The 249,520-nt window shown below is 38.3% G+C and overlaps 4 protein-coding genes across 15 annotated transcripts; 1 reads left to right on the forward strand and 3 right to left on the reverse strand.

Moving 5' to 3' along the window:
* The first annotated feature begins 3,026 nt into the window (after positions 1-3,026).
* On the forward strand, positions 3,027-6,259 carry FBXL22 (F-box and leucine rich repeat protein 22). The gene is made up of 2 exons (XM_010207214.2): positions 3,027-3,361; positions 5,900-6,259. The coding sequence occupies exons 1-2, from the start codon at positions 3,027-3,029 to the stop codon at positions 6,243-6,245; spliced, it is 681 nt and encodes a 226-aa protein (XP_010205516.2). The 3' UTR covers positions 6,246-6,259.
* A 7,451-nt stretch (positions 6,260-13,710) lies between these two features.
* On the reverse strand, positions 13,711-116,820 carry HERC1 (HECT and RLD domain containing E3 ubiquitin protein ligase family member 1). 10 transcript variants are annotated; one of them, XM_061999389.1, is made up of 78 exons: positions 116,679-116,818; positions 97,581-98,536; positions 96,319-96,414; positions 95,816-96,010; positions 93,881-94,192; positions 93,137-93,233; positions 91,401-91,544; positions 89,974-90,101; positions 88,985-89,129; positions 88,719-88,890; positions 87,480-87,614; positions 85,638-85,803; positions 84,944-85,069; positions 83,582-83,803; positions 82,257-82,409; positions 81,954-82,086; positions 81,285-81,476; positions 79,982-80,203; positions 79,509-79,682; positions 77,868-77,982; positions 77,652-77,772; positions 75,419-75,590; positions 72,358-72,640; positions 70,933-71,056; positions 70,630-70,681; positions 63,685-63,956; positions 63,158-63,373; positions 62,952-63,072; positions 61,791-62,028; positions 60,698-60,888; positions 59,002-59,157; positions 58,650-58,756; positions 58,305-58,415; positions 58,047-58,223; positions 56,906-57,145; positions 56,632-56,715; positions 55,024-55,544; positions 52,189-52,964; positions 49,304-49,502; positions 48,172-48,332; positions 46,659-46,775; positions 46,188-46,419; positions 43,944-44,068; positions 43,464-43,684; positions 42,002-42,270; positions 41,471-41,523; positions 40,251-40,451; positions 39,440-39,614; positions 38,437-38,707; positions 37,365-37,578; positions 36,364-36,620; positions 35,729-35,856; positions 34,805-34,932; positions 32,762-32,962; positions 31,785-31,915; positions 30,310-30,509; positions 29,747-29,861; positions 29,241-29,387; positions 28,586-28,687; positions 27,410-27,583; positions 26,798-27,091; positions 25,990-26,055; positions 25,750-25,875; positions 25,279-25,417; positions 24,638-24,819; positions 23,783-23,938; positions 23,160-23,282; positions 22,481-22,583; positions 21,706-21,875; positions 20,215-20,353; positions 19,808-19,977; positions 19,272-19,441; positions 18,936-19,101; positions 17,645-17,721; positions 16,986-17,238; positions 16,545-16,697; positions 15,295-15,600; positions 13,711-14,374 (listed from the first exon to the last, which is right to left on the reverse strand). In XM_061999389.1, the coding sequence occupies exons 2-78, from the start codon at positions 98,508-98,510 to the stop codon at positions 14,189-14,191; spliced, it is 14,619 nt and encodes a 4,872-aa protein (XP_061855373.1). In that variant the 5' UTR covers positions 98,511-98,536; positions 116,679-116,818; the 3' UTR covers positions 13,711-14,188. The 10 variants fall into 10 exon arrangements, with proteins under 10 accessions (XP_061855373.1, XP_061855375.1, XP_061855369.1 ...); XM_061999391.1 differs by having other exon boundaries at positions 36,364-36,569; positions 70,933-71,053; positions 72,358-72,664; XM_061999385.1 differs by having other exon boundaries at positions 70,933-71,053; positions 72,358-72,664.
* Positions 116,821-138,630: 21,810 nt separating this feature from the next.
* Positions 138,631-192,913, reverse strand: DAPK2 (death associated protein kinase 2). 3 transcript variants are annotated; one of them, XM_061999656.1, is made up of 13 exons: positions 192,829-192,913; positions 187,032-187,148; positions 185,550-185,647; positions 167,651-167,872; positions 159,698-159,836; positions 156,650-156,779; positions 155,457-155,505; positions 154,756-154,782; positions 150,886-151,038; positions 149,387-149,432; positions 143,217-143,306; positions 142,960-143,040; positions 138,631-142,423 (listed from the first exon to the last, which is right to left on the reverse strand). In XM_061999656.1, exons 3-13 carry the CDS (start codon positions 185,624-185,626, stop codon positions 142,352-142,354), a joined length of 1,086 nt encoding a protein of 361 aa, XP_061855640.1. In that variant the 5' UTR covers positions 185,627-185,647; positions 187,032-187,148; positions 192,829-192,913; the 3' UTR covers positions 138,631-142,351. The 3 variants fall into 3 exon arrangements, with proteins under 3 accessions (XP_061855640.1, XP_061855641.1, XP_061855639.1); XM_061999657.1 differs by lacking the exon at positions 138,631-142,423 and adding an exon at positions 148,372-148,468; XM_061999655.1 differs by lacking the exons at positions 138,631-142,423; positions 142,960-143,040; positions 143,217-143,306 and adding an exon at positions 146,285-148,468.
* Positions 192,914-197,018: 4,105 nt separating this feature from the next.
* On the reverse strand, positions 197,019-231,412 carry TBC1D2B (TBC1 domain family member 2B). The gene is made up of 13 exons (XM_061999351.1): positions 231,068-231,412; positions 224,654-224,807; positions 219,585-219,750; positions 214,629-214,786; positions 213,399-213,625; positions 210,454-210,846; positions 209,041-209,151; positions 207,725-207,918; positions 206,774-207,268; positions 205,117-205,234; positions 204,260-204,445; positions 203,612-203,733; positions 197,019-200,972 (listed from the first exon to the last, which is right to left on the reverse strand). Exons 1-13 carry the CDS (start codon positions 231,410-231,412, stop codon positions 200,777-200,779), a joined length of 2,865 nt encoding a protein of 954 aa, XP_061855335.1. The 3' UTR covers positions 197,019-200,776.
* Positions 231,413-249,520: the final 18,108 nt, after the last annotated feature.

Consider the following 249,520-nt stretch of genomic DNA (forward strand, 5'->3'; position numbering starts at 1 on the left):
AATCACGGCAGGCTTGTCCTTGCAGCAGGTGCTGATTGATAAGGACTCAGCCGGATGCTTTGCTGGAACACGTACATTGTAAATCCTTTCCTAATTTAACTTTCTCCCACTGCAAACCCAGATGGACAGTATGAACAGTTTGTTGTGGCAACACAAGTATTTCTCTTCCTGGTGGAGAACTTTGCTTATCCACTGTATTCTATTCAGTGTGGTGTCAAAAGAAAAACGAAAAAAGAGTATGTGAGCACTGAACCAGTAACATATACTGCACCTGGCCTAGTATTGCATTTTTAACCTTACTTGTATATCCTATATTTATCTACTAGTGGGGTGGGGGTGGGGTGGGATGTATCTCATTTCATTTAAGCCAAATGTTTCTTTTCTACTTACTGCTGATCATAGAACACACTAACTGGCAAGAACCTTTTTCTTGCTTGTGACTGCTCTGCAAGTGACAACTGCTCGTGACAGTTGAGAGACTTGCGTATTTTTCACCAAAATTTGTCTGATCAAAGGTTGTCCTTTTGTTAGTAATTGTTTAGTCACGTATACCACTGGAGACAACATTCATGTAAACCAATACTGCAAAAGGTCCAGCTCTCAGAATCCTTCTGCTTCAGTGTGATGTACCGTGGGCTGGTGAGTGCAGCGTTGTGTGAACTCTGGGGCACTTCCAAACAGAGCTCCTTCTCTTTGTGTGGTCAGGAGGTGCTTTCCAGGTGCTAAGGGATGTCAGTCTGAGAGGAGAGTGGACTTGTATCAAAAGCAGGAGGCCATTTTTAAGGATTTTACTAAAGGAGTGGAAAGCGTGACGTGGTGGTCAGAAGTTTCTCCAACAATGTTTCATTACTGATGGTGTCTTTGTCTTACTGATGAGGTAATCAGCACCTTGAAATTGGATTCCAGCGTGCTTTAGGATATCCTCAAGTACTGTAGTGCCATAGTTGTAATTGTTTACCATTAAAATCTATGTATACTTTTCAGTGAGGATTACTGACTGTGCTCATCTTGTGTGTTTCTGGAGCATTTCCACGTTGAATGTGAATTATATCTCATTCACACGGTGTGTTTATGAAAAATGTGCCATTAAAGTGTCTCCTTTCCTTAGAAAATGAAACTCTTCTTGTCCTTGTGCAGGCTTGTGGAATGTGTAAGTCCTCTGAACACAGATGGCTGTTTTACCCTATTCTGGGAAAACAAAAATAAACCAAATTGCAGTGCTACCACTGTTTAACACCTCTACCAAAGCTTAGTGGGTACACCCAAAGAGGACTTGTCCTTCAATGTTAAAGGGCCTTGTCACCCAACGGCTGTGAATTGTTATGTCAGGTTGTGGTGTGTGGCCCTGCTATGGTATGAGTCCATCCTCACCAGGGCAACCTTGTCAGTCAAGTCTGTTGGAGTGTTTTGGTAAATCATATTCCTGAGTCTATTAACAACTCTGAGAACGTCTCAGCTATTTAAACCTGCTTAAAAATGAAGGTAAGTTCTGAAAAGGACAAAGAGAGTGAGAGTTTGAAACTGCAAGTCCAAGAAGGAGGAGCGGCAGCTGCTGGCACACCACCTTGAAGTTTCTGTTTTCCAGGGAGTGGCTTACCTGATGTGAAATCATCTACTCTTCTTCTCCTTGCTGTGGCTTCAGAAAGTCCTTATACCACTGGCTGTAGGCTGTTTCTGAGTGTGGGTAGGAAGCAGAATCTCCTCCTCATTTCAAGGAAAATACCAAGTGACAAAAGACATGAAACCCAAAAGACTGGCAATTTGTAAGCACAGCTTACCATATATAGTAGAAAATTACTAACTCTGAGGAACAGCTCCACTATTGCCATTTTTTTGAGGCCTTGTGTGTAGGCATACACATCACTCAACCACAGAGAAGCTAAAATAATTGTTGCAGCTGCACATGGAATGTCAGATCTTGTTTTTCAGAGTGAGTGGAGTTGCATATCAAACTGTATTCTTAGGGTAAGAAGGAAAAGATGATCTTTGGTACCACTCAATCCTGTCATAGATTGAAACAAACCCCATTAAAGCGCACAGGCACATCTCCCAGCTCCGACAAATGTGCAAGTCACTTGAAAAATTCCTCAGTGCTGTTGTGCTGTTAGTATCTTGTGATTAGCTGAATGCACTTTGCCGGACAGAGGACAGGCATAAGCTCACTACCTTAATCTCAAGCACTTTTATTTCACAAAGATACTTCTAGGACATTAAATTTTAACCTGCCCTTTGCTGTAGCTTCATTTGTTTTGTAGGAGAGTTTTTTCTGCTACAGTTTCTCATGACTGGAGAACAATCACTTTTACTCCTCAAACCAATGCTCTCTATTCTTTTCCCACCAAAACTTCCAAATCTACAGTAACGGAACCAAACCTGTGCAACCTGAAACACCACACGAAAACTGGCAGAGATGGAGTAAAGCACATGCCTGCCCATGAGTTTGAGGCTTGCAGACTGTCATTTAAAGCACACAGGGAATTTTTCAAATCACTTTGCAGGCTCTTAATGAAAGTTCTTTACCCAGTATTACAGTCCTTGGACATGAAGCAAAAGTGCAACCTTAGAAAAAAACAGCTAATAAATAAAGGCTAAAATTGTTGTACACCGCAGAACAAACTTCCCTTCAGAAAGTTAAATCCTCCAAGCCTGAGCTACCCCTTGCAGCTGTAGCTACGCCACTTCCCCAGCTCCCAGTTCAGTAACTCGACACATGAACTTCGCTAAACTTAGGAGTACCTACAAGGGAAAAACCCCCACCTTTTAAGGAAGCATTTCGTGCAAGTCAAGTGCTGCTGTTCTACATGCCCATTCCATTCCTGCGTAGAAACAGAACAAGAGTTCTGTGCACGCATGTTTCTTTTCGCTTTCCCTGTGTGTAGCTCCTGTACCAGCTGTTTGCCAAAAATAAACTTCATTCCACAACCATATATGTGCAACAGCCTTCTGGTGATTGTGAGCCCCCTCCTGCACTGCTGTTACTCCACAAAGCCAGGAGGCTGTCTTCTCTCTACCAGCTCTGACAGGCTATGCATATCACCCAGCTGAATCGGGAATGCCTTCTACATCTATTTTCTTTTCTGGACAAAAACAGTAGGAAAAGTTTAGCAAAAACATGTCACAAGTTGCTAGAAGTGTTTCAGGATCCTTTACTGTGGTCTTTGTTGAACTTTCATTCTCCAGTGGAACTAAAGAAGGATAATTTTCTCCTGGGACCTGCTTTAAAATACTTATCCATCTGCTGGTATTCGGAGAGAGTCAAGGTCTGTAACATTGAGGACTGGATGAAAAACAATTTCCAGAAAGACCTCTGTAACAGGCATGAAAACACTGTCAATGATTTTTTACTAGAAGTTTGCAACAGGTACGTTCTTTGAGTGTGTAACTCTGCCTCTACTATAAAGGTTAACTGCCTTGAATGAGAGAATCTGGAGCTCTCTCTACTCCATACCTCCTACCTGAAATGGAGCATTGAGTACGTGAGTGCTTAGTCTTTGTGGTTTTAATATAGTGTTAAGTTGGTTTTACGGTGATATGGTGTATGTAATTCATATGGACTTTCCTAAGCCAATTTTTTCCTTTTCTTTATTTTTTTTAAAGTAATTGCTATCTGCAGGTGCAGCAGTGCCTGCCAAATTGCTGCTGAACTGAAACCTACCATGCAGGCAGTACCAAGCACTGGCCTGGGGGAGGGTGGGCCTAGAGTAAAGTCACGATTTCAGGTAGTGAATACACCTCCTCACATACCCAAGTTCCTTAAACAACATTGCTAAGCACCAAATTGGTTTCAGTCAGAGAAATTATTGCTTTTTAACAGATGTTTAGCTTTTCTTCTACTGTAGCTTACACAAAGCTAAGCAGTGCCACTATGGAGAAGCAGCTCTGGGTGTACACCATTTTTTTTAACTGCTTTACTGCTCCAAAGCAGCTCGAAAACAGGGTAGAGCCAGTCCTCCTGCTTCAGTAACACCAGGGCTGGCTCTGGTTCTAGGTGAGAGCTGCAAGGAGCACCCCAGTGTCTGTGCTGAAGTGCTCACCTCTGTGCCACAGCCAGCCCTTGGCTCGGTGTCACCACACTGAGGGCAAAAGGTCCGTTTCACTGAATCGTTGTTGGGAAGTAACAAAAAACTCACTGAATTCCAGAGTACTGTCAGGACACAGCCTCATGGTGAGAACCGGCAACAGGGCAATCTCAAACAAGGGCTGAAGTGTAGGTTCAAAACAGAATGTGAAGCTGCAGGCACAAAATTTCAGACTTAACTGTTCTAGAACTGACAGAAATTTTGGATTAATTAGCAAAGTATCAATAGGAAGCACATCTGTGGCCTCCAAAGGCATGTGTAGAAGGAAGTATTCTCTCTTTGGCACAGGAACATCTACGACAAGGCCACACTTAACTGTTTCCTTTACTTGCCATCACAAATTAGGATTCAGAAAGAGGACAGAAGCCCACAGCTCTGCAGAAACCGTAAATATTTAAGGGCCTTTCTCCTCTGCAGAATCCATAACCCCAAAGTGGCTGCTGGTCAAAATTCAAAGCAAAGCCTTCCCAAGACAAGTTCCTGTCTTTTTTTGTAGCAACCCATTGACAGCATTTCCATCCAAACACAATTCCTAGCATTCTGTGCAAAGAAATATGCAAATTAAACAAATATCCATCTTTTGTCCCTGAGCTTGGGAGTACTTTTATTCTGTTGATGAAGCTACAAGAGATGGGAGGCTAGAGCCTTTTTTGACCTTGCCTGCTTTAAAACACTATTTTTTCTAACTGCTCATAAGTGTGAAGGAAAGGAGATTAAAAAAAACAAAACAACACAACCCATGCAGCTGCAATGGTCTCTCTTACTTCTGCTCAATAGGTGATGTTAAGCAATAACGGGACAAAAGAACATGCTGCAGTGCTGGTGCCGTCTTTGCCCCTGCTGCTGTTAGACTCCTAAAACCCTGATACATACTAAGCACAAATCCTCATCTGGACATCTCACAGTTCAGGGTGGGGGTGCTAATAGTTCTGTCCAAAGGTGTCACAGGATCAACACTGGCATTGCTGTAATAATTTTTCACTGCAACCACAGAGCCAACAGTCCTGTGCCTAGAAACATGGCTAAATCAGTGGCTAGGCTGAACTGCTCCCTGGAGAGGTGTAAGCCAGAAACCACGCACTGTAGTACAAAAGGCCGGGCAGGCTGGCACTTGAGGGACCTTGACAATGTGCGTGGTCAGCACAACAGCTACTACTAACTGCCCTGCTCCAGTTTTCTGTACAAGGGCAGTTAGTGTAAGTCATCAACACTCTGCCTCAGAACAGGCCTTTTCTGTACTTGTCCAGGTCAAGTCAAGCAACAAAAAGCTTTTTAAATTTGCTGCATGGTTTAACAGTGGAGTTCTTACCAGTTGCAGTGACTTTGAGAGTTGTGTGGGGATCAAACATCAACACAGCTAGGAACCGAAAACACACCTATTAATCCCGGTAAAACCCAAAAGTGGGAGTGTCTTACTTGCCCGTGCTCAGCATACCTGTACAGTTGTATCCTCACTCAATTATCATCAAATTCATTCTGACTTAAATCTCATCTCTACCGGGTCTTCAGCACCATACACCTCCCTAAGAAAAAACAATGCAGCTGCCCCTTAAATAGGCACCCACGTCGCCTCTGCACTCTGCCCACTGAGCTAGAGATGTTGCCACCCACAGAAAAAGCAAGCGAGGTAAGTTCTGTGATTAGTAAAGCTGAGCATTAATATCTACATCTGCCCCCACCTACTCCTGCATTCCTGCCCCTCCTGACGGAAGAGGAGGTATTTTTCTAACTTTCACATTTGTTCTTGACCACACTGTAGCTTCTCCAAGCTCTGTCATTTCTTTTTCCGCTCATCTCACCTGTAACAATCATGTTTGCAGATGTCCAAACCTGCTCTCTCTGACCCTCTCTGGATGTGGCCACGTTACAGACGATTGTATCTCACTGCTTCTCAAGAACTGCCCAAATCTCAAGACACTCAAACTGGAAAACTGTGTGCGGATCACAGACCAGACCCTGGAAGCAGTGACCCTCTATGGGGGATCACTGCAGACGCTCCACGTGGATTTCTGCCGCAATATAACACAAACCGGGCTACAGAGAGTCAGGGAAAAGCGTCCTTCAGTAATGCTGAGAGCAGAGAGAAGTGCTAACATGATTCCAGACCACAAGCCAGCAAAAAAGTTGATGCTTGAAAAAGCAGCAAGCAAATTGGTTCAGCTTTAAGAGAAACAAACTGTGTAATGTGTGTGATCAGTGTGGGTATTTTACTTCCACACTCCTCTGCGGTAGCATTGCTTTAATGAACTGTGGCTTCTGGTTTAAGTCCAAACAAATGGTTGCTAGGTTTTGTAAAGGCTGCCCTGGGAAAAAAAAATGCCACTAAGGCAGCCTGCAGGAAAAAACCTGTCTGCTTTCTGTGTTCCTTGAAACTGGAGAACCCTGCGTTGCTGTCATCAAATGCTAAACCTGATTAAGGCTGAGAAGTGCAATTTTGATACCCTTTTGTCACAAGTGAGTGGAATGCACCTCAGAAGAGAGAAGCAGCAGTATGTTTTATTTAGGTAAAATAATAATTCCAGTCAATTTGATGGAATTTAACAAAGTTAAACAGTGGTTTGTCAAGGTTCAGCAGTTTGATGGCCAGGGTTACCTTATTAATGGCTCCACAGAAGATACAAAGCCATACTGAGCTAGAATCAACTTAAAATGATTCACATAGACCAGAGGAAGGAAGACCCTCCTGTTGAGTCATGAGGTTCAGAGTGACATCCCCCCCCTTTACTTTCTAAACTCCTTATGGAGCCTAGGGGCAGATGGGCCCAATCTTAGTCTCAGACTTGGTCAATGGTTTACATCTAATGGAAACAATAGAGCAAGGAGGGACCCTCCCATTGAGTCAGAGGTTGAGAGCAAATCCCCCTTCCTTTCTAAACTCCTTATGCAATGGGAAAGGGCATAAGCTGCAGCAGCCAGAGCTTCAGTAGTCTTATGATTTACACAAATTTCAGGGAAAGAGTGATTAACAACTTGCAAGGAAAGGATACATCCAGAGGGTTGTGTAAGATCTTCCTAGTAAAGAGCAGGATACCTGACAACTGTCACTTCCTCAGTGATTAACACTTGTATCTGACTTGTCAGGCTTATCAAACGAGGGATGCACAGCCATGCACACAAAACATAGTTTGTCCCTTTGCAGAATGTACTTTGACAAGATACACCAAGTTATTTTTTAAAGCTGGCATTAAGGGAAGCACAAAATAAAGAAATGGTAGTTAGTTTATGGAACTAACCCACAGGAAAAGACAGTGACTTACAATCTGTGGCTCAAAATGCTAACTTGGGAACACACTACAGAACAGATCTATATAAACACCTGTTTCTCACTGCAAGGTACAAAACAAACTGCCATTTTCATCCCAGACCAAACAGCTGTCAACTTGTCTGCATGCTCCTCTGCTACATGGAACCAAAACTTTTTTAAAGTAAGGGCTGCTCTGGTGAAGTCTACAAAATTTGACACTGAAGGATGGCACAATTTTCTTTTGTTGCATAAAATTTACCTTGATACAATACACTGGGATTTGGTTGTGGTACTGAGTAGTTGGGACTGGTAACACCACATTCCAGGACGCTTTACACACTTAGGGATTTTTACCCAAGGAAATGCCATCCTTAAAGTGTCAGCTGTACTGCAAATACCTGTCTAAAGTTTAACTTTGGAGTCCATCTCAGTATAACAATATAGAAAAATCAGTGTGATCATCCAGTTTGAATTATTCAGGTTTTGGGGTTTTTTTAAAAAGCACCCAGTTTGAAGCCTCGTGCTCTACTCTGTGGCAGCATGTCCTCAAATTCTGCTTCCCCTTATTTTGTTTTGTTCAGCAATTCTGACATGATTTCAGAATTCTGACCCCTAGAGAGCACATCATAACCCTGCCCATTCTTGACTCTGCAGCTGAACTGATCTCTACTTTAATACAACCCCCTGGAGATCTCTATGCCGATGAAGAATGACAGATGGTTACATCTGGTTATTGATAAGTGACTAGAGAACCAGCTGTCAGTTCACCTTGGACATCCAACAGAAGGCTGCATACAGACCAGTTTGACAAACTGGATCCTGGGTAGTTCCACCTTGAACCACAATGAAGTCTAATGCAGTTAATAACTCATTTGAAACAAAAACCTTACACAGAGTAGGAATACTTGAGTTGTGCTTCAAATTAAAGCAAATTTAGAAATACTATCTTTTAGAAAGGCTGTCATGTCCCATAAAGTCACTATTTCGGTTCCATTATGTAACAATTAGTCAAGAATCTGTCACTACAGCAATCTCTGTGCATACTCCAATGCAAAGCTGCTCCTCATTTACGTGAGGGGCTCTGCAGCAGTTAAGAATTCCTCTCGCCGTGCTTGCTCATTTCAGAACAGCGATGACATCTGCTAGCTAAAAACTGGAACATGTATTGCTGGAATTGAAGTATCTGTAACTGGAAGACTACAAAAGGTAGCTTTTCCTCCAAGGAACAGAATTGGTGACTTCTTAGACTGCTATTTAACAAAATGTTAAACTAATTAAATTAATTATTACTGTCACAAACTTCTAACGTGATACATCATGAAAAACTATGACTGAAGTAAAGCAGACCTTTTCCCACCTCTCATGGCTTCTGAACTATAGAGACAAGTTCTGAAGTTAGGCCTCAGTTACTTAGGAATAACTAGTTTGATTTTCCAATTTCTTGCAGTATTTTTGTAATGCTATTGCTCCTTTTATTAAAGCTATGTGAAGAATATGCCTGGGGTGTCATAATGGAGAACTTGGCTCTGATGCCTCGGGTAGTCTTGAAAGAAAGACTTATTTCAACATATATTTTGTCTTTCACTCATGCTTGAACAGAAAGGAAAGAAACATGCTATCGAAATCCCACTCAAAGCCATTCTGACTGCAAGAGCAGTACTGCAGAATTTTATTTCCCGTCAGTTTCTCTTGGACAATCTCAGCAGAAATGTTTTAATGGATTATCTTCCTAGCGCTTATTCTTTCCTCTGCAGGAACTGATGAGCCAGCTATGAACTCCTGAAAACATTCTTGATGTGGTGCATCAAAAACGGCAAGAGGACATTACAGCTTTCAACATAAGCGAATACACTTATTCCTCCTTTCCATCCTGACTAATTGATACCCTTGGTGCTCTCTAATTTGGCTGCAAAACGGATCACCACAGCATTACAGAAACTCAGGTCCAATAGAGTTGAAATTCTAGAGAAATACTTCACCCAGAAGACAGTGTCACCATTGCATCTTCACAACTTAATGAAACAGCAGAATATTAGTGTCATGTCATTAACTGTTTCTAACTCCTATAATTTCAGCAGGACCTTTATGCATTGCAAAGTGTGGAACAAAACCGGAAGCACAGACAGGGTGGACTAACAGCATTCCTAAAACAGCATTTACAACTCAGAAAGGAGATTGCTGCATTGAACAAATGTACTGTGATGTGGAAACTGGGACGTTCACACAATTCTTACCTTGGGTAAACAACTGGTGAAAAACCCTCCAGTTTCCCATACTGCTGACAAGCCAAAACAAGGCTTCCATGCAGTCACCTTAGTAAGCTAAGGCCTCTCACCGCCAGCTCCCCAAGCACTCTGCCTGGGAAGATTTCTTTGTAAATGTAACACCTGAAGGATTTTCAAGTAGCTACAAGACGTGAAGGCAGTTTGCATCTGTCTACATGTTATTTATGCCTTTTTGCCAGCTTTCTATCAGGACTATTTCAGGGGAATCAAGTGCAAGTGGCAGTAGTGTGGGGTTTGGGTTTTTTTTTACTACACAGAGTTAAAAAGGGCCTTGGAACACTCTCATGCTTGGCTTCTCTGCCTATTTTTGTATAAATTTGAACACAGCTGTGTTGATACGTTTTTTCAGCATCAGTAATACATTTTCTTCCTTGGCAATCCAATTTGAAAACTTGAGCATGCAATGATTCCATTTTGCTTTGGGTATTATGTAAAGATGGAAGCATGTTAACAGCTTGCTTCAGTTCCAAGCCTTTGCGATCCACCAGAATTCTCCTGACATTCCTGAAACATTTTTGACTTGTCACAGAGTCTGTCTGTAACTCACTAAATATGGAGCAAGGAAGGCTTGTTATCCACCAATCATTTATGAAAGTACTAAAAAAAAAGGCGACATGAACATCTTTCATACGAGGAAAGGCTGCGGGAACTGGGGCTGTTTAGTCTAGAAAAGAGGAGACTGAGAGGGATCTTATTTACAAATATCTAAATGGTGGGTGTCAGGAGGTTGGGGCATCACGTTTTTTTGATGGTATCTAATGACAGGACAAGGGGTAATGGGATGACATGTTCCTGTGTGACCTGATGTAGGTTGACCTGCTTCTGCAGAGGGGTTGGACTAGATGATCTCTCAAGGTCCCTTCCAACCCTGCCATTCTATGATTCTATGAGCCAAGATGCCTGCTTGGAAGATGCATCAGGTTATCAGATGCAAGTGGCAAACAAGACTTTATTATTAGAAGTTTGTACTTTTTCCTGTACAACAGAGGAAAAGCAACATCCAGAAGACCCTTCAGATTTTTACTATGATAACATTGCTCAGCTTGGCAACAAGGTAAAAGGAAATTAAATAAAGGCCTTATTACAGTGGTATTTTTTTTGCTGTTAAACTTCATTGCCCAGTCAAAAGGCCCAGTCAAAAGGGCTAAATGACAGACCTAAACCTAACTTCCAGACCTGACCTGATCACTTGTTCACCTCTTCTGCTCAGGATCGCATTCTACTCTAAGCATGACAGGCACATTCCACCTACTGCTACATTCCAGCTCTATGAGATGAACCAACACTCCTACCACTAGCTCCAGAAAGAGTGAGGCTTCGCTCAGTTGAAGTCACTTGCCTACCTTTAGTCTGAGGGACTGGCTGTTCATCTCTCTGTTGTAGTATGCCTACCTGTTCCAAAAGGCTATCCAGCTGTCTGATAGTCTAAAAGGCTGGGCATGTATTTCCAAGATGGGAAAGAAAAAAGGTAGGAAAAAGTGATTGGAAGTAGCAGAGGTGGTAGAGATGAAATTATCTAATCCCAGGGTTTTTACAGGATAAGAAACAGAAACTGTGCACTTCAAAAAGAAACAGCCCTGTAAACCAGAGCAAGTTAGTGCTTCCTGAGAGTTCCTGGAGGTGTAAGGTTAAAGTCAGGCACTACTTACGTACAGTCAAAAATAGGCAGCAGCAAATAGAAGTCATGTTCATCAAGAGACATGGGCTCTTGGCATCTGAGCACTTTCCTACCTTATACCTACCCAGCACATTATTTCAGTGGCCAAAGCTTTTCAAGCTGCTCTTCTCTAGGTATGTTCAGAATTTATCACTTTGAAGCTTACTGTGCCTCCACATCTTATATGACTGCAATGAGCCTGATGAGACCCTGTGACAGTCCCGCTGCTGCCTCTGCCCTGCGCTGGGTGCCACCGGTGTCGCCGCTGCCATCACAGCCACGACCCCCCAGCGTCAAGCGGCCAGCAGCAAACAAGTTCCAGAGCTAGAAATGCCTCTGGCCACCCTCCTGCAGTCAACAGCCTGCTGCCCCACACCAAGCAGGGGCAGAGGTCTTCTCTTTAGATAATGCAAATAGGACCTACTTATACTACAAAAGGCAGACATACACTGGTAATACCTGTTCCTCTTTCTATATAGGAGAGGCTGGCACACATAAAACACCCTTACACTAACATCAAGACAGAGCTTTCTAAGCTGGTCTCCAACAGCAAGACATAATTGGTGCTGTACAGTCTTTACCCTTGCATGCAATTATGTATAAGAAGCATTATGCAAGAAACTTGATTCCACTCTCCCTCAGATGCCCTTGCATCAGAAAAATGTCAATCAGCAAGTTAAAAGGAATACATGCACAGTATAATTATGGTGAAAACAAATGGTAGGATAAAATAAAAATAAGTACTTGATAGTTGTAATGTTGCCATGACAGATTACTCAAAGGACAAGCACAGTCAATAAAAGTCTCAGTTAAAGCAGTCAAGCACAATCCTTTAATTAACATCACTATTTACCAAAAGCAACGTCCTCTTTCACTTTGCTGTAACTTGCCTTCAAAAATACCCTCATTATCCAAGAAGCCAACTGCATAGTCCCATACAAAATCGATTTTTAGGCACAGTTTTATTATTTTCTGTGCTTGATGGAAGCAGACAGTCTGCTTCACACACACAAATGAAGTCTAGCAGGCAACAATACAGGACTTTACATAGCAGTTTCCTCTTTTCCTTGTAACCGTATGTTTTTTATGTATTCCACCTATAAAACTGGTGAAGTTGTGAATAGTATATTCAAGATGTGAATATACTCCCTCACAACATCGTAGTGAGACACCAAAATCTCAATCCAATTTGGAACCATAATACAGAAGGAGGGAGGAAACTAAGTGTAAATGGTTTCAAAGCCTTCAGTCCCTCCTCTTCCCAAAACTGCTGAAAGCCCTCCTCTAGATGTTTCATGTGGCAGTCTGGTTCTTGATCATCACTCAAGAACCTTTTGCCTTTTTCACAACCTAACAACTAGTCCTAACCGAAAAGAACTTCACTAGATAAAACCCAGATCTGCACATTTTTGTGGTTTATCAAGTGAGCTCTTTGACCACAATGATCTGGCAGCACTCCACTGGTTCAGTCTGGGACAATCAATCCCTGCTAATGTACAACAACGACATGAGGAAGAACAATGGGACTCTCTCCCCTCTTCTCCAGACTCTGATGGAGCAATCTTGTCTCACGTGAGATGAAGTTAAAAACTGCTTTCACCAGCCCTCGGACCTCACAGCATCCTTACCAAGGGGCTGAGAGAGAATGAGGGGGACAAAAACCAGGGCAGAGCAGCAGCAACTCACCTGGAAAGAGACTCTACCCTTTTCCTCAGCCCTGGTAAATACTGCTCCTGAACACCAAGCAGCATCTGTAGCTTGATAAAAATCACGTTTTCCACAGAGACATTGGGGAATTATCTATTCTTCATCCTTTCCCTAAGACATGGAACAAAAATGTCTTTGTACAGTACGCGACTGCTTCACCAAATACAGCGTCAGCCACACTCTGCTGATCGCAGCACAGTTACAGCTGCAACGAAATGAGACCAGACACATGAAATTCTCTAACACCAAAGGCACAAAGTAAGAATGTAGGTGCAATCCACAGCCTCCAAAACTACCCTGGCACTTCCATTTTAAGTTTTTGGTACTCTGATCAGGAAGCAACTACATCAATCTGTATATTAAAAAGATGTGGATTTTCCTTTTTTACAAACAATGTGAAGGTTTCTGAGTCAAGGCAGCAGTATGTTATTACTGTCAACAACTACTGCTCTGGAGAAGAAAAATGTCTGAATGAAAATCAAGAACCAAGTTCAACATGAACTTGTACTGAAGTACAAGGAATAAATAGCAGTACACCCAAAAAAGCCAGTACCTCAAAGACATGAAGAATGCAGAGCACTGCACTACACATCAGATCTGTTGAAGACAAATGTTTTAAGATGCTTCCAGTGTCACATCCTCTATAAACAGTGTAATACTGTAATTTCCTGAGACAAAAGTAGAAAAGTATGAAGGCTGAGTAACCCAATCACAGTTCACAAATGCATACAAGCAACCGATTCTTGAATTTGCTTTATTTTTCTCTGCGTAAGGAACCCTGCACAGGCAATTCAAATTAAGACAAAATAAATATGTGAATATTCATGTAAAACTGTCCTTGCTAATGAACAATTATACACAATGTACAACTCTTCATGTTCACTGAGAGGGCTTACAAATGTACTATTCCCAACAAAAATGCACCAAAATGTCTCCATGCAAACTTATCAAAAGTGACCAAAAAAGGAGAGTAAAACGTACTGATCATACTTTTTTTGTTTTCATTTTCCTTTTTTTCCTTTTTTTTTACAATCACAAAAAAATAAAAACATCTAATTTTTTGTTACATTTAGAGTAACTAAAATGTGGCCACTGTCTATTAACATCTGTTTTTATGCTCCTAAAACATCTATGGTTACTGTCAAATTATGTCAACAATGAACTGGACTTAGGGCACTATTTGTAGTAAAAGGAAGATGACTTTGTTCACAGAGTGTTAATAATCTGTGTCTGAGCCCTCTGCATTGTCCACATTCCGTGAGAGCATGTAATTGTCCATGTCTATAGACCTGCAATTATTGATTGCATAGCGCAAACGCTCTGCCATGATTAGTTGACTGGAGTAAGGTGGGAGTCTCAGTTGAAAGAAACAAGTCTGTGAGGTAGGCAAGCTGTCGTAAGGCTGTGAAATGGACAAAAGGTGGGACACTGTTAAGTTGTGAATGAAGCAAAGCCCGCAACATATCCATATTTCATTGCTCCCTCCCTTCCTTGTCTCTATCATTCAGCATTTTCGCATTCCCTCTCAAAACTCCTTTTAAGAAGCAGACTAGTTTCCCTTGTTCACATCAATTGTTTCAACCTTAAGCACGTGCCAAATCACTGCTCTATCACCTGCTCTGTAAATAATTCAACACACTAGTTATGGCAACCATTCGAAAAGTTTTGGGTAAGGCACTACTGCTTAGCAGCCCACTGGAAAACACCAAGCGACATTCAAATTACATACTACAGTGTGCCTCAACATGAGGCAATTTGAGAGACACCTAGCCAAACGTGACTGTCAAAGCACTGTTATATTACATTTTGCCAAGTGTTTGATTCATGTAGTTCACAGAGAATGTGCTTTCACTGCACAAAACCCAAAAATAATGCCAAATGAATGCATCCTGTGTGTAAAGTAATATACTGTAAACTCCTTCCAGTGGCTTTAAGATGTTAAGACTTCATTAGTGGTCCTACATTGCCACATAGAGAGATGTAATTTTTTTAAAAAAATAATTAAAATTATCAAATGAAAAAAGGAACTGTAACAGGAAATGACTGTAGACAAGTTATAACAAGGTTTGCTTCTTGTGCAAGAACTTGTCTTGATCTCTGATCATGTAACTGCAGTAAATTCACCAAACGAATTAAGATGGAATTCACTCAGTGAACATCCTTCTACACATTCAAATGTTTGGTTTTAGTAGCTCAGAGCATATCCCATCCCCTACTTTCTGTGTAAATCTACAGTTATAGAAATCTGTCTCCTGTTGACAAAGGACAGATTATACTAGACAGGAATAATAAAAACAACCACAAACAAAACCAGGATCTTACCCTATCAACCTTCATTATTTGGAATCGCTGAGAAATATCAGCTGTGTTGGCAGGCAATCGAGATCTTCCTGACACAAATCTCATGAAAAGGACTCTCTCCTCATTTGAAAATTCTTCAAGGGTATGCCAGAACCACTGTACCAGCTGATGCTGCTCATCAACTTCTCTGTATCGCACAACTTTCTTCAGCACTTCAACTGATATTTCTGGCATTCCACAGACCATTTGCTCCAACTGCTTAGCAGTCAGAAGAGATAACAAAGGAACTGGAACAATCCAAGACATTCCTTCTCTTACAGCAGCCACCTGTTACCCAAAAAAGAAGAGACACTTGAAGTGCAATTGTCCTACTTGCTGCACCACCCAGAAGCAAAAGTAGCACATCAGCTGAGAACTGGGATAGACAGAACCATAGAACGTCATCCACATGCATCCCCCTAAGGGTTGGATCCTCTCGCAAAATCCTGGAGAGTACTACAGGTATTTTTAAATGTAACTGCATGTTACATTAAAACAAAGTTTTGATACAAGTTAGTACAAGTGATGACAGTTAAGCTAAAGAAACATGTAAATCCCATACATTTGAGCTGGAACAAAGCAGTATTTGTAAGAGTCCCACACTTGTTCCAGAAGACTTAGGATTTGATACCTCCAGCAAGAAAGTCACTTTGCTAAGGCAGATAATATCATGCATGCATCTGTATCTTGAGATACAGAATTTCCCTAGCATGTAAGTAGTATACTGCTTCCACAAGCTTCACTATACAAATGACCAAATACACAAACATAAGCAAACAGGTAAATAACACTTCTCAAGACACATTGTGAAATATTTGTAGTTTCTGTGCTAAAGCAGAAGAGAAATAGTTTTAAACTAAGTAAATGCTTGTCACTAACATTTCCTTTAGCTAGTCTGTGTTGCTACAATGTCCAGTTACAGTGCACAGTATGCACAACTGCAGGTTATTTTCTTAAGTGGGGCTGACAGTTGAAGTTGGGGCTGCTCTAACAAAAGACAAGTTCTGACTTCTAAGGTTCTCTTGTCAACCGAGCAATTACTAAGAAAAATGAGACTAATTTAAAACAAAATCTCAGAACGGTTTGTGAGGTAAAAGAAAGCCCCAGGGACCGAGGTGAGATGCAAAAAGCCAAGCTTTCCTTATTCCCTAATAAACTGTAATGGAAACTTGCACCAACCTAAAACACTCCTTGTATTAACAACGGTGACAGGGTCCCAACGAGATTCTTACCTGCCGGTCCATTTCATGGAGCCTGTACTCAATTGCCCTCTCCACGTATTCTTTCCTGTTTGAAAAGGTAAGTGGGATACTGTTCCCTCCAGGTATTATGGGAACCATTTTACCATCAGCACTTTGGCCAACAAAAGAATCTAAAGGAATCATCTGTAATGCAGAAAAGGAAAAGCTTGTTCAGTGTGAGTCACTAGTGACAGTTGTACTTTTAATATTTTAATATTAAATTAATATTAAATTTAATAATTCAAGGTTTAACATTTTACTGTCATTCCCACAGAACTGTAAGAAGATCCCAAACTATTCCAAATGCACATGGAGTCCTTGTTATCGCAGTAACAGACACACTGAATTACAGAAGTACTGATGTTAAGGTCCATTTGCTGAAAGTAACCTCTTATAGAATAAACCTAAAAAGCTCCAACTTTCATATCCTACCTCATGGAAATTTTCTTCTGTAATCCCACTGTCTTCAATGTGAAGAATGCTGTTGAGGGTCTGCACATAGAGCAGATCTACCTCCTCCAAATCCTCCAAGATGAGTGGGATACAACAAAGTTGCTTCCATACCATTGGAGCCAAATGAAGATCTAATGGCTTTTTTGTACGAATAGCTACACCCATGAGAATGCCCAGGAACTTAAACTGCATCAGATGTTCATCTAAACATGCTGAAGGGTTAAAGAGGAACCTGAAAGAACAAAGTTGCAGTGAAAATACGCTACTACTATCATTCCTATGCGACTTCATCAAAGGACAAAACAGTTCTAAGCACAACACAGTTAACTGTCAACACAACTATCAGCAAGGGGTGTCCAAACAGGAAGATTGTTGTTATCTTTAGCTGTTAAAATAATGGAGGCCAAGATAGGCAAACCTAATCCTGACCACGAAGGCTGGCATTCTCTGAATTCTGCCATCAGCAACAGGGCAAGTTCATGTTAAAACCATGCCCTCTCCTCCACAATAACAACCGTAATCAGAAGGAAAAAATATACTAATCATGAAGTCACTTAATTTGGTATAAAGCAGTCAATAGAAGATTTTAAATTTCACCTACTAACATCTATAATAAAAGCAACTCCTGGAAAACTTACCTATCCCTATTGTAGCCTACTTCAGCTGTAGCATTTGGGGAAGGAATAAGCAGGTCTACTATTCCAGTTTCCAGTTCCTTAAAAATCAACAACAAAAAAGCCACCTTAGTCACAGGGAAGAATAAACCTATCACAGAAATACTACAACATTGTAGCATTACAAGACAGAATATTCCACTACAGTGATGATACTCCTTACAAATTAATGTTAAACCTTAAAGAGAAAGTATACATGGTAGAGATGTTTAGCCAAGCTATACACTACTGGTGTACCTTTTTCAAGAACTGAAAATGAAGAAAATCTTTCAATGAGTTATGTTCTGAACCTTCATCATCCCTCACATTTAATGTAAACTGTCCAGGAAAGAATCCTCAAATTATGCCTTGAGCCATTACCCAAATCAGCCCTTCTCTATTCTCACAGGTTTCAGAAATTCTATCAATGAACAGAGTTCTTCAGTTTCTGCCGTCCTGTATCCTAACTAACTCTAGCCCTACCCTAGCTTTTGGCCTGTCCCAGACTAAGCAGATGCACTAACTGTCCTCACTAATTCTCATTCTTTGGGTTTTGAGATTCCCAGAAAACTAAGGAACAACCAATCTTCTCCAGCCAGCACTGTCTTGAATGCTTCTCCTGCCTACAATCATAGTCATGTCACAGGGCTGAGACACACCTTTAAAACTATAAGCAGTACACGTTAACAGTGACCAGCTCTATCTTAGCCCTGCTAGTCCAAAGCCTTCAGTGTCCTGGTGAATCAGAAGAGACAGCTATGCTGAGAACAGCAATAGAAAATAAATAATAATGAATAAATAATAATAACAAACAAGGCAAAAACATGCTTTCTGCAACTGGTCTCCTTTCCAGCACTGATCCTGAGAGGCTACACATATGAGAAACATCTGCCTGAGGTGTTTCGGTATTGTATGCATGGAATGCACTGTCATCACAGAACATGCACAACTTCTCTTACAGATGGAATCTACAGGACAGAACAGGGGGCTGGCTGTAAACTGCTCCCATAACACAGAGGCGCCATCTCAGAGTTCCAAGATTATTCTAACTGCTCTAATACTACTTCTAGTGGGGCCTTATGGCATCACCTTACCACAGTCTAGGAGGTCTTCTTTATCCTCTGAAACATGCCAAAGTAGGCAGATCTAGTACTGTGGCTCAGGACTGAAAAACAAGTATTGCTAAGCTACCAAAAGGAAAGTTGAAAAATACTAAAAGACGCCAGAGAGAACAACAACTCTACTCAGGCATTTTGAACCAACAGACTTTCCATACCTGACACATTTCTGTAATAGTGTCATCAAACACTCCACCTGCGTCATCAGCTCCTTCTCCAACCAGCTTCACTTTCCAGGCACGGGAAGGTAGGCGAAGGTCTGACGCATTCAGCTTTACCACTTGTCTTGCTATCTGTACAAAAATGGGCTTGCATTTCCGACCTCTGTCGAGAAAAAAAACAAAGTACAGAGACACAATGTGAGTCAAACATACAAAGGCTGCCCAAGTCATTTGATTAACAAAGGTGTACAGAGTATGCTGAAGTTACAGAAGATGTATGCATATGAGGATTTATTTGAGGTCTAGGATAATGTCTGTAAAAACAACACTGACCTGGTTGATATCCTTTTCACAGTAATCTGTGGCCCATAGTTTTTCCCCTGAACCATTGTTTTTCCTATAGAGCGTACCATGGGGAGTGTGTATACTCGTGGTGCCAGCAAAGGCCTTAGCTGTCCTTGAACTATTCCCCATGTTCCAGCATTGTAATGAGATGTACTGTTCTGCAATAAAGCAGTATGAGTATTAATAAAAAGATATTAATTCAATTCTTTACAGAATATAACCCTTCAGTAATAATCACTAGCAGGATAATGTTTCAGGAAACCGACAGGTTAGCCCTTTCTGGTTTTAGCTTTGAAGCTAGTGTAAGCTTTTGGAAACTGAAACACCGGCATGTCAATGCAGATGTTAGGAAAACTGTGTAACAAAGTTTGGTGTGATCTGGATTTAGATCTTCTTTTATTTATTAAAAAAAATATGGAACCCATTATATAGATCCATTTTGATCTGGTCAGAAACTCTCTAGCAATATGGCGTAACACAACACAGCTAACTTGTTCTGGGTTTTTCTTCAACCTGAATTTTACCTGGTTATTGGGACTGAGGTTAAGTAATCTCCATGAAGAGTACATGAGGTCAGAAAAATGGTACAGCAGTCGGAGTCTTGCTCTTACTGTATGAATGCTCACTTCTTTTAGTGCTCCGTACTGTGGCGGAATGGCATCAGGTAAACCAAGCTGTAAAGGCACTGAAACACCTACCACGGAAAAGGAGACAAAACATTGTTTCATAAAAGGTAGCTGTCCTGCTTTGGCTGGGATGGGAGTTATTGGAATTAAACCATGACTATAGAAAAATTAAGACACTAAGATAACTTGAAACCCATTATGGATATAAAAAAAACCCCACAAATTTTCTCCCCAAAGTTCCTGTGGCACTCATCCCCCCAGAAACAGTAAATCAAATGACTTAGCAAATAATCTCAGTTCTTTACCTGGAGCTCTTGGTGGAACAAGTGGAGCCGTCCAGGCAGCACTGTGGCAACGTCCTGCTGAAATCTGCCGAACGTTCTTTCCTTGCAGGACTGTTATTAGGGTTGGTTCTCTGACATGGTTTGTATGGCCCAGTCCAAGCTGGTAATATATAATAGATGTAAAGTGGACAAAGCAGAATCACCAACTGATGACATTTCTGAAAATCTCTACAAAGTCAGTGCAAATGGTAAAACTTGCATTCATTCACAGCATATACTGGGATAACAAAATATTTACTGCATTTCTCTTGTTATGCTAGCATTTACCTTTTATTTTCAATAGAATATTGTATCCATGCTCAATGGGAGCAGCAGATCTAGCTGTCAGAGACCTTAAAACAGCTAGAGATTTTTTGCAAGCTCTTTTTCAAACTGAGGAGCTAATCTGTGCTGCTAAGTCATCTGTGTTGCAGTCTCTCATGCTTAGTCAACACAGCTCTTACATCTCTTCTGTGCCACTTAAATACCATTTTTGTTCTAGCAAATAAATTCCTGCAGCGGTTTATGAAAACATGGTTTGCGTAAAAAGGAACTTTAGTGAAGCTGTTCTGTCTTTTTACTGATAGTTTCATACTATATTCTGATTTCATATTCTAAAAGTGAAAAGCTCATAAGGATTTTTTTTACCACCTCATATAAAAGTTTTTGCACTGCACTGCAAATCATACAAAACAGGCTGTCAGAATGAAATTTCCCCAAATTTTTTACTGCAGCATTTTTTTCTTGTTTCAGAAACACAAAGTAAGCAGACTATTAAAAAACTCAAAAAACCAAAGAGGTGCTTCTCAGAAGTTATTCTGAACAACTTGCTCAACAGTCCGTCTCAAAAATAAAATCTATCCTGAAATACCAGAGGACAAATTTTGCCCAGATCTCCTGCAACATCAACAACCAACATATGAAGAGGCTCACTCTCATACTTGTAGCATGCAAAACTCAAAAAAGCTGAAGCCCTTTCAAAAATTCGACTTACACACAGGGTGAAGGAGGAAGATGGGCTCATGGGAAGGATAAAAGTAGGCTCCCAAAGGAAAAGAAAGATTTACTATTTACTGATTTTTTTCCCCCCGACTTTAAAAAATTACTCTAAAGAAAGTTCATTTATGTTTTCTTCATAAAATGCATCTAAAGAGTTCACAAACTGAACTGACAACAACCACAACTGTTATGATGTGGTTGATGTGATGAAAAAATTGGTGACAGCTCCAAAATGTGGTAAAAATTTGTCTTTTTTTAAAAAAAGCCTTTCATTAGAATAATTTGGGTAGAACATTTTCAGTGCTTTCCCAAACTATGACCATGTAAGAGCATGGCAAATAAAAACAATGGAAACGCCCAAAATGTTATTACGCTGGGAGGGAGCAGGAGAACAAAAATGACCACATCTGTAAAGTAGAATTATAGCCTTGTAAAGGTTAGAAATAAACAGGGAACAGTGAGAACAGTGCATACCTGCCCTTCAGAGTTGCTCCCCCAAGCATATACATCCCCTGTAGATGACAAGGCTAGCGTGTGCTCAGCTCCTACTGCTATGTCTTCAATGAAGACTCCTGACAGTAGTGGAACTTGTTGGGGTCTGTTGTGATTTCGAGCACGACCTTCTGGCAAACCTATCAGGCGATCTAAAATTGCAAGCACATATCTACGTATGTAAAGAACATTAAAAAGTTAATTTTACTTGCAGGCAAAAGTTAGAGAAGGACAAAAAGTAATTCTACATTCTCTTGGAACTGGGACACAAGTGCAAATGGTTAGGAAGAAATCCACTGTCTGCTAAAACAAAGCTCCTAGATCTAAACGTATGGTTTTGTATAATCTATTAATTAACCGATTTGAGGAGTTTAAACATGTCTAATTCAGTACACTTGGAAATTCTCCTGTCCAGACTTTTGAACAACTTGTGTAGGCATATGTTTTACTAGACAAAGTAACCTTTTAAGAATCTCAGTGGTTTTGGACGTGATTTCAGTGAAGTTTTAGGAAAACAGTCTTCAAAAAGTAAATAGTAAATTGAAAGGTTATTTTGAGAACAAACCAGATAGAACTACAAATCTGGATTTTAGGTCTATGTTGAAATGGCATTGTTGAAGTTCTGAAACTCAAATTAGGTCAGCACAAATCTAAAAAGTAGATTAGGTCCATTTTATAAATATATCTTAATACTCTGTTTTTCCTTGCAATACACACAGACCTATAGATAAAAGGTCCAAATATCAGATTGTCCTACCTTGTCCAAAAGTATATACATGACCATCTTTTGTCAGTGCAACAGAGAATTGAGTTCCACAGGCGACTTTTTTAATTCCAATTCCACAAAGAATATCTACTTTCTAAGGGACAAATGAAAGGAAAAAGAGCTATGGTATTATGAACATATAAACAGAAAGCAAACATGAATTTAGTCTATAACTTCTGGTTCCAAAAATAAACTTTATAATTCCCACTGTGCAATGCATGCATTGTAAATTAATTAATGTCTGTAAATAAGACAGTAAACCAAGACACAGTTTTCTCATTTTCTTCAATGAAACGAACACTTTATTCTATGTACAATGATTCAAAATCCCTTTTATTTACTAAGAATGAGAGAGGAGTGGCATGAGAGGATGTAGATGAGTGTGTAAACAACCTTCCTCACAAATTGCGAAGTAAGAAAGCTCTGTTCTTTAAGAAATAGTAAGATTTTCTCTTTTTGTGTTTCCACTGAAATAATGTCACTATTATTTCTGTGAAATCCCTTAAAGTATCAAGCTCAGCATAACATATCAGCAGATTTATTTATGCTAGATTGTATCAGAACAGCACAAGTAGATAGAATGAATAACTTCTGAAAATTACGCTCTGAATATTGCGTAACATGGAACAAAACTGAAAATGTATGTAAAGAATAATTTATGAATTCTGACCTGTGGTGAGGATTTTGCAGTGGAATTTCCCAAACCAAGTTTACCATAATCTCCATCTCCAAAAGCCCAAACCATTGAGCCATCAGTTGACACAGCTACAGTGTGATTGAGTCCACAAGCCACCTGGTTGAATAAGTAATAAGTTGCTAAAAACTGTGGTAATAACATTTCTTTCAAACATCCCAACTACTTTTAAGAGAAGAAAAATATGTTTTAAAAAATAAAGATCCTTTTAAAATCATGATGACCTCTGTTGCTTATGACAGAGTTTTAAATATATTTCAAACCACAGTAGTATTTTTTAGGTATTTGCTTCCCCTCAGCATCTAGAGGCAAAGGATAGTATGCTACACACGCTCATAGTTTAAGAATATAAAATAGCTCATGAATTCATGCTTTTAAAAACATCTAAATGTTGAAATGTTAAAAAAACATGAGTGGTTTTGAAGAAAGAGAATCAAGAGTCAGAAAAGTAATTATTTAAAAAATCATGCATAGTCAAATTCTGTCATCATAATAAAAATAACAGCCAAGGTTAAAAACGAACAAACCAAGAATATTTAAATATGCTGGAAACATCAGCTTTAAACAAAGATACATTGGTAGTTTTAGAGAAACCATGCCTGTCCAATCTGGTAACCCTCCAACGCTGTCACTCTTTCTGGAAGTTTCTTATTGGAAGTATTTCCAAGTCCTAATCGACCGTAATCACCATTTCCAAATGTAAAAAGCTTGCCATCTGCTGTCACCACAGCCGAGTGTTTGAAGCCACATGACATCTAGAAACAAAACAAACACGTTTTACACACATTTTAAATGTAGGGTGACTATTACATGTGAATATGTAACACCTTTTTCTCTCCCAAACCATAACACTTTTATAAAGAGTTACAATACAGCTATTTTGGTATTAATGATTTCTCCAACAATCCATCTGTTATTCTTATCAACGTAACGTTGAAGATGAAGAAAGGCAGCCATTTTGCATGAAGAAAGGCTTTCAAGTGAGTTTTGGGTTTTTTAACCAACTACTTTCTGCAAGCAGCTTGCTTTTGTTGTACAAATATCTTATATTTTTATAAAGAAACCTCCAGTCAAAGCCAAATATTTATTTCTGCACTATTATAATGCACACTTAATACTTATGAGTAGGTCTCTGTGACTAGTTCTGTAGGTCAAAGTCACCTGACAAAGATGAAGGGAAACTTCAAGATCATGGCTGTATTTTGATCCCTCTCTTCCACTCTCTTTCTAATTTTTAGTCTTCACCACTAACAACTGTCTATTAACAACAAACATCAACAATGAGCTCTGTGATATTAATATCCTTGGTTTGTAATACTCAGAGAAGTCAAAAGTTGCCCGTTTTCATTCAGTATTTGAATCCAAACTGTCAAAGACTAACAATGGTTCTGGAACATTCTTAGCACTAGGTTCCCATGCCTACAGTTCATAGGAAACAAAACATATTTTGAAACCTGCACCACTTCTTCTCCTTGTAGAGCCTCTATTTGCCTAGGCCTGCGCTGTCTGTCGCTGTTCCCATGTCCCAGTTTGCCATAATCTCCATCTCCCCAGCTAAAGACTTCTCCGCTTTCTGTTAAAGCCATGGAATGCCCATCGGATCCACATGAGGTCACCAGCTGTGTGACAACAAAGCCTGTTAAACAGAAAGGAGAAAATCAAGTTCATCATAAATCATAACAAACTCTTATCATACATTTACCCAAGTGTCCCTCGTGGTAGCCAATTAAGTCTGGGAAAAGTAATAAATCAAAATAACAGTTTTCTTGTTATAGCAATGTATTTATATTTGAACAAAACATTTTCTCATGTGCAACCTATGCTCCTGGTAAGCCATTAGTTTTGATGTGAAATGTTCCTATCTCGAGCCAATGCTTTTCCCTGAAATCTTTCTGAAAATTAAGAAACTATAGCACACTACTATTTAAATTGTAAGGAAAAATGAACATACAGTTTATTTGTTCATTTTCTTAAAGACGACAATATTTTAATGTGTAAATCTGTAACAACAGCATCAGTAAAAATATTTGTTAACTACCAAAATGCTTATTTGTGCTCTGCCCAATATCACTCACTTCAGACCCAACAGTTTTACCTTGCAGTGCTGAAATCACTGTTAGCACATGAAGATCATCAGAATTTCCTTGTCCCAGTCGCCCGTAGCTCCCTTCTCCACAAGCCAGAACTGTGCCATTAGCTTGAATGACAAAAGTACAATTCTGACCACAAACAACCTGTTTCAGAGGGACAAAAAAAAAGTTTTAATGATTGTGGTGTTAGATGCATCAATATTTAACCTCAATGTTACCTCAAAAAACAAAATTGGCCCATGCATTATGTTAAATCTGGTTTTCACATATCTAATACTGTGTGTTGTCAGATTTCAGTGGCTTCTTGGTTTGAATTTGTCTAATCAAGGCTACTTCTTCAGTGAAAACACATGATCTGGGGATACTTATAGTACATTCCAACAACAAATTGAAAAGACATTTAGAGGGAAACGTTGACCAACAGTATGAACAATACATGGCAAATCATTAAATGACGACTAGTTTTAATTGATCACCTGCTGAGCTTGAGAGAATGAAGGTGCTGCTACCGGTATCATGACATTTCTACCAGCTTCTGCTAACTGTCCATGTCTTCCTGCTCCCCACAGATACACGTCACATTTGCCTCCCAAATGCCAGTCCTGTGGAATGGCATGAAAGATTGTTTTAGAACAAGAGTACTTTCAATAGCTTACAATGTTTAAAAAGATATGAAAAAAAAAACCAAAAACCCTAAATCCATCAATTTTACTAACCTCTGGCCTTGACGTTGCCCAAGACATTATCTGTTCATCCATATCATTGATCCATTTACTGTTATCCTACACAATAAAAGCCACAGTTACCATGTTCAGTTCAAGAGATGCATGTGATTTTTCTGTCTTGTAATATATATTTTCCTTTCTAACTAAGAACAACACCGACATTCAAAGAACCTTAAACAGTATAGTAATAAGAATGAATGCATGCTGTCTCAAATACTTTATCTGTCCAGAGGCCAAGTATATTTCCTTACTACACTTATCTAGCAAAGATACTGTTCTCCATGACTTGTAATCCAAATGAAAAAAAGAAAAAACGAGTAAAATTCATGATGAAGTAATCTTTTCCCATTTATTGATACTTAGGGCTTCTTTAAGTTTTAATTGCAAACTCTGGCTTAAAATATTCTTATCAAAAATTTCAATTTTGGTTTACGTGTCATAATAACTCATAAAGACAAGCGACACTAGCAAAATAATTTGGTGTAGAAATGTGCTGAAATATGTCAAGAAGTTCCTCTAAAACCAGCACTCTAAAGTGCCACACATCTTGCTTCTATCAGGCATGACAATTACTGGCACAGTTTTGGGTTGTTTTGGTTTTAAACATGTGACTGACTTGCACTCATGTCATGACACAGAGTAATTTTTACAGTTATTAAAAAAACAAAACCCTTACTACTTAATTGCTGGTGCTTCTGTTAATGAATAGAAATCTTTACAGTTCAGAGACGTTAACTGCATCATGCCATATTCTCTGTAACAACACACTTCAATGTTCAGCCAAGACAGCACACTTTACCATGAGGAGAGTAAGCTCGTCCTCTGGAACAGGCTCCAGGTCTGGAACAGTAAAAGATTCTGGGAACTGTGCTCCCTTGGCCAGGGCTTCAGCAGCTTTTATGGTAGTAGAGAAACACTCTAGCCAGGCCCATTCGGTGGGATTCCAGGCTGAAGGATCAGGGAGGCAGTTCTGGTGATGAGGTGGTACTGGGGGATTGCACAAGAGCTGATCTAGGTGAAGGCCCACAGCGAGTGATGCCAAGCACTGCATGTAGGGACTATGAACAAGCTGGTCTCCACAAACAACGTGGGGCTAAAAGAGAGGGGAATGGGAGAGATACATTTAAGATGTAAAGCTAGAAGTAAGTATTAATCAATTCAGAAATAGAAGTCCTTCACAGCTAGCTCTGTAGAATAATACTTTCCTCCATGCTTAAACAACGTTTATCTAATATTTTACATATTCTGAAATTAAGAGACTGCTAGTTTTGAGAATACTGAAAGACATTTGCAAATAGGATGTAGGAAAGTCTTCTGGGTTCTCTATGGTAAAAGAATGAAAACAGTTGAGATTCTAACGATAGCTTCATGCAAGACATGAAGTTTAACCACTTGTATCAGCTCTTCTTACCTTTTCGTAGGCATACTGTTCCTGAAGCATTATCGGCAAACGTTCCAAGAAAGCCCGCATGCAAGGAGCCATATTCAATCCTAGAACTCCTTGCTGCTTCAGTGCAGTCCTACATGTTGCAAGGACGTGGTTGGAAGATATCCATTCTGATGTACAGTTCACTACCAACACATCCTGTTTAACAGCAGTCACAAGACACATTAGAAATTAAAAATTCATAAAGCAGGACTTCTCAGCTCCATTGATTTATCACCAATTATCTTAATTCCCATAGGGACCAGAACACACAAACTTTTCTGTCTTTGCTGGTGAATAATCTGCTGACAAATGCTATGGAGTAGCCACCTCCATCTGCCACTTCCTCACACTCTCATGGTAAAATTATGATTATCACTCCACGGAAGAATGCAAATATAGGAATAAGCAGAGTTCACTTCAGTGAATGCTGGAACCTTCATTTAAGATTCAGTTTAGGTGTAACCTTAGTTTATGATTTGCCTTGTAATATGACCTTCAATATTTGGTCTGAAGTGAGAAATGACTTGCAAAGAATCTCAAGAAACCACTTAGAACCACATGAAATATGACTCTACCAACGGAAATCATAATGTGCCATACTTCATCTTCACAAAAAAGTACTATCTTTTGGAATATAGTTATTTCAACTGTTATGAAACTTCTGTTCAGCAGTTCCTGACACAGTAAATCCTACTGGCATTTCTGAAGTAAATTCTACTGCTCCTTAAACATTTCTGAGGTTGAGGCTGATATAAATTAAGTTAGATCACCTAAGAATCTTATCAGCTGTGGGAAATTAAAGATTTCTGCATACAGGAAAGAAAAAAAAAAAAGTCATCTATCTTCTGCCTGTTTACTTTGTCCATTTAGAGCTTCTGCCATTAAATTGAGAAGCTGATATAAGCTGTGTACAGTGTTCTTTATAACCACCTTCTCAGAAGGATTCCACCCTGCCCCCCACAATTAAATATGCAACACTATTAAAAAAAAATCCAGACTTTTTAGGGTCCTAGCTTGAAAACGTAACAGAGTTAGTTAGGTATTTCTATCTGCATGTTTCCATAAAAGAAAAGGGAAAAAAAAGGAAAGAGAGAGAGATAAGTGGCATTTCTTTTAGTAAAAAATCTGAAAGAACATTACTCCAATGCATAGTGTCACCTTTGATCTGTTTGAGCAAGCAGCTACTCCAACTTCAGGTATCCATACTGCAGTCTGAATAGCTCCAGAACCTATCACAACACTCTGTAACACTGAGCCATCCTAAGAAAATGAGGATTGTGGTCAGTATGTATACACAGCTACTTTTCTGTTTAAATGCATACAATCACATTCCTAAAGGATGACATTTACCCAAGCTTGTCTACAACTAGTTAAAATCTGAAATGTTTATACCATAAGCAAAAAAAAAATCCTAACATTTTTACCATATTAAGGAGATAACCTAACTAAGGATTTATAAGTATTTAGTAATCCACATTATCTGACTTGGAAAAGTTCTCAAAAGTAAGACAATATTGTTTCCAATCAACCAGAGAGTGGTTGGTTCTGAAAAGCCTGACTAACATGACCAAGCCTACGGAGTGAATCAAGAGTGGAACCATAAAACATAAAATACTTGAAGTGTTAAGTACAATTTGAATTTATATTTTATTATTTCTAATTTTATACCATCATTCTATACCATACTGTCTCTACTGTTTCTAACCTACTGGGCAGGGTGGGGGGGAGAAGGAGAGCTAATTGGATGCCTTGACCATTTTTTAGATACTTATACTGAAAAATGAAACACACCACACCAAAAAAATGACCTTACCTGTAAAGACCAAATATTCATGAGACCACCAAGTCCACCAGACACTAATGCCAGCCCATCAGGACTGAACGCAACAGTCCGAACAGGAGTAATATGTCCTCTCAGTTGAAATACACACTTGACTTCTACAGCTTTTCTGTATCCATCCTGCAAATTATTTCACAGTTATGGAACAATGAACTGGTTACAGAAAACCAAATAATGCAAAAGCTTCTGAATTCTGCAATAAGTACTTATCACCCATAGAGATGAAGGAATTTCCATGGGATAATTAAAAAAGACCAGTACTATAAATTTTTATAAATCTTTGTTACATTACCATATTTTCTCCCTTTACAAAATGTTATCAACATTAAAGACTGTATAAAAATTTACATTGGTGAAATGAATCTTGACTTAGTATTATCTAGAAAAAAAATTAAACTCTTCTTAAATCTTAGTATAAATTTATCATCATTTTAAAAAATGAAAACAGAGAAACTTTTAAATGAGTTTACTTCTTTCACCTTGGCACTTGTTTCTTGGTCCCACCATCCTTCTGAGCAAGTTGACCTGGACTGCAATGTGATTACTATGTCCTGGGGAACAGTCCAGACACACACCAAACCATTGTGGCATCCTCTAAAGTCAGGATATATCAGAAAAACAGAGTAAAGATATTAACTTAAAATACCAGTAGTCTTTACCACCTTCCTATAAAACTATATTGTCTCAATTAACCTGGAAAGGCATGTTCCCAATGGATAAATTCCTTTTTCCTATTCTTCCCCTCTGTAGCTCTTCAATATTTACTAACAACATATTCTTAACAAAAATATTTGGGTGAAGCAAAAAAAATTTCCTGCAAGACGAACATACACAGGTCTCATGGCACGGAGAAAACAGTTGGTTACATGATCAGAGCCACTCTTTCCATTTAAATTATAAAGCCTCATGGATCTAATGGCAACTGGCTTACAGAATGAACAATATTTTAAAAATAGATAGAATTTTATTTGCTCTAGACTCTAAAGACTTACAGAAAAGACCAACTAAAGAGATATAGAAATAATTAAAAAGAACTACATACGTAGCTAGCAAAAGCTGCAATTTGGGTCCTTTCCCTGGAACAGAACACCAGGCAATGGCATTCACAAGAGCCGGATGGGAGAGTGAATGCAGCTGTCTCCAGCATCCTCCCATATATCCCCAGAGTCTGACTGTTTCTTCTTTGGCACATGTCAGGAGAATCTTACCAGTTGGATCCCACTTCATACTAACAATCATATCCTATCAGATTTAAAAAAAATAAAAGTCAGTATGAAGTAACACAGTGAGAATAGAGAAAATCTAACTCTTGGGGCTAATGTAACATTGAATTATTAATAACAACATTTGATTCTCAAACAAATCATTACTAAGAGAGCAAGTTGCAATTATGAAAGCATAGGGATAGTTTTCAGAACTGACAAATGAAAAGAAAATCCTAGGTTCCTGAGAGAAACTGAAGTGAAAAGCATCGGGGCTACAAAAAGGGGATCTCTTTTCAACTGTACACCTTTCTTTTATATTTTTCCAAGGAAGCTGACAGTTTTTCCTTCTTTTTTTGTATCATGAAATTGCAGTATGAATTATCTGATTGGTGCCTGGTTTGTTAACTCTATTTGGCAATGGGCCAGAGGTTTAACTGAGGTAGGAATGGAAAACAGCCCACCGTGAAAAAGGCGTGACTACCATGCTTCAAATACCAAGCTCATGGAAACACTCAAGATGCTTTTACTACACTTACACTTGACAAACTCTCCTCTTAGCCTAACACTTACACTAACACTATTAGTGTAGTGTAATTATTAGTGTAACAGCCTAACACTTACAGACTGTTAATGATTTATTATCACTTACTAGCAAAGTGAAGGTTCTAAATCTTTGCAGGTGCACATTTAGAAAAAAATAATAATCTTTTGCTTTGCATAGGAACTTTACAAAAACGTGTGACATATTATAATTTATTATGAGCACTTCTACAAACTAAAAGAACTATAGTATTTTAAATGCAGATATGCATAGCTATGTCCTGAAGTCACTGCTGTGACTGCATGTACATACACTTCACAATCTCTTAACAGCAAAAGCAGCTATAAAATCTATTTTCCTTTTTTTAAAAATTTAGTTCCTTTAAAATATATTGTGTTTAGTATTTGTATCAGAAATAGGCATGCATTCTTAGCATAAGCTGGAACACAACAAGTTGCACCCAAACACAAGAAAAAACTTCTTTCCTGTTCAGGCGAGGGAGCCCTGGCACAGGCTCCCCAGGGAGGGTGTGGAGTCTCTTTCTCTGGAGGTTTCCAAACCCACCTGGACACATTCCTATGTGACCTGATTGAGGTGAACCTGCTTTAGCAGGGAGGTTGGATTGGATGATCTCTAGAAGACCCTTCTAACCCCTGCCGTTCTGTGAATCTTGACTTTACAAACAGCTTTCAAACACAGAAAATGGCTTTAACAGATATTTACCAACACAAACTACACATTATTTAAAAAAAACACAACACCTAACTCTACCTTATGTGCATCAATCAGAACAATTCCTCCTTTTTCCAGTGGTTCCTTTGATCCTATTAGCAATTTTCCATCTGAATAGCCAACTGCAAATGGTCTGTCTTCACTGAACCAGGCAAGGCATGTGACAGACACTATGTAAACAGAAAACACAAAAATTAAATTTAATTGAATTTTACTCCTGCCAAAGAATTTTTTGCAGTGCCATTGTCTAAAATATCCTGTACCAACACAAATACTTAACCTGCTACTTTTGTCTGAAACATTTCTGGAATTTGTATGGTAAAGATAAAGCTAAGTGCCACCATAATGACAGCTTTTGAGATATTCTGTAATACTTTTTTCATTCTGCTTCTTTTTATTGAAACAATTTAATCTCTGTTCCTGATGTGGAAAAAAGGACTATACTAGGAAAAAAAAAGAAAGTAGTCTGAGTCCTATACGTTTATCTGAAATAGGGATGCTTCTAAGAAAAGCACTGACAACAGCTTGAGTCTTTCTTAGCACAAAGATAATGCTTTACTTCTGACCACAAAAAATCTGCAAATGTCCTGAAGAACCAATATGCAAAACCATGCAACGCTGCCAAAGACATGCTACTTGATGTCCCCTGGACTGGAACTATAAAGAAAAAATAGCAGTGACTGAAATAACACTGACTCCATGCTATCTGTAGACAGAGCAGAGACTACAGAGAATCTATATTGATTTTGTACAATGGTAAGGGATGTCAGGATTTGACTAGGTTGCTGCAAACTGTTTGCCTCTGCTGTAGGGAAATCAGGGTGCAGATAAGAGATCTCACAGACTATTCTCCCATGAAGGCAAGCGAATGAAGCTTGCAGGTAAGGTACCAGAAGTCATATTCCATGAACAATAATACAAAACTTAGACTATATACTTGGTTAATAAAATAAAAAAGAGCGTGGGTGTGGACTAACAATTTTAATTTCTACATAAATACTGATACAGTTACTTACCATCCTTTCTGTAGCAGTGCTCCAGTTCTAGCCGGTGCATGGTTGAAATATCTACAACTTCGATAAGACCAAGAGATCCATCCATACGACCAATTAATAATAATTCTGGTACATCTCCTGTCCATGCTGCAGCTGGCCCTTCTTCTGGCCAAGCTAGAGCAGATACCCAGTGGGGCTGAAGATCTAATAATCCTTTTCCTCCTAGGAGCCCAAAAAGACTTTTAAAACTACTTCATCTTCATAAAGAAAAGAAAACATCAAAAATACTTTTCATGGGAAAATATCAAGAGATCTTACTTAAAGCTAGGACATACTACAAATTCATGTAAATTACAAGACTACAAAGCAATGGTCCACTAATCTACTCAAAATCTAGCTAACAAGCTTCAATTACCAGTCAGGTTACATAGCTTTGTTACAGAAGGAAGCTAAATTCTTCAGTACTCATTAAATTTGTGGACTGGCTATTAACAATGGGCCGTGTAACTGGTAAACTTAAAAAGTGCAAAAAAACAGAAAGGAGTTTTAGAGATTACAATGATCAAGTGATTAACAGCCTTTCTCTCAATGGAGTTCTAGAGGTACTATGCCAGATCAGTCAACTGGAGCACAAATGACAATAAAATGTAAGAGAATCCAATGAAAGATGCCTGCAAATTGAACCATGCAGTGGGACAGGGCCTTTCCTGGGTGTCCTGGTTTCAGCTGAGACAGAGTTAATTTTCTTCCTAGCAGCTGCTACAGGGCTGTGCTTTTGGTTTGTGTTGAAAAAAATGTTGTATCTGAGAATTACTATCCAAGTAATTGATAGTTATTGCTGAGCAGTGCTTGCACAGTGTGAAGGCCTTTTCCACTTCTCAACCTGCCCTGCCAGCGAGTTGGCTGGAGTGTGCAAGAAGCTGTGATGGAGTATGGCCAGGAGAGCTGACTCCAACTAGACAAAGGGTTATTCCATACCACAGAACATCTACACCCAGTATATAGACTGGAAGCAGTTGGTGAGGAGGGGCAGATCATTGCTTGGGTACTGGTCAGCAGGTGGTGAGCAACTGCATTGGGCATCACTTGGGTTTGGGTTGTTTCCTCCCCTTGGGTTTTATTTATCTTTCTCTCTCTGTTACATTTCATTTTATTACTTATATTATTATCAATATATAATTGTTATTATATTTTATTCCATTTTAGTTATTAAACTTTCCTTATCTCAATCCACGAGTTGTACTTTTTTTCTCCCCGGTTCTCCTCCCCATCTCACTGGGAGAGGGGAGAGTGAACAAATGGCTCTGCAGTGTCCAGTGGCTTGCTGAGGTTAACCCACAGCACTCCATCAGATTTAGTCCCTCTCATCACAGTGCAATCTCATACATTTATCTAATTAATGTTATAGTATTTCCTCCTCAGTTGCCATTTCTCCTTACAAGCCATGAGATCACAATCTTTTGATCATTAGAAACTTTCATGAAATTAGTCATGGGCAATTTATCTACATTTCTTCTTGTGCAAGCACCATCCATTTGCTTACAAAGCTGCTTTTTCTCTCTGAGCTTCTCCTAGAGTTTCCAAGGTATTTATTTCTAAGTTTCTTCCTCCAAGACTCTTGTTCAAATAAATAAAACAAGCTCACTCATTCTACTCTCACTAGAAGACATTCCATCTAGATGACCACTCTATAAATCCTTCCCTCCATTTGTTTCAGTCAAATTTTGCATTCTCCTTGTTGCATGTAGAAAGCTAATTATTGCAGATTATAGGAAGATTTTGTCTGCATTTACAGAGTGATCAAGCCTCACACCTAAACACTTCTGATTCAACAAGGACTTATATGCTGCTCAGTTTTCTACTGAACTAGCTAAATAACACAGCCATTTGTGGTTAGTGCTTTTCTCTAATTAAATAAGTTTCCAAGACCTGATGGAAGATGCAAGGCATTTAAACACAAGAGTACACAGAGTTAAATATGGGGGTAAACAGATATTCACTAACTTAGCAGCTTGCCTCGAAATACATTGTATATCAAGTGTTCACAGCTAGTTAAGACCATACCATTGACTTGCCATATGTTCACCATCTTTTCGGTAGCTCCAGCCAGATATTTGCCACTGATGCTCCAACACACTAGAGACAAACTGAGATCACTGGGTGACCCCAGACTTTCTTCAGAATCACCTTCTCTATAACAGGATAAAATAATACAATTAGAAATGGGAATTTCCTTCAAGCAGACAGGAAAACAGAATTCACCAAATACCTGAGTTACAATCCTGCCATCACTGCAGATTCACATTACACTTTTTTCTCATAGTTCTATATTCTATTTAAAACTACTTCAAATTACAGAATGAGATACTAATTACTTCCACAGTAAGAAATTTAAAGTTAGGTTTCAATCAGAAAAAGATATTTAATTATCTTTAATGTTACCTAGTTGTATCTGAAATTTAACATATTTGGTGAGGTCAAAACTTTCTGGGAAGTCATGATATGAAACCGAGTATCTTGGACAAAAGAAATCAAAAAAGCACATCTTGCTCTCAATTCCAGTTTCAGTTCCTGAATCCCAGAAGTCACAAATTCTTTTCTCACATTTAACTCAAATGACTCCACTCATAATTACCATATTTTATTTTGGAACTGTACATTGGAATCCCCTGTAGGAATATTTGCATGTTTTATGACAATCTCTTATAGTTTTTATTTTACCTATTTTTCACTATATGAATGAATGAAGAGTATTTTTAAACAGCATTAACATGATTTCTTAATACTGATACTTATCAGCTTGATATTGAAGTTCTGTTTTCAGTTTTAAGCCGTATCATTTACTTTGCATGCCATAAACACAGAAACAGTCCCAGAATAAGATGAGAGAATGTCAGTGAAGGACATGTTGCAGGGTTGGCTCTTTTCATTATCTTGAACAATTACAGCTTAAGTTAAATATCTGACTGTTATAAAGAATCAACTTACAGCTTGTTGAGCACACAAGTTTGTTGCAATGAATACTGCTTCTTTGTAACATTCCACACTCTTATGGTGCCATCATTTCCACTAGTCGCCAAAAGTCCCTTTTTATTGCACCAAACACACATCATGACCTACAAATACCAAAACTGGCATTTCAATCTAAAGCTTAGGCATGTTTGTTCACTAATATTAAGCAAACACTAACCAACAGGACACAGCATTAGCTACGTTACTGAAATACACTGCAGCAATCATCCTTTTCTACAGCATTGTGTACTATTACAAGGATGCTAAACTGCATTCAGATCCATGCTTCACAGGCATTGCATAGAATACTGAACAAAAACATTAACTATTATGACAGAAAAATTAAGGCAAACTAAGATCTAGTCTAAGAAAAGATTTAGTGATCCTGCCGCCTTCATGTACTGTAAGAGCACTTTTATATCTCCTTTAATAGAAGGTTCAAATAAGCTTTTTTTTAAAAATCAGAAAATAACTTTACTACCACAAAATTACTTCTTGTAATTTTTTTAACTGCCTGAAATCATTTCAGTCAGCATACTCGTAAAATAACAGTATTTTACTCTGCAAAAGAGTATTAGAATTCATGCAATTTTGGGAGAAATCACACTCACCCTGTTCTGATGAGCCTCTAATTTTATGAAGGAACATTTTCGCAAGTCTCCCCCCATATCAGCCAGGGTCTGAGGAATAGTTTGATTATCTCGGTCATGCGCTGCAAGGGTTCGCACCAGCTGCTGAGCAGCCCACTGTCTATGTTGTGAAGACAACCTTGAAGAGAGGCAGCAAGCTGCTAGTGCATTAGCCAGCTCCAGAGGGCCTACAGCAGAAGGATCATAGGAAGGATGGGCATACAAATGGGCAATTAAACCTGCTTAAACAAAACAGTGAGATGATGCCTAGATGAGTACCAAACAGAATCACACAAATGAGCACAGCATTAGCCATAATTTCCACAAAAAGAAAGATATTAACAAACATTACAACATTGCAATCATGTTAATTGTTAGAAAAAACACTCTTCTGATACTAAGAGGAATAAAAACACACCCTCAAAATTTCACCAAAAATTCCTTAAGAACAGAATTATCAACAGCCTTATTACCACCATATGGAAAATGGATGTTCAAAGAACAAGTGCTTTCTGAACAGGAAAATGGCTCTTTTGACAGAGATAAGTTGCTGTCATGGCTGTGTCCTTCCCTCCCTTTAACACAGCAATGGCCTACTGTCTGACAGTTGTTTTTTGGCTTTCTCATATCTTACAGCAGAGGCAACACAACTTCATGCAGCAGAGGTTGAACAGCACTCTGGTGGCAGTAATCAACTGTTATTCCCCTTAATTCCGTAAGGTGGCACAAGCAAAGCTGAATGCTTTTAGCCATACATGGCTTTGAATACACACATGCCAGATTTTATTTTAATGTGGCAATTATGTAATAACATCATATTTCTTGGTAAAATTTGTGTACTAGATCATATAAGATCATATATATTAAAACAGGTTTCGTACATTTTTTTGAAGACATTTATCCATTATTCTAGCAAGTCTCACCTTAAACATGAGGAACTGAAGATTTAATTATTAACATTTAAAATCAAAGCTATATCATACCTTTCTTTTCAATTTCTGCTTTATCATAGTTTGGCCTCAGTTTGGCCCCTTTGTCTGCCAACAACGCTACAAGTGCTTGAGTGACCACAAAATTGGGAGACGTGACAAGTTTGTTTTCTTCTGCAATTCCTCTTAAAAAACTTGGCAAAAATTTTCGTTGAATTGGATCATCAACTGTTGTCAAGTTTACACCAGTTGCTGCAGAAATCAAATTCTAAAAATAAAGACAGACAATAAATAACCAGAACAAACACAAAAATTAATTTTGGAAAACTTTTCTAGTTGAACAACTCATGCAGAGTTTTAAAGATTTTCAGGGGTTTTTTTCTCCCCAGAAATTTTCAACTTCTCAGAAATTCTCACTTTTATTTTAGCAGGCAAAGATCATGTACAATGGGGAATTTAGGTCTCCTGCCCTGGGGAATATCTAGTCTTAATGAAACCAACTTATTCAGATCCAGGGATTTTAAAAAAAGGGAAAAAAAGTATCAAGTAACCAAGAATACCAACAAGAACCAAGAAGCTTATAAAAGAACTTTATAAAGACATGCATCTGGTGATAGGATAAAAAAAGTAGTAACACATAATAAAATCCATTATCCCATCCAACACTCATATTTCTCTACAATTACATTTCAAACTGAGAAGAACAGAACTTTTAACTACTCTGTTTAGAAGTTTCCTGACACATATGAAATCCTGTTGTATGTTCACAGCTGCAGATTGGGTCTTTCTAAATATAAACAATCTGAGCTCCATGTAGAGTTGACTCAGTTCCAAACCCCAAAACTTTAAACTGAAAAACTCTATCAATACAAGAACAGTCATTTTTGTCCCCTTGAGAAGAGTACTCAGAAAAAAAAAAAATACAGTTACTTGATTTTTACCAACAATAAAACATACTTTTATGCAAAGCCATAAACATGAACTCTAAGGAGATGCTCAAACTAGGGGCAATCTTGTCACAGTTGAGAACATAAAAGCACAAATTATCAATATGTACAAAATGGATTGCCACATCTCATGCATAAATAGTTTAATATAAATATTTACATTGAAATAGGAGTCCTACCTGTGTACATAACTGTACCAGCAGTTTTGCAGCACTAGGAGTGTTGGATGCCAAACAGCCTACTGCTGTACTCAGATAAGCAAGACAAGATATAGGCTTGCTTGTTTTGCTGTGTATTCCTCTAGATCGCTCTGCTGAACTTGACACAGTGGATGGACTTGTGGAGAGGCCTGCTCTCCCTGCTGCTGCGAGGCACATCAAACGAACCAAAGTTCTGATATCTGTTAATCCCAAGGATTCCAGACCAGCTGCCAGGCTACAACTGGAACCACTGTCAAAAAATGAACATAAATAAATACTCTAGGGCTTCTTAGTACATTTTAAAGGAAAGTAATGTTTGGATAAAACTATTCTCAAACCCTTAGAGAGTGCTGCCTGTCTGATTAGTTGGACATTGTTAACATGCAGGGAAGAGTGGAAGAAAGAGAAATTAATCTGCAGCCTCTCCACTCCTTTTCTTTTAAGTTGAAGACAAAAACATGTTATATAGACTTGGTCTAGCATAAATACATGATTTTACTCATAAACAAATTTATGAAGATAATTCATGTTTTGAGTTATGCTATGACAATAGGTACATATCCGTATCAGATCTCTCTGATGTTTTCACAGTTGCACAGGTACCACATACAAAGTCAATTTCTAAATCCTCACAGCCCATCCACTCCTGCATTTCATCTTCCTTCTGCTGTTTATCTCTAAATTCTAAAACTTGCTTTAAAAAAAACTTACTGACAAACACGGCATTTTTATGTTCTGAATGGCTGACATTACTGGAGGCTGCTTTCCATGTAAGATGTAGAAGTCCCTTTCAAATAGTTTGAAGATAGGATTCAGAAGAAAAAAAAATAAAATCAACAGAACTCTGTCACTTAATAGTATGATGTAAGCAGAAAAAATAAGAATCGTTATCCCAAATAAATAACACTGCATCCCTATTAAACACAACTTGATAACTGGTTACAAATGGAAAGGCGGAAGTGTTGCCAAGGTTGCCACCAACCTGACAGACAAAAGTGAGAGTGCTCTCATAACCATAGTTCTTGCAAGGAGGACTTGGGCAGCAGCTGTCACTCTTCTTAGGGCCATAACACGGTCATGTGGATTTACTAGGGCAGCCGCTTGCTCTCCTAAGGTTATCCTGCCAGAAGAGCTTTTTTCTATAGAGCCATGACAGCCTTGGAAATAATGATGATTTGTGTTAGTGTTCAAAGAAAAACAAAACATTATCATATAGCAACAAGCATATAAGCAAATTTGGCCTAAATTTGCAAAATTAGTCATTAATTTTTCAACATTACATATAGACAGAACTACAGTGATGAGCGAGAGGAAAGGAAAACTCCTGAAACACAATCTACATTCTATTTATTTATTTATGATTTTCAAAGATAGATGAGGACAACCTGACGATACTCAAGTTAATGTTAATTCTTCTGTTTCACTTTTCCATTAGAAGAGCCTACAAACTCAAATACTGATCCTGCTATTGACTGCTGACCAATACGCTGTTCAACAAGTCCCAGCTTAAATCCATGAATCCAGCTTTCAGTTCTGCAAAACATGCTACTTGCATCCGTTGTAAGACTGTGGTCATGGTTTTATTAGTAAATCAAAGCCCCAAGCCTTCAGTCAGTATGAATGTTTCCCACTCCTCTCTCAAACATCTCTATAATACAGGGACAATTTAGAACTTGTCTTCAAGTTCCTCATGGCAGGAGGCAGGAAACACTGTCCAAATATTTCTGTATTGCCCTTACAGAAATTACACCAAAAGAGACTTGTTTCCTGAATGAAATTAATTTCAAATTTACCTATTTGCATCAATGTTTCTTCCATACTGTTGGTGGCTGTCACCATTGCAACTGAAGCACCCAGAGGGTCACTGTCAGGGAACTGGACAGGTTCAGGTACAATACGTCGATCATTTAACCCCAGAGGTCCAGCCAGTAATTCAAACTCCTCTTCTCCTGTCAGCTTTTCATCTTCATCTACATCTAACATATCCCAGTCTTCTAGAATTGGAGAAGTATAATTAAACTTGGTTACAAAAGTTAAACTAGCAAATAATTTAAATTAATTAAAAAACTAATACAGGGTGTAAAATGTATACAGTAATCTGCAACACAGCTCATCTTCTGATGTTGACATAGACACAACATAGTAAATCAGAAAACAAAAGTCCTGTTCTTGCAGTGGAAGGCACAGACATACAATTGTGCTTTAAATCACAGTAACACGTACATGTTCCAAAGGACTGAATAGCAAAGATGAATAATAGAAATGTCTTGTCTTCATATTTATCCAAAAAGTTTGCAAGGATTCTTAGGTGACAACTGTACACCCAGTACATAGATACAGCATTTATAAACAAAATATAAATGCAATTCTGTTATGCATTCCATTCACTTCCCAATCCTTTCACAAAGAACTCAACTTATATTTACTCATCCCTCATGCTCTATCTCACTTCCCACACAGTAGAACCTGAACACTTTTTATCTGCTGGAAGATGGAGTTCTGGAACCTTCATTTAGTCTTAGGAAAAGGGACAGAATCAAAAAATCATCTGAGAAAGGTTTTCTACATTCACTAAAAATAATCTGTTTCAAGCAGAAGCCATCCTCAGGGTGCTCTCAACTCATACAAAGATAAAATAAGTGAGAATAAGCCTGACAACGGACTTCTGAGACTCAAACTCAGGTTAATTAACTTCTCCTACAAAGTTCAAGAAATATATCTGAACATAAGGCTTTGTTTGTGCAGTCCCAGCCATAACATCTACCCACAATATATAATCACCAAAACCTAGAAGTATTTGCCATTTCAGCTACTTAGATGAAAGACACAGGGAAAACAAGTCACTGATTTTCTTTTCCCCATTTGAACTGAAAAAAATATTCAAATAGTCATCTAGTCTGAAAAACATTTTAAAGTAAACCATCGTGTACAGTTTCCCAACAGGTTTATTTGCATAAAAACACCACTGTGTAAGTGCAAAGTACGTGGTGTCTTCAGCAACTTAAATACATACCTTCATAGACACTGTCTTGTTTTCCTATTAAATCAGGAGCCTGGCCTTTGTACCTGTACCAAAAAAACATTAAGAAAATAATGGAATAGTGCTAAGAGTTTACATATATGCATAATACCTTAAAACTTGGTTTACTATTAAGTTACTTTACTGTCAATACAAATACCATTTCTGCAAATGGCTAGTAACAAACAAATAAATAAAAGGGCTTCTAAAAGGCTCACTAAAAATACTGGAATTGTCCGAATCGAAAAACAAAGTTTTCAAAAGTCAACATGAGTAGGCAACATACGAAGAAATAGTTGCCTGGTTTTTGTTTTTAAAATATAAATATCAAGACTTTTCTTTTTTTTTCTAAATATGCATTTGTTGAAAACTGAGGCTTAAAATAATTTTCTGTAAAGATAAAGACAAATTCTGCAAGGGATTTTCATTTCTTTAATCAAATTCTTAACATGTTGATGCAGGTAAACTCTTTTAAGTTGCTTCCTTTCTTTACACAGAGTACTCCTCTACCTTTTATTTCTGTACCTTTCAGAAGTTGATGTTTTAGATTTACTCTTCAGGGCTAAGTACTTCTCTCTGCAGATGCCACACAGTAAATAGTATGGATTTCCACTTCCACATTCCCCGCCAAACCATCCATCCACATAAGAACCATTGCTGCGATAGCCCTGGCGATTTGCACTGCGACCACAGCCTGGGTGGTTTCTCTTCATGTGTTGATTGAAGCTGACAACACTGGATTCACACAGTTCACAAACCACCACTTCTTCTCTGTCTTCAGATTCACAAACATGCTACACAGTAAGATTTTCACGTTACTTGTACAGAATAAAAATCTTCACATTAGGTATAAAATATGCATCTAACGTGGATGTTCTTGCCCATTTCTGTTATATACATACTGACACATTTATATGGTTAACTTGAACAAAAGAAAAGTAGAAGTAGACAATGTATGCCATAATGAAGAGTAGACCATTTCAGAACAGAAAAAAGAAAGCAAGTAAAGCTTCAGAGGATGAGATTTTCCTACTTGATTTCAGATTTGACTCAAAACTCTTGGCAGAGTAACTTTTCACATATAACTCTGCTAATTCGCCTTCAATGCTGTCCTTAAGCTACTGTGGTTCTCCTCAGAAGTGGAATGACAATATATCCAACAAAGAAAAAAGAACTATTTTTTCTGACAATCGGACTTTTCGTTTACTGAGCAACAAGAATTATCATTTGTGTCACTAAAGTCCAAGGTTTTGTCTGAATATAAAGTTCATTTTTCTGAAATTCCACTTCTGTCCTAAGTCAGCAATGTTATTGTGCTGTTCCAGTGAAATGAGATCTTTGGAAAAATCAGTATGTATGTGAAAATTTACTTCCACAGAATCAGGTAATATTGTAACTAGGAGATGAAAGTTTAACCTTGTGAGTTGCTTGTCTAATTTGACACGGATAATCCAAAGAGTAACAAGCTGCTGTTATTATATTTCTTTTGCACCTCAAACATCTTTTTAGTGGGCTACACAGCAACATTCTCTTTCCCAGAGAATGAAATGCATGTCATGACTAAATAAAAAAAAACCCAAAACCCTGAAGTGCAAATCATGTTGTTACAGATGAGGTACTGTAATATTTTATTATTATTTTAAATTGAAAAAAACATTTATGACTGTTTGTTACCTCATTCAGCTAAGCAGTCTGAAACATCTACTTGACCTCTAAGTGATATCATCAAAACAACTATACTAGTTCTGTTCTCATCTTTCAGGGGAGAGGAAAAACTATGTAAGTGTAAAAGTGCAGAGCAAGAAACACAACAAAGCACTATTAATCTAAAGTGAAGTTAGAGAATACAAGAAGATTTTAAGCATTGCTGGCCTTTTGTAAGATATTTTCAAACAGGCTATAAGCATATGCACGTTATTTTCAATTAAAAAACATGAACATGCAAAAAGCATTAAGTTAAAGCAGCCCCCGCTGCAGTCACACACACCCAGGTAGGCCAATCCAGTACCTCTGGGATCCACATTCCCAGAATATCATTATCACTAGCCAGGTCTTGACCAAACATAGCTTCCATTGCTTCATCATCAAGGTCAATTTCCAGCTCCTCATCTAAGTTGAAGTCATAAAGCACCCCTGGATCTTGCTGCAAAGATATCCCTTCTCGCCGACTCTGATTCCTGTGGGCCTGTACAGAGCGGTATAATCCCGCTCAAGTACAAAAAAACAAAGAAATAGTACTTTTATTTTGCATGTAAGAAAGACAACTGTACTTCCAAGTTGCTTTTGCTTTGTTTTTGAAACTTCTGCTAAATATAATCTCTTCATTACCAGATAAAATACCTAAGGTAAATATATATTGATACATATGGGTGAAGGAGAGATTTCTAACTCTCATGTCGAGTAGTAATCCCCTTCCTCTTCATGTACTAGATAAGCAAAGACCTTGGAAGTCTTTCAGCATACTTACCAGCACGTGCTAGCAATGTTCGGGCAGCTAAATCAAATTTGTGTCTTCTTGTTACAGCTGACCGACTTCTAGAAGGAGGTCCACTTGCAGAAGCTGCATTATCCACATGATCCATATTGTCAGGGCTACAAAAATTTGTAATTTACAGGTAAATCAAACCAACTTTTAAACAGTCACATGCAGTAAGCAAGGAAAAATACTAGGATTCTATTTGTTGGACATTTTTTTCTTTCTTTCACAGCAGGAAAAAAGAGAATCTGAATTCAAGAATTTTTCAGTTCCACTGTAGCACTTATTTACTGTCCTTTTGACTGTGGGATTTACCTCAGACAAATTAGATGCAGCAACATGAATATCTATTTGATGCTTACATAGTGCCTAAGCATTTCAAAAATTGAGGGAGAGCACTCATTTTACGCTGTCACTGTTAACTACAGCTTGAACAAGGTTTTCTCTTTTTAAAAGAAATAAAAACAGTTTTTCTGGGTATTGTCATGGTTTAGCAAGGAGCAGCTTTTGCTTGGTAACAGGGGAAGCGGGCTGCAGTGAAGACCCGGTAAAGAGTTTTTGGACTCTCCCCCGGCTCCTGGGTTCACACCCACCTCCGGCCCGGCTGGGCCAATCTGGCGCCTCTGCCATCACTATTTAGGGACGGGAATTTGAAGTGCTGGCAGGAGGTGTAACAGTGATACAAGATGGAGGCGACCACATGGACCCGACAGTCAGAGCAGGAGGAAGGAAGGAGGAGCATCAGACCAGAGGCACCTCTGCAACCCATGGTGAGAACGCAGCTGTACCCCTGCAACCCATGCAGGGCCATGGCAGGACTGAGAGCCACCAGCAGCTCCATGTGAGGCACCTGGACGGGCGAGGGACTGTGTGAGGAGGCGGCCATGGCGCAGGCCGTGCTGGAGAGCCTGCGGGCCCCAGAGCAGCCCCACACGAGAGGCAGAGAGGAGCTGCAGCCTTTGGGATAAATGCACATTGGAGCAGCCCGTGCAGGGCTGCCGTGTGTGTGAGGTACCTCACGGAGGTGCAGGGAGGACTGGTGCAGAGCCCACCTGCCCTGAGGAGAGACAAATGGTAGAAGCTATCAGGAATAGACTGACTGAAACTCCCACTCCCTGCCCCCCCTGGGTCGTTCAAGGGGGGAAGAAGTAAAGACACTGGGATCAGGACTCTGAGCCCAGGAAGAGGGGAGGAGTGGGGAGAAGGTGGTCTTAAAGGGTTGGTCGGACTTTTCATCGTTTTAACACTGTGTTATGTTTGTTATGCTTTGGGGGTTTATGGTTATGCTTTAGTTGGTGTTGCATTAAATGATTTTCTGTTTTCTTCCCCAAGCCGAGTAGCCTGGTCTGTTTTGTCCTGGACCTCAAGCAGCAATTAAGCTCTCCCTGACCTTTGGCAATCCTCAGGTCTTTAGTATTTCAGGCTAATCGTGGTCTTTTGTCCCCTGATGGGCCTAAACCACTGTTGTTGCTGCCTCAGTTATTTCTCACTTTTGCAAAACATAAATTTAAGTTACTTAGTAGTACCTGTTGATTAATTTACTTCTCCCAACCGGAATTTGAGGTTTTCCATGACAGTTTACTTTGGACAAAGTAACTGAAGAAACTTAAAAATGCATGTCTCAACAAGAATTTGAATAAAAGTGGTCTCAAATTACATCTTGTAATTGTCATCCTTCCTATTAACAAAAAGCTGGTATGATTACTAATAGGTGTCACTTAAAAACACAACTGCTAATTTTAGGATGTAAGACAAAAGGAAAACAATCATCTTTCTTCCTTGTTTAATAGTTTAGATCTAAGGTTGTGAAGATGACCAAGAATGTAAACTTCAATTTAGTTTCATCTTCTCTGGACATACCAAGAATTAATTTAAAAAAAAAGAAAAAAAAAGTTGAAAAATACATGTTCACAAATACTCTGAAGAAAAAAGAATACGCCAAGGAAATTTTGCTTCATTACTAGGTCTTTCAGCTAAAATGCTAGCTATATGCCCTCACTTTTCTTATTCCTCCTTCCTTAGATACATTCTTCCTCAGTTCTGTGCACAAACTACTAGAAAATAAATGATTCATACACACCTAATTTTATTGCAACTTTGCTTTTAGTTGTGTTGCACCAAAACTCAAAGGTAGTATTATGAAATAATTGCTCTCTTAGCAACAAAGAGCTTGAGAGATTTGCAGTTTTAGCAATGGATTACAAGCTATTAGAAAAAAAAAAACCAACATTTTACCCTTCACTAAAGCCTTCCTCCATCTCTGTGGCATCAGCAGATGGGATATCACCTGGTGACTGCAAATAACAATGATCACCAGATTTCCCACCACTTCCAGAGACTATTGTGCCATGTCGGGAATCTGCAGTCCCTTCTGACTGGGGCTCTTCATCATCTTCATTTCCAGGGTGCTCTATCATCCACATGGCCAGCACTGTGATATTCTGTGCATCTGCTTCTCCTCTGGCACCTGAAAGCAGGGAGGAAAAAGAAAAAAAAAGTAAAAAAAAACCAAAAAAACCCCAAAACCAAAACAAAACCAAAAAAAGCAGCACACTATAGAATTGTATTATATTACTGACAGTGAAAAAAAATCCATTTTTCCCCATGAATGGTTACAGAACTAAAAATTAAGTATTCCATTGGAAAAAGGTGTTTCGTATTGATCTAATTTTTCAGTTTAAAATTGATATCATAGTTAGAGATTACCTGTAGCTTCCATAGCTTTTGCAATTTGCCTGAGCGAGAAACCCATTTCTAACAATGGAACAGCAATGGCAGGAGGAGGAGGGGATGTTGAAAGTCGGCTGCTTGGATCAGACAAAGCTTAAAAGACAGAAAACATTAAATATAAAGTGCATAAATCATTCTTTAGTATTAGACTTTACTTTGATATATTAATCTTAAATCAGGGAATAATTGTCCTTACCAATTTTCCTCTCTACTACTTTCCAGAAAGTAAGATACTTTCTAAAATGAAACCAGATGGTGTTCATTCTTATGGTAAGATACTATATTACATAAGCCTCTGTTTAATCAAGTAGGATACTGATGATATTCAAACAACTATTTATTTTAATCTTTTAAGATTATTTCCATTTAAAAACTGTACGAAATCATATATTTGATTTTTATTCAGGTACACTAGATAAAGTCATTCTTCTCCAAAGCATCAAGATTCCCAAATGTTATGAGATTACATCAACACTATTCCTATTAAGGTATAGAAAGAGACTTCAGCTGGTGATATATCAGAAAAAACACCTTTGTAGATGATGGCCACATTTCTGTGCAAAGACTCTTTCAAGGGATTACTGCCCCAAACCCACAGTTTCCTTATCATTTTCCATAAAAGAGAGGTCTAACTAATGAAGGTACCAACAATGTACTAACAAACACTGTTGCAAAGACAGTATTATGCCTAGAAGCAACTCAGCAAAAAGATCCAACAAATAGCATGGATATGAAAGTATAAATGAAATGTATTATCAGTCAGGAATTTTAAAGCATTGACTTTGGTTTTGTTATTATCTCTTTTGCGTCACAATACTCATTTGTGCTCTTCGGAAGCTCAAGATCTTCACACAACAATTTGTTCAGCCTCCCAGGTACTCAATTCTGTGTGTAAGCTGGAAGAGAGTAAGCTGCTGTTTCGAGACGCCCAGTGCAGGTGGCTAATAAAACTTCTAAGACCAGAGGCCTCTCACCGTCTTCACATGATTCCAGACAGCAGCATGTGGAGCCCATGAAGGCTGGAGAGCCCCTTCTGTCTCATTAAAAATAATCAATTTGAAGGAGTCATACTACTTTATGTATCATAAATTACACTAATTTTTGTCTTCTGTATGGTATATGATCTAACAAAAGTTAGAAAATTAGTGCACTCAACAGTGGCACACAGGCAAAGAAACAAGCCCAAACTGAATTAACGTTTTCAAGTAACTGCCAATTATGTTGCATTCTCATTTTATATACTGTCCTGCTTTGCAATCCATTCCCCAGCTTTTAAACACTAATTTCATTTGCTTGATAAAGTCTAGAGCAAGACAATCTACAGCTTTTTCCTGAAGATAAATCATTAAAAGGTTTTTAATGACGCTTTGCATGTTAGGTTGTATTAAAAAGAAATCCTGTTGGTTTTCAATGGCTTAAAAAACTACACTGAACTTCTGCAAATGTTTTAACTTCTCCACATTTTTACCTATATTGACTATGAGTTTACCTGTACGATTGGCAGGCCTCGCAGACTGGGAATCGGGAGAAGTCAAACTTTGTCTCCTTCCAACCTCATCTGAAGGAGATGTTGGTAAAGAAGATATTGGAGGAGTCTGAGCACGGCGTGCTGGAAGTACAGTTGTAGTAGGATAACTGGAGAACATTTGCCTTTTAAAAAGAATAACATGAATTTAAATTTAAAAAGAGCTATGCTGAAAAAGGTCTGATATAAGAAATCCATCAAATTACAGTGCGCTTGGCAAGTCATACTTTACAACAATTCTATTTTGTAAGGGTAAGGCACAATGTATACATTGGGGTGGGCTTAAGAATAACCCTGTTGGAACAGCTCACTCCTACCACCTTTGCCTGGAAAGTTAAAGTCTAAGTAACATAACTAAAAAAAATCCTAGCAGAGCTATTCTAAAAGAAGTAAATGAGAAGTAAATGCTCTTCCCATTTCCCTACTTTGTTCAGAACTCAGACTGGCTAATGAATCAGGTGAGTATTTTGCTTTCACTGTCCAGGTACTAGGACGTCTTTCTGGCTTTTGTCAAATTATAATCTGCAAACTCTAAAAACAGAGGTCAGATATCAACAGAATCAATATACTTAGAACAGAGATCTAATTAGTGTAAAGCAGTTCTCCTTCTACATCACAAATAGTCTCTGTAGATTAATTAGCTTTATCTTACTTCCATTTCATTATGTCAGAGTAGGATGAAACAAGCTTGCAGGATGTTACCTAGAAACTAAGACCTCTAGTTTGAGAACTAATAACTATTTGTTAAAAAACAAGAATTTCAGAGACTTGTGATTTAAATTGTATCGAATAAGCATGAGAACTGAAGTACAACATAAGAAAGGTATTTTTCTCCTGTCTTGAAGAATTGAGGTGTTTATATATATCTCTACACACATAGTGTATTAAAAGCTTAACAGCTTTTTACTTCTAGCAACACGTCCCACAAATCTAAGTAACAAACTCTGTCCTCCACAGAGAAAGCTCTTGACAGCAAAAACAAACATTAATTGTTCCAAAGACTTATACAGCTACAGACACATATTGTATATAAACCACAAAACTGGCTCCCTACACCACAAAAATAATCATGTAACCTGAAAATAAATTATTTCACCTAAGAAGACTGAGAGGCATAACACCAGGTGATTCTGAAGCTGGAACCGTTTCGGTATCAGTTACTGGGGTAGTAGCAGTGGTAGTATCCTCCAAAGAGCTGCTCATGAAAGATGTTGTGCTAGAAGCAGAAGGGCTGGTTGTAACTGGTGTTTGGGCTTGCTGAGACTGATCACCTTCTTCTACTTGTTGATCTACTTCTGTATTAGAAAAAAGCGTGTTACAGAAACATTACTATAACTGTGTTGAGCAAAATTATCTCTGTGTCTACTAAGACAGCATTATTTATAAAATTCCCTCCCAAGAAAGGAGTGTGTAGAAACACACACCATATAAATAAATACTTACGGACTTATGTAAAGAAATAACAAATGCTGTTGTCATATTGATACAAAGCAAAGAGCAAACAAGTGTTTACAGATCATAACTGAAGCCATTTACTCGGTTAGATCTTATATGAGATTTAGATTTACAATTCTAACAGCTAGGATTATTCTTGTGGGCAAAAAGAAAAGAAGTCTCTGATATAGAAATGGAGCTGATTAGCTATAAAGCTATTTTTAACTCAGCTGTTTAAGGACAGATTTTTGGAGGGTTTTCTTGGTTGGTTCAGAAGAAGTCCTTAAGACAGCCAAGAAACAGACAGTATAGTAATTAGCTTTAATATTTTAGATATTTTTTTCTTTAAACCAATCTAAATGGAAGACTGATATACATGTATTTTTAAGAAAAGGCATGACAGACATTTTCTCTTCGGCTTCTGTTAGTGCAGTGCCAAATATCTCAGGAAGAAATCTCAGAAAACAAAACTCCCAAGCCAAATTCCTGCAACTGATTTAGAGATTTTCAGAGAGAAATATAGTTTACCTACATCCTGAATATGCTCAATATAATCTGTTATCATGACTGCATAGTCACATTTAACAATAGTGAGTTTTGTCACATGTAAATCCTTCTGGTGAGTATACACAGAACGAATTTTTAAAAAGTATTAAAGACAAATTATCTATCTGATTTACTGACATGTATTCCCTTTCTTTTTTTAATAAAGAATCAGGGAAAAGGCAAAAAAAGTCAGTATTATAGCCAAGGTCAGTCTTGGGGAAATCCAGTCCAGCAAGTATGGTAGGACAGTCTGGACAACAGAGGACCAGCCCTTGGTGGATGAGGAAGAGGTTAAAGACTTGTTGGCCAAGATTAATACTGTGTTAATGAGTCAATGGGTCCTGATGGGATGCATCCTAGAGTGCTGAGGGAGCTGGCTGATGTGATTGCTAAGCCTCTCTCTATCAATTTTGAATAACCATGGAAGACAGGTGAGGTGTCTGAGGACTGGAGAAAGGCCAATGTCACTCCAGTCTTCAAAAAGGACAGGAAGGACGATCCAGGAAACTACAGGCTGGTCAGTCTCACCTCCATCTCTGGAAATCTGATGGAACAACTCATCCTCAATGTTGTTAATAAACATATGAAGGAAATGGTGGTTATCAGGGGGAGTCAAAATGGATTCAACAAGGGGAAATCCTGTTTGACCAACGTGACAGCCTTCTACGAGTGTATAACTGGCTGGCTAGATGAAGGGAGAACAGTGGATGTCTTCTACTTTGACTTCAACGAGGCTTCTGACACTGTCTCCCATAACATCCTCATCAGAAAGCTCAGGCAGTGTGGCTTGGATGAGTGGACAGTGAGGTGGATCGAGAGCTGGCTGAATGACAGAGCCCAGAGGGTGGTGATCAATGGCACAGAATCGAGTTGGAGGCCTGTGGACAGTGGAGTTCCACAGGGATTGATTGGTTCTGGGGCCAGTCTTATTCAACACCTTCTTCAACAACCTGGATGAGGGGACAGAGTATACCCTCAACAAGTTCCCTGATGGCACCAAACCAGAAGGACTGGCTGATTCCCCAGAGGGCTGTGCTGCCATTCAGCGGGATCTCGACTGGCTTGAGAGTTGGGCAGAGAGGAACCTCATGAGGTTCAACAAGGACAAGTGCAGAGTCCTGCATCTGGGGAGGAACAACCCCATGCACCAGTACAGGCTGGGGATTGAACTGCTGCAGAGCAGCTCTGCAGAGAGAGACCTGGGAGTCCTGGTTGGTAATAAACTAACCATGAGCCAGCAATGTGCCCTCGTGGTCAAGAAGGCCAATGGCATCCTGGGATGCATCAAGAAGAGTGTGGCCAGCAGGTCAAGAGAGGTTCTGTTCCTCCTCTGTTCTGATGACAGGACTCATCTAGAGTCCTGTGTCCAGTTCTGGGCTCCCGAGCTCAAGAAGGAGAGAGAACTTCTGGAGAGAGTCCAGTGCAGGGCCACCAAGATGATCAGGGGACTGGAGCATCTTCCTTATGAGAAAAGGCTGCGGGAACTGGGGCTGTTTAGTCTGGAGGAGACTGCAGGGTGATCACATTAATATTTACAAATATCTAAGTGGTGGATGTCAGGTTAGGACATCAATTTTTTCTGTTGTATCTAGTGACCGGACAAGGGGTAATGGAAAGAAGCTGGAACACAAAGGGTTCTATTTAAACATAAGGAAAAGCTGTTTTACTCTTCAGGTGAGGGAGCTCTGGCACAAGCTGCCCAGGGAGGGTGTGGAGTCTCCTCTGGAAGTCTTCAAGACCTACCTGGATGCATTCCTTTGTGACCTGATCTAGGCGGACCTGCTTTAGCAGGACTAGATGATCTCTAAAGGTCCCTTCCAACCCCTACCATTCTATGGCACAAAACAGTAAAACAACTTTGTAAAATTTCTCTGTCCAATTAACATTCCTCCAAAGTATCACCCATACAAAATTACAAGATTACGTTATTTCTATTAGCATTGTTACTAATAATTTTAATAGAAAAAAATTAGTACTAGATATATAATTTTGAAAATGTACCTTGTTTAAGTCTGCCACCAAACTGATCCTCCAGCAGCCCATGGACAACTAATTTGTAGATCATGGCTTGTGCTCGTTCCAAATCTGCCAGTCCCAGAGCTCTTTTAATTGGTGAACGCATCACTGCCCGTTTCACCATGTGTCGCATGAGGAACTGCAAGGCAGCACGCATTTCAACATCTTCATGAACAACCGGAGAACTAGCACAATCAGAGTTGTGACCATTTTCTGCCAGGACTTTAGGTATTAACAGTAGTTCAGCGTATTTACTACAACTAAGAAGAACACTAAGTGACTTCATAGCACCAAGGTAAAGATAAGATAGCTGCACTGCTCTGATTTCTGACTGCACTATATCATGACTTCTTGGAGTATGTTCATGATTCTTTTTTCTTCCTTCAGCAGGCTGGTGTTGGGATTCCATACCTAGTGTTGATGGTTCTAAGGAAAACGAAGCAATTTCATTTTCCGACTTAGAGCTTGTAGCGCCGTGTCCTTTGTTATCATCAGCACTTTGTCCTACCCGTACATCTGATCCAACATCACCCTCCATTTTCTGGTCCATTTCCCCTTTATCTTCAGATTCATGCCTGTGTTTTTTCTCATGTCTCTTGGTGCTTTGCTTTCCCATATCTTCATGAATACCAGTCAGATAGGTAAGGTCCAGCAACACAGTAGCTGTCAGCCCACGAAATCTTGCAACATCAAAAGGCAGTGGTTCACAGGGCTCCAGATTATACAATGGAGTGTCACTAGGCGACCAAAAAGTTGGGAAGCTTTAATAAAGATCAGAATGACACAGGAAAAAGCAAGTGAGGGAGAGACAGGAGGAAAGTACAGGAAATAATGTAGGCAAAGTAAGATGTAAAATATATCCAATAAAATAAACAAACCAATTCTAAAAATTAAATGCAAACGGGGGAAAAATGAGGTTATGATGAGAAAATGGAGAGATATGATATCAGATTCAAGGCAACAAAGCATGCATAGGTTTTCAACAAGCATTAAAACCCAGAAGTATCACAGAAGCTATCAATGCTATGCTAACAGAAGTTTCTGCTTTATTATTTAGAAATACATAGCAGACTTACATTAAGAAAATCTCCCTTAAGCCAAATTTTATCATTACATCTGAGTGGAAATACTCCTAAACTTTTTTCACATTAAGAAAAAGCTTTCATTGACCTCACATTCCTGTTCAACTCTATCACAAGGAGCACACTACTGATGTCTTATGATAATCCTGTCTCTGATTATATTAGGACAGATTACTTGAAAAGGAATATGACTTTTTAACAGGTCAGAAAACCCAAGAGACACAGGTAATACACATGTCTATCTATTTGTCCATCTAGATTCAGTGAGAGTTTTTAGTAATATCTTTTAAAAATATAATAAGAAATTATTCATTATATAAAATTTTAACTTCAGTAATATCTTAAAAAATTTCCACTCTAAGCAGGACAAAAATTCAGCTTGTATTTCTATACATCCTGTATTTTCCATACATCCAGCAGGTAAAGGACTTTTAAATCTTCCTTTTATAAGATTCTGTGAGTATCTCAAAATATTTTCTCATTTTACAATGTAAGCTTTACCTAAAAATGAAAGCAGGCTTTAGCCCAGTCTTAATTAAAAAGGTACATCCTGAACTTAATTCAATGCATTACCAAGAGCTTGCCTTTGTTTAAGCACTGTACCACTCCATTCATATAATATTTCAAATTATTTTAAAGGCACACTTACTTCAAGGTTATATTGTCACACGGGCATACTTGAAAGAATTTATATCTGGAACTAAATCTGAGAATCAATTGCACTTCAGTATATTTGAAGTGACAACAGTCTTTGCTTAAAAACAGAACAGGCATAATGTCACAACAGTTCAAGGAACTGAACCAAATCTCAATTGTTTCAGAAGCTAACTGTAACTTGTGGCAAAGAAAATGATTACAGCTCAATTTCTCCAAAGGATTACAGTTCAATTATGGCCAGAAGGAATTAGAGAAATTAGTGAATAAAATCTTTTCCACACAAAAAATCAGGCAACTCTCATGAGAGCACCAGAGAGTCCAGAGAAGTCATTAGCTTCATTTCAGAGTTTTCTTCCTCCTTTCCACATATGCAAGATATGTGGAAAAAGTAGTGTCTCCTTGCAGCCCACCATCACCTATAGAACAACTCTACAGTGTTTAAATCTAGTACACTGCTGCTCCTTTAGCTCTCTTGGGCAGGTCGGAGAATAAACACTACTTCAAGGCAGCATTAATTTGAGTATCATCGTCCAAACCACCTTTAATAAGAGAGAATTCTCCCATCTCCTGACTTTAACCACCCCTCAAGGCCCATAGAGCAATTTCCAGTCCCCTAAGTCAGGACTGACAATGAAGCAAAGACAGCTGTCCCCAGTTATGATAAACTGAATCAGATCTCTCTTCAGAATCAGGTTCACCATTTACAACAAAAGTGTGCATTATCTCCTAGTAAAAGTCTGTGCTCTTTACAGACATAACCAAGAAGCTGTAGCAAATTAAAGACAGTAATGATGTTTTAGCCATACCAACTGTAAAACAAGTAATGCTCCTTGCAAATCTAGGAAAACTTGCAACTGGTTACATCCCAACCTGAAATCTAGAGGCCAAGATACACAAGTTGTTTTATTACTAGATATCATAAAAATTTAATACTTTTGTGTTTTCTTTATAAAGCCAAGTTTTGAAGTCTAAGCTTAAAATAATAAATCAGCATGACTCTAATGTAGAACGTATGTTAATTCTGAAGATTTTCAAGCATAAAACACCACTAGATTGGGAAAAGTGTAGGAAATGAGCATACCTGATAGTAATCTCTGCTTCATCCCATTGGACTTTGGCAGATGTACTACCTTCCTTCACTACTCCAAGCAAGGTGGCATGACGCCCAGTTTGCTTGTGTACACATCGACCTCCAACTCTGAGACCAGCATCAACACCACCAATTACTGCCAGAACAGGCCACACTTCTACACAGAGCATCTTCAGCTGCAGCTCTGAAAGCTCAGCCAGACCATGCCTACTATGTTTGCTTTTCTCCTCCTCCTTATTTTCTTTCTCCTCTCTTATCTCATTCTCTTCTCGACTTTGAATTGAGCGACTTTTCTTCAGCTTTTGGCCTGCTTCTTTGAGACATGTTTTGATTTTATTCAGTCTTTCCATCATTTTTTTATTGATGCAGTATGTCCAACGGTCTGTGCGATGAAGGATACGAATGAGTTGGATGGTGGCTTCTGCCAGCACTGCAGCAACAGGACTACAGATGGGGTCACCAGGTAGCAAATCTCTTGGTGTACCACGCATCTGCATATCACAGATTTTCACCTGTTTAAAAAAAGAACAGTTTAATAGTTATGTTCTCAGTGTACTTGAAGTAGCTCATTTTTTAACTACAAGAGTCTCTTGCCGAATAGAAAAAATGATGAGCATTGACTGTTTTTGCTTGGGTTCTCTAGGACATTCACCTTAAGGCTGATCAAAACCTGTGTCACCTAAAACTCAAGGATGCTGAAATTACAACTATTTAGTTTCTCACATAAGACTATCAAACTCCTAATACCACATTCTCCTTGTTTTCTGGGGAATAGAATTTTGCATGTAGAACATTAAATTTTATTGTAAATCAATTTTAAATAATAATAAAATACATTTTAAACTTACTATACACAATAAAGGAATTTATGAGAAGTCTAGTGTGCAAATAACAGCGTTATGTATGTCATAAACCAAAATGTATAACCAGTGATATTCTTAGCACTTCTTAGCTACCACTCCCACCCACCAAAACCAATCAACATCTGTAACATTGACACAGAGGAGAATAGAAGGGAAAGGATAAAATTATAGCCTCTTGTTAAGGGCTAACTCCAGTAAGGCAGCTAAGTTCCACATGGGCACTCAGTCATTTCCCCCAGTAGGATGTGGAACAGAACCAGAAGGGTAGAAGTGATAAAACTCATGGGCTGAGATACAGAATGTTTCATAAATAAAAGAGGAAAAAAAGACAAAATAAAACAAAGAAAAATAAATGATGCAAAGGCAATTTCTCACCACCAGCTGACCAATGCCCAGCCAGTCCCTGGGCAACAGTAACCCCTGGTAAAACTTCCCTGCAGTTTTATTGCTGTGCATGGTGTTATATCACACAGTATACCCCTTTAATCACCTTCAGAGAGCTGAACGGTTGTACTCCCTCCCAGTCCATCCCCAACTTACTCACTCGAAGGGACAGAGAAGTCAAGAAACTCTTGATATTTTGTAAACTCTGCTCAAAAACTGCTAAAATACTGCCCATTATCAGTAACGTTCTTGTCATAAATGTAAAACACAGCACCATAGAGGCTGTTATGAAGAACACTGACTTTATTCCAGTCAAAACCAGTATGTCTATGCTGATGAACATTTAAGTTACCTTTTCTCCTGGATTACTGCTATAGAACATAACACACGGGTATAATTCTGCTGCATCCACATCTTCAAAAGCTAGTTTTGGCTCCTAGTTTAAAAAACAAAACAAAACCTCTCAAAATATCTTAACAAAATATGAAATGTGACAAATTTGTACATGTATTGTAAGTACTGAAACTCTCCTGTGTTTAAACTGTCATGCTTAGCTTAATATAAAATAACTATGCTAAATTACAAGTGAAAATAACCCACCAAAAAAAAAATTGGTGTTAAAATACCTCTCCATTTTTTCCAAAGGAAATAGTCCTTGCTTCCATATCTAACACACATGTAATGAAGTCGCCTTGGGTAAAGCTGGACAGAGTTAAAGTCTGTTCTCCATTGTGGTAAAGGTTACCACTATAGGCTCTATACAGCCACATGTCTGAGGTAGTACGATGGTTAAAGTCATGTACTGGCCAGCGAGAAACTCCAACACATGTGCCTTCATTGCCTCGATTCTCCTTCACAATGTAGAACTAGCAGACAAAATAAAGCAAACAAACATTTTAACACAATGAAGCAATTTAAATTAAAACAATAAAAGCAATTAAAAATATGTATACTTTTAATTGGTTTTACTCATATCTTTTTACTAAATAAAAAAATAATAAGTTAATAAGCTAAATTCACGCTGTACTTCTAAAATGACATCTTGGTGTATTAACAAGTCACTTCAACTTCACCTACTAGGAATTTTTAAAACTGTACGTCAATATACAAAGAAGATTACTTTTCTCTGTACTCAAAACGTGCACAAGTGCTAAAAATAATACTGGAGAAATAAAAAGGCTTTAATCCTCATATTCACAGTGAGAGATTTACAAGTACAAAAGTTTTATGTCCAAAGATATTACTAATAAGGAGTATAACCAAGTATGTATCTATATTCATTGAAAAAAAAAACCAAAACCACACTAAAACACAATGCCTCTAGATAAGGAGTTAAAAGCTGGTCTTGTCAGTCTGTTTTAGTGTTTTTCTAAATAAGACATTCAAACTCTACATATTCATTAGGTAACTTTTGCAAGACAATGCACATTTGTGCTAACTTCGGATCTTAGGGACAAGTAGCATCACCTCTACCTATAACACCCAACACATATTCACATTCTCCAATCTGTGTACTGAAACACCCAAATGGCAGTGCTCAAAAGCAGCCACAAACTCTTCATTTTGGATTGAAGAACATAGAGTCACAGAATGACTGAGGTTGGAAAAGATCCTTAAGATCATCAAGTCCAACCCTAAATCTAAGACTGCCAAAATGGCTTTTCCTCAAAAATGTTGTTATAAGTGAAAAATCATAGGTAGCTGTTGTTTATAAATTACATTCTATTTCCAAAATAGAATACAGAAATATAGTTTTATGCAACCTACCTTCCACTGGTAACAGCCAGATGTAACTCCAGTGGATGCTAAACCATATCCTTTACCTCCACTTCCATGAGTTAGAATCTGCCCATTCTCCACTATGCAGCACTGAGCTTTCTCAGGGTCAAAGGACACTTCCTGTATGGGAAGATTCTCATCTTCATCTTCAGACTCTCCTTGCTTCTATCAAAAACAGGACAAAACATTTGTGGTAAACATAACTCAGTTGCATTTGGTAAAGGGTAAAGGTAAATGCATCATTACCTGTAGCTTCATTTCTTCTTCTTTCTCCTTAATTTGAATTGCATGTTTAGCTTGAGCTATCGGAGTCTCCCACATGCAGTCAGACAGAAGTGAGAATAATCGTTCGATAACCTGGTGTATTAGAACATAATTCATTTAAATGCAAGATGAGGACAACCAATAACATTATACTGGCTTACTTTGCTTTGTAGGTGTAAGTGTAAGAATATTTAGTGCACTCAGATATGCAACTATCTACACTGAGCCTCACCTGACTTCAATTCCAAACAAACCTATGAAACACTTAGAAGTTTAAAGAGACTTGTTGAAGAAACAGATGAAAAGCTTATAACAAAATATAAAGACCTGAGCCATTTGATCATCTTCAACGCCAGATTCACAAGCAGGTAATACAGCTTCTAGTACATGAAGTGCAAGAAGTCTAGTCCTCAAATTGCCAACCAAGGGAACTCCTAAAGATAAAACAATATGTTAATAATCTGAAAGTGATACTTCACCAGGCACACACCTATGATACCAGCTGCATACCACCAGTGCACAGTTCTCCAATGTACTTTGAGTAGATACACCTTGAGTGCATCTACTGGAGTTAGTTTTAGCTGTTCACTATGTAACATACATTCTAATAGAACCTATTTTTATAAACTGCACTACAGAAATGGAAGCAGGTATTGAGCACATTTTGAAGAGATCATACCTGAGCAACACTTCTGAGAAGCAATGTTAAGAAGTACTTCTGTCCACTTTGGAGATGCCATTTTTGACTGAATTGCTTTTGAAGACACAACTCTACGTAGGAAAACAAGAAAGTCTCCCAAGTGCAATTCTGCTGCATGTTGCTTTCGGAGGGCAGCTAGGAAGTAGAAGTAAAATTAGAAGTTTTGATTTACAACTTTATTGTTACAATATTATGAACAGTCCTTGTTACTGGCAAAAAAAACTGTTCTGGGATAGAAATACAATGATTTGTTATTATTTGATAGCTGGCTGTTAATCTTGCCTGGCTGATAGCTGTTGACCAAGCTGCTCTTTCACTTCACTTCTCAGCAAGATGGGGGAAAAACTACACGAAAAAAACTACATGAAAAACTCATGGGTCATGACAAGGGCAGCAAGATCACTTACCAATCACCAGTGGGCAAAACAGATTCAAGCTGGGGAAGACCAATTTAATGCCAATGAAAAACAGTAGGACAAAATCAAAATGCCTTTCGCCAGCCACCCATGAGTCTCAGCCTTGACTTCCCTTCTAACTCTTCTGCCTTCCCAGCCTGAGCAGAGTAGGGTGATTGGGAATGTGGCAGGGTTGCAGTCACTTCATAACACTTTGTCTCTACTTCTTCTGGACCATGATGGTTCCTTCCCACGTCTGTAGATCTCCAAGAACTGCTTCACTGTGGATCTTTTCCACGGGATACAGTCCTTCAGGAACACACTCCCTCCAGTGTGGGTCCCTCAGAAGCTACAGTTCCTGCCAGAATTGTGCTCCTGTGTGGCCTCTCCAGGGGCTGCAGGTTCCTTCAAGACACATGTACCTGCTCCACAGGGGTCCTCTGTGGGCTGCAGGTAGACAACCTGCTCCACCATGGTCTTCCTCACCAGCTGCAGAGGAATCTCTACTCCAGGCTATGGAACACTTCCTCCTCCTTGCACTTCTTCCTCACCTCCCTCCTCCTTCATTGACCTATCCATCTGCAAATTGTGTCTCTCATTTTTCCTCACTCCTTTCTCATGCTGTCACTGCGTGGCACTTTACTCTTGCTTAAACACATTATCACAGAGGCAGCATCAGCATCAGTGACCAGCTCAGCTTTGGGCAGTAGTGGGCCTGTTTTGGAGCTGGCTGAAACTGGTTCTGACATGACTGGTTCTGTCTGATTCTTAGCAACCCCTACAGCCACCTCTCACTATCAAAACCTTGTCGCGTAAATCTGACACACATGATTATTTATAAATGTCCCTGTAATATAAAATGTAACCATTTTAAGTATTATTTTCTTTCATGGGAATTTTTGATGCAGACACAGTAACTTCCTCACATCCCTGAGTTGTATTCCAAGGCAGTTTTAACTAAAAAAATGTTTGTAGAAAGACTTTCAATCCTAATTTCTAATTAATTATTTAATGAATTAGTCAGTTGTTACATTACTTACAAGCAAAGATAGTTTGAAGCACAACCAGATTCATGTGTACATCTAAAACTAAGCTACAATTAAAAATTTCTTCAAACACAATTTCTACAGAAATTCAAAACACTCATTAGGAGACTGTAAATTATGTGAAGACATTAATATTTCATAAAAATATTTTGTTGCACATTAACAGGGTAGGGTCAACCCTTTTATTATATCTTCTGGTACAAAATTGTAACAAAAATTATGTAAGACAATTACCTCTGAAGTCTCTCTTCTCATTATCTCCATTTGAATCTGTCTTTTTTGATTCTACTTCATCTTCCTCACCTTCTTCTCCAAAAGAAGCCATAAGCATCACACCAGCTTGTGATAACAAGTTCTTCAGCTGACTGCATAGTAAATCCAGTAAAGACTGGACCACCTTTGGGCTCAGTTTGTCAGCATAGGTTCTATACACATACAAAAAGAAGTAAAAATAAGAGTATTTGGTACAACAACATGAAGATGCAATTATTAACTCAGTGCAAGTGACAGCTGGAACTAATATAGCACCCTGTGCCTGGCAGATTATTCTTATTTGACCCCTACTTTCAAGACACTTTAAAACTGTCTAATCTTTGGAATCAACAAGTACATTTCCAGTACTTTCTAAGAGAAAAGAACCAATCAAGTCAAATATACATAATCCCATTGCAACTTCAAAAGATGGGATTTTGGTTTTGTAGGTTTGGGGTTTTTTTTGTATGTGTGAGGTTTTTTACTCTATGGATTTGGCAGGTAAATGAAATGTGCTGTATGAACACTGAAATGAAGATGCATGTACTGAATATTAAATAATAGTCTTGCTCCAAACATAAAATAGTTTCTCCACTGCTTTTTTCTTTATCAAGTTAAACTAAATATTTAAATGTGACTAGGACTTTGGATACTGTTCCCTGGCCTACCTCAGGTTACTTATGTTCTGAAAAGAAGGACAGTGTAGTGCTCTGAAGAAATCGTACCACATTATCAGGATCACCTTTACACAAATGACTTTTACACAGCAAAAGAAAGCTTCAGATCTAGATACAAAGCCAAAATAGAAAAATGGGAAATACTAGAATATAGTTTTTATAGACCATAAAAATTCTAACTATTCTTGTCCAAACTCAGCACAATTTAAAAATATCAGGCATATGTGCAGCTTTCTTTTGAATATTGTGACTGCTCTTCCACTCCCCTTCACTAATATACTTCTAAATAACATTTATTCTCCTGAAGAAAACTCATATGAAAGAAAAGTTATTTTTAAAGGGTGCTGAAAAACCTAATTGTTAAGTTTTCTGAAAGTAAGAGAGTCTTTGATACTTACCCTGTGGTGATAGCAAGGATCTGAAGTAGTCTTGTACTGGCTACTTTCAAAGCTGTGCTGAGCTGAGAAATACCAGTTTTGGGCAGTAATTGCAGTGGTTGTCCTAACATGGTGTCTGTTCCACACAACTGTGATAGCACATTTAGTAGACCAGTGGAAATGGCCAAGGAGACATCAACAGGCTGATAGTGTACACTTAGAGCAAAGACTGTTACCAACAAAAGACGCTGTTGTGCTTCTAAGATGAAAATAAAGTTGTTTATAATTAATAACCTATTTAGAGTAACAATACTAAGACAGAAGAACAGCAGATTATTTTTGAGCAAAATGGAATAAATTAAATTACCAAGTAAAGTATAAGCCTTCTTTATCAGACACTTTCAGGTGGTCTTTCTCATGTACAATTGTAGCCTCTTTTAATTCAATGCAACCCCTGTGTGAAGGTTGTCCAAGGAAGACTATCGTGTAAATCTAGTTTGTGATGTAAATATTATGAGGCCAAATCTCAAGCTAGAACCTTGGTTCATTTTCTACTTTCAAGTTGACTTGCAAGAAATTTGTTTTGGTTCCATTTTCATTGTAAATGAAACAACAAAATGATTCAGGTAAGGAGGCCCCTTAGGTTCTACCAACAAACTTATAAAACTCTCTCCTGTACTGAAGGTCTCAGCCAGTATATGCAGAAAGGCACAAAGAGCTGTTGAGCTCCAGCTGTCCCTCATGTATAGAAGCACACAAGAATATCTGAGTATAGGAAGACTGGAAGGGTTTTCAGAAGAGGCAGAATGCTCCACTCTTTGGTTTTGGGTTTAAAGAAAGTTCACTTGAATGAAGGAAAATAGACTGGAGACTTCATCTCTTCAGAAAACTATTTATCCCTGGAAAACCTAAAAATCACTTGGAAGAGCCAAAAACGTGGGCAACTGTGCAAGAATATGTGGAATAAAAAGGTTGGCAATACATAAAAGTCTTAAAAATAAAGAGGCTTGACACGTGAAGAAAATAAAGACATAAAAGGTTAAAAAGCCTCTCCTAGGAAAAGAAATCAGACAGATACTTCACTGAATCCTGGTCACCAATATTCAAGTCTGCTTTGTTAAATGTGAAGCTGCTGTATTGTATATTAAGAGGACATATTTTGCAAATCTGTTTTTCACTTACCTATGTGATGCTTATTAGCTTGCAGAGCTCTTTCTAATGTAGCAGATAATTGCTGGTAAATTTTGTGCACAGCCACCTGGATTTCAATTTGAATACTTCTCTTAGCTGCTCTGATTCCATCCTGAGTCAAACAAATAAATACTATAAGGATTGATACATTTTTATCACCCAGTGACTGAAACAGTAGAAACTATTAAAGTACATACCTGGTAGTGATGCAACCTTACACTCTCTCCTTTGGTGCCTGCATGTCCTACTGTGCCCAAGCCAAAGCAGCCAGCAAGAAACTGTAGTCTAACAGAAGTAAGCAATGAAGATGACTGAAATCCTGGTACTTGACGACTTCCCATTAATGGCACACTGCCTTTTTCCTCCATCCCTGATAGAAGCACTAAAATCTGATGAAGTGCTTCCAGACGAAGCTAAAAATAAGACAGGAAAAAGACAAGGTAAAGTAAGTAGCAAGTATCCTTAGAAATTAGATTGTTCTCAACTGTAGGTGAGAACAGGTGAGGTAACTGTTTTCTCATCAACAATTCTTTTTTTTAAAAAGGAAATTCTTTATGTAAATAGACTCTAAACCAGAACTTAAAGTTCCACTTTCAGCTAAGATATTTGAAAAGAAAAAGAGAAGAAAAGTGTCCTTAATAGAAAGAATTTGGACAATGCTTTAAAAAAAATAATAAAATGAGCACAATGTATGAAGAATAAGAAAAGTTAAACTGAAAGTTACCTCAGCTCTCAACTGCTGCTGCTCCATTGCAATTATTGACGCTTGTGGACTGGTGGACATACTTTCTTCTGGTTCCTTAAACCCTGGTGAGTTCCCCACATCTCCACTTACAAAGCTGACAACATTTTCAATCAAAGTATGAACTCCAAGGGATCTTGAGAGATCAAAATCGGACTCAACAAATGAGTAGGAGGAAGTGTATAACCAATCTCTGCTGTGTTTTAGTCGAGCCCATGAGTCATTTAAAGGTTCCACTTGACTGTGTATAGCTCCTAAAGATATACATAATGAAGTCTCATAAACTCCAGTTTACCAGGTAACATACTTTGATAGTAGGCAGAAGACTGAACTGTTGCTTTTCATACAGGTGGAAAATGGATATTCATGTTAATTATACCATGCATTAAACAACTTAGAGCAAAGCATTTGACTTAAAAAACTTACAGCGGTTTCCCTAACAGAAAGGCTGTATACTTTTAATTACATCAAGCAGAATTGCAACACGCTGCCAAGTGAGAAAACAAAAAGAGAGAAGCCACTCAAACTGCTCAGCTTAAAGCTAGAACATTGAATAAAAACGCTTTGCAGCTAAATGACAAAATAGTAAAGAAAAGATCTGCTACAACAGAAATTGTGCATTTTAGATGTTTATTTTAAGGTCTAACCATAAATCAAGAATGGGTTTTGGTTTTAATCAAGTCACTATATATTTCATAGTTTGGAAAAGCACAATGTTACTGTGAATTAAATATTTCTAGAATCAGTGACTGCAAAAGGAAACAGATTTTTTTTTATTTTATACTAACAGAGAACATTTACTCTGTTGTGATTCCAGACAAAGAGATAAACGTGCGTTACTATTATCTTTTATTTGATCTACATTTTTGTCATGTGGCAATTTCATAAGTCTATTTTTAAGTATTTCCTATTATACTGACATGTTGTACACTACCTTAAACTTTACCATGACTAAAAAGTGTACTTCTTCAAATAGACATCAGTCACCAGTATGCAGCAGTGGAACTTAAATGAATTGAATAACTTAAATCACCATATATTTGATCTCATTTCTAAAAGAGCTTTGATAAAACTCTAGCTCTGTCACCAATGAGTGCAATGTCTAATGAAGTCATCTCTTTATTAGCAGTTATCTGATATACATGAGGTAAATACACAGAGCATAAAGTTGGTGTTTTATTTTTGTAAAATAGCTTGGGCCTATGCAAGGTATTACAAGAGGCCAGATCCTGCTCAAAAGAACTCTCTATCTGTACTGACTGCTAATGTCCAGAGTTCTAATGTATGTTCTAATTAATTTTGAAATTTTAGTTTGAATTATCTTAAATAATCTGCATAGAATTTTAAAATATTAATATCTCCTGTGGACAATGAGCTACAGAGAACCTCCAAAGAATCACAATCCACTCAACAGTACTCGTACAAATCTACATTAATACTTCAGTTTCTTAAATTTGTCTGCATGGTATCAGCCTCAAACATTATTAAACATAGCAATTTTCAGGGAAAAGTCACAGAAGTCTCCTAGTACCCATTCTATACCATTCGTTTCCTGAAGTAAGGGTAAAACACTATTATTCTGTCAACCAATCTGCACCTGCAGGTCACATCCTGCACCTTCATGCAACTTACAAATTCAAAATAAAACTTTGAAATTTTGGGGTTTTTTTTAACATGAGGTATCTATTCTCTACTTAATTGCCAAAAATTATTCGTGAGCTTATGAACGTCAAGGCTGTTCACTTATTTCCTTTTCTGTAAATAGAATTCATATCCACACTATTCCTTACACTCACTACTAAACACATTGCAATGGCTTCAGAGAGAACTAACACAGTACTTAGATCATATTTGGTATTTGACAAAAATACATGCACACAAATTTACTTTGAATAATGCAAAGATTAAGTTTAAATATTAATTTTCAAAGTGCAATCTAATTTCCTAACTTCTGCTGGTTTATGTAACACAGCAATACTACCTGGTTTGCAGAGAACAACTTATTTTGTCATGTTTACTATGACAGAATTTTAAGAAATTCTAATAGGTGATTTCACAATTTATACCTGATGACAATATTTAAACCAAAAGACAGATACCACCTTACCTTAATTCTAATATTAATTCTTATAATACTTGTTTTAAAGCTCTATTAAAAACTAAATCATGTGCTGAGGTGGCAGGTGAGAAACATAAGATAAACAGGATAAAACAGAATAAAAAGGTGCTAAAACAGTTTCATGTTTGATGGAGTTTTGTAGCATAGGTATGGTCAACAGAGCCCAAGGAAGAGGACAAATGAAGCTTCAGATTACCTACAGGGAAGTGTAGCTAAACCATTATCAAGTCCACAAAATGTTGCCTACATAGCAACAACTATTTCAAGAGCCTTCTTAAGCCCTATCATTTTTCAACAGCAAGCGAACTGGAAGCATTCCAAAGTGATAGTAGCCTCCTATCTTTTACCCACCCTAAGCTATGCTATGCCAATATGAAGCACAGCACAAAATAAAAGGATTTATAAAGAAACAAAAGGCAATTCCATGATTTAAGTCCTAAGTTAAAGGAGACCTTTCAAGGATTAACAGAATATCAGAAGAAAATTTATTTTTTATAGTCAAATAATCTTATAAGGAAAAAACCACCCATCATATATTAATAAAAACCTAAATTATTTCATATTTGAAGAAAGATTATGTTTCAGTTGATCATTTTAGCACTAAATGCAAGAATGTTTAAATGTAAGAACAATTTTAAATTGTTTCAAATTAGGAGAAAAGTCCAACAATTACATGATACAGACCAAATGGCAAACCAGAGAAGCTATAAGTATAGAGTTTCAAAAACAAAAGATGTCAGAAGTCAAAGTAGTATTCTTCAAAATTAAGAATTTAAGAACATTTAAGAATTAGGGCACACAATTCTAAAACTAAGTAAAATTTTTATCCTTGAAGATGTTAAATATCAAGAGAAGAACCAAATGTATGATTGTACATTACAGTTTGGCTTGATTCTGTGTAATACCAATTACACAGAATTGATTGCAGCTTAGCGCTTCCATAAGCCTCTACAATCACATAAGTGATGCATAAGAATAAACTTTAAGCTTTCAGTAAAAAAAAAAAAGTTTGTGTTCTTATAAGCCAGCTGGTAATAATGAGTTTTCTAAATGAATGTGGCACAGCTGCAATACAAAGTTCATAAAACATAAAATATGTAGGGAAGCTATAGAGACAAAAAATAAACATGCCATCAGTTACTTGCTTGAAGTTCTTCTTTTTTCTGGGGCTCAACTGGCCAAAAAGGAGTAAATACACTACACCACACAAGAATCAGAAGACAAAAGCAGACATTTGAAACAGAAGGTAACATATTTCTAAAATCTCTTCCTCATATTATTCTGGCTTAGACTTAAATGATCAGTCTCATCTCAATCAATACAACAATATATCAAGTAGCAAAATCTGTAGAAAAAAGATGTTTTGAATTAGTATAGCCTAGGTAGCATACTTCCTAAATCCTGCAGGGATTTTTCAGGGGGAAAAAAAAAAAAGGGCTTTAACACACTGAGACATTTTTACATCTCTTATTCAATCACGATGTTTCTATTTCCAAATGCAGAACTCATATTATTACAGGCACACAAAATTATTTCAATTTAAATTTGATTTCATTTCAGTTACTATTTTTTTCAGAGTTGCCTAATTATATTCGTAAAGTACTACAGTACACGCAAGCACACTAGAATTCGCTGAATTAAGATTTATGTGAACCCAAGACTGGAGAACTCTAACTCATCTGTCTGTAACTACGTTTATGATTGCATTGCTAAATATGCATTCTTTATTTTTAAGTACTTAATGCAGTGCATAGTATCCCACAGGGCCTGTACAGGATCAGTACAACACTTTGAGGTGTACTCTCTGGATTTGTAAAATTGGAAAAGATACCTCTAAGCAACAAAAGAACCCCAAACAGCTTAGATATGAGGAGGAAACAATAATGTGCTCATCATCTATTATAGCAAAAGCATTGAAAAATCTTCTGCAGAAATGGAAGGAAAACTTTACTAATTCATAAGTAACTAATAGCAAGGAACAAGAATCTCAGAGGATCCTCAGGCTAATGTAGAAATACCCCAGTTACGTTTCTGAACGGATAGAATGAATGAAGAAAGCAATTAAAGATTGGATGTTGTGGCTAAGATGTTGAGTAAGAAGCAAATGCTTTCCTTCTGTACTCAATTACAAGACCATAGGAACAACTTACAGTATTAGTAGTTTTTCTATATTGCAGTTTATGAATAGGAACAGTTTTCATAGCACAAAAATCAGATGGCAACCAATTGTGAGATTCAACTACTAATTTTAATATAATAATTTTTAATAATATGTTGCTGCATTCAAGAAACAGAAGTTCTAAATTAAGCCAATGCACTCCAGAGGGAATTACCTTCTCTCCTGATAGAAAAGAACCACTCACCAATACCTCATACACACTACATGATTTGGATAACTTTGCATGGATGAAATGTTCTGCATAGAGTATAGCTGAGGACAAATTGACCTCACAAAACTTCAGCTGCAAACATCACATATGAACACAGTTCTGCAACAAGTACTGCAGCTAAATTCTAGTAAATCTCTTACTCATATGTTAAAGAATTTTTTTTAGTGAAAATTCCCTTGTAAGGCTAAAAAATAGTACAGCCAACATGAAAAAAAATCATTGGCAATAGAAGCAGAAAAAAAAAAATCTCACTTTCCAATTAGCTCTGCTTGTAGTAAACTTCCTTCACACAGTTTATGAAGACACACTTAAACAAATCATTTCAAGGGTCTGCTGTACACTGTAGTAAGAGAGTATTCTAAAAATCATATGGAAAAGAAAACACAACTGATTTTTTTAAATAAACTTCAACTGAAAGAAAGGAGAAGTGGTTCCTATGGTTCTTCTGTAAGTTTCCACTTTCCCACCTAATGCTGCCAACTCTATATGCAGTCCAACAAAAATCTGAGAAATTCAGCTCTAGATCATTAAAGCAACGATGGTTACTGCTGCTCTTGAGAAATAGGGACAAAAACCCCCAAGAGGGTTTACTTTATGTTTAATGCAATTTGAGAGGTGTTTGCCATGCATACTTCTGTTACAATGCATGACTATGCTCTGCACTGAAATTAGAGATCTTATCTATCATCTCTATAGCGTATATGTTTCCTTCTTCTCCTCCTCATTTAGAATGACATAAAACCTTCCACATCTTTCTCTCAAAAGCAGATCATATGTGGAAGTCATAGGAGCACACGGTACAAACACAAATATGAAAAGAACATCTCAATACCCTCCCTAACAAAAAACCCCCATACTGCTTGTTTCTCTTGAAAAAGTCTAATGTTTGCTTCAGGAGAATCTGACTTCGGTGATATTTAAAAATCCAGCTTCAGAACATCTTGAGGAAGAACGGTGTAATCTTCTGTGGCTCATCTCTTCTACAGTGGTAGACTTTGATAAACAGGAAACTGGGCTTCTTCCAATCCTTCAGTTCTAACAAATGCAGTAAATTCAAATGCAGATAGCTCATTCTGATGAAACTCCCTAATCACTTTTGCCAGAAAGCCGGGATGGTGCACAGCATAATGTAAATATGCTGTAAGAATTTGGAGTTTTCCTACTTTCAAGCCCAGCTAACAGTGAACAAAAACCTCCCCTTCATTAGTCATATTGCAGTCCATGACTAAACCTCGGTCTAACCAACAGCTCAGGAACCATAACCTGTAAGATATATCTCATCTCAGATCTAACCCAAGATTATTTCCTAGATTACTTTTAAAATCTAGAGGAAAGTAAGGGCAGAGTTCTGTGTCAGACTAATGGCAACACTAAAAATGCTGGCTTCAGACACAGTGCAGACCAGAGTGCTGACAGAGACTATCAGATCTTCTAATACCGAGAATGCCAACATATATCTTGCTGTCACAGTATAAGTAGCTCTGGTAAATTTCTTTACTTGCTCAGTTGTTTCAATTGATTATCCTTGTACAAGGAATTGCTTTCCACATTGCTTACAAAATGAAGTATAAGGGAAGCTGCCACTGACAGTTTGCTTTGCAATTCCAAAAGACTTTAAAAAGCAGTATCTCAGTACTGTGCTTATTAAACTACAACCCCCCTGTTACCTAACAATATAAAAGCTTCTATAATTAAGGCATATCATAACTCAATCCAATTTCTTTTAATCTCTTCCCAAGATTTTCACAGATAAAACAGACATAAGTTGTGATTCTAGCAGAGACTCTGCATCACCCATAGTGAAGTGGGACTTTTTGGTCTCTCTAAACAAATTCTTTGCTTCCTTCACTACCTTCTGTGAAGAAGCTCATTGAGATTCCCCAGAAGGAAGCAGCAACAAAATCAGTACAAAAGCTAGAAATCATTTATGTTGGAGCAGTGGAAGAAGCAGCTGCTTGGCTCTGTGAGTGTACCAGTATTGAGAGGATGCAAAAATCGAAACAGTATTTTCTGAATATAACTTCTCCACATTCAAGCACATTTTACGGTAAAAGTTCTTTGTTAGCACAAGAATAGCATGTTCTGCTTGAACTTCTCTGCCATTTTTATCTTCCTGAAGTTAGATAAGTAAAAACAGAATGAAAGTTCTTAAATCTTTAACTCACAGAAATCCTCATTTGCTTCAAAAGAGCATCACAATTCTAGAAACTTGAATAAGTAGTGACAATCTAGGAAATAGTATAACCAAGTCATAAAGCAACAAAATTTAGCACAGTAAACAGTAGCAATAATTCTTTTAAATGTATTTTTAAATACTCAGTTTTAACATCCTGTCTGCCATTATGTGCTGTATTTAACTGCAAAAAACATTTTAACTTAAGGACTACTAACACAATAAAACCAATAAACAACACTTACCCCTCTTTCTGTGTGATGATGCCAAATCCAAATCTACATTTCGTCTTCCACTCTAGATTAAAATATTAATAAAAGCCTCATTTCTTTAGGTGAAAGTACGTGGTGCACAATATTTGAGTATTTAAAATGCATCCCTGACCAATAATAAGTGAGAAAGTTAAAAAAAGCTACAATGATTTCAAGTGGTTTATTTTAACAATTATGATTATTAGAAAAACTAAAATATGGAAACATAACACTAAACAAATGTTTAAGATGTACTTCCTTCCTAAATATTATATTGATAAATGCTCATTCACTTACCAGTGAATAACCTTCTTCATCTGATTCTGGCTGAGACAAATCAGATTCACTTCTTGACTTAATCAGTCGGTAGTTTGAGTTTGCATGGATTGAGCGACTTTCTGCAGTAAGACTTTCACTCCTGCTTCAGGTGCACACACATTCACATGCACACACACACAGAGAAAGAAAATACTGATGTTAGGCAAAACAGCTGGCAGTAAAATTTAGCAGGTAGCACAGTTTTATTTGGGTGCAGACTATCACAGAACATCACAAGACCACACCAAAGAGGAAAAAAAGTGGTCTGATGGTTTCAATTATTATGCTTATAAATGGTATTAGTAAACTTTGTTACTTCTTAACACCCTTATTGGTCAACTGAACACATGGCTACCTGAAACGGTATCATTCAAGTGCCTTGGTTACATACAGTATACGGAAACACTCTGAGCTGAGAGGATAAGAAAAAAAAGAGATGGAGTAAGTGGGTGAGAAACCACTGAACTTATTAAAAACCCACCCATAAAATACATTCTGAACTTGATATGCTGGAGATGAAAGTCACTTTGACAACGACAGAGGCACTCAGTCATGCTTTAGGGACTAGATTTCCAAAAGGAGGCAAAAAGAATAAAAGTGTACTGAATATATATATAAAATCTCTCTCTGAACTCCCCATCAATATCTTCACTTAAAATATCAGAGCAAAGTTTCTGTACACTAGAAGCTTAAATAGACTCTGGAGCTAACAAGTAGCATCAGCTACACAATTCCTGTGTTATATTCTGATACACACACAAAGATCTCTAGAAAAAAAGTTTAAGCAGGTGAAGCTTAGAATAAAACTGTGTTACTGAGAACATCACAGGTTATGAAACTTAAAACACATAATGCAGAACTTATACTATTTAAATTATGCACCTCTCAATCAGCTGTCTGGCTTTAGTTTGCTATTCTGCTATATATAACAAGTGTGACTTACATATGCCAGCATGTTAGGAGTATTTTTAAAAAGTAAATGAAATTTTTGAAATGATACTTTATTCATAATAGGCTTTGAAACATTTTCTTTTAAACATATCCTACAGGTTTTTTTGGATGCTACTATATAGGACAACAGAAAAGTTCAAGAAAATCCAAACACGTCAATAAAAAATTCAAACACGTAAACAAATTGCAATCAATTAGATCAGATTACCTGTACACTTGATGAACTGGACTTCATGACTATTTATCACTAAGCTCAACTTTGAAAAGTAAATATGGTTCACACAGAATTAGACTCCTATTAAGGTTTAGTTAATGTGGACAAACTTAGAAAATCACTATTTTCAACAAAAATGCTGAAATCTAAGAATCCTCAGAAGAAAACTAAGGTTATTTAATCAATTCTAAAGGAAGCAGAGAAGAGTAAACGTATTTTAAGCAGTCAGCAAACCCCACCTTGTCATGAGTCCAATCCCCTCAGGAGTGGCAGAGGGAGGCTGCTGTAACTGTCCTTCCTCCCTTCGTTTCTGGAGCTCCTCAATAACAGGGCTTACTCCTAAGATCAACAAGGCACATCTGTGGATCACAGAGTTGCATGCAGCAGTATACACATCTTGACCTTCTGTCAGATCAGTGCTGATTCTTCGTTCCTGCTGAGACTGAGGAGGTGGATCATCAAGTCTAGTCCCTGTCCCAGTGTTCATTCTATCTCGATCCCGACTGCGAGCTACTTCACGGGCTGATAGGAAACATTGAAATATTTCTGTAACATGCAACACAAAAAGAAAGTCTTAACTTCTAGACAAGGCTATATAGAATTAAATATTAATCTACATCGTGGGCTGAAAACTGCCCTGCTACAAATAACAATAAATACTCTTTCAACAGCAAAAGAATACATTAATACAAAGTTATAAAAGAAGTCATACAAACAGGTTAAAGTATTTACAGAATGTTAAGCTTAAAATGAAGAGGACAATGTAATTTGACAGAACACTAAACACTCTTTCAACATCTTACTGCAACCCAACTCCTGTGTGGATAGCATCAAAGAGAAAGAGATTATTTCATGTTCGCCTTTTAGCAGACGTATACAAAGTAATGCTTCTGCAAATTTGTATTCCAGACACTAGTATACCTATAACTCAATACTGAAACAATTTCAGGCTCTTACTAGCTTTGGTCAGTATTACGAAGATCCTATAAAAATTCTTAAACGTCACTTTGTTTAATTCTGCTGTTGTCTTAAATGCCAGGTTCTTCTTAAGAAGCTGTGTGACAGATTTCATCTTCTCTGTCCAAAGACCTAAAGCTCTTTTGACTTAATTATTTTAAAGTGCAGTTTCCCTTTGGAAATGCACAGGAAATCCAAACACATCCTTCATTGATGTTAACAGTTGGAAGCTGCAAGGCACCAAGGATACCAACTAAACTCTGCATGTCAGGATCAGCTTTCCTTAGTACCTCCACTGAAGGAGTTATTACCTACTTATTTGCCCAGTGTAACTGTACTTCAAGCAACAAAAGCCTATTTTATGTACAAACAGGTAAAACATGAACACTTCTAGAACCACAAAGCACCTCATGAATGTGCACTTCAACTCCACAATGTACTTTCAGGAAAGCCTACTGCATTGTGGATATGACGATACACCTTAGAGAAATTAAAGGTCTAACACATTTTGGTCTATAAGATATCAAAAAGGCATTGAGAATATAAACACTGTCAGCAAAATAGGTGATGACAACAGAGTCTGGAAAAAGATAACCATTTTAACAGTGAGCAAATGAACATATTTGTTAAAGGAAAGAAAAAAAAGAAAATCACACAGGTCTGTGGAAAATATTTCAAGTCAGCCAATTTTCTTTTTTAACTTACATACATTTTACAGCAAATTCCACAGGCTAACATATTTCAGTCTGAGAAAGCTAGGGCAATAGTAGGAAAAACAACTGAGCTTCAGTGTGTTGCTTCACTGAAATAGTAAAAATAAGAGTTCACTACCACACCAAGCCTAATTACAAGCCCAAGTCAGTATAACAACAGTTCGCAAATTTCACCTTCTCCAAGCTATCTTCTGACGAATGAAACAATTTTTTCTTTTTTTACACAACTCGTGAGAAAGTATTGTATTACAAATACCAAATTTTAACTAAAATCTCAAAGCTCTTGATAGATTCAAGAAAACATAATCAAAGATAACAGTGAAATCCAATTCAGTCAGATCACTGTTATAAACAGTAGCTTTGTTTCCTAACATCAGAATAACACTACCCCTCAAAGCTCATAACAAACAAGAGTAACACATACAAATAGAAAGACAATCTAAAAAATAGTCATGAAAACTCAAGAGATTTACTGAACCGGAGTTTAGCAAAAACAATATGAAATCTATGAGTCTCTCAAACAGGGTGTGTCAGCAGTGTTGCTATATGTCAGATGCCCTGGTAATTGCCCATAAAGGCAGTCTATTTGCCTGGTATTCACATTTCCTGGTATCAAAAAACCCAATAAAAGCACTATAGCATTTTGTAAAAATGAACTTCTCACAACATTTATGCAGATTCTGTAATATCTTAAATAATTTCTCCACTCTGCTTCAGAGAAAAAAAATAAATTGTCTTTCCAAAGCACATTGCATTGATGGCAAGTGCCTGACATACCAGAAGGCTGTGCTGCCATTCAATGAGACCTGGACAGGCTGGAGAGCTGGGCCAGGAGAAATCTAATAAAATTCAACACGGGCAAGTGTAGAATCTTGCATCTGGGAGAGAATAACTGCACGTACCAGTACAAGCTGAGGAATGAACTGTTAGAGAGTAGTGTAGGAGAAAGGGACCTGGGGGTCCTGGTGGGCAGCAGGATGAGCATGAGTCAGTGATGTGCCCTCGTGGCCAAGAAGGCCAATGGCATCCTGAGGTGTATTAGCAGAGGGGTGGGCAGTAGGTTGAGAAAAGTTCTCCTCCCTCTCTACTCTGCATTCGTGAGACTGCATCTGGAATACTGTGTCCTGCTCTGGGCCCCTCAGTTCATGAAGGACAGGGAGCTGCTGGAGAGGGAGAGTTCAGCACAGGGCCACAAAGATGATGAAGGGAATGGAGCATCTCCCTTATGATGAAAGGCTGAGGCTCTTCAGCTTGGAGAAGAGACTGATGGGTGATCTCATTAATGTTTACAAATATGTAAAGGGCAGGTGTAGGGAGAATGGAGCAAGGCTGTTCTCAGTGATGTACAATGATAGGATAAGTGGCAATTGGTATGAGCTGGAACATAAGAGGTTCCAAAGGAACGTATGGAAAAGCTTCTTCACTGTGAGGGTGATGGAGCACTGGAACACGCTGCTGAGATGGGTTGGTGAGTCTCCTCTGGAGACATTCAAAATCCACCTGGACGAGTTCCTGTGTGACGTACTCTAGGTGGTCCTGCTCTGGCAAGTAGGTTAGACTAGATATCTTTCAAGGTCCCTTCCAACCCTTAAGATTCTGTAATTCTGTGACACACATAACTAGTACTTACTACCAGCTGTCATAACTTCATGTTCTCTTTCTTCCTCTTCATCTTCTTGTTCTGGGTGTCCTTCTTCTCTGTCACGTTCTGCCTGCTCCTCCATTTCTGCTTCTTCATCAATTGTACGAGTAAAAGAATGTTCTTGAGTATCAACATCAGCAGATTCTTGGTTCTCTAACATCTTGATTTAAAAAAATATATATAGAGTGAAATTAATTGTCACCAAAATGAAAGATGAACGTAAGAGTACACAAGTATTTAATAACGGTTTTTCCCTATCAAAAATGATACTTTTGATAATGTGTGAAATAACTAACCATGACAGCTGTTTACATTCAAGGCTTTAAACATGTAAATGGAAAAGTTTTATCTAATAACTACTACTGAGATTATTTGCAGAAAAGTGTCTCCTTATAATGCATACTTAGACTCTGTTGTCAAACTTTGACACTTAAGCACCGAAGTCTTTAGCAGTCACATCCTGGCATCACATAATTTTTTTTCCTTTTTTAAAGGACATGAATATGATAACTTCTTTTGCTGGAAAAGATTTTGTTACTAGAAGTGGCATGTTCCAATTTTTATTTTTAATAGTCTTGAATTTGCACTTCTTTTCCCCCTCCTTTTTATTTCAATGAAACTGAACAGATGCATATCCCAAGATCAAAGATTAGCATATAAGGTGCGCAAGATCAACTGTCTTAGAAGCTTGGGTTGATGCTTCACTTCAATTTGAGGATGTAACTAGCAAAATACTACCCAACAGTCAATTTTTCCAGTGCAGGAAACAGCTCTAGACAATCTGAAGAAGGCCAAGCTTCAAACATAAAACATATATCTACATTAGAGCTTTTCAAATTCTTTAGAAAGTCATTGACCCTACAAATCTTGGACAGTGACATTCAGCAGAATTATAATCCATCTGCCCTCTCCTGGCAGTTTTCCTCTCCAAAAAAAACAGAAGATCTTCATAGCAACAATTATGGTCATCCGTTTTCTGGTGTCTCCTAATTGCTCACATAATTCTACCACTAAGCCTGTGAATACTGTGCAAATGCAAACCAGTTGTTTTTTTCCCCTCAAAGTATTAAATCTGAGATCTCTCTAAAGCCACAAATCTACTGCACACATTTCAATTTGCTGTATTGCATCTGCACAATAAGCTGGAGGATTTCCAGGAGTAATGGAACTTACTGCACACAAAGTACACAGTATCTGACTGTGTACAGCTGTAACATGAACATGGAGCAACACATTTATTACATGTGTACCAAATGACTACTCCAAGTATATCTGGTAAGCCAGAGAACCACCAAGCTTAATGTATGCGTACTGCCTTGAGTACACACACTACATTCAACGCTTTCAGAAGTGCTGAAATCTCTTGCAAATGTATTAGACCACTACCACGAAAAAAGGATTGGGTAGTGACACATATCCCTTAATATGAATTAAGCCAATACAGATCTACACAATTTTAAAAGCATCACTTTATAGTTAAAAAGTCCCATAATATAGACATGAAAACTTCCTTGATTAAAAACATCCCACTTACAGACTTTAAACAGCAATTAAAAATCTTGTCAGAGAAACCCTAATCCTGCTTTAAAGACAACCTTGTAATACCTAACAGTTCCCAGCCCTGAGTAATTAAATGAGTACTTCCATCACCAATTCTGACCTGGCTTAATAAAATGATTCCACAGTTGTTATCATTCTAGTTTCAGGCCCAGTCCTATCATAGCTAACATTCACGCAGGACTGACAAGGGCAAGCAGTCTTAAAGTAATCTTAGCACTAAAAGGAGAATCTGTCTGGGAAGGAAGGAAAAAAGAGTAAGGCAGAGAACGGGAAGAATCTGGAGCAGAGAGGGACAGATTAGAGGCCCAGATAAGTTTAGGAACAGTAGCCAGGCTAAGCTGTGGCCTGGTCAACACAGCTAAGCAAACTATATCTGAGCTGTAGGTTTCTACAGTACAGCATGCTACGTTAACAGGTAAAATTGGGCTTTGGGCCATACTTGAGCTAAATCTTGTCAATCAGTCATTTGCTTCAACTGATTTAATACCACATGTAGTACAGATTAATGGACTCCTAATTGTCCATTTTCATTTGAAGACTCTTGGAAGTTTTTCAACAAGGTAGAACAAAAATACTAGCAATAGATATGAAACTATATCATGTAATATTTTCTTAATACACAGTAAAGTCTGAAAAACTGAAACAAGATTCATAGTCATACCCATCTGTCCCTTGAGGATGATCTTGTCTGAATAAGTTCCATGTTCTTGCAAGCAAGCAAGCGACTCCGAACTTTATATACACAACGGTATACTTCTGCCAAGGCTTTGCCAGGCTGGTACCTATAAAAAAATAAAAGAGACCCAAAAGAGGAAGGATAATAATAAAAACTTTCTTTTAAAAGTTGAACTTTCAAAAGCAATTTTAAGTTACTTGCCTGCTCTCGCCACAAGCTTGACTAAGTAAACTTGTATGTTTCAGAAGAGCTGCAAGAACAAATCTGGACACAGTATCTAGGAGAGATTCATTACTTAAAGTTGCAGTGTCCCAGTCTGAAAATAGAAAAAGATTAATCAAAACTGGCTAGTGTTTCCAACAAACAAATTTATTTTCAATTATATCATAAAAAGCATCTTCACCTATTTAAATCTTCCGATTTAAAAACAGTTTTCATGCTTAAGAATTAAATTTAGCATCAATAACACATAAAAACACTGCTTCAGACAAACATGGTTTGCTCAATGTACTTCAGTCTATCACTGAGCCAAGCGCATGCACACAAGCAGCCATCAGAGACTCAAAGAGCTGAACTCAGCATGCACTCTCTCTTCCCACAAGGGTAGCAAACTGGAATTCTTCTCTTTACCAAGCCACTCATTTGCATGGAGTTTGTTTAGAAGCACACCACATTTGTGACTTTCTGCTTTTTTACACATGGCTGAAATCACATGCAAGAATTATTTCACAGACTCACTTATGATGAAACGGCCTGTCTCCACCAGGAGAGCCAACTATTAACACAAGCATAAGCTTACACACAAGCTTCACTGCTAATATTAACAAAAGATGTTTCCAGGTCTCAAAATTAGTGTTTGTCCAGTATTTTCAGAAACTGACTTTTTAATTTCAAAATAATTTTCCACCACTTTACAAAGAATTATTACAAAAACAACATTTTTCTACTATAAAATAATCAAACTGCCAAGCAAACCACCACAAGGCACCATAATTTTTCACTAGGAAAAAAAATGCTACTTGCCTACTTCCCTACAAATATCTTCATAATATATTTCCAATTAATTATTGTCTATGAATCCTTGCAAATAGCTTTAGAAATCACAGAAGCTTACCTGGCCACATATAGTTTAGTGTAAAATACTTGCACCGCAGCAAGTTCCACTACTTTGCATTTGATGCTACACTAACTGTCAACACACAACTTTCATCTAGCTTGCATTGCGAACAGAGTAGAACCATGTCAACTTCTAAAATATCCAATTCCATAATGAAATACAAATTAACCTAGTCATCTCAGGTCTTGCAAACAGATAACCAGATAATCAAATGAGTCCGGGGAGTTTGTAAAACATACTTTAGGTAGGAAACCTGATATTTTAGGTAGGAAGCACAAAACTCTTAATACTGTAAGGCCAGTCTCCCAGAGATTTGAAAAGAACATATGATGACTTACCCCTTTGCCCCATTCCTATTGTATTTTTCAAGTTACTTTCCCCTATCTCCTCCCCATCAACTTTTTAATTGCAATCTTCATTCTACTCTACTAGGAAAACAAAAACACCAACAACTGAGTAAGGAAATGAGTCTTTCTTTTTCTAGCTTGAAGGAAAAAAGAACATTGGAGTACATGTTTGCCAAGTACTGGAATAAATGTCAAAAATAAGTAACAAAAAATGGAAAAGATAGATTGTGGAATACAAAAATAAATTAAATTCATCATGTTGCAGAATTAAAAGTTGCTGCCAAAGAAAATACTGGATCTTGCTAGGCATGCAGCTGAAGCATGCAATATGCTTTTCACACATCCACACACACAAAAAAGGTATTTTCAGTATCTTACCTTTACTAACAGCATAGTCTTGCATACTGATCCAAAGGCTCCTTGCTGGCTCTTTCGTACAACCCAAGGCCAAATCAACATACACTGTAATCTCAGGTCTCAGTTTGTAATCAAATGGCTTCTGTTCCTCATTTCCAGACAAGGCCACCTCTAATAAGGAGCTCATACATTTATCTAACAGAAAGGAAATACCTAAGTAATGAACTCCACAAATTTTGAGAATTACATGCATGTATAAAACTCTCCATGACATTTAAGAAAAATAAATCAAGACATCTCATTATCCAATCACAAACTCACATTAGATAAGGAATAAACTGTAACTCTTCAGTCACTTTATGTGAAACCCATGAAGACTCAGAAGCATTATCCAACTCTGCTTCAAACATCATCAGAAATTTCTCATTAAAAATGTCAAAATTGAACACAAATATTGTTGATGACAATTACATCACTTGCATTTAAAAGCTTACCTAAATGAGGAATATCCATTTCCACTCCATCACTGAAAAGTGGTGTTTTCAGCCAATAGGCTGTGTCTTGTTCCTCAGGGGACACTGGAGGTCCTTGAAGCATGCCACCAAGACACCGTCCAATAAGCAAAGCTACAGTTCTCTCTAGATCAACAAGCCATACCCAAGACTGGGCAGGCTGTGGTAAGGGCACTCCAGCAGGATCAATTAATTCAGGTCCACCTAAAAAGCATTAGCAATGACTTGTCAAATTAGTCACTGTTGCCCAGCTTTTAAAAACAAAAGCAATTTTACTAAAATTAGTAAAATTAACATTACATTTTGTTAATATTTTCCAGTTAATAACAGATTTGCTGGTCAGTCAACAACCCGTAAACTGAAGAAACAGTAGATAGGACAACTAGGTCAATTAACATTATAACTTCAGCAGCAGCAAAGACTATCACCATTCCTGGTACAACTGTTCATACTCAACGAAGTAAAGGCTCTTTTAAACACTGCCCAAGCATCTATTTTATTCAATACATGTTTCTTTGCCTTCTGATAAACATGCATAGGCAAATGATACATTTGGAAATAGCAATCAATTAAGGAAAAATACCTCAATGAACAGCAAATATGTATAGCACTTCCTATCACAAATTTCAGTTGCTTTACCTTTGGTTTTATATTTCTATTTCGTCTGCACCAGAAATGCTTGGTGGTACATGTTTGGAAAGTTAAATGCTATTACACCACAAAATGAAAAGAAAAAGTAAAACCTGGACATGAAAGTATATAGATGATGAGAAAGTTATTTATTAGCTGTCATCAGGAGAAGTTCAGACTGGACATTAAGAAAAGTTTCTTCACTGAGAAGGGGGTTGGTCTCTGGAACAGGCTCTTCTGGGATGTGACCACAGCACCAAGCTTATCACAGTCCAAGGAGTGGTTTAGTTCTAGGCAGTCCTGCAAGGAGCAGGGAGTTGGGACACAATGATCCTCATGGATTCCATTTATCTTGAGATATTCTGTCATTCAATGATTCTAAACCAGTGTTTCTTTTGTAAGAATGGTATTTTCATGTATTACCACCTTAGTACTTTCAGTTCAATATATATTTCCCACACTGATCTTGAACTCCCACTCAAGTCAATACACATTCAGACTTGACAGCATAAAGAAGTTTGCCTGCAGCTCAAAATATTTCACTGCTAGGGATGTTAAGAATTTGAAAAGGAGATGTAGCAATTACTATACTCACCATAATTATACTTACCACTCTTTATGTTTCAGATTAAAATGTGTTAGTTATTATACTTACCATGAAGTGGCCACTGTAATTCTTGATCTTCTAAAAGGGCTGCAGCAGGTAGCAGTCTGTTAAGACGATCTAAAGGCGGCAACAGGTCTAGCAGGTAACTCAACAGCGGCCGAGCTACTGATACTGGCAGTAACAGTAATGAGTTGACAATCTGTGAGAGCATGCTACCAGCAGCCGACACATAAATTACATCTACAGGGGAAAAAAAACCCAAACTGAATTATGTAGTTGTATTCCAAGCATAATTTCACATGTCAGAAAGAACTGGATAAAAACCAGCTGTCTCAGAAATATCTCACTGTACATGTTGAAATGGGGGGGAGGTGTTTAGTAATTATTAATCCATTCCATTTTTTACTTCCATGCTTTTCAGAAATCTCAAAAAATAATCCCTTTTAAAAGGAGAAATCTACAACTAATAAAACTGAAGCAATTACACACAGAGACAATAACCTCTCTATTCTGTATTTCCTGTATGCAAAATGTTCTATTTAATACATGAACCAGTTGCTATCCTCGTGTAGACAATATCATCCTTTGAGAGAGGCTTGAGGTGTCTACTTTATGCAGATATAGGGAAAATAAGGTGTTTTATTATTCAAATCTAAACAAATGACAACTGTCCTAAGCTTATTATTGACTACTGCCAATTTTTCCATGAATATTTACCTCTCAGTTTCTCTCCAACACTACCATTCCAAGAGCTTTCCTTAAGCAGTGTTGCCGAACGGGAATAGATATCAGTAGCATGAGGCAATAAAAGCTGAAGGTGTTTGTGAAGCAGTGCCACACTGCTGGAATTCTAGAAGGAAACAAATATAAGAATAATTCTGTAAATGTATTTAAGGGGTTCATTAATCAGTTTAGCTTTCAAACTCTCGTAAGATTTTCAATGGGAACCTTACAATATTCTGGAGCTCACATATACTGATTTTTTTTTTCCTTCTAAACAATTAAAATAAGGACACATACCTCACTAACACTGTTGATGTGGCAATAAGCCAACAACTGTTTCTGCAGTGAACACAAAAGCTCATGAAGATGAGCTGGTTGGCTGTTATCTGATGATGATGTACCCAGTAAAAATTTATCACTGTTTTTTTCCAGTTCTCCAAAGGCTTGGTCCTATAAAGACAAAAGGAGGGAGAAAAAAAAAAGACATTTAACTCTGTCTTCAAATGCTCTAATACTTTACTATCATCTTAAAAAGCAGCTCTTTTTATCTATACCATGTGCACCTGTAACAATCAAAGAACTCAGGTAATGTCAAGTGTATCATTTGTTAGCCAAACTGAAATGACAATCATTTAGAATGTCACAGTAGTGATTGCTATTGAAAGCTGTCAAGCAAACACTGCTGTTCTCAAAACCTTTTTTTCATATGAAGAATTACTTTTTGTTCAATTCACCAAAGGACAACTGGATGAAAGAACTCACTTCCCATCCTAGCCTCAAAATCACAGTACGTTAAAGTAAGTAAGTACCCTTTAGAATTTATTGGGGGATGGTACATAAAATGTTTCGGATTAGAATCCTTCTTGCATTACAAAGAATGGCAATAAAAGGAGCAGAAGGTAGACAGCCAGATGGCTGCTTGACTTAATTCTAAATTCTACTGAAAAAACTGAGTTGGTTTCAAGTAGAAAATTCCAAGCAGATAGTTCAATCTAGATGACTAACAGAAGTCTATAGAAAAGAAAAAAAAACTACCAAGCATCATTCTCAGGAGCTAGGCATACTATGCCGAGATAAGCAAAAGTCTCACATTTCTTCTCACTGTTATTTAACTGGTTAGCTGAAATAAAAGTCAGTTACTTGCTCCCCTAAACTTTCTGAAAACAGCAACATCTTTGACATGCTATGATGTAAGACAGCTGACCTGTACTTGCTGCACTATTATAAGGTAATTACCATAGGGAAGTTAAACAAACAGGTTAACATTTCTGGTGTCTGACAATCTTTCTCTGGTGGATTAAACTAGACCGCCAAAAAGAGCTCCTTACAATCTACTCAGTTGATGTGTTACATTCTATCTTCCAAAAACTATAGAAGTCAATGTAAGAGTAACAAAATACTTTAGTCTGATATGAAACCATCTACATTTACATAAGCCAAGTTCAATATTTAACTGGTATTAGTCCACTCCAGAACAAATATACAGAGCAATGCTACTTTAGATAAACAAAAAGATCAGCATTTTCCAAAAGTGAAGAAATACTTTTAAAACTTTTAAGTATTCAAAATTCATTTCCATTTAAATGAAAGAATGAATGAATAAATACAAGGCCTATACATACTGTATAAAATCCCAAATTCCTTAGAAGAGTCTTCATTAAGATTTCAGCTAGATGAGTATCTGGGTGACTGCTCTGGACAGCATACGTTTGATCGGAGGGATTTCCATAGCTGATACACAATGAGGAGGTTTCTGTGGCATCAGATGGTGAGCTGTAGCCAAGCAGGGAAGCAACATGGGTGTGATCCTGCAAACTTGTCAGAATAATATCCAATTGCATTCTCTAAAGAAAGATGTTTAGACACAAGAAACAGTCTTTGTTAATGAAGACAAAACAAAGAGTCAAGAATATTCTAACAAGACACTAAAATAAGCTGGAGAACTTTACCAAATAAATCCAAACAGTTTTTCCTGTAGTATTAGAGAACAAATAAATATATGGAATTAGATGACCATACGCAGTGAAAATCTGGGACTGAGACATATTAGACATTGGACCAAATGCTTTCACCACTTTGTTCTAGTTATTTGATTATTGGGTGTGGGGATGGGGACATACATGACACATGACAAGGAGAGGGTAAATATTCTCATCTAGAGAGAAATGAGTAAATTAGGCATTCAGTTTCAGTATTGTCCCCCATTGTTGCTGGTTATGAATCCAAAAAATTTAAAACTTGCTCTAAACTAGTAACTGTTGGGTGTTTTAGTTTGTACCAGTACTAACCTTCAGAAATCTTTACAAAATGAAAACAAGAAAATTCTTCTTCATAGTTTTAGTATTACTGTAAACCTGTATTCCATACTGTACCAAAATAATTTGACAAGTATCTCACATGTACAGAACTGAATAATAGTTTCTTTTATTTTTTTAATCTGAGACTACTGCTCAAGCTTCAGTTCCTACAGCTGTCAAGGACAAGAACAAATGTTTCTTGAATTTCTTTCCTTCTGTTTGTAAGGTACTGGGCAAATCTCCTAACCTCCAGTTATTGTTTTCTTTATATTTACATAAAAGAAAGGAGCATCCCAGTCATCTTTGCAAAGCAGGGTGAAATCCATGTACAAAAGCATTATACAGGTATTCCTCCCAAAAAACAGTTAATTTTCTGTTATCCAGACTTGTCAAATCATGCTAATATTTTGAAAGATCTGATCTTTAAACTTGTCTAGATACCCTAATACAGCAATTCCTAACCTTTCTGTAGTCAGTCTTCACTTGAGAAAACATGTAGTGCTCCCTATCACAATACTAATTTAGTCAGGCTACCTACAGATTTTGCTGAGTTGAGCTTTGCACTGCAACTTACCTATAATGTGTTTGCATTCTGCAAACGACTCTCACCTTCCTGTTTAAAATGTTCTAACAACAAAAACATACACAACTGCTTTCAAAGCATGGCATATTTTTACTTGACCTTACCTGTCCTTTTGATAAGCTTTCCCATCTATCAGGACCTTGGGGTAGAAGAGAATGTAGCAATTCCATTCTCTCTCGTAATGGAGGAAGTAGCATAGTTGCTCCTACTGAGAGAGTCTCAATTACAACCTAAAATTAGAGTAGCAGAAAATACTTTTTCATTATAAGGAAAGAAAAACAAAAAGCTTCATCTTTATCTTTAAAAGTACAGTACCTCACACTTGATACACCAAAAAACATCCACCTAATTTAATTTCACACCAGAATTCTATCACACAATAGCAGATTAATCTTTCACTTTGTGATGCAAATATATGCAGTACATTGAAGGAGTGAAATGAGACCGACATATTGTCAAAACAATAAAGAACTCATTGTAAATTGCTATTTCCTGTAAAGAGTGCCACCTTAGAAGAAGTTACTCAAGTGAGTGAGTTACTCAATCCACAACATTGACATTTTAATGTTACAAAGTCAGAGAAGCTTTTTTAAATTCTTATGTAAATATTACCCTCTGCTTTCAGATCACAAAACAGTGAGCGTGATTACATTTTTTAACTTTAATGAGTAAAACTTTTAAGTCAGAATCACATTCAGAGTGGCAAGTTTAGGAAGTCAAATAAATCCATAACCACATAAAGAGAATAAAAAAAAGAGTAGCAGAATTTTTACACGTAAACAAAAAAGCATTACTCACTTCCTGAATTTCATCAGGGACAGAAGAATCCATCAGTCTAAACAACAAATTTCGAAGAGGACCAGCTTGCCGGCCAAGAATGCTAGTAGCTACACCTCCAGCTAGTGCAAGTGCAAGATGATTAGAAAGCAGTTTCAAACACAATTTAAGAAAATTGTGATGTTCCCTGTAAAAAGAAATACATCCCTGTTAATCTCTCCTACATTTGGCCTTAGTCTCTTTCCTTTTCTTATGCACTAGGCTTTTACTTCTTGTTAGATTTTGCACACTAGAAAGGTAAGTAAATTACAACTGGGACTTTGTAAAGAAACTCCTCTAAAAACCCACTGCCAATCTCCTTAAAAGATCAAAAGCCATAGTAAAGCATCGTTGTGGACAATGGTTCCAAGAAGTATTCAGTTTAGAAAACTAGCTCCATAAATTAAGAGGCAAAATCATCACTAAATACACAAATACATAGAAAAACATATTCCTCACAAAGAAAATAAAAAACTTTTAAGAAGTAATAAATGTAATCTTCTCTCAGAAGATTTAGGAGTAATCAAGAGGATTAAAAATTAAAAGTCAGGATATTAATTTCCAGTCTTATCTTTTGAAAAACTTCATAGCAAGGCAAAAACATCAATAAGGATCTTTGATACTCATAGTGGTTTTTACAAATGCTGGTGCTTTCATACTCTACAGCAATACATTTGAAGTGTCATCTGTGTTAAAAAGACTGAAAACTGGAAGCTGTAGTAATGATTACTGATGATTTGTCCAGACATCATTTTAGTTAACATAGCACTATCAACATAGCGTTAGTTTTGTGGCATTTTTACAGAAAAAGCCAATTTGTGGAAATGTATACAGGTTCTCCAAATCCAAACCAAGGAAAATGCTTCTTGCACATTTGTTTCACATTTAAATGACATTTAATATCTATGAATCTCACATTCATGAGATGTAGCTTGCACTCTTTAAATTAATGGTATATCTTCTCTTAAAACAAAATTAAAAATAGAACAACCCAAACGGAACTGATCATGAAATATTCCAAATCATCCATTACTAACTTCTGTTTGTATCAGAAGCAAACTACTTTAATTGTAATACTACTCCTTGTCAAAGTCTCATTGCCAATCTGTTCCTGAAAAAAACTGATCTGATTCAGATCAGATGGATTCAGATTCAGATGGAATGCAGTTATGCTAACTGACATAACCTGAACCACAGAGTCATACATGACCTTTAAAAAGTGTTTCATGCATTCTGAACAATTTCTAGTCCTTCAGAAATGATCAGAGACCTTGAGCTGCAAGAAGGAAATAGCACATCCTTACACACTAAAAATGCTTGCAGAAAAATATCTTCATTCCTTAGACAAAGACAGAGTTTTATCAGAGTCATTAATCCCAAGTTAAAATGCAATGTCAACTACACAGCTCCTGGTCTGAGCATCATATATGTGTTATGTCAATAACTGAATATATGCATTGATGGCATTTTTTGCTGAAGTTTACGGGGAGAGCTGAAAGCAGACACTCAAACTGATAAAAGGAGGGAGAATGGCAAAGCAGAAATAACGTACAGACACAGGAAATCTCATCCTTTTAAACATGTTTTTATATATAGTTAACTCTCAAAGGAAGTGTTTCATTTGTTGCATAATCTCAATTTGAGACAAAAGATCCTGCTAAGTTTGAGGCACTAAAAAGCTCCTGTGCTATACAAAGAAACAAAAAGGCACCTAAACCAGACTTATGCCTGTTAAAGAAAAGACTAACCAGGACTAAGCCATGCACTGCTGATGTAAAGAAAAACAAAATTACAAAAAACTTAAACATCATATGCCGTATATACCTTGATGAAGGAAAAGGAAGAGGGGGAATTTCACTGTTAATTTTGTCACAGTAGTGCTCAAGAAAAGAACGAAGGTGAGAGAAGGTACTTTCTTCAAGGTCTACACAATAGGGTCTGTGCCATGCCACAACTTGCCTGGAAGCGAACAAAATTAAGTTAACTACTGAAAATATTTGAACTGCTTTAATAAGTTAACAGTTTAAGCAGGTTGAGTACACTCTTGATCAAATCAATTTTTTTCTTAGAACAAGCTAATATGCTTCAGGCAGACTAACTTCCTAACCCTTGAAGGTAATTCCTGTAAAGTTCTTTACAAATCAAACACTCTAAATTTATGAACAAAACCACCTACAATGTCACAAATATAAAGCCATATTTATTTAATCTGATTTGCGTAAAAGCTGACCAGTACTCACAAAGCTGTTTTTAGTACAAATGACACATTATAAAGAGACTTTGACATGCTGGAGGGACAATACTGCTCAGTGCTATATGAGTCTCACTATTTTCCAAAATGTCTCCCTTTAAAACAGGGCATTCTTCCTGAAATGTCTTCCAAATTTTAAGTTTTTCTATTGTTTTTTGTTAGTCCATATTTAAATCTGAAGTTTACTGGTTCACTTGAATCACTTGTTCATGTCTTTGGTATAACCAAGTAATATTTTGTAGTATATCCAAACTACTTATTTAGGTACCAATTTTAGTTTAAGTTAACATGTAAGCATCCAGAAATTATTGTTTAAATCCATGTCAGTTATTTGTCTAAATTTCCACATTCCCAACATCTTCTGCCTACTCTACTCCTTTTTACACTAAAGGAAACTAAGCCAAAAAAAATTCTGTCAGAAGTATGAAATAAAAAAAGAGTTGTTTATCCTCTCACTGCCTAACTTGCACATTTTTAGTAAACAGCAGTAATTTTTGTCTAACAGTATATAAGAAATCTTCACATACAAAGAACTATAATCCAGATCTTTGGTGCTGCTATATTTTTGCTTGTAATTAGTAACAATTTAAAGAGAAAAGAAGGCTAGAGAGAGAGAGAAGGTGGGAGAGAGAGAGGGAGAGAAAGGAGGAGGGGGAAATGGAAAGGAAAAAACAAGACAGTCCAGTTCAAAATATTACAAGCAGAATATCTGAAACACATGTACTGGTTAACATCATCAGGAAAGAGTTAAATGTATCCCAAAATAGACTCCTATTAAAAAACTTATACCTGTCCCCAAGTGTCATTGTTACCTGTCCCTTGGAAGTGCTGTCCAGGCAAGGCTATGGGATGTTCCTGCTGAAATTTGTTGAATTGCAACTCCATCTAAACCACTTACTTTCTTCGGTTTAGTAATGGGACCAGTAGAGTTTCCCTGACCACATTGTCCCATTGAATTGTTACCCCAAGCATAAACTTCATTATCTATAAACACAAATAAAGTAGAAAACAAAACCTGAGACACAATTGCTTTTGATTGAGAGGAGGATTATGTATTTTTACACCTTAGTCTTTTTACCGTGAGAAAGAGCCAAACAGTGACTGTCACCAATGGAAATATCAACTATTCTTGTGGCAGCCAGTTCCTCAATAAGCTTGGGCCTGAGAGCAGTTGCCTCTGAAGAGCCACAGCCAAGGCACGCACCACAGCCCCATGCGTAAACCTAGAGCAAACCAACCACAAAATATCAGCGTGTCAACTTTGCATTCCGGGTGACCACGAACAAACAAAATAACAGATAACCACATGCACAAGTAACTACAATTACTCCGTTCAACAAAATATGCACAGCACTTTCATGTGTCTAATGTATATTTTGTTTAATCTGCTTTTCTTCTTCCCAGTCACTCAGATCATTGGCCACAGAGCACATTACGGAGAGGCTGTTGCAAGAAAAGAAACTGCTGCGGTAAACTTCAACACTCCTAACTCATAAAAACCCATTGCCTTTGAATAACAGTGGGGTGAAGGTGGAGTGTCAGTTTAAGTTACATGTGTAGAATGCTTACTGTATATACATCATGTCAATATTTACCTTTGAGTTTTCCAGAGATGTTGCAGATTAGAAGCAAGGCTTTCACTTAATACCTATATTCTAAAATACACACTCATTTTGAAAAACAATAAAATCACTTAACTACACGAGTTGCTTAATGCATTAAAAATTAAAATCATTTCATTGCTCTTTGCTTTCACAACTCACTTTGCTTCCTGAATCCAACTTAATTTTGTACTGGTTATGCTTATAATCCTACAACTCATTCATTTTCCATGGCTAAGCAAGACTCTTGAAAAGCGTACTTTCACATGCCTCTTCAGCACATTTTGAATTCCTTTAGTGCAGTAGGATTTCAGTACTTCAGTCCATCTCTAATCAAGAATTTTACTGATATTGAAGTACTAGTTGAACATTTTCTCAACAGACAAAATAATAAAGTGCTGAAATAATGAGTCTACACAATCTTCACCAGCTCTCATCATTTGAGTGAAAACTTGGGTTTGCCTACCTGCCCTGTTGACGTTAAGGCAAGCGAAGACTGACTCCCAGCACAAACTTTTCGAATAAACATTCCTTGCAAGGCTTCTATAACTTTAGGTTTATATACTCTATTTGTATCACCATGACCAAGTTTGCCTATAAAAGGAGGAAACACAAGCAGAAGGTATTTTCAGTACTACAACAATTACAAGTACCCAAAAAGAATTCATTTCATACTTCAAAAAATGCCAGAGTATATTTTTAAAATTAAAATACATTACAACTTTTGTCAAACCTAGTCACTTCCAAATGCAGTCATTACAGACTTCAAGAAATATACCTTAACTGTATTTAAAAACTGAAATATTAATTCTGTATATCTATACTATTGACTGCCTGCTGTTTAGCTACTAAAGCCTTCTAAAACACTAAACCTTCTCATATTTGACAAAAAAAAATTATTACTTTGTAAAGTGACTTGGAAAAAACCCAACTTTTCTGCATTTTTGTAACAGCTGTGTGCATTTGTGAAACAACTGATTTTTTTATTCCTTTATTCCTCCTTTAAATTTCTCCTGAAAACAGTTATTCATCTCCACAATTTCACCATTATTGATCAAAGATCTCAAAACCAAAGAATGTCACTAGACTACGGCAGTATGCTGGCAGCAAAACATTCCTCAAAAGAGAAAAATCAAATCAAATGTGAAAAATATCACAAAGACTGTTAAGTACTACAAAAGTTTTGCTTTGAATCCTATTGTTCTAGCTTTTCTACAGTATTTTAGTATCTCATTATTAATATCCAGAAGTCAAATTGTTCCTACTGTAGCAGAAGAGCAAATTTCAATACTTTAGGAAGGTTAAGATGCCTATCCTGTTAAAATACGATTTTTCAACTGAAATTACAGAAAAAGAGACAGAGAAATGGGAACAATTCTATATGTGCACGTCAGAGATGGTGCTTGTATGAAACTCAAACTCCTATCCAGTTCTATTAAACACCGATTTGTTGATGAGACTTCTGTCCTCTGTATTTTTCTGTCTCTTTACACTAGACTAGGAAGCACTAATACAGTAATTTTATGAGTTTTCATTTTTACCTAGTGGCATAACCAATTTAGCTAAATAAGGTAATGAGTGATTCTGTAATTGCTATATCAAATGGGTCAGTTTATTTGAAAGCTACCAGCAATGCATTTTTTCCAGAATTGTTTATGCATTCATTGAGCTTTCTGCTCTGTGAAAGTTCTTTTCATTCTGATAAGCCCTTTTTGAAGTCTGTAATTTTGCAGTTCAGCTTCAAATACTGTTTTTGATTTTACTAAAATCTTTTCCTTGGACAGCTACCTAATGACAAAGAAAAAAAACCAAAATGAAATTGCAAGGAGTACTGAGGCTGTGAGGTAGATGGAATAGGATGAAAATCACCATCAAAATGTCAGTTTTACCTACCATTGTCTCCTCCTCCAAATGACCATACTGTTCTTCCATCTTTGGACAGAGCTATTGTATGTGAACTGCCACAGGAAACTTCTCCTACATTGCTGATATCTTTTACTAAAGTTGGAATGTTGCGGCTATTGCTGTCACCATGACCTAAGAGAAAAGAAAATAGTATTTTCTTTTTGTGAAGATGGTGATATACGGTTTTGTGAAGATGGTGACATACAGTTTGTAATTTCAGAGACTTTGTAAAATCCATACACATTGTAATGATCAGAAATTATAATTTCTGCCTAGTTTTTTGAAAGATTCATAGCATGTTTTGGAAGAGATCTGTAGTACAGTTAACAAATATTTAATTTTTGAGACATACTCCAGAACATTTGTCCATACCTTAAAGTCTCTAAATCAGAAGACTATTTTCTATCTAGTTTCAAAGAAATAAAAATAATTACTAGGACAACAGTCTTTAATGATAGTTGATTAGGTAGCTATACTTCCTAATACTTCAGTAAGCAGCTGAATAGCATGAGGAAGCTAAAATAAGGGCACACTCTTACCCCTGTCAATACAAGCAGAAGTACTGCACGGACAAATAAAATCAGCAGAGAGTCACAATTCTAACTAGTCCTTTCTGCAGAAACTCAATACAGTACATTATCACCTACTTCATAATGAGTATGAGTTACATGTCTAATAAACTACAGTCATTCTGCAGATATGGAAAAAACATTAGCAACAGAGGGGAAAGGACTACTACATGGTATCCATAACTAATTAAATGTGAACAAGTTACTATGATCTAATTAAATGCTACTTTTTATCTGCATGCTGGAACCTACCATTCCACATTCCAAGTTCCCCAAAGCACATGAAGCCCCACATTAGGCTAAAACTCAAAGACTATGTTTCTACAATTCCAAAATTGTAGGTTAAATCTCTAAACTAGTGACTTCTTCTCAACAGCAGATACAGGCTCAGCACTTCTACCAACTACTTTGAAAAACTGTAACAGTTTGAGTCGTAAAACACTGTCCTCATTTTCTGCCTGTCAATTACTTGGTTTCACCCTTGTACTTGGTGATCATGGCATTCAAAGCAGAAAGGAATTAAAGCCTAACTTGAAGAAGTTTTCTATGCAAAATCTGTTGGTTCAACTGGACCTGCTTGAGAAGGCCAATTTGCCACTCGGCATACCAGCTGTACTGTCAGGATAATGAAATAAACAAGTAAAATCTAAGCAAACAGAAATAACTTGGGGTTCATTTCACCTAATACATCTGAAGAGTTAAATTTAAGGTAAAAGGACATTAAGACATAATGGCAAATTTTATTCCAAGTATTCTGATTAGTACCACATTAGACTCAGACCTCTGATATTCCTTGCTAGTTATTCATGACTGTTCAAATAACCATTCTACCACCACTAGGTCATATTTATCTAGAATTCCAGTTTATTTAAGACATCTGATGTTTACATTTAAGCGGCAGTGACTACTGTATACAGTCTTATAAATGAAGGCAACTTTTCCTGTAAAGAAAAATATTTTTAAATAGAATTTGTGCATTAACTGCATTAGAGTCTCTACACTAGGTTTAATAAAATCATCTATATTCACACACACCTGGGTGCAAGTGTAGGTGTATTGAGAGGAGATAACAAGAGAATAAGGCAAATGCATGTATAGTATCATTACCAGACACACTAATTCTTCCAAAAGTATCTAATGACATTTTAAAATTACCTAATCTTCCAAAATCTCCTTCTCCCCATGTATATAGCTCTCCATCTTCAGTAACAGCAGCGCTGTGTCTGTATCCAGCTGACACACATACAACAACCTACATTACATGCAAAAATAAAAATCAAGTTGTTACATTAATTCCATAGGAGGTTTAACAGCTTATGAAATTCAAGTTTCAAACGCAGCCTACATAAATTGACTTTGCTCACTCATGCAGAACAAGTGCACACATAAATTAATCTTCGCAATCTTTTATATTCAGTAAGTGGAAATCATTACACGGAGACAAGTTTTTACATAAAACTAGTCATGATTTGTCAAGCAAATTTAATATAATGATATCCTAGTAAAAGAAGCATCAGTGGATGTTTTAAACAAGGACCAAAACACAGACAGGGAAGAAAAGATTTTGTAGGACAATAGAAAGCCACTTTTCAAGTGAAACCACTAAGAAGTTCTGTATGAAAAGTCTTAATGTTACAGTTAGCTAAAGCAACCATCCCCTGGAATGTCATCACAGTTGAGCAAAAGCAAGTTTTACTCTTAAGTCTATAAGAATGTTAACTGACAACACTATTGTCCAATTCATACGCCTAAAGAAAATTATAAGCTTTAGAGCTTCACTGAAAGCAAAAGAAGGTTAGAAAAAACAGAACTTTTTCTGAAAATTTTTTATATTTAAAATTTTACAGAACATTACAAATGAACAGAACGAACACAGGTGTTCTACTACACAAAACATACCTTTCCTTGCAGAGGACCCTGAATAAGTTTGGGGTATTTCTGAGTTGAACTATTTCCATGTCCCAGTTTTCCATAGTCACCATCACCCCAGCTGAAGACTTCCCCTTCTGTTGTAAATGCTAAAGTATGACCATCAGATCCTTTGGAAGACGACACCTTTTTAATAGATCGATGGGGCTCAAAAGTCAACTTTTTCAACGTGGACTGATTATTGGAGTCACCTAGTCCTAGTCTCCCATAACTGCCTTTACCACAGGCTCTAACAGAACCATCCGTAGAAATAACAAACGTACAATATTGTCCAGCTTCAATCTATAAACCAAAGGTTAAAACAGAAAAAACAAAGATTAGAGAAATGTAAACTTCACAGATTGGTCTAAATGTCTATCTTTTTAAACAGTGTCAGGTTCTTTTACATAACCTTTTCATATAACATCATCTAAAAATTAAGGAGAATTTGGACTTCACCACGCAGTAAAATTCAAATTCTTGAAAAATATTTCAGAGTAAATCTATTTTCTTGAAGTAACAGATATAAATAGCAATTAATCTGTTTTATTTGCATCTCTTCTATAGGCTACAGAACTCAGGCTACCTTCAGATCTCCAAGAGTCACAGACAGAAATAGACAGTCTTTGAAGGCATTTTAAGAAATCAAGGTTAAAAAGACAAAGTAACAGCTTGATCAAGCACTGTAGGTTTTGTTTAATTTTAACCAGTATGAAGCAGTAACATTACAGATATATGTCAAATGATAAAAGTCCGTGACATTTGAGACTACGCGTTTTAATTACATAAACATTAAAGAAATAGGACCAAAAGTTTTTAAGGGAAGAAAGACCTCTACTGGAAAGTCAACACACAGCTGAAGAATAATCTAACAGGAAACTAACTAACCCTGCAATAATTTCCTCTAGGAATCTTAACACAGTGTAAGCACAAAGTATGTTCATATCTGAAGCATAAAGACACTGCATGTCCACATCATAAAAGGCACAAAGCAGGTGGTAGACTGCACAGTGACAGCCCTATTCACTGCAAATTAACTTCTTCATATAGAAAAAATCCTACAAATATCATCAATGAACGTTAAAGAATAAGATTTTTTATCCCAAAGGGAAGTCACATAAATGTTGTACAGCTGTATACAGCACTCTTTGAAGAGTAATCCATTCATTCAGATCACTCATTCCACTCTTGTGTATTAGTGTTTGAAGACATTTTTTTTGAATGCCTAAACCTGCCTTATGAGACCTTGTCCTGCAGTTCACTAGCATATAAAATATATCAGTGACGTCAATAGAAACAATTTTAGAAGATGTACCTAAATTGTCTAATGACCAAAAAAGTGCTTTTACTTAAGTCAACACTGCAAAGCCAACATAGTAACAGAAAAGCAAACTATTATATTCTGAGTCATGCATCAGTAGAAGTGCTCAGTTGCAACTGCAGAATCTGTGACTGAAAGCAGAAAAAGCATACTGCATATTGATTTTTAGAAAGCTAATTAAGGCTGCTGGACAGGAGTTAGCCCAGTTTGGACTTTTAAACTAAACAACCTTGGTGTGAAAATCAGCAATGGAAAAAGATTGAGTAGTTAAGATATCTTTTAAACAACAGGGGAAAAAAAAAAAAAGAAAACAAACTACAGTCAATAAAATTTGTCTCTGCAAATGCATAACATAGAAAGTTAGATCAGTCAATTGTTCTTGTTACATGGACACTGATCTCTGCTATTAAAAATAAAACAAATTTTTTTCAGGTATCAATAAAATTAGTAAGACACTTTCAGTAAAATAACTTGTGTGATTAATTCTGAGCATCACGTTTCCATTACAACTTGACACTCAGACCTAAAGTACTATTTTCCAATTTTGTACTATAACTGTGAAGCTGTTCAGTGTTATGTAATGTACCACTGTAAATGTCACTCACCGTCTGTGCATCAGAAAAACTTGGAGCAAGCTTGGGTTGAAGTATTTTCTCTTGAGTTCCTTCTACCAGTTGATGACTGCTGTTGCTACCCCAAACATACACTTCACAGGTCTCAGAAACAATGGGAGCATCACCTGTTTGAATGCTGTCAGAGCTGGCACATGTTCTTGAATAGTCTGATGCCATTCGACAAACCTATTAATACAAAAAACTTACTCACTTAAGAATTTTCTTTCTTTCTATATAGTAACAAGGTCTAATGAAACTTATTTCTCCTCAGTATGATTCTCTGCTTAAACCACAAATCATCCATCACTGTAACATTAGCTTCCCCAAATTACTTTGTTTCTCTACAGGTTTTTCAGCTTTTTTGCCCTCCTCTTCTACCCCAGAATAACTCAGCAGAGTCTTGACCATATCTGGACCATGCACGCACAAATTGGATGTGTGAGGGGGAAGTAAATTAAAATTATCTTAAAATCAAGGTTTGTTTCAACACATACCTCTTCAAATAAACACAGAGCTGCCTCATAAAGAGAACATAAGCCATCAGATGTCCTCGTTGGCTCTCTCCATTGACTTCGATCAGCAGATGACCCCTACAATTTTTAAAAGCGGTTACTATGAGAAAAATATTTCCACATAGCAACAGTGCACCTGTACAGAATACATTAGGGATTCGTTCTTATAGTTAAGTTTAACTAAACTAACTTTCTCTCCTAAGCTGTGATATCTGCATACACTTCAGGACAACAAAAATGTGACAAGTGTTAGTTAAACATTCTTATTTATTCATTGTTGTGAAAATACTTGGGTTTTGAGATAAGTTTTGTTCTGAAATGCAAGTCATTTCTGTTTAAAGTGATCATTACTTAAAAATTACTAATCATTTTATGTATTTATTTACACAACTTCCTTATTTTGATCTCTACGTTTATATCTAGCCCAGAAAGAACAAAAAATAAAGCTGTCCATTGGGACTTTCAATTCAACTCAGGCACGTCACTACCATGCTCTTGTCATGTCCCCATTGTTTAATTTTTTTACATTTTAAAATATATGCATTACAAGCTTGAGAAGGGAGAACAGAATGACCACTTCAGGAAAATAGTCATTCCCAGTTTCATTCTGAGTATGAGGCAGAAGCTTGGAACAGCTTCTGACTGCATACTGTGCAATAATTTCATAGCTTCAAAAAGAATATTCATCTAAGACCAGAAGTAAACTGTCAACATAAAAAGCCGTGTGACACACTTTCAAACAACTTAGCTCATTTTCTTATTCTTACTAATTTCTGAGCAGTAGCAAAATCACTAAACATCTCAAATCTTACTGATTTGCTTGAACAGCAAACAAGGAGTACTGCAAATTCACTAAATAATGAATTCCAAGTTCAAGGACAGCATGTCTTAAAAACAGTTCCTTAACGTTTTTTGCTATGAACTTAAATGCAAAGTGCAAGTGGATCAAGTATATTCACGATTCTTTTCTGAAGTGAGAGAACAACACCAAAAGGGACAGCATAGGGATTGCTTTACTGTTTCATCTTTACTTACAAGGAAATGGGTGGGCAGGGAGGGAAGGAAAGAGTTGGTGGGTAAGAAAGGAAATATTTTTTTTAAATATTTCATAAAAAAATCCCAAACACTTTTTTAACACATTAAGCAAATCATTCAGCAAACTCCCATTAGGTGTAGAGGAACTACTTAAGAACACAAATAGTAGAAAAAATGCACAGTAGAAAAATCAAAGCTGGTATACCTACCAAAGATCGTCGCATCTGTGTTAATATACTCATAAAGCAATCAAAGCTGATCATCCCTTCTGGACTTTGAAGCAACTTGGTCTTCTCCATGGTGTTTACTACAGCTGAAGCACCTAAAGCCATTTCTATCCATTCAAGAAGGTATCGCAAGGAACCTCGTTGGGCAGCCAAACCAAGAAGTAATTCAGAAGCTAACCTACGACCTAAAGTGTCTGCCCCGGAGTTTGGAATAGTTACTCCTTTGAGAAATGTTGTTACTTGTGATAAACAGTCCAATCCCATTGGTGGAATCTTGCTTTCATTTGCTAAAGATAACGGTGGTAAAGAGCTCACAACCTCTATTGCAGTATGGATAACATCATTGCAAAGACTGAGGCCAGGTCCTGACGTGGGCATCATCCAACTTTGTCTTAGCAGAGCAAATAACAAGCTTAGTCCAGTCCGAACCCCCATTTCTATGAGTGCATCTGTACTTGACCTGGGACGTTCACTAACAGAATGAACATCTGTTGACCCAGAACTGCTTTCTGGTGAATGCTGCTGTTGTTTCACCTTACCCTTATCGTGATATTTATTAGAAAGTGCATAGAAGACACGCTGCAACACAAGGAGACGTTTTCGAAGTGCTCCAGCAAATGGAGAGTCTGAGCATACCATCTTCGCCAGTGCCAGCTGGCTGCTAAGAAGGGCATCCAAGTAGTGGTCCTGTTCATCACTAGATAGAGATTCCCGCTCAAAATCTGGTAACTGAGGTCCTTTGAGGCACAGAACCTGCTGGGGCAATGGCACTACTTCTTTATTGCTGACTAACTTAGCGTACAAGATAGAAACTCCCTCCCTTGTTGCAATAGATTCACTGTCTTCTGTGATCCAGGAGCTGTTTAGATGTTCAAGCCATTTCAGCTTCACAGGTGGGACCATAGCTGCCATGTTGGTTTATTCCTTTGCCATTAGTCCTGAGGATGAAAAACAAAGTAAATTGGAGTAAATTACTATCTACAGAACTGACTGCCCACAGCAGAACAAATGCTACCAATCCTTTAAGAAAACAAGTAGTAAAAGATCAATCACCAGGAATTACCAAAGTTCCACCATTTTACCCATATAAGTGCTGCAACCTGGAATTCAGATCAAATACTAACAGAATAGTTTAGAAGCCCCTTCTGGGGCTGATTCCCCCGAAGGCTGTGCTGCCATTCAGTGGGATCTCAACCGGCTTGAGAGTTGGGCAGAGAGGAACCTCATGAGGTTCAACAAGGACAAGTGCAGAGTCCTGCAACTAGGAAGGAACAACCCCATGCACCAGTACAGGCTGGGGATTGACCTGCTGAAGAGCAGCTCTGCAGAGAGAGACCTGGGAGTCCTGATTGATAATAAACTAAATATGAGCCAGCAATGTGCCCTTGTAGCCAAGAAGGCCAATGGCAACCTGGGATGCATCAAGAAGAGTGTGGCCAGCAGGTCAAGGGAGGTTCTTCTCCCTCTCTACTCTGCCCCAGTGAGGCCTCATCTGGAGTCCTGTGTCCAGTTCTGGGCTCCTCAGCTCAAGAGGGACAGGGAAGTGCTGGAGAGAGTCCAGCGCTGGGCCACAAAGATGATCAGGGGACTGGAACATCTTTCTTATGACGAAAGGCTGCGGGAACTGGGGCTGTTTAGTCTGGAGGAGATTGAGGGGACTTCTTATTAACATTTATAAATATCTAAAGGGTGGGTGTCAGGAGGTTGGGACATCCCTTTTTTCTATGGTAGATAGTAACAGGACAAGGGGTAATGGGATGAAGCTGAAACACAAAAAGTTCCACTTAAACATAAGAAAAAACTATTTCACCATGAGGATGAGGGGGCGGTGGAACAGGCTGCCCAGAGGGGTTGTGGAGTCTCCTTCCTTGGAGGTCTTCACAACCCACCTGGGACATGTTCCTATGCGACCTGATCTAGGTGAACCTGCTTCTGCAGGGGGTTGGACTAGATGATCTCTAAAGGTCCCTTCCAACCCTACCATTCTATGATTCTATGAAGTAGCATAAAAGACATTTTGCTGATTAACTTTTCGCTTTAAACAAGTAAGTATACACAAATGTGAAACTTCCTTAACAGAATCTGAGTTAAAATCTGCATTTTCTAAATCCGCATGCACAAAAATCCACACACAGCAGATTTAACACTGCTATGTTTCAACTAAAATATGCTTTTACTATTCTCTAGAAAAAAAATCATATTCTCTTTACAGACAGCAAAGCTAAGGACAAAACCTTCCAAAAAATGCACAAGATCATGAACAACTACGTACAGTATAAACTTTCACTTTACACTAATTCAGGCTATAACTAAGGGCTCAACCTGTCAAACACATTAAGTCCTACTGTCACAAGCCACTCTTTCCGCTTTCTAAGATAAACTAGTGATCTCCTTGCAACCCATGTCAGAACGTTAAATGGAAACCAGGACAGATGGTTTGACTGTTGGAGTGGCACATTATATGGGTCCTATTCACTCAGTGAATAGGCTCTTTAGGCCAAATACACGTTACAACTATTCCAAGTAAAACTATGGTACCCAAAATTATTTATTACACAACATTAATATCTTTGATAAAGTATGACTTCAAAAGTATTCCAAATTTTTAGGACAGACTTCTAAGGAAGACATCACTAACAATATTTCTATTGCAAAAATAAATCCTAAGTAATCTGCAGCAGGAACACAAAGTGAAATCTCTTCCAATTTTGCAGTTCTTATAAGTATGAAGTAAATTAGTTGGGGTTTTTTTTAATTTATTTAAAGAAGTGGCCAGTGCTGTCTTAGTGACTGCTCTGAGAGAGAAGGATGTATGAGGGGAAGATTGCTCCATATAAATGCATCAATGCAAAGCATTTCTTCTGTGTCACGACAGACATCTCACCATAACTTCCTTCTTCCAAGTACTATAGGACTGTATTTTAGGACTGTTCATAACCATAGTTGTAGTTTACCTGGTTATTTTTGAAGCACATAAGAACAACATTTATTTAACAGACAAAGTAATTCAAGATTTAGATCTGAAGAACTAAAAAGATGCAGAACCAAGGAGCACATCTCAGCTTTATGATGATTTATGTGTGCACTGAATTATACAATGGGAGACCTTGCCCTCAAGACCTGGTATTTGATAAGGATAACAAAGATTAACCTAATGGTAGCTTTTCTGACAAAAACATGAACTGCCAAACAGCCCACATCTCTCCCATATCAGCAAGAAATTCCACAGACCAAAAAAACAACTTTATACAACTGACAGTACTCTCCCAAGAATAAAACTGTGACTAGAACTTCTATACTATATATATTGCTTAGAGCTCATAAATGAGAGATGTTAATATTCTTCAAAAAAATATCCTGAAACCATTACTGTATGCCACTGTTACCCAAAGACAAGCTGCTGCAGAAATCAGGGTTTGCATGGTCTAGAAGTGGTGGCCTATGTGACACTAAGTTGCAAAACAAGCAAAGCTTGTATTAGAGTAGCTTCTAAGGGATTCTTAGCTCTAGCACAGCAACATGTTGATAGTCATACTGGTTTTTACAGGATGCAAGCTAATTCACATATTTTGCTGCAAAATGTGTCATAAAAACTTTTCAGTCAGTTTAATCTCATTTTTCCCTTTCATCTTGCAATTTCAGTCTGTTCTACCAACACTTAAAAGACAAAAAAAAAAGTAATAAATACAGTTTTGGAATAACTATATTTTGGGACATCCAGCTATTTAAAAATCAAGTGAGGGCTTCATTGCCAGATCTTGTTCACAGTTCTGGATCAGAATCCTGACACAAGTATAAGAAATCTATAGAAGACTAAGTGGAATGTGCATTGAGCACTTAATATTTATACATGTCCCATAGATTGGAAAGGTTGTCCACTCTCATGCCTCACTATTTTTATTATTCACCTGCAATCTAGCAGTATATTAATACTTTAATACCTTGCAATTGGATTTAAGATTCTTAGTTATTGACTTCATTTTTTCATTTTATTCGAATAAAATATTTTTTCTTCTTGTTTTGCTTAATATGTTTAGTCACATAAATACAGAATTTTTAGTAGATGGGTTTTGAACTCAACAGCAAACACACAAACCACAAGAACTACATGTGTGCAAAGTAACAATGTCATTAAAATCAGCTTTTCTTAGTTATAATTTATACAACATTCAAGTACCGTAAAAGTAAAAAAAGCCCCAAAAAACAAACAAACAAAAAAAAAATCAAAAACCAAAACTATTTTAAAAAATGAACACTGGTGTGAAAATCTTTCTCCATACAAGAATGCATACTGATCACAACTAGTTGAGTCCAGGGTTCTTCTAAGTCTGAGAAATTTTTTTTTAATTAGTAAAGAAAAAGAACACTCAGCTCCCCAAGAGAAACTTGAGTTACTGATTTTAATGCTTGTAGCCTTTAGAATTCCATTTTCTTAAAAAAGATTCTTGATGTCAACTGTAAAGTGGAAGCTTTTTCAAGGCAAAAGTGCTTTCAAATTTATCTTTTAAAAAGAAGGGTGTTTCAAAAACTACAAATTCTTTTATCTCCTACAGTACAAAACAGATGTTTGACTCCTGTTTTATAGTCATTAGCCATGGGTTACATAGGTTCTGAATGATCAGTTTCTGTTCAAGAACACTTCAAATTCTAATGTATCGCAATTTCACCAAAAAGTAATGTAATATCCTGAAAGAGAGGTTTGTGTTCTTTTGAGCTCTGCTTGATGCGATTTAAAACAATCTCCGGGAGGTGGAGGAAATCTCTCTGCCATCTAGTGAGAGGATGTGCTTACTACAGCTGTAATGCTTGTACAGTGGGTAATACATAATACAACTCTGTTCTCTCTGTCCTGACATTTCATACTTAAAGGAAAAAAAAAACCACACATACAAAATAACCACAGAACTATAGTATTCAGCCAATAGGTCCATTAAAATAAAAAAGTGCACATTCTGTGCTACTAAGCACTTGCTTTTATTCCAAATTTTCTCTGTTAAAGCTTGGTGCCCTCATCAAAAGTCTTATTTGACCCTAAGTGAGCCTTGCCCAAGCAACTTCAGCTGTATTAGAGCAGAGAAAATCCTTCCATATGTCTATCACACAAAAACTGGAGCCACAACTGTTCATTACCAATCTGAGGCACTTAGACATATCTTCTGTTTACTCATACTACAAAACGCAGCAAAAGCTCATCTTTCAAGTGACAGAAATAGGTATTATTATATCCAGGACTCTGTTCACAAAGAAAGGGAAGGATTTGCGAACTACTGTTTAATCTGAATTGCAACCATAAACCAAAATTACAAATTCTGGTCTTCAGTAACGAAGTTAATGCCTTGAGAGGCAATACATGGGGATCCAGCTATGTTGAGATGTTCTCTGAAGAGAGACTCATTACTTTGTTTTATGGTATGCTTCTACCAGTTGTTCTCCATTCAGAAATTTCCAAATGTGCTCATGTACCTCAAAGGTGCAAATACTGCCCATTTTCCTGAAGATGAGTAGATTTTTTTTCTCTTCTCCTTGTATCCAAGTCTCTAAACATAGAGACTAAAGCCTGAATCTGAGCTCTTAGTAGTGACCTCTCTAACTGCAGCTTTCACAAGAAATATGTTGGTCCGCCTTGAAAATAACATTTGGTTTAATATGACTGCTAGTAGTCTCTAACCAGACACATTGATAGCAAGAAGTTGGTTTTGCTATAGTCCCGAAAACACTCTCTGAATACAAATGCAATTTCTGTCTCTGTATGGGGTACAAGAGTATCAACTATATGTCACTGAAGTTAACCAGAAACTAGGTAACAACAGCTAGCACAGTTTATAGGCAGGGGTTTCTTCCTCTAGCTCATGGCCTTAGAAACATAAATACAAGGTTTATAATTGCTTCAGTGCATGCACAAGGACATTTCATTTAAGTGCAAGCAAAAAGAAAATACAGTTGAGTTTGAAAGACCCTTTGAATAAATTCTCTGATTATTTTCTACATCAAACCACTACAAAGTCAGCTGACAATGTGGAAGGTATCAATTCTGCAGTGTGGGACAGTGTATAGTCCTGCAAACTTCCTAAACAATCTGATCATATGGTTGATCATATGGCCAAATACAAAGGGATAATGCAGAAACATGTGACACAAAGTGAAGAAAAGAAGTAATTTTCATTCAGTAGCAGCAGCACAACCCTAAAACAGTCTGAATGTATAGCAATAGTTTATACAGCACATATTTCAACACTGGAGCAGTTAAAACACTTAAAATTAAAAATTTCAAATCAGAAGTTGCCAGAACTTTGGGAAATTTTTATTTTAACAAAACAAACAAACAAAAACTCTGAAAGATCTCTTTGCAATTGTAACAAAAGTTCCTCCAAAATATTCAACAGTCTGAAAACAACTGTCAAATAGTAGCCAACATTTTATATGTAGTAAACCTCCAAATCTTCCAAGTAGATAGCTCTCATTGCTTAAAAAAATCTTGGAATTAACCAAGATGATGCCTATTCCATAATTCCCAGATATATAACAAAGTGTTAAAATTAGAAACGTTTGAGAATTTTTTTATATGTTATTTTATACAAACACGCATCTATTCAGCACCAGGTGGAGAAAAATCTATTCACATTAACAAAACATACACCACAAAAGCTCAGTTGTTCTTCACTTATTCCTTGTTTTCTCCTCCTCCTCCTCCTCCTAAAACAAACAAACAAAACTCAAAGAAAAAGAAACAAAATAACCCATCAACAAAGTAAACAGTGAAAATTTGCAACACAACTCATTCCTCATATCTTTTGGAACCACAGTTCCTGTTGGGCAAATAGCCATTTTGGGGTAGTAAATACCCACACATATTTTACTGTTGCTGATTGGAAAGTCAATTGAAATGGAATTAAAACTGATAGCTGAACAAAGATTACCAGTTTTACAAAATTTAACACCTATTTCCAAAGCTTCCTCTAGAGAACAGTTCCAATAAAATGAAAATACCAAGTCCTAAAACTGAGTTCTGTGTACCCTAGATGTAATTATTTTTTTTAAAATCGGAAGCGGCAGCAGTAGAGTTGCAATAGAATACACCTGAAGGTAAGTAAGGCTGCCTTCAGAACTTGTTTGCTAACTCCCAATTCCAAATTCAAAACCAATCTGGAAAGCCTCCACCTAAGAGTTGACTCTGAGGGGGGGGGGGAAAAAGGCAGGAACACATTTTAGTAACCGGAAACACTAATCAAGTGTAGCTGATCAAACCTTGTTCCACGGAGTAAACAAGCAGCATGAAAGTAAAACCAAAATACAAGCATAAAGCTACCTTCAGCAAAATCCAGGGCAAGATCAAAGGCCAGCTACATTCCTTACAAAAATTATTTGGACAAAAGATACAACTTAATGCCTGTCATGAAAGTAGTTTTCATTAACGAGTGTTAGAAGAAACCTACCAATACTAGCAACAGCTCCAAAGAAAAAAGAACTGCAGCCAAACAGAAGTTGAAGGAAAAGGCATTTGTCCATCGAACTCTTGAAAACTAGTGTTAAAGGTGGTGGGAAATAATGTCCAGTAGCTCTGGGAGCCACAGACAGCCTACAAGTGAACTGATGAAAAGGTCTGGAACAGCTGTAGGATAAATGAAGCAGTTAGCTACCTTTCTCTTCAAAAGGGTTTCTAACTGCTGTTTTCTCTCTTGCATCAGATGAAAGGGAACAGGAAGAGAAGAACTTTTAAATGACACTTGGGAAATCAAGGAAGACGGTGGGAGATGTATAATGCTTAGATATCAAAACATGCTTAAGAGATCTCTCTTTTAAAGTTCCAAGAAACATGGAATTTACCTGCAGCCTAGATAAATCTTTTTGCTTTTGTCAGTCTATCACTTAAAACACACCCAAAGATCTACAACTTCCAAGGCTACATCTTGCTGCATATTGAGTGATCATGTTTCAGATTGTGTTTTCAAGCGTGTAGAAGTACAAAACAGGTACCTCTTCCTCCTCTCTTCCCCAATATTTAAACTAAGTAACAAACAACAGACAAGTTACCTCATGCTATTATAAATTCCAAACTCAGTAGTAATTCTTCACTTCTTGAAATAATTAGTAAGCATAAAAAGAAGATAATAGGCTGCATTTCAAATTCCAGCAAATTCACTTCCAAGCAATTCTAAGCATTATAAAATTATAATAATTAAATGGTTGGGATGCATTTCCCCCGAGTCAAGAACTTGGAGAGAATGAAAGTTTCCAACAAATTTAACCTCCCCTTTTTCCATATATTTCTGTTCATCTTTTACCTGCATGACGATTTTAGATAGGGTAGTGTTTGCTGTATCTAGGAAAAAGACAACCACAAATCCAAGAGCCTGCAAGTATTTGTCAGCAAGACAAAAGTAAATGCTTATAATAATTAATACATTTTAAGAGGAAAGATGTCACATGTCAGGGACAGAATGCAGTCTTTAGTGGCCTAGTAAAATATTTTTAAAGTATTTACAATATTCCATGTTATTAAAAAGTTTGTTTTCTGAAATAGGAATCAATTCAGTTAATTCAGAACCAGCTGCTTCTTACAGATCACTTAAAACTTTGATTTTTTTGAGAATAACTTTGCCTAAAATAACTAACAAAGCACATGCATTAAAATGTGAGAGGCCTGTTGCAACTATCATTAAGTACAACTGACCAACTGACTATTGAACAAGTGAGCTTTCAATTAAGATTAAATTTGTAACACTAATGAAATAAGTCAAACAGCAAATACTTTTACTGAGGAAAACTGTATATTTTCTAATAAATAAGAAATATAAATAAATAATGAAGTGATAAACTATAAATACTATTCCTTTCTTCTCTCTGTCACCATAGCAGTTCAAACACTGAGAAACAGAAAGAGAAACTTGATCTTGCAATTAATCTCAGATTGTTTGGTTTTTTATATATATATACACACACAAATCCAAGCCACTTACAGCATGAATTCATGACCAATACCCTGATTGACTTGAGATATAACAAGTATTCCACTATAAATTTTTCAGTATTTTTAATATTTTCATAAACATAGTTATGTGTTTATAGTATATACTACAAATATTTCTGTATTTCATGCATTTATGTCTGAAGCACAAGTAACTTCTGTGTAACAAATAATTTGTTTTCAAAAGTGGAGTAATTCTTTCCAAATATCACAGTTAACATTAAAATGAAATTATAGGGAAAAATACATAATGTGTATTTCTGGTTTTGTATGATGTGCCATACGAAAGGTAAAATGAGATTGGACATAAGTTTTCCAGTCATCACCTCCTATATTATCTATAGAAAATGCAAATTATTCTTGAAAAGGAAGAAAGCAAACACTACAGAATTTTACAAATCCGCTTGGTTGGTTCAGATATGAAGAATGTCAAATACCTAAGAACAGTTTATTTTCAGATTTCTACTACAGCTTCTGGAAACCAAGAAAGTCTTCTCACTTGGAGGTAATTGGGACAGCTTTGATTAACTTCAAATACAAGATTAAGGACAACTCACTGGAGGGTGAAAAAACATTACAAAACAGGTTAACAAGAGAAGTCAAAGGACTTCAGAATTTCAAAAGTGCAGCAAATATTCCTATATTCTTGGGGATGGGGGGGAAATAACAATAATCATAATAATCATAATAATAATTTTTAAAGGACTTTAGCATGAAGTTGAAGGTCAAAGCTGCTAAGATTATAAAGGTCCTTTTTGTGAGCTTAGCTCGAAAGATTGGTCCTGGACGGAATGTATACACAACTTAGCAGAACGAATTTCCATGGTCTTCTCTTTCCACGTTAGTTTGGAAATTACGAGACATCTGCATTTGTCACCCAAGTACTGCCTCCATGCAGCTGACAAAAGTTCCCTCCTAGAGCTAAGATTTAATTAAAAAATTTTCAAAATTAAAAATTACCATGAAGGTGCTATACATAGATGTAAAAGAAAGATTGCTATCATCAATTAAAGAATAGTGGAGATGGGACAAGAGCTATATGAAGTGATTTAGCTTCATTTTGAGGGAGAAAGGAACAAGGAGATAAAAAACACTAGACAACTCCAAAGCAGTAACTCTAAATTCCAGGATTTGAGAGCCAAGGCAAGAAAAAGTAGAGGTTTTTTTTGGGTTTTTGTTTTATTTAAAAGAAAGTTTTATGTAGGAGAATGAAAAACTGGAAGACAGGAATATTATCTTACTATTTTTAAAAGTAGAGAGTGTTAACAGCACAGTTTCCCCACTAAACATCTTCACTCCTTAGTACACATTCAGCCTATTAATGGACAGAAATCGTATCAATGTGTGGAAAGGAGATGATTTTGAGGCCTTTTTTTTTTTTTTAAAGCATCATGATCTCCAACATAGTGATTCTACCTCATTGACAAACGCCAGTAATCTTTGGTATTCCATCAAGAATTTCAATAATAATAGAAGCCCATAAATAAGAAGGAAAAATATAGAACTGCTGCACAGACTGTTAAAACTTAAAAAAAAGAAAAAAAAAAATCAAACAATAACTCAGAAATGTGGCTGAATCTTCCAGTACAGTGATTTCCCACTGCTTATATACACCTGAATCTTCCTGCTTAACTTATTTTACAATTCTCTGCTTTGCTCTTTGTATACAAGGTCCAAACAAATAAACATTGTGTTATAGGGATAAAAAGCAAAACTGATCTTACACCAAATGTTGTCACATGGACACAGTAAAAAAGGGGAATATATTTTAACCCAGACTTTAAGCATCACTTATCACAGTCCATGGAGACTTTAAAATCTACAAAAAACAATTATTCAACTAACACAATTACAAGTTTCAAAGTTTCCTATGGCTCATGAAAGTCAGCTACTCAGCTGACTCTGCTATTTTTCTCTTAATAGTAGCAACACTTCCTGGTAAACATCCCTGATAACAGTTTTGCAGTCTGGCACTCAAACAGAATGCAGAGCATAAATCTTTCACTAACTTTTTTCCCCAATTCTGTCAAAATAAAAAAAAAATAGGTTTTTGAAGATATTTCGCAAACATTTCCTTATGACAATCAGAAATACTGGAAACACTGTGTCTTGCACAAGGTCCATTTCTTTCACGCAACTATGTCACCACAACTTATACAATTGAGAAAGAGTCTAATATCACATCATCATCACAAACTCCTACAATTTTAAAAGTATACAAAACACAAAAGCCTCTTGAAGATTTGGAAAATGGTGTCACAGTCTTCCCTTCAGAAAAAGCCTGTCATGTCAGCCAGAGAAGTATGAAGAGAGAGTCACATGCTGTAGGAAGCAGTAGACATTATAATTTATAACCGTCCAAAATTTGAGAAACTCTTACAATATTCGAAGAATGAACTCTAACACTCTATCCAAATTCAGCTTCAGTTAATTTTATTTCTCCCTACAGTGTCAAGTGAATAAAATGTAGGATTATTTACTCCCTGTGTAAATAATGTATTAGACATAAAGCAACTAAAAATAGCTTCAAAGCTGTGTCTCAAAAGCTAGAAAATACGTAGGAAGAGCTAGAAAATTAGTATTTATAAAGGGTTAAATTATAACATCCTGTAGCAAAATCAAGATTAATTTATGGAAAAGTGAAAATATATATTAGAAAGATGACAAAAATAACATTTAAGTATGACATAGAAGGTTCTGAATTCGGGAAATGTGAAAATAGCCCCAGCAGATGAACCACAATCTTAAGAATCAATACGTATGAGATGCAGCACCTCCAATCAGTGTGACACACACTGAAGATATTAACAAGGTCAGAATTTAATGAAGCTACAAACTACCACATGTTTCTTTAACGTAGTCTGACTACAGCAAAAATCAAGCACAGACAAAACCAAACATTCTGAAGAAGCTAAGTGTTCGCAGTCTTAGGACATCTACAGAAGAAGCTGAAAGCCTTATCTTCTGCCAAGCTCTTGAAAAACTGCACCTCTAAAGCCACAAACATTACATGTCTTAAAAATTGGAAGTCTTCTCAGAGGAAAAATAAACCTTACATATATTCCCTTTATCCCTCTCTGACATCAGCAATTTCAGCAACCTTTGTAAGATGCTGACTACATTCTACTCATTTTATGGAAATGTAATTACGAAAGTGTGTAACACAAGAAGCTGAAAGTCTGTAAAGTCAAATCAAAGGCAGGGAACATCAAAACCAAATAACATGCAAACAACTCATTGTGAAACTCATGCACTTGAATTCTATTTACTGCCTCACTGTAATGTTATACCACCTTTCCCTAATAGATAGGTAAAGATAGTTCCTAAATAGAGTGCAAGAAAAGAAAAATTTTAACAAATAGCAGGCATGAGAATTTCTACAGGACACAGTTTTTTAGTGTGTGTTCACTGACAATGACCTTCCTCAAGTTCAGAGTAATTTGATTCAGTACTTTCAACATGAGTGGTCCTTGAGTGAACTGTGCGGCAGGTACTTTAAGCACAATGTCACCTGGATGGTTTCTGAAAATAAAAGTAAATTTAGTATTTAAACAGATGGCAGTCAGGGTGCATCTCTTAATATGGTTAAAAGTAGTTAAACTGTTGTTTGCAACGGTGAGAAGTAATTCCTCTTAAGTGACAGGAAAATCAAGGTAAGATCTATCAGCTCATTAAGAACATCATTAATTCAATTACTGCAAGCAAGACAGACTAGTCAAAACTTTTTTTTTTTCCCCCCCTAGGATGTTATTTTAGACCAGTTCTTAAGAAAGCAGAAGTTCTATATACATAGCTAATATATATGGCTCTGGAACAGTTAATTTATTTGAAACATGACTAAAAATCTGATGCAATGTGTTTCTATTTGCTATCTCACTCCGATGGTAATACTATCATTCCATTATACAAGTGGAACCTGTTCACAGTTGCAATATTTTAGTATTGTAGCACAAATACTTCAAACCCTTATAAATTATTTTGTTAATCCAAATAAATGTAACATGCCTACCAATAATCCCAAGTCTTTATTCTGTACCTAAGTCTACTCAATGATTAATATTCTGTCCAATTTCTAATAAAACTATAACACACAAAAAAGTGGTTATTTTATTTCTCCTATGTAGTATCAACAGAAACCAAAGACCTTCCGCAGAAGCACTGCCTACCTCTAATCACCCACACCCTATTCCTTTACTTTTTTCCCAGTTTCTTAATTGCCATATGATCATCTACATTCGCATAATGACCTACTTGTAGCATTCACATTTACTTATTTATTTATTTATTTATTTACATTCATCTGTATGACTCCAGAACCAAATGTGGAATTCAAGATGCAGACATACCTTGAATATGTGCAACAATCTGGTTTTGCTGAGTTCCAGGCCTGGCCATTCTTAACATTTCACAAAACAAGGTTATTACCTGAACTTTTTACCATTCCAGTCTTTCACACTTCTTACAAAAGGAGGTAAAAAGTCCCTGTAAGAATCATGCTCTACATGCTACCAACTGTTAGAATATAGCATCTTATTCAATCCTTATGCAAGTATTACAATCTGAAAGTAGCACTAAAAGACAAGCAAACTGTTTGATTTGCTTTCCTTTTTTCGTAACTAAAGGGTTGTGTATATGAAACAACATTTACAGTCACTTTCTTGAAAGGTTAATTTAGAAATCAAGAAAATAGAAAATTAATTAAAATCCTGCCTTGTCAAAGGCCAACAATGTAAAATCTGCAAGCGATGCAAAACTTGCAAGATGTTCCACATTACTCTTGGTAAACACAAACTATGGCAGCTAAAACCAATGATAACAGGACAGAACATTGCCTAAAAGAGTTATTTGTTTAAAGTTTTGGTCGAGCCAAAAAGCACTGGAGATCACGGTGCAATGTAATGTCCCTGAAGTGTTCCTTTTGGCCAATACATTTAGACTATATGCAGTGTCATGACAGATGTGAGAAGAACGGGGATCTATACAAACCAGTCACAGGAAAGAGAAAGAAAAGAATATAAATTAGGAAATACTGACACTGCAGAGAAATTACTACAAGTTAAAAGACAGTTGAAACTGAATAGACAAAAAGAGCAGAAAAAAGGAAGAGAGGTACTACATAACAGCAGACAGACAGTAAAACAATGCAGAAAAAATAAGCCATGGTCTCCTACAAGCCTGGAATAAGAAGATGACAAGCAAAAGGGACTAAACCAGAAAGAGCAAGCAACAACAGCAGCTACAGCAGATTGCTCTTCACTCACACAAAGAATGTTACAAACATTACACTAACATCAATTGATTTATGTGAACATCTGTCTCCGTTGGTCACAACATCCACTATCTGTCCTCCTCATATTAGCCTTCTGCTCAGCATATGGAAAAGAAATTACCAGTATCTTCATTTAGATTAATTTTGAAGCCAATTATTAACTTTTCTTTCCAAACATTATAACATTTGTCAGGTAAACCATGCTGAGCTTCTACCAATTTTCTTCAAAATTTAGTCCTTCTACATGGCTATAGGTTCTTTTAGGATTATTTATTCTGTATCAGGTCTACCACAGAAAATGATACCTCCTTGTGCTTCAGTTGATCATAACTGGCCACTCCCAAAAATCTTTTAGCAGACAGCCAAAAGGAGGACAAAGTTATTTTTACGTTGATAAGAAATTAAATCCATTTGCTCTTTTGCCCTTATGTTTATAAAGAAAGTTATACAAAAACGTGATCATGGTTGTGAATGCAAACCCTTTTCCCATCAGCTGCTGTACAAAACCTACCCAAGCAGAAGAGAAATAAAACTTTATTATTATTATTATTAACCAGAGAAACTTAGAAAAATCAATTTAATCCATTACTTCTTCAGATGCATAAAAGTATTACTGAAACAAAAGAAGAGAATGTAGAAGACAATTCATATAACTAATCATCGAAAGCAGATAGTAAAAAGAGAAGCTGAGAAGCAGATATCCTCATACTTCAAAAACATTCCAACATTTGAGTAAAGAAAGGCATCTGATCTCGCATTGGGAGAGGGCTGAAAACCCTGGTCAGGTTTTACCACTGCGACGCTCCCCCAAAGGTATGACCACTTGTACTTCTAACAACTTGTACTACTATTAACCAGGTAGTTATATTTCCAGTCATCGTAAGACAGAGGAATAAACACTTTCTTGTAAAATAAGATCTATTTATTAGTAATCACGATTTTAAATTGAGAAACTTTGCAAGACATAGGAGCCTGCAAAACCTGCTGTGTATATATATTAAAAATTTAACCAGATCAATGATCTCATTAACTTTCAAGCTACCTCTCATGTAAGCAGAAAGGTGGTCTGCAGTCTTTATAAATATATATATATATATATAAAAAGAGAACATACAAGAAAATGGAGAGAGATGACTTATAAGGGTCTGTAGTGACATGACAAGAGGCAACGGGTTTAAACTGAAAAAGAGTAGGTCTAGATTGTATATTAAGAAGAATTTTTTTATAATGAGGTTGGTGAGACACTGGAACAGGTTAGTGGAGAAGCTGTGGATGCCCCCATCCCTAGAAGTTCATGGCCAGGTTGGATGGGGCTTTGTGTAACCTGATTTGATGAAAGAAGGGCATTGGGCTAGATGATTTTCATAGGTCCCTTCCAACCCAAGCCATTCTACTATTCTATGATGGCATGGCCTCCAGGAGTGACTTACAATCTAATTATCTGATGCTCTCAGCAAATTTTCGAATCACTTCTCTCTGAAACAGTGAATAAGGTATAGGTAATCCTCCTTTAAAATACAATTGAGCCTATTTTTACTTTAATACTCTATTTCTTATTTCAGAAAGTTAGAAAAAGTACTCAAGAGCTAGAACAGAACTTAAACGCAAAATAAGTCAAGTATACTCTTTGTGTTAACACTTCCATTTCTTGACTCAGATTATTCCCACTATAACTAACTGTAAAAGAAACTTGTTGCATAAATGTGTGCATTTGTAAGGAAATGCTTGAGGATGACATTCCTGTATTATGCAGTGCTGAGAGCAAAAATAAATTTATTACGAGTAAGGAGGACTCAAGCTGTAGGCTCTTCTTTAAACAGTAAATTATTTCCAGTTTCCAGCAAAGAACATGACTACTTGAGCCACATGAACATATCTTAGCTAGCTTGATGGTATAAGGTCAATCACAACAGGCAGTCAAGGCCAGAGAATATACCTGGCCATTTCCCAGGCCACAGTTATACTGCCTATTGACTGGCAAATTCCACAGCTGCTGGGTTCCAGGCCGTTGGGTTTTTTTTTTCATCTTTAGAAATTACACAAGTTACTATGAAGTTACTATGATGTACGGTTAAGCAGCTACAGCATCATGCTGCCAGTTACTTCAGAATCCCCAGGAAAGTAGAGCTTCATTTTATGAGGGCTACTTCAGATGTTTTTGAAGAGAAAACACCTACTAGATTTGAACGTTCCATATTGGGAATACTATAGGGAGAGAGAAAAAAGGAAACCTGACAGTAATTTCAGAGTTTTAGTACTTCTGAGAAGCAATCATGAGAAAGAATCATAACCAACACTGCACTCACCATTGACTAAGATTACTTTGATACCAAAAAGTCAAATCTGATACACATAAATGCACCCTATATTTAACTAAAACACACTAATGCAAGATAAAAGACTTTCAGGTTATAGGAAAAAAAAAAGTGGTGGAGTATCTGTACAGCATTTAAAGGAAGACTCTTCTGCTTCGTAACAACCTATGACCAGAACTGAAAGGCCTGCTCTTTCCAGTCTTCCTGAAATACATATAATTTTGTCTTCATTACTTATTTCTAAAATGGGGATAAAAGTGTTTCTCTACTCCATGATAACTACAAGAACAACTACATTAAAAACAGAAACAGTATTTGGAATATTGAAAGCGAGGCAAACAAGTATTTAGATGTACGTACTTATAATTTTACTACTAAAATGCAAAGACTAATTTCATATGTAGTTTTTCCCATCCATAAAATCCCACTCCAGTCACCACTGATACTTTCAAACCTCCAGAGCGCTCCTGCACTGTTTTCTTCGAGAAAGTAAGACTACAGCTATATGAAATTCGTAAAGACAAAACAACCGAGATTTAGTGAGGCCACTTAAATCCTTTGCTAATCAACTAATAATCATTTAATTTGCTTCTGAAATAACAGACGAAAAAGCTTTCGCTGGTAAAGTATCTTTCAGTTCACGGATTAATTTTTTTAAATGCTGTGTTATATTTTTACTATACCAAGCAGTCATTCACCAAAAATAATTCAAAGATTTTATATCTCTATTATTCTTAATTAAGAATTAAATACCAATACCTCCTCTACACAGAGAAAAAAAATAATTTCAACACCCTCACTTGCTCTTCAACTTAACCATGTTTTTGTAGCTGGAAGTATTTATCCATAATGTTAAGACAATGAACAAAATGTGCATGATACAGTTAAATAAGAATTTAAGAGCAAGGCGAAAGAAAAGTCTCAAACATACACAATCTAGTTTACAATCAAAGAGCTGTAAGATCTTTTCCATTCTGAGAGATAACTACTGTGTATAAAGCCACCTAACAAATTCCTTGTAAGCGCAAGGATCCAGAAGGCTGGCAATGCCCTTCTTCTGTCCCGTAGCACATTGTACAGTTTTTAATCTTTCACACAAGATTAATAGATCCCTCTTAGAATATTTGGAAGTACTACCAGGTCGATCAGATATACAATCTACCTTTCCAGATTAAATGTCCGTTATATTTTTCCCCGTACGTATGCAAGACACAATCCCGAGATCCAAATCCTCTGCGGTCCTACATCCCTACATAATGAAGAAGAGGTGAACTACATGGGGTCTCTTGTCAAGGAGTATCAAATTCAGTATGTGTAAATTTATATCTTTGAAGTTTTGCTATGAAGTAACTGCATAGAACACTTTGCTATAAAACAAATCTGATGAACACAAGTTCATGACACAGTATGTATGTGTGTATGTATACCTGCATGTATACAAAGCACGTGGTCCCAGCTACAGTTAAAGAGTCCATGAATCAACAATCAGCTTAAATATATGACATAAACAGGTCTAAAAGAATACAAGATTAAAATGTTTGACCAGATGAATATAAATCTCTCCTACACACACTGTGAAAGGGAGAAGGCATAACAACAAGATTCTGTCCCCAAAAACCGTGAAAAGCAGCTCATACACAGTAAATTCTAAAAGAAATGAACTTTACACTGTTTAAAACAAACGAGAAAAAAACCCACAAAAATTCCCCCACCTGCTAAGACATTACTCCAGAATAAAAAATATATCCTCTCTAAGTAAATATATCACATAATATCTCAGTACTGCAAGTAAGAGCCAGCAAATAAGCCATAAGGAGACGACACAATTCCGATGACAGGTCTAGATACGTGGAACACCTACAGTCATAGACACAGTTGATGAAGGCCAACGTGATACATTTCAGACGAAATTTTGTGACACCAGATAGATCCACCTAGGACGCTCACAGCCAGAGATGCATTCAACACTTCGGGAAAGAATGCCAAGCCTCGCTACAACCGCATGCAGGAGGCTCATGGGGAAAAGCAAAGGGTCCGAGGATATTAGCTGAAACACAACGCACGTTTTGCATAGTTTATGCCGCTTTGAAGTCCTCCTCCTCCTCAGCCCACAAAGAAAGGGAAGCTGCTGGACGCCCGTCGTTCTCTCACCCGCAGCAACAAGCCCCTGACATCTGCCCAGCCACACCTGCCTCCACCGTTTCTCCATCGCCGCCTGCACCTTCTCCCTTTCCCAGACGTCCGTGGCCAGAGCTGCGGCCTCGCCTCCCTGCGCCCACCCCTCAACAACCCAGCGGCGGCACAGAGGCTGCAGCCACCCCCGCACGACAAGGCACGGGGCCGCGCCGGGGTGCATGGGGGCCGCAGCGGGGCCCCCCGCGGCCGCGCCCCGAGAGGCGGCATTTGCTTAGGTGGGGAGCGGTGCTGAGGAGAACCCCCTCCCCCGCCCGCTCCGAGCTCGCTCAGGCCTCCCACCCCTGTCCCTGACGGCGGCGGCCGCGCTCGCCAGTCACCCGCAGCCAAGCGCTTACCAGGCAAGCGGGAGGAGGCGGCGAACCTTAGCCCGGCTCTTCCACGAGGCTAGGGCAAACGGCAGATCCCCGCCGGGAGACGCGTCCTTTCCTGCGGCAGCAACGGCGACGGCGGCTTGTCAAAGAGAAAACATGACGCGGGCGGGGAGGGGGAGGGAGCCGGTGAGATCTCGCGGGGCTATCGGCCGCCTCTCGCGAGGCACCGGCCGCGCCCCGCCTCCGTGCGCAGCGCTGAGCCGCGGGAAAGCGGGGCGCGTGCTGGACAGTCGCTCCGCGGCTCATCTCCGCGCTCGTCCCCTGCGGGCCGCGCCGAGGAGGGGCTCCGGGGCGGACGGGCGCGCGGCCAGGGCTCTCCTCACTCCGACCAGACAAGTTGCAGAGCAGCCCCCGAACAGAGGGACAGTTGCGTACGGCCTCGTTTCAGGGACGCCCTAGTGACAGGGGCAGGGCAGATGGATGCCCAGCTGGCCAGGGGTGCACGTGTGTGTGTCAGGGCCAAGGCACAGCTGCTCCTTGGGAACACAGTGCTGAACAAGGTAAATAGACTCTCGACAGGGCCAGGAGGGGCTCTGTAGCAACAGCCATGGAGAGACCAGGAAAAACTCTCGGTGAGCTGAAGGATGAGGATCCAAAATCCATGGTGCAGGGTAGTGCTGGAGCAGGGGCAGCACGTGGAGCACGAGGGATGGCTTTTCCTCGGTCAAAATGGAAGCAGACTGTTGGCATGGGGAATGAAAGCACTACACAACAGTTATTAAAGCGCAAGGAGTAGCCAACAACTGCTTTTGCATAAAAGCAATCAAAAAAGCAGGTTAGGTGAATGAAATGTCTAGCTTTGATGAGGCTACTGATTGAACAGGTGCATTAGAAAGTCTGTGAAAGGAAGAGAAATCAATGAATTTGTGTACATTGTTAATGACTTTAAATAGGACAAGAGGTGCAAGAGAAAAGCTTATGTGCAAGGAGCAATTGTATATGTTTGGATACATCAGCCTCAGGCAGGAATGTAATGTTGGTTTACAGTGACTAGTGACACAAAATAGGTGAACAGGGAACAATTGTTTACTGTCTCTTTCCAATAGAAGAGCTAGAGGCTAACAGTGGAACCGATGTCAAATTCAGAACAAGCAACAGTGCAATTATTTCTTCATACACAATTAAGTTGTAGGACTCCTTGCTGCAGGACACTGTATCATTTATGTGGTCTCAAAAAGGGAATGAGGAATATCAGGAAAGAAAAAAAAATCCATCAGATTACTAAAGTTACCTTCTCTAGCTGAAAAACTCCGTGATCTGAAGGCCATAGAGTATTTGGGTACATCTTACTATATCCTTGCTCTGGCGTTTTCTTCTGTAGGGGTCTGCTCTTGGCTGTCCTCAAACATGTTGACCAGTGTTCCCACCTTTACGTCATTGTCCTACAGCTCATCTTTACTGCATCTTTCCTCAGCATAAACTCCTCCTTGAGTCCAAAGCACATATCCTTCAGAGTTTATTCTGAGGTACTAAGTGGTTAGTAAATGTACCTCAGCTTCCTGGAGGGGCTGTTGCACTTCGTGGCACAAGTTCCAACCAAAATGAGACCAAATGACACTGGCAACTTTGGAGGCAGACCCCAGCTATTCAAGGCTTTTATTCTGTCCCCCTAAAAGGCTACTCATGCATTTGTAATTCTTAACAGCAGGATAACCCCCAAATTTGACAATACTCTTTGACCCAACCACGCTAAAAAACACAGACCAGAGTGTCTCTGTTAGCAACTTGGCCATGTAATATCAACCCACAGAATAATGGTCAACGCAATCCATTTTTGTTCAAAAAGACTTTTTAGTTCTGTAAAAAAACCCCCACCTAACTGCAGCAGCTAATCTTTTGTCTAAAGCCATAGTCAAACTCTGCTGCGAATCAGCAGCTTTTTTTGTTGATGAGACCACCTGTGCAAACAAACGTGACTCAAAATGGGGTAAACTATTAAAACCATTAAAACATTTTAAAGCATTCTTTAAGTAGCTGAAACATGCCAGCTACAGGATGCTGTGTAAGAAATCAAAAATTCAAGAGATACTTCAAAATACATTCAGTTCAGCAATATTCGGCAGATCTGCCGTTCCACAGAACAGAAAGCAAAATAAACAGACACACTAAGCAGTACTCTTCTACATGCTAACATGCCCCGCACCCACATACTTCAGTTAACCACCACATGAAGACAAACCTTATCATTAACTGCAGGTTTTTGTGGCTTACAGGCTCCACCAGCAACCAAGTGTCATACCATTCTCAAGGAATTTCTTAGGTTTGCAAGTGTTTCATATTTTTGAGTTGTGTATGCTTAGATTTCAAGTTCATAAAGCTTCAAGTTTTGTTTGTTAAGGCCTGACAGAGCCCACAGTCACCTTGCAATACTGAGTCTAGAACTACCATGTTGGCTGTACGCAGATGTATTTGTTTCCACAGAGGCTTATTGGTCTCAGAATCTAAGTTACAGTGGAGACATTATGCAGCCACTCTCCAGACTGGAAACTGAGGTGCCAAGAACATGAGAATCACAGAAGCAAAGTAATAGTAGTGTTCTAAATTTAAAAAAAAATTAAAATCTTCCTAGCATTTTACACTATATATCTTTTTAAACATACAGTTTGACTATAATATAGACTGCTGTAAGCAAACTACCAAATTCTCTGAGATGCCTGGAAAGTCTTTGCCGTGTAATTCCTGACCATTACTATTACAAAACAGATGCAAACAAAAGGTGGGGGCGAGAAAGGCAAAAACAAAAAGAAGGGAAACCCAGTTTGGCACACCCAACTTAAGGTTTTCAGGCCATAGAATACTGCCAATATCACCATTGCAATTTATCTTTTTGAAGCTTGTTTATTAGATAACTATTCAATATTAACTACAATCTTTGATATGTCTAAAACAGCATGTCGAAGTCATGTGACTTCCCCACATTTTTCTCTGGGAGTCCAAGAGGGCTCTTTTAAAGCTGGAGCCTCCACTCACTAGGGACAACATTGCCTGAGCTGCTGCCTGCACTTACAGCCATCTGGCACTTAGGACCTCCTGGACTCAAGGAAAACCCAGGATGGCAAGTGATGCAGGATGATAAGACATAGTCCATCTCCCTGTAAAGCATTTGAAAGTATTGACAAAATTCCCCAAGAACCCAAATGAAGCCAACAGCATCCTGGTCTAAAGCAGTACCAATAGATCTAAAAATAAAGATAAAAATAAGGGGAACAAGATCTATATTTGCTCTGCTATGGCTTATGTCTGTCACTAGATATCAGCTTGATATCACACATTTCATATCATTAAATGAAAATGTAGCACTTCTATCCTTTGGAAATTGTAGAGCTCCTGAAGCTCTTTTCGGCACTCTGATGAAACATCAGAGGGAATATTAGCCTTCCAACTATCTTCAGCTACATTCTAACAGTGCAAAAAAAAAACAAGTTGAGAAGAGTTTTATGGGAGAACTCCAGACACAGGCCAGGAAAACTTGAATCACAACTTCTTAGCAATAAACATCATTCATCCTCTCTTCTTTATGGCAAGCATAAGCAGAATTGTACAAACCCTACACATTTCTAGATTTCAACAGATAATACCCTTGACTGCAAGATGTTCATGCTCAGTTCCTATTTCCAAGAGAGTCTCTATCTTATGTTCAAAGCATAGAGGGAGGCCAAGAGAAAGGCCATGTTATAGTGAAGGTTTCAAGAGAAATGAGGCTGTAGATAGTACCTCCATTACCTCTGTGCTCCCACCTTTTTTTTAAAACAGAAATAATCCACCTTCCCAGCTTTTCTTGGACTAAAACAGGTTTCTTCTAGCATTCAGCTCTACAAGACCTGTTTTACATCAACAATTTCCTATTATTTGATATGAGTTGCTGCATTATTTATTTTATTTAAATGTAGTGTTATGTAATACCATCAAATGTACTTTTAGTCTTAGACAATAATGAGAAAGATATGATAACGTGCAAGAAGATGAGCTTGTGGGGCAGAAGACCATCCTAGTTGAATGGGGAGCTTATGCTGGAGCTCAGGAGAAAAAAAGAGAATTCATGACCTTTGGAAAAAGGGTCAGGCAGCTCAGGAGGACTGCAAGGAGGTTCTGAGGTTATGCAAGGAGAAAATTAGAAGAGACAAGGCACAATTAGAATGTAAGCTAGCCATTACTGGCAAAGACAATAGGAAAAGTTTCCATAAATATATCAGTAACAAAAGGAAGGTTAAGGGGAATCTTCAGGAATCTTCATCCTTTAACAGACGCAAGGGGAAGCTTAGTGACCAAGGATGAGGAGAAGGCTGAGGTACTTAATGCCTTCTTTGCCTCTGTCTTCAGTGGTAAAACCATTTTTTCTCTGAGTTCCCAGCCACTTCGTGAGCCGAAAGTCAGGGGCAAGGGACAGAATGAAGTCCCTTTAGTTCATGGGGAAATGATGTGACCTGCTGTTCCACATCACAGCACCAGATAGGATCCACCCGAGTATGCTAAGGGAGCTGGCAAAAGTCCTTGCCAAGTTACTCTCCATAATCTATCAGCAGTCCTGGCTTACCAGGGATGTCCCAGCAGACTGGAGACTGGCAAATGTAACACATATCTACAAGAAGGGCCAGAAGGAGGATCCTGGGAAGTACAGGCCTGTCCGCCTGACCTTGGTGCTAGGGAAGGTTATGGAGCAGATCATCCTGAGCACCATTGTGAGGCACATACAGGACAACCAAGGGTTCAGACCTAGTCAACAGGGCTTTATGAAAGGCAGGTCCTGCTTGACTAATGTGATCTTCTGTGACAAGGTGACCCACTCAGTGGTTAAGGGAAACGCTGCAGATGTGTCTTCTGGACTTTAGTAAGGCCTTCAACAGTCTCCTACCGCATCCTCATGGAGAAACTGGCTACCCACAGCTTGGATGGAGATACTTTTTGCTGGATGGCTGGGCCCAGAGAGTGGTGGTGAGTGGAGTTAAATCCAGTTGGCTGGTCACCAGTGGTGTTCCCCAGGGCTCAGTGTTGAGGCCTGTTCTGTTTAACATCTTTATCAATGATCTGGATGAGGAGATTGAGTGTACCTTCAGTAAGTCTGCAGATGACACAAAGCTGAGCGGGACCATAGATCTGCCTGAGGGCAGGCTATTCAGAGGGACCTGGACAGGCTGGATTGATGGGCTGAGGCCAAGGCCAGGTCCTGCATTTGGGCCACAACAACCCTAGGCAACACTAAAGGCTTGGGGCAGAGTGGCTGGAAACCTGCCTAGAGGGTTGATAGACAGCTGAACATGAGCCAGTAGCATGCCCAGTTGGCCAAGAAGGCCAGTGGCACCCTGGCTTGTATCAGAAATAGTGTGGCCAGCAGGACTGGGGCAGTGATTGTCCTCCTGTACTCAGCCCTAGTGAGGCCACATCTCAAGTGCTGTGTTCCGTATTGGGACTCTCACTACCAGTAGGATATTGAGGTACTGGAGCATGTCCAGAGATGGGCACTGGAGCTGAGAAAGGGTCTGGAGTAGAAGTCTGATGAGAAGCAGCTGAGGAAGCTGGGGGTGTTTAGTCTAAAGAAGAGGAAGCTGAGAGGAGACATGATCACTCTCTAAAACCTCCTGAAAGGAGCTGCTCTCTTCTTCCAAGTAATGAATGACAGGACAAGAGGAATTAGCCTTAAGTTGCACCAGAGGAGGTTTAGATGGAGGAAGAACTTTTTCCCTGAGAGGATTGTAAAACACCAGAATGGGCTGCCCAGGGAGGTACTAGAGGGATGATCCCTGGATATATTTGTCATGTTGCTGAGGTGCTAAGAGATGTGGTGTAGTGGTGGCCGTGGCAGTGTGAGGTTACTGGTTGGACTTGATCTTAAAGGTCTTTTCCAACCAAAATTATTCTATGATAAAGAAAGAACAATACACACTTTAACATCAAGCCTTTCTTTTTAAAAAACTATTAGTAGTTCTCCTTTATATTTAGTAACTAACATTTAACTCTATCTTCCTCTGATCCAGATGTTACACCATGGCTATGACTGATTCCATTCAGCATTAGACTGTGGTATTTGTGTAGTGCTCATTCTTAACTACTTCTCCACTAGGCAGGTTAATGAGATCATTACAGAAAAATCAGATTTATATATTAAATATATCAACTGTATTTTGCTTCTACTGACTTTTTTTTCTAGTAGACATTGCTAACTTTGGCATGCTTTGCTGTTGTCATGGCAATGAAAGGAGTCTATATGTTTCTGGATGTGACTCAGAAATCATTTTATACAGAAATGGGACAACAATTACCATAATAGACATTAGATATTTCTGTACCACCGCTTAATAAATGGTCAACAGAGAAGAAAGAAAGGATCCCAAACTAGCAACAAAAGACATTTAACATTATATCCTTGATTGGATACAAGACACCAAATCACTACCCATGACTCCGTCTTGCAATTAGGACTGTATGGGCAAAGATTTGTCACTCTCTAGCATTATCAAAATCACAGTGATCTGCCTGCACAGTTACTTAACTAGACCAGGATCGAGATCTGCCCAAATAAACGCTGCTCTTAATGTTCAGAAATACATGAGAAGAGTCTTGGATACTCATCCCAAGAAAGAAAAGGCTGGATACAGTAATTTCTCTGTAAAGGCTTATTCAAAGGCAAGACAGCTCTCTTGGCCAATGAGTTCACAATTTACATGAGGCAAAAGGAAAAAAAATATGTTAGATAGGTGAGTTTACTAATTAAAAGATGAGGAAAGGAGCTCATGTCAGCCACTGATCAGGTGCGGAAGAGGCAGTTGCAAATGCTGAGAAACATGACTAAAGCCAGCCTACACCAATCTACAAAGTGTCTGGAAAAATTGGGTGTGAGGCTAAAAATACCATTCACCTATGTCTTCTGTATGTTACTCATCACAACATTAGCTCTTTCCCTGTAAATCCAAGGTATATGCAGGGAGCTGTTATTAGAACATTTTGCCTGTGCTGTGATGCCAAATGTGGAGGCATTGAAATATATGCATCTGTGTCAGTCACTAATTTCATCTTCTGACTCATGTTCTAGGGTGACAGCTCTTCTGCATGGCACTTCCCATTTCATACCAAGCTGAGCCATACTAAATGTTATTTATTAGAAAGCAATTTAAAGCCACATCCGCAGGGCCAGCTGGCTCTTACCCCAGTACAAATCATCACTGCCATATAATCAGCACTTTCAGAGCTCAGGATTGCAGGTGGCTGTGTCAACTACTTCTGCTGTTGGATCCCAACATGCTGTGAAATGCAGAGTAGGAACCAGTCTGAAGTAATCTCAAATTCGAGATCTGATTCAGTCCATCACCACCTCCTCCTTTCCTTAGCTAGCTGGTAACTTTTTCTGTTACAAGCCAGTCTGGGTGAAACAGTGTTCTGCACCTCAGAAATGCCCTTGGCCAAGCCAAAACAGGAGAACAAATGGGAAAAACACATGGCAAACAGCAGAGGTTTTCACTGGAAGACAATGAATGAGAATATAAAAGGGAAAGTAGAAGGGCTGTACACGAACAGCTAAGTAGCAAGTAAATTCACATGCAAGACTAATTCCAAAATAATCTATGCATGGGTACAGAACATTTTGAGATTTGTAACAAGGTTATTTGAATCTAATAAAGTTTAGTAATTTACATTAGGTCAATATGATAACATCCAGTGAATAGCCAAAATGCAACTTTAGTATTGTATTCTAGTGATAATTACAGACATAAAGATCTTAGAGTCAAAGAATAAATGACCAATAGTCAAAGTATCATTCACAGGACTGCCATTTGCCAGCTCTACTCTTACCAGTTGTTCACAATACCTTTAGGGCCTTATGAGTGAGTTTTGGTCCTCTGCTTTCTTTCAAGAACCACTGTTGCACAATTCTGCAGTTGTCCCCCCACTCCACGTCCCTTTAGCAATACAGTTAGGAAAAGAAAAGCACTTATCACAATTGCTTCCCCCCCTCCTAAGTGAGCAAGGCAATCCAAGACCTCTGGTGGGAAAGACAGCACAGAACTAACATCACCTTTGTGCTTACTACTGGAGCACACAGATGTAAACAGACTGAGACTAGTTGTCCCTTTGCATTTAAAGCAGAGAGGTTATCCAGCTGTCATGGCCCTGGAGCAACAGAAGCAGACAGACTAGTTAGTCTTGGCAGGACATAGGGGGATGTACTGCAGGACTGCCAAATATAGTACGCAAGAGATGTGTGTCTGTACACATTAACTTAATGCACAGTAAACACACCGCTGTTCCTAAAAGGAGCAGCCAGAGTATTTCATGAGTTAATATTTACGAAGAGTTGCATCATATCAAACTGAACTCAGTAGAAAAGTAACACTTGAGCTGTTTCTAGCAAGCACTAGTATTCTAGCAAGCACTATATAAATTAAAGCTTATGCAGTCACAAGCACAGCACTGAGCCAGTCTCCATTTTCATAAGGAGGAAAAAAGGTAATTAGCTTATCTAGAGGGCTTTGGTTAAGCAAAAACCTTTCATTTTTCATTCAAGCCATTTGACCTTGATTAAGCCTCCTTCCTGTCTTTTCCTCTCTACAGTGGGCATAATGCTACTAGTTAAATATATAACTTGCTTTCAAAATACACTAATCTTTTTGCACAAATGCAAAATATAACTATACTTGGCCGTAATTGTTCCATGCAAGGTCTTAAAGCATTATTTCTTTCAGCAAGAGGCATTTGATTTTGAAAGTCAGAATATAGGAGTAATTTTATAACTCATTAATAAATATTAAACCTAGGAAAACAAGCACTTCCTTATAGTTGTGATTGGTTTCTCTTTCTTTGCAGAATACAGATGCATTAAAATGGTCAAGCTATCCTCAAAAGTAACAATATTCGAAGATCATGGCTACATGCAATACAGAAGTAATTGAACCACATGAAGCCTCAAGGCCTGCAAGACATCATGAAACATTTTGTCTGTACAGTATATTATAAGGAGTTGTTTAGCATTATTAAAAATAACGACTTTTTCAATTTTCTCTAGAAGATCACTTCTCAGATTAAAAAATATATTCTCCCAATATTTTTTGGACCCTCTCCCCCTCCATCTCTATTTTCATTCCAGAACTCCTCTTTCTGAACTTGAGCTACAAAAGCTATTTTTTTTCCTCCAGGTGCATCATTGCTCTGATACCCATGTCACTTCCTTGCTCATGCTCCACTCCACCAATTCATGAGGATTTTCCCTCTTTTCCTGTTTGTTATCCCCCAATACCCTAGTCTTTTTTTTTTTTTTTTAACTGACTTCTCTTTGGCTTCTGTCAGTTCATTGATATATTTGTAGTCTTTAACTGGAAGTGAATATTCTAGCAGTTGTCTGAAAGCTGTACAATGAGGAATTATCCTTCTGCTTCCATGAATCAATGACTACTCTGTAAGGCTAAATGCAGTTTTTCTCTTCCCATTGTTTACACGTTTCCTCTCATTCCATTTGTTCTTGCATTCATTTTTTTCCAGCAAGCACCACAACACAAATAATGTCCTCTCATAATCTCCACTTTGAGATCTCAAAATGTTTTTCAAAAGGATTCATCTTCCCTTACATGGGGAAAAACACAAGGTATAAATAGGATAATTATCTCAGCCCAATATGTCTAGTGGAGGTTGTGTTCCAGCTCAGCATGTTACTTAATATTCTGCTTTTACAAGAAAATCCCTGTTCATACTGGTCTTTTAAGAAAGAGACTGATAAAGTTCAATCCTTGCTTTTTTTCTGTCCCACATGGCTTCTTGGGCTGCTACCACTACAACGCTTTGCTGCTGCTAGGAAAACAAAGTGCTCACACACAAAAGGACATGGAAATATAAAGGTCACCTTCAAAATGAATTCTGGAAAGAAACTTTTCAGATGGAGCACTATCAACACATTCATTTCAGAGACGTAAAAAATGAAGCTGAAACAGATGAAGCAATTTTTCCAAGGCTATTCTGAAGTAAATTCAAGGTATAACTTGGAGCAGAGCCAGGAATGTGCCTCCAGTCTCCACAATCCAATATCCAAAAAGCCCAGAGGTCCTGCCGACAGGATTTGTATGTGCCATGAAGTCCTAGCCTTGACAGACTGAATCACAGAGCAACCAATGAACATTTCTTCTTTGCTGTAGTCATTCAGCCCTTATATCTTCCAGGGGAAAAAAAAAAAAGAAAAAAAGAAAAAAAGATGAGCTAAAACATTTCTATTGTGATACACTAATAAACATTTCAGCCAATTAACAAGTAAAGTAAAAAGCCAATACAGCTGTGCTGATTAGGGGATACTCTTGTCTGTCACAACCTACTTATGGTGGTAAATAACTAGGATTGATGTCATTGGCACCAAGACAGAGGCACATATTTCCATCTTCTCACACCATTGGTTAAAGGCACATGGCTCACTTAAAAACTGCTCTTACAAACAACATACCACCCCAAACCCCCCACTAAAACTCCACACAGCCCTAGAATCAGACAGGCAATAATTTGAAGTCAAGACAAGCCTTAGCATGCTCAGCTTGAAGAAATTAATTCACTTATAAAATATTAAAGGAAAAAGGTTTTCTGGAACTTGTCACGTAGCTACCTGCAGCTAATTGTCCTCAATCATATGAATTAAAGAATTAACTCAAGCCTGAATAATTCAGCTGAGAAAAATGCCAGAAATGAGATAAGGGGCATTTTTGGAGAGTGGGGGTTAGGTTTTTCTGGTCTTCTGTGTGTTATGAATGTACAGCAAATGCACATTTAGGTAGCTGACAGTAATGGATTTGGGACAAGAAAAGCCAAAAGGCCCATTTTCTGTGGATGTGCCTTGGAAAAGAAAAACGCATGCTCTGAAAGGCATTTCTGTCTACTTAGCTGGGGATGCAATACCTACTCATGAAGGACAGTGCTTTCTGAAGTATAAGACCAGAAAGCAGAAGTGTTCTGCCAGGTTATGAAAGGAAGAAGCAAGAAGCCAGTCAATACACTGTGGAAAACTCCTGCATACAGGCTACTCCTTGGCTGAGATATTTGTATCCCAATTTTTTTATAGTGAAAAAGCTAATAAAATCCTAAACATTTTTAAGTAGGTATAGCAAGTAAATGGTGAAAGGCCCCAGATAGCTGCTCGCTGGGACACAGGCCCTGAGGGGAGAGCGAGGCAAGGCCACACAGCAGGGGTGAGCAGGCAGGCCAGAGGGCCCAGCCATCCCACCCAGCCTATGCAATCCTGGTCAAACATCTTTCCTTAGTGCCATTTCATGGCCGATCCACATACTGGCCCTGCTTGTCCCCACCATTACCCATCCCTCCCTCCAGCTTCCAAGCAGATTTCAGAGATATATTTCTGACTAATATGTAGGTTTCTGTGGGAACTATTTCTCATGCCAGTTCTTCCTTCAATTCATAAGGACAAGCTCCTCATCTCAGAGTGCTTCAGGCACTACTTTCCCCTCTTCATTTCAAAGTGAACTCTGAGAGAAAGTACTGGCCAGGTGCAATATGGTAAAAGCAGAGTCACAGGCTCTCTTCAGAGCCAATCCCCTTGTATCAGATCTCACCAGCAGCTGCAGCAATGTGTGCTTGATCAGATCAATACAGCTCAGCAGCTCCCACTGGAAGAGCACAGCTACAGTGAAAAGTCTGATCTAATTCAAGCTGAACACAAGTAAAATAGGTCTTAATTTCACATGCTGTTGGCCTTTAAATGTTGCTATAAACAAGAATGTAAATATAATAACAATTTTTAAAGAATGTAAAGATTCCACAAGAAAAATTATGAAAACATACAGGAGCCAGTAAAACTATTTAACAACAAAAAAAAAAACAAGTGAAAAGAGAACAAGACAAAGTCACAATTAATTCTGTTAAAACTGTATGCTACATTTACTCTTGAATTTTCTCCAAATGTACTCTCTCATTCTCTAGGTAGATAGTGCTAAATCAATTTAAATAAATGATCACACAGAAAATAGCATTAAAAACCTTTTATTCCTCTTTCCAGGAGCAGAACGAAACTACCTTACTTCTAGTAGTTTCCTTTTTGTGTGTTTGCTTGTTTTAACAAAAGCCTAGAATTCTGACAGCAAGAAATGCACAAAATACACCTAAGTGTTGCTTTGAAATGAAAAGCAGTTCCATTATATAGAAATATTTGGCTAGATGAATAGAAAGCTCTGCCCATTGACAAAGAGGGCTGCAAACCAAGCTGGCGCCCTGAGGAACAGTCCATCAATCAATCCTCTGGTGATTCACACATCTAGGATAGGATATAAGTCTGAACTTTCTGGACACCATTTCAGTAGTTGGAATGTTAACAAATTGCTAACAAATTTAAATTCTGTGCATAAAGCAACTCACAGGTGTGGAATGGGATTTTTTAATTTTTTTTTACCAATTCCAAGAACTTGACAAAAAAAAATAATCAAAACTTTCCCTTTGACCTATTTTCATAGAATATTCAGTGTAACGTTTCACAAGTTGAAAATGCTCTTAAAAACTGTGGTTCCTCCAATGTTCCAACAGCTCAACACATGGATTTGAAGTTTCCCTTAAGCTGTACCACCTGAAGAAACGTTTAGATATTTTTCAAGCCCTCACCCTTGAGGAAACTGTTATGACATCGGTTTTCAGTTAAGTCACCAAATGTACGGTCATTCACACTCAGACTAGAAGAGCCTAGTCCTACAGGCTAAAATTGCAGTTTTGATCAGTGACTGAAAAAAGTTTGTATAAGAAATAAAGCAAATATTCACAAAAGCCCAAATGTGAAATTGTACCAGAGGAAAACCTCAGATCTATGATTCCTTTTAAATTCTCTGTATACCTTCCAGATTTCTCTCTCATGTTCTTATTTCTGAAATACTTTCATTTAAATGAATATTAGATAAACCTCATCTATTCTTGACTCCCGGGTGCCAAGCAAAGAGCAGCCTCATTAGAAGCTGAGAATAGTTTAGTACAGTGTGTTATGACCTAAGTCCAGAATACATTTTACATCATGCAACACCTTCCAAACTTCAGTAAGGAAATTTTATTAAAGACAGAAATTAACCTCTAGAGTTTGCAAGAAGGTCCAACATTGCCAAACAGCTCCCTGAACTTCACCCCCTCACTGTGCAGTACACTGATCCTCCCCACCTTTCCCAGCTTCTCCTCAGCGTCATTTGCCTCCTTCCCTCATGCACAACCCTTTCTCCCCTTTTACGTTCATTGCCCTATCTCCTGTCACCTCCATCAACGTTTGAAACAGCCCATCTACGCTGCACTGCAAGGCCAGCCAGCCTGCAAATACACTTTACTCCAGCTGGCCTCTGCTCAGTGTACATAGTCTAATCAATGTGGCAGCCACTGTCTTTCACTGAGTGGACAGGATATCTCTTTTTCAGGCTCAGAGGAAGTCCAGGGGAACACTGTGCAATCCAGTTGCTTGCAAATGCAACGTGTTCCAATTCAGTGCTAGTTAATGTTAGCTTCAAGCAGAGCAGAGGCTTCAGCATCAGCTGGGTACAACAGAGGAGGGAAGCATGGGAATGAGTTAGCTTGCTATTTTATTTTGTCAGCAGTATTGTCAATGCCTGATGTATAACCTGTCCACCATCATTCACAAGACTTCTGTAGAATGTATAACTGTACTGAACAGAGAGCAAACTATTTTAATGCTTGGAGACGCCACTCTAAGAAATGTCCTTAGCTCTATCTTCTATGTAACAGGTGTCTTAAATGTATATCGAGGACAAAAGGAATTACAATCAGAACTGATGTCACTCTCTCATGCAGTAGTTGAATAAAACAATACAAATCAATATTACTGTTCACATGCTTCTGGAGGAACGACTTTTAAAGTTCAGGACTGAAAATAATTTTCAATCACGTTTGTGCACTTTACATGAAGGTGTCCTCCTTGAAATAAAATCTGAAATGCTATTGTGAAAACTGGAAATCAACACTACAGGAAGGTAATCCATAAGTAATAATTGCAGCTGCAGTTTTGTAGGAAAGCCATTTGGTACATCTGAATTGAGAATGCCATCAGCAACAGAGGAAGAGGAGGACAGGAGGGATGGTACTTGCTTGTCCATCTTTACAGGTTCTGATGTGGGACATTTGAAGCCTCAAACTGTGCTCCTTCCATTCCTGGCTGATTTAACACGCCCCAGGATCAACAGTCGTGCCTAAATTGGGGCAAGACAGATAGGTGGTTGACAGCAATGAAAAGAACACAGAGAGGGGCTCTTCCCTTGAAGCAGGCTGCCAAGAAGGATTTTCAGGGTTTGCAAAGAAGGCTAGAGATGCTTAGATCTAAATGGAGAGTCAGAGTGGCTTAGGTCAAAGGATCCTTCAGAAGAGCATCTGGGATACATGCTTCAGAAAGTTCAAGGTCAGGCTTTTAATTCAATCCTAAATGTTTTTCTTTATGTGCAAATATTGGTTTTTACAGTGTGAGGAATGAGGTCATGCTGCGTGATAGTTTCACATACAAATGTGAGATGGGAGCACAGCTACAGGACAGTATAGGACAGGAAGAAAAACAAAGCCCTTGTATCCCATTGAAGCAGCAGGGCATATCTCAGGCATGCTGAAAGCAATTACTGAAATGGGAAACTGGCCAGCCTGCCAGAGCCAACAGCTACTTTTACCCCTACAGGGCATCTGGACTGCAGCATTCTATTGTTTCAAAGATGGGGCACCTCTAAATACACGTCACTTAATATTTTACGATATGGAAACAGAGAACAAAAATAACACCTAGCAAACTAGCAACAGCTTCCCATAGCGGTGTGTTCTGTACCTTGGCGACAAAGTCATCAGATGCTCAACTTCTCACCAAGTTGGGCTCAGTTAGAAGTTAAGAAAACTTTTAAACCTGTATTTAAAAATAAGCATGAAAGTCATTTAATGAACATCAGTGATTTTTCTGAGCAAGAACGTAGGTGACAAAAAAGACAAATTGATCATTTTCTTGCTAATCCTTAGCAGATATTTCACTCTCTTACAAAAGCTGTTCATGACTCAAAGGTGCTCAGATACCATGATTACAGTTATGGTATGAGATTTTAAATGGAATACTACAATAAATTTACTAAGTTTTTTAATGTTTTAATTAGCTAAGACATTGGAAGACCAGACACGTTTTTTATATTATGTGTCTGTTCAGCTGATCTTTAACATTTGGATCAAAAGAGATCTTGACTAATGTTTTGTAGCTGTATATTTACTCTGTCTGAAGTAGCTTCTCTTAAAACCAGTCCTATTTACACTTATACTCAACAAAAATCAGAAGTAAATGTGTATCACTTCCAAGGTACACAAGAAGTGGCATGTGGTCAGGTGCAAAACACACATCTATAGTGCCTAAGAAGTGTTGAAGTAACAGAGCACTTTAACAGAGCATATGAAAATTCCAGCAGTCATTAGAATGAGAAATTTGCAAGGAGAGAAAAATCTTTACTTCATGCAACTAGAATGATACTAAGGTGTTAATGTTTCGGCTAGCAATAGCTGTACAAAGCTAATAAGTACAGGATAAATCTATTGCACATCAATGTTGAGGAAACTTGGTTAAAAAGCAGCTGCATAACAAAAAATTATTTGAGAAGTACATAACATTTTCAAATTTTCAATGTTTTCTAATTTTTGTAAATTTGGGGGTTTCAAACTTAAGAGAATTTTTACGTGATCTTTTGTACCCTGGTTCTCTGGGGAGTTGCTAAGCAAAGCTGCTACAAACGTTAAAATGCATGATAGGCCAGGGGAAAGGAACCCAACTGTTTGAAAAAGCATTTAAACATTCTTACTTTAAAACATTCTGATATTAACTGAACATTAATATTGATTCAATATGGGAAACTGGCTTTTCAGCTGATTTTAAAATTCCTCTCAGAATGCTGGAAGTTCATTTTGCTCCTCTTCAAAACAGAGTTTCTGTTTCTTCTGAGAAGTTTTATTCTATAGTCTGAGGAATTTAAGCAAGTTTGTTCAGAGACCATGCAGAAGCTTGTATCTGATGTCACACTGAGAAACAGGTAATTTAATATTTACTGTAACAAAATGAGCATGTGTCCATACACAATATGAGTGTCCAAATTGCTCCTAATCTTATTTTCACTGTTTTTTTCTCCTTCAAACTGAGCAATTAACACATTTTGGTTCCAAAACAGATAAGAGGCTTGACATTTTAGAAAAGTTACTTCTAATGTTAGCAACCACTAGAGTATAAATTATTTTTAAGAAACTGGAAACAAGAAACCCAAACAAAAACTTTCTGAGACTCTCTGAGGAAAGTGTCTTTTGTCATGACACACAATATGCATGACCAATTCACAATGAAGATCTTTTCTAATATTGTACATAATACAAGGACTAAAACTTTTTTTTTTGGGTCATGCATTACAAGTCCACAAGCATAAGCAAGTAGACCACAATGAAAATATGCACCTTCTTACAGGTGGAGACTATTAGTGTATCCAAATACATTGAGTTGTACTATTACAAAACCTCTGATAACAAACATTTCAGTAAGCCTGAGTCAGACCATTATCCTCCTTCTATGTGCTGATCTGCAGCAGATGATTTCCCACTGATTTAATTCTTATGCAACCCTTTAAAAATGTGGAAAGTTTGTGCTGCATTGTAGTAAAACACCATAATCAAAGAGAAAGAATTCTATTCTAGAAGCACTTATTCCCATTTTTCACAAAGAAGGCAACTGTGGCAAGGTGTATATGGCTGTCAAAAGTTAATTCTCCATTTATTTGCTGACATTTGTTATATGAACCCAAGTTACAGATGAGGAGATGCTAAATATTATCTGTAAGTGATATTAATAATACTATAAGCCATGTAGTTTGCCAGACATGAAGGCAGGAAAAAATTGACCAAATCTAAACAAAAATAACCACCTCAGCAACATAAAGCTAGGACACAGATCTCAGCTTACACAGCTAACCACTTCCCAGTTTTCTGCCTTGTACCCTACTGTCAATTCTAGCATTATCTACACATATTAGCAAAAGAAACCTGAACCAAATCAACCTGTTCCAACAGATTTAAAGTCCGTTCAAATTCATAAATATCAAGGACACATTCCCATCATCCTGGCTGATCAGCATTCACTTAATTATATCAAGAGTCTTGTCCGGTTGCTTTGCAGTCCTGCTTAGTGTTTACAAGTATAGAGTAAACAATAGTAAAGAATGCTGAATCTATCAAGTTTGTACTGCATCAGAAGTCAAACATTTTCACTACCAAAGACGTTACTAGAATAGGTTTCCTAAATCTGAAACTCAGATGTATTTTAAACGGAGTGTCACAATCATGTCTAAATGTACTAGGCCTTACTGCATCTCAGTGTCAAACTAGGTTTGTTGCTTTTTATAAACAAGCTTTTTTTTATATAAGCTTTGAGATCCAGTCTTACTTTCTAATGAAAGACACTTTTTCTGTTAGCACCCCAGTATTTTTTTTGTTACCACTGATGACTCAGACCATTCCTATATGACCACACTCACCATCTTTTACGAGAAATTGCATTTAAATCTGAACAAACCACTCCTGATTCTCATGTACTTGTTAGGTCAGTAAGGAGTCCCTAGCCACAATCAAAACACTAGGGTCACATCAGAATGCTTGCCTTCCATGGATCCTAGTTTTATCATAGAGAGTATATACTGGAGAGAGCAGCTATTTTGGTCAACTTTACCTTTTTTTGATCAAGTGCTTTCCTCAACAAAGACTATATACTGCATGTCTTCTGTTATTTGGCTTGTTATGGCCCCAAGCTTAGACATATTTTTCTTAATTGCTGCACAGCATCTTGGGTAGGCTTAATTAGTTTCCAAGTAGACTGAGAAAAACACTGATAGTACATTAGGCCAAGAGAAAGAACACTTTAGCTACTTCTTAATAATACTGTACAATGCCTTAATTAAACTCTCCAACAAAAATACCAAAATTAAAAATTTGTACACTGCTTTATCAGTTAACAAAAGGTGCTGAGATTCAATAGGGAAAGCACCTCTTATAATCCACCATCAGGTCTTAGCACAGGTATAATTGTAACATGACAAGTGTCATGCGAGGTGTTTTTACTTGAGTTGGTACCATGACCCAGTGCAATGGAACCAGTTTGACTTACAGTCATTTAGGGCCATGTGTTCTATCAGCTTTCTAGGAAAGCGTCACTAAGCTTGGGGGACATGAACAAAGACATAAGACTACTTATTTTGGGGGTTGCTTCTTTGTCACAAATGAAACAACTTTTTCTAGAGGAAAGTTTGTTTCCTGCAGCCTCAGAGGAGAGTTTTTCACTGATTTTTCCACTAGGGAGTGGAAGAGAATCTCATTCTCTTTACAGGTGTTTCTTGATACCTGGGTGCAGCCTCCTCTGCACTTGCAGAGTCACAAACATAGCCCAAACCCTACTGAGGACTGTTCAGCAAGTATCTGTCTTTATCTACCTTTCTGGAGCTGAAGGATTTCCTCAATGATAGTCACTCCTGTTATATGGTCGACCCTAAAGCCCCTAGCTGGAAGCATCCTGATGAATGACAGTGCCATTGGGAATGGTGAGAGTTTTATCACTGTTTGCTTCTTGCAGGTTACATTTTGCAGAAGTGGCAACCAGAGGAGAAGGAATTGTTACAACCACCACAGTCTCAGAAAAGCATCTATCTGCCACTTGCAGATATGTAATACCTTGTCATCTGCTTCCCCTTAAATGTACTGTCTATTATATATCCTTTTAGGGGGCAAAGATGGCTACCTAATGAGCACCAATCAGACTGAAGCCATAAAGCTTCAGCTACATGCGATGAACCACTTCCCTAAGATACATACAGCAACTCCTGGGCAACCTTTGACAACCCCAGAATTCAGCCCTGTGCTTTCCACTGTGTTTTCGAAGAAGCACCAATGTCAGCAAAAACACTCTCAAGGACAGGTCAGCCATCTTCCTTTCTAAAGTTTACCTGCTGGGGTTGGACTGCTGATCTGTCTCCCAGGTCTGCCCAGCGTCTTTCAAGGTTCCCGCAGGTCACACACTGCAAAGGTTATAAAAGATCAGGCATCCCCTTATACATGAGCAGTAACAACGGTGACAAGAGAGAGACAGTCACTTAAGATCACAGCAGGTCATAGCTATTTTTATTAACGTTAACTACAGAAATGGCTTGAAGCTGAGGCACAACATTCTGCCAGTGCAGATTTTGTCATTGCTCATCCAAAAGGAGCTGAAAATCATGTCCCAAACTCGCAGGCAGCATTGCCATTTCTGGCACATTCAGGTATTGCTTTGTTTTTCTTTCAGGTTGAACTTGCCAGAAGAGACTTACTGCTTTCTTTTGTTATTAGGAGAGTTTTCAAGCAGCAAGTAGATTCTGTGGTGCAAGTACACTCTGTTTGGTCTACCTTTAACATAGGACATAACTTAATTGTCCAGACAGTTCTGGGCAGAGCCAAGCAGGCTAGGCATGCCAACCAGTGGAGAAATAGCCTATATTACCCCACGGAACTTTGTTATCTGAACTTCTCAAAAGGGTAACCCATCTGAACAGTCCATTATGATTAGACTCCAGTGGAGTCAAAGCCATTAAACAGAAGAAATTCATCCATATTAATGGAAATTAATTCTCAGTCACATTTGTAACAGTCTGTGGCCTCCTGAAAGGATTTTCAAAACAAAGAGAATGGACATCTGGAATTCTCCCAGTGGAGTTTTTAAAGAAATAAATAGCCAGTGCTCTCTGAAACAAAAAAACCCATCTGAGCGGAAGTACAGTTTGGGGTGGGGAGCATAAGGCAAGAAAGCTGCTGTGGGAAGAAAAGAGCAAGAACTTCAAAAGCAAGGCAGGAAGAAAGGAACCCACATGGTCTTGCAAACATACTCCCCATTTGATCATTTAGAAGAGTGTCTGAAGTGTGTCTGAAACCTAACCCTTCTTCGAGGCTTCTCTTCTTCAGTGCTGTACTGGACTGTGGGAAAGTGTCTACCCTGGCTTGGAGGCAGCCCTGAACTGTCCCTTAGAATGAGTCATCAACCTTCTTCTGTGGGGAGTGTCAAGTCTGTCATTCCACACAGCTCCAAGAGGTGCTGCTGCTTCTATATTGCATACAGGACTTAAGAGGTTTGCTCATACCAAAGAAAGTCGGCATTGTTCTCTCTCCCAGTGATCAAGGCTCTAAGCTGTGAAAAGGTGGGACTTCTGGTAGCCCCAAGCCACACAGGACCTTAAAATGCATTGAAAACACATATCATTGCAGGCTAAATGGCCTCAGCTTTCAAAGCAAAGGATGTTACATCAATTTGTATTGAGACATTGGGACACATGAAATCAGTCCTGTGATGTAGATATTAGCTAACTAGGAAGGAAAACTACAGGAAGGAAACAAGCACTTACTGCTCCAGAAGAAGCTGAAGGACGCATCTTGTTCAACCTCACTGCATGCAACTGACACATCTCTGCATGCAGAAAACACAGGTTCCCCTACTTTAAGCAGCAGTATGCAGGTTCTTCTGACAGTAGTCTGAAAAAAGCTGTATCTATTAACTAGGACAAATGCCAAGGTACCTGTAGGTCGACATACATGACTATTCTTATCTTTCCACAGTTAACATCAGGATCCACTTGACAAGAAAATCATAAATTGCTTTACATGCTCCAGAAAGTCCAAAACTAGAAATCTAAATAATTTTATTCAGCTTGCCTTGCTGTCAACCATTTCATTTACCATGATCCCATTTACGATGTAATTATAGTGATTTTGCATCAGTAACTTCAGAAAATCATATGTTCCTGTGTACAATAACTCTTTCAACATGGTACATGTCAAATGGAATAGCTCTATGAATTCAGTCTTTAAAATAAAAATGAACCTTAAATAAATGTAAGACAGTATTTCCACAACAGCATATCCTCATCGCAAGTTGGTTAAATAGCAGGGTCTCCTCCTGGTTCCTGGCATGACAGACCACTGTTGGTAAGCCATCTGCCCACAGTAACTGGCTTTGGAAATACCCCACATATCTGCCTATTGTACAGACTCCTCTAGGATTTCTTCCCAGCAGAATAACCAAACACCAAGAAAAGATCTACAGTCCCCAATTCATTAGTTTGCCTCATAACGATATAAACACGGGGACAGATACACGCCATGCAGGGGGCACTGCGCATTTAACTAGTGACTTCTACTACAGCTTACAGCATGCTCCTGTGCCGGGCTGCCACAGGCCTTTCTTCTTGCTTTGATACAGGTGCAGATGTGGGGAAATGGGGGGTAGCATGTATGACACAGTAAGATTCTATATTCCCAGCTCTTCACCATCATGGGCTCTGAGCCATTCACATTTCAAAATGAAGACTCCGCTTGCTGCACTTTTGAGGATTTAATGTGCTGCGGCTTTAAAGGACCAGCAAGAGCTGAGACTAGACTAAGGCCCAGCACTGAGACCAATATTCCATCCTTACCTTGTTTTCTATTATTTGAGTTACATGACTAAACTTAATTTAGCATTTCCTGTCCTTTGTCAACTGAATGAAGAGCTCTAAGCTACATATTGGAAGGGCATTTCCATGTTTTAAGACAGTATATCTAATGAAACTCGCATTTCATACCAATACATTCTGTAGATGTACACACAATGTATGTAGATGTACACACATACATACAAAGATGTATATATCAAAACTACATCCCAGTGCCTACAGTCCATCACTACCTAGCTGTGGCTGGTGCCAGGCCTGGCTCTCGAGGAGCCTCCCCTGCTCTGGCCCTGGCACTGGGGTGCCAGCTCGGTGCCTCTGACATGTCAGGGCCTTGCTGGAGAGGCCGCCCTGCTCCACTCCTCACTGCGGTCTCCACTCACCTCCTTCAAACCACCGTGTCGGCTCATGTGGACAGAAAGAAAGACAAGACACCCTTCATGCTTTGCAAAAGTTTATTAGCAAATCAGAATAACAAATATATTTGTTACTTTTAACAGTCTGTACTATTTCCAGGCACTTAAAAATCAGTATTTATCTTAACAAAAATAGAGGCACATAGATTTAAAAACATCACTATTAAAATAATGGTGACAATAGTCTGATTTTAGCAAAAGTACTTGCTTTTTTTTTTTTCCAGACCATCACTCTGCTTACCTCCAGCTTCCTTACTGCTCAAAAATAATACACAGAAAATAGATTTTTCTCCCCCAACAAAGTAAATTCTGTAACATAAACTCTTCTACTGAAGTGTACTACATCTCCCATCCCACCACCTCTGCCTTCCACACTGTTTTTTTAACCCTCTTGGTTGTTCCTTGAAACCCAGCTTGAAGCCTTCCTTAAGAAGGAAACAAACCCTTGCACTGAGGAATGTGCCCTCCAGTGCTGTAAACAGTTTAATTAGACTATGCCTCCTTGAGGTGGGGCTGAATTTCCACCTCAGTGGAATAGATAGGTTGATAAATACAGAAGCTAGATTTAGAAAAACATAGTAAAACTTCCTAATAAATCACAAACATTAGTCCTGAGAACAAGAGATTTTATACTCACAGTGCACTCTCATCTGGAACAGTTAGGGAGTACTTTGGCCTGTTGCAAGTGCAGCTTGTTGTGGTTTCTGTGCAATGAATGCCACATCACTCAGGAGCCATGTGGGGCTACAAAACAACTGAGTGCCAAAGAGAAAGGCTGACCATCCTGCCCTCCCATGACTAAGCCAGCACTTCTGTCCTTAGCTGACCTAGGCACAACGATGACTGAAGACCAAATGCCATGAGCTGTCTCTAACATCTTTGTTAAAACACCACCTTACATCTTTTATAGAATTAATAAGCTGGAGCTTATGATTACACACTGCCTTGTGCTCCTCCAGCTGCCTCTCTACTGCATTCTGTCTTGCTTGCCAAGTGCTAGGATTTTACATAAGAAGGATGACCCCATGTCTGTGAGAGCACAATTCTGATGCAACAAACTAGCCGCTATTTTAACCAGGGATTAATTTTCAGAAGTGCAATTTCTGTACACCCCCTGCAATCTCCAGTTTGGAAACTGAAAGTCTTTTTCAACTCTGTGAACTGATTTGAGAGTTTATTTGGTTTTCCATAGCCTAAAGAATGAACTAACGATAACACATGGGACAGGGAAAGCAGGAAGAAAAACTGAGTAGGTAAGCTGGGCAGCTTTTTATCCAAATATATATTTTTAGTTTTCTATTTATGAAAGATTCCCTCCAGACACTGAAACAATAGCTTTTCCCATTCCTGCTCCCTTTTAATATATGCATTACTAGAGCACTTTTTGAGAATTCTGCCTGAAAAACTACACCGACAGTTCAGAAATACACCTTTAATAGAAGGTGAAAAGCCCATACTCTGCTCCTTATCTGCTGACCAGGCACATGTCCCAGGCTACGGCAGCACAACACATGAAATAAAAGGAAATTAAATATATAGTATCAAAATGCAATGCCATATTTGCTGAAACAATCATTCTCTTTCTCCCACAGTTCCTACACCTACATTCTCTACGCTCTCCTTCAACCTTCCCAGTCCACATTCACCACCACTCCCTACATGTCCCTCTCATACAAATTCCTCTCTACTGATTTTTCCCTCGTCATCTCCTTCATTATACGTTTTTTCCTTCAAATTTGACCTTCCACCTCTCTCTCCAATGCTTCTTGTAAATTTCCTTCATTTCATAGAAATACTCTCACCTGCTGCATGTTAGTGTCTGCCTAAGCAAGGATACAAAGCTACAACTCAAAGCAGCATATTTTAATTTCTTTTTTTAGAAACTGAAAGCCAGACAAAATTAACCTGATACCAGTTTTAGACACCAGTTCACACCTTCAGCTCTAAAACCTCAGCCTAGAAGTGCCAACCATAAAGCCAAACAAAAATAGTTCCTTTGTCCATCTATAGGTGTTTCTAGTAGGCTTGCTTTCTGATTTTTAATTTATTAAATGGTAAAATAAATATGAACTTCTAAGAACTAATACATTCAATGGAAAAATATGCATATTATTTACTACATTATTTAGTCTATGCACATTAGTTTCTACCAATTTTCTACCACACTGGCTTAGAAACTAACATAGTTGAAATGATGCAACTTCCTAGCACAAAGACATTACATCAATACAGAAGTGCTTACTTCCTCAATTTTGGATACAACCCCCTGAATAAAACACAGATGTTTGCAGTTTGTGCAGCGACAGCACCTACACAAATAGGTGTTTATGAATCTCTAATTGCTGGCAATAAATTAAAACAATAACAAAGTCTAATGAAGACCATTTCTTCATATACCTTGGGTTTTTAAGTGCCTTGTTTTGGTGAAGCATCCTGACATCATTCTGTAAAAATGTTGTAAGTGGGTGCATGTAAACAGTTTTTTTCTCTTTTTAACACAAAATTTCCATGGCCTCTATCATCCTCTCAGTGTCCAGAATCAGTTATACTCAAAATTGACAATGGCAGTTATGCTAGTCTTCAGCCAAAATCAATGGCCAGAGCACAATTCTTGCTGCAGTACAGTAAGTATCAAGGTTAGGATATGTAATGGCATGGAATGCGTTATGTAATGGATTTTTTCTTAATTTCTGGCAACATCAGAGTACTGCACACAGCAAAAAAACCTGTCAGATATCTGCCATTAAATGTCTATGCCAATAACAAATACAAACATTCTATTAAAAAAAAAAACTTCCTTAAGACTCTATAACAATTTCCCTGACTGAAACATTAATCATAGAATCATTGAATGGTAGGAGTTGGAAGAGACCTTTAGAGATCATCTAGTCCAACTCCTCTGCTAAAGCAGGTCCACCTACACTAGGTCACACAGGAACATGTCCAGGTGGGTTCTGAAAACCTCCAGAGAGGGAAAGTCCACACACTCCCTGGGCAGCCTGTGCCAGGGCTCCCTCACCCTCATGGTGAAATAGTTTTTTCTTATGTTTAAGTGGAACTTTTTGTGTTCCAGCTTGTGCCCATTACCCCTTGCCCTGTCACTGGACACTACACAAAAAAGAGCTGCACCATCCTCTTGACAAATATCTTTCCAACACTTTTAATGAGATCTCCCCTCAGTCTTATCTTTTCCAGGCTGAACAGCCCCAGTTCCCACAGCCTTTCCTCATAAGAAAGATGCTCCAGTCCCCTGATCATCTTGGTGGCCCTGTGCTGGACTCTTTCCAGCAGTTCCTTGTCTTTCTTGAGCTGGGAAGCTTAGAACTGGACACAGGACTCCAGATGAGGCCTCACCAGCACAGAGTAGCGAGGGAGGAGAACCTCCTTTGACATGCACACAGTCTTAATTATTGTGTGGAATGTGAATTATTCTGCAGTAAAAGCATATCAGTAGCACCCTACGTCCTGGGTGCAGTTGATATCACAAATAGACTCAAGTATCACTGAAAAATTGCTCCACATATAAAAGCACATATAAAAGCACTCCAGTTGGTGCTTGTGCTATGACATTTCCCTGGGAATCTGGATCCCAAATTTTCAAATGTTCAGTAGGCATTTTATAACATCATCCAGCTGTTGGTGTAGTTTCAGAAGTGAGAAGCATCATACCAAGGATTCAGATAATAGGTCAAAGACTGCTGTCAGGGCTGCTTTTTTTCAGCTAGGATGAAAGTTTCCTCTGCCTCCTGTTGGCAGAATTCTTGTTGCATTATCATACGCTGCTTCTCCTCTGATGAGTGGCTTTTCTTTGTGAAAGATCCTCACTGTTACTTTCACAGTTTCTCTGAAATACAAAGACCACAATGTTTCAGTTACATAAACGAGACAGCATGTTCCTGAACATGATATTCCAATATTTTTAGTGTATTATCTACTGACCAAAGTAGAGCTAATAGGAATCACTCAGTTTCATTCCAGAAGGTCGCATGCACTGCAGGGGTCCATCCCTACTCTCCTTCACACAGTTCGGCACAAGACCAGCAGTGCAGACTCTCTCCACCACTGCTCAGCTCTCAGTCAGACAGCACAGTCACTGCTATGGTATCCAAGCATCATCTGCAGTCTTCATGCTGGTCCTCTACAGAATAAATATGGCTAGGACCTAAAGGCTTTCCAGAGTCATCAGTACTCCTTGCCCAACATTTACATCACGGCAACACAATTTATAGCAGCATTAAAGAGACACAAAAGATGCCTCAGTCCTGTTTGGTTTCCCCCTCAAATCTACTGTCACTCTGTTGGGCCACGCATCCATCAAGGACAGCCAAACTCCCTGCACAGTAAAACTGGTCCTTCTTCCCAACAGAGAAATGTACCTACCAAACTTGGATCCTGAATTAGGACCTTTTTCACCAGTGAACGAGATAAGTGGTTGCACAATGAGACAATACGATATGAAAGCTAGAGAGAGAGAGAAGAATGAGAATTTGACCATACATATGCAGTGCAAGACATATCCAAACATATTTCCTTTATCTACTGTGCATTATAATTTCACATTCAAGCTCTGTCTTGCTCTCTGATCCCATCAGGCCTGGGAAGCCTTACATGAGAGGATTAAAGCCTCGCTGTCATACCTTCCATCGCCTTCTGGCATACTGCGTTTTGAAGTTTTCCATGTTAACAACAGATGCTTGCCGAACCAAAGTCTGCTGCTTGTCCACTGGCTGGAAGATAAGAGAGCAGTTTTATTGCTTGCTTGACTCCTTTTGGTGCGTAAAATACATAAGATTCTTCACATGTTCTGGAGCTGGCTGAAAAGAATGCTGGCTGGGGAGGCCCTGGATTCGTACAGGTAAAAGTAGAAGAAAAAGCAATTAAACCTAGTCCACTCTGTGCTTGGACAGGATTCCTTTGAACTCAAAATCCTAGAATCAGTATATGGCCAGTGCTCACACTTGGCCCTGCACACAAAGTTTTTCTGAGAAGTTCCACTGCTGCCCCTTTCTAGCCACTCAGCCTGGCATAAAAGGGTATCACATGGCATGGACTTTACTCCAGCCTCCACTTCTGTCTTGTGCTTCATAATGATCCACACAAAAAAACCAAACAGAAAGTCTCTGAACAGTTTTTCTAGCCAAAGAACAAGGTGAAGGACAGCTCTACAAAAAACAGGAGGTCACTAAGAGGGTGCTCAGGTAATGCTTTCACTTTGTAAGTAGCTTAGGTGCTTCTCAGCACATACCTGCACCATCTCCATTTTCTCTGGACTGAGCTTATATTAGTGGGCCTTTATTCACTTAAAGGCATTGAGAAAGCAATGAAAACGTTCAACAGAGACCCAACAGAAATTAGATGGAACTGCTCTTCAGGGGTTTTGCAGATGCTTGCTAGAAATCACAACAGAATAGGGCTAAACTCAGCATCATCACACCATTAGGCACCTGCTTCCTTTGGAATTTTCAAGTAGTTTTCTTATAGTGGCCTTTTACAAGGATATTTTAAAACAAAGATACATTAGAGCTTTTTCCTAACTTCCAATGTATGGCTTTTCATTTTATTCTAGCACATATTTTCTGAGTTGTGCTTCAACAGGTTTTTCTTTTATCAGGCTAATTTAAACACCATAGAAGAAAATAATTAAAATGTGCTCTGCTAACAGACACTCAAAAGACACATGGGTGAGTCTGGAGACAGCCATTTCAGATCTGAAATGAAAAACATGGAACATTCATGTACATGTGAAATGTGGAATAACTTCAGAGAGCATCAGCTGTACTCTACAACTGAAATACTAAACAGGTACTGGAAAGTGGCTCTTTTCCCATGTCTCAGAAAGCTGGCTGATAAAACCTTTTCTGCTTATCAAAACCTCAGCAAGGCTCAGGAAACCTGCCACTGTAAGTAATCAGCAGTTAGTCTGAGATTGACAGATCCCAAGCAAAATTAGAAGGTAGCCCAAGAAAAGTATATTCATAAGGAGATTTGGTCAACACTGGACTTGCCAGCAATCACAGAACCACTGATTTGGGAACGAGCCTCGGCAGATTGTCTAACCTCAATGCCCTGCTTAGGGCAAGGTCAGCTACTGCAGCTTGCCAGGACCATATCCCATTTGGGCTTCAAAGGAAGGAGACTCTGCAGCTCCAACAAAATATTTCAGTGTTTGATAGCTCCTTTAGTAAATAAATTTGTTTGCTTCTTTTAATGTTTAAAAGAAATTGTCTTCTTTTTCTCTGTGCTCATTGCCTCTTGTCCTATCATTGGACGCATGAGTAGAGTGTCTCTTTTATTCTCCATTCCATCATGTATTTATACAGATTGAAAAGATTCCCCTCAGGCCTTCTCTTTTTGACATTAAATAATTCCAGCTTTCTCAGCCTCTCTCCCTTTGACAGACACTTCAGTCTCTTCATCGTTTCCACAGCACTCCATCAAACTCACTCCAGTAGCTTTTGCTGACATTACCATAATAAAATGGGAAAAAGTTAGCTGTCATTCAGTATTAGTGACAAGGATACATACTACCATATTTCTGAAGGAGCTCAGGCTTTGTCCTTAAACCACATCCAGTGTGTGAAAGCACAAACATTGATACCCTGTCAATAAATCTATGAGGAAGGAATTGCAATACCAGAGTATGGAAAAACGGGGAAAAAAAATCAGAATTCAAACATGTGCCTAAAATTGTCCGACGCCCACCTAGTGTTAAAGAACAGATGTTCCACAAACCCTGACACGATCCTTCTGAAAATGAAGCACCTTGAACTCCAAAATTACATCAAAATTTATGTAGACCGGACAATTGTGTCTGACAAATGGAGCAAAAAAACACAACCAAAATCAGATCTGGTAAAAGTGGAAAGAGAAAGGCCAGAAATTAACCTTTCAAAGATTACAGAGTTTATGCAATGACAACCATTCTAGCAGCTCTGATTTGCACATGTAGGAGGTGGATAATCTAGAAATATTTATACTGAACTGGACTAGAATGCAATCAAGCCGGGTACTTGAAAATGCAAGAATACCAAAGGAGAGCAGAAAACACATCAGTGCAGATTAAAACTTGGGTTTTTTAACCAAAATAATTGATAATGAGACAACAAATTCGCTTTTCTCATCAAATGCTATAGGTGTAGCATTTGTGCAGCTGTCTCAGCTGTAATTCAAAGAGCCAAGCTATCAGCTAGGCCTAATTCCCATTTAGATGTATACAACCTTTGCATGCAACAGAACTGGGACATTTAAGCATTAAATACCATTTCCCCATGCTGCAAACGGCTAGCATGGTGCAAAAAAGCATTGAGTAGAAATCAATTTGAAGTGGAAAAAATGTCACTGGCTAAACGTCAGCTGTACAATCATCATGAAAAATTTCTAACTGCCCTTTCAGCAGTAGAACCATTGCTGGATCAAAATAGCTCACTTTACAATACTCCAGCCTGTTAATAACTGCCACTCAATTTCTAAATAGCCTGCAAACCAGCGACCTTGTCATTTTCACAATCATCAGGATATCTTCTCAAAAGCAGTGTGTCAGTGACCTCCTTCAGCTCAGAGGGCACTAGCCTCCAGGATTGAGTCACAACAATATTAGTCTCACCCAAACATGCTCAGGAACAGAGTGGCCTGATTTAATGTTCCTTCTCATTGTGCCAGTGCATTTGTTCCCAAAGAAAATCTACATGAAAACAGAATATGAGATCATAGTTGAGGCAAGGAAGAGTTTTATTCTTGAGAGTATTTTCTGCAGATATTTGTTCTCACTAAACTCCAAGTTACTTTTTAAGAACAAAAACGCTCCCATGTTCACAGGAAAAAAAATAACCCTGTGTTCTGGTTCCCCGGGACAGTATCTTATGGGTCTTCCAGCCCCAAGGAACCTGCAGGAATTCCGATCAAAGCATTTTAAGAGAAGAAATAGACAGTAAAATTCTCCATAACTTTTGTCACAGTGGAAGCCAATTCTCCCCAGCCATCAACACCAGCTTGCTAGGGACATCTGGCTATCTACACTACTTTGAAACTTTTGAAAACTTTATAACTTCTGCAGAGAAAAATGCCACAAAGAACATGAAAAGCAGATTAATATCGCTAAGCCAAGGGTCTGCAAACTTCTAAATTAGCTGCAGACCTAAGCTGGCAACTCTTTTTGGTACACAGAAGCTTGATATCTCTTCTTCAATCACCAGCTACATCATGTGGGAACAATTGCATCCTGTGTTAAAAAAAATATTTATTGTGTCCAAAAATGAGATGGGTACATCTGTGCATATTGATTAGTACAATCAACTGACTGATTTGAAATATAAGCCAGCCAGGCATGATTCAAAATTTAGGACAATTTTTCTTCTGCTTTCTAAAACTTAAGAAAAAAAAATATCTTTACAGCAAGAACTAGTCTCAAATCCCACACCACAGATTAAATTAGTTTTAGCTTTGTCATCTTCTTTATTGTAGAAAGCAAACCAGAGCTCCATGTTATCACTTAACACTCAAAAATATCTGCACTGTAAAATTAGATACACAGCTATTGGAACAGTTCATGACGAGTTCCCAGATGTGTTTTTTAATAGGATTTATTTATTGTATGGGACAGAAAACTTAGCCCAATTTTGAAGTAAGGAATTAATCAGCAGCTAACACCTTTCACAGAAGATTTCACTCAGTGTTAAGTGGCCTAAAAAGTAATCCTAGTTTTTCTTCCGCAGCAACCATTCCACAGAGAATTTATGCAGTACTAGTTACATTTTAAATTACTATACCTTTACTTTGTTTTACAGGACAGATTTAACTTTTGCAAATATTTCCCTCATATGGGCTACAGAACTGCTTGCAGCAGTTCTACACAACTTCTACCTTCATCCAAAGATGCTATCTTCAGATTTTTACTAGTTTCCAGGCACTCGGCTTCTACTAAGTACAGACTGACCTACTGTTTATTCCAAGTTAATTACTTGGTAATATTTGGGAATTCTAATGCATGAAGAAGTGTGATATAGGTGATGCAAAAGGCTGAAGGGTTAGATTTGTCCATATAACTGTGATATTCTAGCTCAGACACAAAATATAGGGGGAAAAAAACCCAACTTCAACACTACAAACCACTGGGAGTTCATGGTTTTGGTCAGCATCTCATGCAATACATCAACATTTATATTTTAGTTTTTGGTGATGTTTTGGTGTAGAAACTATGCACCGAAAACTTTTTAAGCTGCTGTACAATGAAAGAGGCAGCAAACTGCACCTAATGCGACCTACAACATCATTGATTTGCTTCTGCTACATCAAGATTCAACCCTGCAAGAAATTCTTCCCAGCGAGATCTATTTAACAGCTCCATTAGTGATTCATTAATATCTTTGTTGAAAACTGAGTCAATACAGGTTTCATTTTCCAGTTGAAAACTACTCATTAAATCCTGTATCCACTTGAGTTCCTCAGAAAGTTCTTGACTGAGAGATTCATATTGACACTGCAGATCAGCATATTTCCCAGTGATGCCTGTAAGACTGGCGCCTACACTCTTGATATCATCTTGTAGATGTCTTTTCAAGGATTCCATTTTACGGTACTCATACTTCATCTGAGACAGCCTGTGCCTCACAGTTTCATTCTCTTCCTTATACCAAGCTTCTTTCTCATTATAAATGGAAACCAGAGCATCAATGTCCGCCTGTAAGGAATCATGGGACGCAGCCAAAGTGCTGAAACCCCGTTCAGTAAGTGAAATGTCTTCTACTACTCGAGCAAAGCGCTCAAAGTTGATGTAGGTATTATTGGGGGGCATACTTGAATGGCACTTTATGGTGTACTCTCTCAGGTGTTTTGTCTTCAGCTGTGTGTTCTCAACCTTCTTGTTTTCTTGGACTTTTGTTTCTTCTTTCAGCTGGTAAGTCATCAGATAGAGGAACCAATATTACTGAATGTTCACAAGACAGTGTGGTAATTCAAAAGCTCTACACAAAGGATGCAGCTCAAACTTCCACAGTGCTGGGAGATTCTTTGCTCCCACAGGTTTTCCTTCATGCATGTGATTAAAGGAAAAAAACATGACAACAAAAAAACCAAACTAACAAACCCAAAAGCAAATGTGACAAGTGATATGCATTCATTCCAATGTGATAAATGTAACTAACAGGGCAACAGGGCTGCAATTTATTTTGATGTTCATTTTTAGCAGTTAACAGCCTCAAAGCTATCAATATTTGTAAGAGGAAAAATAACAACCTGAAAACACTCAAGTTAATGTTTTGTGCAATGCAATGCAAAAACTGCATTTCAAGCATCCTTGTTAGTCATGCTGAGATTAGCTAAACATATTTTCAGTATGAGATTTAGCCTAAAAAGCAAGCAATATTTATGATGAAAAAAATACATACAGACACACAACTGTGAGCAATTCAGCACACTTGATACAGCAGTTATATCTTGAGAGAAATTATATTTTCCATGTTGGCTGTAATCAACTGGCAACTCAAGAAAACATTAAACCAAACATGTAGTGCATGTCCATGCAAACAAAGAAGGAGGATGGAAAAATGCCAAGTCTAGTCTAATATGGGACACTGTAATGTTCAAACATCACAGCTCTGTCACTCTTTTTGAAAGTTATGGTAATAAAAGAAGTCATTTCCAGAAATCCAAGGATTTAGACAGACTCAACCAAGTTCTTCCCAGTATATCTGACACATCTAGGGTGCCTAGGCACTTAGAGGGCACTTTTCCATTTCAAACCCCAATAAGAGTGAGAATATCATCCCTGTTTTGCTTGTGGTAAAAAACCTGTGTCTTTATTCAGTCTTACCGTTATCCATGGATGAGACAGAGCTTCCTGAATCGTAAGTCGTTTCCTAAAAAACAACACAAAAATCCCCCTGGTCTTGAATGTGAAGTAGCTGGTTCACAAGCACATTGACTCACACTTCTTCCAGACTTTATATAAAGCATTTATCAAGATAATGCCAGGACTAACTCTCAAATTTCAAGGTTCTGTTTCTCCATGAGGTACACTGCTTGTGCGGTTTAGGAGCTGTGCTAAGTTTCAGTAAGCAGCTGTCCTCGATCTGCACAATTTTAATTTTTACTTGATTAAAATGACCTGTACTTTTGTGTCTCCTTCCATTAAAAAAATTATAAATATTACTTTGTTTTCTAATCCTACACGGTTAGGAAATTCTTTCTACAGAACTTTAATATAACCATGTCTGAATCAAGGTGTAGAACATAGTTTAGTGGTGGGCTTGGCACTGTTAAGTTAGTGGCTGGACTTGATCTAAAAGTCTTTTCCAGCCAAACAATTGTACGGTTCTATGAACATTAACTATATCAAACTATCCTTTGGAACAGGGTATTATATCAGTGACATTTCCTGAAAGCAAAATTTCTGAGAGGAACACTTAAAACCTAATTAAACCTGACCAATCCTAACTTCCTTTGACAGGGTGGCAGTTTGGTGATGAGCACATTAAAAGCAAAGGTAGAAACACAAAGCATTGCACAGGGACTGCTTCTGTATATGGGACAAATATCAGTATCACTGTCTTGTCCTTTCTTAAAAGGAGGTTGCTAGATCTGTACAAACCTCTCATTACATCCCATCTACTCGAACCTATTAAAAGGCATGAAGATTTGCAGAAATCTTGACTAAACAGCTTGCCTCTTTCTCTCCAGTACTTATCTTCTCCTGTAATGAAGCCATTATAAAAGAACTGCAATGGCCTGACTCCTCCTCAGAACATAACAGGGTTATGGGGAAGGAGATGCTACTTCTGTCTGCACTTTATTCAAAGTAAGAAAGATTAAAAAAAGGTCTGTGGTTCCTATAACCTGGGAATAAAGACCTGCATAGCTATCATGCAAATTCTAGGTGATCACAACAGAGACAGGGACTTAAGGAACAATTCCACTATGAGCATATGTAAATATTTTTCTGCCCTCGTACCACTGGAAGCATAGTCTGGGATTATGTCACCTCCATGCAAGTAGTTTATAGTAGATTGAAATATTAGTCATAATTATCCTGATCTAGAGATTTAGCACATCATTCTCAGCCCTTCACCTACAACCCGTTGTACCATCTTAACTCAGATAAGAATGCAGACCCACAAGTGACATTTAGTTCAAGGAATATGGTTCCTTTTCTTATGGTTTCAGGGCACAGCCATCAACTAGAGGCACAGCAGCATTTTCCTTGTTTTGCTCTTGAATGGCAACACCACTGAAAGCTTTGCAGGTTACTCATCATGCTACGCTTCACCCAGTTTTTCTTTAGCGACAAATGGATCTTGCTGAATTTTTACTTACCGTGTGTCTTTCACCAGGAGTTTCCGAATAAAATCTTTTGCCAGGTCACTGGTATTGCTGAAAAATTCTTCATCAAATTCATAATTTACAGCTGTGATGTTGGCAAGTGTTTCTTGTTTAGTTTCTCCAAGGAAAGGTGATGCACCACTAAGCCTAGATAAGTCAGCAAGAAGAAGAATCAACTGAAAAATAAACAGTAGAGGTCTCCTAATGAAACCACAGTGACCGTGTAATATACTCTCAGAACATTTGTGGAACTTGTGTTGTAGCAGCCATGCCATGTGGGATGGCCATGGCCAGTCCAGCTCTGGCTCACTACATCTGTAGTTATGAGTCAGGCTCGTCCTGAAAGTCTCTAGTGCAGCACTAATGTGTGCAGACAGATAAAACTGCACAGATGCTCCTCTCCTGTCTCATTGAAGTCATTGCTAATCAATCTAGAGAAATCTTCAGCTGAAGAGAGTCTCCATTCCTGAGAATCCACAAACACTAGCAGGCAGAAGCCTCTATCAGCTTCAAGCATATCAAGCAGTGTTTTCTTGGGATAGGAAAAGCCCTGTCCCTACTGCTTTCTGACTGCAAGGCTGACAAGTTCCCCACACAGTGGGTTCAGCCAAGAGACCTTTCTCAGCAGGAATCAAGATACAATGTGTGATCCGAGGTCAGGTGTGTGGCCTGGCCTAGGGGCCAACTCTGCTGGAGAGGTAGGGCCATGCTGCTTATTAAAAGGAATCCATAAACAAAAGGCCTTTGGCTGCAATAAAATCCCACTGTTTCTGAACAATTCAAAAATTCCCTCTGTTTCCTTCTGCTCTATTCTTACTCTGCAAGAATACAATGAAGAAATCATCATAATAAAATGCCATTCAGCAGTCTTCACTTAGACAAAAAAAGCTTTCATGCTGCTTCGCCTATCAGTCAGCTGTGACTGACGACCTTCATCTTTGATGACAATTTACCTCTGCTCCACAAAACTCACGTGTCAGAACAAATTCACTGCAGATTCCCTCTGCCCTGCCTCCCCTCTCCTCCCCTTCCCCCCCCCCCCCCCCAAACCTACAAGGATGCTGACTTGCAAAACTCTGGTTTACGGGAAATGTTATTTATATCAAGGAAATTGATCTCATCCCTTTTTAAAAATCTTGTAGGCTGTTATTATGCTTATCTTATTATGTCTAGCTTTGATAGCATAGTTTCAGGATGCAGCAGGCTCAAAACAGGACTGCAGTAGACTCCTGGGACCTAAATTGATGTTTGAATATTAAATTGATTGCTTACGTGATCCTCCTCAACAGACCTTTCACCTTGTCTGTATTGCCACTGCCACAATGACAGGGAATCTAGGAGTAAGCAGCAAGTTAGATGGGACCATCTAACTGGCCATTCAGCCCAGTTCCCAGCTACCATATGTGGTTTTATCCACAGAATAATCATTTGAGTGCATAACGTGTTTCATCTCCCTCTACAACCGACACAGCATGGCAGCATGACTGAGGTCTTCCAACTGATGCAGTAAATTTCACCCCATAAGCCACAGCCAGTCTCATTTCGGGTTTTTCATACTTCCTCTTAGCCTTTTGTTCTATTTCTGTTAGCTACAAAGGCAGCTACAAGGAGGAACCTTGCCACAGACCATCGGCATTCCAAAACAAGAGCTTGGAAACCTCCCCTAGAGCCTTGCTTTCTTTTCCCTTTCTCAAAACCATGTCATGAAGCAGCTGTAATTCCACCTTCTGGCCCTCCAACATCAGCCAAAACCAGCAGTGCCCTATTCTCCTCTGAATTTTTTTTTTTCTCCTCAGTCTTGAGGTTTGTGCAATGGGAGGATTCTGAAAACTCAACACCTAATGCCAATGATTTTTGTTATATCCTGCCTCAGCGCCTGTAAACATCTAACAGGAGACCTCAGTAACAAAGTCTTCACCCTTACAAATCAGGACCAGGGAGTCCTGATTGGTAATAAACTAAACACGAGCCAGCAATGTGCCCTCATGGCCAAGAAGGCCAATGGCATCCTGGGATGCATCAAGGAGAATGTGGCCAGCAGGTCAAGGGAGGTTCTTCTCCCCCTCTACTGTGCCCTGGTGAGGCCTCATCTGGAGTCCTGTGTCCAGGTCTGGGCTCCTCAGCTCAAGAGGGACAGGGAAGTGCTGGAGAGAGTCCACCACAGGGCCATCAAGATGATCAGGGGACTGGAACATCTTTCTTATGAGGAAAGGCTGCAGGAACTGGGGCTGTTTAGAAAAGAGGAGAACGAGGCGGGATCTTATTAATATTTACAAATATCTAAATGGTGGGTGTCAGGAGGTTGGGACATCCCTTTTTTCTGTTGTATCTAGTGACAGGACAAAGAGTAATGGGATGAAGCCAGAACAGAAAAAGATCCATTTAAACATAAGAAAAAACTATTTCACTGTTCAGGTGAGGGAGCCCTGGCACAGGCTGCCCAGGGGGCTTGTGGAGTCTCCTTCCTTGGAGGTCTTCAAGACCCATCTGGATGCGTTCTTGTGTGACCTGATCTAGGTTGACCTGCTTGGGCAGGGGGGTTGGACTGGATGATCTCTAAAGGTCCCTTCCAACCCGACCATTCTATGATTGTATGAATCACTCCGCCATTTATTGAATTACAGACTTGTAAGCATTTTGCTCTCTGCACCTCATGATGGCATCCCTTTGATTACTGCCATGTATGCTGAAGTAGGCAGTATCATTAAACATACCGTTTTTATTCAGAATTCTTCAGAACAAAAGGCTTTAAAGTGAACAGGCAATACTGGTTAAAGGTATAAAAATTTCTAGTGCATAGCATATCATGCAAGCTGACACCTCCTCTTATAAAAAACACAATCTTTTTTTCCTATACATTTGTAGGAAAATGAATTTCAACCTTAATTACTACAGCACTCAGTACTAGCCCACCAGGTAAATCAGATCTCTTTCACCAGATACAGTACCCAAACCTACTGCATTATTCTGCCCTGGGACAGAACTCTCAATGCAACAGAAAAATCTCGAGAGCATCTGTCTATGCATCACTGGAATCACATAGCAGCTATTCCCAACCACTTACCTTCAATTCCCAAGTTTTCTTCTTATCATTTAGGAATACACATAAACAGCAATTTACAAAGTTTAATGTCCTCTCAATTACACATCACTGAAGGTCAGAGTGTTGATAAAAACCAAGGATCTGAATGATATTTTTAATCCCTTTACCTGAGCTTGGGTTTACCTGTCTTTTTCTGTACCACAGAACAGAAGGGAATTTGTTGCACTGAAATCTGATTTCTCAGACTCCATCTTAAACCTCTCTCAGCTGCTTGCCCCCAGGAGGCCCACGGAACCTCATTTTTTTGGGAGTTTGAACTTGTCATAATTTCCTACTTTTACGGATTTATCTCTTTTTTTTTTTAAATATATCTTTTTTTTTTCCCTTGTACTCACTTACAGCAATAATACTTACAACCAGTCTTTATTAGCTTTAACAAGCCATTTTCAATCCTGTAAGACAAATTCTCAGTTCCCAAGGTAAACTTCTCTGTTCCTATTGCAGCTTAAATTCACTTTCTTGAATATGAGTGACAACATTTATACACAGTAATCTAGACTGCTGCCTTTACAAGAAAAAACTTAAACCTTCCCTCTTTTCATCTGAAATAACTCACCTTGTAAATGGTACTATTACACTTGTTACTTCTTTTCACACACTGATAGCTCACAGTCCAGGCTGCAGGACAACATTTGCCCATTAGACAAACCACTGCCCATCCCATGTGTGCAGCTCCTTTCTTATATGACTAGAAGATAGAGCAGTTTCCTACTAGTGGTACTTTAGGAACACTTCTAGAGGAATGAATATATTGTACTCACAGTATGTAGGTGATGACTCCTATGCTCCTAAAAAACAAAAGAGATTAATTGCAGAGGTTCTGCATAACTTGTATTCCTCCTAATGTACACAATGTGAAAAAGTGAACAGTAGTTGCTATACAGGCAGGACAGCCATCGTGGTTTTATATAACTGCTAATATAAAAGAATGGTGTTTCAGGGAAAGCATGGGTTTTACATTTAACTTCAAGTAATGTTGATATTTAAGTCTCTATCTGTTTCTACTTTAGCAGGTATTTATTACAGTACATATCAGAAACAAACAGAAATACGGACATTTTATTTGGGGTGACTTCTTCTGCCTGACTTCTCAGCAGATCATATTAATACATAGGTCTCCTCTGCATGCAGTGTTCTTATAAATACAGCTGTCACAAGCACTGCAGGAACCTGTTTTCTTTAAAGAGTGCTCCTCTGCAGTGGACAGTGGGAAACTATTAACTATATAACTGCCATCAATAGAGTTTTTCATTGTCATTCTGCATAAATTGTCATTAAATGCTTATATTTGAATTAAAAAGAATGCAAAAGAAAAGGAAAGAGAGCAAAGATATTAACTGCACTAAACTTTCTTTGCTTTGCTTTGCTTTTCATTTGTTGCAGTGGAATGGATTCTATTCAGAACAAATTGGGAAAAAATAATAGTAGTGCAATCCGAGGAAAGAAAAAGTTACAAACTTACCACATATCTGCAGCTAGTCCAAGCGGTTCATAGTTTACTATTTCTGGAGCTGTAAGAAAAATGTAATCAAAGATCAGTAACTAAGGTAAGAAACTTGCCAGGCTGAACTGAGTAGCAGGTCAAGAATTACCAAGAGGGAGAAATGAGCAGGGAAGGAAAGGTAATTATAGGATCCATTGTTCACAGTTTTATAACCCTGATAGGAATTCGAGTTGACAAGCATCTAGAAGAGATCATGTAGAGGAACTTCGATTATAATGCAATTCAAGAATAATGGTGAAGCAGATAATATATACTAATTACTGTGCAAATTATAACAAATAACAAATTATTTCACCTCCAAAGGATACTGTTATCCATAAGAACCTGAGCTTTTGTTTTATTTTGTTTTTAACTGGTGCCATTAAAGCAATCTTTCTAATGGCCAGTCTGAAACAGCCCTTGGCAAGAGACTCAAACTGCATGCCACACTATATTGTTATCCATGCCAAATCTGATTATCTTTATAAGAAACATTTCCACATTGAAAAACATCCCCTTATAAGACTTCATGCAAGAGAAAAGACCAAGGTAAGAGAATGAGATGAAAGAAAAAAGTGTCTGTAACAGTTGTGTTTAATTGGTATATGAATTACAATCCTCTCTCTGCTCCTCAACTCCACAGAAACAATCCCAAAACCTCTAATAGAAAGGGGTAGGATTAACCTAAACTCCAACTAAAACAGATTAAAACTGTGATCAGTGAGGAACAGAAAGAGAACCAGGTGGAAAAACATAAAGACAGGTGAGGGTTTTGTACTCAGGTGTATGGCATGTGGCAGTTTTATCTAGCTAGCAATGACAGAGACACTCATGCAACTGTGTATCCATTACTACATGACAGAGAGTTTACTTGCCCCTGCCAACAAGTAAAAAATTATAATTTCTATTTGCAGTGTTTCACAATCTCAATCTTGAATTTACAACTCTAAATATTTATTTGGCAGCAACCTACAGTCACAGGAGTAGCACATCTGGTTTATAGAAAGCTTCTTCCAGCTATTCCAGAAAAATTAGGTCAACTTCTTGTGAACTTTGATTTATGTCACCTTGATATGAATAAGAAACTACCTCCATCCCTCACCTTTTAACTTTGAAAAGATGCATCAATTTCCTCATGGAACTTACACAAAAGGAATAAGTCACTCGCTCACCTACAAATTCTGGTGTTCCAAAAATGTTTTTAAATTCAACTCCATCTTCTATTTTGTGAGCCAGGCCAAAGTCAATAAGTTTGATATGTGGAATAGGGATATTCTTGTCTAGAAGCATAATGTTTTCAGGCTAAAAATAATGAAAGATAGATCTTTGTTATTATAATATTAATGTCTTAGGACAGTAACAGTTCTTAAGTGCTTTTGCTTCCTTCCTATACAACACTGTAGAACAAGAAAAATACCTGTGCCTAAGCATTTACACTTCATTCACTTGAGAAGGTGATGCTAACTGTGAAATCATAGAATGGTAGGGCTTGGAAGGGACCTTAAGAGATCATAACATCACTGAATGGAGTAGGACTTCATAAAAGCCAAGCAAATCTAACAAGAGTAATACTTTCATTAATTTTATCTCATGAAAAATTTGCCCCTTCTATCTTCCTCTTAGCATTCCTAAGCCTCTTTGCTTAATGATGGCTATTGCCAGGATGAAAACAAGATATACTTGTTTTCACAATGAGTCAGAAGTTTTTCACACAACTGTACATAGTTCCCTGATTTGACAAAATAAGCCACTAGATTATCAGACCAGCAGCATTGTGACATGTCATGAAGTAGAAGCTCAGTTTACCTTGTCCCTTCTTAAAACAGGAAATGTATCCTTGGCCTGCAGGGCTTCCTAGGAAAATGTCACACATGGATTTGTCTCATTTACAACTGGTGCACACGTAACTGCTGCTAGCAGGTAGCTGAAGCAGATATCCGGTGCAGAGTGCCACTGCTTGATCCCGAGAGAGAGCTGCACCGCTGAATATTTGGACTGGTAGTAATTTTACTCATTTGTCCTTGGAATTTGCACTGGGAAACCTCACTACTTCTGTCCAGCTGTCCTTTTACTATACTGTAACTCACTGGAGGATGTGTTATTAAATGCTTCTTGAGGGATTCTAGTCACATCTGAACCTACTTAGGGAAGCAAAATACTCTTCTCTCTGACATTAAATTCACAGCTGAAACCACAAGACGAGGAAAGATCCAGGATTTACTATCTGAACTATCCATCCCAAAAATGGAAACAGCTGTGATCAGAGGTCCTAGCAAGGTATTAAAAGAACATACAACATTTCTCACAGCAATGTAGGCAAAAGTCGAAACAAGTTGGTAAATTACTTTTGACTTTCTTTAGCAGATATAGAGGATATTTCATAAACTCACTTCTTCAACTAAATTTCTCAGCCTTAGTTACTCCCAACGTAGCCCTATTTCACAAGTTTCAGAATAAACTATGGATTTCATTTATGTCTTAGGAAGAGTTTTAATGCATTAATTTGTCATAACTTAATCATATGGTCAAGAGCAACAATGAAACAGTTTAATTCCCTGCTGGCAGTTGCCTGGCGTTTTCACAGCAGATCTTAATGTGGAAAGAGCTCCTGCTAATACATACTCTCAGTCAGAGCTGCACTGCAAAAGAGAGCATACAAATAACTTATTGCCATATTCACCAGACCAAGAGTATTTTAGCCTCGGGCTAAAAACCCTGGTTTTCTTCCATCAATCTAGGGCACGTGTGTTCACCTCAGATACATGACGTAAGTTTACTTAGAGCAGATAGAACAGACTGAAATGGCAAGTCACTGTCACTATTTCCTGGACTGTTTTATTCCTTAGGTAATAAAAGACATGCCAGCTCCACCACAGGCAAAGGAGCTCTGTCAAGTGTCAAGACAGTTATTGATCACCCTCTATCTAAACAGATCACTGCTTAGAAGAATATGTCTAATTTAACACCAAACTCATACAATCATAGAATGGTAGGGGTTGGAAGGGATCTTTAGAGTTCATCTAGTCCAACTCCCCTGCAGAAGCAGAGTCACCTAGATCAAGTCACACAGGAATGCATCCAGATGGCCACACTCTTCTTGATGCATCCCAAGACACCATTGGCCTTCTTGGCCACAAAGGCATATTGCTGGCTCATGTTTAGTTTACTGTCAACCAGGACTCTCAGGTCTCCCTCTGCAACACTGCTCTCTAGCAGGTTGATCCAGTACAGACTAGTGCATGGGGTTGTTCCTTCCCAGGTGCAGGACTCCACACTTGTCCTTGTTGAACCTCATGAGGTTCCTCTCTGCCCAACTCTCAAGCCAGTCGAGATCCCGCTGAATGGCAGCACAGCCTTCTGGGAAATCAGCCAGTCCTCCCAGTTTGGTGTTATCAGCCAACTACAAGCTACACCAACTCTGTCCTCTCATCCAGGTTGTTGATGAAGATGTTGAACAAGACTGGCCCCAGAACCGTTCCCCGTGGAACTCCACTGGCCACAGGCCTCCAACTCGATTCTGTGCCATTGATCACCACCCTCTGGGCTCTGTCATTCAGCCAGCTCTCGATCCACCTCACTGTCCACTCATCCAAGCCACAGCGTTTAAGCTTTCTGATGAGGATGTTATGGGAGACAGTGTCAAAAGCCTTGCTGAAGTCAAGGTAGATGACATCTGCTGCTCTCCCCTCATCTAGCCAGCCAGTTATACCCTCATAGAAGGCTATCAGGTTGGTCAAACAGGATTTCCCCTTGGTGAATCCGTGTTGACTCCCCCAATAACCATCTTTTCCTTCTTATGTTTAGTGACTATACTCAGTCCTATAAAACCCAGGAGAACTATTTTGCAAATGTGTTTTACGTCTTTTGACATTCATTGTCAGTGAAGTGATTCTTTACTTATACTTTCTGATTTCTATCTTGCTTTGCTTTTAATATCTGCATTTATCACCTGACATTCCCAATATTAAATATCAAAATTTGTAGCTGGAGATCAGTATAGAAAATGTTGCACCTGTATTTTCACCATAACTTAATTTCACTGGATATTACACTGTTTTCATTCTTTCTGTCTTCCTTGGAGCACTATGCTGTGAAGTGCATTTCAAATGGTCTTACTTATTATTTAAGGTATGTTATCAAATACAGATAGATAATAAATTGTAGAAGGCTGAGTCTGTCATGAAGAAACAATAATAAAATGCCTAAATCAGCATCTTTACCTTTAAATCAAAGTGAGCAATTTTCTTAGAGTGAAGGTAATTCACACCATCCAAAATCTGCCTGATGAATCTGGTTGCTTCCTCTTCACTCAAAGACTCCTTCTGTGCCAAGAAGTCAAAAAGTTCTCCTCCAGAAACTCTGCAAAACACCAGAAAAGATCCTGTTATCTACCACATTGTAAATCATAAAATAAACACAAACACAGAAAACTGAAGTAGCAAAAAACCTTCACACAGTTAGAAAACGGCCACTCTTGCAGACAATCTAGTGTGTTCCAGTCTCAGGTGTGCAAAAATTTCCTTTTAGCTTCACCTCTCTCCCTTGTAAATTTAGGACTACTTTTCACTAATTCATGATGTTGGAAGGCTTGATTCATCAAGGATTATAAAGGACCAGAAAAAACGTGTATTGTTTGACGAATCTACTGACATGTACATATTTCAATAGGTAGATTTTGCTGTTTAACCATCTCAACTTCTATTTTTTAACATTTTCATTTGGATGAGACAGAGAAAATAGATAATACTGTAATAGTCAACAACTTCTAAAGAATTTCTTCTCTTTCAGGTTCTCATCAGAAACATGAGGCATTCAGTTTTGCCAACAGAATTTCTTCTCTTTCCAAAACAACCATTACACTGTTTTAATACAGAATCTTGCCTTACATAACTAACGGGAAAGTACTTATTTTGTGTTGAACTTTTAAAAAGAAGGCCGAATGTAGCAGCTTGAAATGTACTTTAAATTGTTTACCCAAATAAAGGAAGTGCTAGTAGTTATTATAAGTTTTCACATCACAATTGAAATACATTCCATGCAATTTCAGTACATAAGACTTCTATTTTCATTTTTGTGCCTTGTATTGAGGACTCCAGTGTTATCTTTGTATATATTTTGAAACAGGATAATCTAGGTATTGAATTGGGCATTGTTAATTCATAATTATGCTTACATTTATTGTTTCAATTTCACACAGTTATTAATACTATTGATTATCCTCACTCAAATTTACTGTTGGAGGCACCCACAAAGCAGTTGTTGCTCTTGGGCTTAGGTGTACCAGCCATCTGTACTCACCATTCAGAGTCCATTCAGAGTGTAAGCACAAAACTAGAGAGATCCAACAGTCATTTTGGAAAATAAGCTTTTGACCTTGTTGTCTGATGAAGTATCTATAAAAGAACTGGCAGGCTCAACTGCCTTGAGTTAACTGTGTGCTTTGACTCCCAGACAAGTTAGATCACACTGTGTACTGCAGAGGTCTTTTGTGTATCCCTCTGACCCCAGGCTCATATATAACATTGGTGGTATCAAGATGGTCTGTCTCTTTCAGAGTTAACTATTGTGAATCACTACAAAAACTGCAAAAGGGAAGTAAACTGCAAACAAGAATATGTCAAAAGCCACAAAGATATTGGGCTTATTACTTAGGTTCTGCTGTTGCCGTGGGTGACAGTCTACTTTGCTGTTTCAAAGGCAGAGATTTACACAGGGCCTATTGACTTCATCATCAATTACTGGATTTTATTTTTCCAGTTGCCACATAGTCTGAAACTTTCCAAGCATCATGAGTCAGGGCACTTTACCTGGGCAGAAGTCACCTCACTTCACTTGGGCAGAAGTCACATGCCTTAACTGTTACAACTAAATATCTGGCAAACAAAAATAAACTTACATGACCCAGAAATATGTTGCAACCACTGTATCTGTCTGCTGCCTCCTCCTTCCTACTAATCTCAGTTACTTAGCCTATGAGACTCTTATTTGGTCTCTTATTTTCTTTTTAGGTGACACATACCAAGCACATTAGCACTACTATCAGCCTTGCCGGACTGGTTTTGTTTTACCCTGTGCATTTCAGGAGCCAGGGAATATTGCCACTTTCCCATATTGTTGTAGATGTAGGACCCTTCATTCGTTAGCTTAAAAATTATATCAGCTGACTGTGACAAGCAGTACAGGAACCTGTAAGTAAAACCTGGTAGTCTCTTGGTGAAATCTATGTACAGAGAGCAGGCAAGTCCCATTTCTGGAATGATTTCTATTCAAACTGCACTTAAGCAGTCATCTCTGGTAGGCACTATGACCCAGTCATCAGGAAGTCAGATGTACCACAATACTTAACTTGTACTTTTCCAGAATTTAACCATGTAGGCATACTGCTCTCTCTTCTTTTACCCTATAAAACCTCCTTTGTGTTTATTCCTTAAGGTGAACTCTTTAATCAGGACTAAGAATAAAAAAGTTCTATCTTGGGTCAGGCCAACAGCCTATGTAGCCCATCCTCCAGTTCTCCAACACCAGCAACAGAAGATATCACTGAAGGAAAGCACAAAGGCTAAGCCACTAAGCCACTGCCTTCACCGTCCCCTGGCACAGAAGATGGTGCGAAGGACAGAAGAGGATTCCCTCCTGCCTGGATGAGACTGACGACTTTGTTTTGAGAAATCTCCTTTGCTACACAAAGGAATGTCAGAAAATTGTTCAGCTACTCAAACTAGAGGTACTTAATTCCCTTTTTCTCTTGCTGCCCTCAAGACTGGTGGCTTAAAACAGCTGGGTTAGCTGTTCAGGGCACACTGAAGATTTTGACCCAAAAGAAACCTGGGCAGACAGCCATGCCTGAAGAAACTGTACAGCCTGCAAGAACAAGGATCACAGACGTATCTCCTAGCCCCTTGCTGTATTTTCCCTCTTCTTGCTATCTCACACTAACCTTGAATCAGGCTAGGCAGGGGAATTTCCAAGGTACAGAATACAACATAAAAGAAAAAAGGAAACAAAATAAAGACTCTGAAGTCTCTTTGTTACTTTATCAGCAAAAGACTCCTTACAGCAACCAAACAAGCATTTAATTTACTGAAGGTCTAAGATCAGCACACATTACAAACAGTCCATTAATCTCCAATCTCTTGTGGTATAGCCTAAAACACTAGCCTAAGCTGCAGAGATCTTAAAAGAGTAATCTAGAGGAAAATGTGGTAGAATAAAGGTAATAATTTCTCATTAATAAAGACTCGGGCTTTAAAAACAGGTTTAAGTAAATTGTACAAAGAGAGTGGCAAGCAGTCTAGTGCAGGATTATTCTCATCTAAATTACACACTTGAACTCAGAGAAAGCTTCAGGCAGAAGAGACTAACAATCCCAAAAGCTAGCCATGATGGAATCACAGAAAAAAAGCAGTAAAACACTCATAACTGCACTACAAGTTACATTTGAACAGCCAGGAAGGTGTGTTTTCTAAATCAGTACCACCTGTAAAAGAGCAAATGCTCCTTTCTTAAGGGACCTTAGGTTACTGAAAATTTTCTTTCTCTGCTTCCATCTCTACCCATTTACCATGTCACCTTATACCCATGGCAAACAAAAATCCCATGGAACAACCCCATGCACCAGAACAGGCTGGGGACTGACCTGCTGGAGAGCAGCTCTGCAGAGAGAGACCTGGGAGTCCTGATTGATAATAAGCTAAACATGAGCCAGCAATGTGCCCTCATGGCCAAGAAGGCCAATGGCATCCTGGGATGCATCAAGAAGAGTGTGGCCAGCAGGTCAAGGGAGGTTCTTCTCCCCCTCTACTCTGCCCTGGTGAGGCCTCATCTGGAGTCCTGTGTCCAGTTCTGGGCTCCTCAGCTCAAGAGGGACAGGGAACTTCTGGAGAGAGTCCAGCACAGGACCACCAAGATGATCAGGGAACTAGAACATCTTTCATATGAGGAAAGGCTGCGGGAACTGGGGCTGTTTAGTCTGGAGGAGATTGAGAGGTGATCTTATTAACATTTAAAAATATCTAAAGGGTGGGTGTCAGGAGGTTGGAACATCCCTTTTTTCTATGGTAGATAGTAACAGGACAAGGGGTAATGGGATGAAGCTGGAACACAAAAAGTTCCACTTAAACATAAGAAAAAACTATTTCACTGTTCAGGTGAGGGAGCCCTGGCACAGGCTGCCCAGAGGGGTTGTGGAGGCTCCTTCCTTGGAGGTCTTCAAGACCCACCTGGACATGTTCCTATGTGACCTGATCTAGGTGAACCTGCTTCTGCAGGGGGGTTGGACTAGATGATCTCTAAAGGTCCCTTCCAATCCCTACCATTCTATGATTCTATGATTCTATGAAAGTACTCTTTGTAAATCACAGCACTAATGATCTGATCTATGAAAAACCCATTTAAATGATGCCTTTGTTCTTCCTTCAAAGTCCAATAAAAGAAAAATGACAATACTGCCTTACTTCCTGGAAACAGCTGTTTATTACCTGTACTCAACCTTGACACTTAGCAGTAGAGGAGACTGGCTTATCAAATCTGCCTTTAGGCTGCTTTGCCCACCTGCCAAACTGCACGTAACAGCAGTGGACTTGGCAATGCTCTTTTTGCTCCTTAACAGAAGAAATAGCACCTGTAGAATCAAGCCCTGTGGAAAGAGAAGACAGCCTCGCCTGTGTCAGCACAGCGTTCCTGGGAGAAGGTCAATATTTTAGCCAAGGCCTCTTCAACATCACGGTAGCTTGATGTCAGTCAATTATACTGGGACGTTCTTTTGAAGCTGAAGTCCACTAGCTCAATGTCATATTAATTGGCCAGGTGCTGTAATGCTTAGTTTGATAAACTGCAAGGTGTATGAGAATCTGATATCAGAGTGTCAGAAGGAGAGATCATCTGTTTACAGAGAGAATTTAATTAACTTTATTAGCAATTATCATCCTTGATTTGTGCACAGCAGCTGAATGCAGTGGCCTTAATCAGGTCAAAACTCTGTGGCATCCAGCCTTTTAAAATGAAATTAACTACAGCATGACAATAGGACACACAAAACACATCAGGCCACCTGAGGACAGGAAAATGCAGAAGGTCATGAAATGGGAGGTTGTTTTAGCACAAAATAACTGCCAGTCAGAAAAGCAAGCTCCTTTCCTGTCTTCCAGTGCATGGCTACAGAGACCAACATTTGCTCATAAACATATACTTAAAAGTTAACAGAAGCTTATCATCACTTATATACCAGCTGCCAGCAGTCACAGTAATCTCTGGGCATGCTCCCTGGCCTGAATGCTGGCACCCCTGGAAAGCTAGTGGTTATTTCACCTCACTCAAGGATCAAAGCCTTATTGCCTGGATTACACGCAAAGGGTGAAGGCAGGTGCCCTTGTGAACATGTAGTCTACATAACTTCAGCCACAGTATCTCTGTATTTCCCAATTCATAGATGCAGAAAAAATTACACCATTTACTTGTTACCTAAAAATTGTAGTAAGTCAAAGGCCTCAGGGTGTCTCCTTGCTTACAGCCTTACTTCAGTACCATGAATTGACAGATAAAGGATATTTAATCCTCTGCACAACTCCTCTAAGACTCAGAGCTTTGTAAACTAGGTTGTATTGATTCCACAAAAGAGCAGGACAGAGCCCATAAAAGCTTAAATTTATGTCTGTCTTCCTTTAATACATGGCAAATTTCATCCCCTTAGACCAAGACCATGCATTCTGACAGCAAAGCTCCATTTATTAGAAAAGCTACTTCTATTCATGGCTCTAATGAATACAAGCACTCAATTGTACTCTTTGCTTTGTGTGACAGCATTCAGGTTTCCCTTGGTTCTCAGGACAGATTAAGAAGACTGAGCCACACAAGTACATATGTGTATTTTTATATCTGCACATGCACTAAAATAATTTACATCCCTTACAATTCCTTAAGGCAGACTAATAGCAGAGACTATGAACTTTACAGAAGGACCTGTTTTGGATGTCAGTTTATACTATCGTTCATGCACAAAGAGTCACTCAGTTCTACCACAATCTTGATTCTCAGCCACGGAACACCTGGAACAGTACCAAGTGCCAAATTTCACCCAAATTCATTATCCCAATATAAGTTTGAGTATAAAAAGACCTGATCTTGGTGCCTCCCCTTTCCCATGTCTTGAAAAAGTGAAATAATTTTATCATGGCAAATTCTTTTTTTTACTCAATAAATGACACTAGGCAACGGCAATTTTTTATTGAAATGACTCTCAAACTAACACATTAACAATAACACTATTAAATTTGAGGACAACCAAATGTTCTAAAGGATCCAGCTGCAGACACAATGCAGAGGTGCAAGTGTTCTTCCTGTGGCCTCCCAGACACTACAGGTAAAACCAGAATGGTTGGCAAACAGCACTAAGAACAGAAAACCAAACAGCAGCAGGCAACTTAGTTCCCCTCCTGACATCACAGTGAAGGATGTTCCCTTGGCATTGCACACTGGTTATCACACAAACTGTTGCAACTGGTCTATATGTCCTGCTCTAGCTCTGCAAAAGTAACTTCTTTTTCTTGGGGATATCACTAGTCTCTTCTCACAAAACCTCTACTTTAGCCTCTGCAATATAAGCTGAAGTCACATAAACAGGAATAACTCTTCCTATGTCATTTTGACTCATATTGGGTTGCAAGGCCAAGAGGCAAGAACGCTATTTACAGAGAGCAAAGCTCTCCAGCCCAGCCTGGAATAAGGCAACTTCTTCTTTAAAAAAACCACCCTTCTATTCCTCTTTATTTGTTAGTGTCCTTCTATCTCACACTACTTTTTACAAAACTAAAGAAATTCCATCAGACACACGTCAGTGTCAGCATTCAAGTGACTGTGTAAACTTTACCCTTCACACACATTTCAGATTCATGTCACATAACCACACTGTTTGAAACACTGTCAGGCAGGTCTGTCCCAATGGCCGACTATAAGGATCTCAAGCCACAGTTCCATCAAACATATATGAAGGGTGACGAGGTGTAAGAAAGAGATGATATTTCTGGGATGTAGTATTGCTAGTCTGATGAAACAAGCAGCCAAACAAAGTTCATGAAGGTAATTTAACAGCTGTTGTAGAGACTGGCAATTCTGACACTTCTTCCTGTTCAAATAAACCAACATTTTTCTACACAGTAAACATTTATTAGACAGGGTTTCTCACTTTCTTTCAGTCAGTATGATAAAATACAGATAAAAACATCAAAAGCAACTCCCTGAAATGCAAATTTGTGTTCCCACTATGCAAAGACTTTTTAGCCAAAGCTCTGTTATGATTCCTGACTGCACTTTGAGCTTTCCTGGGCTATGCATTTTTTCTTCGAGGCAGGGACATACACAGGTTCTGTTGAACACACTGTTGTCCCCTCAGCCCAGATGGAGAAGCTGAGGCTAGTTGGTTTAAAATCTCTTCTTAAGGAGCACAATCCAGTTTGTATTACACAGCCAATATGTGGTTTGGAATAGTCATCCCAAACCAGCAGCCTGGCTATCCGATGGGTCACAATGCAGGGGTGAGGCTACAGCCATACACAGATCTCCTGGTCGAGAGGTTCACTTGTCAAAAGGACCTAAATGTCAAGGGTTTGCCTCCCATCCCATGAAACGTGAAACAAGAGTGAGTAGCTCTTCTTTGCTCCCATCCTGATGCTATTCTTTCTTGGCAGTGGAAGTCTAGGTATTAAAAAAACCTCTCTCTTTGCCCTCCTCCTCTCTTTTTCCCTAGTCTACTCTAAAAGAGGAAAATATGGGAGTAGGCCACAAATTTTGTATTCTTGGTGGTTCACATGCATTGGAAGGGACAAAAGCAGAAGGAAAAGTGACAAGAGCATTCAGTGGCCATTTGTGTTAGGGAAGCTCTACGCAGACATGAGGTAATCCTTCTATTAGTAAACAGTTTTTGAGTTGAAAACACTCCCCATCTCAGTAACAATGGTCCCAGCTGACATTAAGGTGCATCTGTATCCCCACGGCACAGAGATGAACTGGGGGGCCTGTTTACCAGCAACCTCATTCAGTTCTCCTTCCAACATCTGCACAGCCTGAGAACACGGCAGCTCCATTTGAACAGTGCCTCAATGTTCTGGCAGCCTCTGCAGCCCTTTCCGGTTCCTATTTATCTCATCCAACCCCAGAGGATAGGAATTCCCCTTACTCACAGCTCAAGGATGAGGACCACATCCGTCTTGTTTTCATAGATGTCGTGCAACTTGATGATGTTAGCATGCAGGATTTGCTGCAGAATAGAAACCTCACGTTCAATTTCCTCCCGGCTCACTCCACGACGGCTGGCTCGGCTCTGTCGTTTTTTAATGAACTTAGCAGCATATTCCATACCGCTGCTTCTCTCTCGACATTTCTTCACTATAGCAAATTGACCACTGAAAGGACAAGAACATTAGCAAAAATTCACTTCAATCTTTCATATAAATCACAGCCTCCCAAATCAAGCATTCATATACAAAGCTTGATCCTGCACTCCTGAGCAACATGGCTAACCATACAAGTTTGTCCTTGGTGCAATAGTGAGGACTGTCAGAATTCTGCCGTTAAGTCACTAGAGCATAATGAGGTAGCCTCCCGCTGTGTCTGAAATTCAGCAACACCAAACAGTGTCTGACAAGAAGGGAGGATAGATGTTACCATGTTTAAATGAGGAAGATCTGTCTCAAAAAGGTTCAAATTACTGCTCCTTCACTGGGTAATGCTGAAGGCATTCAAGCCTGTAACACATCACTGGATGTTCTGAAAGGACCTGAAAGCATTATTTTCCTTAAGAATAATCTCTCAGAAAAGACTTAGGGGATTGATAACTGCTTGCAAATGTAGAAGTGGACTCCAATAACCAGTTTTCCAGTAAGAGAATGGATTATTCGTATTTCTGCACTTCACTTGGTCATTTAGCTGTAAAAGTAACTAGAGTGAGCACAGTTTTCTATCTGCACCTCAAGGAAAAAGAACTTCACACTGTACCAAATAGTAAAGTGGCTGCATTAAAGTTGAAAAGGCCTGTAGGTGCCATTTGCCCAATAAAATTTTCCTTATTGTGGCTCCTAAAGTAAGATATTCCAGTCCATCTATAATATTTCCCCCTTATCTCCTAAGATGGAAATGTGTATGACTAATTCAACTAACAGTAACCCTGCAGGCTGCAGCCTTATGTCAGTGAGGGGAACCTTTCAGGATGAGAGTGTTACTGACTCTTCAATAGGAAAATAAGGTTCTCTTCTTTGTTCTTTGTCTGAGCTTTTATTTCTTCATCATGCTCGAGAAGCATCCTTTGAACTTAGAGAAGGCACCATTTCAACAGAGCTGATGTTTCCTCCTTCTCAATTGTCCTCTGAAAAAAATAACTTTAATCAAGCTGAGAGGTGTCTTATCAAAAATAAGAAAAGGTAGTCTGCAGCTAAAGCAGGATTGGAGTAATACATAAAGCCAGAATGTGGAATGAAACAGTGATTACTCAGATCCTTTTGCTTGTCTCATCTGGAAGGGACAAAGACAACTATGTTGTATCTTAGAAATGCTTAATCATAGTAAAATCTTCACAGACATATCAATAATGAAATTAAATAATAAGCTAGTACTGGTGTGTTTGCATTTAGTCTACAAAGGACACATTAAGAGAGATACTTCCACCTTACAAAAAATGAGGAAAAAGGATGGTCTGCAGCTAAAGAACTAGAAGGATTTGAACCATCTGAATTTATTGTATTCCCTTTAGCAATTCACTTTTGTCGCATCAGCAAAACAGGGAAGATTCTTTCTTTCTTCCACACAGTATGTCTATGGATATTTGCACACTACTTAACAAAAAACTGTCTATCTCAGTTGGTTGTTAATGTGATAAAAACATTAAGAATAACCAATGTTGTGCCATGCAATCTAATAGGCTCTTGTCCAAAGTGACTCCAAAAAGCAGACCAAAATCATGTATCATAAACCTGAAATTCCATATAGTCTTTAGTAAAATCAAATTAGGACAAATACTTTTCATAGAATTAATACAAAGTTGCCTCATATGGACACAAACACTCTTTAATTCTCCAGTTTTCCTTAGATCTTAAAAATGTGAAACTTAAAAAGTGACAACTTAAAAAAAACAGGAAACCTAAGTTAAAGCATAAAAAAGCATTAATGCCTTTTTTTTTTTTCACAAAACTGATGGTAGACTCATTGCACTTCCAGCTCAAATAATGAGAAGTATTAAGAACACTGAGTCTTGACATAAACATAGGTCAGTCCAAACATAAATGAGGTCAGTCCACTCCATTTAGGATGAATTTCATTCACTTAGTGCTCTCTCTCGTTGCTCAATAGGAAGCCTACTATTTGCACTGATGGAGTGATTTCAATAACTTTCCTACAAAGTATCAAAATAAAATACACTAGAGTTCAAACAACCATCTATGATCTAATAAACCTTCTTGTACCAAACATTACTTCAGTATTTTTTATTACTTTATCTTTCCATAATTACTAGTGCAGATTCAGACATAACTATGTGTAAAGTACATAATAAAATGTGATGCTGAATTCGAGCTTGTGAAAAACAAGGAGGTTGTGAGGTAGTGTTGGAATGGCACAAACAACTGCCAAGGAAAATCACTCTAGTAGCAGCATTCAGAGATTGTGTTTAGTAAGTGTGATGGCAGACTGCTGTTGACAAGCCTTGCAGCAGTACTGCTGCAATAAAACCTAAAAGAGTATGAATGGAAGGAAAAATTTACTACTTCTGTTTGGACAGTAGTAAAAGGACCACATAGACCACCTGAGTACATCTGTGATTTCAAGTAGCAAGAGCAGTTTATTACCACTCTAAATCTTCTCTGTCAGAAATTGTAAGCTGAGGATTACTTCCTGTTATTTATTGTTTTCCATTGCTAGATTGTAAGAGGGATTTATCAAACTCCCTTTTGGCAGAGGGAAGAAAAAGAAAAGATCATGGAATCCACCTTGGCAGAGGCCATGTACGTACTGTTACAAACACTACCGTGGTGGTGAAGCACACCAGATAGCTGGAGACTTTTGCTGCATTCCTACCAAGGAGCAAAAATACATTTTAAAGTTCTAGGAAGCTAGGTGGCCAGGAAGCCACAGCCAATTAATAAATAAAGCAGGGAGGCCTCTGAGAACAGTGCAGCCAGCCTTGCCTGGCATGTGTAAAGCTTAACATATATGCTAGATCTTATCACCAACAGAACTCTCTCACCCAAGTCTTACTTTCATCACATTCACAAGTCTCTGCTGATATCCAGCTAATTTACAAACAGACAAACCAAGACAGTGAGCTCCTTTTTTGTACCCAGGAGTAGACCCATTCTCCCTTGCCACAATGCACCATACATCTAAGATCTCATTCTGCAAAGACTAGCAGGTCTCCAGTCCCAGAATACATGTTCAGTATCAGATATTTCCTTAGTCAGGGCATTATAACCAGACTTGCAGAGAAAAGATTCATTTTACACATAACCTTAACTTTTAGCTACTGTGATTCTATCAGCCAAGATCACCTTATAAGAATCATGGATGCAGTCATAAAGTGCAACCCCCAGTAACTACACTGTGGAAGCACTGAGCTATTATTGTTTCCAGCATTATTATATCCTTCACTGGCTTGGTAAATGAGAGATGCAAGTACAGTTGGAACTTAAATTATGCAGCATACACAGCAATTATATTCAGAACCTTATAATTATATTATGTACTTGGTGCTTCATTACCTTAGACAGCTGGCTGGAATGTCTTAAAACTACAAAGGCAAAGACATTAAAAATTAAGACTGTCACTTGGTTCTTGCTTGCTCTCAAAAGCTAACACTATGGCAGAGGCACTCTCATTTCAAAGCATTCAAGCAATACCAGACAGTCTGAAGTACTTCTTTTTTTGTTTTCATTTTCATATGTACCCTAAACACTTCTCAGGAGAGAGGTAGGAATGGATGCGACAAGTGTACTTAACCCTTTAGGAATAATAAATGGAACAGAAATTGCAGTTAATGGATTTGTCAAATCCATTAGCTCATTCATATTTCTGTCTCCTGATTTTATCATTACACATAAACCCTAGGGAACTTGAGAATGAAATTCCTGCTACAAAATCCTCAAACTTGCCTTATATATTCTGCTAAATGAGTTTGTTCCATAGTGCTGAGAGCTGTTTGCATGAAACACCATGGGTTTCAACGGGTTTTCTGTTTCTTTGTTCATTTTTCCAAGACATGCATCTTCTTTGGCTCAGACTTTCTAACGAGATATGGTATTAATACTGATGTGTCTGCTTCCCTGAATTCTCTCTGGGGACATACATTTTGCTGTCAGAGCTCAGGGAGAAAACATTATAAGTGCCAATTAAGGGAATGAATGCAGTAGCTTTTGCATTTAAAAAGTCCACTCGTACTGTGGATTTTGTATATTTTTGTTTACTTAGAAGCTTACAAAAATAATAATGACACAGCATAGGAATTCCCATCTTCTCCTTTTATGTATTTATAGTTTGAGACAATGGTTTATTTATTCCTACAAATGTATACTCTACAGTTCTTGTTCCAGTCTTTAAGACATTTCCTTTATCCCTTAAAACCAGGTGTTTTGTAGACAGCCTTTACTGAGACAGATTGTGTCTGAAGAGGTTGCAAGCCACAGGGCAAAATATAAATGCACAAATTGTTTGCCCAGGACACTTAAGACAGTTACAATGTAATTAGTGACAATACTGCCCATAATCCACGCTTGCCCATTTCCCTATTCTCTGCAGAGCACATTTGCTTTGTCCATGCTTGTTCCTGAACTAACACAGATTTTATTAAAGCATCCCAGTGTAATGGTAAAGTATTTTCCAGTCTCCTTAAAGACTGTCATAAAGCAGTAGCTGGCATTTCTCTCCACACAAATAGCCCAATGCTTTGCCAAACAGTGATACACTGAAGTACACTGAGTGAAGATCTAAACGCTGGAGAAGGGATAGGTAGAAAGAAAAGTCTTCAAACAAGTGCCTAGAAAAATGTAGATTCTTTTATCTAAAAGGAAAATCTCTCTCTGATATCCGAGTTGCCAGCACTGAGAAATTAAGCTATTTACTTAATTTCACATGGGGAGTCTGTTGCTGATCTGAGATTTGAAACTAAATTTCACAGCTCAGATGTCCAAATTTGAGCCAAATGACTTTGCCAAAATTCATGGGTTTTAGTATATCACTGAAATGACTTGGACCATAAATAGCAGTATTTACAATGCACATGAGATAAACTCAGAGGCTGACACTTGGGGTTTTGTTTTCAAAAAAAGGAAGTTTATTCCCTTTCAGAAATATTTTGAACAGCTGTGTAACAGCCTTGTTGCATATTCAGCATTGGCTGTTCCCCAGTTGTAATAGCTCAATGGTATAAACAATAGCAGCTGCAACCTGTCAGTTATAATTAGGTAGAACATCAAATCCATCCATCATTAAGGGAATTTACACTTCCAATGAAGACAACCTATTATTCGCATTGCTACTATCATATCAGAGATTTGTCACTGAATAAGAACACAGAGACAAAATTACCGGGTGGTTCTGAAGTCTATTTTCAGAAGCATGCTTTACAGGAGCACAAGTTCAGCTTATTTAATTGTTGTGCAGTTCAGGAGAAGATGTGGAAAGGATGTGGGGAGAGAAACTGGACAATCTAGAATAACAGGGCAACTTCTTGCTGTTTTTTCAAAGTTTATAATTAATTTGGTTCTAGAGGGTGATGCTCCAGGGCAGAATTTGACTTGAGATGATGACAGAAGTGCAGCCTGCAAGTTTTGAATGCCTCAATGCGTTAACAGTGGTATTCCTTTGGAGCATTAGAATAAAGAGAGCCTTTAAGCAACTGTTTGTGTAAGTATGGGTTTGTAAACATCTTCCTCTGGTATTCCAGAAACATCATATAGCTGAGTAGCTGTCATGAAACACTGAAAATATATAGATAGAATACTGAGATGACAGTACAAGTTACCTGAGTGCAGTTAGACCCTCTGACATGAGAGAAGTCAAGAAGCTGTTTCTGTGTCAGTTGAGAAGAGCAAACCATTTCTTCCCCAAGTACTAAATATATGTTCCCTTTCTGCATGTTCAGTCTATTTCTTTATGTTCTGTCCATACTCAATTCATTACAGAATTCTAAAAAGAAGGATTTTCATTATTATTTTTAATAGTTATTAAAACTTGAAAATCACGTGAAAAAGATGATATATTAGAACATGTTACACTTGACATCGAAACATTTTTTCAAGGAGTTCTTTGAAAAGTAAGTTAACCTGGAAATGGACAGTGCTCTGGAACTCTCTCAGTCAAGAGGCAACACTCAATTCCCTCATGAGCCAGGCAGGACAATATACTTTGGAACATATTTGAAAGTAATTTTAGGCAGCAGCCTCCCACTGACTTTAACAGTAATTAGGTTCCTACACACTTGATGGCAGATAACACTTCAATCTTTCTGTACTTAACTTCTCAAAGTCTGAAAAATGCAGGTAACATCATTGGGAAAATGATGTGAAATTGTAAGTCGTAAGCATATAGCTGGACCTACAAATTCTTTTCATGTCCCTAGGCATCATTAGAATTACAATTAATCAAGTGAACTGCATAAGAATACATGACCAGAAAGGAAACTAAACCAAAACCTAACAGCATTTCAACCAGTCTTTTAAATGCCTAGATGAACATGCAGATACTGGAATATAAGATAGTTTAACCTTTCTTTTCACAGAGAACCTGCAGATTCAGTTGGGGATCTGAGTTTTTAGTTTGGTTTTCTTTTGTTTCCAATTTGGAAGGTGTTTGCCTGGGGCTGGAGTTTGCAATGAGAAGCCACTCCAGTTCAGCGATGCCAGCAATATATGGCCAGCAACATTATTTCCCACGCAGTTTTTTTACTTGAATGGGGTCATAAATATCTACTATTATTTTTTGTTGTTAGTTTTGACCTATAGCAGGTGTAGGGAGGTGAAAACTCCCAAACAAGTGAAAGTTTCCCCTGTATATTTGAGAGGAACTGAAAATAGCAATCTAAAATACACCAAGCTACAGTACTATGAACATAGTAATACTGATATCAACACATTTGGTATTGCTGCACCAGATGGAAAAGTTCATTAAACCAGCGTGGACATAAGCAAATGCTTTTAAGGGAAATCGAGGTGACCTTACCCTTGATTTTCAGCTCTATCTTGTTGTTGCTTGTTTGTGTGTTTTAACAAGGTTACACCAAGCTCCTAACTTACTTCAGTTCTTGCTCAGATGTGCCCTTCTCTCACAATTGAAGCTGAGGTAAAGAAACCATGGTTGGTATGCCAGACAGCTGGTGTTAACAGCATCATTACATTCTGGGCAATGTAAGGGCCTTGAAGGAAACTTCTCACACCACAAGTTTCAAAGCCACAAAATGTAGAAAGACAGCAAAAATGAAGCCTGATTGCAATTTGGAATCATATTAGACATCGGGAAAGAGAAGACACACTGAAGACCTTGCACATTTTTTGAGCGCTCCCGTTTAAGACGCTCCCTCTCCACATCCTGAGGAAAACAGAAACACTTAGGTGTTGAACTCATCATGATCAGCAAGTGGGGCTGCCTCAGGCATGTCACCCATTTCTCTTACAGCAATGCCTTGAAAGCAGCATTCATATCCATGAGACAGAACTAGATGGTTCTGACTAGCATTTACATCAAGTTACCAACACACAATTCCAATTTAAGGTGATTTTCTATAGAAGAGTAAATTTTTCAGTCTCCCAGCATCCTTCCCCACTACCCAAAACATGCTCTATATATCTAAAAGCAAGTTTTGGGTCACAACAACATATACAAGACACCATATCATAAAATCAGCAGCCTAGTACAGGAGGGAGCTTTCAGTAAAAGTTAAAGAAATGAGTTTTCACAATAAAAGAAGGTGTTCACAGTTTGAACAAAAACATTCATTTTATATTTGTCCTTTTTTTTTTCCACATTTAAGACATTTGGTTGTGGGAACACAAGCCTAAGGGTTAATTTGCTTTACAAACCCTACACCAAAGACAAATGCCATAATTCACATATGGGGCTGCCTGTGCATAAGAAGCCAAAACACAGCTTAAGAGATCTAATTTTAGGTTTACTAGTATTTCCACAGTCATTTCTTTTTAATTGGATGATAAATTATGTTTGGTCTCTTGACAGCAAGAAAAAAAAATGACATCCTATCCAGTGTCAGACATTCTCTGAGCTCCAAGTCAGTACGACACCTTTAACCCTGAAAACAATTTTGTTTATGTTTACTGACAGCAGTTGGTTACTTTAGAGTCTATGTCATAAGCCAAGTCAGCTTAGCACCACATGGTCCCTTCGCCAGAGAATGAACTTACATCATCCTTTGCTTTGATGTCACATAATCTACAGTCAGAGGTGAGTAAAAACCCTACAAACACATTATGAAATCATTATGTGTACACTCTTAGGTTAATACAGCTTCATCACAGATAACAGCATGTAGCTAACTTGAATGCAAGACTTCTCTACGTTCAAAAGGATGGTTTATTTCATTTCAGGAGAGATGGGTCATTTATCCTCAGTTCCAACAATTGGGTTTATGTCAACAGTTCTGTCCATCACGCCTTTTTGCCACTATTAAATTCAGACTGGTTTTAACTGGCAATTTCAAGCTTAGAAAGCCTTGCATCATTACGTATTCATCTTCTTCACTCCTATTTCTTTTTCTCAGAACAACTGCACTAATAATTTTATCCTTTCATGGTTGCATTTTTGTTAACTTTCAAAGCAAAGCCCTTGAGAATTCTTGCTGAATATGCCTTTCCTAAAAAATTCTCAAGCCTGAAAAAGCTGTTTTCCCCTTGAATTGAAGTGATAGAGCAATTGCTCTACTGCACGTAATTTTATCAAGCTAGATACTTTCCTCCCTCTTTCCTTATACTTCAAAGATGACTTCTACTAGTTCTAACTGCACTGGGATGCTCTTCCTAGCAGAGAGGACAGAAGTCTGTTGGCAACTTATTCCACAATCCATTTGTGTACTCTCAGCTCACTTATGAAACACAGCTCTACCAAAGCTCACGCAAAGTTCACAAAATATATGAATAAAGGCACTTTCCTGGAAGTGTTTTGCAGAGAGTCTGTGGCTATAGCCATAAAGAACTGGGAGCCTTTTGTAAATGGACTACAGCAATATAGCATAGCAATATTTTGAGTATGTTTATTTTTATAGGCTTTTTTTTTTGTAGACTAAATCAGGATTTGGTACAACAGGAACTTCATCTAAGCAGCGAGTAAAGAGTATGTTCAACAGCATAACATCTTTAAAGAAACTAGAGTATGACAGCTTAAACAACAAAAAAAGAAATTCTAGTATGGCAAGATCACTGAAGGGAAAGTATCTTGCTATTTCTGTAACACTTTACAGAACGAACCTAAAAAAGCCCAAACCTTAGCCTGTTAAATACTCTGCTGGCACCTCTTGTAAGTTCACAAGGAGCTTTAAAAATAAAATTATCACAAATGTCACTGCACTTCCTGTTTAAGCTGCAAATAGTGAGTTTTGGTTTGTTTGGTTGGGTTTTTTTTTTTCCCCCAACAGAATGTAAAGCGACTAACTTCTCCTAAAACAACTCACAGAACTTAAACTGGGGCAGATGCCAGAATACGACACAATGATCTAAAATTTCTCTTAATTGAGTATTTAACAGGGATTTTTCTAGGCTACTAAAAAGTTGACAAATTCTTCACGTGTAAAAGATACAGAAGTAAATGCAATTCACAATACACTACGTCTCTCTTTTGAGCCTTTCACACAAGATTATCATAGAAAGATCACTAATTTACCACAGTCCTGTGATACAGACTGGAAGAAAGTTTTAATGACATGAGAAACAACATGATTTCATTTTGGGCTTGCTAAGTGCCCAGGCAGGGTCAAGGTGACTTCTGACCACACCACCACAGAGAGAAGTATCACAATATCACTACTCTAACAATATGCTAGTTTCTAAACCTAATGAGATGTAATATTTCAGATAGAAAGAAAAAAAAATCAGCTCCCATTTTAAAACACACTGCCATTTTCACTCACAACTCGTGTTTTTACTAACTGCTGGCATAGTACTCTTGAATACAGTGACTTAACAGGAGAAGTTTCAATATTCATGACAGGGAAATACAGAACACATGTTGACATTTTGTTGTCTCTGATAATGTCACCTTCTAGAACCTTTCACCCACATCTCTTTACAGCTTATGCAAAGATAAGCAACATGTCCTGACTCAAAGATAAACTCTATGTCCACTGCCAGACAAGAGCCAGAACACTAGAGGAATATGGACTCAGATAGAACAATCTGGTTTATTGGAACAAGTAATGAGCAAAAAAACCATCTGAGATTCAGAGCAAGATTTATTAAATCTAATGTTTCTGAACAATGCTATGAATTATTATAGACTATCGGTAAAGTAACATGTTATCTGCATTACAGCCAATTAATGCTTTAAATGCCATTTTTGGTCATTAGCCCTGAGTTACAAGAAACTGGGACAGCTACTGAATCATCATCAGCATCTCCTGAAGCTGTTAAATGTTTTTGGAAACTTCCCAATCGCACAGCGACAAGCAATGGGGCCCTTATCAGCTCCTGCGGTTGGAGGAGCAGAGTCTGCAGCGATATAGCACAAGCCCAGTATTCTGGCAAGTTCCTGACAGACTGCCTGGCATGCATTTTATGTAATCTGAAGCTCAAGAATATAATGCACACAATTAAAAAAAAATTCCCCACTTATTGCACTTAGCTTTTAGATTGAATATCAGCCCTTGGAGTGGTAGTGAACAGAGTCCAGACACCTAGGTAAGGTCAAAGCTGACTCATGCTCAGCAGGAATAGCTGACTTGATAAGCTGTTCCTTCTGCTACATGGAGCAACACCAGTGCATACGTAATATGCATGCAGAAGGTTAGGACACTGTACCTTTGTGTTTAAAGGTCCAAATCCAGCTAGGTATGGACTGAATGCCATACACTTGTGAGCAGAAAAATTATAAGAGTGTAGCAGTATTGTGGTTAAATAGTTAAAGGATTTTTCTCCTTCCCCATACATGAAACAGGTGGAAATCATGCTGGCATTTTCAACAACACTTTCACAGAAGCTGTAGATTCTGTCCTAAGCAAAAATTAGACATCCTGGCTTTACAATACACAATCACTCACTTAAGGTGAATTATTTAAGTCAATCTGAACTACAGGCTGCCCAAAACAGGCCAGTGACTCCAACCCAAACATGCTGGCACTAGATGGAACAAGCCTAGCTTCAGTCTAGTCACTGAAGTATCATGCTCAGCTATATCACAACAGGTTTTCACTCTGGTTCAAAACCACTGATGTAGAGTTTTAACAATGATTAATAGACGTCACCTGAGCTCAATTAAGCTTGATCATCAGACAAGACTCTGCAAGCCCTATTTTACATAACATGCTAACAAGTTGTCCAATGCTTTATCATTATTAGTCCAGTGATGAGCTGCACTATGTTCATTTTATGTATATTTGTACTCATAAATAACATTTTTCATTTCAAAAGCACAGAATTAATTACCATACAGAGTCTACTTTCTTAGCTGTTCAAATTTCCATCTGCTTTCTACTGCCATGCCAAATGGAAAAAGAAGTGGTGAAGTAAAGATTAGAGTTAGGCTTAATATTTAGTGGTTAAAAACACCGAGCTTTCTGAGCACTACCCACAGGGGTTGCTCAGCTCTAATTATACTTACAAAACTAGATATGGTATGAGAAGATACACTGTGACCACATCCACCATCAAGACAAGTGATTGTAATAAGGAATTCGCTTGAAACATATGCATGAGTTGGTTACTAAATAAGGCTAAGGCCAATTCGACACAACCAAGACCAGTTCCTTTCAGTTCTTGTAGGTTATCAGGAAAAGAACAAACAAAAACTCCTATTTTCTCTGCATTCCCTGTAACAGATCAACTGGAAACAGCTGAAAACTACCAGGGCAATCTGTTTAAAAAAAAAAAGCTAAGATCTCTCACTCTGCTAAAAGGAACAAAAAAAATAAATCCCAAAACACTGACTGTATCAGACAGCCAATTACAATCACAGTGATAGTGACCATGGACCAGTTGCCAAAATTGTTTCAACAAAAGACTGAATATATCAAACACATGGCATAGATTTTTGTAATAAAACCAGTAACAAAGGTGCTGTTAAGTGTTCAATAATGAAACTTCAAAAATCAAAAGCAAAGACTTTGTGTGTGTTATAGGAAAAAAATAATCCAAGGTTAGTCTTCCAAATGTAAAGAATTAATTCAGATTACAAATTGAACTAAGAATAGAGTTAATGTTCATGTCTGAGAAAGCCAAATACTGAGCAATTTCTATAGAAAGGTAAAACATTCCTGGTAGGAACACACTGTGCGATGGGTGTTAAAGGTAAATTTCCTAGCTGCAGTCACACCCCTCTGTTTACCAGGGAGTCCACCTAGCTGGATGACATGACTTTTTATCATCCATTTCCAAGTTCCTCCCCTACAAAGAATACCTCAGTTATCTCTGCTTTTTGTTTTCATTACATAAATAAACATTTACTAATTACTCTGTCAGAACAGCAATTATGTGCCAGGCCCCAAGGTCCCACTACCACTGGCAAAATGTTGCATCTGCTGCCCTTTTTAAGCTTCACTCAGAAAAAAATGTTTCCCCTGTCTCAGTGAGCAGAGCTTATTCTCCACACACAAGGCAGGGACAAGGTAGGACCTCATGGCTGGAGAGGGTGGACTACAGAAAGCATGACAGGCCATTGGTGAAGGATTTAGCTTGGCTTAAATCATGAAACTGCTATTAAAAAAACCAAACAAGAAGCAGGAGGAAACTACCTCATGCAGTAGTATTTAAACACACCCAGCAGAATATTTCTCAAAGTGAAATACAGACCATCCTAACATGCATTAAAAAGTCACAGCCTGGCTGTAAAACTATTTCCCACAGTCTAAGCCAAATCCATTCATATTTAGCTCATCTTTTGTGTTCCAGGCTTCTAGGAACCTTTTAGGGACAGGAGCCCACAGAAAACAGCCATCTTAATACTCTAGTTTCCTCAACTTCAGCAAGCCCTGCTTGTTTCTCTTGTCAGAAAAAAAGCTCTTGCAATTTTAAAGTCATGACTACCTGCCTTGTTCAGTGAACACTGTGCTGTATTAGCCAGAAACTATCTGTGTTTCTCAACTGAGAGGATTTAAAACTAGCCAGTGAATAAAATGCTTTTCCTATTCCTCGTGCATACAAAAAAAATTAGCTTGGATTTCCTGTGAATATAGTTCATCAGACTATGGGTATTTATATCCATGTAAGACCTACCTCTGCAGAACACATGGCAGAACCAGACAAAATCTGGAAGAAGTTATGGGTAGAGATAAGCAATAGTTCCTGGTCAGAGACAGGCAAGAAATTGGAATGGCAGGTGGTAAGGCTCGCACACGTTGTAGATGGAAGCAGAACCCCTTCCCAACAGTAAAAAGACAATAACAAAGGAAAGGGGGAGACCTCCTCACCCAGAAACATCACTGCAAGGTTTACCTCTGTTATGCATAATCTAAGTCCTTGTATGTTGCAGAGAGCTAAGCTGAGGTGAGCAGGACACTGTCTCAGGACACTGTGGAGACATTCTCACACCACCCTGCAGGAACACACTTTCTCAATGGGCACTGTCATAAAACACTTCCAGACAAGCTCCATGACACTTCCTACCCTCAGCCCAGACTTGACATGTAAGAGTGACACTGCCCAGATGGCACTAATATCAACAGCTCTCTACAGCCTGGCTGGCAACACAATTAAGTAATAGATTAATGACTCTATGGTACAACCTTTTATAAATTACACTGCGCATCTCTGAAATTCTAGCACTTTGTGCACCTACCACCACTGCCACTGTTTGCTAATACAACTGGAAAAGGCTCCTACAGGTATGTACAAGAACATCTTTTGTCCAGCTAGACAGAACCACCCATACAAATCCCATGTACTGAAAGATTTTATTAAAAGGCTCTCCAGTGAGCTTAATTGCTGCCACTTTCCTAGGAACTATACCACTAGTGGGACAGTTTTTCCTTATCTGGGCCTGCTTTGGCTTCAATTTAAGAGTTGTCATTCTTGGGTGTCTCTTGCTGCTACCTTCCTTCTCTCAAAAAACAGCAGTTATTTTGCCTGCTGCATATGCCCAAAAAGGCAAGTTAGCCTTCACTTCCCTACATTTTTCAAGAAGCATTTCCATTGCCTTGGCATGCCATTAGAGTGATCTGCTGTAAACATTCCTGCAAATGGCTTACATCAGGATCCTCCTCCAAACAGGCAAAACTATTGATAGGTTTCTTACAAAGTTTATTAAAATCCATGGTAAAAAATGCAGTTTGTCATTACGTGAATAAAAGTGGCATTAAGCAACATAAACTTGTATTTGAGGAGGGATATATTTTGAAATCATTCTGCGGTAAATAATTTTTTAAACTACCTATTTTTGATCTACAGCTCAGACACAGAAAGAAACTGAATCTGTCAGAAAGTCTGATGCCTTCAAAGAGTGGCAGTATTAAATGCCTGGAAGGATTGTATAAAGTATACCCAAATCACACAGTCTATGCCCTTGGGAGATGGAGACAGAGAAGAGAACCTTCTAATACCTCTGCAGGCACTTTAGAGACATATACATATATATATGTCTCTGTGTGTGCACATATACATATATATATGTACACACACACTTTGTATATACACACACTTTATACATATTTTTTATATATACACATACACTTTATATATATCTATATACACACTTCATACAGTATTGCATTCCAGCTCTTCTAGACTTCCAGACTAACTAGTATAGCTGAGAACTTTTTTAATATATCTCCCAGTAATGTAGTTATCTTCAGTAAAGTTTTCTATATTCTCCCCTTCTCCTGTCATAAGTTCTGAAAAAGAAAAAATTATTTCCATATTCTAGCAATAACCTGTATTATAGTTCTCAAAAGGTCAGAGGGTTTTTTTAAGTTTTAAAATGTTGACATTGCTGAATTCACTGTAGAGGCTCCTCCTCTTTTTAGGCTCCCTTTCAGCTTTTGCTTAAGAACATCAGTCCCCAAAGACTTCACACTTACAAAGTGACTGATATTATCTTGCAGGAAGTAACTTCAAATATAAATACACAATGATAGAGTATTGCACTCATTCAGCATAGGCCACACTAAGATAGCTGCTAGAACACTCAAATACAGCAACTAGAGCAAAAACAAGCCAACAGCAATTTATTTTCTCTAGTGCCACATGCCTGACTTGTGGTTCCCTGTATGCACCTTTTGGAGAAGTTGAGCAACAGAGGTGTAAACCTAAGATTAATATTTGAAAGACTAAGAGAAAGTTGGAGCTAGGCAGCTAGTTACAGCACACAGCTGCAGCTATGGAAAACCTGCTCCCCCTTTCTGCAAAGAGTTTTCTCTCACCCCACTGCCTTGGCACAGGAGACAACTGTGTTTCCAGCACATTTGAATTGCTTGTAGCTCAGCAGTGTTTCTGAAAATGACCTGGTAGAGGAGTCCAGAAATGCATCATTTGCAGGGTTTTCTAAAGCTGGATCTGAAGAGCCTTTGCTGTAGCCACCTTCAACACCATACAATAACAAGAAGGGTCTAATTTCACCAGAACAGATGTATCTAAGCCTTTTGAAGAAGCATTTGCAGTATATAATAGGAGCCTCCTTTCCTAAATGTTATGCAAATACTTTCAGACAAAGAAGTGCTGGCTCTGTCAGTGAGATCCTGTATTGTAACATTTGACTGGATTTGAGCTAGAACAAGCATTAGGCCTGTATTAGTGACTACTTTTGCTCCTAAGAAATCACAAACTCGGGGGAATGGGACTGACTCTTCACAGATGCTGTTTGAAAACCTTTGTTTTATAGGTGACTTCTGTTGCCAGAATTATAATAAATTAATCTTTTAATCTGTCTGTGCCTGTCAGCAACTAATAGCATGATGCAAACCTACTGAACCAATAAAAGGCATTTACAGGTTCTAAGGACATCAGACAGCACTGAAAAAGATTCCTGTGTTCCAATGACACTCCACACAGTTGAAACAAGAGATCTGTAGAGTTCCTCGAAAAATCTGTAAGTGAAAGTACACTGACAAAGACATTATGGCACTATATTCATGATCATGTGTAAAGTATACAATTTGAATGCATTCAGAGTAAGAGAGCTAATTCCAATCTTGCTGCCCTCTCACAATTTACAATTACAGGGCTTTCCTTAAAAAGTTGTAACAAGCAGCAGAGGTCTGCTTGTTAAAATTTGGCTACTTTCTTCAGGTCTTTCAGTGAACATTTTTGCCTACAGACCTCAGTACCAAGTAGACTTGGATTTCTCACCTGCAAGAAGTATTGCAAGTAAATTGCTTGGATCTAGAACATGGTTTTGTAGCGAATGTTTAATACCAGTTTGTCACATGAGAATACTATCTCCTCATGTATACACCTGCTCCTTATAGCTAATCTAGAAAAAGATCTTCCCTGCAGAGAGTACACACATTTAAAAAGGCAACAACTTCACTTTCTATGTCTGAGTGTTGTCTCCTCTAAACCCAACCCATCACTCCATAGTAGTGAGTACCACATGGTGTAACGCTGGGACAAGTCACATGTCCATCACACCCAGACAAAAAAGGAGGAGCCTTTAGCAGCCTGAGGTCTCAGGCAAATTCAAACAGCAATGGCTGGCCTTCATCAGTTTGTTTGACTATGCTTCTTGATTCAAAAGGCCTAATAACCATCAGTTTGAAGAGGAGAGTGAGACTTATCTCAAAAAAACGCTACATTTCAAATTCAATTTAGGAATCAATGTAAAAATACGCTACTCAGTTCCCAGTTTGTCATTTTAGCAGTTTGTCTGTTACAGCACATAGGGCCTCCTAGGTTAAAAAAAGCACACCTTTTACACCCTGCACATACACACTGAATTTCTTTACTGCTCACTATTGTTGGATTTTCACTTTCAGGTTAATGTTCTCAGGACCAGTCAATACTCAAAACTAAGCATTTGGAGAAAGTTTAGTAGTTGAGGCTTTCCTGATAGAGAAGGGAATGAAAATATACCCCAATAAACTCTATTCCCCAAAAGAAATCTTCTCAACAATTCTAAAGATTAAACGGCTGGAAATGGCAGATTTGGCAGGGAAACAGCTTCAACTGAAGTGTTTTAATGTAACTATTGGCCCCTGAATAAAAAGGTAATTGCACATACACAGTCAATTATCAAAACCAGCTGCCAGGTATTGGGAAAGGAGTCAATATGTGTACAGTCCTAATTTATTTGCATATTAAGGAGAAAATCATTGGAGGGTTGGACACTGAATGAAAACCAGCTATCCTCACCCAGTCCACTGCATGCTGCTGAGTAACTGCGGGATCCCTGTGTCATCCATCCCACAAACCCAGCAGAGTGTTTAAGTGTGTGTTAAGCATGGTAATAGCCCATTAACTCCATCTATAATTAATACCTGCCGATACACCTTCATAGATTAAAAGCTATATACAGGTATTAACTCATACAGCTGAAATTTTGACAGGCACATCTTTTCAGGAATAAATACACAGTGTTTATACTATGTGAATACTGACGTGTTCTGTCAGTGTCCAAAGCCATCTGAAAACACAAATGCACTGTCCAAAACAAGAAGCCAAATTATAGCACTGCATCTATGACAATGACACCATGAATTTCTGTTTCCTAGCTGGTTCAGAGAATGGATAGGTGAAATCAGTCTAAAGCAAGGACCCAGTTGCAAGGAAAGACACAGGAAAAATGGTTAGCACACTTAACCGAAATATCTCCACTGTGCAGTTTTTGTTAAGAGACGTGTTTCTATACTTGTACACTGTAATTTAGGCTATCATGCAGAGTCATTGTTTTAAGATGTGGCAAACACTCCCACATGTCAGTTTTTAGAATAGTGTGGTGTGATCAGAACAAACTTACCTTCCCAGCTCTTCCCCAATTTCATAAACATCCTCCACCTTCTGTTGCTTGAACACAGCCATACCTGGGCTTTTCATTGATGCACAAAGATGATGTAACTAGAACATTAAGAAAGAATGACATTCATTACAATCTTCCAACAGGCAAGGAATCAGCAAAACAAGTTTCTGGTTTAGATCTGTTGGAGCTCATTCATGGCCAAATATACTGTTGATCAATCAAAATAATTAACTTTACAGTCTCAGCCAAACAGTGAGGGTCCAAATCTGGAAAGAGGTGAGTGCCTTTAAGTGAAGAGGGTTCTTGTCCCTCACTGAGGTACCGGAGCACATATTTAACCAGAAGCATGGAACATATCTTGAAATATAATTGTGATGGAAATAAGGCAAACAATTAATAATTTGACAAAACCATGCACAGTAAAGCCTCCATATAACACTAAAGAGAACTCGCATGAGAATCAGCATTACAGACTTCTTCATTAAAGCATCAGCAGGCAGACCATGAACCAAGAAGACCACCAGGCAAAGCTTCCTTGTTCCCAAGTCAGGCAGTGCTTCTGAACCACATAGACATGACAGTAAATGGAAATCTGAATCGTGGCTGCAAAAAAGGTACTATGATGCTATCTTCAAAGTTTTTGGTGCAATGTCTTTCATCTTACATTACACACTTCAAATAAGAAAAACATGAGCAGCATTTGTTGCACCCGTTGCTCTGTGTAACTGACATGTTTCCTGGACACAATCTTTTACATTGATAAGCTCTGTGAGGTCTGGAAAGACAAGCCTCACATTGGCACATTTAAGCGTCTGGGAGTGCATTAATGCTGTGCTGCTTTTGGAAGAGAAGATCATCAGAGATTACACTGTTCCTCAGGATATAAACACCCATAGGGCAACATAAATTGTTAACAGAATGGATTTTAACACAATAACCACCCGGGTGGTTTACGACATCTTTGGCATTTCCTGTGTAGATGAACACTAGCAGAATCCCCAGTGGCCCAAACAATATCCACTATTTAGACCAGAATGTGTAAAATTGCTCTAAGATCTCTAGCATCACAATAAAATCTAACTACATAAAGCCATATAGTTCTTCTCACACATCTCCAGGTTTGAGCAGCATATTTGCACTTCTCAATGTATTGTACATTTCCTTATGAATCCCAGTTGCTGCTGGCTTCAGATGCACCAAGGACTTCCAGGTCCCCTATTTCTATGCAGCTCCTGCATGTTTTGATACTTTAGAAATGAGCTCTTTTCAATCTCACAAGAAAATTCAGCTATTTTGATAAACCAGTAGACTTATGAAAAAAACAGGACAAAGTATCAAAAAGCAATTGCAAGGTTCTTGCCAAGTTGAAATGCACATATTTTTAAAGATTTTTCTCTGACAAAAGCATACACCATAAACAAGAAAACACTGTAAAAATCTAACAGCTTGTCAAAATCCACCCAGCTTTTGTCATGCACTTACCTCAGAAAAAAGGACTGGCTCTTTTGTTTTCCTCCTCCGTTTTTATAAACCATTGGTATCTAACACATGAGAGGGATACTGAGGATCATTTCAGTTCTTTTCCAAGTGTTCCAACTCCTGTTGTTTCAAAGGAACAGAAATAGTCTCTTAGCACTTTTACATATACCTACCCATTAGGACAAAAATTACTTGGCTTCTCTATTTCAAGCAGAAGAGCTACTGGATCAACTTTTACAGTTATAGTAGTTTAGCAATAGCATTCACTCTTTCAAAACACAGCAGCAATAAGGAACACCAGCAAAATCAGTTGTCCCTCTGTCAGGTGCTCAGCACCAGTTACACAACACAGAGCTCAGAAGCAGTACCTGCTTCCATCCTCCAGTGCCGCAGTTGTTGTAATTCCATGATGGCTCTCATAATATACTTAACATCTCTGTGCAGCACATCCTTCTGGATTTCCATTTCTGAAGCACGAGGTGATCCAGGGAGACTTTGTGGGCATTCGTTTCCCTTCACTCTTCCACACTGTACCCATTAGGTGGGGCCCACAGCCAGCATAAGCTTTTTCCTCCAAGATGGAGAAGATACAGGGCACATGCATTATTCCAGCAAACCCCATTCCTTCTCCTCAGGAGACTCATAGCTTCACTTTTATTAGCTTATGTGAAATATTTCAGCTATACATCAAAACTGCCTGTGCTCCTTTTTGAAGGGTGTGTGTATCTGCATCCCTCATGGGATAGTATGCATATTGCAAGTTGGTCATACCACATCACATCGGGCACATTACCAAGACATATCCATTTCTGTCAACACTTCAGAAGTTACTATTTCCACTTCATGACAGACACCTGCAGGCATCTCACGGAGGAGAGGGAGATACAAAGTATCCCTAGCAATAGCTATCATGACCTCAATGGCAGCCTTGCTGAATGTCTCCACTGCAGATGTGATGGCTCTCTTAAAGGCTGTCACACCTAGAGCATTTTCATTAACCATGCAGTTTCAAAACCCTGCAATGGAGACAAATTTACTTCCCACGCCTTCCTGTATAACTGTGCTCTAGCAACGATCTCTCTTATCTGCCAGCTACTTAAGGCAAATGATAGAAACCACACAGGTTGTGACACTGAAGACCAGAATAACCACAGCACTATTAAAGTAGAGTGTAGAAATCCACACTTGTATTTGTGAGCCTGGAATAGATGTGTCACAACATGGGTTGGTTTGTCTCACTTGCACTTTCCATCCCCATACCTTCTCAGCCATTGTCTGGCTGATCCTTACTTTGCCTATATTTCCAGGGTTTTTCCAAGATGAAGCCAAGTGAACTGTTGCACTGCTTGGCTCATTAATTCCCTTCCCAAAACCACATTCATGCGTAGGACTCCTTTCTCTCAATGAAAATAAACAACTCAAATTCTGCTTTATAAGCAAATTATTGTATCCCTCAAGCAACCTTTCAGAATCCCAGTGAAAGCTCATTGAATAATATTGCTCAGGGCTTGAAACTAGAGTCAATAAAAGCTTTATTGGCATTTACAAGAATGAGGACATCTCTAAGCTATTGGCTCCATGTTAAGTTCAAATGAAGTTACTTACAGTTGTTCAAAGTAGGATTTTCTGAAGTGTTAGTGCAAAGTCTAGTTCAACACCCAAAGACTTAAGCAAAGGACAAAGCCAAGCCTTGCCAAAAACCACAAAGCTTTTGCTTATTCTGAACTGCAAGACTAAGTTCTGAGCACATGCAAAAGTCAAGTATGGGAAAATCCCCACATATTAAGACATACTGCTGAGACTTGCCCAGAGATTATAAATCTCTCAAACTGCCTACTCCCTTCACCAGAATCCCGAGGTATGAAGCTAAAAATAATATTAACAAAAGCAAACAAACCTAAAATAAAACCTCTGTTCCAAGAATTTGTGGTTCAGAAGAGCAAGTTAAAAACACTGGTTTGAGAACAGGGAACCCATCCAAGATACCTCTCGGAACATAGCCACTTTATGTTTGATTGACAAATTTCATTTGTCAATCAGTTCCCAGTATCCTCCAAAGAACACACCTACATCTGCAGATGCATAGAATCTGTGCAATACTATCTAAAAAAAATAACCAGAAAATTCTCAACACCAAGGAACTGTTCAAGTGTCCAAATCAGCCAAGAGCCTTGTTTTTGAAGACTGAACACAAAACTGTTCCAAAGTGTTCAGACTCTCCAATCGTACCTCTGACATGCTGGTGTCAGAACATGTCTATCACTTCACATTATCTTGTACTGCCTTCCACTCTCATTACCTCTGCAGATAACTCTCACTGGCTTTCACCCAATAGTCACAGTTAGCAGATGCCCAAAATAAATCACATACTTGATAATCTGAGACAATTGTCATTAGCAAATAAGAAAATGAAGATAACCTTCACAAATTTACAATTCATCTGAAATAAAAATGCCGTTCACAAGCATAAACATAACCCTTCCTAGATATTACATTCTGATCTTCAGAAACTAGGGTGATTTCACATACACAGATTTAACCTACAACGTTTTCATTGGATTCCATTTGCAGATACAGAACACAAGTATATCAATGGAGGAATGAGAGCCTTAATCCTTTTCTCTAGGCAGATGGTGATTTCCTTACACTGACCAGGGAAAGCAGATTGAATTAGGGATGGTCATTCATCTTTGATTCATTCCAACAAAGAAGTTGTATATTCACCGTTTGAGAAAGCAGCAATGATCAGCTTTGTTTTCTGATACTCTCTCTATGCTAACACTTCTGGAGCATGGGTCCAAAACAATATCGCAATACAATGAGCCAGGACCATGAGAATCACTTAGGTGCTGCACCAAAATTCAGTAAATTCAGAAGGATCACGTAATCTGCTGCAGTGTTTTTTCGATCAGACCAGAGCTTTAACAGCTCCAAAGCAAGCTCTGCAGAGGAGATAACCTTCTGTGTTCTTTCACAGAACGTGCCATGTTCTTTCCTCAACCATCCCACATTGGAGCCATCTCTTTATACCACCCTCTTTGCACTAGGATTCCTAACAGTGAGCATTTTAATATGAAGGCCAGCTTCTACTCAGTATTCATATTATTTACGGGGTTTCCATAATGATATTATATCATTTATGTAAAGCATAAGTATATGGTACTTCACCTTTTACTCCTCTATCCAACTCCCCTTTACACAAGAGAACAAATATACTCCCAAATATCACAATGAGGCAAAGTATTGTTTATGCCATGCAAATAATTTTCCTTCATGCATGTAAACAAACTTGTAGCAAAACCAGAAACAAAACACAGACCTCTGAGGTTTCGGTTTCAGGCACTAGAAATGTGTCCTGTGTAATCTATTACTTCACATTCCTAAACTATCATACCATAAAACTGGATCTTATTTACTGTTTCCCACATCACCATTTCACATTCTGACCTAAGACATACATTTGAACACAAAGACATCAATAAAAAAGATACTTTTATTCCAACATTGAAGGGCCTTTTTAATGCATCTTGTGCTGTGCATAAAGAAAATTGATCTGAAGAAATCTACTTTTCTGAATAGTGTGACAGAAGCCACCTTAAAAGAAGAATGAAGTAAATCCTACTTCTCTCTTTTAAAAAAGGTTTCCCTGCATAGGACAGTTTTTAGTCTGTCATTGCCAAATTACTTCATAATCAATTACTAGTCTACACTTGTCAAATCCATAAATGTCCACCGACCACTGAACATGAGCAGGATTACAGAAAACAGAGATGAGAAGTAAACTCTGTCTTCTACCCTAAAGAGACCAGTTTCAAGACCATTCAAGCTGACTAAGTTTATATTCTCAAGTACCTGACATAAGATGAATCACTAAATCCTTTGTCAAACTTATAAGCATCCCCTGTGGTATGTTTTTATACTACAAGACAATAGTTATATTAAGCCAAAATCCAAAACACGTTAGAACAGACCAAAGTAGCAACTTCCCTTATAAGTCAGGTTTTAATACTGAAAAGTGACCAAAACCATTTAGAATCAAACCTGGACTGTTTAAAATTAGTACTTTGCAAAAAAAGCCCAAAACAAAACCCAAAGCCACCAAACAAATTCAAGTGATGTTGTCGTCTAGTTTTGATGTCTTATACTAAAATTAAACAGATTGTTATAAGCATTAGAGTGTACTCCTCTATCAACTTTCTCAACTCCATTCTTTCTCTTCTTTTTTTGTCCTAGAAAAGACTAAGAAATCCAAATAGCAAAAACCAAGTAATTTTTACCCTCTGCTTTCAAGTAAACATAATCAAAGCACAATTAAAAGTTAAATTATTTTCAGTTTCACCTAAATATTTTCCTGTCAGAAAACAGCGGCCTAATTCTTTTTTTCTGTCAGAAAACTTAGGCAGTTATTAGTACCTATGTGCCCAAAAAGGACACAAAACACACCCAACATCCAAGCACTTCAGTCTCATTATAGAATCACTACTCCTGTCACAAGCTCTCAAGGGATCCCTTTCTGACCTTCCAAATTTACTCTGCAGTAATTACATGTTTGGTGAATGACCCAAGACCGCATTTCCAAGCCTCCACTTGAAGCCTACGTACCAAATGCAGCTATTTACGGCTCTCCAACAGACAGCTAACTGCCAGGCCTCCCGCTGAAACTGATCCTAAAGCTCTCGCGTGCTTGAATGATGAGGTTGGTGTGGACTCCTCGACAGACAGGGCACAGGGGGAAGCCCACAATGCCTGGCACGCTGGCATGGCATCGCAAAGCCCTGCTCCCCGTCTCTGAGGCGCCTTCAGGATTATTACTGAAGATAAGACACATCACTGCCCCAAAGTGAGATCTAGTCTGTACAATCTGCATTCCTTGCATAAGCAAATAAAGGACATCAGAAAGTCTGAAACCTACATATTGCTTCAGAACAGACACCTCTAGAGAGTCAGAGTTTTTCCCCACACATTAGACAAGTGAGCACAGTGATTTTTATCTTTTTGCAGCTGGTGACTGGTCAGCCAAAGCAGGAACAACTGCCACGCATTTCCACCCTCTCACCCACACCTTGTTCTTGGCAGTCCTCTAAAAGGATGCAGGCCAGACAAAACTTGCCCTCACTGCACTGTGTCACCCCAGAACCTCTAGTTCACTGCTCAGAGAAGCAAGTGTTAGAAACCCACAGGATCCCAAGCAAAACTGAAGGAAATCAGATCGCAGCTTATGGATAAACATGATGGAGTTGCACAACGGAATGACATGAGTAAGCTGAGGTATGAACCCTGGACCTACTGTCACAAACAGCTTTGGACAGAAACACCACTAGATTGAGTGGTGTGTAACACCAAAGGGTGTACTTCTGAAACTATGGCATTCCCCAGCCCTTGTGGGACCTCCTCGGGGATAAATAACAGCTGCTCGCTGGGGAGATGATCCGGGAGCTGCCTTCTCCTGCAGCCGACAGCTGCAGGACAGCTAGCAGACACAGCCTAAGGTGGAAACAGTACTAAATGCGCTGTGCGGACGGGAGGATCAAGTGTAACCCACCCCACAAGCACGTCTGACAGACCCGCATCGCAGCCACCAGACTGACGTGGGGAAGGAACCACCGCCCTGCTGCTGACCCCAGCACTCCCCACCGCGCAGACTGCCCCAGCCACACAGACTCCACAGCTGCGCGACTTTAGCCTGGCGAGGCGATGAAAGCGCCCCTGAAGCCGACGGGTAGCGCAGGGAGAGACAGAAACTAAGAGACAAAGAGGCAGAGGAGACCGACGCCGGCTGATGGAGTCAGCGCCCACTTACCGCCGGCCTCCCTCGGGCGCCGCTCTCCGCGTCGCCGCCGGGCCGGCTCACCGCGCGTGCCGTGAGGGGGCGGCGCCGGCCGCCGCTCACCGGAGAGGCCGCCGGGGCTGCGCCCGCCGCCCGCCCCCGGGCGGGAGGGACGGCCGGACGGCAGCAGGGAGGGGCCGCGGGGCTCTGCACCTCGCCGCGGGCCGGCGCCGCGCCCCCTCGCGGACCGCCGCGCCCAGGGCCCCGGGAGCGGGAACCCCATTCCGCGGCGCGGGCAGGTGCGCCCCGACCCCCGCCGCGGTTCCCGAGGCACAAACTGGGGCAGCGCCCGCTCGCCCCCCTCCCGGAGTCCGAGCGCCGCCGCTCCCGGCCACAGCGCGGGGCGCGGTAACACAGGGAGCCGAGGGCTCCGCTGTGGGAAGAGGTGGATCCTCATCCACCTCCCACAAAGAAAACGGAGAAACGAGACAGAAAACCGCCCTCCACCTTTCTCTTGTGCCCCGAGGCCGGCGCCCTGCTCATCCCACGCCGCTCCCAAGGCAGCAGCGTCCCTGGCCTCGCCCCTAACCCCGGTGGAGGAAGGGATGCGCGCCGGCTGCCTCAGAGGAGCGCTCCCGCAGCAAGTGCGGGTCCGCGCGGGTTGTTCTCCGGGCACGGCCGATAAGCAATTCATCAGGGCAGCACCAGGCACCTGGCACGGGTCGCTTACCAGCCATCATTCCTTGCCTCTTCTGGGTAGCAACTGGTCCCGAATTTACAGAAGAGCTCGATCTTGTTCAGTTTTCAGCAGCCATCATATATAACAAAACAAACTCCTTATTTACTCCAGAAACCAAAAGGCCCTCAATCTCAGAAACAGAGTTGTGCTCTGTTTCATCAATGATCAAGCTGACTTATGCTGCAATGAGAACAGAAAGTTCCAGCAAGGGGCACATTGATAAAGGTAACAGCTGCCTGATGTGGCTTCAGCAATAGTATTTTGATATGTGTTTCCTGTGCACTGCCTAAAGGACAAGTTACCACTTGGCATCACCACCAGTGACAGCCCTGCATTCCTACACTTGAAATGTAGATATGTGCTTAGTCATATCTAAACCTTCCAGACCATCATAGCTCTCCCCGGTTGATGAGGGAATATCTCAGAGGTAGGACCTGGTTTCTTCTGCTTCAGTAGATTGAGGATATATGAAAACAATACCAAGGAAATAGGGCCAACAAGGTGAATTCATTAGAGAAGCATCATCTGCAGAAGCATTGTGCCATATTCTGTACAAGCCTAAATCTAAGCCTACACTGGTTTTGTGTGTTCCAAAACTCAACATTACCCAGTGAAATTCCTTGTTGTTTCAAGAAACTATTGTAAGAGAAAGAAGAGCGCAGGCTTCCAATCCTGACTGTGGATCTCAAAATGCATTAATTTGCACTACTATATCAAACATTTGCAACACTGTTTTCCAAGTTGCCCTAGACCAGATATTGGCTACAAACAATAACGTCCTTCATCTGTTTACTCTCCCGTCTTAAAGACATTCCTGAAACTTGTACAACTAGATTTTCTCCCTTGTTATGTGGCAGACAGTGTAGTAAATACTGTTTGATCTCTTTTTTTTTTTGTTCTGGGCAAGTTATTATCCAACACCTGTTAATGAGGAATGATGTGGTATTGTTCATACCTTTGAAATCAAATGTAAATGCCAGGCTGCCTTCATTTCCAGTTCTCTATGCAGTGAATATAATGCAAAGTTATGGCAAATTGTCATACATAAATAGTCAGGCTGCTTCCATTGCAATAAGTTGCAAAGATAGGTGAATTTCAAAATCGTTTTATACCAGGAAGGTGTCTAAAGTACCTAAATGAAGTGCTTTTTATTATCAGAGTGAAAAAGAAACTTGGCTTCAGACTTGCTGCAAGTCTAGAGAACTGAACTGTGTCCCTGCTCACTTGCCCTGGGAGTGGTGTTCACAGCACAGGAGTTCCACCCAGCTCTCCCAATTCCAAAAGGAAAGTGGCCACATCTGATACTGCGCACAGTGGAGGACGGGAAGTGGGAGCAATAGTAAAGGTTTCAAAGGGCAGTGCAAGAACCCTTTCTGAGGAAAATAAAAATATTTCATTCCTTGACCTTTAGTTTTACAACGTGATATGACCATGTGAAAGTCACAGCAATCCTCCTACAAAATTCTGACTACACAAGGGAGGCCACCTCTTTTGTTTGCTCTTGGCTTCAAGGAAGGGGATAAAACAGCAGCATTTGCCCTGAGAGGCCACGACTGCTTTTCAAATCACGAAAGCTCTAGACATAGAACAAACTCTATTTGAATTTAGTATCTGCTGACCAGTCCTGGAAGGTCTGCAAAAAGACCCTGGCTAGACTGACTCTCATCCCAGATGCCATGCCTGTAGGGTTTACAAGCCAAAATAAAGGTTCTGCACAAGCCAGATATTGCTTTTATATGGTTCTTCAGTTGTCTGCTCTTAAAACACAAACTTAAGTCTTCTTTATAACATGTTTGGCCATCAGGGAAAAAACCCTTATGTGCATACAGGACAAGAACAGGAAGGAAAAGCTGAGTAGCATTTGAAGCTGGCAGCACAAGCAAACACTGCAGTGCTTACTAACCATGCATTTACCACTCTCCTTTAGGAAGTGACAAAGAAGGAAGTACATATGTTCTGAAGGAGTCCCAGTCTTAAATACCAGAAAAACAACAACTGTATTTACAACAACAGGTAAACAGCTTATTTCAGAGTTTAATCACATATCACAGTGCCTGAAGACATCACCAAGTCAGTTAATTAGCTCCAACCTGAAGTTTTAGAGGCAGCTCACTGCAAAAAACAGTTTTGTACACACAAAACCTGTGTACAGCTCATTTGAAACGTAGGCAGGATACAGTCACACAAAAGTATCTCAAAGCCCAATTCTTCTTAATTTACCAGGTATACTCTAGTATTGCATGTTTAAATTACCTCTCTTTATAACACACCAGATAATTTAGAGTAGAGAAGAGATAGTTTTCTTATTTAATAACTATTTGGGTTTTTAATATCACATTCAGTATGTAGTCCTGCGTTTTGCTTTCTGGTTCATTCCCTGAAAAACTAGCACTGTTAGATGTGTATAACTGAGAGCAGTATGGCTTCTGCAGCATACTCCCATGATCAAAATACCACTCTACTGACTTGTGATTGAACCTTTTACCTTCTTTTCCAGGAGGAAGCTTCCAAGGCAGAGCACACCCTTCCTTTGCATTATCTGAGTGAATGTGTGTGAGAGTTTTTAAAGCTTCAGCACTACATGGCGTCTGCTTTCAGTGAGGTCAAGGAGCTGCAGATAAGGAAGCTATGTTTAGCACTTCTGAAAATCCCACAGAATGAACCCCTGACGTGCTGTAACACCAGTAGACTTCAGTGTGTTCTCTGCATGTCTCTTGAGGTACCCAGAACACGGTGATACTGCAGGTATTTGGTATCAGTTCACAGTAGGTGAGCTGCATTTATCCTTTCCAAGGTAACGCATTTATTCGGAATATGGTATTCAGCAACTTGTATCTGCTATACCTATCAGCCACACTCGCATCCTTGTTGCAATTCCATTGAGCACAGATGTCTCCAGCTCAAGCTGAAGGAGGAAACAGGAGCCTCAGCTGTTCTTTAACGGCCCCAGCAGCTGCAAGGCAACACAACCTACTCAAGCTAAATATGCCAAGTGTCTAAGAGAGGACACTGCTCCCTCTGTACTCTCTTCCCAGATTTTTCTCTTTATTCCTTTGACTTAAATTTTCAGTGTACAGGATAAGAATTTCATGGGCCAGAGCAAGTGAAATTATGCACTTGGCTATCAAAGGCTTTATCAGAACATCAGTGCCCAAGCCTACTAAAAAGGCTTCTAGTATTGGGAAATATCATATATGTTTCCTAGGAAGTCTGTTTCCTGTGAACGTTCATGCAAACTTCATCTTCCTTCCCTCACCCTCCTCTCCCAAGAAACTAAGGACACCAATCACGAGGTTACCCAGTCAGCATCACCTGCATACATGTCTACAGTTCATATCTTCATGCTTCAAAACCAAACTTGCATAACTGTTCCTCTGTAAAGACACAAATCATATTATCAGACAAAACCACCAATCTTTACTACTGGCACCTGCAGTTATTTCCATTTGTTGTGAAAAAAACACCCCAACAACTCTGAACAAACTGTAAAGTAATAAACAATTTATTTTTATATTTACATCAATCTTTATGAAAATAACATCACTTCTGTGATTCAAATTTCTTGTACCGCATACTGCTCATTCCTAACGTGGCACTTAAGGGATCATTCACTCAAACAGTTACATCATGTCATGAAATTGATTCATTTTCCCTTTTACCATTTTAGCATGACTGAACATAGAACTCTGTTGATTTTAAGACCATTCATTCCTGATGTCTTAAGAAAAAATCTTTCCCTTTTCTGGTGAAATGTCTTACCATGTTTACAAAGACTGAGAGGAAGGGGAGAATCTCTCACAGAAGATAACTGAAGGGCAACAAAAATCCTTTTTATTGATTACACAGTTGGTAAAAAAATAACAAAACACCAAACAATCTGATAACACTGGATGATAATACTACCTGTACACATGTACAGATACAGCAGAAATACTGCGCAGTTCTAGTATCTAGAGGTGTAGTGCACCAATTTCTTGCTTATTTAACAGAAGATAATAGAACATTTAACACACTGAAAAGCCATGCATACATGTGTGAAGACAGGAATATTCTGCAAGATGCAACTTAGTGGTTGGATTTACATCACAAACTGGGAATCACACATAGGAATACTTTGCACTTAAGTGCATGACTTTGAAGTTAAAAAATAGTCTGAAAAATCTTTATTTGCACTGACAGGGTAATTTCTTATTAAGTGGCTGGCATGAATGTTAAACCCTGCTGCACCATTTCAGAAGTTTATCCCTAAATACAAACACTTGGTATCTAAGCAGTTCAGCTTTTTCCAGGCCACTAAGTCACTGTATTTTACTTGGTCTCATATGGATTAAATACCACCTGTGTATCTTTCATGTCCCTGCCTAGTTATTACTCTTCAAAGTTATCAGATTAAACACCACTAGAATGCTAAGTCACCCAAAGACATTTACAACAGCAAGGCAAGCTTCCCTTAATGTTGCTTCCTGCTATGTGTATCTTGTTGTTTTATGTAGATTTTTAGTGGTCAGAGCTTAGGCAACCTCTGCATTTTTTGACCTTTTAACTAAGGCATCAGTAATGATGCTTAACAAAATGAAGCCAACAGCTCATTGGGAACTTGAATGTAACAGCATCAACTCATTTCAGATTCACAAGCTAGCAAAATAACCAGAGGCAACATGATTTCTGTAAGCTTCCTAACATTCAGGTATTAGATTCACATAGTGGTATGAGAAACAGAGCTACTTAGTTTTACTGTACAATTGGGTAACAACTTGTATAATGAAACACAGCAACACACACACACAAAAATGTAACCGCTGGCAAAACTGTAAAAAAGAAATGGTGTTGTAACATTGCAGGTCATGTTTTGTCAGCTAGAGAACTTCCTCAACAATTGCCCTAAAGTTAGTTTTATCTTCACAATTTAAAGCCTTCAATTAAATCAGTCCAAAAACATCTCTTGAAGTCACTGGACTAATTCACAGTGAAGACTCAAAACTAAATAATAGACTTGTAAAAATAGGGTAGTTACATACTTCTAAATTCTTGATCTTAACATTTCAATTGATGCCACTGGAAGGAAGATCTCCAGCTTAGAAAGACTTCACTTAACACTTGAAAAGAAGATTAAACAAAAACAAAACCCCAAACATACAAAATGGACATTACAGATTGATTTAGAGACCAGCTCTTTCAAAACCAAGACAGCATAACTACAAGATTAGAAAACCTGGTCCCGTTTTTATACTCAAACACTGATTGTAACAAAAAAAAATACAGTACATGCAATAATATGAAAAACCTGCCTAATAAACTCAAGTACACAATTAAGAGTAACTAGGGAATAAAAAAAAAAAACAAACTACTGCTTACAATATACAATTAGTGGACATTTAGAAAGACAAATAACACAAATTACGATCATCACACCCTATGTTCCTCATTGGCAAGGATCTTTTTGCTAATTAAAAAAATATATTTCATGTAAGAAGCATACATTTTATATCAAAAGTACTCCTGGAATTTACAACATTCAGCACTGATGAAATATTTCCCTTCCAGATAGACTGACTGATAATATTGCTTATTTAAAGAGGTTACAAATATATTCTTAAAAAGAGAAAAAAAGGTGCTGTGAAACAGAGGCAGGATTTCTCCCTGCACACACTTATGTTTTCTAAAACAATTGCATGAGTATACATGATAAAGAAGTTCTACTTGTTCTTGGAAAACCAAAAGAAAACACAATGTAGAAGTCTGACGTACTTGACCATTCCTGATCATCAGTTTTGGTTTTTGCCAACTAGCCACTTTCCCAGAGCTGAGTGATTTGCTACCTTGTATTTGAATGCTAGTTTTATCATGACCCATCCAGACCCAACATTTAGGTCAATTCCAACAATCTAAAGATACAACAGCTCAGGAAAGAACACTCCAAAAGTCCATAGAATAGCCAGCAAGAAAGAAATCTTCCTCATCCTCAGAACTATTTAAGAGTATTCCTAGTCATCAAATGAGAAAGAATGACCTCTGGCCACACTTCCACAGTCAGAAATACTACAGGTACACACTCCAAATGTTTCCTTAGAGCTGTTTTGTAGGATGTGCATGAAAAGCTGTGCACATTAGGAGATCACGATATTTTCCTGCTGGAAAAGATTCCTGAATTTCTGTGTGCATGCTGTGACCTTTAGGCTCCTTTGACTGATGGATAAATACTGTTTTAGGAAACCTATCGCTACCGCTGTTGTACAACAGTTAAACATTCATGCACAACAATGCTGTAATTCTTCTTAAAGACAAAGACTTTGTCTTACTTTAAGCCCTAAATAGGAAGAAGCATAAAGTTAAATTCTTTTAAAAGGCCTTCAACAGGCAGACAACTAGTTATCTACTAAAACATGGTGATCCTGTGACAAGCTCCATTCTTCTTCTGTAATAGTTGGGTTTTTGTTGTGGCTTTTTTGAAACACTATAAATCAAAAAACTGAGTAAAAATTGACTAAGCAGAATTTAATCTATAAACTCCTTTGCATTAACAAGATTCTTTATTGACACAGTTGCCCAGAAAAGCATAAATCATGTTTTATATCACTTTTTCAGTATACACTGAACATTTAATGACAAATAGGCATTTATTTTACCTTTAAATATATATATTCAAGTGTTCCATTTGATGATCCATGGTCACTTGTCACATGATTTCATGTCACTTTAGGAAAGTAAACATAATGTACAACTTCCTGTGCTTCACTGCATACTCATCTAGTTTGTAACCTCAAGAATGGCTAGTTTATTCAAGGACAACATGATGAAAGCCATTTATTGAACCAACCCGAAACCAAAACATGTGATGTCCTCCCCATGTTGAACCTGCACTAGAAATAAAAAATCTGATTACATCAAAAAAAACACAGAATGGCAATGAATGTAGCAAAACGGAGCGTGGACTTCTCTCACTACTGTTTCACATGCAGGCACTGAGAGTGCACTGCAGGGAAACATCTGGCAATCCAGCCGATTGACTAAACCAAGACAGATATTAAGTGCTCTACATACAACTTCACGAACATAAATGTAAACAGAAGTGTTTGGCCTCCATACAAAGCAATATTTCTGAAAGTGCTGGGGTTTGGAAATTTGTCCTGCATATTTCCCCAAAGGAACTAGTTTACATTCTGTTTGACAGGATCAATAAAGTGTTTTGGAGGTTAACTCACTTTGGTCATAATCCCAAAGAAAAGTTTATGTCGAGTAGTTTCAACCATCCTCCTCATCATCACTAATAAGGTCTCTTTTTTCTACACATGTGTCTCGTTCACGCAGGAAATCCTCACGAATGGCTTCTAGTTCAGTTAGTTCAAGACGCACTTTCTCCAGGTGATAGGTCCTCCGGTTTCTGATCTGACGTAATGGAAAAGGATTCAGGTCTCCAAAAGCAATACCAGTGAGTTTCCTGTAAGATTACACAACATTAGAAGACTATCATTTAAAATTAGTTTTGAACTTTATCCATATGAATATTTAGCACATGGTTCATATCTCTGGTCTCCTTCAAATACCTGACAGGTCTCTGATGTTACAAATATTACAAGAAAGCCATATAAAGCACTCAATTTTAAAGTTATTTCAAAGGATAAAGTGTTATCAAATACTCAACAGTTGGCAAAGCCATCTGCCAACACCAAATAATGTTGTAGCTACTACAGCCTTGATAGCACTGATCAGAAGATGTAAGCTTGGCCAATTAGAGCTTCATTGGCTAGACCCAATACCTGGTATATCCAATTACATCACTCTTCCATCATGTTGCATTACACTATAGTTATTAGTTTTGCTGTGACTAAACTAATCTGACTCATCAATGCAAAGACAGAGTTAACAGATCGACTACACAATGATTTAGTATCTAAAAACTATTTACTGAAGGAAAAAGGGAATTGGAATTTGACATCATTATCAGATGAACCCAAATATTAAGAAAATGGTTTTGGACAGTTTATTTAAGGCTAAGCTCTCCTGAGGTTTGCATTTTTGAGTGAACAGGAATGACTTCCTGATATTTACAAATATTTATTTATAAATACTAAGAAACAGAACATATTCCAATGGCTTCTCTACCTGTGCATAACATGCTATAGAACACAGATTCCATTTGTGGAAAAACCTAACAATGACATCCTAGAACCTACAACATAATTATGCACATGTCTGTAGAGACTTTTTTTCCACTAGAGAGCTTAAACTTAGAAATTTAGTGCAAAATTGGAAATTGTGCAACACAATTTTCTAACCTGTTCAAGTGTCCATGAATTCCAGAAAAGTAGTATTTTTGATTTTTTCCTCTACAACTAGATGACTTTTTGCCTGTGTTAGGAAAGACATTATTCTACATGCTTCTGCAATTTTCAGTTCTGATGCTGTAAAACTTGTAATAAATTGGTAGAATAAAAAAAATTGGGTGGTTTGAATCACACCTTCCCAGTTGCCGCAAGCAAATTGACATTCCCCTAGGTGGCAATACTCTACCAATTTCCACTCTGCCTTGTTAAAATCCTAAAAAGTCCAGATTTACAGACCAGCAGAGTGTATTGGTGTTGTAAATCTCATTGATGCACCAAATTCTATTCTCACGTGAGCTCACCATCTGCCAAAGTCAGCTGATCAGCTCATTTTGTTAAACCAAAATACAACAATATTCTTCCAACAATATTAGAAATCTCTAAAAAGGGTAATTTCAACAACAGAAAGTTTAGACAGAAGACAATACATCATTTTTGTTACATAACTGGAAAAGGAAGGGAAAGACAAATCTACAGTTCCAATTAAATATAAACATTTTGTTCTAACTAGGCAAGAGCAAAACAAGTTCCTTTTTTTCTTCCCTCCTTGTTTTTCATTTGCAATCCTTAGTTTCTGCCAATATTGCTGTATTACTACTGGTACTACATGTTAGATTAAGACATAAAATAGTCTACTTATTAATTATGAGTGCCACACGTTTGGTTTTTTTTAGTGTTTTTCTGTTAAAAATATGTGCACCCTCTTCCCAAAATCAAGTAAATACTTCTTTGTCACTTCCAGATTTGGAATCAGGTCAATGTTTATTTTGGTCACAAACAGCTGAGTGCAACAACGGCCTGACATTTTTCAAATCAAAGGGGAGAGTACTAAAATACAAAGCACCATGAAACTCCCCCTCAAGGGTTTTCGGAGGCATTTCAGCAGAGGAAGCAACATCTGTTATGAAGACTATTATCATTTAAAATCAGTAGTGGAACATTCTGCCTGCGTCAGTCTCAGTAATCCCTTTTAAGAACAGAGCAATATTATTCAGTTTTAATTCCTCCCCAGTCAAAACCAAAACATAGGAAGTAAAAATAATACATCACTCTTGTAGAAGAAGCCAAACTATAAGCTAAATTCATATGGAATTTAGTAGGGTAAAACCAAACTACTCAGATTCCAGTATATCACTTTGTACTACATTCAGTATCAGTGAGTTTCAGTAGCTGAGAAAAAATCACTTTCAGACATTAAACCAGTCCCAACATGACTCTTCTTGGAATGTACAAACATTAGACTCTAATTTACAAGCTGCAATTCCTATGCAAGGACTAAAGAACAGAAAAGTATCTAATTGGCATTTATTCTCTGCTTCAATATATCTCCTTAAATCAGGGGGCATTAGCCTGGGCATCAGTGATACAGAAAAGATCTGAACTTACTGGGTTGTAGTTCACGCTTTTAATAAAGCCAGAATGCGTTTTAGTTATCATAAAACATTTTACAGCGTAAGCAGTATCCACAGTGGCAAGGGACATTTCACCTATGGTTGCAACCACAACTACTAAAGAGGACAAACCTGGTGAAATCATCTCTATCACACCTAAAAATCAATAATTATGCATTCATCACTTCTGCTTTTGTCTGCACTAGATAAAACCACTCAGGAGAAAGCTTAGTAGTCTGTTTCATCCCTAGTTGCTTTATATCTAAACTAAAATCTACGCAAAAGGAAAACAAAAAACCCACAAGACTTCTTCCATGCCCCTCTACAAGTCTTTCAATTATATACAAATTTGAGTTACCCACCTAGCATCAAGTATAGTGCGTGTGAAATAGCGAAGGTACTTGAAAATGGACATTGAATCTTGCAGTTTTAAGATTTCCTCTTCTTTGTATTTAAAAAGTGCCAGGGCAAATCGGAATATTACCTGATAAAGACACATACAATGTTTGGTTCTTTATAAGAACAGAATGAGTGGATTCTCATTTGACACTGAGTTTATAATGAAGTGTCACAGTTCTTACACAATTTCTGTAATACAATTTTTATATCTTTTCAATACTTCTACCTTCTGCCTCCTTCATTTAAGCTTTCTTTTTACAGAAGTAGCTATCATTTTGATATAATTACTTAACAGGGATTGACAGCTGCATATAAGAATAAACAGCTTTATCTCCAAAAGTAAAAAAAAATAAAAAATATAGCAGGCAGCAAAAGGAAAACACTTCGCATTCAGAATTCTTCCATGTAACCCGAGTTTTTAACTTGCAGAATACAGACAAAATGGAGAATGTTTTGACTGGTTATTCATGCACATCTCCTCCCCTTTTTTTCCTACCAGTAATTTTAACTGATGGGATTCTTATGGAAGAACCTTCCCCCACCTGGCACTCAGTAACACCACAGTATTGTTACTAGTTAACAATGGAAGAAGTTTAGCTCATTCAGTTCACCTTTGGTCCCTCATATAGGAAGGAGTCCCAGATTTTAAAAAGGATGTCGCTCACCACACTGTCCACAAATACCACAAGAAACCAGTTGAAAGTTATAAGAGTATAGTCAACTTTGTACTGTTCAAAATGAGCATGCAGTCGTGGAAGCTTCTCACTCATTAAATCCTTGAATACTCGCTGATCAACCTGAAGAGATGACAAATACTACATTATTGCTCCTGATGTTGAACATGTCAGGCTGTTACTAATCTGTAAGCACAAGCTTTCAAGGGCTAACGAGGAAACCTAAGACTGTCTAGTTAGCATTTCTAAGCTAGATCCACCCAAAACAAAAGTGGTAACCCCAATGTACACCACTTATGCTGACACAATCTTTTGCTTCTCAATTCACCCCATGTCACAGGGCTCCTCCCATGCAGATGTCGTGTTCCTACTCTAGGTCACTATTGCTGCACTGGTGCAGGAGCACTGGAGCAGAGAATAAGCTGCATCATACTAGAGAATCATCGGGATGCAGGAGTGCTATAGCATATACTACTTGCAGTACTACGACATGCATTCTTACTCCCACTCTCCCACAGAGCCCATACCCACATACCTACTCACCTACTCCCCAATTCTAAGGAAAGAAGTGACAAATCACCTCAGTCAATGGCATGAATCAGAAGAGGGCTTAAAGACTGGAGCTCCAAGCAGGTCACTGAATACTTTTTTCAGTGTTAGGAGTCCTTGTTCAAGCAAGGGCCCTGGTGCCTGGAACTCACCTCTGAATGCAACACATCTCCCAGAAAGGTCTATCAGACAATTTTAGAGGAGTCTTTTACTGGCTGCAGTTTACAGCACTACACAGCACATACCTGTGATCCTAGCAATGTCTTAGTATAATAATCACGAGGCATGAAAACTTCCACTATTGTTACTAGACACCAAAAAGCATCTTCCTGTTCCAAGTACAGAAGTGCGATTGCTACCAATCTGAAAACAGAGTTTATTTGGAGAAAAAGATTATTATAGTATTCATATAGTATCACAAAATGTACTAAGAATAATAACAATAGAGCCTTTATCTATGCTGAACAGAAACAAATACATTAACAGCAGAGTGCTAAACAACAAAACTATTAACGAAGTTTAAGATGGGGCAATGCCATGTCTTCTCAGCCACACTAAGCATTTATCTTCAGTTAAATGAAAAAAAGAGATAAAGGCAAAACCAAAGTGATTTGCTAGAAGCCCCTTTTCTGGCAGCATTCCTGGCTTTCCTGCTTCCAGCGAATATAATGAAATGAAAAAAACAAACAAACCAGATAAGTCGTCCATGTTTCTGAGAGCTGTTTGAGTGTGAAAGGTTACCTGCAATATATTTCTCCAAGTAAACTTGTTTTGTTCCTGTAAGCAAGAGGAGCTGTAACATCAACTGTTTCTCATGTTACGTAGCATAATAAGGTGATCAGACTTTAAAAGTTGGACAATATCTAAAAGAGGACGATATCTAATTTGCTTTTAACTTCTGCAAGCATATCCAAATGCAGGATTATTTACAGTAAACACAACAATTTTCCAGGAGAAAATAACGCTGCACAAAAGTTCAAATTTACCAAAACCACTTCTAACGCTTTCTAGTCACGTGTTGCTCCAAGATTGCAACAGCTATGTATAAATACTAAAAATACATGCTTACTTACAGAACATAACCAGTTAGTGATGAATATTCAAAGACAAGGAATACTTCTTATTACATTATTCACCATCTCTATTGCTGCTACCGCTGCCACTACCACCTCTACATTATTCACTGCCTTCATTTTACTACTTCTTCAGAGCAGTTTGAAATGATAAAGCTGCTCTAGTTCAAGTCTTCTACTCTATTCTAATACATAAATTAAGACACAAATTTACATCTATAGTATTATATCATGGGGATGAAGAGGGGTATTAGATTAACACATCTGCTTCATGTAACATCTCCTTTTACCACAGATCTCAAAGTATCAAAAACAAATTTAGCAAACACCAACTGTAATGATTTAAATTTTTTCTTAATATTGTAACAAGAATCACCCTAACATTGACTACTGAAACTCTGATTGAAGACAGACTGAGGGAAATGCTGAAATTTGTGGCCCTAACAGTAGAAAAAGCTTTCAAGCATTTATTTCTACTTGTCTAAAAAAGCAAAAACCAAATTCTTGCATGCAAAAGCAAAAGTATGCCCTACAATTAAGATGAAGACAATGCAAAACTATATTTAAGTAGCCCATTTCTTATGTGAGTTAATGTCAGTTCCAGTTCTTTGACCAGACTGATTTTAAAAGTTTCATGATCCAGGCCTTCTGATTTTTTAAATTGCTTTAAAAAAAGTGATGATTATTTGTTTATTAAAGCATTATAAATTATGAACATACAACTCGTAAGGCAAATCGCTGTCCAAAACCACATTACTGTACATTTTATTTGAAAGGCTCATTAAGTATTTCACTGCAAGGTTACAATTCAAGATTTGTAAAATCTTACCTGTTGAGCCCCTGACAATATCCTATATCAGGATTTCTCCACGAAAATGCCAGCAACACATTTCGCAGCTTCTGGATCCCTTCGCATGTCGGGGAAGAATAATGTTTGTTGTTTGGCAAAGTTCTCAAGAGATCCAACTCGATTTGTTTAGATGCGGGATTCTGTTTTTCCAGAGCATTTTGAAGCAAGGTTTGGAAGTAGCCAGGAGCAGTACTGTCCTTGAATTTTTTAACATGGAGATTGACACACCATTTCCACATCTTGGAACGGTGTTCATGTGGAATTCCAGATCGAATAAGATTCTTTAGTTCTAGGCAGCGTATCATCTCTCTATTCATTGTGCTTGCAAGATAGTTTTCCCATTTTACTCCTGTGGAGATCTCTCTGTTTTCACTGAGAGAAAGAGATCTCAGGTCCAAAGCTCGTGATTTTGCTACTAGTTTCTCCTCATCATCATCCTCTGGGACAGTCTGAAAACCATATATATCATACTCACTGAAATGGAGGGAAGAAGAAAAAAAAAGGCTTTAAAAAAATGTGTTCAGTAGCCCTGAGACTCTCAAGTTCCCAACCTAAGGTTACTTCAAACATCCCTTGAGCCACTCACCAGAGTTTGAAATTCAACAATTATTATTTTAACATTTCTCTAAAGTGTAGCCTTTATTTAATAACTACTTTTGTCATCCCATAAACAAAAGATTGTGTCCATATTGCAATATATATCACACTAAGTTATCTAAGAACACGGTCAAGTTCCAAAAAACCCATCTTTTCAGTAGCTCACCCTCAGCAGTTATATTGCAGCATGTGAGTCCTAGTTTCATACTATATCTCAAATAAAGCAATAAATACATTTAGATAGCCAAAAGGAGTTAATGATAATACTGTAATTCATGACTGGAACTATAACAACAACTCTGAATTCTATTTATTTTAAAAAGACCAAATTACCTGACCAGGTGTGGTTTGAAAAATGCTTGTTCTGGTTGTTCACTAGTTTCTGCCTTCAACGCATCTTCAAGTAACTGTGTGATGACCTCACGAGCAGGACCCTGCTCCTCAGAACAAACAGGAGTTTTCATTTCTTGAAGTAAGATCAAATATTTACTTTCGATCTGACAGAGTTTGGCTTCCAAGCTAGTATACTGCAGAAAACAATATGCAATAATTAAGTCTCCAGAAACTTACTTAGCATTACACTTCTTAAAATCTAGTTCCATATTATTGGATGAGTTTATGTTGCTTAGAAACTTGGAAGACAAGGAAAGTCAGCTTTACTTGCATATTCTTGTAGCATCAGAAAGCATAAAGCAACCCTTTATGTTTGGAAAACAAAAACTATACATAAATTCTATTACACTACTGTAAAATTCTCTATATCAAGTACTTGGGAAAGAAACCTCAGATAGTAGTTTCTTTTTACAGAGTCTTTTAAGACAATAGAAGACCACAGATTTTATCCACATGTAGTTTCACACGCACAAAATCTGAATAAACTTTAATTCTCATTATATTGTATGAAGTACAAACCTACCATTTTGTTCTCCTAAACTAAATGCTTTAGTCTATGCATGTTTAAACAAAAATAACTTAAATGGCACTTAGAAGATATGAGTTATGCAACTGTCTGTAGGAATTGGAAACACACATCTCCATGCCAAAAATGCAGCATTTAGACCCAGATACTATGCACATTGTTTCCAAAAATATAAAAGCGAACACTACAAATCATAGTTAGAGGTATCTTGCCTTAGCTACAGATGTGAAAGTTCTACCTAGCTCCAGGCAATAAAAATCTTCATTATTTACCTCCAACTTCTTTACACTCAAATTAATCTAAACTTTGGACACCTGTTTCTGTAAATTCACCATAGGATAGTCATCATTTGTGTTCAAAAGTAAAAGGTTTACTTGGTGATATACCAAATCTTTACACAGCCTTTTGCATACCTAAAGAAAATTACTATAGCCTTAATTCTAAAGAGACAGGTTTTCAGAAATACACATGCCTGTATTCACAGGCTGGCAAAAGGCTCCACTGGTAAAAATGATTTGGAAGTCAATTAATTTTTCAAGTATCCATTCAGAAAAATTAATCTCTAGGGACTGCGTTTGGGGGAGATTTTAAAATTAATCTATCACATTCAATACATTGCAATTAATTCCATTTCTGTTCCACAGTTATGTTCCCTGTGTGGATTTACAGCCCAATTTTCAAAAACTGCTTCAAAAAATGCCAAAATGAAAACACGTTACGTTAGTCTGACCTTTGCCTGCCATTCTCTCTCTCTTGCTTCTGCATTTCTTCGTAGAGCAGAAAGTTCCAAAATCTCCTTATTTAAAAATTTATTCTGGGTCTTATAACCCTGAAGATTGTCCTGTTGATAAAAAAAAAAAAAGCAAACTGGACTTTTAATAAAAACATCTTACAAACAGCAAACGCCTACCAGCAAAAAGTATACCCTAGAATACAGAAAAAAACATCTACTATAGGACTTAAAACTATCAGAAGTTTAAAAAATATTATATTTAGCTCTCATGTAAGTCAAACACACATGCCAAATATGAGCACAGAGGTGTACAAGTCAGTGCTGTACCTCACTTGCACTCCTTTCACTGCTGCACACCTGGCAGAAGGCAGCTGGTTGCTGCTTCCTACCATGAGGTGGACCCAGGCCTGTGAAGCTGCCCCAGCAATGGACCTGCTGCACACACCAGGTATCACCATGCTGCACATCAGCCAGAAGCACAGAACATGCAATACAAAGATGAGCAGAAAAGGCCCCTTGGGTTTTCGTTATCCTCATCACTCCTCATTTAAAGTAGAGCTTTGATGTCTGCCTCCATATCAGAATAGGATTCCTTAGCAAGCCTTCTTGCCTAATCCACTCAGCTCCAGGCTACATTACTACCTCTGGAACCTGAGGCTGTGAGATGAAGTAACGTTGGTGCTCGTCCAACAACTATTTTACTACCACACTCCATAGCATCCATAAGCTTTGGTCTGCTTCCTGTCAAGACCATTGATTTGTAGTTTCAATTTTATTTTCTAAAACAACAACGTTGATCAATTTGGAACACAACATTTATCCAAAGACAAGAAAGCATGTTTAGAACAAAGTGGGTAACGTCAGTAACTCCATTAAGAACTTCTCATACCCTCACTGATGTAGGTTAGAGGAGAAAAATAAACACATTGATAACATCTGGAGCAGTAAAGCAGGTTTTTATACTCCTCCTCCTTTTTTCTCCTCAGAGCTTTTCTTTGCCATTCCACATGTGCTGTTTTCTCACTTTTTGTATTTAAGAAAATGTAAAAAAAAAAACCCACAACAAAACAAGTTTTCTGGTTGTTTTCCTCCATGCTTACATTTTCCTCTTACCCTTACTTTTTCCTGTTCCTGTGATTATTTCTCACACCACTCCTCCTTCACATCAATGCTTAAATTACTCAAAGTATAGGACACTGTACTCTAGATGTACAGATCAATATAAAAATCCTGTTTAGATCGCCACATAAAACAGTTCAAAGTGTAGATTCCAAGCAGAGAAAGCCTCAGTTGATGAGTATCTTGGAGAACTGCTGTAGTGATCTCCTCAAACAGTATAGCAGACTAGAAAGCAGTTTTTATAGGGAGTAGAGATTCCCTTATCCATCAAGACAGAGACATTGCTCTTACTTTTAGTCTGTCCAGTTCCTGTAGTTCCTTATTAGTACAGGTTACCATGGAAGAGTTTATTGCTCCACTTTGAGAGTATGTATTGTCCTCACATTCGCTGAGCTGACGAGAGAGTTTCATGATCACTTCATCTTTCGCTTGAATAGTTTCCATCAACATACCCAGCTGCTCATTGAGTTCTCCAACTTTACATTTCAGATTCTTTACTTCCTGTTGGAGACTATCCTTTTCCAGGTTTAATTTTTCAAGCTGATTGTTAAGACCTAAAATCTGGTCATCTTTTTGGTGCAACAGCTCTAATTTGCCTTTGGGAACCCCCTCACAAAGACGACTTGTGAAATATTTATCATATTGGGAAGAACGGACTGTTTGCTGCAGAAGTCGCACAAGCTCCTGAGAATTTAGAACAAAAACAAAACAAACAGCATTGTAATAAAATTTTAAGTTTCAAAAAGTTTTATAACTTAGAAATCTAACATCAAAGAAAAGAAAGTTTTGGAATGGGTTTTGCATCTTAATCATCAGACTATAATAGACTTCATGGTCATGTTTTATGGAAAAAAGCAAACACACGACATGATTTTTAGCAGGCAAACACCTTACAATGTCTGGCTTATACAGATGGCTTAGACATCTTTCACTAAGCTAAAGATCATTCCTAAAAATGCTACAATAGGTGAAAAAAATAGTTGACAGCTGTGGCCCAGCAGTTACTTAGAAGCTAATAAAGGCTTACTTGTAAGAGCCCTGTAGTAAGAAGATAAATAAGAAGAAGGTTTAAGCACAAAAAACCCCAGGTGAACATTACAGAAAAGTAAAAGATTACTAAGTGTTCTCTTCTTTAACAGATGCAGATCAAATAAAAGGAGAAAGAAAATACATGCTGCTTTGCTGAAAACAAAGCTATTGGAGGGATGTTTAGAAAAATCCTACTACAGAATCTTACCAAAGTAATTCACTGCCATGCCACAAGGGAGAAAAGGTGTTTGTGGTCTTTTCAAGAGACAGCTTTGAAGGCTCTGAACTAAAACTTTTCTTTGCATCTATCTTAAAATCAATCTAAAAACTTTAACATTTTCATCTTCTCTCACACTAAAAAAAGACAAGCATCTTTGCTCATGGGATTGCATAGATCCTGGACAATTACAGCATTTATTCACTTCCATAAAAGACATGTTTTATTCGGTGAACCATGGGTACACATGCATAAGAGAGGCTAATTTTTAAGGCAGTTTCAATGAAAGTAAAGTCCTACTTGGTTGGTTGCTGGAATGAGATCCTACTATGACTTTAAAGAATTGAAGGCTGTAACAGGCAAATAAGCCAAAATGAAATTGAAAAGAAAAGAAATACTGTAAAGAGTTTGCTTTAGCTACTAACAGAAGCTCTCCAAAAGATGAACTATGAAAGAATTGCTAAAACGAAGAAAAACCCACCACCAAAAAAAATCTAACAAATCCCAAACAGAAAACTGAAAAACTGAAAAATAAATTCAAAATCAAAAACCATACACAATAAGATATTCCAGATCAACAATAAACATGAAGAAAGTGAGAAGAAGCAAACTGCTCACAAATCTCACTGATCTGGATTATTACCCTCCCTGTTTCCCACATCTGGTTAATAGTTTAACACAGAGAAACTCTGGGAAAGTAAGTTTAACTCTAGAACCATTTGTAATACTTAAATGAAACTGGTTTTTAATTTTTTTAATAGTTTTCTGACACTAATTAAGAATGAAGGATGAAAAATAGGAACTATTTTTATGGAATTCCTGAAAATTTGAGCGCTTAATCTGTAAGACTTGAGAAATCAAAGATATGCCTAGAATTATTCACTGGTCTTGATGCTGCCAAGCTCTAACAGATTTGGTTTTGTTTACCCATAACAAAAGTGAACAGCAAAGAGCTGGGTCTACAGTGTGAAATATTAAGCTGTAATCTTTAGAGAGGTCTGGGAAAAAAACCTTGCATTTTGAAGAAAACGTTTGGAGAAACTACATTTTTTTTCCTTCCTTCATTGTGCTTTAACATCTTTCAGGTATTAATGCTACTGGACTGAACTTGTAACAATTACCAAATAGATGATTATTTCGTGGCCAAAGTTCAGTGACAACTGGCCATTCTACTTATGAAAAATAACAACAGAGACTGCTAACATACATGCCAAGAGCCACAACTTAGCAGAGAATCCAAAACAACAGTGACATGCATGATAGAACATCTTGCCTGTAAGCAAGAGCTGCAGAACAGGTTACCAATTCCTATTAACTCTCCAAAAAGGTAAAGTACAATATAAAATTCTGCCCAGTCACCCAGGTTGTCAGTAAAACGTTCTGCTTGTGTGCTGCTGCCACTGATCACAACACTATATCTAGCACAGTATCAACAGTGAGAATATCTCTAAAGGTAGTAGTAAATACACAGATTGATGTTTAGGCCTAACATTTACAAAACCATTTGTGACAATGCAGACAGTTGGGGAAAAAAGAAAAAAAGAGACACAGAAATGAGAAGTCAGCTCCATTCCTTGACTCCTCTCCTCCAGAATTAAAGAAATCAAAGCACCAAGCAAACAAACAAAAAAAGAAAGGACTTGAAAGGAGAAGTCCCTCAGGAATTACAGGTACTAAATGCAAAGGAATTTGTCCTTATGTGCCAGGATCCTGGCAGGCACTGAGAAAGCTTTCTTCAGAGAATAAGGAAGATATATAACCCAAGTTACAAATACTGCAACAAATTAAAGCTTCGTTCAGCAATCTAATCTTCAGACATAAAACTTGGATCTTCATGTTTCAAGACTTGTTGTAAACAAGGTTCACTTAGCACCACTATTTTACAACATCTAACCAGCTTTTAAAGCAGATAGATGGCCATAAAGGGTAAACTCAAAATCACCTGTCAGACCCCTTGGCTTTTCTGAACTTGGCCTGAAGGCTTAATTACCTTTTGGCTCAAAAGATCTTTCTTTAGCTTTTCCAGCTCTTCTTGCTGGCTTTGATACTTCAGTTGCAGTTCAGAGACTAGTTTGTTGCCATTACCAGAACACCAGTCTGTTGGAGAAGAGTCACTGCTGTTCCGGCTTTTGCTTGATGCAATCATGTCCTTCAACGGGCGCCTTGTTTTGTGCGGAATGCGGCCAAAATCGAATGGAAAAGCTGAACTAGTCAGTCCTGCATAAAACAATTTCTTCTAGTTCAGTTCACTTTGTAAAAAGGCATTTCAGAGCATTCAGTTTTCCTTTTAAAAATATGCTCAATGACATGAGATTTCAAGCAGCATTTAAACAGCTCAATACAATAGTGTTAAACAGACCTCATTTTCCAAGTCATTTCCTTTGGTGGGAAAAGTATATAGCTCAAAGACTTCTCCCCTACCAGATAAAAGATCTAGCTCGTGAATTAATACTTGTGAAACAAGACATGAAGAGAACATCACAATTCATTACAGAAAAGGTACCCCTAACTACGGCAAAGTAAAACATGCTTAAAATACTTAAAAGCTCAGAAGTGATCAGAGCAAAAACATCACTGATATCACAGTATACCCTTCTTTCAAGAGGCACTCAGGGTACAGTTTCATGGTTTCACCACCATCTCTATAACCACAGAGTATTCTTAGAGAGAAGGATGTTCTCCAACAGATTAAATCACTTGGATATCAGCTCTTAAGCAGCTGTAAAAACGTCTTCACAAGGTCACTAAAGAGATTGGCCCAATGTGAGAACCAGTTATGATGCACAGATGAGCTATCCCTGCATATGCATCCCTACGTTTTTCCCCTTCTCAGAGGCAAGCCAATGTAACATGTATATACATATTTCAGAGGCTAAAGGCAGTTCTGCTTCAATAAGTGACACTCAACTGAGAGATCAAAAGCATTAACATTTTCCTTCATTCTGTGATTTGCAAACTCAAACGACAAAACTAGAGATAACATGCTCAGGGGAACCTGAAAGAGTGGATAACAAGGCTTCACACTTATTCTAGTTTATCTGAATAGAAGGGGACTCCAAACATCATCAGGAATTAATTTTTTTTAAATAATTTACAGATCTCTATAAGTGGTTTGTGAAGAAAACACAAGCTTTCACTTATGTCACAGAGACAGATATAACATAGTACACTATCCTGAAGAAGTAAGGCATCCACTCCCCTTCCTTCCTCTCACATCTACCTTTACTTCCTTCTGCCAGATGTTTCCTCTTTTCTTCTAAGGCCATCGAGTCCTCCAAGTCTTTTGGGGTTGGATCCAGCAATTCCCACTCTTCAGTGGTATAAAATATGCTCTTGCGGTTTTCGTTATTTCCTTTTCTTAAGGAGGACACTGAATTTCTGTGAGAAAGACAGCAGGAAAAGTGACAGATTTCTCAATTTTTCCTTATTTTTATGAAGGGGACAATCACTGCAGTTGAAACAGTGCAAACTAAAAATAAGCTAAAAACACAGACAAAACTAATACTAAACAAAATCTCAAAGCAAATAAAGCATATACTAGTAAATTTCTGATTCAAGAACAGAAATCTTGCTTTTCCAGGATATCAATATCTAGGAGATTAGTATATAGTCTTTTGTGTCATCCTCTGTTCTATCCTTGTTTTGACAGTATGAAAAAAATCACAACAAAATTATGAGGGTAATTGCCAAGAGTTACACAGAACAGCATGCAGTCAAAATGTATGTATGTTATCGTTGCATATTCTGGATTAATGACAAACTTGGGATCATCGGAGAGAACTGCTGTAGCTGAATTGCTGATGACAGACTTCTTAGCAGCTTCTCTTTCTTAAGGTGGAACATTGCTAATTATCTGCAAGAATATTTCAGAGGCAACCTCTAAATTCCAGACAGATAATTCAATAGAACAACAATACACTTCACTAGCAGGACAAAATTATCCTACTCAACTTCCCCTAAAACCATGATGCAATCAGAAATGTTAAGTCCACACTTACGTCCACGAGTATTAATGTAGCTCAGTAGCTACTGTGAAGTCTTTGTTCAACTAGAGGAGATTCTACATCAGTCCATGTGAATCAGTTCACTATTTTAGGTACGCAGTTGGAAAAATATTTAGTATCTCAGTATTTTCTACAGTTTGTATAAGACTGAGTGAAAGCATCTTTATGGCCTCCATCAGCCATATTCTTCTTACTCTTCAAACCTTAAGCAGAAAGTAATCCATACTACACCTTCAAGATCATTTGATGACCCAACCTAGACTCCCCACTTCACCAGAGATTTAACATCTGATCAAAGAGAGCTCTGGGCTTACCATTATCCAGTACAAAAATCCTATAGTTTGGTGAATTCATAAATAAACAAATATTATTTAAAAATAATTCCAAAGGTTATAATAAAAAGTATTTAAACAATTAATTTGTCAACTTGACAAAGATTTAATTATATTACACACTTAGTCTGCTTCCAGACAGAATCACAATTTCTGTTGGGGGCAGCCTCATTTGATTGTTCAGACTTTCCATTCAAACCAAATAGATCAAATTGGGTGATAACTGGCATATTTCCTAGGGCATTCAAATTAATAACTGTCACTTAACATCTCTATAGCTATTCTGTGCATAGTGACCAATCTCGTAGCATCCAACTCTACTGCCTGTTCTGCTCTTGCTCAATTTCCGTATTTAAAGCCTGACTGAACTTCCAGAAAACTTCTAGAAAAGCTTTTCCAGAAATGCTGTTGGGCCCATGAATAATCACAGCTGATGCTGAATTTTGTAAAGCTTTTGCATGGGATTGTTAAGGGCACTGCAGTAGCACTGCTGCATTGCTTTCTATTAGATAAAATATAGGTAGTTGAATTTAAGAACAACCAACAGTATTTATTTTCTGAAGCAGGACGTGACAAGTACAAACTACACAAGACTTGATGATATGACCTAATGATCCTATATTTTTAAATGTTTGGGGTTTAAATCTTGTTTCATGATTATTTATCTTGAGGTTACTATAATTCAGTGTGTTTCCAAGTCTACATTATGCATAGAGATACAAGTAGCCGACAGCATAAAGAAAACAACCCTAACCATCAGGCCTAAATGTCCACATATGCCAATCAGTATTCAAAAACAGACTTTAAAAAGTAGAAAATCATGTTTCAACTTTAGTTACCATAAAGATTCATGTGGCTTAACTCCAAGACACATTCCTCACTTCTCCCCCCAATTATTATTTCACTGCTGCTACCTAGGATACAAATGCAGTTGTTATAGCAATCGCTTCTCTGTTAAACACATCTTAAATGTGTTCAGGAAGAAGGATAAGTCTTTGATTAAGATATCCAGCAGATTCTTAACAAATACATGCTCTGTCAAGGTAGAGGAAACTCTGAAGTTTCAGTAACACCTTGATCTATCCTGTAAGACTAGGGTTAGAACTAGTCACAATCCAGTGATATTGTACAGTGTACACACATTCCAAAGGTCATCACATCCCACTCCTGCCCCAAACTGCATAGAATTGCTGAAGAACAGAGGAAAACAATTATTAACCATGACAATACTGCTGTTCGCATACTTACGCTATAATAGAGTTCTAAAATTTTAGTGGGGCTTTTTTCTTGCCACCAGCTTTTACAATCACACTACTGTCATTTTAATTTCCAAGAGTAATAACTAGCTTTCACTGTTACAGAAATATTAACAATCTTGTCCAGGATCTAGACAGAGGTCCAACACAACTAGCTGGGAACTTCTTGTGATACATAGTCAAAGAATGCAGTAAAAGAAGATCCCTTGTCAATCAAGAAGAGACAAATAAGATTGCATATGTTAAAATACAAGACTTCCATGATCATTTAATGTTTTTTCACACGAGTTCTGTTCAAAACAGTTTGAGCATAAATTAAATGAAGTTTGTGAGACGTAACGAGGAAGGCTGTGCAGGATTGAAGGAACAAAAGACATGGAGTGGAAGCAAGTAATAATGATCATATTTCTTACTGATGGAAAATAGATCAACATTAAGATGATACATGCTGTACCCTTCTGTGGTGCAGTCAAGGATAGCCATTAGAAGGAAAATTCACTTGTTCCTAATCAAACCTATGCTGAAGAAAATAGACCTTTCGTGTGAAAGCTGCTACTGACTCCAGTCTCGGAGCAAATTTACCTTAATAGATACCAGGAAGTTAAGTGACATTCCAGCTCAAAACAATCAGGGGTAATGACCATCCACAGCTTTTAAGACATGCCACTGCAAGGCCTACACTAATGTGAAAAAATTTGTCAGAGGTTCCAGCATATTACCACAGAGCTTCTGATAAGGTTGTCAGGCTCATATCCCAGTGATAAGAATATACGGGCAGAGATAATGCACAACTGTACACATCACACATGCTTTGGTTGCTGGCTCAACAAATTCTCTGCAAAATGACTTTTCAAAAGCCCAGAAGAGGATGTTTGAGCATTAAAAGCAATCCTGACCAAGATCATTTCCCAGTAGTATCAGCTCGTGGGGAGAATGCCTGCTTTAAAATTTAGAGCACATGGTGGCACTAGAGCACTCCCTACAAAAAACACCACTGAACTTCTTTTTTAAAAAAAACTGTTTGCAGATACAATAAATATTTTCCCAGGAACATTTTCACTGCAGCTGAATATCTCCAGAAAGAGTGGAATGGGGGAGGGCGGCATTCAGCCTTGAAGAACCTCATCACTAAGCTTTCTTACGTGTTTGTTCCTCGAGATCTGCAAGGACTCCAGGCTATTAGGATCACAGCTGCACAGAGAAAGGCCAATTCGTGAATACCATGCTACATTATCTGCTAGGCCACTGCCACCAGAAACAATTCCCTCCAACTAGAAATGCTTCTCAACCCACCATCCCACTGTTGCTTTTCTGCTCAGTTAGGAAGAAACATCGGTGCTTTCCAACCAGGCAACCATGAGCAGCTTACTCTGACACTGCTCTTCTAGCTAGACTTCCCTAAAGTAGATCACCTGCAAATAAGAAAAAAAAAAAAAACCAAACCACCAAAAAAACCCCACCCAAATTTTTAAAAGTCAGAAACACTTGTTTGAAGTATACAGGAATCCACCTAGCAGAAATTGTTTCATTTTCTTCTACTATAATCAAATTTAAGTTCTACCAAATCAAAGCAGCTGCACAAACCCAAGAAACCATACAAGACTGAGTTTAAACAGGACATACAGTAACAGGATTTAACATATTTCTTAATCTAACCATAAGATACTTTTCCTCAAACTTAAAATAACGGTCTACGCAGTAGTCTTAAAACAACAAAAAACCCAAAAACCAGAACACACTCAGTGACAACACTTTGTCACCTCTCAGGTCTCTGTACTTAACAGAAAAGCTTTAAAAGGAATCTGTTTAACTCAGCACTGCTGCTGAAAATGAACAACCTTTTACTTGAGGCTCAAAAAGGATGTGGTCTAGTTAACCAAAGCTACAGCTCTGCTTTGTGAACTCCTCTGTAATAGCACTGCAATGTTCTTTGAGTAGAAACAGGAGAACCATCTATGTGGGCAAAGTTTAAAAAGTTTTAGAAAGGAATGACAAAGAAAGTTGAAAACCATTAGGACAGCTTTCCTTAAAGCAATTAATATGAAAGAGTAAAGTCATTAAGAGTGAGAGGATAAGATGAGGTTTTGCTGTTGTTCAGAAGGGGACTACTACATTTTTGCTCAGGAATCCGAACTACATCAATTTCAAATCTGTCATGTGATTTTATTTCTTTAAGAAGAGTGTTTTATATTGTTCTCATTTTTATCACTAAATACTATGAATACTGTAACACTAGCAATTAGCACCTCCAATACCTAATAAAGGACAAAAGGCAGTACTAGTTGAGAATGAAACTCCCACCTCCCTGCTTGGGTTCAGAGACCACAGCTATCACTAGAAGTCTTTCACAGGACTTCACTCTCCATTTCAAGTATCAGTAATGCTATTAGTCATGTTCAACTATGCCCTTCAAACAAGTACATATAATAAAGAAACAGCTGACTTGAAGCGATACAATTCAGTGTACTGATGTACCCCATCACTCCTAGTTCTTCTAAAAAAGCTCCACCTACCACATACACATATCTTTCACGAGGAAACTATCAATCTCACAGTAACTCTTTTCCCCACATTCTGAACTTACTTGATTTCAGCACTCCATTGTTTTAGCGAGAAATTGATGGCACTTGGTTGGACTGGTGCAGGTTGGGAAGCTGCTTGTTCCCCGACCAGGTCTGTAGGAGAAGTCTCCACAGCTAGAATATTTCTAGCTCTCTCTGCTGAGGCATTTTGACTTAAGACACTCAAATCTATGTTAAAGAGAAAAAGAAAAATAAGCAAAACTTTCAGTAAGTAAAAGAGTAGTGGCTATATAAAGTCATATACTAGTAAGCCGACAACGTAACTTCATAAAATGCTCTGTTCAAATGAACCTTAACAGCAGTGTTTTCCTTAGTAAGCTCTCACTGCAGCCACACACTTCTGACAACAGGACTTGTGTGATGCTCATGAAGCATTATTACATGAGTGATTTACAATCTCAATTAATCAACATTGATTCATCTAGCTTAAGCAGTTACAACAGCCATAAAAAGGTGGATTAATTATGTTAGTTAATTATATTACTCCACAAAACCCCCTTCTAAAACAAGCTCATGTCTATCAGAATTCCTAAGCCAGGAATCATCTCACAAAAATACTGTGACACAGCTTCCAGGGCGTGCTTCTTCCTAGCAGTTTTTAATCCTGAAAGGGACATTGTTGCCAGTCGATGAGCGTTATGGACTTGAGTCTGTTCTGTGCAAATCCAGCCTGAATGTCCCCAGAGCCAAGAACACAAGTACAGCCACAGCAGTCACATCAGAGACCTACAGGACCAGCAAGGATTTACTAGCTGTGGCTAAGTTGAATGTAGCTATACCTAAATTCATCCAGCAAAACTCTCTTTCGCGTTTCAGTGCATCACCAGATGAAACACGGGGCCATGCAGACATGCAGCTCAGGCCTGGCACTGCACACAGGTCAGCAAACTCATGCAGGCTCCAAATGGCTCCACAGGAACCAGCTGAGAACTGGTGCAAGCCCTGAGCCAGATCTAATGAAGCACAGAGGATCTAGTCTGATCCAGAGTCATTAAGGTCTCCAACACACCACACTGTCCAAAACGTAGTGTAGAATCTGTAGTACATATGTTACCTCAGTGTTTCCATTATCCTGGACAGCTTGCTTTCTCCTTCATCCCTTCTCCAGTCAGCAGAGGGAATACGAAATGTAGATCATGGAATATACTATGAATAGTAAGAGCTTTATAGAGAAGCATGAAGTTGTTTATGGCCTTCTACAAACCTTTTGGGCAGGCGAGTTAAAAAACAAGCTGAAATCTAATTTTCAGATTCCTCTCCACGCCATCCAAAGTATCCAAGTGGACTAAAAAAACTTACAGAACGTTCTCAGATTTGATTCAGCAGTTATATTAGGAGGTAACATACTGGATAGACTCCTGACTCAAATAATTCTCTACATGAAGGGAAAAACTCTGCGAAACCACAATACTCTGACTTATCGCTGGTGAACCTTTCAGACTCTGATCTGATGATTGTTTGGCACTATCAGCAAGACAATCTTTAAACAAGTTGTACCCTCCAATTACTCAGCAGATAGTTACTTTAGCCCATATCAAAGACTACAAGTGAAAAACCAGAACATTTTGTCATAAAGTATACCAAATATAAAAGATCATTGACACTACAAATCTCTCAAACCCTTGAATAATGGTATCTGAAATGGGAATATATCATCTCATCTTTCAAATGTAGGTAACACATTGCCTTCACTTATTTCTTGAACTCTGCCAATAGAAACTTTTCTAGTGCCTTATAGACCAAATAAAATTCTAAATTCTTTTGGATCTTGGCTGTTCAAGCTGAACAGAATTCAGCTACGTAAGTTAAATAAAACTTTTAATCATATTCAATGTCTAATAAAGTAAAAAGATAATACAATAGGTTTCAACTGAAAAAAAGCCACCCACTATCAACCTCCCTCTAAAAAAAACCCTGTATCCAAAACTAGGCTGGAATACTAACATTCTGCTTTCATACTCACAGCTTGTCTCATCTTCTACCTGTACAATTTTACAATAATGAAACATCTTTTTATAGTATGACCCAGGTAAACCAATTGTTCAAGAGCTGAATTTCTAACAATTGCATTTCCTCTAGAGACACAATAATCAGTCTGTCAGAATCTTCTGACTTCCCAATGTTGCTCACTGTACATGATCCCCTGCTTACACCAGACAGCTGATTCATTATAGATACGGACTACACAGCAGGTACAGCACAGCAATATTATGTGGCTGCTAACACAATCAGCACAAAAAAAAAAAAAAAATCTTGTTTTAAACTTATTTCAAAACACAATCTTATGAATACATGAAAAACCATTTTTTATTAATGCAAATAAAGATTTGAGGAATAGCATAACTAAGAACTGAAATTATAAAAACTAAATTAACATTCAATCAATTCCAAGAAAAAAAATCCCGTATCCTACAAGGAATAAATCATTTATTTTACTTCCATGGTAGAAAAACAGCTCCATGACAAATCCTACAGAATCATTTTTGTAACATTAGCTTTCCCAGAGCCCACTTTGTAAAACATTTTGAAGTATTTTTCATTACCTTGAATACTCTTAAAAACTTGTCAAGCCTGATCTACAAAGCAGTACCTTAGCTTTAACTATGCTCCAGTTAATCCAGGTTTCTAAACTAGGGGTGTGTAGAGGGTATAAAGGATGACAAGACAAAACAAGCAAGATTACAGTGAGTAATTTTGTTTCTGGACTGAAGAAAAACTCCTTCCCATTTAAAACATTAGTGACAGTATCTGTACTCAGGCACTAGCAAAACAGATGGATGTCTACACTCCAATATAAAGCACAGAACCAGATGCACATTCACTTAAAAAATAAAAACCAAAAAAATCAAAAGCCAACACAAGACACATCTTAGTCATCAAAGCCCTAAGGAGACCCATAGCTCTTTAAACAACTACTCCAAAAGTTTTTGGCAAAGGAAAAACAATCACCAAATAGGCTCCTGGCACCTTCCCCAGAATAAATCCCTGCTTGAACACTTTGGATGATGATAAAGTCATCATTGTGATTTGTCCTCAAAAATTAGATACTCTAGACGCATTTTCAAATGATACATAATATAGCTTAAGTGCAGGCTGTCCCTGAAAGGGAGGAGCCTACTCAACCCATGCATTTTATCTTATTCCTTGCACTGAATGTAATAATAAGAATTAACAATAAAATAAATAATCGCAAAACGGTCCAGTTTGCTGATCCAGAACCCCCCCAACAATTTGCAAAAACAAGAAAATATTGTATCAGTGACCTAATCTGATGCAAAGCAGGAGTGAGGGAACAGTACCTACATAGCTTAATTTCACATTGTACCTAAGCTCTGAGAGAAGTAGCACAAACAAGAAAGAACACGGATTTGGTGCCAAGTTACACTTACAGTTGATCTGACCCAGCAGTCTGCTGCCAAAAAAGTGCAGTCCTCCCTACACCTTGACTCTGCCTTCCCGTATTTAGCAACTATGTCGTGTTTCCTCCCTTCCATCACCTCTGGATGTCACCTGATTGCACAGTAAATATATTCCACCCATTAATCTAGTAGAAAAAAACAAACAATCAAACCAACCAAAACTTGATCAAATCAGCACAAAACACAAAAAGGGAGACTACACATTCGAGAATGAGAAGCTGAAGGCAGAAAGACAAAGGTTTGGAGGAGCAAAAGCCTGTTAGGCTTTCCCATACCTGCAAGCTGCTAGATCTTTGCACACCAATACATACATTCTTGCAGCATATGGTTTGACAAGCTGCTAACCAGACTGTCTGCGGCCAGACATGTGGTCTCAAACCATCTCACTTTGCTTTCCTAACAATTTTCTTGGGCTAATCCTGGCACTTATCTGTCTCTACAGCAAACCACTTCAGGAAGCTAAAGTAACCAAAAACTAACCTGAAGAAAATGACGTTTCCTGCTAGTTGCACTCCCTGCACTAAGCATAAGAAAGGGTGAGACTAGCACCAGCGCTAGGAACAAGGGACAGAGCTGGGCATTTAAGTAGTCACAGGCTGTACGATTGGTGTAGCTGAAACATCAAGCTGAGGTCCTACAAAAACACATACTCTCAAGCCAGCTGTAGTTGAGCAAGCAGTCACTAGCAGACTGTTCTCAAATGAAAGCAGTAAACTGGGTTAGAGGACACTACTGCAGCATGGGATCTGAATTCGAGCAGGGGAGAGAAGGGTGGGGATAGCTAAGATTTCTGGGTTTACAGTACCAACAAACTGAAATGAACAAAATATGAATGCTGTTGACAAAGTATATCTGACCTCAAGACTCTTTTTAAACCCAGGAGAGCTTTACTAACACATCCTACTCTATGCCAAGTTGGACTTTATGCAGTTTTATCTACAGAGAACAGAAATCAGCAAAGAATCCATTTCTGTTAATGACTCAGGAATAAAACAATTCCCAAGTCCTTGAGCAATGTAGTTAAAAATGCTGAATAGCTTTGTATAACAGACACATTTTTATAATTCTGACATTAGTCTGAAATTACATTTTGCTTGGCTAAAGGTATTACAGAGACCAAATTTCACTTATGTAGTATCACTGCAAATTGCTTTCCAGTTTTAAAAGGCAGAAAATTTTTATCATGTTCCAACAGATCCACCACATCATACTTCTTCAGGAACAAAGTATGCTCATTCAGAAAGCAAAATATACCTGTACCTGTGAAAAAAAAATGGAGTTCACATCTCAGGATACTTAACAGACTAAGCTTGCATGATATTACAACTACCAAAAGACAACTAATCTAACCTAAATTGTTAATTGCACTTAATGAAACCTAGTCACAGGATTTCTCCATTTTACTTCTTTTCTAAAAATCTGGTTTTAAAGAAATCAATAGGTTTCTTAAGTGAGATGAAATCATACAAAACATTTGTGTTAAATAATTTTAGCACCATCAACATATGCAAAACTTACACAGAGTTACTTGGTAACAAGATGTGACACAAGAACTTGCTAAGAACCATCTCTATCTCAGTGCTTTGCCTTGTACTGATTAAGTGAAGCTGAACAGAAACGCTCATTCTGGTTTTACTAAGTCTTCAACCTACCAGGGTTGTCTTTGGCAACGAGACCTCTGGACAAGTCACTTGGTGTAGGGGAAGTTCGGCTGTCCCTTTTGGCTGCGTCAAGGTTGTTACAATATTCCCACCTCTTCTGTTGAAGTTCCTGAAGCCAGTACGTCATATCCTGACGAGTTGCAGCCTACAACCCAAAGAAAAAGAGCACCAATGAGATCGTTGAGTGCCTTTGGTATAGGAATACAGTAACTACAACCACAATAAAAAAATCCAACCCACATAATCAGCAGACCAGCAAGGTACCACCACCCAAATCCAATATCATTTAAAAGAAATAACCACTAATGTGTTAGGTGCACCTTGTGCACACATACCCTTCCCTAGCTTTCATGTCACGTTCACCTTCCATTAGAAGCACTCACACACATTATTTTTTTCTCCAGTTTTACACTCAGACATTAGAAAACACAGCAGCATCTTATATTCTACATATAATATATATATAATATATAAAAAATATATAAACATATAACTACAAATTTGTATTCTGAAAAGAAGCCCCATACACACTCAGGGAGATTCTTATTTTCTTTTTTTTAATTTGCTTTATTGCTAGAACAAACTAACAAATTAATAATGCATCCTAATGTCTCCTACTTTCATGAGTAAATCTAAATACTGTATGAATTGGTGATCCCATGAGCTAGTAAACTTTGATAGAAATGTCATTATTTAAAAAAACCCAACACATAAGTATTTAATGTACAAGCCCACAGTCATTACCACGAATAGGTAATAAGTGAGAACTCAAACAAATCTTTAAGCTTCAATAAGAACCATGACTATAAATTAATTTTAAAATAAGCCAAATGACAGTCTACAAATATCAACAAGAGACTAAGTGATGGTAACTGACACAGCAGGTGCTCACTTAGAAAAGTCATTTTTACTCCAACATACATCCTCAGCCACCAGCTTAGGACAAGCACCTTAGACTAGTAACACGGTACGTTCAGTAACAAAACTTTAATGCTTGTTAAGAGACACTCACCTAAGGCCGTTGACTTGAAAGCACATAGCCTGGCTAAAAGATAAACACTCTTTCTCCTACCTCCTCTCAAAGTTCTCAGTGGGATTATCAATGAAAAACCCTCATTACTTGGACAAATGATAACTTAATCACAACTGAAAATGGTGCCTTCCTGGGACATGCTGCAGAAGAACCAAGAGCAAGAAACAGCACAGATTTCCTTACAAAGGAAGAACAGTAAGTGCATAAAGCACATAAACAGCACAGCTTTGTCTTCATTTTTTAATGCGAGAGCACTTTTGGTCTCGTCAAACTGAAGATCCATTTACCGTCATATTTTGACCCTGAGAGTAGATAATCACAAGACAGAGCATAAGCAATAAGGCAAACAAGAACTGATGCTTCCCCAGGGTGCCCTCTCTGACTCAGCAATCTGCCACCTCAGTCTTTAGCAATCACAGGGATAGATTATTATTTTATTACTTGGCTTTTTGCACCGATATGAGCTTTAACATTTGCAGCATCCTTTGGCAAATGGCTCTGAAGCAGTGTGCAAGGAACTTAACTATAAAACAGACAAGAGTATGGCTGGAGCTGCTGCTTCAGTTCCCCTCAATGCATCATACACAAGAGAAAGTGTAAGATACATAAATAATTATTCATAAATCAAATCAAGTAGTAAAAATAAACCAAATGGTGAGACAAGAAGACATTACAGGTACAACTTTTTTCTGTTATTAACAAAAATATGTAAGCAAGATATTTCTAAATGAGTTTCATAGATTTATTCTTGCATGCTTGAAAAAAAAGAGGAAAACATTTCCCTCAAAAAAAACCATGGGACATGGGAAAAGAAGAGTTTAGAAGTACCTAGAAGGTTTCTCAAAGTCTCAAAAAACTGGGCACTGGGAAACATCACTCAGTCATCACTGTCAGTTTTGGAATAACCACAGCAGTAGGCCTTACAGATTTCAGGCACTTCCTGCAAAGAATAAACATCTTCTATTTCTATCACAAAATAATTTCCTTTGGAGTTTTATCCAGTGGCAAGTCTTCATTTCTGGTAAATTTGAGAGCATATATTCCCCTTCAACAGACTTGCATGAAGGCCTCGTAAAGCCATGTCTTACTGTGCTCCAGCAGGAAACCACCAGGAATTCACAGAGCTCCCACTAAGACAGGATGTAGTACTTCAGTGGTTGTCTTCACTACCACAACAGAGCTAATGGGGCAATCCACCAGGAGTCAATCTAGGTTATACCTAGAATTAACTTCTGGCCATGAGCAGCTCAACTTAATGAGCCTTTTTCACAATTTGTCCCATTATCCTCTCCCCAACAGTCTTTAGAAAACCATGAATCAGTTTCATTGGAGTTGCTCCTTGTTATTTTTAAATTCCCAACTGCAGTTAATTCTCTGCTGAGCAGCAGATACCCACTCTCAGTTTACAAGTGAAGTCAGTGTTACATATTGGGTCAGTTAGCAATTATGGTTCTTCAATGTAAAAGAGGATAACAAAGCAGTACAAGTTTCTCACTCACCTACTTTAAGTATTTTTCCCAAGAACTACTCAGTACGCTGCTTCTGCACCTCGCCTGTTACTTGGCCTCCCTGCCTTCCTTTACACACCCAGTCTTCCTTCTCTTACGGAGTTTCCCGCTCTCCTTAAGCAGCTTTTGCTGAGTTTATACAGGCATCTTAATTATTTACTTTACAAGTAAAAGAGTATCCTGAGAATCTCTGTTAAGATTATTTTTATTTAAACAAAATTAATCTTTAAAGCTTGCTGTTTGAAACACAACTTAAAAAAACCCAAAACCACAACACAGACAGAACATTTTAAGTCTCCTCCTACAAATCTGCAAATATTTTGCATTGCAACCACTAATCAGCAAAATTAGAGGGGGAAATATATATAAAAAATATCCACTCAGAAAACAAATCCCCTTCACTACTGAGCTACCTTCTAAGCTAAGCTAGGCCCTAATGGTGTTAGGCTCTAAGGCAATACTATATATGACCAAGCACCCCAATATTGATCACTGCCATATCCTTAAAGATTATTGTCAAATTGGAGTAAAAGCTCCTAAATAATTCTGATTTCAGCAAGTTTTATGTCAAATACTTTCAAGGATCTGGGCTCCAAAATCTGCAGTGTCTGAAATACTTACTACTTTGCCAATAACCCAGAAATGTTTTTTTTTCTTTAAGAAGTCTCTGCAACTTCTCTTCCCTTTCCCTCCCCTCCCAGTTCACCACTACTCACAAAGAAGTTATCCACACACAAGGGAGTAGACACAGAGTCTATAATCACTGGCCAGTGTTTCTTTGTTTCAAAAAGCAAGTCATTTATTTTTAAAGCAGTCCCTTGTTTGGTAAATGAGAAATGACCCCGTTGTTCACTTATTTATATATATATATATATACACACACACACATATATGCACAAATACACATAATGCTAATTCTTCTCTCCATTAATATCAGACCTAACTGTGAACAGAAGCAAGTATTCACTTGACTGTTATCACCAGCATCCTGTGCTATGGTAAGTACTGGCAGGATCAGGTCCTTTCCATGAAAATATTCTCAAATGTAATCTACCGATAATTCATAAAGGACACAATCTTCTCTGCTTCCTTATCTAAAGCAAAGGTATCCATTATATATTTTTAATGGAAAAGTTTCTGTTGTCGTTGTTGGTTTGGGGTTTTTTTGTTGTTGTTGTTGTTTGGGGGATTTTGTTTTTGGTTTTTTTTTTTTACACATCTCATTTTCTAATGGTCTTTAACAGCTGAAAATATATAGACAAGCTGAAATCATGCAAATGGAAAGTTGCTTATCTACATTTCTAAATTATGAACAATTTGTCTTAATTGCTATAAGGTCTACAGTCTATTTTTCCTGAAATTGTTACCAAACCGAGAAACAAACCCCAAGTATATCATACAGTCCTCAGCTCCCATTAAATAAGAAAGACTGAGAAATGCAGATGATGAAATCATTACATTAACAAAAAACTGAGGCATTATGAAGAAATAATGCATTCCTCAACACCACCATCATTTCAATCTGTAATTCCAGTTGCTTATTTCTTATTGCTCTTCTCAGTTTATAATACTGAATGGGAAAGACCAGATCACAAGATCTGGAAATTCTGAACAAGCAGCAAATTGAGCTAAAAAAGGGATATCAGTTAACATGATGAAGGCTACATTTGACTTAATTCCTCGTGCTCTGTGTGTAATGCTTTCTTGTTTTATTAAATGACATTTGATTTTAATAGGGACAAGATCTGCCACTGTGTGTGGTTTTTTGGGGGGTCATTGTTTGATTGTCTTAATTTAACATCTTGAATTTATTCTTAGTTCCATGTCTACCTAATTTAACTGAAAGATGTTTTTAAAGGTCTGTAAGAACTGTTATGTTAAAAGAAAATTTATTCCAGCTGTAAAAGCCTTATCCCTTGGTGAATCACATGGCAACAAAATGCTGGTTGGTCCTGCAATATCCCTCATGATTTTCATTAATTCCTTATTTATTATATAAACACTTATAACATTTCTGTGGACAATCACTTTAGGGCAAGCACCACAATAATATGTAGGTATTGCAGAAAGCAATAGATTGAGAGGGTTTTTTTTTCCTGTGAGTTACAGAAACGACCTTGACTTCCTTAACTGGCACCTGTCCTCAGCCCTCGTAAAGCAAACATGAAGAGAGCTCCAATCCATGCAGGTTCTTCCCTACAGAGTACATAAAAACCATTACAAAAAGTACGGCAGAGAAGTAAAATCATAGATTAAAAAACACTAAGAACAACACACAAAAAAAGGAAATGCCCTGTTGCTTATGCTTGTGCATTGGTGTTGGGAATGATTTGTATCTTTGTGACTGCAGAAGACACACGAGGCTACTGCTAAAGTAACTTGACAGACTAGTTACTTATTACACAGGTAGCACATACTATTTCCTACTATAATCCTAATCATAAATTACATGTTTCTCAACAAAGACCCTCCTAGTCAAAAAGAATCCTCAAAACAAAACATGCATTATGTATGTTCCTGGAGAGTTTCACACAAAAAAAATCACTTGATACAAACTTAAACCAAAACATTCTCTACATAGCAGAAAACTGAACCTTACACCAAGTCTGCAGTTTTAGCTTCTGTAACACAATCTGGCTATAAAGGAAGATTCATGGAAAGCAATAAAAACTTTAGGTACAAGTATACAAAAAAAAAGTAGTTTTTACACTTCATTGCAAATAAAACTGCTGCTTACAGTGCTTTTACTTCACCAAATACAGTTAAAAGTATTATTACGTTAGTTTTCCAGTTCAATAACTTGCGGATTCTTCACTAAAAATATTTATTAAAACATAATACTAAAGAGCTACTACATAATACTAAAGTGCATTCTACAATCTCAGCATTTGTCATTGCTCAAATCTCCACTGTTAACTAAGGACGTAAGAAAGGCATTTTCCAATATTCAGTAGGAAGTTCTGCTGTTCCACTTAATAACATCAAAGAATATACTCTAACATTAAGGGTCTTGCTAAAAGAAAAAAAAAATAACATAGTTCACATGAAAATTCAAACTCAACACATAAGAACATTCCTTGTGGGAAATAAATGCCTCAAGAGTAATCAAAAATAACGGATACTTAAGAGAACTTATTTTTTCTTCACTGAGTGGAAATGGTTTCCTTAGTTTTTTTCCTACGCATGACAATAACGGAAAGATATGCAAAACAATCCCAACATTTACTTTTTGTCCTAGGAGAGTCTGAGTCCTTGCAAAGACATGTGGCAAGCAGCCTTTGCTACTATCAGGAAACAATTCTCCCTCCTCCTCTTCCTTCCTCCCAAAGCAGTCTAGATGAAGACTTCTGACATACATCATCCCTTCAAAATAAACACCCCAAAAGTGAAAACCAACGCTGCCTCCCAACTTCCAAGACCAGAACTTGCCACATTTCTTTAGAAACCTTATATCTACCCAAACATTTCCACAGAACCGACTCAACCAAACCAGCTAGCCCATCCTGCTCCAACGGGACCGTGCTCAGCAGAAGCACTTTCTTCTCATTCAGAAAAGCACCTCAACAATAAAACCAGAAAGAAAAAAAAAAGGAAAAGGGAAAAAAAAGAGAAAGAAAGAATGGAACTAACACTAGGGACAAGATGATATTGTTCATCTACTCCGCGTTTGCGAAATACTGCTTTTCTTCCCTTGCAGACCTTCAGAGAAGGCAACTTTAAGGCTGCAGCAGGCAGGGGAGGGCTATCCCACTTGAGAGTCCCTGCCGCGCCCCGCGGGTACGGGGAGGGCGCCCGAGCCCGAGGGGACCGGGCGGGCGCCGCGGCGGCGGCCCGGGGGACACATCCGCCCGGCCCCGGCCCTACCTTGAGCACGGCGACGGCGCCGCCGGGACTGTGCACCTCGAAAGCGGCGGCCTCGTCCCCCGCGGCGGCGGCGCCGGCCTCGGGCTGGTGGTAGCTGAAGCAGGCGGAGGCGATGTCGATGTGCCCGAGGGGCAGCGCCTCCTGCGGCCCCTTGAAGTAGTAGAGGTAGCAGCGGCGGGGGTCGAAGACGAACCAGCGGCTGCGGAAGCCGCGTAGGGGGCCTTTGCCCGACAGCTTCTGCAGGTACCCGCAGAGCTTGAGGGTACCGGGGCCGGCCTGCTCCCCGGCCGGGCCGCCGCCGGCCCCCGCCGGGCCCTCCTCCCCCTCCGCGCCCGCCGCCGGCATCGCTGCGCCTCGCTCGGCCGCAGCCGCAGCCTCGCCCGCCGCGCAGGGAACGGCTTCGGCCCGCGCCGCGCCGCGCCGCCTCACGGGACTTGTAGTGCGGCTGCCGCCGCCCGGCCTGGCCCGCCGCTGCTGCGCCGGCCGGTGCGGACAGCCCTGTGAGGGGCTTCGACTGCGTACGGCCCTTCCTCCAGGAAATCGGAACGACATCGCTGCTGCTGACGTGGAAAGGCACCCACCTTGGCACTGCTCTGCTATGTGTCGTCTCTTGCTTTATCGCTACCACGCTCCAGTGCTTTTGTGATGACGTTAAAAACAATTTTCCCAGTCGTGGTCCAGCCCATGATCAGATTAAAACCCTCTCTTAAACTGCAGCACTCATATGTAGTCTCCTATCCTGAACCTTATCTCTGCCTCGCTGCCTTGCCTGACATCAGCAGAAACCAAAGGAGAACATGGGCCACACCGTGCCTTCACAATCTCTGCAGTGTTAGAGCTTATCAAACCCTTGCTGCACTCATTGCTGATGGGCATTCAAAAATCACTCCCAAATCATACTATTTATTGAAAAAATTACAGAACATTGAGACAGCAATGGGTAAAAAGCTATAGCTGACAGGGCTTAGACTTGTGAATAGCTACAGGCCAAACTCTCTATATTTTTATGTTTCACTGAAAGGTCTCGTATGTTTTGAACCCTTGAGAACTTCTAGTGTTACTAATAGAGAAGTTCTGCTACAGAAAACTTCACAGTGAAGAGATCAGGCTGTCACAGGGAGGTACACGTAATTTCACGTAATTTCTCCGTGTGTGTGGAATGCAGTATCTGCCTATTTCCACCAAATATGCCTAACACTATGGAAATAAAGAGACAAAACAGTCTGATCTGGCACAATCATCCACAAATGGGAGGAGACAATTCCACGTTGAATGACATTCAGCTTTTCATTCTCAACCTTAAATACAGCACAAAAGTTTTGCTGTCAAGTTAGTTGTTGCAATGGTTGGAGCTGATTTTTGTAATAGCATTTTAATTAGGATTATGTATTTATGAACTAGGTTCATCTGACTGAATTCTGACTGTTTGGAAGTTCAAGCAATCCAGAAATTCTAAATTTCCCAGACCTTCTTACTCAGTCCACAGTTTTTAAATGCCTTCAATAATTTCTGAATAAACAGTGGCTGTCCCATCTGGCAATATTTTCATTCTGTGCTAAAGGATATAAAGGATATATAAAACACCTGAGTATTCAGTGTGGTTGTCCATGGCTTCCACTTTGCTTTCAATATAAAAAGTCTGGGATTTCAGAGTTCTTTAAGGCTTCCCCTCTGAATGTCACCTACTGATAAGAAATGTGTCAAGTGAGGAAATAACCAGTGTTTTGTTGGCAGAGAAACTTGAGTAATTTGTTAATGAAACTGAGGTGTAGTTATCTTTCATTTTTTCCCCTCCCACAAAATCTCAAGGGCTGGGAGGGACCTTGAAAGATCACCCAGTCCAACCCCCCTGCCAGAGCAGGATCTGCTAGAGTAGGTCACACAGGAACTCATCCAGGTGGGGTTTGAACGTCCACAGAGAAGGAGACTCCACAGCCCATCTGGGCAGCCTGTTCCAGTGCTCTGTCACCCTCACAGTGAAGAAATTCTTCCTTGTATTTCTTTGGAACCTCTTGTGTTCCAGCTTATACCTATTGCCCCTTGTCCAATCATTGGACATCAGTGAGAAGAGCCTGGCTCCATCCTTCTGACACCCACCCTTTCTTTACATATTTGTAAACATTAATGAGGTCACCCCTCAGTCTCCTCTTCTCCATACTGAAGAGCCCCAGTTCCCTCAGCCTTTCATCACGAGGGAGATGCTCCACTTCCCTAATCATCTTTGTGGCTCTGTGCTGAACTCTGTCCATCAGCTCTCTGTCCTTCTTGAACTGAGGGGCCCAGAGTTGGACACAATATTCCAGATGCAGTCTCATGAGGGCAGAATCAAATTATTCTGCTATGTCAAAAGTTGAAGCTTTGTTAGAAAATGTGGAAAGAAGGGTTAATCTTGCTGAAACAGCAGGTCAAAAACATTTCTTACATATATACTGCTCAGTATCTTAATCTCCAAATAGAAAGTAATCTTGGTCTTCTGGTCTTGGCAAGTGTCATTTGCCAGAAGACGAGTTATACAAGAGAAACACTGACTCTCTTTAGAAGCTGCCAGTTCCTTATCTCAGTCATTTAGACAAGTTTAAGTGCCTCAGCACTTATCCCTGCCTGTGACATGATCTCATCAATTTGGAGAATCGTGGCCTTGTTCTTTGCATGCCGAGCACCCATGACTCCTCCTGCTTATCAGTAATTACATCCTGCAGCAAATCACAGAATCAATTCCTAAATCCTCAAAACTTTTGGTGTCAGTGCTTCTCTTTTTCTGTTCAGCTTTCTTACAACACTCAAAGCAGGAGAGTCCCCTAACTTCACAGTTGATTCATGTGAACAGAAAGTTCCCCTTCTTGGGAAATAAGTTCCTTATTTCATGCATGCCCCTTTTTTTCACAAGCAGATCCAGATGTAGACTGGTAAAAAACTGGTCAATATAAATGTAAACAATACTTTTCCCTTTATTGGCTTCTTCCTTTCATGTTTTCATGTCTGGATTGGACAGATGATATATGTGACATTCAGTTGCTAACAAATGTCTAGAAAACAAACATTAATAGCATCTCACAAGACGGGATTTCCCTCCTGCCCAGAGGCAAGGGCCAATGAAGCTTTTGGTGTGCCTGTAACTCCTAACCACACTGCAACAGTCAAAGGAATGTTACATAGAGTGAAACAGTGGTTATACTCCCAAGAGAACTACAAACATGAAAAAGAACTGACAAACATGAAAATATTTGAAACTCTCTTTTTTTTTTTTTTTCTGGTGTGTTTTTCTCTTTACAAAATAACAAATATTTTACTAATAGCATTTCTGGATGAGTAAGGCCATCTACTATGCATCAAAAATAAAATAGGTTTTACCCTGAAAAATGAGAGGCTGCTGTAAATCTTTACATTTGTAATAGTTTTATCTTACAATGCATGTAAGTATTCACAGTTCTTGAGTAAATTCACATTTTATTCCAGAAAAAAAAATCCCAAAGTGAAAGTCTGTCATTAGATATGGAGGCACAGCCTGGTTGGTTTATACGCCAGACATGCTGTCAGGTTTACAGGCGTGCAGAAAACACCAATAAACTACAAGTAGCACATCTGGACCATGCTTTTAGTTCAAGTGAGATCATAGTTCCAAAATTAGAATGGCTGAGAGTGGATACTACTTTCTTTCACAAAACAGAAAGCAAAAATGACTTTGTCTCTTGTCTGATATCTTCTGAGATATGGGGATTCAGAGATGGAACTCAGAATTTTCAGAGCTCACACTAAACATCTATGGGGTTTTGTTTTCCAGAACAATGGAAATTTTTAACCAATGGAGACCAGAAGGCAAAAAATTCTCCCATGTGCTGTTTCTGAGGCAGTCTGACATGTCATTCTACATTTCGATCACCACAATGTCCATAATAAGAACATAATTTTATTACATTTCCAAAACAAATTATTCCCTTATATGCAAACAAGTCAGCCAAAGAATTACATGGTCTCTACACTTTAACTGATGGGAAATGGTTCCTGTACTTTTCATTGTCCATTCTTGTTTCTTTAAACACTAGATGGTGCTCCTTTCCTGTTTCACCTGTGCCATTTGCGTGCCCTTCTCACAACAGAAAAAAAAGATACAGTCCTTGAAGCAGGAAAGCTTATTTGTACTTTCTGATTCAGTAGGAAAGATCTAATTTAACTTCAAGTAGGTGTTTCATATAAAAGCAGTTGCGTTTACAACATTAAATGCGTTATTTATACTTTTTGTTGCACTGCATCTTATGAAGAACTTTTCAGTATGTGAAAGAGACAATTATACAATTTAGTGAATGGCAGCATTGATTTATAGTTACACACCTGTGATCTGACTTGTAAAGATATCCAGGAAAATTGGTAGCCATGTAGAAGACAGAGAGTCAAATTAGGCCCTTTATGAATAGAAAAGCAGGAACTACTTAACTGTAGCAACAAACTGGGCAATCTGTATGCACATAATCATTGGCTTGTCAGCATTCATGTAGATCCAGACTGGCTAGAGAACTGCTCCAGAACAATGCTGAAGAGGATATGCAGAAGAATTTAGTGTACTGTTATAGAGACAAAAAAGATTAATGCACAAGAGATATAAACATAGAAAATGCCACAATTGATAAACCACAATTGTTTTAGCTGCTTGCAGTGGAACTTGTATCCATCCATGTATATATTTGATTTGCAGAGGAGAACTTAAGACTGTAATGGGGACTCACAAAAGTGTCCAATAAAAAGAAAGATCAGAGGAGATCATAGAAATTGTTACATAATCCTTTTTTTGTGTGTAATTTTTTTGTATTACATGGAAGCATTACATCTAATAGGAATCAATAAAGATCCAGAGGATAAAATGTACCACAAAAGTTTTACACCCAGTGTTTCACAGATTGAGAAATAACTTCATGAAGGGCTGTTTAAGGTTACCTTTGTTCCCTGTGGGGCAGCTTAAGTGAAGCTGGGCTAAAGAGTTTAAAGATGGACACAGAACATTCATTGGAGGAATTCTCAAAATCACTTTCGATAATCAATCAGATTTTCTTAGAGCAGAAAAGAAGGAGATGTTAAAGAGTCATCCTGCAAAGTAAAACCCAAGAGAGAAAGCAAAACACATTAGTACAACTAATTTTGGAGTTGATAATTAATAAATGTTCCTGTGGTCAGAAGCTACCATTGCACTATCAGAATGGAGGAAAGAGGTTTCTTTTGGATTAGATGTCTAAATCACAGAGCTGTACTTGTAAACAGGAAGACAAGCTATTTTTGAGCTGTGGGGATTCCTTGTCTTGCTTTAGATAAATTGCAATACTCTGCTCAGGCTATTACTTCATGACAGAATCACAAAGTGCATATGGGAAGACTACATACTTGGGTCTTCAGATCAGCAAGGTTTGTAGTATATAAGACAAGCTACCTTACATAAAACTGAAAGAGGAAAGGAGGTGACAGGTATCAATCACTGATGTACAAACACAAGGGTGTTTGTACTGGCATTTATCTACGGCATTCACCAGAGATAGTTTTAATGGATTTTTAATGCAGTATTTTTACCATTACTTGCTCTTATTTAATTCAGAAGGCCAAATCTTAAGGTGTAGAAATATGCTACAGGCCTACTGGGTTACAGATTTTCTGTCAATCACACCTTACTTAATAAGGCTATTTCTATAGTCCATTAGTGCACAACATTTTCCACTGCCCAGCCAGTTTTCTCACCTGTCAATCACTGTGGCCCTTTCCCTGGCTTTCTAACTCATTTCTTAGCATACCATATCCTAGCTGACACTTTTTCCTTGTATTAATTGCAACCACAAAACTGCATTTCTTCTGTAGCTGCTCAGCTTCCTTACTCCCATTTATAGAAGCTGTGGATCACTTCCCTCCCTCCATTTCATTCCTAACAGAAACCTCTCCAAAGACGAAACACAGCCAAGGCTTAATGCTGACATGAGATAATGGCAGTCATGGCTATATTGACAAACTTTCACTGTCTCATTTCCCAGGAATTGCAGCTGGTTACAAGCCTGGACAAGCCCTTCATCTGTGTGCCTCAGTGGATGATTCAGTTTTAGCTTATAGTTACACATAAACCCGAGTGCCAACAATACCTACTGTTGTAATTCTTATCCACACATGCTTTTCTTATTTTTTACCATTTTATCTTCACTTTGAATGTCCATTTCATAAAAAGCTCTGGTTGATCTCCCTAGTTTTTAGATATTTAACTGAGGCTAAAACTGCAGTTCCAAGTTCAGCATAATTCACACATGGAACGTATGATGCAAGTGAAAAGTCTATTTGCTCCAGCTTCCATCTAGGATCAGTGGCAAATCAGCAGATATTGATGGAGACCAAATCACTTCAGTCTTTAAATGTCACTGGGATGAATTCCAGCATAAAAGCTTTGGACAGGAATTTCAGATGTCAACTATGAAGTGCTGTCAACTATGACAGAAGCTTTCTTGAAATCCTTTTCATTCTGAACTTTATCACAGCTCCATTCACTCCTTTACATGAAATAAATCAAATATTGTAGTAAAGGATAAATGTATTCGCCAAAGCTGAATGAAATCTAAAAAAAACCCTAAAGAACATAAACTGAAAGACACATGTATTTTAAATAAGAATCTAGAATTGATATAATCTTATCTAAACATGGGCAGATTTAGCCAGACTATTTTATCTAGAATCTAAGCTACATTGTCACAAGAAAATGATTTTGCAGGAAATCTTTCTTGCTATTTGTTTCTGCTCAAGATAAACATTACTAGGGAAGCTTTTCCTGTCATTTTCTTTTTTGTAACTTCTGGCTCTGGCTAAAGACAGGAAGCACACGGGAAACTGAGGAAATACAGATTCGAGGGGAAGTCACAACATTCAAATCTAGAGCCAAACTAACCTCAAGTCCTTTCTAAGGCACATACAAAATCATCGTATTATCTAAGAAAATGCAAGGGGAAAATTACCCCACTGCATCCAGACTGCTACTCTCCTGTACTTGATTTTATTTGCAATACATGTCAAATTTGCAATTCCATTAAAACAATGGCTTACCTGCCAGTAATAAATACTTGTTCTGACGCTGCTACATTCTTATCAATGGAAATTTTGCATAGGTAGTGAAAAAGAGATGTGTGTCCTAGAAAAAGATACAAAGTATAGAGGACGAGGGGGAAAATGTCACCCCATAAAGACCTAAAGTTTGAGCCATGTTTCCATGGCATGTGTTCAGAATTGCTCAAAACCTCTTCAGTTTATTGAAGGCAAATATTTTCTATTCTCTCCACCTCAAATCCAAACTGCCCCTTGCAGCATTACCTTTTATTAATACCAGTTGGAGTCTAGCTGGAGGCCTGTGTCTAGTGAAGTCCCTCAAGGGTCGGTGCTGGGACTGGTACTGTTCAAAAATATTCATTAATGACCTTGCTGAGGGAACAGAGGGCACTGACAGCAAGTTTGCTGATGATACTAAACTGGGGGGAGTGTCTGACACACCAGAAGGCTGTGTTGGCATTCAACAAGACCTGGACAGGCTGGAGAGTTGGGCAGGGAGAAATCTAGTGACATTCAACAAGGGCAAGTGCAGAGTCTTACATCTGGGAAAGAATAACTCCATGTACCAGTACAGGCTGGGAATGAACTGTTAGAGAGCAGTGTAAGGGAAAGGGACCTGGGGGTGCTGGTGGGCAGCAGGATGAGCATGAGCCAGCAATGTGCCCTCATGGCCAAGAAGGCCAATGGCATCCTGAGGTGTATTAGAAGGGCTGTGGTTAGTAGGTTGAGAGGTTCTCTTCCCCCTCTACTCTGCCCTTGTGAGACCACATCTGGAATATTGTGTCCAACTCTGGGCCCCTCAGTTCAAGAAGGACAGGGAGCTGGCCACAAAGATTATGGAGTGGAGAATCTCCTTCGTGATGAAAGGCTGAGAGAGCTGGGGCTTTTTAGCTTGGAGGAGAGTGAGGGGCGACCTCATTAATGTTTACAAATATGTAAAGAAAGGGTGGGTGTCAGGAGGATGGAGCCAGGCTGTTCTCACTGATGTCCAATGATAGGACAAGGGGCAATAAGTATAAACTGGAACACAAGAGGTTCCAAAGAAATACAAGGAATAATTTCTTCACTGTGAGGGTGACAGAGCACTGGAAGGGGCTGCCCAGATGGGCTGTGGAGTCTTCTTCTCCAGAGTCATTCAAAACCCACCTGGACAAGTTTCTGTGACCTACTCTAGGAGGTCCTGCTCTGGCAGCGGGCTTGGACTAGATGATCTTTCGAGTTCCCTTACAACCCTTAAGATTCTGTGATACTAGTGTACTAAGAATTGCTTCAGACTCTTCAGTTCCAAATGAGATGCAATTCCTGAAAGTGTTACATTTACTTTAGCGAAGAGTAAAGAGGCAGGATATGAGGCAGTGATTGTGTCAAGCTCTGGCATCTGAAGTGTAAGACAAGAAATATCAGTTATTAATAAAATTAACAGGCACATTGAATAATACAACATGACACAGAACCAGAGCCAGCACTGGCCATGTTGATACAATGTTTTGCCAGGGTAATTGTGTGCTTAAATATGGTGTTGTGCTGATATAACTATACTACTTCTGGGACTGAAGATGCCCTCAGCACCCAAAACTGTATTCAAAAACTGTATTCTGCTCTCTGTTCAAGCTCACCAGGGGTTGCATTTTCTCATGCAGACATTTCTGGGTCAATGGGGATTGGATCCAATCAATGCTAATATGAACCTTAAGTTGCAATGCTTAGAATAAGAAACTCATATGTGTTAAACATACTGGTATCTCCAATATGAATGTCTAAGCTACATGGGTGAAATTAGCACAGCAAAAAGCATTTACTGGAAAAGAAAAGCATACTCAGACAGATATTTATTAATGTAATAGATAATAATGTACTAGCAGTCACCTTAGAGCTGTGAATTATAGAAAACTATTACTACTTATCCTTTTCACAGCTGCTTCTCCTGCAGCGTAAATTCTGTGACCTTTCACTAAGATTTTAAACTTTTGAGCTTATTGTCAGGGACTGCATCAAGAAAAGTTTATCAAGATCACTTGAGGAACTATTTCTGGAAAACAAAGTGTAGCTTGCACCTGCACAACATTAGCATTACAGAACCAGAACAGGTGATCACAGAAAGGTTTTTTTCCCAGTTAGAGGTCTCAAGTGGCAGAAGAGCAGCACAAGCACTGGTACTCAGCAACACCCTGTAGCCTCTACGAGGCATGACCTGTAAAAAAAGGTGTACAAAGGTGCGTGTAAGTCTCATTGGTTTCCAGTGATGTATATAGATACTGGAAGCACAGATTAGAGAAGTTCCATAAGGCTGCTAACCTAACTTCACAAAGCTATAGTATTTTATAAAGACAGATAGAAGTATCATATCACACATCCCTGCCTGTCTTCCAATAACACTATGTGAAAATCCTAATGCACAATATACAAGTTCTTCTCAACTTGCAAAATAAAGCCAGAGCAATAAGGATTTACCCTCAACATTTTCTGCTCTAGTATTTCCCTCTTTTTTTGAGTCTTGTTGGTAGGATTTCAATTCAAACCAGCAAATCTCGTATCTCATTCAACACTGTAAGTGGCCTTCTAGCCATCCCCACACATCTGTTTGATGGCAAATGTGAAATTTTGCACATGAAAGCAAGCTGAGAATGGAGCTTATAAAGTTAGTTTAAAAGAAATCTAAGCAGTCTCAATAAGTCTGTTTACCAGACTTATTTACCATCTACAAGGTTCACCATCTTCTATTGTGACCTGACAAAAAAAACAGTAAACTAAAAGAAAAAAATAGCAAAACATCTAAATTACTTCATGAATTCAAGAAGAAACATGCAGCCAGAAATGCTACCACAGTGTCACAATTCACAGAAATATTAAAAAGAAGAATGATACTAGATGGAAAATGAATTGCATTCATAAAAAATCACCTATGTATCTTGACTAAAAATTATCATAATTGTTTCTTCCTCCTGTCCCTATAACAGATTTCTAAGCTAAAAAAGACCTTCGATATTGGCTGCCTCAGCAGTCATAGAGGTGATTGAAGGCCCTACTTGGGAGCAGAATGAATCAGTAGATGAGCAGCAAAGTGTCCTTGACTCTCTTTCCTTCTGCACACACTTCTTTACTTTCCTCTTTTTAGTGGGACATAAGAAGGATATTCGTTAGAATCAAAGGCTGTGAAAAATCACATTTATTTGTAAATTGTTAGGTTCAATATCAGTAGATGAGCTATCAATTTAAAAATACCACCTGCTTTAAAGTAAATTGGATAGGGAAAGTAGGAGGTTTTAAACACCAGGTCACTGAATCAAGCTTCCTGGGTTTCATCATAGAATTCATAACCCCTTCAGTTCCATTTCACTAAGTCAAGATTTTTTTAGCCTCTTTTTCACATGATAGGTTTAACTTGCCCTGCAAAGATATTCTCAAGGTTAACACAACAGATTAATTTCAGAAACATTGTGTTCTACTACTTGTCTGCTGAAAACAAGAAAAATTAAGAAATAATTGAAAATATACTACAATTAATTCAATTAAGTCACTAATTGGTATGCTTCTCAGACATAGCTATACTTTTCAATACACTGAATACAGTGGGCTTTATTTCTACAACTGCATGATCTGAATATGCCTCAAACTTTTTGGCAAACCTGAGAGACCTGAAGCCAAGCCTACTGCACTGCACTAGTCCTCTGACCAGAATGTAAGACACGAGAGAGATTCCTGAGTGAACATTCCAATGGTACACTAATGTTTTCAAAGGGATTTAACAAGTATCAGGAGAAGTTTGGTCAAAATATGAAGCTACTGTTTAAAATATTTACTCTGGCTTTATCAGAATTTGTTTTATCAAAGGCTTACACATCATCTTGAGAGCAGAGGTATCTACTGGTAAGCCTGCAGCCTCTTTGTGTACAAAACATACTTATTTAAAGCAAGCAAATGAGAGGGAATGTTAGCTGAGTTCACTGTAGTGTTTTACATGAAATAACACCACAGTGCAAACTCAGATGCCTGTGTTCTTTATGACACTTCAAATATTCTTTAGATCAGTAAAGCAACAACATTCAAACAGAACACATAAGGCAGAGAGGAAATGGATAAGGAAGATTTTTTGCATTTGTCAGTATTCTGAGATTAACTATTCATGTTTTAATAAACTCACCAAAATCAAAGGGAGGTACTACAGATAATGGTGCTGTCTAGCACAAGTAGTATGGTGCTGGAACCTGAGTTCAAAGAAATAGACTGTATGGTATTTGCCTCAAACCAGCAGTTTAATCTGGCATGATATAGCTAACCAAACACCTAAGAGTTGAAGGTTGGGGTTTTAAAAAAAATATACCTGTAATGAGAAATTAATGCATTTCATTTCTTCAGGCCGTGGATGACAGCTGTTCACCAAACATGCGTAAACATACCCATCCTTCCTTACCCCAAAGTGCCCCTTCTGCCTGCTATTCACTTGCCTCAGACAGGCACAGTATTGGCATCAGTTCACTGTATGAGATAAAAGGTTCCTCTTTCTGTGCTCCTTGATTTCTTGTCTAAGTATATGAATGCAGGTCAGAAGGAAGAGCTGCAGCCTGCATTCCAGAGGTTTTGAGAAAGGCTACAACTGAAAAAATTCACTTCACAGACTATTAAAATAATATGCTTGAATTCATAGTTACACAAAGAATTACAGGAGAGTTCTGTAACAAAAGGTAATTTCTTCTCTAGAAAGGAACACAATTAAGGCTGAATTGGTCATAAATAAGATTTGTTAAACTTGCCATATATAAGTACAACGGTCCTGCAGAACGTGGCAAGAGCGTCAAAGGGAACCTGCTTAGTAATTGCTGAGTACCTTTTAAACACCAGAGGAGCCTGAAAATCCCTTTCTGCAGGAATGGATTCTAAGTCACAGAAGATTCAGCTTTGGCATTACCCAGAGATGGCCTGACTTTTGAATTTTAATTGCTTTTCAAAACCTTTAGACATTTTGACAACTTGGAGAAAGTCTGCTGATTACACACTTTGTTACAAGAGTTTCGTTTAGTTCCCCTGGCCACTATTACCAAACATTCCCCTTACCTGTCATAGAAAGCTAGACTATTTTCTTTCATTTTACATATCGTCTCATAAGGAATGAAATAACACAAGTTCTTGAAGTAAATCAGTTTTACACCTCTGACAGTGCCTGCTTCTTAGTATTTCTTCAGAAGTAGAATTATCTGCAGTGTTTGATTTATTGTTTATGCATTCCACATTTAAACAAAGCAAAATATTGTTTAAGGACCTGATCCAATGCCTACCTATTGAATTGAGTGGGAGTCTTCCTGTTGTTGACATCAGGCTCTCAAGGGCATCTGGCTATTGCAAAATTATCACAGTGTGAAAAAGAAACTTATCTGAGGAAATAAGGCTGGATAACACAGTATTTAATTCTGTGAATTTCTTGGAATGAAAAGATCTCAAAATACACAAACTTCTCTGGACACCAATTATTCCTTCTGCTTTTTCATCTACAGAAGATAATGAGAAATGGAAAAAACTTTGAGAATGAGTCATGTGGGATTAAGTCATTCCATTAGAAACATTTGCTAGCAAATTCTGCAGAAGGCCAAAGGTGTGTAGTAAAAGTAGCTTATGAAATTGTGTGAAATTGCAACAGGGAATTTATCTGTATTTCCATATCATATTTCCTTCTATCATTAGAAGAACAATAGTCTCTAAAATCACCATAAAAGAGATGAAAACTTTTAAATGTATGAAAAGCTTCACTGAATTTCCTGGAGTTTAATTTATTATGTGAATACAAATATTAATTAAACTATTTGTTTAGGCAAAGCAAATGCAGTATTTCAGTTTCCAATTACTCTAGAGGGAATTCTCTCTGAATCTACAATGGGTTTTGTATGCAGAAAAAAAAAAGTTTTATGACCATTTTCTGAAAACCAAAAAGACTATTTTGGCTAAAATTCCAATTCCTCTCAGATTCTACTAGGCCATAAAGGCAAAGCTGAACAGATTCCTAAATAGAAGATCATTGGGGGCAGGGCTGGGGGGGAGGGGGACAGAAATCTGGTGACTATCAAATTCTAAATGCCATTGAAGTAGCCCTGAATATTGCACTGCTACATTGCTAAAAAAAGACTAGTAATGATCAACATGAGTTCACTACCAGTACTGCCTCTGGGGTGCCATGAAGAGTAGCCCCTAATGACTGGGAATGAAAGGCCTATTAAAAAGCTGGATCTAACTTCCACAGCAGGAATTGGGCAGATGAATACTTTCTCAAACTGAAATGAGAACTATTTCCCATCAAGTAAACAGAGCCACCTTGTACCTGCTTTCCCATGAGGGACCAGACCAATGTTCTCAGTTATCATCCCTTCAACAATCAGCAACTATTTCATATAGCTTGTTAGCACACAGAACAGATAATAAGCTTTGTCTGTGTTGAATGGCCCAAGCTGTGATGAAGCCCACAGCAACAAGTTTCCTTGCTCCTGGCTGGCTGCCACATCCACTGATTTTGCTTGAGAAAAGTTACAGTAAAAAAGTAGGAGGCTGGACTGGTGCCCATAAGCCTCCTTAACAGAGTTAAAACACTATGGCCTACATTTTCAGGCACACACAGCCTCAATCTATATGTGCTTGAAAATTAGAGAAGTGTGTACAAATCATAGTTTGTATTGCAGGGCTTGTCAGCATGTACTCAACAGTACTTATGCCAGATTAATTATGCATGTGCAAAACAGATGTAACAAGAGTGATGTATTTATGTACAAAATATTTGGATCTGAGCCCATCCAAACTGAGAAAGAACAAGGGGACTGAGTAATCTACATTGCAAAAGTAAAGCACACAGGCTGACACATCTGGTTTGTCATTGGTCTTGCAAACGAGTGTCAAAAGGGCAGTAGGGAGTTTCATTTGGAGTTCAGATTGTACAAGGTCTTCTACAAGAATGGCAGAACTTCCAGTTAAATAAGGCACTTTCATCTGTAACGCTGATGCTCTTTTAATTCTACCAAGAAGTCTCTTCCTTTTCCTGACCAAAGAGAATTTTGATAGTCACTTGGTGTCATTAACATCTCCATAAGACATCCATAACTGCAAAATGATACAGAGAAAAAAAGCAGAACACCTCTTCACTATGTCCTTTACTTCTCTCTCAGATACACATCTTTCTAAGGATGTGAAGAGTTACAATTTTATTATCTTTAATGTCTTCCTCATCACATTTCATTCCACTGTCTGTCCCAGCTGAGGTAATAACAGTATAAACTCTTTAATCTTTCTGTTATTTCAGACCAAATTGATTTACTGTGGATCCTAAGCTGATAAGTGTAATATTTTCCATTCCACAGCAAAAACTCTCTATCTCACTTTACAGTCTGTTATTTCAGAATATAATCTGAATCTATTCAGGTGTCCAGAATATGAGGTCTTATAGTTTCTGCAACAAAACTCTTATTTCCTTAATTTCTATTGTACATTTCAATTTTCATGGATTTTTGTTAAAACTTTTTTTATTAATATGTTGTTGTAACAAAAAATAACAACTGAAACAGATACCATCTTCTAAGAAGACAGATATCATATATAGTGCCTTACCTCAGTTTGACCTTAATTCAAAGAAACAATTCTACTCAGAACAGTACATTTGCCAGATGTTGAGCATTAGTCATATGCCTAAGAGCTAATGAAGATGAAATACATGGGTCTCTAACATGGAGATGTTTCACAGCAATCACAACTTCTTAACAGAAACCATTACAATAAACTTCAGTGCAGCAAATAACACACATCTAAAATAATAAAAGTTCAATTAATCCATTCTTGCATTTTCTGATACCAAGAAAAACACCACAGACCACCTTTAAAGACATCAACTTCGTGCTTCTCAGTGTTGTAAGACAAACAAGCTAACAGAACTTATAAAGGACAAGACAGAAAACACAGAAAACTTTCTATAAATTACTGGTTTGCTATTATCCACAACAGTTGTCGCAACCCTACTTTCAGAGAACACATGCCAGACAATACTAAATAATCATTTTTACAAATAAAAACCCATGAGGCACTGCTATTGCATAATGAAAAGAAAAAACCGAGCAGTGATGCTGAAAGACAGTAAAACTGAACAGATGGAATGAAAAGCATATTAACTCATAAAAGGGAAAAAAAAGGACTCATCATTCTGATCAATATCGGGTATCGATACCACACAAAAGGACTTTAGTAATTGTATGGAAAATACAATATGTGCCTTTGAGACAGAGATGAAGAGACTGTAAAGGAGTATTGTTATTATACTAGGTCACAATCCAGCTAGTGTGTGTATCAAGAAAAAATCTCTCACATACACAAATTATTCTATAAAATCATTGTTTTCATGTACCTGTTTAAAAGTATTTAGTTTTGCCCCTTATAAGATTTATCTTCAGGAATTTGATTCTCGATATGAAACTTTCTCTGTAATTATCTGCAGGTTTAAATATCAGTAATTAACCACGGTTTTCATCTTTTTGTTCGTAGCATCGTAGATTCTGTATAGTATCCTACACTGCAAAGAATTTTGAAACAGTTAAATGAAGTCATGAGCTGATAACGATGTTATTATGCCATCTTGTGGTGTTGCATGCAAAGTGCCTCTAACATGTACCAGGAGACAAAAATTAGCCCCAGTGGGGAAAAAAGAGGAGACTGTTTCCATGTGATTTCGAGAAATTACAAGACATTCCAACACTGAGGCTGATGACAAATAGGAGCATGTGGTTATCAAGTAACAAAGAACATTCAGCATTTTAAGATTACATTAAAAGAGCATCAGACAGCAATGAACTGCAGCAAAAAAACAACTGCTTTCCTCAACACAGATCCAATTACAGGCATATGAGTTAATTCCACTGAAGTCAGCAGAGCTAGGGAAGGTTAATATGGGAACAATGACGATCAGATTTTGGCCTGTGTGCTGCTATATATCTCAGCTTATGGTATTCCCCTAAAACAATGATAAACTAAAGTGTGTTCATAAACAACTTATTACTTGCTTTTTGACACAGTTTTATTCACGTTCACCAGCTCCTTTTTGTTCCTAAGATGCTCTGAGAGCATATCAACTAGTGATAACACATACACTTAGCTATTTTCATACAAGCTTTAGGTAATAGTTTTCCTTTTGTTCATTTTTGAAGGCAATTATGGAAATGTCCATTCCTATTTAAGACCTTTTTTTGTAATACAAAATTTCTATCCTCCTGCTTTTACACTAAATCCAAAATCCTTGAAAATCTGAATCTCTTTTACTGTTTCAGTTTCTCTTTATGATGCCTGATGGCTCCTTTTTCGTAAATAAGCCTGGTTGAAGAAACACTTACCAGTGAATTCATGAGATTCTGCCAATAATGCTATTGCAGAAATACATCTGGTTTTTTACCTCATAACATTATTTAAACTTTTAATTCATCATGCTGTACTCCTTTTCACACAGTACTCTTGCTCTAACAAAAGTTTCAGTTGTGCAATATCCAACTATAGACAATTGAGAAACTGCAAATACAAAGGTTCTTTAGAAATCTATCTCTTACCAGCTCTTAGGTAGGATTATTTGCTCCAGAAGAATTTAGAGTGCGTGTCTCTCTCAGACTCCAGGAACATGCTATGTTGCTTGGGTTTTTGTTACAGGACAAGAACATAAGTCAAAGAAATAAAGGGAGTCAGGACAACTGCATACATTTGTATCTGCAGCACTTTGCAATAATTCTCCTTTAACTGTGGACAGGAATATTCTTTCACATGGTGCTCCTGATTTCTTTTTTTTTCTGTGATTTCAGCTCAGATGATTCTGTGATTTCAGCTCTGACTGCAAGCTCAATCATCTCTTTAACTACTTTGTGACACTGAGGTCAGGAGGACATAGGGAAACAACACACTGACTATACTCCAAGGCAAGTGAGTTCTTCCTTTAAGTGGGAAGGGTGATCTAATCATGGAATGACATACAGTGTCAGGAAAGAAAGCATTCCAACTAAGAGAAAAATTAAAGCTTAGAAAAGAACCCTGAAGTCAAAAGGAACTTGCCTATGTCATCAGCACCATATCCTTTTTGTCTTGAATTATCTGATCCAGAATCTTCCAACCTGGTATTTTACAATACATACTAATCATGACAGAAAAACATGTCACGAGGCTTGAAAGAAATAAAAACTGATTATGCTGACATTTCAAGGAACACAAAGTAATTTTAACATAATCTCTCTTCATGTCAATGTCTTGCAAATTGTTCAACTCAATGAATACATCTAAATTAATCTGCTTGAAAATAAAAGGATTGTGGTTTGACTCAATCAGAACAGACTGTCAGGATTTATTTATGCTGCTTTTAACTTGGGTAAATAAATCCAAGGGAATTCAGGCTCTAATTCCTCTATCTAAACAGAAACTAGCAGGAGCAAGTATTGAAATACTATAAACATCACTGAGAATGATCACTCTAAAAATATTTTTAAAATAAATGTTAGTACATACAAGTTCCATTTTCACTTAGAGAAATCTGTCCTGTATACCTTGAATATCAAAAATTTTCATCAACACTTGTAATGTATAATCACACTGCTAGATAAATACTTCTTGATGCATACTGTGTAAATTTGAACAGCAATCTCACCACACCTAAGAGGTTCTGAGGTAGATAAATATCACTGTTCCTGCAGAAATGGTAAAAAGATTCATTTCCCTACTTTAACAACTTTTTCAATAAGAATAACTCATTTCATCCCTTGAAAGATTTAACTTTACAATTACTTTGCAGTAATTGGAATAATGATCAGAAATGAAATTAGTATGCACTCAGCCCAAAAACTCTCAAAGCAAGACAGAATACATCAAAAGTTTTAATTGTGATGACTTTGATACAGAAGCCATGTAAGTGACAGAGCCCTTCTATTGACTGTTAGAACAGTAGTATACATATGATTGTCTTTAGGCCCCAGTACCTAAACAATACTGGAATTTTAAAAAGGAGAAAAAGAAAAATCTAGCTGATTTCCAGCTGGAAAGGGAAGAGAAATATAGAGCTGCATTCATGCACTTTATGGGAAAGATTGCATAGCTTGTTTAGAAAGAAAATGTCTTTTTGTGTCCTTAGTAGAAGTTCTGTGCTTCTTCAGCTTCGTAAGTTACAGATAAATGCATCCTTCCATTCAACATTATCAGCCCATAGAATGAATAAAATGCAGAACCTCCTTTGAGAATAAGGACACAGTTTTAACATTTATCTTGAGAAGAAATGAATCATGTATGCAGTTACCATATACAAAAGGCAAATACTTCAAGTTTCATAAGGACATGTCAACCCATAAAATACTAGTTGAAGGTAAGCACCAAACCCAGCAACTGCCATTTCAGTGACTGAAAGGCAAACCTGGG

This window comes from Colius striatus, chromosome 7 (genome assembly GCF_028858725.1).
Source record: "Colius striatus isolate bColStr4 chromosome 7, bColStr4.1.hap1, whole genome shotgun sequence".
Lineage (NCBI taxonomy): Eukaryota > Metazoa > Chordata > Aves > Coliiformes > Coliidae > Colius > Colius striatus.

Bases quoted from the DNA above. Each gene is read 5' to 3' on its own strand.
- FBXL22 (XM_010207214.2), top strand. From the start codon at position 3,027: ATGCATATCACCCAGCTGAATCGGGAATGCCTTCTACATCTATTTTCT. The intron at 3,362-5,899 runs GTACGTTCTTTG...TCATGTTTGCAG, and splicing joins TTACTAGAAGTTTGCAACAG to ATGTCCAAACCTGCTCTCTC.
- DAPK2 (XM_061999655.1), bottom strand. From the start codon at position 185,626: ATGAAAAGCCCAGGTATGGCTGTGTTCAAGCAACAGAAGGTGGAGGAT. The intron at 156,780-159,697 runs GTAAAGATGCTG...CATTATTTTTAG, and splicing joins TTGCTCACTTTGATTTAAAG to CCTGAAAACATTATGCTTCT. The intron at 149,433-150,885 runs GTAAGTAAAAAT...GTTGTTTTTTAG, and splicing joins CTCCTGGTGAAAGACACACG to GAAACGACTTACGATTCAGG.
- HERC1 (XM_061999384.1), bottom strand. From the start codon at position 98,510: ATGGCAGCTATGGTCCCACCTGTGAAGCTGAAATGGCTTGAACATCTA. The intron at 85,804-87,479 runs GTATATACGGCA...TTCTTTTTACAG, and splicing joins CTTCCTTTTCCTTCATCAAG to GGAACATCACAATTTTCTTA. The intron at 49,503-52,188 runs GTACATTTTCAA...TTTCTAATACAG, and splicing joins TGGTGGCAGACTTAAACAAG to AAGTAGATCAACAAGTAGAA.
- TBC1D2B (XM_061999351.1), bottom strand. From the start codon at position 231,412: ATGCCGGCGGCGGGCGCGGAGGGGGAGGAGGGCCCGGCGGGGGCCGGC. The intron at 210,847-213,398 runs GTAATTAAGCCT...CTAAATTCTCAG, and splicing joins AAGATCTTTTGAGCCAAAAG to GAGCTTGTGCGACTTCTGCA. The intron at 204,446-205,116 runs GTATGTGCTGTG...TCATCTCTTCAG, and splicing joins AGACATTGCTAGGATCACAG to GTTGATCAGCGAGTATTCAA.